Source organism: Aquila chrysaetos, chromosome 13 (assembly GCF_900496995.4).
Source record: "Aquila chrysaetos chrysaetos chromosome 13, bAquChr1.4, whole genome shotgun sequence".
NCBI classification, from domain to species: Eukaryota; Metazoa; Chordata; class Aves; order Accipitriformes; family Accipitridae; genus Aquila; species Aquila chrysaetos.
In genome coordinates this window covers 35,059,870-35,348,227 of record NC_044016.1, presented here as the reverse complement: position 1 = coordinate 35,348,227, position 288,358 = coordinate 35,059,870, and the positions used below count along the sequence as shown (strand labels likewise).

Here is a 288,358-nt window from a genome sequence, read left to right as displayed (position 1 = left end):
TAACTTCTGCTCACATAGCAGAGACAGCAGAGGTGCTCTTGGGATATTTTCCAAACATTATTATACATAAGGAACCAAATATGAAGGAGTGCTAAGGTGAAAATTAAACTCAAGCCTGTTTACCTGTGTTGGGTATTACTCCCCTGCAAAGAAAATTACTGACTCACTTGGATGTGTTTATTTCTTGTTCCATTTTGTTCACTGTGAGCGATCTTTGCCACAGACACAAGAGGATAGTGAGCAGACAGCCTTTCTCCATCACAACAGCATTTCAGTACCAGACAGGCAGCATAAACCAAGTCGCTTGCTCTGCAATTGCAGACCATGAACAGAGCTGTCATGGTTTCAGATCTCTCACCCCTTAAGATAAGACATTTAACATTTCTTACCAGCAGACCTTGGAGTTGTCTGCAGGAACGAGAGAAGATTTTCTGTGTTGCTGACCAGCCGTTTGTGTCCAGGCACTCACTGGGCATTTTCACTCCCGTGGGCATTTTTACTCCACTGGGCATTTTTACTCCGGTCTTTACTGCAGACTTACCAGGAGCTTTGCTCTCCCCCAGGGCTGTGGGTGCTGGGTATCCCTGGCAGTCTCGACACCTCCATGAAGAAGCCAACCTGAGTGAGGAGAAAGACAGAGGAGTCTCCAGGAGAGAGGGAGAATTACTCCTCTGTGGGAGAGAGTGCCCTGCTTAGGAAATGAACGTTTCTCCCAGGTAGAAGTGTGTGGATGACTGATACTTCTTTTCTTCACCAGCAATTCTTTTTTTTTTTTCTCTTTTAGTGAAACAAATCCAAGTTATTTGCTTTTTAATAGTCACTGAACTGAAGAGAAAACACAGTCTGATTCAAATTGTAGGTTCCATTTAGGAAATCTTTTCTACAATGAAAGAAACCGGAAAATAAAACATTGCCTTTCCAGCGGATATCCCTCATGAGTGAGTGAGTGGAGCAGTAAGGTAGAATTAGGCAGAAAGAGTATTTAAACTGAATTCCCAGTCTGTAGTCTTGGACACAAATCTCTGGTATCCCATCCGAGCTCTCTGAGCTCCGGGCATAGGCACAGAAGTGTGTTTCTCATTTATAAACAGTTATACTCCGCAAAACTGATAAATACAAATTAGAAAAAAGAAAAGCTTGCATGATTTGGTAGCCTGATGGCTCAAGCAGTGGGAACAGCTGGACACTAGTCTTTGTTCCAATTAGTGCTTACCCACATACACAAATAAAATATTTTTACCAGGAGATGCTGAAAATGCCTTTTTGTTAAACCTCTGTATAGCTCAGCTCCTAGGGCAGTTTCATGAAAAGCAGAGGTTGGGAAGCCCGAGTTCAGCTTCTGTCTACCTCCTGGCAAAAAATGGGTTTGAACCATGATCTCCTCTACCCTTGCTGGGTCTGCTGACACCCAAGCAGCCAGAGGAGAGCCACCCTTGCCTTGCCAGTTTTTGCAAATCCACCGTTGAACTTAGCTTCAAAATCGAAGCAGCTCCTTCCAGAAGTGCCAAAGCAAGCCATTTTCCATCTCAGCCTCTTCCTTATTTTGATCCAAAATATTGAACGCAAACTGAATTCACAGATATTTTCAACCGTTCCATTTGCTGGTTTGAGGGATTTTTGTTTTGGTCAAATAACGCATTTGCCACAAACGTTTGCCAAGCTCCAACCTCAAGGTTATTTGAATGAAAAATCCCTTCCCGGTCAGGCCTGCCCTTGTTCTGAGCTCAGATCCCCCCTTCTCCACTGCTCTGTCTTATGTGGGCTTCGTTTGCTTGCACAGAGCCTTTTGTTTGGTATCTGTCCATGGATCCAGAGCTGATGTTCTTTTTCTTTCCATCTCAAAAGCGTGTTGTGCAAAGACAGCACTGTGCTGACAAATTAACAGGGGAAAATAGCATTATTTAAGCACAAACATCTCAAACTTTTGTCATGGTGCTCTATAAATACAACACAACATCATACAGTGTCTGCTCGGATCAAATGTTTGCGATGAAAGGATGTCTGCGAATCTATTTAAAGGGGATTAAGATTTTAGCTGGCTAGATTCTGGGTCATTGGTTTAACGTCTATATTATTCAGTCCTGTAGTATCTGTCTGCTAGACAGATTGCTTTAACATCTATCCTACGGCATACTGTGCTAATTATGCTTCCCATCCTCTGCAAGGCATTTTCAGATCTGAGCACAAAAAGTGCTGTACGAGTGGCTGCTATTCCTATGACACTTTGTTAGCTGCCTGGCTCTCCCCTCCCACAGCCCCTAGCCCCCCGACCGACATGCACACATCCACGTACTGTGCTCCTTTGTGAAGTCCTTGTAGGCACATCCCTCGAACAAGCCATGTTTTCGCTTGCCACGCTGAACTGTCAGAGGATACAGTAGCAGCCAGCAGCAGCAGCACTATAGGTTGTTATTAAAACAGCATGAGCACAAATATACCTAGAATTGGCCCAATAATTTTATTTTTGTTTTAAGGGCCAATGAGAAAATCAAGGGCGAGAGGATGGTGTAGGAAAGGGAATAGCTTTGTGTCAGAGCATTTCAATCAACCAAGTATTTTTTGACCTGAAAATATCGGGGTTTTGCGTGTTCAGATTATTTATTTCCTTGCTTTCTCCTTTCAGCTGTGGGTTGATTTAAAGGTGAAAAAAAAATAAAAATAAGAAGCCAGACAGTTTAGCGCAGAGAACACCAGAACAGATATGTTTGGCTGATGGAGGCTGCCCTCCTCGCTGGAGGTGTGGGGGACAAATCTGCATTTGTCAGATGCAAACCGGATTTCCCATTTAGGCAACACCCCCCCCCCCCCATACACACACACACGTACTTGCGAAGGCTTCATTTTCCAGCAAATTTACTGCTCACTGAAAACACTCCAGCTCTTCCTTTGCCAGCCCTTTTGCATTCCCCAGCCCTGTTGTATGAAGATTAGAGCAGATGTGCCTATGCCCGGGGTCCAGGAGCTTTGTCTGCTACTGCAGAAGCCCCCCGCTCCCCTCCTGCCCCCCGTGAGATTTCCCCAGCAGAAAGGCGTGCTCTGTTGTCCTCAAAGCGCAGGAACAACAGACCTGTGATGACAGAATTGTCATAAATAGAGAATAATGTGTCCTGCTAGACAGAATAATGAGATTACATATGAGCTGCCATATCATATCAATTAAACCATTGGCCCTTTTAGTCCGGCAAATCCATCCTGCCCACAGTGATCAGTGCTTCGGGGAGAGGGGGGAGAGAGAGGGAGGGCAGGACTGACATAACCTGCTTAAAATAACCCAGACGCTCCCGCTGCTGCTCCCCCCGGCAGGCTGGCCCCAGCCCCGGCCCCGGCGCAGGGGGGACGGGTGCCCACCGGGGCAAGCTGGCAGCGGGCAAGGCTTCCAGCTGCACCAGGGCTCTCAGCACCGCTGGCTTTGGGGTCTCTGCCCCAAAAGGAGACAGCCCCAGCCAGATGATTTTATGGGTTGCAGAGATCCTTAAGCCATATGTGCCAGCAGCCCGGGCAGCACGGTCTTGTCCTTCTGCCTGGATCTCCCGGCTCCAGCTGATGGGAGCGTTCATCCCTCCTGGGTGGCAGCTGACAACATCCTGAGCGCTCACGGGGCTGCTCTCGCTGTGACAACTTAAGTGCATGCAACATGTGCTCGCCTGGCCCGCTCTCCACCGTGACACGGCTCTTTCCCATGGAAGATGCAGTGCCTGCCTTGAGCAAACCTGACACGGGAAGACCCAAGAGTCAGAGAGAAGCACGCAGCAGAAAATGTCCCGACCTGTCACCCTGCTGCCCCACCAGAGCTCTGCTGACACCTTCTCGGGCAGCAGCCCCAGCCGCTAATGCAAGGAGAGGAATACTCTGCTGTATGGGGTGATCGTATCCTCAGAGATGGGTTCTTCTCACAGAGAGAGTGTGGGTTTAATTACACGTGTTTTGGCTATTCACTCAAGTAGCTAAGTAATGTACTGCCTTTCAGACACTGGTGTTGTCATGAGCTGGCCAGGTACATGGTCTGAGAAAGGGTTTAAATATAGGCCACTGAAATTAATTTTGTTATATAGGGCAATATAAATCTCCATTAAATCAGGACCAATTGTTCTCCATCTGACCTGTGTTGGATGAGCATGCCTGAACGGCACTGACTGTCCCCCAGGTACTTACCCTAGCAATAGGATGGGATGTCAAACCTTCCTGCCCTTTCTTCAGCTGCTTTCAGCACATCTCTTATTAAAAAGGTTTAATGGATTGCTCCAAAAGCATTAAAAAAAGAGAAAAGCCTGTTTCCCTATCCTTTTCAGTCTTATGGCTGGATTAACTGATATCAAAGAAGACACAAACTCCACGTGATAGTTTCCCTGGGATTCAAGTGCTCTTAGTGTCTCTTCCCCATGCGAGTCCACTGGTGACTCTGGGGTAAGACGCCACAGCAAATCTCTCTACAAAACTCGCCTTCTTGTCCCACCTGCTGTGAAATTCCACCAGCTGAAGGGCCTAGGAAGAAGTGAGCAAAGGAAAAAAAATAGTGGTGCCGGCAGAACCGGTCAAAACCTCCAGCAGATTTGGTGGGGTGTCTCCAGACAGGCCATGTGAGACCGAGCCCTGCGTCACAGCTGGACTCCCTACCCCATGATGTGCAGTTCTCCACATTTTGGCCATCAGGTAGGTGCCCATGACTGGTTTCTCCACTGTGATCATGGGTACGCTGGCCATCGAGGTCCCCTTCCCAAGTGAGACGTAGGGCCTGGCTTCTGTGCCCACGCTTTAGGGCAGAAGTGGGTGTCCAGCAGTCAGAGGCAGCGGAGCAGAAAGCAGAGGGGAGTGGGGAGTATGCAGAAGATTAAGCAGCAGAAAAAGAGTTGGAGTATAAACTGATTGGAAGCGACCTGCAGCAAAGGGCAAGATAAGAAAGATAAAGGGAATCAAAGATAATTCCTAAAGGAAACGGAAGATGAAAAGATCAGCTCTTCCAAAGAGAGAAAAGCATTCTGGTCACGTATACCACCATTTCTCAGGTGGGTTGGCTCGTGCCAGGGACAAAGCTCTCACTCCCTGATGCAAGGTGTAACTGAGCAAAGGTTACAGCTACACAGCAAAGATGCAAAAATGACATTGGTTTCTAAGCCAAGGTTTTTTGCTACCTGAAATGGCAGCATTACTTTAAAAATTCAGTATTTTCTATGTTGTTTTTTAAAGCCAGTTCATACAGAGTTTTAAAGGCAACCACTGATTACAAGAAAAACAGAGTTACAATAAGTTATCTTTTACCTGGTGAGGGATGGTGCAATGGAGGGAATTAAAAAATGCAGTGATTGCTGCCCGGAGGGTGGCAATGCCTGCTGGTTTTGGCTGTCCCAGCTTGTGGAAAGATACCCCTTTAACATCACAAGGTAAGAAAGGCTGTTTGGGTTAGATCAAAAGTTTGCCTGCTCACCCTGCCTCTAACAGCAGCCCACAGCAATGCTGTGGGAAACAGTGTCAGTGGGGCCAGCAAGCAGCAATCATTCCCTGGCATGCCTCTGGCAAATAACTGTACTTCTGCTGGGGCAGCTCATAATACCATTGGTTTTGTACTGTCATATAACTCAAGAAAAGCAGAGCCGGGGTTGTGAAGTGGTGAGGACCTACAAAGCTTCAAGGGAGCCTGGGAGTGGGAATTTGAGAAGCCCCAAGCCTCTCCAAAGGGCACCTCAGAGCATCACCTCTGCTGGTAATTTACTTCTGAGAGGTGGTATTAGTGTGGAGAAAGATGTCTTTTCCAGCACATTTCATATGGTGGGGAAAAAGGTGTTTAAGCTAGGGGTTTGCTGGTGTAGAAAAAGGCCATATCTTAAAAGCGGTCTGTGTCTGGAGGAGAGGCAGAGCTGGTGAGTGGTGGTGGTGGCCATCAGATGTGAGCTCCTGGGCAGGTGTAGCATTAAGGACAGGGGGCCTCCTCAAGACTCAAACGGGCTAGTGAATGTTTTTCTTCCCCTTTGGCAACCAGAGGAAATCTGCAATATTTAAGTGCTCAGCAGGAGTGGAAATGAGGGGCTGAGTCACACTCTGGGCCCCGTGCATGGGGAGCAGAGACTTCAGAGAAGGTGCCTTCAGTGCACCTTGCAACAGCCTCCCTCTGATGAACCTTCAAAAGGATTCGGCTTGCCTCAAGCTGGTAATGTCTGTGCAGTTTCAAAACAGACCACCTGTAAGGTAGTAAAAGAAACCAGTGGAAAAATACTGGCAAGAGATAACAGATTCTTCTGAAAAGCCATGGCCCCCCCCCCCCCCCCCCCGCCAAAAAAAAAATTGTTTAGGAGTGGAGAAGAAAAGGTCTTCAGTCGATTCAGTGTTGTGCAAGTCAAAAATGTCTATGACATTTTGGAAATGCCGACAGCTTGGGGAAATGAAGCAACTTTCCATGATCTCAGAGTCCTGCTTGTCCCAGCAGGGACCGAAGCAAAGGCCCCATCACATCGCTGGAATTGTTAATACCTCCGCACTGCAAAGGAACGAGCGTGCTGGGCTGCAGCATGTGCCGAGGCACTGGCTGTCTGGGAAGATTGGGCTTGGAGGCACATGGAGGAGATCCTCCATATGGTGAAAGCTCGTATCCCAGCGGCATCCCATGCCGGAGGAAGGGGAACTGGAAGGACTGCTATTGCACCACTGCCAGCCGTGGGTGCTCCTGCCTGGCTGCTCTGCACAGGGAAAGGAAAGGGCTGACATTGAAACGTGTTTATTTTTGCTCCAAGTCTAAGGGCTTACTGCCTAGGGGACAAGATGGGAACTGTTCTTTTATGAAATGATTGTGTGGATGCATGTGTCTGCATCAGTCCTCTGCCTTGCTTCACTCTGAGTCATACTGCGGGGGGGGCTGACTAAAGATGGGCCCGGGCAACATTGTTCAGATGCAAATCTGAGTGGATTTATAGCTATTTGAAACTCTCGAGGAGAGCATAGGTTTTTTAGCTCAAGGCTTTGGTCTGAGGGAAAGACTCACGGCTCTTCGTCATGAATTAGCATGCCTCGGGGTTGGCAGGTAAGACTGGTTTTCGTGGAGAGACCTGTAGGAGCAGAGGCAGGAGCAGCTCTGTGCTCAGCCTGGCAGCAGGGACGCAGGGTGCCAGGCCCGGGAGGGAGCCAGGCCAGCCCCCGTGGCACGGCGTCGTGCCTGCTGTGGTGTTTGAAGGGTCCTGCCCGCAGGGCGAGGGGCAACCTGCGAGTCCCAGCCGGCCCGGCCGTTCGCCCGCAGCGAGGGTGCTCGGCCGAGGTGGGACGGTCGCGGCTTCGAGCTCCTCGCCCGCCTGCTGCACGTCTGGGACCCGGGCCTGTCACGTTGCAGCGAGTCAACCTTTCCTTTATCTGAGCCGGTCTACAGTGAGGACCGGCTTCGGAAGAGTGGTTTTTTTAATAAAAAAGTCTTTCAGAAGACACCCGCAACCAGGTATTCAGCTGGCTCGCCCGGGAGACGACAGGACACGGTCACCACCCCGGGCTGGCTCTGCAGCTCTCGTCGTATTAAACAATCCACTCAACCCAGCGTTTCCTTCGCTTCATCTCTTTGACAGATCTGCACGCTCTGCAGGACGAGGAGGGCTGGCAGAGACCGGGGGTATTCCCACCCCACGGAGCCAGGAGGCAGCGCCGGCGGCCCCGGCCTGCGTGCAGCCGGAGCCGGAGCCCTCGGGGAAAGGGGAAGATGCGGTTGACAGCACGGGTTTATTTTGGGGGAGGTTTTCTCTGTGCGGAGCCGGAGACAGGCAGTTCTTTGAATGATGCATAATAATGGCGTTGCAGCCATCGGGGCAAATTGCTTCCTCGCTGTAAGAAAGGAGTTGTGAAATCCTGCTCCTAAATTTAGGGGACAATTTCTACGTCAGCTAGAGTTTTTCGGTGAGTGCGTTATAAATGATTGCCCAAGCTGTGAGCAGAATAAGCAGTGACATTACAAAAGTCAAATGACTGCTGTGTGCTATCTGTCCCTACCTGACCTCCTTAAAATCTCTCTCAGAAATACAAAAAGCTGGGGAACGCATCCAGGCCTTCAACGAAACGCCGCACAAACGAAACTGAACGCAGACACCACTTCATTCCCGGGCCCCTGTGACACCCTTCCATCTCCCCTCTTTTGGGAGCCCTCCCAGTTAGAGACACAGTTGTGGCCTCGTTAGCTGTACAGGCTTGATTAGCTCCCGCTGCGGCTGCTGGGTGCTGAACAGGGTGCTCAGGACGTCTGCCGGTGGGACCCTTTGTCTTGCTTTACTTGGGGACAGAGGAGGGAGAAACCCGCTGGGACCTGCGAGACCCCGGCGGAGCTGCCCGGAGCTGGGAGACGTCCTTCGCCAAGGCACCACCTTCAGTATCGGCTGCTGCAAAAGGGCCGGGAATCAGTCTATTGTACAAAGTTGTTTAAATATCTGTTATTTTTATTTGCTCGTGCAATTTGATGGAGCAGTCAAGACAGGCTGGGTCACGCTCATAAGCCACAGGCAGTTTACATTAACAGCAGGACAGGAAAACAGCACATGAAGATTTTTTTTTTTCAATTTGATAGTTCTGAAGTTCTTTTTTTTTCAATAATAATTTTTATAACACTGGAGTTGCAACCAGCTTAGCGTAAAACTGTTAACTTCTAAGACCACAATTTACCTAGCAGTCTTTTTTTATAGTATGTGGATTTATATTAGCCTGCTATGTTTCCCTTTTGGAGCAGTTAGGATTTTAATATCATTAGCCTAATATTAGTCAGAATATATATTTTATGATCCTAATAAATACTAATTACAGTGAGGCACTTGCCTCATAAGTCACAATGTGGCGGTCCTTCAAGACATTACACATACTATTACTGAGCTTCAGGAAAACTAGGCACGATAAGATGCGGCACCACGTCAAACCACAGAATAGGTAAAAAACTGAACCTCACACTCAAATGAGAGATATTTTAATGACTGGCCTTTTGGTGTTGAAGCTTTTGCATATATTGGGAAGACTGTGCTATACAGTCCATATTTTTATATTCCTTCGTGCTTCGGGACCAATGTAAACTCTAGGCAGAACTGAGATTTTCTGTTGTTTTACCTCTGTTCCTCACAGCTCTTCCTCTCACACCATGTCTCTGGTACCCTGCTCCCATCCCCTCCCTAGCCCTAAACACCGGCTGCCCTCTCTGCCCTGGGAGGAAGGATTTGCAGCTGGACGGCTTCCAGGAGGATGCAGCCTTGCCCCGCACACTGCTGCCGCGGAGGAGAGGCCACCATGCACACTCGTGCGGGGCTTTTCTCTAGATTTTACTGTGACTGCATTATAAGACAAGGGAAATGGTAATTGCCTTTCATCCCAGAAGTAGATGGCCTCCGAAATTACCTTGAATCAGTAAACAGCAATTACTTGAGCGCTCTCTGAGGGAGAGGGTGATGTCATGGTAATTTTGAATAAATAAAAGCACTTGAAAATGATAAGAGCCCAAGCAATTTTACACTGTCATCCTTTCAGATTTGACTATTCATATGTTGCGTTTCGGCTCATTAAGGCTGTTTCACAGGCAGCTGACTGCAAAGATCTGTGTCTTTTGCCTCATTCCTGCCTGCCCCGGGCCGTTAGGTCCAATCCTCCATGCACGGCCCCACCTCCCTCCCACCCGTCTTGCTTGGCCTTCACTCTCTGCCTGCTTGAACCCTCCCATGGCATCCCCAATTCCCAGTCTTCGCCTTTTCTGGCAGGCCTGCCCCTCTTCAAGCAGGCAGCAGGCAGCTGCCCCAGTGCAGCCGTTCTCTGCCCCAGGGACAGCAGATGCCCTTTTGGTTTGCCGCTTGGACCTCCTCTGCGTGCCTCCGTCTCTGCCCCTGCCCATGCCTCTCACTCTGCCCACGCTTCTCCCGCACCCCACAGCACAACCCCGGGTTCCCCCCGTCTCAGCGCATCCTGGCCCCCCCCAGACGACTAACCCAACTATTCACCAAGGCAATCGCTCCCCACTTCCTAAACTCCTTCCGATCTCCACCAAAACTGGTCATCTTTCTCCTCCTCATATCTGTCTTCTGCTAAAGGGAACACGTCAACGTGGGCCGCTCTGGTAATTCATTTCTCCACAACCATATCGCTAGCCTTTGACCACGGCAGCTAAATTTCTCGATTGCACATAGATTATGTAGCTGGATGTGATTGCTGTGACCATCTGGTGTGATCTTCACTACAATTTAAGCCACAGGTCTTTTCTGAATTATTTCCTGCTGTCTTTTCTATAAATAGACATTCAAAAATGCCAACTCTTAGCTCGCTCTTTCTGATGATGGAGCAGCCACCACAAGTGTTAGCTGTAGCTTTGTTTGCTGCTTACCATTAAAAATACATGCTTTATTTCTAGACCGAGTTTGTCAGCTTCAACTTCCAGCTGTTAGATCCAGTTACATCTTTATCTGAAGAGTCCTCTTTCCTATTTCTGTTCCTCAAATAGATGCTATGATTAATTCATCTCTTAAAATTCGCTTTGTTAAAATTAACCATCTGAGCTCCTGTGTTTTTCTGCGCTGTTCTCCATTCTCTGCCTTGCTCTGAAGTACCTTTAACTGATTCATACTATTTTTGCACTGAGTGCACCATGGAAGAGTACAGTAATATAACTGTCTAGTCCTAATTCATATTCTGTGTATTGAAAGACAATGTTTATTCTTCTGTGCCGCAGCAATGGCTTGGGCAAGATGTTCCCCCTCCTAAGGGAATATATGCTACAATACTTAAGAGTGACCCAGCGATCACAGAGAACGAAAACTTTTTATCTTTGCCCTTGCAAGATGTAAATCACCTTGAAGACTTAAGATATGTATCAGTGATGTGTCCTGCTTTGCTTCTTCCTGCACTATTACCTAAACTACAGATGAAAAAGTTTTCAATGCAATTTTCTACGATCATTCAATACATCACCATTCCCAACTCATTTTTATATAAACTGTTATTCTGTAAATATGACCTGTACTCTTTACCCCTAGGTGTAGGACTTCACAGCTGGTAATATTTCAGCAGGTATTTTTCACTTGCATCCAGTTTACAAGTGATCCAAACTGATCTCTAGTTATCATGTTTCCAGTCTTTTTACTGTCTCGTAAACTTTGTGAGGGATTGTTCTACATTTCCTTCCAGATCAGTGGCAATTATGTGGAATAGCATATGTACAAAAACAAAGCTTCATGGAACATCTGCAAAATCAGGCCTTTTTGTAAATAATTTCCAATTACAATTATATTTTCTGATCTCCAAGTTAACTAGTTTCTAGTCTTTCTCGTCTACTATGAGGATTTTGTGTCTTTCTAGTTTCTTACTCAAAATGTCAAGAGGTACCAACCCAAACATCTTTCAGAAGACTGTTGTTTCAGCCCTATTCTGTATCGGTCAAGCTTGGAATTTAACTCATTTTTAAAGAATAAAATCACATTATTTTAATATAATTTTATTTTGTCAAAACCTCTGTGAGCTTGTACTAATTGTACCTTTCTTCCTTCTTTCTTTAGGAAATGAAATTCTGTATCACCTATTCGATTATTCTGCAAAGGATCTGTTCAGTTTCACGGGGCTGGTCCCATGCATTTACCTTTTTTAATATTGCCATCTTATTGGCTTCCTGCCAGCGCCCCGGAACTTCCCCGGTGTTTCAAGATGCGTTGAAAATTAACATTCCTGTTGCAGAGAGCCATTCATCAGCTCTTCTGATTGTTGTTGATTACAAGTTTGCCGGATTTTTAGAAGCCTAGGGAGAGTAGCTGTTGTTTAGCATTATCCTTGGTTACTTTTGGGATAGAAGGTATTCTACACAGCTTAGAAAATCAGTGTGGTGTCTGCCTTTTTCCAAATACAGAGCAGATACATCTATTGAATGCCTTTTTTGCATGCCTTTTAGTGCTGGACAAGGGCAGTGGTTAAGATTCCTTAAAGTCTCTGCCTTGTTGTCATTGTTACCCTCTTTCTGAAGAGGCCAACCTGCAGAAATGGCAGAATTTATTTGTCTAGAAATCTGGCAGGTATGTGCTCACTCATGGGTGACAATGGTATATAGATCTCATTCTAATGAACTCACTGGTCAGCTTTGCTCTAAAGTTCAGATAATTCCAATTTGGATCAAGAAAACTCCATAGATTTTGATGCACCACTTAATTTTTTGAAAGGAATTTCTGGTGGCAAATCAAAAGAAATGGAGCAAAAATAACATTCTTTTTGCCAAAGGAATTTTTCTGAAATGGTCCTTTTTGTTGAAAACAATGTTGTTGGTCTGCCTCTGAACCTTCATTCACCTATATTGTATGTTCTGCATCTGCACACAGTACAATGGTGGCAAGTATTAAATATTCATCTTTTCTCCAAAGGTAAGCTGTCTGAAAAGACTTTGCTTAAATCTTTGCTCTGCTTAAAGCTTCCACTGGCTCAAAATGAAAAGTGAAGTTAAGACTAATGTAGCATGTAGCACCACTGTCATTCTCAGATACTAAAGGCAAAAACATACAACTCTCTCTTCTAAAGTGGTTTCTGAATCATTTTGAAGTATTGCAGCATATGTTCCCATTAGGAGCAGCATAAGTTGCAGAACGGTCTTTGCTTATGGAAGGTTCACATCTGAATTGCTGTGCCATTTGGATTAAATTGCATTTAGCTGCTTAGCAGAGCCAATGAAGGTGCTAAAGGGGGTTGCTGAAAATCTTTACTGCGGTAGGAGTTTGCTCCACTGTGTGTTTAAATCACTAGCATCAAAATTCTCACACCACTCATGGAAACAGGCCTGGTTAAAAGGAGCTATAGATAATGGATTTAATGAACGACTGCTCCAACTGAGAACGGCTATTTGGTTGCCTAATAGCCATCACACATTTGTTAAATTAGACCTGTGAGCCATAAGGAGTTGCAGCTCTGTGATGAGTAGTAGAAATCAGCAATATAGAGATATTGCTGGAAAAAAAAAAGTCCTGATTTTTTTTATATGAGTGAAGAATTTTTACTCAGCTTTTAAAAAATAATATTCATGGTAAGACGTACAATGGGACTGGAAATTTCACAAGCTGAGAGACTGTGGCAAAAGAGCAGATTGTAATGGAAAACCTGTGCAGCCTGACATGTAGCTCCAATGACAGCTCGAACACTTGTAAGTGTGGCAGAAGTGTATGCCTGCACACCTATGCTCTATTAGCATTTTATTTTTATTCTGTTTTCATGTTGGAGCTCCACATAGAAACCCCAGCTGCAACCAGTCTGTATGCTATGTGCACTCAGGCCAATTGAAGAGAAACTCTGCCATGCTGCTAATTGAACTAAAGAGAGAACAGCGGAGGGGAGAGGAGATGCCTCATTACGAAGGAGAGGGGAGAAGCCACCCTGTTTGGCTCACCTCCCCAGGCAGAACCAGGAGTTATGCTGCACAGACAATGCTGGATGCTGGGTGGCAAGGAATGAAAGAGATCATTGCCAGACTGCCAGATTTTCTTGGGAAAGGACCTCTCAGGATAAGAGAAAATATGACCGAACAGAACAGAATTTTTTCCTTTTTATTTAAGCAGTGTCCAGCACGGTGAGTCTCCCCTCTGTGGTTTTGTGCCATGTGACAATGGAAATGTTTAACCATCATTGCTGATCATCATAACGCTAGCCAACACAGCGTGCAGCAACTGAAAGCACACACCTCCCGCTCCATGAAACGGTCTGAGTCTAACATCGTCTGGAGCGTGTCCGTTGTGAATGGGAACGTGCAATGATGTGCCTTGGCGGCTTTACGAGAGGTCTTGGGGGGCACGCTCTTTGGGAGTGAGAGCTAGAGATATAAGGTCACTGAGGTACCAAATGACATAGAAGTGCAAGATGAGAGAAGTAAAGATGTGTGGTGAGAGAGGACGCATCAAAATGAGCAGCAGCTTAGGGACATGATGGTTTCTGTGAATTAAGTTTTCATTCGCTTGCAATGACGATGAGCAACTTTCACAATTAAATCATCAGCCTCAAAGCCAAATGGTAATTTCTTAGTATGGTAGAGTTAGAGACCTTCACTCAGTCTTGTGCTCCAACCATCAGGGTCATCCTTCTCAGGCTACACTTTTTTATGTTCATGGAATGAGTGCTGCTCTGCAGGCATCCAGGTCCTCTTCCTGCAGTCTGGCAGTGCCTGCTTGACTTTTCCACACAGTGTTTCTTAAGGCAGCATTTTCTTATGTAGATAACTAGTCTCAAGCGCTCAGTCACCAACTTTGTACTGATCTGTAGATGCTCATTTGGAAAATGTTGGCCTTTGGGCCTCATGCTCTTTCTGAGAGTGAAATACTATTAAATCTCTCATACACTCGTGGGGCTGAATATCTGCAAACATCCTCAATATTTGAAAATCTGCAGTTTGCAATATTGCAAAACTTGCAACATCTGCAAATACCCCAAATATTGAAGAGCTGAGATGGTTATATTATTATATTAAATGCTGAAGGACATAGGGCTGTGCAGGCTCCTTCAGCCTGATTCAAAAGCCTCAATGCTCTGTATCCCAGGCTTGCTGCAAATTAAATGTGAAGGGCTATGAACGTGAGTGGGTTAAGCCATCATGTAGCGCTGCTGTGGAGATAGCTGCTATTTATCATTGCCTCCCACTGTGAGGCTGGAATAGGCAGCCTGAATGTCACATATACTGTATTTATAATGTTGTTTTAAGATCATCTCCATGTGCAGATGCTCTAGACAGAGGAATTGCTAAGTACAGATGTGTCTGTTGCAAGGCACTAAATAGATTGGAGATGATTATTTTATAAAAGCCATATTTCAGCCAGAAACACTGCTGCAGTCACTCCATCCCTGGCAACCTTCCAGTCACCAACAGCTGGCAATTAACACTTACACAAAGATGCCCAAACTTTGTCCAGCCAAAGGCTTCAGTGGCCACTTGCCAGGAGCTTTAGGGCTGCACCTATTTTACATAAAATGGAGCAGATTGTGGCTGATTTAATCTTTCCCAGGGAGCTATGGTCCACAAAGGCTTTTGCTTCTGGCATGCTTTGCTGTACCCTGATCAAACCATTGCCCCATTGTGGAATTCAATGGGCCACATTTAGCCTCAAGGTTGTATTCTGGTTTTCCGTGAATTATGTTAACTACTGACAAAGCCCACAAAGCCTTTCAATCCAAGTGTGGAAATGCAGCAGTTAATCACATCTCTTTGTACATGAAGAGGGGAAGAGAGTTTGCCAAGATATAATGCAAGTTCTGATGATACAATTTTAACAGTAACTACGAACAGACTGCTTGTCATTTGTGCTGAGCATTATGCAAGAGAGAAAGTTTCTGACCTGAAAATGTGCAGACTCATTATAAGGCAAGGAAAGAGAAATTAGACCCATAAAACTCCTTCAGAAGAAGAAGCCTGAGGAGGAGAAGATGCCAGTCAACGTGGAAGACAGATGGCAGTTTCAGGCCCCACCTGGAAGGGATGATCCTTTCTTGGACTGCCCCCAAGCTTGGTGAGCACGAGGCTGGGCTCACCCTCTCAGGCTGGAGCAGGATAGAACCCAGGGCTCCTGCTGACTGCATGGGTGGTGTACTGCTCTTCCTCTGCGTGGTGAGGTGCGGGCGCTCTGCCCCAGCCATATTCTCGCAGAAAAGACTGGCACTCCTCCTCCCTCCCCCAGCTGTCCTGTTGGAAGGGATGCTTAACTATCTAACAGGAACGAGAATTACAGGCTGTGAATCCTGGTCTGACAGATTGACTTCCCTGCAACCTGGAAATCGATGACTGAGCTCCGAAGAGGGGTACGATTTAAGAAGCAACATTTCCTCAGCGTGTCCTGTTGGCTAGCCCAGGCACCGCCTGGTCAATGTGCAGGCTGCTGGGGGATGCCTCTGTCCCCGCTGGCTCTGCGTGGAGACCTAATTCCCAAGGGCTAAGGACTCCAGGCAGGAAAGGAGGCTGAGCTTGGCAACCCCAGGCTCTCTTTGTGGGGTTACAAAATCTGGCACCATGTACAAGGGTATGCCCAGACTCGTAGCTATGATGTTGAGGACAGACTGGATGTTTACAGACTCTCACCTGACTTCTGCTTAGTTTGGCTGATAATGCCATCATCTAGCTGTGCTTCTGCACACAGGCGCTTCACCCATGTTTTCTTTTCCTTCTTCCTTTGCTTTGCTGAAATACACACAGACACCATATTCAGTGCTGATAAATGTAAATTAGTGCATAAGGGAGAGCATACAAACTTAATTCTGTGTGCCTTACAATTGACTCCAGGCTACCTTTACCTTTCAGGAGTGAGATCCTGAGGACAGAAGAGACAGCGCTCCTGAAATGGCAGCTCAATGTTTGGAGAGGTCAAGGAAGCAAACAGAGCATAAGGAACTAGGAGGAAAGGAAAGAGATAAGAAATCAGAATCCATTATTATTCTCCTGAATAAATCCAGGGTGTACTTGGGATTTTTTTAAATGGTGTGCAGATCTACTGGCCCTATCAGCCTCTAAACCATGGTAGAACAGGGCAGAGTGCAGTAAGGGAAGCTGAGATGATCTGGTATATGGAAGGGATGCCTGAAGAGATGTTAAATACAAGAGGACTCTCTGCCTAGAAAAGTAATGGCTGCAGGGGAAACGTTACAGAAGTCTGTAAAATCATCAGAAGCGCAGAAGAGGTGAAGGGGCAATGCTGTTCACTGCAACAGAAGAGCTGGGGGGGGGGGTCATGTCGAATCACCTAGTGGTAGCTCAGGTCACTCAGGTCGTCTGTGGAACTTGTCACTTCACCATGTCCTTGACGACAAAACTTTCATGTCAGGTAAAAAAAAAACCTTAGGCAAAGTCATGGAAAGTGAGTCTATTATGGGTTACCAAACATGAGGATAGCACTTGTCACTCCTGAAGTCTTGAAGGTGCAGGTCACTGTAGACGAGGATGACAAATCAAGACTCTAGCTCTGCATGCCTGCCCTGTTCTTGTGTTCTTTCTCTGAGCATCCCTTGCTAGGAGTTGTGACGCTAACAGCAATGGACACAGAGCTGAGCCCAATTTATAACAAGTCCCCAATTCTCTTTTGCCTTTCCTGAAAAGGCTTCAAAGGGAAAAAAAAAAAAAAAGTATCAGCCCAGACAGCTGCTTGCATCTCTTCCTGCATAATAGAAGAGATTATTCTTCAGACATGTTCACCTTGGCTCGAATATGTTGGTCTTGTGCATTGTTTTCTAAGGCAGATACTTTGTAAAATGCTTTTACATACAAGCATTTCACATGATTTTCTTTCTTCCTCCCTTGTATTCCTTGCAACAGTAAAATATTTACATGCATCTTGCAAAGGATCCCACACAAGCTTACCAAAACCAGAACTGCCCCTCCGCCCCAATGCCCTGAGAGGCAGGGGTTTAGGATGGGGAGATAAACTGTGTGACAGAGAAGTCAAGTACTTGCCCAAGCTTACGCACAGGGCCCCTAGCAGAAGAGGGACCTCCAGCAATCCTAACAGCCGGGGCTCTGCGCTGAATGCCACCACTGCCTCTTCCCAACCGCCACGTGCTTATGTTCTGCCTCTCCATTTAGGGTAGACAGCCATTTATTTTATTGCCAAATGTGAGCACGTGTCAGCACATATTAAGATTATCAGTGCCTCAGATGGGTCCTTGCTGCAGCACGGGTGATACTTGCACGATGGCTCCCTTCATGTGTTGCTGGCCCTGAACTTGTACCCCGGTGTGAGGAGCACTCCCCGCTGCCCGTGCACCCAGGGCACCCTTCCCGGCACGGGGCAGAAAGCTCGTACCTGAGCACCGACAGCTGTAGGCATTAAAGCCTCACCTCCCTGCTCTCACAGGACACCCCAAATACCTCTGCAGCAGGAATTGCTACGAGCCTTTTGTGACTAGCGTTAATTTGACTCTCCGAGATGAAGAAAAACTCACACAGTCGAGTAGAAGGAGATTTTTATCTCTGGTGAATCAGTGTGTTGGTGGAAGGAAAAGGAATATTTTAATGAATTATTCACTATCCCTCTCCCCTCTGGAATGGGCTAAGGAGTGGAGATAGGCTTCCTGCTGAACAGGTTGAAAAGAACACTGTTTTTCGGAAGGACTGAGCCACCTTTCTGCTGAGCACAAGTAATTCAACGCTGGGAAGTGCGTTAAAAGGGTAGCGGTAAAAGGTGGGGGAGAACAGTTAGTTGCTAGCAGTGCACATCTTAAAGAAAAACAGCAACTAGATGATGATGCAGAGGGGAAAAAAAGTGTGGATAGAAATCCCCGCATCTTCACATGCTGTGATTATTTCATCAATAGCTGGATGAAAATGCATCGCCTTGTCCTGATGAAGGGCAAAAAACCTTCCGAGGACTCCATTATTCTAGGAAAACTGATTTTCCCAGTGTCTAGCAGAGTCCTGCTTGCACCATGACTGCTCAGGGACAAGCTGAGGACGGCAGTGGCTGCACTGCGGGGCAGGAAGGGTGTCACGGGAGGACTCGGGAAGCAGAATTCCCGGAGCAGAGACAGACTGCACAGGCTCAACCTCTTGTACCGAACTGTCACAGTGATCTAATTACTGGAAGTGAAGTGTGTGACATCTGGAGAAGTGCCTGAGCTTCAAAGTGACTCAGGCAGCCAGTGAACCATGCCCTGCACCAGCTCACGACTGCTTGCACACACCTCCCCACCCTCAGCTGCCGCCCTGCCAGGGAGGAGGAGCTGCTTTATCCACTGAGCATCTTCACCGCTGCAAACACAAGTTTGGTCACCAGCCGGCAGGCCGGGTGTTGCTTTCGGCTGAAGACGAAGTGTATCATGTTTGTGATGAAAAACAACATCTCCTGCAGGATTTTCCCACGCGCTCCGGCGGGGAGGTATTAATTAATGAAGGGCACGCGCTCTGGTGTGACGCGGCCGCTGACACCTTCCATGCAGCCAGGAGCAAGACGTTATTAGGATTTCTCAAAGTTACAGGCAATAGTTTCCACAGCTCTCAGAAAAGGTATTGCACTCACCATGAGGTAGCCCTCTCATTAGGGTGGGCGAAGATGAATTAATCACTTGTCTGGAAGCGCTGGTTGCCTAGGGATCAGCGATCATGACCTGATTGCATTCACTGTGGGCAGACAAAAGATGGTTGCAGTTTGGTTCTTCAAAAGGGCTAATTTCCCAAAGTTAAAGAAAATTACCAGTGAAATTAATTGGGAGGAAAGGTGTAAAGAGACAAACGGGAGTCCTTTAAGAGAACTAATTAGCTGGCCAGAAAGCCACAGTTTCACACTCCAGAGATAGGAGGGCTCTGGCTAACAGACCTTCTTGGCTCATCTGCAAACAGAAAGCAATTAGAAATAACAAAGCAATATATCACAGATGGAAAATATATAGCAAGCGGTATAAGTAGCTATTTAAAGCACAAGGCAAGGCACAATAGGAAGAACTAGAAATATATTAGAAACAAACACAAGCGTAGACTAGATTTAGGCCACTTGCTAGATAAGGGTGGTAAAATTGTTAGCAATAATGTGGAAAAGGCAAAAAGGGCAATAAACAGTCTGCAGGGAAAAAAGTGGAGAATGGATACATATTACATGAAGCTGAGTCATACAACAGAGTTACCAGGTGTGTCAACATTTTTTGGCAGATATAGTATTAAAACTTCGTAGAGTGTGAAGAAAGGAGCCGCAGAAACTATTTGAAGCCTATTTGATTACAAAATCTTTTCTCCTTTTGCAGGCATTAAAATGATATTTATTCTGGCAGAGAACAGTAAAACATGAACCAATGGCTGGAAGCTGAGTCCAAAGTGTGTATTTTTAACAGAGAGGGTAATTAACCACTGAGAGAACTAGAGAGAATCAGTGCCCCTCTGGAAGGCGTGTTTTGGCCACAGCCATGTTTGCTAAATCAGTGCCTGGGCAATACTCACTTGTGATTTAATGCAAATAAAGGTTGTTCTGGGGCTGGTGGGTGAAGGGAGCCTGCCGGGTTCCAGCAAAGTATCACGGAGGAAATAGCTTTCTCCAGCAGCAGCGGGAGGGTGGGTAATGGTGCTTGGGTGGGGGGGGGGGGTGACCTAAGGATCTCCCTGTGCCCAGAGCAGATCTCCCAAAACAAGGTCTGTGACAGCAAAGGAAAAACAGCTTTCTCTGAGAAACACAGGAGGGCAAAGCTGGAGGTAAATTGGAAGGGCATGAATACTTTAAAAAGTGCATGTTTCTTTCACTAGCACCTAGTGTATTAGAGACTGAGAAAGGAAATATTCATTTAAGGAGGAAAAAAAAGTCCTGGCTGTGATTTAGCTAATTGTAAAATGCAGCAGGCAGCTGGCTGGGGATAGGTCAGTGCCAGAGCTCGCCTTGCACCCTCTGAAACCTCAGCCTTCCCCGCCAAAGGCTTGACGATACCAATAACTTCCTGGGTGTTCCTAGCTGGTTGTAGCTAGGTCTTAAAGATTTGGGCTTGGTTGATAGCCAGTCTGGTTCAGTACAAAAAGCATGCCTACTCCCACTGCTAAACCAACTAGGCATTAGAAACATTTCCTCCTTCCTGATGAAGAATGAGGGCACAAATGGACTCCAGTCTTTAAATGTTTCTTCTCATCTCCAGCGAACATTTGTATTGAATAGGTGCATTATATGCTTACCACGATCTATTATGAAGTGTGTTTTTTCATAGCCCGGTCCTGCTTGTGAGTTGGGTGGGCACAGCAGCAGCTTCGCTGTGGGTAGTACTGTCAGCAACCTGCACCACCTGCACAATCCATAGGCCATGATCTTACAACAGCCACATCAAAACTAGGAAGGAAACACACTGACTTTTTGCATTTCAGGGGAAGAAGAGGAGGAAGAGTCTGATCTAAATGACGTTGATGTTACTGGGAGCTTTTCTAGTCAATTAAGTTGGAAGTGGATATGGCACAAGAACAAACAGAGAATGCAAAATAAGAAGTCTTCAGCTGAATGAAAGGGGAAACCTGATAAGGAAAGGCAGAGGGTGAAGCGTATTAAGTATTCTACAGTGTGAAAAAAATAAGCTGCTAGTTAGCCAATGGGAGCATGAGAATTTTTTGTTTCGTAATGGTATTCTGTCATTATATATTGAAGTGTATTTTCATATGAAAGAAGCATTATATAGCAATGTACAAATATAAAAAAAATAATGTGCCTACCACTTCTAAAACAGGAACCCAGCCTAGCAAGGCTATCTCACAAATGACCCAGGAGCAGGACCAACAATTGCTGGCGTTTAGAGTAGATCCAGTCTGACTGGGGGTCTTGGACACAGAAATGTGAAAGCATGCCATTAGAAAATGTGGAGAATGGAATTAATTATAACCTTTCCTCTTCTACTCTCTGCAGTGCTTAGAGAAGGAAGATGAAAACCTGTCATCAGTTTTGCATGCTTACAAAGACAGGCTTCTACTCAGGGTATTATTTGCTACAGCTTCTAGCTCTGATTTCTAAAGCAGAAAAAGTTTAGTGCCCTGACATTGAAAGTGTTGGCACAGGTTACAGCACAGCAGTGGATCAGACCACTGCACAGCTTCGAAATGCAAACTGTCAACAGAGTTTGTAATATTTTCCTATACTGCCTTCAACCGAAGAGCGGTTTGCAAACATATATGGCTTGATTATTATTAGCAAATTATTAAAGCCCCTGCTTTACAGATGGGTTACTGACTCCTAGGAAAAGGAAGACCACACATACAGAAACTAATAATCTGATGGTGACTTGCAGTCCTTTGTTCTAATTGCTGGATCGTGGTTCCTACTGATGGGTGCAGTTTGTTGGCTTGATGCAATCAATGGTCCTGTAATTAGGAAGATGTGTAATATCCTGAAAATAGCCACACCTTCTCTGAAGGGACTTCTCTCAGGGATATCAATGAATTTAATTCACACCGTCTGAAGTCACCCTGAGCCCAGCCTGAATTTGAGCCCATGGACACCTTCAATCTGCAGAGCTTCAGCAGTTACTCTCATCAGTCATTGCAGTAGTAGTTATGTCCATGCAAGGATGTCAGCACTTGACTTGTGATAAGATGCAGCAAGGAAGTAAAGTGAGGTGCAGTTATTGGCTGATAATAGGGCTCTTGACAACATATAACTGTGGTGTGGCCAAATGAAACATGTTCTGTGAGAACGGGCTACTGTCCAGCACTTAATGCAAATGTTTTTGAAGTACTAGTAGATCTGCTCTATAAAATACCCAAAGCCTGTGCAAAGAATGCTAATCCACACTGGCCTCCAGGAGAAAAAAAAAGAAATGTAAAGACTAGGAACATTTTATGAGCGTGGGAGGAAAAACTGTTTTTTGCCAATATTGTTTCCTGGATTGAGAGTAGTCTGTGCTGCCTCCATAGTTTTCCTCAAACTTTCAGACTCAACTGCTCCTTCTTAACACTAAATCTGTCATCTCGGGTCAATCCTACATCCACCTTATCACGCTGAGCCCGATTTAAAAGGGCTCATCAGGGTGTGCTGAAGAATAATTTTCTTGCACAGGTCTGTAATGCCTGCAGTAACCTCCCTCTGTTTTGTCAGTGTGACTACTACAATGTGTGCATCCTGACACACATTAATAATGATTCGTGTTTAAACAAGTCACACTGGACCCCTAAAAAGAGTGTGTAGCTGCATATTCTTCATCAGGTTAAGCCCATATGGAACCAGAGATCACAGAGGCCATGAACTGCGTGAAAATAGACATGTTTGCTCTTGCAGGAGGGGGCTTTTCCCTGAGGACCAATGATCACACCCAAGAGTGAGAAGATTTTTTTTCTTCCAGCCACTTCCAAATTAAATTAGTAAATTTGAAGTCAGGCTAGACAACATTGCTAATACACTCAGACAGCTGCTTTCTCTGGAGCGAGACCACCATCAGTGGAAAGAAATCAAGGGAAGTTTCAGGTTTAGAATGCAAGATTTCGTTTCATAAAAAGGAATTGAAAAATGCAAAATTACTCCAACTATTGCAATTATGCCACAAAAGCTCTTTCTAAAAATGCATAGAATCTGCAATACTGTCAGTAATACAAAGCTGCTTTCTCCAGCTAGGGTAAACTGTGAGACTCAGAGTGCTATTCTCTTCTGTATCTGTTACACTGGCATAGCTTCATTGCAGCAATTATTCCTGATTGACATCGAAGTGAATTAGAAACGTGCGCTGCACATCTTAACTGCACATGAATTATTGCATTGTGCTAAGCAACAAACTTGGAAAGCCCTTTTTTCACCCCATGGACCTTTTCAGTGTTTCTTGAATGGCTCTAGACCATGAGCTGAATTTATAAAATCCCATACATGATGTCACATCAGCTGTTGTAGCATGTAATTAGCTCTATTTCATCTGAGACATCTCATCTTATTTTGCAAGAAAGTGTCATCTAAGTGGATTTTGGCAATTTAAAAATATTTTTTTTTTTTTTACTTTCTGGATGGGTGCAGCCTCTGCAAATGTCTGAAAATGGACACTGTGGGCAGACGGTCACAACCCCACAGCCGTGAACACCATGTGCTGTGGATTTGGTGAGTTCAGGCGCCTACAGCTTTTTTCCTCTGGAACCGAGCACCAAGTCGTACATGTCAGGCCAACCCCATGCCCATGAACCATGTGTCTATACAGGCAGGCCGGTGCCCTGGACAAATCACGGCAACCCTCCACGTGGCCACCGCGGTGCGACCGTAGTCTCCAGCACCAGCAGTTCTCTGCTGCAGAGCAGAGAGGTGGTCTGCAGTCCGAGGGGAGGAACCAGCTCTCCTACACCGCACAGTTACCTCACCCTTAGCTGGCGTGGTGGCCCTCCCTGGAGTCTGTATCCCCCCCGGGATTCCCCCGCCGTGGGCTGGGAGGGAGCTGGGACCTTACGTGGACGGGCTGTTGGAGCCCCACCACCCGGCAGTAGCCCCGGCGCCCAGCCGTGGGACACTGATCCCTTCCTCCAGCCCGGCTGATAACGCTTCCCGTCATCCCACCCTAAACACAAGGTTAACCCTCCAGGACAGACCTCGTGCTGTCCCGGGCAACTCCTGCACCCAGGAAGCCTTGGCAGGGTGAGAGGGCGGCATGGCGGGGCTGTGTGACAAGAAGACCTTGAGCTTGAGGTGGCATCTGCCCCAGCGCCCATCTGCCAGCCCAGCACCTCCCCGTCTGCCTGCCCCACTCCTTGCCGGAGGGCTGGATGAGGTGGGACGTGCGGGTGCAACGCTTCTCCTCCAAGCACTTCTGCTCGGGCAGCCCGGCTAACTTCTTGCCACCATGGATCCCTCAAGACCAACCTGCTGTCATCTCACCTGCTGAGGTCCTGCTCGGCAGCTGGACTCCCTTGCCTACGGTTTGCCCCCGTATAGGAAACCTGCTGTATTTTTATTTCTTGGTGAAATAAAGGGTATTTGTTAGCTTGCCGTTCTCCAGCTGACCCATAATTTGTGATAGACCGTAGACAGTTCGGTGGGGCCCTTAGGACGTCTGAAACCTTTATCATAAAGAAAATAAATCAAACATATCAGACCACCCGGTGAGGACCCTTGAAATTAGCCACAATGATTTGAAGAAATGTATTTAAACAACAAAAGAAAATTTAGCCTATGGGATTTTTTTTTTCTTTTTTTTAACACATTCACCAAAAACATTTTTTAAGTATTGTGAATTTGGGGGAAAAAATCAGTTTCTTCTTAAATAGAGAATTAGAAAAAAAAGTTGATGTGTATCCTTCTGGTATTTTTAAATTCAAGATTCTGATGTTCATTCCGGAATATAGTTTTAATCTAAAAACTGATGCCATTTTTAAAGGATTAAGTCAAGCAAGGATTAAATAGGCCAAGAGGAGGCTTTTGCCCCATAACAAAAGTAAACAACACATTTCCAGTATAAATAAAGTTATCTTTTAAATTTTACTTGACAAAAATCCCTGAACATTTTCCATGTGCTATCAGCTGAATTAGTTTTTCTCTCTTCCTTTTTGTTTTTTTCAGTGATGAAACTTAAAAATGAGCTCTTTGCTGAGCTGTGCTGAACAGGGCAACGCATATGTTGCTTTTTTTTTCCACATGTGTTCCTAGCAGAAAGGCACGGATTAAAAAAGGTCCCTTTGTCTAAGGGACCCCTCCCTCAGTCACGCACAATCTCCATTGTTTCTATAGGATGTTAATCTGGATTAGGAAAGTAGGAGTCTGCACAGCAAGACCAGTGGTTGAAGGCAGCTTTCGAAACTGAAAATGTTGACAGTGTTCTGGACCATATTCAGACCTTCTTTCACAATGTGTCTGTGGAGCCATTATCTCACAAAGAGGTTTTTATGGTTTATACCTAAAGGTGCCAATCGAATCAGTGATGCTACCCTGGGAGAAGTTGAGATGCTTTTAAAATGACATAGACGTGTATTTTAATATGACCTACCTATAAAAGAGGAACTAAATGATAGAAGTGGCATGCTGAGAGGTCTTGTTCAAATGGAGTTTTCTCTCTTTGGGGAGAAACATTTAAGATATTTACTTCTTTATGATTTTATGATAGGGAGTTCAGTTTGGGGAAACGTGCCAACCAACTTGGGTTTCTAAATCAAGTTTCAGTCCTTGTGACTTCAGCTCCGCAGATCTATGTCTGAACAACAGGCCCCAACACACTGCACAACCCAAATGGAAATATATTCAAAGCTGACAGTTCCTGCTAGTTTACAGCCACAGGCTTGTCAGATTGAACTTGAAATCTGACCCTAGCATACTCAAAATTCATCCCAAGTTCTCTTAACACTGCCTGATGAATTTTGCCTGGCAGCAGGTTTTATTACAAGGGGATTTCTTAAAGTATGAGAAGTAGCTCCAAGCCATCTCAATAACAGTAATTATTTCAATGTTTCCTGGTTGCTAGATAGAACACAGACCCCTGGAACTGTGCGAAAAATTAGTAATTTTGTGTCAAGTCAGCATGAAAATGCTTTGGATTTCTCACAGAAAGGAGCCTTGTGTAAAATATGTTTAAGACTCAATGAAACACTTTGTTCAGTCCAAAACAAAATGTTTTGTTTCATGTAGGGGAGTTTTTATTCTTGGAAAATGAATATGGGTTAGTCCTACTTAGCAAATCTCGTTTCAAAAGATGGCAGAATAACTTCCCTTACTTTCTCAGACCTTATCATGGGAGGGGAAGGTGGGAGGTGTGTGTGAATCTTCAACAAATTCGACTTCATTTGTAAATAGTTTTCTTTCATCTGAAACTGTTTATTTTTTAGGTGAATAAACTTTTCTACCAAACTGTTTCAGTCAGCTCTATCTGGAGTCAATATGAGGTATAAGCATTCATCATTCTGCTAATTGCGACGAAGGCCCGTGACTGGTGGCCCTGTGCGGTTAACCTGGGCTATCAATGATGTGCATGTGGCAGACGCACTGGAGGACTATTGATTGCTTGACTAAAGCTGTTTTCCTAAGTTTTTGTTTGAAATGAATGAGCATCATGGTGTAAGGAAAGAAGAGCAAGTTCTCTTAGGGCTTCCTCATACCCATCTCATGGACTCACAGCCTCATTCCTACAGAGGCTGATAGGGGAATGAGTATCTAAGGAATGAAGGATGACTTCAGGCTTTACTATTTTTGTTTTGCTTACAATGGAGTAGACCTTATTTCAGGCTACAAGTCTGGCCATGAGGAGCTCACTGTGTCAAGGTCAGAAGTAAACAACCACGTGAGATTTCTCTGTCAAGTTTTTAAAGTATCAGTGGCATTTCTTGGATGTTATTTAAACAGCTAGCTACCTTGTTAGCAGATTAATTTAGCAAGGCACCTCCCACGTGGCAGAACTGCAGAAGAAAATACAAAGCTGCCCTGCTTTCAAGTTGAAGGGGCTTTTGAAGCAAATTTAGCTCAAGCAGCTGCACTCTGGTGGGGAATGAGGACAGGGTGTTGTGGACCAAGCCTCTCCTTGGGACAGGACGGCTGGAGGCAGCTGACCAGGAGTCAGCTCATGGCTGGTGAGCAAGTTTCCACCAAAGCCACATAATGTAAAAACATCCCCACTCTCAGACATATCACCGAGGATCTTCAGTTTCACCCCATTGCATCGAGATGAGCTAAGCTAGGCAGCTGGTGCAACGCAGCATGTGTTCGGCTTTATCTTCTGATTTTGCCGACCTGCATCTTAACAAATTTATTTACATGTAAAAATAATACAGATGGTCAGAAGAATCACATAAAACTCTCTCAGAGGTTCGTAGTAAACAACATTTCTACCTTTTTTTTCAAATGATTCATTGAGCGTGGTTTCTGTAGCTTTTTAAGCATCCTGGAATTCTCTGAGGTTGACAAGAGAAAGGGCTGAAAACCAATTCTACAATAATCTATTCTTGTCTTTCTCTAATGGCTTATAGATCTTGCTATTTCCATAAATGCTCTTTGAAGGGAAACTATGTGGGATTTTAACGGCTTTTCGAGTTCATGTGGGTGTCACTCGCTTTGATGTATGCCAGATACAAAACACCAGTGTGACTGAAGGTAACAATCAGTGGGGTTTAAGGTGAATGGCAAGCACCATGTTTAGGAATACACCTATCTTGGGGTTATTGCACCCTGAACACAGCAGTAGCATTGAGCTACCACTCTTCAGTGTCCAAGGAAAAGCCTCTTTATTGCATTTTAGTGGGCATACTAAAGATGCATTATGCTTTTATAAGTAAAATATTTTTGCCCATTGCTGACATGTTACTTATTACCTCAAGCTTACAAGGAGTGCTTGGGGACAGTGATTGTACTCAAATCTAACTTACAGCCAGATTTTCACAAGCCTTTTGACAGGAAAAAGTCATCTGGAGTTATCTGGCTTAGGGACAAAAAAGATCTAGCAAAGCGTTTTACTGTTGCAATATTCAAGATAAACCTGAGTTGTAACACATGTGGGAGAAGCTCTAAGGCAAAATCATACTGGGAATGATTCTTGAAGAATATTCTGTGAGGAAATAATTAGGTTAAGGTTTCTCTTTCAGTCTGTTTTCTGGTGGTGAGGGATTCCAGCTCTTATTTGCAGCCTGTCCTTTTGCAGTATGTCACCAGTGATTGTAGCCTACCCCCAGCCCAGCCATACCCACTGCCCCACTGGGCACCGCTGCACTGTATACTCACTTCTTCCAGCCTAGAGCTGTCCACGTGTGTTCACATCCCTGCACAAAATGCATCTGTTATTTAAAGCTCGGTTTATTATTTACTTTTCGATATCACAGTTGTGGGCCAGGACTTTGAGGACTGCAAAAAGAAGTGCAAAACCAGCTGGTGCCTCCAGTCTACAGACACCCGGACCCTTCAGCTCCCTGACACAGAAGGTGAAACTTTGGGAGAAACACTATGTGGCTAAAGTTACTATTTTTGTTGAAACATATCCTCCCCTATTAGGTTTTCATGTATCAGGAACATCCAGACTCTGGTTGACAGCCTCAGTACTTTCAAAGTATCCTGCAGCGGTTTTGTCTTTATCAAGGGGTTAGATGTAACTAGATCGGGTGGTATATATCCCTAATAAGACAAACAGAACAAATCAGAGTGAGAGGGAGAGTAGGTTTTTCAGCTGAATGTGCATAGCCAGGCTAGGCTTTAAAGGTGGGCACAAATAGCCAGAGAGAAAGCAATTGTTGTAGTCACAAACAGCAAATTTTCAAGTCCATTGTTGTGATTACCTGCTAAATACAATTCCTTTACAAACATAACAAATGGAGAAACCTATACAGACTGATATGCAGAAGTGTAAAATGCCAGCTCAGATCAAATCACTGAGCCAAAAGGAGGTTTTGCTACCCCTGTTGGAAGGGAAATGTGCCTTATCACTCTTGGATAAGAATCAAGAAATGTTTTTTTCACATGAGGTTTCTGGCTGGAAGGGGTATACTGGAAAGAGCTGTATCTGTAATTGGTTTGGGGCTATCTACAGAGACGTTCTTGAAGTTCACTTTGACTAGCAAATTATTTGAATATTTAATCTTCATGGACCCTTGCTAAAAAAAGAACACTGATCTTTTTGTACAGAGGAGAAAAAGTATTTTGACCCATTTTGTGCAGGTGGCTTAGCTATTACTGTGTCCATTGGAGGATGGAAAAATGCTGTTAACTGGGAGAATTAACTAAATTTGGACTGTGATTTATGACTTCTGACAACAGTCCTGAACAAAGGTTACATAGGGTATGACCAAGCTGAACTGATTGATCCATTAGTAACCCAGAACTCTCGACCCAGGGACAAGCTTTGATCACATGAAGAAGAGACTGAAAGGTAGCCCAGTGATTACATCAGCGCTGACACACTTTCCAGCAGATCCTGAAAACAGGTGAGCTTTGTCATCCTTAGTTGATAGCTTTTTATGTGCCCAATGATATGATATGATAGCGCCCAATGCATCGTCCTCCTGTTTACCTATTATAATAGATGCCGTTGGATTCCTGCTGTATCATTTATTCTCACGAGGCTCTGCACTGCCTGCTCGAATTTCAGTCGCTGAAATGATTACCCGTCCTTGCTCTCTGACAGAGCTGAGAATTTAATCCTGCCAGGAAAAATCAGCTCCATATTTCATTTTGATTTCTTTTAATATCCCTTGCATTCAGCGCATTCATAGTTTAATTGTGCCACAGTGCTATGGGCTTGAGGGGAATGAAGAGCAGGCTGGTTGTGAACAGGTGATGGGCAGGAGACCCTTACAGGAAAGAAACGTCCTGCTTTTTCTCTGTGTTTTGCGATAGCTGTGTTGATTCTGAGCTTGGAGTACGTAGGCTGCTTTTTTCCACGCACACGACAGCGTATGTCTGAAGGCTCTGCAGGTGCTGGGCTTTGGGCGAGCCGCCCCAGTGGCTCAGCTCGCTGGAGCACCGGAGGAGAGCTGCAGGGTGAGGCCAGGCACGACAAGGCCTGTTCTCGCGTGGTATGACACAAATTCACTGCACAGGCCCCAACCTGTGTGGCTTTGACATCCAACTTCAGCTGGGAGACAGCAGAAGTCCTGTGAAGAGGCATGAGAAAAAAAGGAGTAAGCGTTGACTGCCCTGTTAAGGAGAAGAGCACTGAGGTGCCATTAGGAGTGTCCCCCCTTACAAAAGGAAAATTTCCAAGAGCCGGTGCTGGGACCATGTTGGGCTGGGACAGAGTTTGGGAAGAGGGAGACCAGTCACTGCGTTGCGGAGAGATGCCCGCAGACAGCACTTGCCTGTGAAGGATGCCATTTACGCGGGCAGCCCGGGACAGCAGAGTTGCTGAGCTGGAGCTGGCAAGTCAACATCGTACCAAACAACCCCAGGTGACTCTCGTGCCTGGATCCTCATGGCTGCAGTGAATGAGGGAACCGAAGCCTCTGTCCGCCTTCCTCAGCATCTGCAATACCCACTTCAGGATGACACCCAATCTGGGACAGGGCTGAGCAAAGCTGAACAGCTCCTGGGGAGAGCACTTTACGTTTCCCATTGGTACGTATACTTTAGAGAAGTACGTTGGCTTGGACAACATCATTACTGAGGGAAAGTCTTTTTTTGGTCCTTACTTATACCTTGTCCATAAGCAGCAGTTTGGCCTCCTGTTTGGAAAGTTTCCACCTTTTCATTTTCATGAAGTCCTACCCATACTTGGGAACATGCAAGAAGACTCGGGACGAATGGTGCAGATAGCCAGAAGAACCCGCACCTGAGACGGGAGGCGTTGGTCGAGCCCTACCACCGGTTGTTGTCCCTACCTCCTACCTCCAGCTGTCTCTGCGGCAGGACCTGGCTGCAGCAGCAAGACCTCCACATGTGCTCTTCCACCACAAACATACCAATTCTGTACCAGAGACAAAACATGCATCGGAGCGTAACAGCGTGTTGTCCCTGTCCGTCACTGCAGCAAAGTTTAACGGATGGGCTGAGAGGGGAAAGGCTCCATCTTCTGCACTTGCAGGTGGGCTTAGCGCAGGCCATGGACAGGTCTGTGTTAGCTGCTGCAACGATGCTTCACGTTGCAATGGCTCTGAAGAAAATCTGACAAAGATCCTGCAGATTAACTGCTCCTCTGCAGGCGTTTGCTGTCACCAACCTATGTGCAGCATCAATCCCAGGTGCCAGCCGCCGTATGAAAGAGCAGATTTGTGAGGCAGCTCCATGGTGGATGGAGTCAGTATGAATTACTGACGTGCTCCACGGACTGATGTGGAGATGGGTGGCATTTATCAGAAGCTCTAGAATAGACACCAAAGTGATTCCCTAATACAGAAGTTTCCCAGCCCTTAGTTTAGGCAATTCTGCTGTCACCTCCTCTCATTCCCTGCTCCACTCGCCGTCCCGGTGGCAACCTGCAGCCCCCAAATCCCTGCATCGGGATGAGGCGGAGGGAGGAGATGGGGCATCACCTACATGGTGACACTGCACCTTTTGCTCCCTTACTCTTATCCCCGCATCCCACGGCCTTGTTGGTGCCTCTCAGCACTTCTTCTTTAATGAGAGGCAGCACTCTGAGCCCAGGCTCGAGGAATAGGAATTTGTGACAAACAGAGAAGGATCCCATCCATTGTGCTTCTCCCCTCAGTACGAGTGAGGTGTAGAGGAGACACAGCAGTAGCGCTGCCTGGGGTGAGTGGATTCCCCAGCCACATCCAGTGGGGATCCCCATCACCTCTGTACTCCCCAGCCAAGGGAGGAGAGCAAGTGTTCACGGTGCTCTGAGATGACAGGAAAGCAGACAATCACACAGGCTGGTGCTGCAGCTAGCTTTTTTTATATTAAATAAATGCGATGTGTTGTTGCGGGTGCTGGAAGTCATCCTCACGCTCACATACTCTTCTCACAATGCAGATTATTACAGTTGTTGATGTTCTTTTTATTACTACGGGGGTTAAGAGCCCGGATCATGGCCTGGGCTTGCATTGTGCTATTCGTGGTACAGAACCAGAGTGAAGACAGTCCCTGACACAAAGGGTCATCCGAAACTGGGGCAGGAATACTTGGTTCAAATGTTTCTGGCACGGTCCTGTTGCTTTTGTGGCAGTGCTGCTGAGGAGCGGTGGGTCAGCTGGCGAGACCTGGAGCTGGGACTGTTCAGAGGGACAGAGAATGGGGCTTTGCTGCGGGAGGTGGCCTTGCTTCTGCCCAGGGGTGGAAACTCAGCAGCGGTTCATTCTTTCCTTTCTCTCTCGTTGCCAAAGGCAGACACCAAGCTCCTCTGGGGAGCTGTAAATGAGTATAATTTGATATAGGGCCCTAAGTGAGCAGCAGCACACTTGGCTTAAAGCTATCCCCATTACAGCCAGAGGCAGGCATCTGGGATCGCTGGACGCATGATCTGATCTTGTGTGGAAATCTCATTTTCCCCAAGTCACAGTGCCCCGCTTCACTGTAATAAAAAGTAATTTGATCAAATATTTTTGCACATTATTCTTCTGTTAGAATAATTATTTGGTGCGTGCCAGCCGCAGGAGTCCTTGCACCTTTCCCTCTGCAGGGGCTGGGACTGGCTTCTCACGCTCTTCTTCTGGATACTGGGGAGACTCCTGCACCGGCAACTGCTGCGTTTATGCAACAGGTAATAGAGGAGAGAAACATTCTCTTCTTTTTCAAGGTGCACATGAGTTAATTTATGTCCTAAACTTAAAAGAGAGCATATGCAAATAAAAGAAACCTGAAAATGGTCCTTCCACCTGTTCGTGTTCACTCTGGGGTACAGAATTCCCTCCACTCATTTTATATTTAAACTCTGGGATAAATTAAACACAAGCAAACTAACAAGCGAGGTGCAGCTACCTCACCGTACTCTTCCCCAATGGTTTCATGAGGGAAAGACAGAGCTATGCCTCACTTAAAATCACCATAAACACTTGTAATATTGCAGATGGATCTGATTTTTTTTTTTTAATTAATAATACTCTACAATGCATCCATTTTGTGAAGGTGCAGAATTTGGGCTTGCTGCCGTAGAATGCTTCTTAAATTAAGGTTTAGGTTTTTGCCCCCAGCCTTTCCTCCACCCACCAAAAGGGAGTGCACAAAAAGGGTGGCCTGTGGTGAGGAGTGATTGTTCCTAATTGCATGTTGATAGGCAAGGAGCACAAAACGTACCACGTCCCTGCTCCTGCAGCTGGTCTCTACGAAACAAAAAGCTTGAGTTGCTTATCTCGGAGAAGTTTACTCTTTTTCCCAGAGAGAAAATAATTTATGGTCTAACTGGTCTGAGCACTAAATCCGAGTAACGAGGATCCAGCCAGAGATTCCTATTAAAGGGTTAGTATCCATCATAATTGGCTGATGGGGTGTTTTGAAACTCCATTAATCACTGTGCTGGCAGCAAGCAAATTAGAAACTCTGTGTTCTGCCGCTGACTTCCCATTTCACCGAGTGAGTTAAATACAAAGCATGTGTTACTGGCATCAGCTATTTCAAAAGTGGGTGTTTCTCTGGATGTAAATGGTACTTAATAATGTTCCACCTTTGACTGAAACTAGGGCACGCCCTGCCATGAGGTTCTCATCATCTAATTACACTTACTCAATCTGAACGCAGCGGTATCATGCAATTCGGGCTGGGTCTACCTGCCAGATTAACTCTTCGGCTTGTCTCGGCAGAAAAGCCGTACCCCAGGAAAGCGGAGCTGCCTGGCAGGGCGCTGGGATGGGACGGGCTGAGCTGGCCACACCGCCTGCCCCGTGGCTGCTGCCCTTGGCTGTGCCTCTCTGTTTTTCCACCCATTACAGTTAAGAAGAACAGGGGATCAGTCACTTGCAGGAGCCCCGTGTTTCATCCAGACCCGATAGGAGCAGTGCCACGGGGCTGATGCACGATTGACGCCAGTTGCTGCAGTGACAGCCCATCGTATCTTGGGTTTATCCACAGAAGCGAAAGCAAAATGAGGTAAAAGCCTCTTGCCAGCTCTAGCAGGACATTTTGTATAGATAAGAGAGCAGTCTGTGCTCCAGGCCTGCTCCAGCTACAGTCTCTGTGCTCAGGCCCTCAGCAGCTCTCTGTACAAATAAACAACAATCCCCAGAGACCATTTTTTGACTCTGAGGCCAAGTGAGGTGTCACAGTTTGTTGCCTGCACTGCTAAATTTTCTCAGTCCCCAAAACAGGGTGGATCGTCTCTGACTTGTGCTCTCCCCAGCTGTTGCGTGGCGGGGGACTAGCTGTCACGGGCCAAAATCATGCCGGTCACCATGCTCAAAATGCGATGGTACGGACAGTCAGAGGGCAGAGCCAGCGCTCGTGCCCTGACCCTGCTTTGTTTCCTGGTGCAGATGTAGCCAGTGGTGCCAGATGTGGCTGGGTTCTTCACCAGGCTCAGTACTCGCACAGCTGCAGTAGTGCTTTCCCAGGGACGGATGCGCAAAGGAGGTGGGGGCAGAGGCAGTGCCCTCTCCTGTGGTGCGGGATGAGACTCCAGAACTCAGCTTCGTTTCATTTTGCTTTTGTAATTGTAACCTAAAAGCTCTCCAGGGTGAAGGTATGGAGAGATACAGCCATGGCTCTTCTCAGGTCCACCCCCAAATATTCAAGAGGTGCCTTGGGCACACTGCTCTGAGATGCACACACTGCCCTGAGCCGCATTCCTGCCTGTGGACGAGGGAAAAAATGCTCCTAATCCACCTACTCCCACACACGCTGCTAACGGTCCTTTGAGAAAGTCCTGCTCTTGCTCTCAAGGCTTTTTTTCTCCAGCAGTTTGGGATGCCAGACCAGAAAGAGAAGCCCAAAAGAGAACGATGCATGTTTCATGACCATGGATGACATTTTAACTGATAAGGCTCTCTGCTCTGATACTCATCTTGTATTTCAGCTGTTATTTATGAAGCTAATGAAAACCACAGTGCACATAGTGAGTGGGCAGGTTCTCCAGAGACTTCCTTCCCTCTTAATGGTTCTTGGCAAGTAAATGCCATGTCATTGAAAGCCCCCATGTCCTGGCACATAGGAGGAGCGTCCCGTCTGCCGTGCGCAGCGGTGCTGCTGCCCACGTATGAAATAAGGCAGCATACAGCAAGCTTAGCTCCCCCACCTCTCTGTTCCTATCCCCTAAGGAGGGAAAGATCTTGACAGAAAGGTGCGAGGCTGTAGAGCTGTCCCTCTTGGATCATTTCAGTTTTAGCCACATAATCACCGTAACAGTGCTTCGTAATTACATCTTGCATCTTTCATCTCTATATTTCAGCTGAAGTTATGAATGTTTAATTACACAAGTCTCATAAATACTTTTTGGAGCAGGTCAGCTTTCAGATTATATCAGTTTTCATGAGGTATTTGCAGGGACATATGGTCACAGGGCAAATCAGCCCTGCCGAGCGGTACAGGAGTAGCCCCAGCTACGCCAAGGCGATCTGGTCTGTGCACAACCTCCTCTGCCCTGCAGAGCCTGAACCGGTGTAACTGCGTGCCCAGGGCAGGGGGTAGCCTGCATCTCTCAAAGTGTCATCCCTCAAAGTAGGGGCCAAACTCTGCTTCCCTCATGGTACAGCTCTGTTGCCACCCCAGCATGCACCAAATGCTGTCTGGCGCTGGTGGCATTCCCAAACACATAGCGAGAGGAGTGTCAGGGAGTGCAATGCCACGCAAGTGATCTGCCAAGCCTGCTGTGCCTCTGAGGCTCATTGGAGTGCATTGGCCAAGAATAACACTGAAAGTGCCCTCCTGCTGGACTAAGTCCCCCACATTGAACGGCAAGCCATCCATCGGCCTTTCTTTTTTCCTGTCACGCACTTGTTTGCGGCAATTTTCAGGTCTAATTTTCAGACAAAGGACTGTCACTGCTGTCACTTTTGTGTCTCTTGTTTTTCACCTCTCAGTTGAAAGAGTTGTTGCTATTCTCATTTCCACTGCCTGGGAAAGTACCATAACTTTGCCCAAGAAAAACCTTTTGCTTGGCAGACGCTGCGTCCACACTGGAGCAGAGTGGGGCATAAGACAGCAGGTCTGTATTAGGATGGCTAAGCAAGATAGACAGCCCTAATTTGTATCCTCTGGAGAGAGAAAGGTCCTGTGTTCTTTTTTGGTTTACTTTTCCTGTAAGTTCATATGCATTACGTGAAAGGAGAGTTCATATCAAGTATTTGCTGGCATTTTTAACATGAAAGAACTAACAAGCCCGCTTTGTCATCCGCTCTGTAGTGTGGCGCAAGTGAAGAGAGAGTCACCTTGCTGATTACACTGATCACTAGGGTGTAAGGGGCTCCAAGGAGATGGCAGGGCTGCCTCACCTTCCTGGGCACAAGCAGAACCTTATTGGGGTGCACTTCAGAAGTGCCCGGGGCTTTATTTAAATCAGGAACGTGCTGCATCCATTTCAGCAAAGGCCCAGCTGCAGCAGGTAGGCACTTGACCACAGAAGGCGCTTTTATTACCATATAATGAAAGTTGAGCTCTGATTCCTCTTGACCCCTAGCCATGGGCTGGCAACCATGACACTTGGGGAAACCTGCTGCAAAGAAACTGGAAACTTGCAGTGGCAGAGAAGAATTTTACTTATATGGGTCAACATGTAATGCAATGAGCACAGAGCAATGAAACAGAGCTAATGGGATGCAGAAATCATGGCCAACAGTGACACAGAAGTCATTAATTGTGTGATTATGTGGATAACAAGCAAGAGAGACAAAACATTTGTTTTCAAAACAGAAGATTTATGATAAGGGATGTGCATAGGTGGGCAGCCTATTAGGAAAGAAATCCCACCTGACAAAACTCATAGAGACTAAGTTTCAGGGGAGATCTCAGGGCATCTGTAGGTAGAATTTTCAGCATGGATGGACACCCATTCCTACAACCCCAATGTGAGCCAGAGCCCTCCCTATAATCTTCTTTCTTCCTATCTCATCACTAATACAAAATTATTTTAATCTATCTGGGAAGTTCTGCTGCTTTTAATTTCAAATAATCTACAGCTATAAAGGTAATCAGTATTACTGTTCATATTAAATAACGTTGAACTATACAAAGTTATATTATCCTGTATGAGGTGACATTCATCTACTGGCCATTTGCGATAAGGCAATCTTGCTAAACACTGCCCACAGAAAACTTGGGACTTACTTCTTAATCTTCTCACCTCCAACATTTTTTGGTTCACCTTATTTCCTATATCATAACTAAAGCTACGGTGTGAAAATATTGTCTATATATTTATTCTAGTTTTGCTAAACCACAATTTACATACAACTTGTAAAGCCATCTTTAATTATCTTTAGTAAACAAGTATCTTAACAGGCTTAATCTGTCTTTTGTATTTAATATACTACAGCCTACTGCGACAGTCAAGATTAAATCACGTTTGTACGTGGCAACAGAAAACCTTTCCTTGCTAGAGTCGAAACCACCGGTAGGAGAGAAGTCAGAGCTGGACCCCTGGCAGCAACACCATTTTACGGACTCACTCAGAGGTACTGGCTGTGCTCTGTAGTCTGAAAAAGCAGTCTCAAGCAGCCATGCCCCACTGCCGGCCGCCTCTGAAACAACAGGAGGCCTCGCAGGCAGCTGGCTGATTGCCTGGGGGGACATGCCTGAAGGTGCCTTGCCCTGGTGGGCAGGCGCGTATGTCCAGGGTCCCTCGGGCTCCCAAGGGCCTCCTGCAATGCCCAAACCAACATTTTACCGCCGTACTGGCAGTTTTGAGATCTGCTACCACACCCGGCGCTTTGCTCTTTCCACACCTACCTCTGAACGTGCATTTTTCACACAAACACACAGTAATAATCAAGCCCAGGGAACGTAGCAGGAAGCATTTGTGCTGACATCCTGCTCTCTGTTTTACCAATGCATGAAAACGGCATTTCTGAGATTTGTCCTTATAGTCTGAACCAAGATTACGCTGAGCAATGGCAGGGGTCTGTAGTCATGACAGCGATGCTTGTTTCCTTCTCTTTCAATATGAACATGCACATTTTAAGAAGGAAGGCAAACCCCGTACTTAGCGTCTTTTCCGATATTCCTACGCTAGGGCATCTACGTCATACCCCTGTGAAACAGTAGTGCAGGGCAATAAGTGGATCTGCTGGCCTGAACCGCTGATGCTGAGGATCCAGCGATCACATTAGGCAACCTGATGCTTTTACGTTGGATTAGGCAGGGGCCTGCAGACATTGGCAGTGGGAGTGCATCTTACTGCTTAGTTTCACCTCAAAGAGGTCTCATGTGCCCTGAGACCTCTCTGCAGTGTAAACCAAAGAGCAGGCTGTGGCCACGATCACGAGATTTGCTTCAAAAGCACGCGCCTGACCTGGATCAAAATATTTAGGAGAATGCATCTGTAAATTTAGGCTAAAGTTAACCTGGAAACGTGGTCTGGGTCTAAACCTGGACTTGGGCCCATCTCCAGTTTTAGTGTTGAGAGGCCTGGAGCAAGAAGAAGGCATCAGAAACTGTCTGATTAGTGTTTTTAGAGGGCTCGTGAAATTTACTGAAATGTACTGAAAAATGATTGTCGGGACCTTTTCAATAATTTTATCAAAAAACACCAGCTCTGTTCTTATTTGTGGACCTACTAGATAGACTTGCTACCTGTTGCCTTCAGTATGAATAGCTGGGCTCTGAGTTCAGTTCAACCACCTCACGGAGCTAGCCCAGACCTGTGTTTAGTGGGCAGAGAGGTTGAGTCAGAGCTCCTTGTATGACTTGTCATGTGCACTCTTACACCTTCTTTGCTTTCCACCACAACAAGGGGTAAGTTGACAGATTTTATGGATCCCCACTATTTTTTTTATTGCCCTTTTAATGGATTCCAGCTATTAATTTGAAATTGAATCTGCCTCATCTTAACTCTGCTCCTATACATTTTAAGTATACTTCAAAGTTCATTAATGAGCTTCAGTGGCCTTAATAAACCCAGGCTGTGCCATAATTACAAATGTCTAAATCACTCAGAGTATTTCACATCTTTGCATTCAAGTGCAGATACTCAAAGGCATACCGCTGTGTGTAGATGCAACCACACACATTCACACTCATTTCTAGGGCTGCTCTCACAGTACTTATGAACAGAATGAACTCTGAGCCATGAAGTTGTTTTAGTGGAAACACAGATGAAATCATCTTTCACCTCCAGGTCACCAGTGTGATTCCATCAGAAAACAGCACTGCTGACTGAAAGTTTTTGGTCGGACACTGAGAGCTTAAGAAACCCCATGATCTCAGCACAGCTGTTAATAGAAAGCAAACCTAGCACTAACTCATGTCACTTTTGGCAGCCACAGCAGAAAGGCCAAACTCCCAAATCAGCATGGGGGCTGCACGGCTCTTTTAGCCCAGAGGTGGCTCCGCGGTGGGCAGTCCATTATCCTGGCAGGGTGGAGACTGGAAAAACTTGTACGGCAACCCGTTGGACTATCCCTATCCCTGGGTTAAGAGGAGGTCACTTTTCATCTCATTCCATAGGCTCCCTATTTATAGAAAAGGAAAATTATAGGAAAAAGTGGCCAAAAGAGCCACTTGCAACATTTATTGCATGTATTAGAACAAGCTGAATTCTGAAATATGCGTTTGAACCTCCTGGGGCTGGATCTGAAACTTAATCATTTCATTCAATCTGTGTTCAGATAGAAATTCCCAGTGACCTGACTAGGAACCTTGGCAAGAGCTAAGGACTTAAAAAAGTCCTCAGAGTTTGGACCCTTCACAGCAAAGTTTGCCTTCGCATTTCACTGATAAAGTGCCTGAGGCACTTTCTCTCATTTGTTCTGCTGATGTGCAAAAAATATTCCTCTTCTTTGGACTAATCCATCCATACTCTTTTGCTTGAAAGTCAGGGCAAAAATTAAATGACCATTCCTCTGCTTACCCACGTTATACAGAAGAGAGATCAACTGCTTCTGCTGCTCACAGAAGTATAAAGGTGTAAAGCTACCAATTTGTAGTGATGATGCATGCACGAGGAGCATGAATTTGCAATTCCGGCCTCTCCAAAAGTCTGCACAAGGTATAGGTGCCATCAGTTTTCTTCAGCTGGCTGAATGGAAGGGTGAAAACAAATGTGACAACCTTTCCCTGCCAAGGGAGGGAAGGTAAGGGTTAGAGATGCATTATTCAACAGGGAGTTTATTTTCATGCCACATTCAGATCTGGGCACCTAGTTCTCACAAAGTTGACAAAACAAAGGGCACTGGAACACGGAGGAAAGGAGCCTGCAAAGAAGTCAGTGAGAAGGACTGGAAGAGCTAAATCTACAGAATTAGGGAGTAGGATGGCAGTCAAGGTCTATAAGAACTCAAACAACAATTTTTTGAGCTCCAGAATGAGGAAGGACTGATCTCTTACAGATGTGCAGCTCAAGGCTGGCGATACCTTTGGGTAGCTAACATGCAACCCACTGAATAACTATGTTTCTGTAATATCTGAAAGAAATTTTTCAGTACTTATAAGGGCCCTTTCTAAAGTGTAGTCACTGATAGCTAATAGGGATTGAGCTTATGCTGCAGCTTTGACTCGGGATTCTTGTCTTTTTCTCAGAAGTCAGTTTCCATAAAACCTGTGAAAACTTAATATTTTAATCTGTTAAATGTGCTTGGAACTGGCCAATCAGTTCAAAAGTCTGTAGGGACACACACACATACACACAAAACAAGGCACAGCCTAAGCATTGTTTCTGAAGAAAATGAGGTTAAAAAAACTTCAGGATGTGGAAATGAAAATTCTAAACCAGAAAGCATCAAGGTCTTTGATTTCCCTGGTGGGACATAGGATTTGGGATATCTTGGCCGTGCCCTGAGCCATGCTAGCTTTTTGGTTGCTTCATTCCGTGGCCCAGCGCAGACCTCACTCAGACAGCAGTTCCTATCATGTGGCCAATAACAGGCAGCTGAGTTTATTTAGGCTTCATACCTTAAAGGAAAGTGTTTTACATCTTGAGAGAGGGAGAGACTTTGTGTGTGAAGCTAGGAGAGTGAAGAGGTTGCTTAATGGCTAGCCTGTTTGATCAATGCAAGTTGTACTATGAGCACATTGTTTGGGGAACTCTTGTGGACGGAATGCTGCAAACAACTTCTAAAACACTGGGCTTTAATGTGGGTTAAGCCCTCTGTAACAGGGAGGGGCTGGTATTCATGGGTGAGCCTGTAATGAATGTGCTTGTCTGATTCTGGCCTTGTTGAAGGCCAATTCAGAAGATGAATAACTTTTGTTAAAGTGAATGGCAATGTAATTGCTTCCTGCGGAAAAGTGTTTGTGTGGGTGGTGGGAAGGATGGAGGTGATGATCTCAAATGGGGCAAGTAAATGGTAGCTCTGCTCTGTTGTCCAATCCAACAGGCTTGCCATGAAGTTAAGAAAGGGAGCGATTGGGCTGGCTCCTGTGCTGAAGCTTCCCAACAGTTAGAGACAATATATTAAAGTAAGTAGGTAATCTTCAAATGTGGTTGTTAGTCTCCAGTGCTCAGGACCCTGCAGCTCCAGAAAGGTTGAGAGGTGGCAGGGCAAGGCGAAAAAGTGCATGACATCTTAGGGCAGCTGATTTAGTAGGGCTCATGCAGCTTTGCCTGTTCATCAACCCAACAGGTACTCAGTGTTCATTGACTCTTCTGAGAGAAGCATTAGCAATATGTGGCAGGCAAAGCAGTAACACCCTACTGCAGTTGGGTGCCTTTTTGTCTGTCTAGTCCCCTGGTGACTCCAGGCAGCTGGAACAAGTCACTAGTATGCTTGCTTTATTGGGTTTCGGTGTTGACTCAGATTGGAGGAGTTGAAGTCATAGTAGCCACTTCACACTTGAATGTGCCTTCCTTTCTTATTAGTACATGTATAAATGGGGCACAGGAACTATGGGATTATTCTTAGCTGCTTCTCTCAGGAAACTGGCTCTTCCAACCCAATATTACTTCCTTCCGCACCTCATTCTCTCCATTCTTTGTTCTCTCTACCCCATCTAGATCATCGTAAAGCCATATTCAAGCCCAGCTAAGATGAAGGAGAGGTGTTCAAGTGGCCATCCATGGGAAGAGTACTGTACTTTATGGAAGAGTTACCTGTATGCAATACTGGGTTTGGGTTGGGTGTTTTAGCTTCCCCCATGGGTGACTATAAAGGGCAAATGGAAGATACCTTCTCTGCAATGAGATGTTCCCCTGCTCCACCATCCTGAGTGGCTTTTGTTCATCTCCTTTGCTGTCAGTCACTTCTGGGCTTGGGTGCTCCTTGCTGCCTGCCAGGAAATCTTTCAAATACTGGTGCTGGTGAAGCACAAACTGCCTCTTAAAAACCTAGAGAGGGGGAAACTCACACAGGAAAAGAAAAATAGGTAGTGACTGGGTCTTTACTGGGGTCTTTTCTCAACTACAGTTGAAGAAATTGGATCTGAACGAGTGATTTTTGTCTAGCAATTCAGGAGAAGCTGAAAGGGAATCCAAGGCCCCAGTGTGCTCTGCTGGTGGCTCTCATATAAATCACTTGACCAGCCTCTATAAAAGCATTATGCTTTCCTCTGCCTTCCGTAGACATCATGCCTTAGGGCTGCACTGCTGGAAGAGCATGCGCCTTCCTCGTGCAAGCAAAGCTCTGGCCTTAACCCCCTCAGACATACATGGATATATATATTGTGCTTTAAGACAGGGAAACACATTCCTGGCCTCAGGCACCCAGGGGTACCAAATTGCTGATGGGGTGACTCAGCCCACAAGATACTCAACCAGAAAGCCCAGCACATATGATAAAGTGTGCAAGATTCCTGCCTGTCACAGCAGTATTTCTTATGGACTGTTTTCTTCACTGCCAGTTTGGGAAAAACGCTAAGTAAATAGGCCTCAAGAAGAGTCCAGCTCATGCAAGGGCTGACAGCTCTGATAACCATGCTCGCTCTCGGAACTCATACGCAGAAAGCCTGTCTGTACGTGTTGTACAGTCATTCCCGCTGCAGCCATGGGAGAATAAAGCCTCTGCCATGTTAGCCTGCTGGTGTTCCATAGGCACCTTGCACTGAAGTATACGTCGGACGTGTGATTGCAAGGGCAATGCTGGGTGAGAGGGCTAAGAAAGTTGGAAGACACTTTGAGGAAACACTATAGGAAATAGAGGGTAGCGGTGTTGCTACAGCTCCTGGGAATGCACTGGAATGGAAAACTCCTCTCTGGCACAGGGAGGAGTATACGGCAGGCTGGGCAGGGCAGGGAAGGTATGTCTGCACCACGCACTGCTGCTCCAGAGCCACAACCACCAGAGCCATCCATGGTGATGCTTCACCCACGCTGCTGAGGTCTGTGAAGCAAGAAGCCCTTACGTGACTGCATTGCTCCCAGCACCCAGGCTGCTGTCTGCATCCGGCGCTGCGCACTCGCGCTGCAGGCATGCTCTGGAAAAGGTAATATCAGGAAGGCTTAGTCAGCTCTGGTGTCCTCAGAAGCCTCAACTCATCACAATGAAAACAAAAGATGGTGGAGGTTCACCTGTTCATCCTCTTATCTCCAGTGATAACAGATCTTCCAAAATATGCAGGAAGCTCCAGGCTGCTGGCTAAATCTGTCCTTTCTCTCCTTCACTCCTCTCTAGGTTTTAACTATGCCCATGTCTGAGATTATTCTAGCTGAATACCCCATGACAACGACTCCCTGGCAGCTTGTTAACCATTGAGAGCCTGCAGTAGCCCACAGTATAGTGGTGTTTGGAGACAGGTGGAAGCATGGCTGGCAAAAAAGTGCCTAGGTAGTCTCCACCAACAATACGTTTCATGAGGCTCAGAAGAAGCAAGAGGAGGGTCTGCTTCATACGGTGCCTCGGAAAACTGCATAACACTGCCACATGTTGTAAACCTTTAGCATCTAGTACGTGAGTCCAAAAAACAATTGGAGAAACGCAGGGGGAAGGGATGATGGGAGGGACCCAAGTACAAAGAAATTGCTTTGGGTTCTGGAAATCCCAGAGCTCCAAGGTGAGTTTGAGAGAATATGCACAGAAAATAGCTCTGCTCGTCTTGTTCCTATCTAGGTATCTGCAATTGCTGTGTAAGATACTGGCTGGATGGACATTTGGCTATTCTTATGTTTTTTACAAAAATACAGCTGCCTTTGAATGGCAAAATCCACAAAAAGAAGGTGGCAGCCTAAATACAGTGGGTTGTTTCTATTTTCCCAAGGTATTGAGAATTTGAGCCAGAGGAGGGAGAGAAGCTGAGCTTTCCTTTGCCCTGCATATGTAACTGCTGGGTATAGCAGCCTAATGAAAAGAACCAGTGCAGGAGTTTAAAAGGATTAGCAACCTTAAATGTCACCTACAGTGAACCATGAAATGCTGAAAACTGTGCACAATCTCACCAGAACAGCCCATCTCCGGCTCTTCTGGAGGAAACCTCCTGGCCTGTCTGAGAGCAAATCCTGGAAATTCCTGTGTGCGTAACAAACAGGTCTGCTCACAACGTGCCATCCTGCTCGTTCAGAGGGTGTTGGAGATAGGGAGTGGTAGATACTGAAGTCATTGGGGTTAAATAATGCACCTGGCATTTGGAGGGGGCTGATGCTGCAGCCACTCCCCTTTCCCCAAGCATCCAGGCAAGGGGCGATCCATGGACCAGCACAGATGCACTGTGCAAGTGGTGTGGCAGCCTGTGTTGGTGGACTTTTGTGACCCTGACAAGCATGTGGCAGGGCTGCCAGGCTCATGCCCCAAGCCTCGGGAAAGCCACCACCACATTCCTGAAGCAGTCTTGGACCCTCCTCTCATAAATACCAAAGCAGCGTGTGTAGAGAGATTGGGACATGCATGGTCTATGCTACATACTAAGCTTCATATTGGCCTTAGTTTAATGGAAGTTTGAGATATGAGAGGAAGGGTCAAATCCAGAAAAGTATGTTTAGAAATGTAAGTGCACCATTTTTTTCAAAGTTGTAATCTGCTAATTTCAGGGTGGAGCCACGCCTGAAGATACCCAGCTTTCTGAATCGAGGACTAGTGTTAGGCTGGGCGTATAGTGTTAGGCTGATACATCCCTTCCCATCTGTTGCGTTCTCTGCTGCCTTCGAGGAGTGGATAGGGAAACTGGCAGAAGTCCTCCAGACTGAAAGAAAGAAGAGTTTAAAATGAAGGCACAGAACAAGAAGTTGCTTTATTTGTGCCGTGTTTGTAATCTCTAGGTAATCCCATCACTGCTCGCACAAAAGCAGCAGGCTGATGTGCCAAATTACTACCGTAGAGGTGTGGGAGCTGCAGCATCAGCTGTCACAGCAGAATTATTCTGTGGTTTCTCTGAGCCCACAGGCTCTTCAGTGCTCCCTCTGGTTGTTTCTGGGGCCTGAATAAGTAGTCCTAATACATCCTCAGGTGAAGTGAGGAGGTGGAGGAAAGGGGGGACATCATGAGAAGAGCAAAGATCAAAACCAGCTCTGAAACCTGTCCCCTACCTCAAAGAGAAGGCCAGTTATCCAAGTTGAGTGGGGGCAAGTCCTCAGGAGCCTGGAGGAGACATCATGGCAGCTCACAGCTGGAGCCTGAGTCATCTCAGAAGCAATTCGTTCAGCTGTTAGCTGCACTATCTGTAAACAAGGTATCTCATACAAGGCTTGTACAACACGCCCGGGTTTGTGGTAATCAGCTACAGGGCACATCTCATGTTGCATTTAAAGACTAATTTTAACAATGATGCATCTCATTAAAGCAGTTATCGTATTCTGTGTTTTGTAGGACATGTTTGCTGCCATATAGCCATAATATATTTATCAGAAGGGAACATGTTGTTTGTGTAGCTTTTCTTCTACACTATAGCACTGCTCCTGACACTTGGTGTCTAAACCCATTTTATATGCCTCAAAATTCTCAGTGATTAATTTCTCTGCAGCCCATAGAGGAGCCAGGACATAAAGGACCAGGCTGCGGAGGCTGCTAAAACGGAGCTGCATGAGAAGAGCTCCTGCAGTGAGGTTCCTTCAGGGCTTTTACTTGGACATCACAACTGGAGGAAGAGGGGTTAAATGCTTTGCTTGTGCTCTCCAGTCCAGACTAAGTATTCTGAAGTCTAGTCCCATCTCATGGGGCTGCTTGAAGACCAGCTTCTTAATCTTTGGAATAAGCTTTATAAAAATGTTAAGGTCTTTTTACTAAAGGCCCTGGAGGTTTAAGGTATTATTATGATGCTATGTAGCCACAGAGATTTAATTGAAGGTATTTAACTGCAGTGGCTGTAAAACAATTGAAATTATACTTGACCTTCTCTTTGGAGCAATGCTTTTAGACAGATTAATAAGGTAGGTAATACTTAAATTCTTTGTGTCTTTCCCGAGGTTTTCTCCAATACACTAATGGGGTTTTCACAATGCAGCCAGATTGGCAGGTATAAGGAATTCTAGTAACTATGCCCCCTAAATTCCTTGTACTTCTTTCCAACTGAGTGTCTCCAGGATCAAAGTAGACATGATAAAGACTGTCTGTAAATGACATTCTCTGGAATGACGTACAGAGAATCTGGCCTGAAAAAAAAAAAAATCAAAAAATAAGCGGTTTTCCCAGTAAATTGGTGCCAAGACAGAGTCCCAATAGACTCTTACTGACAAACCCCTGCATGTGCATGTTTACAGGTTACTTATTCAGTCACAGGTGTAGAAATTCATGTGGTCTCCCAACTTAAGAATTAATAATGGGCCAACCAAAGAGGCTTGTTAATTTAGTCTAGATGCTAATCTGAACTTCGGTTGAACCTACTTGCTCAAGTAATCTACCCGGCAATCTCCAGGAGAAGAGACTTTTTCTCATGTAGAGCCAGCCTAACAAAAATGTAAGCTAACCTCTAACTGAGATGGTTATGGAGAAGAAGTTTTCCCTGTGGGCAATTTGTGTGGGCTTGTGCGGAGGAGCAAGCAGGCACCTAAACAGTGTCTCTTCATTAGGGGAGTTCCTTGTCCGGTCCCCTGTGTGGTGGGATGGGCAGCTGGAAGCACCCGGTCACAAGCCCATCCCACAGCAAATGGGGGTGCCGAGGTGTTTCTTCTCTCCTGGTCAGTGTGCTCCTGCTTGTGCACTGCAGATTCTCTTGGGTTAGACAGCGACTGAGCGGGGATTTGTGCTTAGACCACCTGTACCTTGCTCAGCCTCACTGAGGTACCTTTTAACGGATCTGATTTAGTTCCCCAAAGTGGTCCAGAGGTACCTCCCTGTCCGAGGACAAACGGCACTAGAGGGAAGTGCTGGGGTGGCTGCGGTCAGGAGCTAGTCCTGGTGCCCAAAACCTTCCTTCCCCGCCGGTCACAGCGCTCCTCCTCGAGCAGCAGGTAAAGCTAGGAGGGGTTTCTGGGGCTTGCCCAGTGTCGTGCAGGAGATGTGGCCAAAGCCTGTGTCAGACCAGACTCCCGGCCCTGCCTGTCTCCCATGGGAACATTATTCCTTCGCTATAGAAATAATAAACTGAGCTCTTGCAGTGCAGTCCTGTAGGTTACAGGCAAAACTCCCACTGATGGCAATAAGAGTCTGCAGGCAGGGTCAGAACCACCTACCTGACTTTGAGAATTGGTCACAGACGACGTGACAGGTGTCGCCCCTCGCCAGTGTTAGGGTGGTGGAGTAATTTCCTGATGAATTCTTGGAATAGTTTTCATGAGTTTTGCAAAGACCTGTTTAAATGAAACATTAGATACACTTTTCCTTAAGGTTTGCATAGGGGTTGTGATTATTTTTACTCTCAGTTATAAGTCTAAGAATAATCCTTTACTCCGTCATCCTTGGCAGGAAGGGAAGCAATATACTGGCTTCAGAGGCTAGAGAGTTACCTGTTTATTTTGAAATAAATGTTTATCTGTGTTATTCCTGACAGAGCATCAGCTTTCCTGTTCCACCCTTACCATTTAATGTAGGAAGGTCATGCACTTTTGTCCTAGTTAACTCAAGTCCTGCAACCATGTAAGTTTGTGACATTTTATTTCATATTTTTTTAGGTCAGACCAGCCTCATGTGACTGTTCCAGTAAATATGCAGTTGACCAAAAGCCACTCATCTTCACATACAGCAGGCATGTGAGGCAATGGGAGTTGTTCAGTTGTTTGCCCAGCATTTCTTGTGAAGTCCTTATTGCTTTTCTCCTGCTGTACACACTCGGGGCCAAATATTGCCTTGTTCCTGACTTGCAAAACGAAAGGAAACAGAGGACAGTACAGGCAGGGGAATGAGTCTTTCCTCATTCCTCTGGCCTGGAGCCACAGTGCAGTCTTTCTGCTGTATCACGGTTATGTGCAAGAAGACGGGAACCAGCTCTATTCCTGGCCCTGTCACAGGCTCTGGGGACCTATTTCCCGGCTGCCTGGAAACTCACGGGTTCACTGTCACCTTTCTCTAGTGGAGGTAGCAATGGTAACCTCCCGAGGTGCCATTTCACTGCACGATCCGTGTGAGCAAAGTTCCCGTGACAGGAAGGCACCAAGCTCCCTTTTCTGGCACCACACGCTCCCAGCGAGTGGCTTGCAGGCTGCACCGCTGTGTTTACAGCCTCTTGCGCTGTGCAGCTTCCAAGCCTGCTGGTATTTTTTTGCATTCTCTGCTGGAGAGGACTTAGATTATTTGATAAAACTATGGACAGAGCCTATACAAATACGTGTACTTTAAAGGTACATGCTTGAGCATATGGCAAATGGTCCAGGAAGGAACTACTTGGTTAGATTCAATTTGATGACTTGTAAATTGTGCTCCCCTCACGATGGTTAACAGGAATGGTCTAAGTGTTTGTTTCTTCCTCTACCTTTTCTTGCCTGAGGCTTTTTATCCCCCTGCTCTAGCAACACTGCACAAGCAAGGGGCTGTGCCCGACGTCATTTCACACCACGCGAGATCCGGGTGAGAAACATGTCCTTCTTCTGGCAAAAGAGCAAGTGTTCAGAAAGGTTCCCTGCTTCTGCTTGGGATGAAATGAAAAGCTCTTCAGGTATCTTCCCTTCCCAGAATAAGGCAGGAGCCTGCTGGCTGGGGCATTAGCTGGGGATGTGGGAGACACATGCACAAATCATCTGTGTATGTGATTCAGTCACAGACTGAAGCTTGGCTTTCCCACATCTAAGGCGAGTGCCCTAAACGCTGAATCTCTTCTGCAGTGGCTGAATTTTGTTTTGACCTTCTAGCGTCCTTGTTGAATATGGCCCCATTGGAGATCTCTCATTTTGAAGACTCCTATTAAACAAACCTTACCGATTTTCCTGATCGGTGCATCATGCTGTCTCTCAGTTTTGCACCAGATACATTTGCCCAGCTGGACAGTTTCATCCCATTACCAGCACTTGTGTGGTTACCTAGGGCATCAGCATTTGCTAGGCTCTCCACAGCACTTTGCTCTTGACCAGAGTGCCACACTGAGAAGCTTTCATCATCCAATCCTCCCCTCCGCTGGCAACGGCCAGGCAGCCTGCCCCACGGAGCCGTCTTTGCTTTCAACGTGATATTGCACCACCCAAAGCATAAGACATTCAGGTAAGGTTCGGGCATTTGAGTTCTGCGTCACTAATCTTTGCAATAGGCTTTCGTGCTAGCCCCTGCACGGCGTTCAGTTCTTGACTGTGGCTTAGCACGCCGGAGTCGGCTCTCGTCTGGCCCACGAGCAATGGGGATCAGTGGCCCCGCGACGGCCCACGGTCTGTCATCTACCACATTTTTTGTCTTCTTTGCTCTTCAGCTCTCTTGAGTAAAAGGCAGCAAGAAGTAGCCTCTTTCTCAAAAGCTGTAGTATATAAAGCAACAAGAAGTGCCAAACCTGCCGATGTTTAATTGGAGAGCGTAGTTTTCTCTTTTCTTTTCTTCTTTCCTTTCTTTTCTTTCCTTTTCTTTTCTTTTCCTTTTCTTTCTTTTCTTTTCTTTTCTTTTCTTCTTTCTTCTTTCTTGCCTTTCTTCCTTTCCTTCCTTTCCTTCTTTCCTGTTCCTTTCCTTTCCTTTCCTTTCCTTTCCTTTCCTTTCCTTTTCTTTCCTTTCCTTTCCTTTCCTTTCCTTTCCTTTCCTTTCCTTTTTTTCTTTAACAAATCCCTGCTCCAGCTGTGACTAAATTTCAAGTGTATGCTGTAGGTCAATGGCTTTTCTAGAAACAATTACCCATATCAGTTAGTGCCTGCACTAGTTTTAACTGAACTGCCTGAAATAGCCCTCCCATCACCTAAATTTAGACTTTAAAATACAGCTAAAGAATGCTTGGTGGCCTAATGAATAGCTAGCCAGTCCTCCTACAGGATCCTGTCTCTGAAAAGTAAATTGCATATGAGCACTAATACTGCATCTCAAAAACTCATTCAACTGCAAGCTTGGTCAGCTTTAATCTGGCTTAAATTGGCTTTGGCTATTTTGTTTCTCTGGTCTATTTGTCTCTCAGGCCTTTTTTTATGCTGTAAAATATAACAAGATATTTTGCTGTGAAGTGATTTTTAGTTTTGGCTAAGGTAATGACAGCTATACGTCCTGAGAGATGATAGTATTATGTAAAAAATGAGCATATAAATTATTTAGCAAGGAAGAAAAATATTTAACCATCTTTTTGTCTCTTCCTTCCCAACTTCAATTCTAATACATGTCCTCCATATAAATTCTCTTACAGCTATAAAGAACCAGCTACAGAAAAGAGAGGCATGTGTTAATACAAATGGTAAGATGTAGTTCTTTCCCTGATGATTGTGGGAGTACACTTAAGCACAGAGTAGAAATCAGAGGTGTATATTGGAAGCAACATGACACTCGCCCCTGCAGAAATTCAACAGCTAAAACCAAAATTAAAGGGAATAGACCTACCAGCTGCTTAGATTCAGTAGTTTTATTCCTTACATGCTCTTCAGTGAGTTTCCGAAGAAGTGTGGGCTTGGGTTTCTGTGAAATTTATCTTGCTAAGATTATGCAGGAGGTTGGAAAGGAAGGAAGGATGAAAATCAGACTTCGCCTGCAAAATAACTCTCCTTTCCCCCCACCCCCCACCACCACACAGCAACATGAGATATCAGTGGCAGAAGGTCATGCAGATAATTGCAATAATATTATCTGCTGTGTCTTGGGAACTTGGCTCCTCTCAGAGTCAGGGTGATAAATTAGACCTTGTCAAAATTCCATTCATGGAAAACTCCAACATTACTAAATCTGGAACCAGGGTAGTAAACTCCAGAATTTCCCAGAGAAAATAAGTTCTGGAATTTAAGTTTTTCCAAAGTGAAATGCTTCTCCCTCGCTGAATTATGCATGTTGTTTGTTTGGGTTTTTTTTCCCCTTAAAAAATCAACCTGAACAACTTGTGCCCCATTCCTGCATGCCTGGGAACCTGAAACTCTGAAATCCCTGGCCTGAGCTGGCTCTGCAAGTTTCCAGGCTCCCTAAAGTGCAGCTGGGAGTCTGAAATTCCTGAATGAGACATTTCTGTGGTGGGGTCACCATGAAACCAGGTACTCTGGAAGCATGGCTTCTCCATCAGCTTGCCCCATGGACTAGCAGAAAACGTAACTGAGCAGCATTTTGTCAACAGAAATTCCTCAAAACTGAGCAATGACTACAAAACCTTTTTAGTTTTGACTAGTCAGATTGGAAAATTCCTGACCAGAGGTAGTTTAGATCTTTCTGTGACTTCTGCTCAGTCCATTGAGTTCAATTCACATGGCCAGGACTCTAGAGGTCTTTTGGGTTCTGGATGTCCTTCTTAGTGGGTTTTGCCTCTTTCATATATTAAGTCCTACTTCACACATTCCACCTCCATGCTAGAAATGTGGATTTACGGCATGGACCACTTCTTTTTGGCAGGCTTTGGCTGCCGATGTCTAGCTAACAATGGTGGAGCTCAAAGCAACGGTGCTTGGTACCTGCATTCAAAGTCCACTGAGCCAAATGGACCTCATTTCTCTCCGAATATTTGCAGCCCACTGTATGTAGTGTTGGGCAGTGTGGGCTGCATTGTTCCTGCCAGGACACATTGGAAAGTTTAGTCTGCAATCTGTGGCACAAGTGTTAAGACATCATGGACCCAGGGGTAAGAGTTTATGCCTTGCTCAAGAGTCTCTCTGAAGACCGTTCCCAGTTAGTAATAGATAGTGACTTTGAGGCAGACAGACATGGTGTTAGTAGCCTCAATCCTCTATAGAAATTTGTGTGCTTTAGCAAAGAGAAAAAGTCACTCTTGGCAGATTAGCAACTATGGCATAGCTTACAACAAAGTACGTTTGTTCTGAATTAAAGACCTGTTTCATTAAATGTGGGCACTTCCTAGTCTAGGCATATCCTGTGGAACTAGAGATTTGGAAGTTTGCCTATTAGAGGAGGACAAACTGTGTACCTGTTCCCCAGCCAAATGAATGCTGGTTTTCAGTGGTAAAAAGATAGACAAACACATTTATCATCAAAACATGAGGCTGGAAGTGCAGAGAAGTTCCTTGCCGGGATATAGGTTCTCCTATTTGGCATTACCTGAGAAATTGAGGCTTGGGATGTATATGAGAGAGGAATAGCGTGGTTATTTCAGTGGATGGTTGGAAGGGCTTAAAACCCATTGGTGCCTTTGATTAGGTGAAGTGTAAACGTCAGTAGCACTGGCAATTCCAGCTTCTACCAAGAAGTCAGCTGTTCCTTCTCCACTCACTCTCAGGATCTGTACCAAGTGCTGCCCAACATTTCGGTGCTCCGTGCCTTAACGTGTCCTTCTTGAAATGCCAGTAAACTGAAGAATAGTATTTGTGTTAATTACTTTTTTTTTTCCCCTAAATCAGCCAGCAAGGTGTCACCATAATAGAAAAATGATACAGCACTTCTTGGACTAGGGCCCAGATGCTTTCGGTGATGGTAAATCAATTGAAATGCATCAATGCTGAAATTACAGTGGGAAACAACTCTCAATTCGTTGTGTGATACTGAAGCATATTCCTGTAAATTAGCCCCATTGGCAGTCATTTCGCCAATTCAGTTTTAAAGGTCAGAATCAAAATGTTGTACTAGAAGGTGATATTTGGAAGGCAGGATCCCTGAAAGCAGGTTTTTTAGACACATTCAACAAGTAGGTAGGCAATAGTTTCTAGATCCATATTAAAATAGAGGGGCCTTTTCTTGTAAAAAAGTGTTCCTGTTTAAATGGTGACATGAAATGCAGTGAGTTACATTAGTTGTCCCAGTCGGCTTTCATTAATGATCTACATTTAACTGCTGACTATATGAAATACGGCTTCATACTTTTGGCATCTCCGTAAGCCACTTAAAAGTTTCCTTAAAATCCCAACACATTCAGAAAGACATAGGCCAGGTCCAGGAATGGCAGAAGCAGAGAATAAAAACAAAAAAGGTGTTTCAACTCTGCCAGCACGGGAGGCAGTGTCTTGGGTACCACAAAGAGCGACCAGCCCCGCAGAGCCCACGCAGGCGAGCCCCAGGAGCAAGGACGCAAGGAGACCGGTGGTGCTGGGCCACGCGGCATCATACTGGAGAGCAGCGTGTGGGCAGCTGGGGACACAGCGGTGGCCCCCCCGTCCCTTGACAGATGATGGGGTGCTCACGTGCTGCCTCTCTGCAGAAGGTTCGTCTTGGGGCAGGTCACACTCTCCTGGTCACTGCAGCTTTGCATGCTCAGCCCTCACCCTCGTCCTTCAACAAAAGGCTGTATTTACCTCTACCGCTCCCATCTGGCCTTCAGCAATTAATCTCTGTGCCTCTAACTGCAGCACATTGTGTGATAATTCGTTATGTTAATCCCATGTGTCAGCGAGCCACTTAAAGGCTTCCTGGGACACAGTTCCCCGCTCCTCTTTTGGAATAAAACCTGGGTTTTCCAGTGACGCATATAAAGAAACCACCACATTCTCCGGCTTTCAGATACACAAGGCTAAAGTTTGGTTGCTCCTGTGTCTATAGCGCTGTGTTCTTACCTAGTTTCGAATTTTGGAATAATAGAATTAAGGGGACCTAACTACACATTTGAATCTGCAAGCTCCCCTTCCTCTTTTAAATGCAAATCCCTAGGGCAGAGGCGCTGAGGAATTAAACCTATTTAGACTATTACAAGCCACTCTGTGAGCGGCAGAGCTAATGAAGCCTGGTTTTGTCCTGTCTCCACCCAGCTGCTGATTCTGATGAATCTTTCAGGAACAGCTCTGAGACCATTACTGCCTTGGGTGGTGTTTCAGATCATCCAGCAGCCTAAAATGTGGCTGGGCACGGAATGGATGACAGACAGACGGAAGGGGAGGCAGTGAAATCAATGACACATCCTTTTCTCGTGAAAGCAAGCTGGAAGCCCTCTCACTAGGCACAGCAAATTCAGTCACCTTGCATTATTAAATCTGGATTCTGCTCCTCTTCCCTCTTTTTTCCCACTTAATGGGGTTGTAGTGAAGGAGGGGGGCAGTTTATAAGATGGTCTGTTCTGGTGGTGGGGATCGGAGAGATTTAGGACAGATAAACCAGTACGGTCTGAAATAGGGCTGTGTTTTCCTGGCACTGATGGAAGAGCTTGTTGCTGCTCTTGGCACGAGTCCCACGCAGGCAACGCCTCGGTCTCCTGCCGAGTCACAGCGGATGAAAAGAGCACGGCGGTGCCGACCCACCTCCTGAGCACACCCTTCGGATTTAAGGAAGGAGGGGAGGGAGGGGGTCCTGAATGCGTACAGAGAGAGCAGTTGGTACTTGGTCCCTGCAGCCAGTGCCTCCAGGCTGGAGATGCACAGCCTGAGTAGCTTGAGCTGCCGCCGACTCTGGTGTCCTTCGGCCACCGAGGACTGCTGCAGATCCTGGGGCAATTTTCCCAAGCGCTCGACCCCTCAGAAGCTCTTAAATTAGGCTTCAACAGATCTCAGTTGCCTGAGTATCACTGAGGATCTGGAGTGAAACGCAGACGGTGCCTCTGCCAGAGCTAAAAAAGGCTCTCGCGAAGCCTGCAGCAAGTCAGGGGTGTCCTTCGGCTGGGTCACGGCAGCTTTAGGCCACAACTAACAATGGTTTTCTTTCGGTTCTCCAGGTAGCTGAATGTCAGCCCCCTCGGGTCTGTGACTGAAAGAAAAAAATGGAGGAAAATCATGAAGCTAATCCAGGCTATTTTATTTCTTTTTTTCAGGTTTTTCTCTCTCTGCTTTCAAAATTTCAACTTAGCTACAATTCATTTACAAATAAATAGGGAACGTTTGAATGCTGAAATGATGGTTCAGTTTTTCTCCTTTATCCAACTAGATTAGCTGGGCCACATTCTGCCTGAACTGACAAATGTTTTCAAGTGTCCCAAGCTTTCTCTTTTTACTTCTTTTTAACTGAATGAAATATTTCTCTGGCATAGTGTTATCTGAATCCAGCTAAGCAATACAACAGCATGTTTCACTTGCTTCAGCTAGCCATTGGCATAAAGACACAGTTAAGGATCTCTGTGCAACCGTCTCTGTGTTTTTGTTTTTAAATTAAGGTTTTCTCCTTAGGGCTAGTGCAGCGTTGGTATTCCTCAGATGGGGAAGAATTGCATGCAGGACTACAAAAACCTGAGAAATTGGAGGACGGCTGAGTAATATGCTCCAAATATGCTCTGTAATATCATAAGGGTAGCGTGTTCCCAACTCAGAATGAGGAATGGGTTTTCCAAAAGCACTAAGCTTGGGCCCAAAAACTGAACTCCAGACACAATTAAAATAACAAGGCTCAGAGCTTTCCTGCAATCAGCCAGTGACTTCAACTCTTGCTGCTTTTAGCTTAATGTCAGGCTTCCCTAACAAGTGTTTACATGTGACTGTGCTAATCAGGCAAACACAGAGCCTGCAAATGAAAGAACAGCATCCCTGCTATCAGTGTCTAGCACAATAAATCCGGTCTGTCCACTTCAAATGGCTCTAGGTCTGCTTTCCCAGCCTTCCTCCTTGCCTCCTCCCTGGGGCTTCTCAATCTTAATGCAAAAGCAATAACGGCTTATTCCTTAAGGCACGCTTCCTTAGCATATCGTCCCTCCCAACCCAAGCACTACTCCAAGCACTACTTCCCTGGCTTTGTTTTCAAACCAGCAATAACAGAGGGAACAGAAGGGCTCGTTAATCCCCGGGAGAGGCTTCATGCCCAGCAGGGACACAGAGCAAGCTCGGTGGCTCCCTGGCCAGCCTCGCCGGGAGGCTTCAAAGACCAGGAGGCCACTGACACAAGCGGGGACCCTCTGCGCCCTGGGGTCAGCTGGAAACCTCGCCTGGGCTCCGCTGCCTACCGCAGTTGGGGGAAGAAGGAGAGAAGCTTGCTCGGGGCCACCGAAGCACGAGGTGCAAGCAGGCTTCGTGAAATACCACGCTCCCTCCGAGCTCTTTCGCCTTAAACTAAGGCGGCTGATGAAGCTGAAAGGGAAGACAAAGGGAACCGAGAGCTTCCCAGAGCGTGTCTAAAGGCTCAGATAAGCGCAGCTTTGAGCCCAGTCCTGGCTCTTCCCACCACCTTCTGGTCCGGCACCAAGGCTGGCACTGGTGCCAGCGCCGGGCTGGGCGCTCCTCAGGGTCTTGCAGAGGGAGCCGGCAGGGACGGGGGGGGTCAGCCCCGAGCACCCATCCCTCCTAAGCCAGGTTTTGCGCCTCTGCTCTGAAGGGTTCTGGCAGCGTGTGCCTTATTGCGAGAGCGGTGCTGGCTTCTGCCAAGAGGCGGCAATCCCCATCGTCCCTGTGCTCGCATCTGGGCCCGACCCGTGTGGCAGGGATGGGCAGAAAGATTGGTTAGTTAGGTTTAATAATCATTAATGAAAACCGTGGACTTGGTGATGAGCCGAAAAGAGAGTTTTCTTACATTTTTTACAAGAAACAGAAGTCACCAAGGCATTTCAGTACATGACGTAAAAGGACCGGTACAAACCCGCTGTGGGTTTCTTGGTGTCCAGCATTTGTAAACACTGCTGACAATGCATCATCTGATTCACGAAGACAGCCAACATCAGATGTTTTTGGCATTCTGAATGCTATCTAGACTTTTCTGGCTTTTGTGCATGAGAAACTGAAGGCTTGAATCACAACTTCAAGAGGTTGGCAAAAAGCCATAAAGCTACACACATCAATAGATGGGAATGAAGTCAGAACTTGTAATGATGCTGAGTATTGCAAGGTCTTCCAATCAACAGCTAAAGGAGCATGTTTAACGGAAGAGATGGTACAGGGAAGAATCCTGAGATGGGAACACGGACAAAAAAATCTGGTTTCTAGGAGCATGAAAATGTTTGTCTGCTGAGGACTCAGTCCTGACTGACCTTTCTTATTCGCTTTTTCTCCCATATCATGATTTTATTGCTTTTATGGAACAGATTTCAGAGGAGTCTGACACTGCCTCATTGGGAAAGGAGGAAGATTTATGCTGAGCTTATTGCAGGCAGTGGTTATGATTTCATTATAGAGCACTAAGACTGTAATTTTGTGTGCTTACACAGAATGTTTAATGCACACATTAAGCTAGATGCGTTTTATTTCAGTTTGTATAGCAGCCTAAATGGCATAACAGTGTGATACGCTTGTTTATTTGGCATTAAAGCTCGGATTCGGTGCCTAGGCATCTTGCTGAATTGGGGGGCCATGCTGTGATTTAATGGTTCAAATAAGTGTCTTGTTAGTGATCAAAACTCCCGGATCTGTAAACTCAGAAGATTTTCAGACTGGTGGGAAATAATACTGTACCAGCATGGTAACCTTGCTGACCTTTCCAACCCAAAAGACAGTAACTTTAACGAGGCCTATCACAGTTTTCACATGTCGGGTCAGTCTACAGACTGATAATGTGAAGGTTAAAGGGTGAATTGTACAATTTTGAGGGTGGAGTTTACTGTCGCGAACTTAGAAAACTTAGTTTTCTAGTTTCATGAACACTTTTTTTTCCCTTCATATTACTCGAAGATTTATTCCTCCCCATTTACAATTGATTTACTGCAAAAAGTAGATATTGAAACTGGGCTATTTCATTCCAAAGCTTACTAAGATATCTGAGCTGTTGTGGGTTTGGAAATAGTAGGACTGTATTGCTTTAGTACTTTTTTTAACACAGTACTTGGGCTCAGGAAATAGAGCTGTTTAAGCACACAGGAAAGATTCAGCTTTAGATAGCTTATATTTTCATAACCCATTAGTGTAAGTAAGATGTGATGTGGTATATTTCATAATGTTGAGTTTGTATCTAAAAATGATCCTTGCATTAGGAAGACTTTAGTTTTAAGAAAATGAGTTAATTTAGTATTATGGGAAAAAGTGTGTAAGAGGAAAAGTAGATTCTTGCTGTGCAGTGGCTGTGTGTTCAAAAATCAAGGTTACTGAAATCCTGCAGCTGAAGGGTCAGCTCTCTCACTTCCCCCTAGCTATGCAGTGGAAAAGGACAGTACTGACTGCAATAAATTAAAATTTAAAAAGGTTGGACAAGGGATCCCTCTACCCTTTCTCCTTCAGACTGGCTGCCCTGAAGGATCCGTAGAAAATTCAGCACCTGAGGACTACAGAAATTTAACTTTTTATTGAAAAGAACTTTTTCAATTTGATGATCCCAGCAGGATCAACTGATTTAGCAAAAAAAAAAAAAAAAAAAAAAAAGAGTTTTAGCAATAGCCAAGGTTTCTTTTTCCCCTGTGTCAGTTGTATTGAACAATTGTTGACAACCGGTTCTCCCTGAGCAACGTGCCTCAGGACATAATGGAGGTGCCTCTTCTAGCTTCCAGGCTCACGGTTTAGCTAAGACTTAACTGTTCTTTCAGTTGCTTCAGAAAAGCGGGTTTCCTTATTTAAATAACAAGGCTGGAATTATTTAAATATCTTGCTTGTATATTTTTCCCTTGCTTACCTTTAGGCCGATTTCGACATCACTGAAAATCTTGCTGTGACTAATGCTCAACAGCCACCTGCAAGATGCAGTTACCCACTTACCAGGGACTTTGTGATTTGGTTTAAAACCTAGGCACTGGTTATTTAGGCTGTGAGACACTTCCAGAACTGTAAACCCTTACCCGATAGCTCTTTGTAGACTACTCACTCTTCTTGTCCAAGTTATGCTCACCTCGCAGGACAGCTTTGTGTCTGCCAAGGGCTGCCGGCACAGTTGCTTCTGCCTTGCTGTGACCTAAGGCACTCCCATCCAGCCCTATTTTTTTGGTGGCCTGAAACTTGAAGGAATGGTTGCATATCACCTTCAACAGCAGTAGGGGTGCTGGGAAAATACTCAGGATCCCTAAAGCGTTCTTCCCTATTCAACCCTGTTCTGCATGGGGAGGGAGGAGAGGTGAAACCTGCTCTGCAGGATGTTCCTACTCTGCTGTCAGGATATGCCTGCTGGCTTTTCCCCTCTGGACAAGACCAGGATAGAATGATTTAGATGACATTACTGATTTGATAATGAGTTTTCTTACTTATCTGCCACCCTGTTCCCCCTTTTGTGTGAAGAGGCTGACACTACCTAGCAGTCTCATTCCCAGGGCAAATACCTCGCAGGGGGGCTTGTCACCTTGTTAGAGCACAGGCTGGTTATAACAGGACAGAATTCCAGCCTACCCATCCCCACTGCTTTACTTGGCCCTCACCCTTGGAGGCTGTGCATACGCAGGTGGCAGGTGGTACCTAAGGGCGTGCACATCATGCAATTTAAGGAGGATGTCAGGATGTAATCTGTGCCCAGAGCTCAGCTTCCCCGCCTGCTCCGGAGCCTGGACCGTGACAGCAATGTGGGTTTTCTCCTGCGACTCAAACCATGACTTATGGCTTCTCAGTGGTTTCAGCTCCCTAAGCTCCTATTGTATTATGCAGCATATATGGCTCTTACCTTAATGTAATGAAGTTACTGAGTAACTATTTATTTTTGCGATTAGCTTTTACACCCGCTCACAAGCTTTTAATTACTGAATTCCCCACATAATTCTTTAATTCAATTTGTTTTGACCTTTCAGTTAGCGGGGAAATAAAAGAAAGGTGAAACCTGTGTTATGCCACTATATTCTGGCATTTAAAGCTGGGGAAGAGGCCTTGGCTGCATTGAGCCAGGGCACACACGGGCTGAGCTGGGAGAGTGTGGCAGGACAAGAGCATTGGTCCCCATGAAGAAGACAGAGTATTCTATCTTCTCAGAGGAGGAGGCTTTGACACCCCTGCTGCCCACCCAGTGAAATACATCTCTTAGCCCTAGAGACCCTTTGTTTGCATATTTTTTCCCAGAAAGCAGAGGATTGACACTGAAGTTTTTGCCGTCCCTCCCGTCCCATTGCCAGGACAGGCAGCTCTAGCTGTGCTCTAACTGCGAACATGTGCCCCATAAGCAGAGCCCCCTGCAAACCTGCCATACCAGTCAGAGCTGTGGGATAGGTGACCACGGAAAAAATAGGCCCCTGAGACATAGACAACGAGGAGAGGTTGCTGATGTTATAAAACAACCATCCCCAGCTGTTCGGGGACCTAATAGTTGGCTTCCCCTGGATGACAGCCGATGTGCTGGTCCAGTGATGTTTGTGCCGGCGGATGTTTGGGATCCCACAAGCGATGTTTGTGCCGGCGGATGTTTGGGATTCCACAAGGAATATTTGATCCTTGTCCAGCCAACCTGGATGGCTACGCATCTGCTTGGAGTATTTGCACTGCAAGGTGCCGGATTAATGATTAGAGAGATTAAAATCTACAGGTGCAGCCGGAGTTGTGCCAGTGAGATCTCCACTTGACTCTGGCAGCGGACCTGAACATGAGTCCAAAGGGCCAAGGGTCAAGCGAGTCCAGAGGGCCATACCTAAGGGTCGAGCTGCTGGTTGGCCTGTAGGTTGTTCAGCGCTTGGCTTTTCTGCTGAGATGACCAACAAGATAACACTCCACGCAGGTTGGATGGCTGACCTTGGGATCTGTCCTAAACTGAACTGGTTATGCTGATTTAACTTTCATAGATTCTCGATCCACGGTGCCAGAAAAAACCCAGGGAGGACACCAGCAGCAGCAAGAGGAGAGTTTGGCTTTTTGTGCAAGTCCTTCCTGTGAAAACAAAACCAGCCAAACAGCCTCATTATTCTTGGTTTTATTACATGAAAATTTTCCAAGCTTTGGCAAAGGGCGGATGGACAGAGGACAGGCCAAAGGTGATTGCCCCCAATGGGTAAACTAGAAGACACACCTTGACCATTGTCACAACCTTTGATGACAACTGTGGGGAACTGGATGTATAGTCAGTCATGACTACTCAGTGAGGTGAGGATCGTTGGCTGGCTGGTTTTGCTGGGATCTTGTTTGTTTTGCACTGGTGATTCACCAGAAAGCAATTGCAATGAGTCTGATAACGAGGCCAGTGGGCGCTGATAGGAGCAGAGGAGCTATTATCATGATTCCTAAGGACATTTTCTGAAATCAGTCCTTTAAACAGGAATGGGCAGCATTCACGTGGCTACGCTTCATTTCACATCAATAGGGATTGGCATGAATTCCTCCCTTGTCATACAAGGAACCCCTATTATTAACAGGCTTTTGTATGTTATTTCTTTCCTAAGAAATTCAAACCCAGTAAGCTGCTTTAAATGTGTATGGGTCTGGTGATGTCAGATCTATTTTAAATAAATGGGTCTAGACCATAAAGTTTCGGTAAAAATCTGGCTTTAAACATGAATCATTCTCTTTTCCAGATTGTACTATCAGGGTCTAAACTAATTTCAGTTCTTCCATAGTATTCTTATGAATTCTGAACATCTGAAATAGTTTCAGTACATGCTACAACTTAATTCTTTTTTTATACAGGCATAAAACATATGATTAATGAATTGAAAGAATTGGAAAGAAAGATTCTGAAAATTAATATTAACTCTGGTTTCTCAAATATTGTCCTAAGTCCTCCCCTAAGGAACAGAGAAAATATTCCAACTCCACATGATGGAAAAGCTTTAATGCAGAGAACTCTCCACAGGACTGTTTTCATTTCGTAGTGTATTTTAAACATATGGACAGGGCAGACTGTTAATTATTTCTTCTCCTTTTGGCTCAGTTCCAGGTACAACTCAGCAAAAGCAGAGCTCTACAGACTATTCAATGGACAATAAATGGCTCTGCTTTTGCTGAGTGCTGAATAAAAATGATGAAAGGGTGTTGTGACAAGCTCTCAAGGCACTTGTTGGCCCACAAAAAACCATCCTTGCCCCTTCTTCCCCCAGCTGCTGCATCTTGCTCCTTCCACATTGGTTTGGAGGGGAAACACTTTGAGAAGAGACAGTTTAATAGTCCTAGACATGATGTCGGAAAAGATTATTCAATGGGGCGAGGGGAAAGTCCTTGCAACTAGTGGGACCATGTCCTTAAATGCTGCTGGATTCAATTAGAGTGCAACGTGACGTGACCAGAGGGGCATCTGCGGCTTCGGAGGGACGCGCGTAGGAGGATCTAGTTGCAAGAGTTTGAGACGTCGCAGCCCGTGGCTCTGCGCAGGGCTCTCCGCGGCGCGCTGCCGGCTCTCCAGCAGCGGCATCAGCAGAGGACCTGCGCCGCTGTCCCCGCTGCCTCCGGCTGCTCCCCGGTTCTTCGGCGCAGGCCCAGCTGCAGCAGCCGTGGCCCCGCGGTCAGCAGGCGTGAACCGGGGGGGCTGCAGAAGGACCGCCGCTGCCTGAATTAGGCGGCTCTGCACCATGTCTGCAGCAGATGGGCGGTAATATCAGATAATACTATCTGTAGTGGAAGGGGTGGTCATATCAAAACCCACCAAAGGTGAACTCTGGAATAGCCCTGCGGATGCCCTTGCCCATGGGTCTGTTGCCTCCCACAAAGGAGCAGAGTTTGTGCTGGTCTCTCCCAGCTTGTCCTCCTCACGGTGTCTCTCCGGCAATCACTTCTACACCCTCTGTTTCTAATCTCCCAGCAGGGCATGGTGTGTGCTGCAGCAGACTGGTGCCTATCCTTGTGTCTGGGGACCAACTAATGCATCTACTCTCACCACTGGGTCCTAAAATTCAATGAATACTTAATTACTACAGTGTTTGTTCTGTTAGCAACACTTTTATTCTGTTGCAAGCATTTTTCAAATATAGTGGGGATAAGGTCTCTGCCTGATATCGTTTGTAGTCTGAACATGTAGCTATAACCTGGAGAAAAAGAATGAACAGAAATAAAGTGTTAGAGTGACGGTTTTAAGATGACATAAAGGAACGCTTGGGGGTTTTTCTGCTTGTGGCTGGGATGAGAACACATCAAGAAGGAGGGGAGAGCCACAGATTATGGAGCTATTACTCATTATTAATTATATATTTTGCACCATTACAGCCACTCTGAGATCGAAACGTACCTTGCCACCAATAACAAATTAAGATGCACGATGGCCCTTTGATGTTAACCACGGCAGACCGAGGATTACGTACCCCTGGCCAGGTAGGACTTCGTTTTGCTTTCAAAGAAGTGTGGGGAAGGTTAACACCAAGTTTAACTTAATTGTCCAAATTAGATGCATTAGCAGGATGGTGATAAGCATGAGTCACAGTGCTCAAATCTGCCTCACAGGTACCGTCCCTTCTCTCTCCTGTGTTTCAAGACAGAAAGAAGTGGTAGCCTTGTCAGCTTCAAATCTTTCAGGGTAGCCTAGCCGGGGCTCCAAAAAACATTCTCTGTGGGTTTCCTTGCCAAGAAACTAAACACAACCATAAATAAAGCAGATGGAGACCCTTCCCCTGTCCTCCTTTCAGCTGCTCTAGTCATTTTTTTTCTAGACTGAGCCCCTGCTGATGTGCCTGTACCCACTGCTGCTCCCTGCCAGGCACCCTGGCACGCTGATAGCAGGTTTCCAAGGATCTCCCCGTGCCCAGGGAGGCAGGACCATGTCCGACAGCCATGGGCACCCCAAGCCCCTCCTGCCACCCTCGCAGACTGCATTGGCCATGACAAGCTGGCACCATGACCCACCGGGAGCAAAGGTCCGAGCCCCAGGACGATCCCTCGCCTGCAAAGAGGGAAAGAGCAGCTTCTCTGGAGCGGTGCCAGTCACAGCCCTGGGGCCCTCTCTGAGGCAGCTTACTAGCTGCTGACAAAACGGCATGAGAAAGACAGTAGAAAAAATTATTTAAAGTGTGAAGGCCCCAGTCCTGCAGCCACTCGGAGGAGTCTCCTGCACCCCGCCTCGGCAGCAGCCTGTTCACCTCGGTGGGGTGACGGACATGTATCTGGCGCATACCTGCAAATGCCCAGTATTTCCATGCCTAACTAACTGGAAAGCTTCTACAATGGCAGCTTTGAGAAAGGTTCACATGTTTATTCTGCTTTGCCTCTCAGTCAGACACAACTCCTGAACGCAGGAGAGGGTGGATCCCATTCCATCCCCAGGGATGTGCTCGGGCTGTTCCCCACCACCACGACTGGGCAGAAGGAGCAGGCTGGCTTCAGCTGCGCTGAATCACCCGCTTTCCCCTTTAGAAACAAATCCCTCACTTTACCCAGGGATCTTGGAAAGCACACAAGGCATTTCCCAACTGGGATTGCAGCGATGCTAATGGGATTTACTGAACGTGTCCAGCTTCCCTCCCCTTCCTTTCCCTGCAGGATTTGGGGGTGAAGCAGCAAATGAGCGGGGTTTAGGAGTGGGTTCCCCCCTTCCCCTCCCTGGCAGGGCTGGCTGCAAGGCAAGCTGTGTCCTCCCTGCACCGGGTAGGTCACGGCTCGCCTCGGCACCGCGTGGCACCGCACGGCACAGCTGGGGTGCCTGCCAGAGGGGGACGCAGATGGGGAAGCACTTGCAGCATCATGCCCTCAAATCATTACAGCCAGACAGGCGGGTGATTTGCAGTCCTGTTCTTCACTGCGCTTTAGCGTCTCACCCCTCGTGAGGTTTCAAAAGAAAATAAAAATCCAAAGCCGTTGAGCTGGCAAGCGAAGCTGGCAGTGCTGAGCAGCTGCCCGGCACTCTGCAGCACCGTCCCTTCCCCCAGCCGCGGCGAGCTGATGTGCCAGTCTCATTTTGATGTAGCCTGGGTTCTGATTTTGCCTTTATTTTCCCCCAGTTTTTTACCCTGAGGCAAAATTCAGCTCTCACGCCTGCACAGCGCTTTGCTCCCCCCGTCCCAGCACCCAGAGCTCCCACTGACAGGGTGCAGCAGTCAGCCCCGGGACGGCTGTCACCATCCCTGCCAAGGGACGAGGAGCAAAGTGACTTCCAGATATGCAGAGCAGGAGATTTGGATCAGCAACAAAAATGTATAAATGCAAGACTGCACACACATTAGTTTGGAATACTGATTAGATCCAGAAATAAAGGGATAGAGTAGCCAAATGTTTTGGGAAGCCAGCATTTCGTATCATTTATTATTCCTCAGCCAGCCTGAGTTGGAATAGGAACTGACCAAATGCTTGAGTATCACGTTGTCACATACTGGTACTGTTTGTGTCAGAGGTTTTGGCTTAGGATCTACAAACTGTTTGGCAAGTAACCCGGCTGGCTAAATCTGACCTTTTTCTAAAACGGGAGTACGACTAAGGGGATCACAGCATGTGGAAGGGAAGCTGTTCCGGTTTCTGTACAGTGCTTCGGCTGCACAGTCCTGACATTTTTTTAACAGTATTTCTACAGTTGTTGGGCCTGGCCAGTGCAAAAGCATCAGTGACAAAGGAGCGCTGAGAGACCTCTACAAAAGGCTTCTGTAAGTTTAAGATGGGGACACTTAAGCAGGAGACTCTAGTCCCGCAAAGGGAAGACCCAGGTAGAGGAGCCCCCATTCAAGGTACACCCCACAAACTCACTGGGAGGGAGGAGACCCCGGAGAGCCGGCACGCCTGATGCAGAGCGGTGAGCAAGGGCTCCAGAGGCAGAGAGAAAGGCTGAAGGTGGAGGAAACCAGCAAGAGCACATGCACAGAAGTACCCAGAGCCTCTTACAAGGAAAGACCCCCAGCTCCTTCCCTGTAGGACTCTGAACTCCAAACGCTCACCTGCCAGTACAGTGTTGGGTCAGGAAAAGAGGTCGAGGTCTATGGAGGAAGTTCTCCATGGAAAGATTTCTGTGCTAAAAAAGAGGTACATGTAAAGGCAGTGCCTGAAAAGGCCTGGTCTCGATGAAAGATTGCTGCATGGTTGAGCTCTCCCTGGGCTTTGCCTTTCCCCTCCCTCCTTGCGCAGCTCCCCGCACACACTCCAGTGCTCGCTGGCTCTTTCTGAGGGTTATCTTTTTTCTGCCTCTCCACCAGCTTCTGCACCCAGAGCAAGGCTGATGTGTCCGTTATTATTATCGCCCGCTGGAAGCAAGGAGAAGGGGGGACTTTGCTATTTATATGCAGAGTTTCTTGCTCTGCAAACAGCTTTCTCACCTTTCATAAAAGTGTCATTTGATGAGCACCAGTATCACTATGACACTGGGGCATCTCAGCTTGTCAGTCCCAACCTCTTAGGACAGCCTGGTGAGAAAAACAGGGTGATTGCATCTTAGCTGTACCTGGTTTGTGGTCCTATGGTGTAAGACACTGGAGACAAAACTACTCTTAGTTTTGTTTTTAATTTCTTTTCTCTAAAAAAGGAAAGATGTTGGTGAACAGCAAGCACAAACTCTTCACAGATTAAAAAAAGGAAGGTGATGCCATCTGTATAACGCATTCTGGGATGTAATTATTTATGTGATATTGAGTAGTGTCTGTCCTCTGTAAGACTCACTTTCCAGTTACCTGGAAGAAAATCCATCAAAGTCCATCCAAATAAATTAGTGATTTCGTGTGTTATGATGTATGAGCACAGCAGTATGCCTATGGGGGCCAGCATCCCAGTCTGTACTTCACTAGACACTCACGTAACTAAACCATCACCTTTACTTCAGAAAGCTTCAGATGTAAGGTCCCAGCCTTGCAAACTTCAAGACGGTCATTTTCCAGTCAAGGCTGGGAGGAGGGCAGGGGGGCTTGTCAGACGTCCATCCTGAACATAGTTGTTACACTGTGAGAATTAAATACCACTAGCATCCCATCCCGTTGCCTCTGACTTCTCCAGACCAGAGGAATAACTGTTGGACAGAGCAAACTGAAGGAGGCACCTGAGTAAGAGGGGAAGATGGCAGGGAAGGAAAGCAGCAGAGCCCCTGGCTGTGTGTGACGGCAAGGCAAGAAATGAATCTGCAACCTGTACTACGGTCATTATAACAGCACATGCATTTCATTTACTGTATTTAGAAAAGTTTGGTGTTTTACTCTTATCTAGTTGGCTGCAGCAGTATAGTACCGGTGCATAAGACAGGTCAGAAGAGTGCAGTGAAAAGGAAAAGAAATGCTCCTCCTGGCATCCTCACCAAATACTGGGCTTAGCAGGGAAGGCAGAATGCCATGGAAGCGATTCTAGCCTCATTGTCTACCTAAAGTCTTCCAGCAGCACATGAAAGTTGTTTCCCCGATCTTTAGGTTATGCCATGTGGTACCAATATTTATCATCACAGATTATGAATTCCATTCTCTGTAGAAGAAGATTTGCTTTGGACAGTATACATTAGGTAAAAGGGTGTAAAATCAATCTTAAGAAGAGATTTTTATCAGTATATTCTTAATGGTACAGAATACACTTAATGATACACTTGCGGACTGGGTGTTTAAAATTGCATGTGCAGGCATCTTGCATTACAAAACTCTGGAAGAGGGACAGAGGCGAGTGGCATGCATAGATATATCTTCTTTAGATTCCTTTTGCAGGCAGCTGGACCAGCCTAGAACAGGACTTTCAAACTCTGCAATCATATCTACAGCTTTCATTCCTACAGAAGGCTGACAGATTAAGGGATGCAATATAGACTCTTCCGTCATAATAGAAAAGGGCTTATATGGGTTCTGCAATGAAGATATGATAAAGCTTTAAGAGGGTTGTACAATTTTATGCTAATCCTTGGCAAGCAGATCAATATCAAGGTAAAAGGCATAATGTTTTTTTCAAAAGGAGGGATCAGCACGGATGTACTCAGATGAGAGGCAAGGCTACAATCAAGTTGCCAGGTGATGCTTGTAGTACAAAATCAAGTAAGGAAAGATTTCTTTTTGCAGGCATGGTAAGCTTGTTTCTGTTCTTCAGGAACCATAAATGTTAAAGCTGGAACAGTCACGTTTGATCATCTGACCTATCTGAATTGTTTAGCATATCAGGTCTCTGAGTAGCTTATTGCTCAGTGTTGCTGCATGGAAATTTATATTCCCTGGAGAACACTCATATACACTTATGGGCTTCATTAAAAAATTAAATAACATTTAATCATGTATCTCATGCAGAATTCATCAGTGACAGTGGATATTTCACTGAGGAGGTTTTCCCCTGCTGTAAATCAGTACACAGCAGTAGAATAAAAAATAATAAGATGAGAATGAGTATCTAATTTGGAGGGAGCACAGTAATTGAAAATGATGGTTTCTCGACTGAAAACAATTGGATTTTGCAGATATGCCCAGAATCTGTTATATATTTGTGTCTTTGAAAAATATATTGATGGGGTTACTGACTAGTCACAGCTCGTAAATTAAGAATATTTCTGATCTATTTCACAGGGAAAAGGAGGGAGCAGAAAGGGGGCCTACAGGTAGGACCTGGTGTGGCAGAGGCACCCCATGTGTTGTGTGACTGCGTAGCCTCGCTCGACGAACGCAGCGACGAGAACAGGGGCATAGTTTAATATTGACCTTGACACAACAGATTAATTTTGTAGACCCAGCAGATTATTCTTCTGTAGCCCTGGGCTACTCCTCTGCCTCCCTCCAAGAAGTCCTGCCTGGGCATGAATGCAAGGAAAGTGGCAAGAGAAATGCGGGGAGCAGAGGGCATGGAGCAGCCCGTCAGGCTGCGAGGAGGAGGAGGAGGAGGAGGAGGAGCGGGGCGAGTGGGTGCACTGGTGCGGGAAGGCAGCAGCAGGGTCTGGGAACTGGGCCTGGGGCAGGAGGGAAGGGGAGCTGTGGCCGTCTCTGCTCCTGGGGTACGGCAGGGCTGCGTGCTCGCCGTCTGCCCCGCATTCCCACACCAACCCCGCTCGCTTGACAAGTCAAAAGCCACCTTTTAAAATCTCCCCAAACTGCCACAGCCCTGCAAACCCTGCAAGGTCACGGAATGCGAAGCAGGTAGTACAGCTATCTCCATCACTGTCAGGGCTGAGACAAGTCTGAAGTGCTGTTTTTCTCAAGTTCGCCCTGCAGAGCCACGCCAGCCAAAGGGGAGTGGGCTGGGTGCTGCTCCTTTTGTCCCTGAGCAAACACTTCCAAGATCCCATCAGATACACATCTGCAAACACAATTACACATCCATCACCAGCAACTTAATTTGAAGAGAGCAGCACAGGTGTGTGAGAGAAGCACCTGTAGCCTGCACAGTATTTTTTTACTAGCTTCAGCAAATACAATTCTCCATTTTCCATGGGAGTAGCTGGGTCGAGTACTAAAATGTCTTTCCCCCCCGTACAAGCGCTTTCAGGAGAGTTAAATATTTTGAATGTAGGGCCCAATACATCTGGGTTTATGTCAGCATACCCTCTTTTTCAGCATACAAATTTTGCTCAAATGAGGGAAAAAAAAGGAATTTGGACTTTTTCCAGATTTTGCAGATGTCAGATAAATTTTGTCTCGTCAGACAGCTTCACACTGACTCCAAAGTCATTGTCCACACGCACGTACACACACACTCTTATACCAGCTATGCACAAGGCAGACCTGTGACCGTGCTGCCCAACTGACCTTCACTTCCTCAGCAAGTCCCATGTGTTGTGGACACCTCTGATTTACCACAATTAGCTGTTCAGCACACATGCTATAGGCTCAATTTGACCCAAACTCTGCAGAGATGATATATATTGGTGCGGTTTAAGTTCTAGTGGTCTGCGATACCTAACAGACTCTGCACATGTATTTTGTACACTCTTTTCCATCCAGGACTTCCTACCTGGAGATATAGGGGCCATTAGTGAATAGCCTGACTAAATTACAAGCACGACTGGCACGCTACACGTCCTGTTCAATGCAGCCCCATTTTAGCTGGGGGCAAGCGCAGGCGGCCGTGCAATCCCACAGCCTGCGCCAGCTCATGCAGCCCGCAGCCCACACCGTGCTCAGGGGCACTGCAGGGGACTGGGGGCAAATCCGCAGCTCTTGTTGCCAGTTATCGCCCAGCACCCTCATTTCCTGAGATCTGCGAACTGGAGATGGTAACTGCTAATAAACGGAGTGCTTACTTAATTTCCTCCACCTTTTCAGTTAAAAAGCAAAGGCAAAAGGAAAACAAACAGTGCTAAGTGTATTATGATGGGGTTAGCTAATTGAGCTCTTTGGCAATTTCAGAGATACGCAACTGCACAGCCTTGGTGGTGGCATGTAATTGCATATTTGCACAATGGCGTGAGGCAGCAGACAGCTACCCAGATAGGAATTTAGTTACAGGTCTCATTCCGTCAGTGAGAAACTTGTTTGGTAATCCCTCCTAACTCCAGGATTTTAAATAAAGTCTTCCAAACTCATTCTTCTTTCCAGGGAGGCCTGTTTCTGACACCACCAGTGTGGTCTTCAGGGAGGCTTTGCCCCCAGAAATCCTTGGACAGTTGCTGCATTCACAAGCAAAAAGCCTGGGATGCATTGTGCCTTCTGCTCAGTAATGACTGCACTAAATTGGGCCCTGGTTTGGTAAGTGCCCCAGCACAGCTGGATGCCTAAGGCTGCCTAAGGACCACAGCACGCATCTTGCCCCACAGAATCATTGGCATGATTGGGGCTTCCAAATCTAACAACTCACCAACTAACCTTGCAAGAAAATCCAAGTCCCAGATAAAAGAAGCATGTGCTTTGTGTGTTCCTTGCTCTAGCAACTCAGAAAGCAGCTGAATGAAGTTCTTGTAAAGAAGTTATCCCCCAGACCTGCCCTGCTGGCTGCAAATTTCCACGGTCAGCTTTTAGGAGGAGGACCTATTTTACCCCAGAGAGTAATGGGTGAGCAAACCCAAGATGCTTATGAGGAAGCACACGTTGCCATTTTAAATATAAGGGCTAATGTGGGGAACGCTATCAATTAGATTTACAATAGAAACAAAGTTTGTACAGGCCGTAGATGCCAAATTCTGGTACTTGACAATGAAAAACTCTTACTGTAGGGGGACCCAGCATCCCCCCTAGTGAAGCTCTGTTCAAAATCTGAGCCATCCCTTGATCTTACCTTTGAAAGTAGCCGCATGTGCATCGCTGACTGAAGAATGTGGATCTGAACAACACTGAACACCGGAAAGTCCAAACGTCAGGGTTAACATCAAGATTTCTGCTAGCCTGAAGACTTAACGTGTCACTGTTCTCAAGCTCCTTGAGCAGCCTGAGAATGGCCATGGCCTCGTTGATCTTTCACTGTTGACTCTGTTTGGGGAAAACAACAGTAATAGCTGGGTTTCAGAACCACTTTTCCCCTAAGCATTCAGTCTGCCTTTGCCTTTCACACAGGGTGTATAGGGCACATGTTGTTTTATTATTGCTCTTTCCAAATTAGCTCTTCTAGGTGTGTCTCCTACCTTTTGTAAATGGGAGTGTTATGTCTCGCAACTAAGCAGCTATCTAGATTTTAGGATTTTTTCTGGTTGCTCATGCCTGTGGCATCTCAGCCTGAGCATGAGGCTCAGTCAGACAGAATGAACCTCCCGCTGCTCATTCCCCCTGCAATGCCTCCAGTTGGTCTGAAGATAGTGGGAAAATGGTAAATGTGGGATGAATATGTGGGGAATGGATAAAACTGGAACTAAGGAGCAGAAGCTAATAGAGAAGATAAAGGAGAACAGGCTCAGAAAAGGCCAGGCTCACTTTTGAGGCTGTGAGGGACTGGTTTTTTTAGTCTGTCTCCGACCCCTGAAAGATAAATGGCTTTTTATCAGCGTGGGCAGGATCCCCCACAAGAAGAGCCCGTCCTGGCTGCCCTTTGGGGAAGCTGCTGCTCTCCTGGCCAGGACAGGAGGGACAACGTCCCAGCACGTCTTGTGACTCCCAGCCTGTTGTCATCCATCTGGGTGCTGAGAGACTTGCTTGGCCAGTTCAGCAGCTCCTATGGCTTCCCATAAGATACTAGATAATTGCTGCTGGATTGTTGTGCGATGAGTAGCTTAGATAACAGGACTATTAAGCACTGTTTCATCACCACCCCCAAACCAGTATACCAGAAACCTCCTCTAAAAATACTGTTTCATCCCAAATCTAATAAACTTATCTATCTTAAACCCCTTCTGCTGTTACAGTGTTTAATTAATGGGAAAAATGGTCAGTGTTAGATTTGACAGCTCAAGTATGAGTTATCATGTAGTAGGATCTGTTAATTACCTGAAAAAAAGTAAGAGGCAAGCCCTTTTTTTTGTATTTTCAGTCTGGTCAGACACAGTAATTATTTTTCCAAGCCTTTGAGCCAATTTCCTTAATGTTTTCCCCATAATGCATTAAGACTTCCATTCAGCAGGAAGCATAAACACATGCATAATCCCAGCGTAACAATTGGCAGCTGCTTGTATTAACCGTAAGATTAATACCTTGCTGAAAGAGGGCCTGAGAGACCTAGGAGCAAAGATGCTCGGCAGACTCGTCTTGGCCAGGGGAAGCAGCGGTAGGTCCCTCCTCGCAGCATGATGCTTCGGACTGCAGGTGAAATCCCACCTGCCGAGGTCGGTGGGCAGCTTTAGGGCATGGTGTGTCGTCCGGAGGGTCTGCTCCCCCTGTGCAGCTCCGGTGCATCCCTGCTGTCGTCCCCGTAGCGCTGAGGGTAACAGGAGCTGGAAATGACCATTTCAAAGCCAGTTTTTCAGCTACAATCCCCAGCACCCTTCTGTGGTTTTTGGAAGGTCAAACCATATCCTGCCTCAGAGGAAACAAGAGGGAGACACAGGGAGGTCACGTCAGCAGCAGCTAGGGGATCAGCGCCGGGATCTCCTGGCTGCTCGCCCTGGCCCGGGGCCAGCTGCTCGGGGCCAGCAGCTCCATGTTTCCCCTTGCTCTGCCACCGTGCAGCATCCAGGGCAGGATTTACCGGGAGGGATCATGAGGGTGCAGCCCTCCCGTGCAGCAAATAGGTCTCGTACAGGGTGGGGGTTGTGTTTAGGCAATGCAGAAAAGGTTGTGCTGCTGCGTGGTACCCACCTTGCCAGGGCGATTGCAGCCCTGTGCAATACCTGGGCACAAGGAGCATTTTGGCAGCAGACTCTGCCACTATCTGTTGTCTCCCAAATTGCTGGCAAGGTGATGAAGGGATTATGGGCTTAGATAAAATACATAGGCCACCAAGATCATCGTCTTTGATTAGACCATACACTCTGCCAAAAACATCCTCATAGCACAGCTAGCCAAAAGATTGGAAAGCTGTAGTTTCACTTGTGGAAAACCTTCAGAAACATCTGGGACCCAGTCCATCGTTGAGTTTTGCCAGCAGTGTGGAAAGTCTGCAGAGCAAACTGCTGCAGGTCTGTTAGCTGATGCCCTGTGGCACTTTGCTGAGGGGAAAGTGGTTTTCTTGATACGGTTCATTTCATTTGGGGACTTGGAAGAGAGCTTTTTTGCTACATTTCCCTAGGTTAGACTGTGCAAAAAACGTCCACCTTTCAAGGACAAAAACGACTCCGTGAGATGTTTTAATCCCAGTATAGGTCTGCTGGATTATTATCACTTATAATTAGTTCTCTACATGCTGCGACACTCCCTGCTGGCAACCTCTTTTTCATCTGTAAAAATACTGAAGAGTTGTAAGAAGCAGGAGGGCTTGCCAAGACATCTGTATCAAGGTTGCTAGTGTAGACAAGGAATATGTGTCCCACCTGGGAGGTTTGCTGTGTTTAAGCCAGACCCATTCTTTCTGCATTATATCCTCTCCAGGGGTATGGCTATGGCAGCAGTATGGTGTTCTGTTTCAGCACGAGCTTTCACTCCTTATTTTTTTGTACTATAATATATGTTTTGAACCCTAATGCGTTTTTCCCTGTGAGTTGGTGAAAAAATTAACTACCAGAGAAAAAGTGCTTTGAATTCAATCCTGTAAGTAATTTTCATTTTAAATGGTTTCCCCTGCTTCTCTTTATACACATCTAAACACCCTCTGAGTCTGGACCAGTTTGTTGCTTCCTGTGTCCTAACACCCAGCACATCAGTTAGTTACACTGAGCATTTTGTACCAGTTGAGCTTAACAGCAAACATATGCATCATGCTGAACCAGCTGAATTTAAATGTTAGGATAAACAAGCTGACATATGAACGCCACCACTTGCCAAATACCCCACTAGCCTGGGGGAAAGCTTGCTGGGCTGCAAAAGAGGAGAGCGGAGTCTGAGAGCTGTCTAAATTCCTGTGCCGTTCTTCACTCGCATTACTGACTTACACCACGCACTTGCTCCAGAGGACATCCTGAGAAGAACCACGCTCTTTACTTTAGCAGTGGTGTCAGGGGTAGTAAGGCCAACTGCTTCCCCGGCGGCACAGAAGCTGCCAAGCCCACGTGCTGACTCGCAGATATGCACAAGCATGTGATGGGGTCACTGTTATGGCTTTGCGATAGAAAATCGGTTTGTCGAATTTGGGGGCGAGCTCTGATTTTTATTATCTGGCAAAGAGGAGTGCATGTCTTATGAAATGCTGGAAGATGGGGGGGACTTTACCCTCCACTATTTCTTCACATCCTTTCACTGGTTTGGATGAGTATGTCGTCCCTCACACTTAGCTGCCATGAACTATTTGTTCTGTTGCCTGAGATAGCAGTTCAACTACCTTTAGCTACCTTTTCCTGTTAATTCAAATAGCAACCCACGTCCTTCTAATGCAGAATATGTTTTCCTTCCTCTTTGCTGCTGCCTGAAGGCAGTGGTCATGTCCTACCTATGCAGTGGTTCTGCTGCTACCAGGCTCAGCCTGGACCTGCTGAGATACCCTTACACATTCCTAATGGCATATGCATGAAACTTGCCCCCGTTTAATCAGACTTATGCAGAAAAGCATACTTTTCAACAGCAGAGTGAATTCTCCAAGGCATTTAATGTCAAGGCAGGTCAGTCAGACTAATATTAGCTCTAGCTGCCACTCTAACTGTTCTTATATTCCTTACCTGCATCCCCTTTCTTGCCTGAGACAATATAAATAATAAAAATGTTTTCTACCTCATCACATCAGTTCATTGAGTAGGATAAGGGGGTACATTCAGCAGCAGCAGTAATATATAGGTTTGGAGTGCGGAGTTTGACCCAGGTATCATTCACTGAGTCTATGATTCAGCATTCATTAATACCAGCTCTGTATCTACCAGATCATCTGGCAGTACAAGTTTAATCCAGATCAGAAACAAGCCCTCAACTGCATTTCTATCAGGTTAGTAACTGTGTACTGTAGGGAGTCTGTGACAGCTTGCGCCACGATTGTGACCTGGCAGCCCTGGTGTTGCATTTGTCCTCTTTTTTCAGTTGCCTTTGCGTGACTGAGCAACATTGTCCCAGTTGCATTGGGGGGATGTTTGGAGGTGGCATCCTAAGGGACAAGCCTTCTAATTTTAAGGACAGCTCATATGTGTTTCCAATGGGGTCCTGCAAAAGCTGTTCAGGAGAAGCTCAGCACTATGCCCAGCAAAATATTTCCAAATCACATTAAGTAGCAGGATTAATCCACACCTAGCTGCATCCTTAGACCCAGCAGAGCTGATTCACTTAGATCCTGTTGTTTAGGTTAAATTTCCTGATCCCTTGCCTGTTGATGAATAGAGCCACCCTAAGTATTAAGGAAAGAGTTATCCACCAAACACTGCCACTCTGCTTTGGTGCAGAAACTGGACAACCAGCAAGATAACTTTGGAGCTGATTTATGCTGCCCAGAAGAGTCTTGGTTCACACTGTCTGCAGGGCATGAGTGCAGACGGATGGTGTGGCAGGGCTTGCTCATATGGGTGTTTCCAGGGTTGGGATCCTTGAGAAGAGTCCGATGCCTACCCTGTGCCTCTCTCTGTCCTTCTCCATTCTGTGTCAGGCCCTTGTGGATCACCATGGATGGCAATTGGTAGTTTGCTCTGCTGGCCTAGCAAGCTGCACACCACCTCGGCTTCCACAACTCTTGCTTGGCTAAAGTACACAAAACCAGCAAGTGTGCTCCTGTTACGGAGAGCAATGAGGTACAATGGAGACAGCGTACTGTTGGTGGTCTTTCACGCTCTTGCCTCCCCTTCCTTTTCAGAAGTGATCAACTGCCTCTAAACAAACAGGGTAAGAGATGCTCCCACAAAGCATCATTGTTTTATTCAAGGGCTGTGCTTACGTCCCAACTTGTAATGCGGTCCAACTCCTTTGCCCCAAGAGGAGCAAAACACTTAGCACCACACATTACCGTTGTTGGCTTTTTGTAGGGCCATCTGAGCGAGTTAATCCAAAAGGGCCTATACAAGGTGCTGAAATAATCATGTGGGATGGTAGGACAGCCTGTACTATTCCATAGGTTTCTAGTGACAGCCAAGTGTGTGGACATGCCTCTTGACATGTCCATGCCAGTACCTGTACTTCGGTCCAGTTAGGATCCAGTCAGGATGCGTGGAAAGTGGATTCTCCCTCTGCAGGCATCGACAGAGCAGTGGAGCCACGCTGCTCATGCTGTGCATGAGTCAGTCCAGGCACTAACATGATTGGGAACTGAGGCATGTTGGCAGCAAGCAAGGAGAAGTAGGAGCATGGTTCATGCCTGATGAGCGTGCAAATAGAAGAGGAAGTCCCTGGGTCCAAACCTGCTTACAGAGCAGAGCAGCAATAGCCAGAGACCATGACCTTGGCGTGTAGATGGCAAGAAAAGACTGTGGGAGGTCCAGTCAAAGGCCTACAGACAATAAGACTTGCAGATCTGCTGGGAAAATTTTATCAAACATTAGCACATCTGAATCAGTAGAGTCTCTTTAGACTGATAAATGGATTAATGTCCTGTGGCTGTCATGTTTGACACAGTGCCAGGTACCCGAAGGTTAATTTCTGGACTCATGGAACCATGGCCCAGGGGCAATCCAAAAGAACTGATTTGGACCCTTTGCATATAAGTAAACTTCTGTTTTACAAGCAGAGATCAGACACCCCACACCCCCAAAAATCCAAAACATAAGCAAAATGCAGTAATATAAATGTTAACCGTGAAACAGATAATTAATCTAAATGTTAAGAGCAGGGGATTTAATATTAATACGGAAACTTAGAAAAGGCTAGGAGATCAAAAGTTGCTACAGCTGATTAGTAGGAAGAACCAAGTGTCTTCTCACCATCCTTTTTATTTTGGGTGTTTTTCAGAAATAACTCATCTGATGATGTATATAAATGTCAGAAAAAGGCTTCACATCATTCCTCCCACCTCATAAAAGAAAGAAAATGGACAAGGAAGGGAGATGCTGGTAGGATTTGCAAGTTCGTCCCTGAGCTGCTGCAGTATAGTTTTGCCATTGTGCTGACTACTGAAGACTGAATCACCGATAAGTAAATGGCCCTTGCCAAGAACTGCAAATGTTCCAGCCTGCAAGAATGAAAGTATGCAACAAAAGCTCACGCTCAACTCTTTGGGTAATGGCATGCCTTGAGTGGGGGAAAGGGAGCTTAAGAAGCAATTTTCTTCCATGGACATCCCGCTGAGGACTATTAAATACAAATGCACCTCCTCTTTCCCATGGAAACCCAGAGACAGAAATCACTGGAAGCTGGGAAAATATTCCAAGAAAATATCACTGTATGCAAGTCCTGTTCTTGCACTCTCCCTAGGCACCTGCCATTGACTCCTGTCCAAAGCAACCCATCAGGCTATAGTGACGCCTGGTCTGATCCAGTGTGGCTGCTCTTCTCTTCCTGAAGCAAGGAAATCCAATTAATTTCAGTTTGAGGCATTTTTCATTACCTTTATCCTATTAATGAGCCTGGGTCTCATTTATTGTCTCTGAAACAATCAAGACACTTTGTACTTCAGCCTTGCATATAGCCCAAAGCCTGGCAGAAATCAGGAACATTTGGGCTAGCCAGCAACATGTGGGGTTTTCCAACTCAGTCCAGAATAAACCACTCTCTGCGGGATTTCACGGTGACATTCACCCATGCATTTCTTGGTGTTCTTTGCTGACTTGTTTATCCTCAAAAATTTAGGTAATCTTTACTTTGCTATGAACCTTTCATTGATCATCGCCATTCCATTTGACTCCCCTCATTGCACACTTGCACAAAAGTTGGAGTCAGGCTGCTGCTGTGAGGCTGCCATCTTCCCAGGTGCGGAAAGTTTTAGGAGCACAAAATGAACTGGCACACCTGGCACGGACTTGTCAGGAACTTCTGCAGTATTAAATAAAACAGATGGACTAGAAGTGTGCCCTTAAATAAAAACGACAAAAAAAACCCCAAACAAACAAAAAAAACCCCAAACCACTGAGCAAACTTGGCAATCTGGTATTGAATAATAAAACCAAGCCATCCTCCAGAAAAATAGGTGTTCAGAAATCTAAGTGATTATTCCATTCAGGGAATGAGGACAGTGAATTGAAGAAACCAGTTAACTTTCAAGCTAATAAAACAGAGGTAGGAAAGAATTCAGAAATAAAAAATAGAAGGAACGGAAGAACAGGGACAGCTTGCCAGCATCCAGTCAGGCCAGCCTGTCTTACCAGCTATCTGAAAAAAATTCAACAGGGCATCTAGAGATTAAAGACTGGTATTTGCCATTTTGAGAGGTGGAAGCTGGCAGTCTTTGTCTACATACTGTCAAATGGGCTTTTGTTGGATATACATATATATATACACTTCTCCTCAGAGCTGTCTCCAAGGTAGCTCTTCTCCATTACCTTGTACCTTCACTATCAATGCTCTGATCAGCACTCAGGTAATTCTTGCCCTGCCTACCTTAGTACATTTAAACTAGACGGGTGTTAACACACCAGGTCTTTGTAATCAACTCCATTTTCTCTGACAATTGTAAAAGATATATCTCAGCCAAATCAATAGAAAATGGCATCCTGTAGATCAAACCATGAGCAAGATATAATATGCCAAGAACATTAGGGTTTAAAACCTGGAAAAGGGACATTTCAAAATTGACCCCCTCTCTTTAAAATGCCATAGGTGGATTGCTGCCTGGTGTCTTTAAAGATCACTCCTTGGGATGGGATGTGCCAGCTGGGATTTTTACTAGGAACAATTTTATTTTTGGAAAAGCTGTAAGAGAGAAAATTGGCCTAAAAACTAACTTTAACTACAGAGCAGCTCCTACTACTCTATAACATTTAGGCCATTTATCTTAGAGCAAGCAATGAAGCAGCTGCTGGAAGCAAACAGCAAAGCAGGTCAATGAAACAAGTTATAGTCATTTTCTTTTGCAGTTTTTTTCCTCTTCTTTTCTTCCATATCCATCTGTCCAAGAGTCCGGTCTGAAATCACTGGATTTTTTTTTAGAAAAGATTCCCACAACTACCTAAGAAATACTTATTTCAGAAGATGCCTTAGTGGCCAGCTCCACTGCACTATAATGTCCCCTGGAATGTCTTTCATGTTTCTATGCAAAGTTTGGTTTTGAAGTCACTTTTATTTTTATATATAATATATAAATATTATTTATATGATATGTGTGTTTAAGCATACACTCAAAAAAGACTTTGTATTTTAGCACCCTTTGTTCTGCCTACAAAACTTCATCTGACAAATTTTGCAGCATGGTTCTGCCCTCTGCTTCTGCAAAGGCTGTGCCCGTTCAGAGAGGACAGGGGCTGAGAGAATTAAAAAATGCAGAATGTCCTCAGGGGCTCACTCCCGGCCATAATTCATGCAGTTTGCTGCAAGTAGAGCTGTGAGTAACATTTCCCATCTTGGCTCCACCTCAAAGAGTAATGACTTTCAGTTTTCATTCTGTCCTGACCTCGGTTTTGGACACTGGGAGAGCTGAGGAAGGTTTCATTTAACTAGTTCCCAGCTCATGTAATGATTTTGTATAACGGTCTCTTCACCAAAAAATATGTTTTTTTTCTAAGCTGGCTAGCTCAAACTTGGGTACAACACTAAGTCTGAGTCATTTCACATCCTTTCTTAGAGTGTGTATTTTATGCCTTCATTTAACAACTTACAAAGCTAATAAGTATTCTGAGGACGAGTAGATCACACTGCCACTGTTCTGTGCATTTACATGTATGTATATACACATGCACGTATATGTGCACTAGGTATATATGTGTGTGTATGTGTGTATATATACACACACAAAACCCCCTAAGATAAGCAGTAAGTGTGGCAGTACACATGAGAGTATATAAAACCCTAGATCTTACACTGGAAACATAAAACATAACAAAGCCAAGTTTGCATAGTAATTTATATCAAAGTGTGCAATTAAAAATCATATTTGCTTCCTATCTCTGATACGAGACTTTTGTTAGTAAAAAGCATTAAAAAATAGTATTTCACTGCCCACACCTGAATCTTCATATATTTGTTAGCCATAAGGTAATACAGGCACAACAAACCAAACAAAAAGGCATATCTGCTGAAGAAGACTGAAAGGTGAACACAGTTCTGCAGTCAAGGAAAATTGCCAGCACAGGCTTCCCCGGCGTTCCCAAAATAAGCAAGGTGGCAGTAAAATTCCAGTTCAAGCAAGGTCGTAATGATTTCTCCCTCCACAAATTACACTGATTTTAAAAGAGGGAAAATAGTCCACGCCCTCCTCTTGACTGTGCCTGCAGTGGTAACACGGTGCCGTGGGTGATGGTCTCCCAGAACACAGATTATCGCGAGCGGTAAGCAGGTTTTCCCTGGCTCATTCGAACAGTCAGAGTTCATACCACAGAAAGTCAAAGCGAGGATTATGTGAAGACCTAAGGAAAATAACCAGCTAGCCCATCTAAAATTGATCCTGCAGCCCGGATAATTGTAGTGCTATAATAAATAGGCTGCTTTGTTTTCTCATCCAGACTGTGTGTCCACTGCAAGCTTTGTTGAGCTTTCTGCTATTACAGGCTTACAAGATTTGCTATCCCACTGGCCCCCATTTGCTTTATTCCTTTGTATGCAGCAAACTGCCTGTAAAATATTAAGACACTGACTGTAGAAAAGGTGCGAAATCCAAATAGGTGCAGGTGAGACTGCCTTGATAATTGTATATCATAGTAAAGACCCAGCATAATTTAATTTAATGTGATAAGCATGTAAGTCCCAATTTTCCTAACAATTGGTTATCCGGTGTTTCAATTTTTCTTTTCTTCTTTTAGTATTATTTTAGGTAAAAAAGTTATTTCTGTCAATCCACAGTGGGTGGATAAAATCAATAAGATGTACATACCATTCACAAAAGTGCCAGCCTTTACTTTTATTAAAAAATGTAGTAGTGATGTGTAATAAAAAGCATTCTCCCTTTGTGGAGGTGGAGAACAGCTAGCAACGTTTCAGAAGGCCTCTTTTTTCTGTACTCCTCCTGCATTTTAAGAAGAGATCACATCCATTCTCACTTGCTTTTCAGTTTTGATTGAAGCCAACAGACACAGGCAAGAAATTAAACCTGCATAAATCTGACTCTGCATTGCAAGGTTTGTGTACGTCCTCAGCTTCTCACCAAGGTACGGGAGCTGTCCCTGAATGCAAAGTTGGTCTCCTAAGAATTCACTGTCAATATAGCTGTTTTGCACATATTAATTATATGTTATTTACTGGATCCTCTTTACTGTGATTGTTTAGTGGGTTTTTTTTAATGCTATAAAATATGCTAGTCATATAGCATTGGCACATAAACATTCCCAAAACGATCTCGCCTTTTGGAAGCTCCTAATTCTGCAGTGCTGGCCCCATTACCTTAGTGCTATTTTTTTCACCAACCTTTTCCATTTTAACTAAAGCATCAGTGGCTCTATCTGGTCCTGGAACCAGCCTCTCTGAGGTCTCTCCAGACCAGGCGGCACACGGAGGCACAGGTTTCCATACCTAATAACCTGCAGCTAAACATGAATCTCCTTCACGTGCTAACGAGGACTCGTCCCCATCTGCCCCTGCGGTGACGTTTGATTTCCAGTCCCTCCCGTCCAGCTGCATTCAGGTCGCACTCACGGAGCTCAGGGCCACTCTCCCTGCACCTCCAGGGGTTCTCTGCAACCATTCCTGACCAAATATCTGTTATTTGGCAGACTTCTTAAAGGTGCGTCCAGGAAACATTATCTTTAAGCTAAAAAACACTGATGAAACAAGGAAATTAAGGGGACAAGAGCGTGAAATGAACGGCCTGCCAGTACAACCACTCTTGGCCCCTGCCCTTTCCCAGCCTCAGCACAGGCAAGCCTGCCCGTTTTATTTGCATAGATGGTGAAAAGCGCTTCTGCGCCAGGGGTCAGCACAAAGCCTATAGATCATTTAAGACCTTGGGCTGGCCTTCTGGGCAGGGGCGAATTTTGCTCAGCCAACATCTTTATTAACTTGAAGTAATCTCCAACCTCTTGGGTTCGGTGCCATGTGGAAAAATACCTCTGCTGGGAGCAAAATCCCTCCCTGTTTATTTGGAAGGTCTAGACTGGATGGAATTTTCTTTTTCCCTAAAATTATCCAGATGATCTATGTCGCATTGTAATTTTGATCTATGTCTGTTAAGGTTATACTTCTGCTTCTGCCAGAGTCTGTGGCTAACACTCCCTTGACTGTAGGGAAAGCAAGCCCTCGATCTGGAGGGACTTGGACCTCCGTGGAAAGAAAAACAATTATAAGAAAATTCTAACTTCATAACTATGGTAATAAAAGAGAACAGATCAGATAAAAAATGAATTAAAGGAACGTGAAAGCTTCAGGACTGCAAGCAGTTTATGCAGAATGAATATGTTTTGTCTTTAACACTCTCTGTCTTAAATGTTAGACCAGGAAATCAAAGTTTGATCCAACAGTAAACCAGTCAGTTAGCACAAAATCTGATGTATGTAAAATCCGGCTTCATAAAAATGTCATTCATTGGTGCGGTATAGAGAGACTGCCCGGTCTGTCAAACACCTTCAAGTAGGTCATCTTTTAGGGATTAGTTGAAGTTGCTATCTGTTGACATTTCACATGTGACATCATAAGCTTCTTAAAATGAATGAAATTCTGTTTGGTTTTTTTTAAGGCAAATGATAGCTGAAATCTTGCAAGGCAGAAAGATTTGCAAAACTGGCTAGTGATTTTGGCTGCCTTGTATTTGGAGTATCCACTCTAACAGAATCTAAAGAGCCTGCTTGTCAGGAAGTGAGTGCTTATTTTTTTTCTGAAAATTGGACCTTCTCTCTGAAACTGGAACTCAAAACATGAAACATTGTAGGAATGAATAGCGTACTCTGAAAATCCCTAGCCATCATCTTCCAATTAATGATATATTGCTCTATTATTTGTCAGAAGACCAGTTAGGGAGATGGATTTGAGTTTGATCCTCTGACTTTCAGTATCGGTTCTGCCACTGATTTCGCGTGTGCCCTTGAGCAAGTCACCTTCTGTTAGGCTTCTCAGAGATGCTCGTTGCTGGCCTCATCCCTTGGGCATTATAGCCCTCTTCGAAATGATCCGTGAAGCTTTCTGTGCCTCAGTGTTACTGTCTGCGCAGCGGAGGCTCCTATTGCAGAGCAGCACTGTGAGCACAAGGACTGTGAGTACGGCACCAGCCACTTGTAAAACGGAGCAGTGAGACCTATGCAGCAGGACTACAGGGCATTATAATACACAGATGTTTCTTTTCCAGATTATATTTCGATAACCGGACAAAATGACAGGAATGTCTCTGAGTAGGGCTTCCTAACTGAGCAGCAGAAAAGCACAGAGGGGCTGCAGCTTCTCTGGGTTGCTCCTTTCCTGCCTGCCCCTCCAGCAGCCATAGGCTCTGGTGTTGGGGACAGTGAGAGAAGCAGAACCACACTGGGAACTGAGGTTTCTCTGCTATTAGTAAGAGGAAAACAGGACAAATTATTGGTTTATCATGAATGAGACTAATACCTCATCCGAATGCATTAAATTAAAATGAGAGACGTTACACGAGAATGTTTATTTTTACTGTGGCAAAGCAGCATTGCTTTACTGTGTGTTCTAACTACTTAAAGCCATTGTGCTGGCCATCTTGAATACACTTAAGGAAAATATCCTTATGGAATGACTTTCTTTTAAACATTAACTGGAGAAGAAAGCTAGTACGAATAACGGTACACTAAGTGTACTATTTATAAATGTCATTTATTTATACATCCTTTGTATATTTGTGTATTCATTGAGACCTTAATTTCTCAAGAAACTTATCTCTGTATCTTATTTACTTGTCTGGAGTGGCTTCCCCTTTCGTACCAGTAAACTAAACATATAATTGTTTAGAAACTCTACGGACTTGCCAAAATATGAACTCATGCGCATGGAAGGGGGCAGAAGTTCAGATTTCAATCTGGCCATGTAGGGCGGCACGTGCTGTCCTAAGCTGCTCTAGAGAAGTTGTTCATCTTAGCTGCTCTCCAGAGGCTCTTTTATTGGGAGAGAAAAAAGATCTGACTGCCAAGAAGGAGGATGATGCTGTCTGCAGAGATGTATCAAGGCTCTAATAGAGAAAACAGACTATTTCTTTTTTCTTCTTTCTCCCCCTCTTCTGAGGGACTCTGGAAGAGAATATAATCCAAAAAACTGTAACTCTCTGCAGGGCCATATTTTCCACTCCAGGCCATGCTCTGGCCTTTCAACTCACTGTGCTGGGCCACTGACTGCCCCTTTTTATTTTCTCTTTTTGCCACTGTAAAGAAGCCCCGAATTCCTGGGTCACAGCCTTCTCCTTTTCTTCTGTGCTCCTGAAGTCGCTCATTCACCAAGCAGCTGTAACCATAATCGCAATCTGCTTTACTGACACATAAGTATTTTCTTGCACCTTAGACATAACTCATGAGCAATGTGCCATCATAGAGCTCCACAGTGGAACAGGACACAAAACCCCACTTCTTTTTCCTTGGGCACACATTCAAAGGGCTAGTCACCAACAGAAAAAAACTATGGATTCAAGGAGAAATAAAGTTTGTCACCTTTCCTCAAAAGCAAGAAAAGTGTTTGTTATCAGCTGTATGGAAGCAGAAAAAAAGGATCTGCTCCTTTTGGTTTTAATTACTCACAAACTGTGTGAAATCCAAATGACTGGAGAGGACCCTATGGTTCTCCCGTGCTGTTCAGTGCTTGGGAGGACCAGGTTTTCAGCAGCCTGGGAGCACGCAGAGGTGGAGACCACATTTTCTCCATTGCTGTCACAGCTTCCAGGGTTATTCTCTCAGAGTGCTGAATGGTAGCCGTGCTGGCAGCTTCCAGGTCTGCCATGTAACATGGCACCAATGCTCCTTCAGGTGCACTTAACCCTGTGGTGTACTGGCAAATAAAAAGGTGTCTGTGTTTTTCCTGCCGGGTACACCTTCTATCATCCCAGCTGGAACTTGTGGTTTGCAGCAGCTATGCTGCCAACTCACACGGCATCGTTTCAGGCTTTCTGTTTTGATCAAGTTGCTCAGTGTAAAATGCCAAAGCACGCTCCTGACCCAGAGTCAGCCAGAGCAGGTGGTGAAGCAGAAATGCCGTGACTCCTGTGAGCCGGGGTTTTGAGAAGCTGTTCAGCAGCAGCTGTTTCGTGCAGCTTCAAGGGCACATCACAATAAAGAGCATTACAGAATCTTAGAGCCCGACAGTGCAGCTTCTTTGCCACAGAGAGCTAAGCATTCAGGCAGTATTTCACAGCACTTCAGGAGTCAACAAACTACAGACAAGCACTCCTGTGAGCATGCCCAAGATGCAAAGGAGCCATGCAATGTGAATGGCACACAAGAAAAGCTCAAGCTAGCCTTCACTCACCCTGTCATCTGGATGGCCTGGAATAGGTCATTGCAAGGAAACCACGCTGTGAGAAGACGGCTGCTGCTCCCTTCTGCAGAGGTTTGCTCTTCCCCAGGACACGGCCATGTGTTGTGGCTCATATGGCAAATTGCTCATCGGATTGAGTTTTCTTCTCGTTCTTGGATAATATATCCCATCCCTTCTTCATTCGTTATGGGGCACGGTACATCTGGCAAGGCTCGATGCACAGAGGGGTGGGAGGAGGTGGGTGGGCTGTGCTCAGGTGCCTGCCTCTGGGCCAGCGCGCTCGCGAAGGCAGCAGGCAAACCCCACGGCATGCAAGCGCTGGCTAAGGGAAGGACAGGATGGCATAGGATGCAGGGTTGCTATTGGCAAGTTCTATAAAATGTGTGTCTCTTTGACACATTTGAGGAGGTAGCGCAACAGCCACCTAGCACACTTCTGGGAGCACGGCAGCAATCCAGCAGAGTTACAGATTAAAGCTAAAATGGGATAGGATGTCATCGCTCATTTCAAAGATGTGTTTGAGGCACTCAGGTCAGGCCCTCTGGGTAAAATTTGTAACTAAAAAAAATGTCTGCAGACGATTTTGTAATTTTTCTTGTATTAATGATGACCTGTATTTTATCTTGATCAGCAGATATTTAATCTCAGACTAATTATGTCCTCCCCGTGTGCTGCGAGGGACTTCTAGATCCAAACTCAGATAGAGTCCTGGAGAATATGTGCCAGCACTTTTAGGGAAGAGGTGCAGGGATGATGCAGTTACAGGAAAATCTAGGCTGTGCTTTCTTGTCTGGTGTCAGTTAGATTGATTTTATATGGAAGACCTGAACATTTTTTTGTGGGCAAGAGTAGTAAAAAAGGTAGTTGCAGTTCTCTGCAGATGTGTTCGGGGAGGTGGAGAAGAGTCTCGAAATCCCAGCCACAATCCTGCCATATATCAGAGCTACCCCTTTGCCACAAAGCACTCCAGCCTCTTACCTGCCAATATCTTCCGGAGGGAGAAAACTGTATGGGCAGCTCTCTTTCTTCCTCCTCAAGGCGTGGCATGAATTCAAAGGCAACTGAAATCTGATAGAGAATCTCTGTGAGGATCCTGACAGCCATTCCGGTTCTACACCTCTTTGATGTGCAGAAGTACTCTGTCAGCACGCTTCCTCTCCTCATGCTTCCGTGACTTCCAGACACATGCAGGTTTACGGTCCTTCTAGGAGCATCCCACCAAGAGGGCAATGTATGTGTTATGCATCTGCTATTAGTATTATTCCCCATCTTCCAATTCTGCATTGCTATTGATTGATCGTGTGCTGGCTGGCTGACTCTAATAGATAGCGTGTTCACTGCCTTTAATTGATTCCAAGTTCATCATCCTTTGCCCAGTACCCTGAGCAGATTGCTATTAATTGCCATTTCCTTATTTCACAATACTATTTATTGCTATCTTCCTTCTCATCAGCTATTCTCTTTCCCTCTCCTGTCCTTTTTGCCTCCCCTTTGCCCCCTGCTCCCCCTTCTCTCCATCTGCCAGTGTCTCTCCTTTTGCTCCCGTTACCTCCCTGCTCCCCTACATCACGAACCTGTTTTTCGCCATGGTCTTGGTGAAACCTGTGCCTGCCAGAGTCTCCCTTCTCGCTGCCACCTGTCTTTGCCCTCTCTGTCCTCTCTTCTGGGGGGGCCTCTCCTCCCCCCTGCTCCCCCTGCCCTCAGCGGCTCCCAAGAGGAGGAACAGATGGGCTGGCACCGAACACAGCCCAGGGGACCGCGAGGACCCGAGGCCACGTCTGAGAGATGCGCAGTCTGGAGCCCTTCTTCAGGGGCTGCTCGGGAGATGTGCGAGTCACAGTGCACCAGATGAAGGAGATGAGAGTGAGAAAAGGCAAGAGTTAAAAGCAGGCTTTCCTACAGTACAAGGAATAAGACAGCCAGCGTCTGTGCTTTGGAGTGGGAGCGTTTTCAACAATCCCTTTGCTGATCTGCACTGTGGCTATCAGCGTAGGGGCACAAGCCCCACTGAACGTTTCTTATAGGGAAAACTACAAATGAGCAGACGTCTCGCCTGTTGCGTAGTGACCCTTTTGCTGGCGTGTGTGAACAGAGTCTTCTGCGTGGTGGTGGTGCACATGTGTCACCTCAGCAGGTGACAGGTAGTGGGACCGTGGGCAGCAGCATGCTGGTGGACACCCATTGCAGCCGCCGAGAGTTGTAAGCCTCAGTACGTCCTGCTGCACTTGACTCGAGTCCAGCCAGAATGCAGCCTGAAAACAGGCACATCCATCTTCAGCACTGCTCATCAGCATGCGGAAAGAGGTACCTTCGCACCGCAGGCTGCAGCTATCGAGAGCTGAAGCTCAAGAGAGGGACGCTGGGGACAGCGTCTTCAAATACGACCCTGCATTTCATGGAGCAGCACCGGGGAGGTTTGTGCGCCTCTGTGCCTGCCTTCCCCTTCCCAGGCGTGCTTGGTAGCCAGAGTGCCTCCCCTTCCCGTGCGGTGGCCGGCACCGCGGCAACGCGTTGCGTGGACGTTATTTCACAGGCAGGAGGAAAGGGCGCAGGCAACTGGCCCTCAGTGCTCCCCTTTGGCTCCTGCCCAGGCCCAGCGACATTACAGACCTCAAAGGAAGGCTACCAGGGACAGTCAGAATGATCGACCAAAATCAGAAAAAAAAGGCTGGTTTTAATAACTCCAAGCCTTGTGCTCCTGTATGCCTTAGAAGGAGCTCTACTGCTCTCCAATCTGAACCTTTAAAAATAGTCTGTGTTTTGAAACCATCATAGTGCAGATCATCCTTTACTGGAGGGTTGATAGCAAGGTGTGAAAAAAAAGAGCAGACAAGGATCTGGAATCAAAGGCAGGGAAGCACTTTGAGAGGTGTCAACAAGAAGTGCTATATAGATGCCACATTAAAAGGACTGGCAGATTTCTATCTAAGCTGTTCCTCCTCCTGGATGCATTCACCTCTCAGCGCAGCGCTTCTTCATCCGTGCCATGCCTGTGACTGTGATGGCGCCTTTCCAGAAGACCGTGTTTTGACCAGAGGTACGCACATCTAGCCACCTTCCCTGTCCACGTGCCCTTATCTGAAGCCGGCAAGGTCAGGCCTTTGGTCCCAGACCTGGGTGATGGTGGAGTGTCCCTACCTCAAGCCCACACACGCTTTACTCCTCCTTTTGACCCATGATGGAAGTAGACCAGGTCAAGATTCACTTCTCTTGCCAAAGCTTAAAGGCATCCGTTCCAGGCAAGGCAACAAATTCACAGGCCTCAAGCAAATATCTGCAGGTGACCAAGGAGACAGCCGAGAGCCTTCCTCTGGCTGCGGGCACTGCGCGGGCTGACACGCAGCTGCTTCGGTCGTCTTTTTAGATTAAAAAAAATGGAAGCTGGTCCCCCTGCCCAGCACGTGCCAGAAAAAAAGCACAAACGAACAGCGCTCCCTCTCAGTTCGTTTGCTGGAGAAGTTGCGCCTAATGACGGAATGGGTGTGCAGAAGGGAAAACTGCGAGAGACGCCAGGGCCGGTGCTGAGGCGGCCTGTGGGCCGCAGGGGGAGAGCGAAGCCTCCCTGCGCTTGGCCCCCATCTCCCCGGCGCGCGGGGGGCTCCTGGCACCCGCGGGGACGGTGCGGTGCCCGAAGGGCCGCTCAGGACGGGCAGGTCGCGCCGGTTTGAGCGGAGGGGCCGACACGGGCGGCCGCCGGCCGGGGCCGCCGCGGCTCCCTGGCACGGCCGAGCGGACCCGGCGGGTGCCGGTGGGTCGCTGACGAGTTCGGCAGTCGTCCCCGCCGCGAGCGGCAGGCAAAGGGCAATAAGGGAAGCAAAAACTCACCCTTTAAACTGATCTCGGAAGATAGGGCGACGCGAATTTCGGCTTCAGACTCTCTCGGTTCTGACAAATTAAGCTTGATCAAAACGTGATTCATCGTTCTTATTATTTAACGTTAGGGGCGGAGATGCAAAATTCTCCAGAGAGAAAAGACATATGGCTGAGCTCAGGTGTAATACAGAGGTGCTTTAAATCACCCTTCCTTTAGCTTCGTTTTTATCTTCCTTTAACTGAAAAAGTTAATTACTTTTTTTTTTTCTTTTTTTAATCAAACTGGTAGAATTTAGGCTTTGAGCAGGGGAGAAGACACGTCCACCGTAAACAAAAGATGGTTTGTGGAGGTTTGTATTTGACAGCTGTCTTCCAACAGGTACTCAGATGAAATAAATGTTGTGCCAGCTACTCACTATAAGAGAGCTAACAATTACATACAGGAAGATGTGACATAGCTGGTTTTGATGGTTTCCCCTGTGGTTTTTACTTCTCCTTTTGGTGAAAGTGATGCAACTGTGATTTCTCTCACTTCCACCCTCTTCAGAATTTGTGAAAGTATCCTGTCTGCGTTTCTTTTTATATCAGCATCTTCATTTTGCTGTCAATTCAGAAGCAAATCCAGTTGTTCAAACAGATTAAGGCTAAACTAAAACATAGCTGGAAAACAACATTTCTCTCAACCAATGTTTTACACATAAAATCACCAAGTCCCAGAATGACGGAACATTCGAGGCTGGAAGGAACCTCTGGGAACCTTCTAGTCCCCCTCCTGCTGCTCAAAGCAGCTGACATATGGGGACCAAAAAAATAGGAGTGTGCTCTGCCTGTCACTTCAGTGAAACGCACGCAGCAATTTCTGTCAAATACTAACACTTTCTTAGTGCATCTAATGAATAGTCCTTGTTTAGATATTTTGGAATACAGATGGTATTCAGAATTCATAAAGCAGGCTAGAAGCATCCCCCTAATCGTGAGCCCAGAAATTAGCAACAATGATATAAAATGAAATGAATACTTATATACTCACACCCCAAATTACAAGTTTTTGACATAACAGCATGCCAATGCAAAAGGACTGAGCAATTTTTCTGTAAGCAGAATGCAGTGCATTGTTTTTGTGCTTGCAAGCCCCTGCCTGTGTGAAGACTTCTGTCTTTTCATAGTTTCCTTAATCACTAACTTACTTACTTATTATACACATAGGAGACGCACACTTTCCATCAACATTTAGATACAAGGAGCGGGCACAGTGGTGTTTTTGAAAGAATGTGCAAAGGCAGCTGCATCCAGTGTTTCTCTGTGGGGACACCTGGCAGCAGGACACTGACGTTGGGCACCACCTCGTTCAGCGTGCCGTCTGTTTGCGCCCTATTCTGAGTCTCTGATCCTTTCCCATGCTCTCTCTAGGCAACCAAGCCCCTAAACTTTGGTTTATATGCAAGGAAAGATGCAACCCCTTGCTTTTACCCACCTGAGCTCTGTTGGATCTAGCTCTTCATGCCTAGTCCTGTACTACACCACGCTGTAGGAGCTGAGGCCACCAACCACACATGTGCTTGTGCTCACACGTGGCCCTGCCCGAGCAAGCAAAGGGAAGCTGCCCACGCTCATTCGCTTTAGGGGACAGGCACTCTGCAGCAAGGCTCCCCCTCCATACAGGGTCTTTCTCATTTAATCCAGCAGCTGCAGACTTACCTGCAGACTCTTTCTTCAGGTTAAGGTTCATTGAGGCCTTTTGTTTGTGTTCATCTCACAATTCACTGGGAGAGTTGCTTGCCCTCCGTTTGTTGCCACCGCTCTGCCAGCGGTGAGTGTTGCAAGAAATGAAACTCGGTATCTGCTCTATTCACTAATACAAACACTTAAACAAATGCTAAAATTATTGTTATGATCTGACTAATACAATTAATTTAGAGTTAATTACAGCTCTCATACCAAAGTCAGATGAGCCTCAATATTATCCAGGAATTCAGCCAAATTACTTCAAAAATAATCAGTCCTTATGCATTTTAAAAAGAATGTAAGAAGAGGGGTGCCCTTTGTTTAGAAAGTACTGCTGAAGAATTTTACCAAAACCTGTCAAGTTGTGATTGAAAATGTTAACCTTCTTTGTGCTGAAATAAAACTACTGCCTGACAACCTGATTGTCTCAGGGACGATTATTAAAGCTTTCTTCTCAGAATTATGTTGCTGAATGGTTGAGTACTTAAACAGACAGCCTGCTCTGGTGCTTTTGAAAAATCATATTGGCAACCTTGACAATCTAGTTGTTACCTTTCCCTGCCTCTACCCTCAGAGATGTTTATCAATTTGCTAAGAAGTTTGAAAACTTTATTTACCAAGAATTGTAGATAATTGATTCTTTTCAGACTTTTAAACATAGAACACATTCTAAAAACAATTTTATAAAATAATATTTGAACAGTAAAGCCTTCTCTAGATTGACTCTACATGTGCTCATATGCATGCATTCGATATGCCTGCTTTCATGCATAAGATTAAGGAACATAAAAAGACCACAGCATTTCGCAGCATAGAAGAATAGAGGAGAAAGAAGAATAATAAATTTCTGAAGATAGCTGGAGTCTGAAAACATATCAGCTCTTTCAGGCTTCAGGATTTGTACAAAGTAAAACCTAGGATTGCAGCCAATAAGCCAGATGGTGATCTGCAGGACATCACATCATTTGAACAGACTTTTGCTCCGTTCAAGATGACGAGTCACATGTTGGTAGGGGGTACTTTTTAGTGCTGCAACTTTTCTCTGCCCAAGGTGGATGGTCACAGAGATTTTAGAACATTAATTTTCCTTATCTTTTGGGGGGGCTGGTTCTTTTTGCTTTCCAGAACATCTGTCCAAAGTCTTTGGACAAATCTGGTATGAGGCCTATCTAGAAGTTATGCAAGTTACTAAAAACTTTCAGGTCAACTCCCTAACTAACATCAAGTTTTAAGAATTCTACTTTAAAAAGTAATTTAAATACAGTCCGTGTTTTGCTTCCCACAGTGCCTCCCTACCTCAAATATATACAAAATCCATAGACAGAAGACCATTTCTGAGGAAACTGGCATGGTCTTATCTGGCTGAAAGGTCTTGAGATAACATTGTGTCACCAATTTAGAGAAAGTTCAGCATAAAAATAGAAGTCACTACTTAAAAGAGAACCATGATAAACATTAATCGCCAAGCATTTGCCCATCAGCGATATTTTGCATGGTTATTCTAAAAGATAAGTTTCACTATGGTGGGTTTTTTCTCAGAAACAGCTGATATACGGTATTTTCCTAGCACACAAATGGGCTCCAAGTCAAGCTGTTTGTCAACTGGAAATTTCATCTTGCAAGGGAAGAGCTATTTTAAAGCCATTCAGGAGTGAAATTCATGTAAAGCACTAAACCGTATATATCAGATTTGCATTCCTTAAACTGCTCTTCCCATGCAGGAAATCTGGGTTTCACAGCTCCCTGTTGTTGATAGCAGAGAATGGTTGAAATATACAGCAAATGCTGCAGAAGTTTCTTCCACTGCGTTATTTCCACTGGGAGCTGCATTCACGGGAATGTTACCACCTCCCAATACCACCGGCAGTAGAAAGTATCATTTACATGAATCCACGTAGACCTTTACATCATGCTTTTCTAGGATACTGCCTTTGCATGCCATAGCAAGCCACCTTTTGTCCGAAGTTAGAGCAAACAGAAGAAAATAAACATTGTGCTGGTGAAGGTGATTAACAAGACATAAAACATTACACTTGTGACAACCCTTAGAAGGGAATAGAAGCATAAATGCCAACTAATTCCTTGTATGTCCTGAAAAACAGAGCTAATTCATGCTGCTGGCAGTACTACTGTGCCACAGGTACTCTTACAGGGAAGCTATTCCTGTGACTGACTCTCCACAGGGCAGTTTTCATCATTTATCTACAATAAGAAGAGAAGAGCAAACAGAAAAACCTGCTCACAGACTGCCAATGCTGAGAAGGACCAACTTTGCAGGCTGCAGGGGCAGATTATCAGAGAGGCACCATCGAGAGCTACAACTCAGAGACAGTTTCAAAGCTGTGATACCTGGATTTGGGTGGAAACCTTCCCCTACAACTGCTTGGAAACTATTCTTATTGGTCTCTGCCCTGACACAGCTTTATTGCCATCTCTATGTCTGCCCATGCCTCTTTGGTCTACATGCTTTGTCTTGCATCTCCTGCCTGCACTAATTCTTGTCCTATTGTCTCTCGCTTTTAATTCTTTATTCTTTACATTTATGTTTCTTCTTCCTCTCATTTTTTGTGGCTCCAGTCACCCTGCCCATTCTCATGCACCCCAGGAGGCTCTGACAAGGGCTGTTGGCACGGTCACAACGGAGGGAAGCCTGGGCTGATGGACAACTAACTGCTGGAGCTGGTGGTCGTATCTATGTGAGCTTCCACGCCTGGTTGAGCTACAATTCCTGTAACAATACAGAAGGAACATGAGTATTGTGCAAGGACACACCTTTACCTACAGATGCAGTGGCACCAGGAGTAGCACTGGTAAGGCATGAGTGGACTTTGGGTCACTCAGTTGTATTCCCTTACATTAATCCCTTCACCAACACTGGGGAGTAGAATGTGTATTCATACAATTTTAGGTACATAGCCACACACACATGTGTTACAGCCAAATATCAAAATTCTTATGTATCCATGATTTCACACTGACTTTGCACTGTATTTATATCACAACAAAAGAGGCTTTAAAAATTCGCCAGATTTTCAGCAAGTGTAAATCACTTTAGCTCCACTGCAGTGCATTGCCTTGACTTTGATGTGAATGTAATTCAGACCTGAATCACTGAAGATGCACTGACTTGTGCCAGCTAAAAATCTGAATTAAAAAACCTCATAAAACAACTAATGTATTTATCTCCTTGTATCAAAACAAGCTTGGGTGAAAGCAAGCCAGTATATCTGTATATATACTGCTTTCCATGGGACTGCCAAAATTTTTTGTTCAGGAGATGTGACTGACATATGAAATTCTCCATGGGAATCAAACACAGAAATGTTAAAATTGCCTCGCTGCTGCTCCTGACTTCTTCCAGTTCTCATCCATATGACTGAGGTTTTGCTTATTTGATAGCTAGAGTCAGGGTACTATTATGTATTGGTAAAGTAGTTATTTTTATTGAACATAGTAACAAAATAACTGGCTGATTTCTTCCTGTCAAAAGGACAGGTCAATTTGTATTGGGTTTGCATTGTTTTTCTCTAAAGCTCTTTAAGAAAATGCATTCTTTTTTTTAGGGAGCTATAAAGTGGATTTAAGCTGATACCCACTGCCACTATGTAGAAGGCAAATTGCCAGCACTGCTGACATACGTGAGTGCATAACCTGAATAACCCTTAAAACTCTCTCTGAGTCCTGCAATCTATGCTTGCTGACATGTCAGTGTTGTGGGCTTTGCCACTAGCTCCTCTTCCAGACATCTTTCAGCACTCGTCCCTCAGGCATAGCCTGAACTTCCAGGTTCTCATCTCTGCTCGGTGCTTACATTGAAGCTTTTTTTCTTTGATTGTAACACAGCTTCTACTGAGTAAGTCACAATCGAGTGGTGGAGTCCTGCCTTCGAACGGTTGATCCAAGAAGGGTGCAAGCAGAGCCTCTGCTGCTGAGATTCAACCACGCTCTCGTTGACCTCCCTCTATAACAAAACTCTTCACCTGTGAGTAGTACGCCTCAGGAACAGATTGTGAGTGGGGAGGTCCTCATTTACAGCCCTTTTTGGGAGAATCTGACGACAGAGAGGCATGTGGCACGCTGAGGCTGCTGCTGATGCCGAGTATGGAAAATGCACTTGCACCTCTCCTCCGCCCCCTCCACAGTCCCTAAGGCACGGCTGGCATTTGGACCAGCACTTGCCCAGGTCCCTGGACGTATCTAGGGCACTTGACAGGCATTCAGCCTGGGGTGGTGTCCATGGGGAAAGAATAGCTGCCTTTACTAACACCTCTCACAAAGAACAGCCAAGAGCAGCATGACCTGGGAGGCATAGTGGGTGAGTGGGTAGGGAGGAGGAGTCAGGAGCCTGCCTCCTCTTTCTGCTTCATCGATTCACTCGGCATCTGCTTCCTCCTCTGTAAAATGGGAGCTTCTAAGTTCACTCCCAGTTTTGATAGCTGGATGAAAAGAGGTGATGCACGTTATGATTAATTTTCATACCGTAATTTTCATAAGCAGCTATTAGGCTTGCTCATGATTTTGAAAAGCTCTGTCAAAGAGAAAGTCAGACTGAGATCATGATCTGACTCCTTCCCCAGCTCTGGAAAGACTCAGTAGTCAGGGGATACTGAACCTTCTCATGTGGCAGGTTTATACCCCACTCTTTGAGGTATGGCAGTTTCAAAAACGTAGGCAAACTCACCGGTTGGGCATGTCAGAGGAGAGGAGTATTCCCACAAGGGAACTTGTCTGCCTGACTTGGATATTCAAATTTTGTCAGACAGGATCTCCTTCTGCGGTAGGTGAGTTTCCTTCTGCCCTGCCTAAGGAGCAGTGTGGGCATTTGTTCAGTAACACGGCGTCATTAGGGACTTAAGGGCAGAAACAAGGTGCATGCCAAAGCAGGGTAGACTGGGGCACAGCCATGAAAATACCAAGTGACAGAGGATCTGCCACAGCATGACGCAAGTCTCTGGTGCCCACGGCCATGGCTTCTCCCCTTTCTCATGGCTCACGTACACGTGTGCCATGCTTGTCCTAAAAGAAAACACAGTACGATAAATGCGATGGACTTGTCAACCTCAACTCTGACACAGCACTCTCTCCTCAGGAAGGGCCACCGAAGGGCTGTTTGCTGCAGCTGACATTAGTCTGGGGGAGCAGGTGTCTCTCAGCTCCCGGGGCCGCGGCGGCAGCGAGCCTGAGGCACGTCAACTGCTCCCCTGCCCTGCACCGGGTTCCTCTGCCCGCTCCTGCCTTCTGGCCCCGTGGAGGCCAGAGACAGGCATCGCACGGAACGGTGGCCAAAACGGTGGCCGGAGCCCCGCGCTCCGGGGCTGGCGTGGGAGCTTCCGCGGACGGGGCGCGGGGTCTAGCATGTGACAAGGCACGAGGCACGCGGTATGGAAAGGATTTCCTATCGTTGCTCCAAAATTAAGGAAGAGAAGCATTTCCAGGAGATGATTCAGAACAGCGAGGTGAGGATCCTGCCCTGAAGTGCCCTCCCCGAGATTTCTAGTGGCTGAGAAGCCGCAGTGAGCGCGGCTTTCCTGTGGTAAAGACAGACTCCGTGAGCATCTAGTTATCAGCTGGAGAAATCCTTGAAAATCCTAATTAAGGCCTGACTTCACCTAAATATCTGTAGTCAGGAAAGATATGTAAGCATATGCATAACTTACTTAGCATGAGCTTAGTTATATTCTTAGTAAAGAGGCACTCAGCAAAAATATAACTGCCTTCTAGAATGGGCAAGGCAAAGAAAGGAAAGGAATAAGGAAAGGAAAGGAAAGGAAAGGAAAGGAAAGGAAAGGAAAGGAAAGGAAAGGAAAGGAAAGGAAAGGAAAGGAAAGGAAAGGAAAGGAAAGGAAAGGAAAGGAAAGGAAAGGAAAGGAAGAAGGAAGGAAGGAGGAAAACAGAACAGGAAAAATGGAAAAGGCAGAGGGGGAAGGAGGACTTTCTTCTAAAATGGACAACCTTTTATTTTATTCTACTCTTGTCCCTTCTCTGTATATCTATTACAGGTTCAATGTTGCTTTTGTTTTATCACTGTGCATTAAGTGTGCCAAATCCCTCTGCAAGCAGTCCTGAACCACAAATGAGCCTCTGTTTTGTTTTTGCTACAGTCAATAGCAAATCATTTACACCAGTGGCTAAGGATCATGTCTTTGCTTGAAAAACATTAAATTGGTAGCAAGAAGGTCATTTTCACGTGTTAGGCTGGGTTCTTAACTACTTAATTCAGTTTAGGTCTGGTGTAATTTTATTTTTCCAGCACTGGTGTGAAACCTGGAATAACCCTTTTAAATCTCCGGTACAGTTAATCCAACAGGCTGCTGTACAGATACCACAGCAAGGCCGGGCAGTTGCAGTCTCTTTAAGATGTTCCTTAAGGAAAATAATTATATTTAAAAGGCATAATAATTTCTGAAGACTTTTATTTTTCTCTGCTCAGTCTAATGGAGCCCTTTGAGCTCAAGACTTTATTTGCATATGACAGTATTAAACTATTATTTTCTTTACATCTGTTTTAATTTCTTAACCTTGCTGAAACACTGAGGGCTGCAACACTAGTATATCTGCTTTCCATGGACAAATGCAAGTAACTAGGACTTTGGAAGATCCTGTAAATATTTCTGAAAGTGCATTTCATATCCCTGCATATTTTTTCCCCTTCTTGAAGTGTATGTGCTGTAGCTTGTTCTGAGACAGAAACCCCAAACTAGCCATTGAGCAAAGCTATGGATGGCAGGAATTTTTACCAATGACAGTCTTCTCTGACCTGCAGTAACGCTCCTACTGTGTTTAACAAGCAATAGAACAGTCTATAATCCTTAACAAAAGAGGAGTTATCGTATATATATGTCAATATACACAGTCTTTAGAGCCATTGCAAGCAATCTGTGATTCACTGAAAACAACCACCACTGCTTTCCTTAAGGATGTCTTAGCATTTTCTCTACATGCAACTCATCATTTGATCATTAGGACTGAGCTCCAGACCATCCCTGATGTAACTTAACACATCACTTCTTGGCCTAAAAGCATGACATGGGAAAAAAAATGAAGCATTGACTACATATATTTATTTCTATTTAGAGAGATTTGTAAGTGTTTAGAAGCTCCTTTGCACTGCCAGACATCAAAAAGCCCTGTTTTAAGGATGAAATCAGTTGTATTACTGCAGATAGAATTTTAAAGGTTCCTCCTTAAAATATTTTACATTTGTTAAAAAGATGTATGGCTAGAAAGAACGCCACTGTGCACATGAAGGAACGTTGTCTTAATATGTACTTTTTTTTATTAATCTGGTAATGCTCTGTACTCTCAAGTGAAACAATACAATACAGCCCAAAGATTCAGGAAGAACTTGATATAAGAAGTACGGCCCGATTTATGCAGAGCTAACCTTCGTGCCAGGAGGCCCCGAAGGAGTTGGTGAACGCTCCAGCTCCTGCAGCCAGAAAGATGAATTGTTGTGTTGCTGGATGCTAGCATCCCTCTTTCAGAAAAGTCAAGATATGCTTGCAAGTGCAGTGAACCGCCTTAGAGCTTACTTCCAAGCTAGGAAGTGTGTTACAGTGACAAAGAGGGTTATCTGTTTAGCTAGTTAAAAAGAAGAAGATAAAGTGGTATCTTTACAAAACAGCAGGTAAGATAGGAGTGTCTTAAAAGGGAGAAAATATGAAGTACCAAAAGGGCTATTGAAAAAAACAGAGAAGTGTGACAAGAGCTAGTGCCTGGAAGCCGAATCTGGACACATTGGATACGACACACCTTTTAGCGGGGAGGATGATTAACGGCTGGAACAAACCCTGTGAGGTTCTTTATCCGCTGTCTCTTGCCATCTTCAGTTCAAGTCTTTATGAAAGATTGGACTTCCCCAAATGTAAGTCACTGAATTAATCCAAAGACCAGCCAAATTAAGTTCTACAGTTTGTATTAAACAAGCCAGAACAGATCTGCTGCTCACTCTGCCTCATGATCTACTGGAATATAGGCGAGTCTTCCCATTGCTCCCTCTGCACTGGGGCACTTGTGTCACGGCTCATGCCTGCAGCAGGGTATTTTGTATTACATCTCCTTAGCGGATGACGTTTTCTTAGCCCGCTGTCAATCCAAAGTTACAGCGAGAAGGAGCTGTAATCTCACCACGCTGCCTTCTCCCATGACGGTAATTCTGACGGCCAGATCAGGGTCGGTAACTGCAAGGAAGTCCAGCGTAGGCCGGGGATTTCCAGACACCCTACTCGAGCTGAAGTGCCCGTGTCTTGGCATCGCTACCCTGCCCTAGCGTTAAAACGCTGCTCGCAATACACCCCGACGGCAGAGCGGCCCACCAGACCGGCCCCCGACCCAGCAGCAGCGTGCCTGCCGAGGTTTGCCGAGCGTCCTCGCCAGCGATACCCGAAGCGGCCCGTGCAGCCCCCCGCAGATAACGCCACAGCGAGTGCGACGCAGGTTGGGTCCGGGGGGGCTGATCCCCGCCGTGCTCCGGGACCGGGGCCGAGCAGGCAGAGCCCCCCGCAGGGAAAAAACCGCGGCCTTGCAGCACGCCCCGGCTTCGGAGCAGCACCTCCAGACTCCGGCCGTTTGTCCCGTGAAGCAGTTTACATCCACCTGTCGTAAAGTTTTTTTGCGGAGCCTTTCTGTTGAATTCCTATAGTGGGATAGCTGCTGTTGGGAGGCAAAGGACGCCTTTTTCATGCCTCGTGGTCTAAATTTGTAAGTGAAGATTCAAAGGTGCCTTTGAAGGCTGGGAATTTACAGCATTTTAGAAAACAGGTCATTAATCTAGGCGCCTATTTCTGTGCATGTGTTTCTAACTTTAGTCAGAAAGAGTGAGAGCAGTGATCTTCCCGTTTTGAAATGTAGAAGTAATGTGATTCAGGAGATCCTTCACCCAGAGAGGTGTACTCCTCCATAATCTTTGTCTGCAACAACCTTCTAATTCTTGGTTTCTCATTTGATTGGCCTGCAGTGCTGGATCTGGGTAACCTTCCTTGGGATATATGCTTTGGAAACCGTACTTTGTTTATGTCAGATCTACTCCCAAAGTGTTTACGGTCTGGGGTTTTTGTTTGATAACATCTAAACGCACTTTTACAATGTGAAAACAATGTAAGGACAAATCTTGCACTTAGAAAAACTGCATACGGGAAAGTTTGTCTGGGAGGTGTTGACCCTGAAGGTGCTTACAAGGTAGAGTATGCTGTCTTTAGGATTTGCTTAAATAGATCCCACAGTGCTTTGCTGGGTAACATTAAGCAAGGACGCTCTTACACATTTCTTAAATTACCTGTGAGGCTGTATGTTGTGCATGACAGGGTCATTAACAACAAGCTCTAGCTGTCAGTGCGTCAGCCTGCCCGTACTGCCAGGAGATGGTCTGGTTCCTCCATTCCCTGTTGTACAAAATTGCACTCATGGGAGAAGGAGCCAAGGATACAAAATGCTGATGATTATTGTACCAGGGTCTGGTAGTCACGCTTGCTTTCCAGCAAGCTTTAATATTTATCACAGGGTGATGCATCTTGCCCCTACCGTTTTGAGCTGTGCTAACTCCTGCACACGTGCACATGAAGATGGTCCCTGCCTCAAATTAATATGCAAACCCTGGCACATATTGAAACACAGTAAGGAGGAAAGGAATATCGTGACCACACAGAAAGGGGAAAGATGCAGAAAACACGGTAAAAATGCGAGGCTTGCGGTTAGCATAACAAGCAGAGGTCACAGCACACCAAGTGCCTTATCCACAGGCTAGTAGTTCACAAGCTTCATGACTGTAGTGAATGTAGAAGCATCTGAAGGAAGTACCTTTGTGATTTTGGCTGGGTCTCTTCCCACAATCAAGGAGTGGCATGGGATGAAAGGTGAGGGTGTTTGAGGAAAAAAATGCACAACATGGTATTAAAGGTTGGTCTCACAGAGCAGAGTCAGGGCTCAGTTATTTCAAGTGTAATTATTGAGTATTCCTACGCTGGCAGATGTGGTGTTGAGCACACACATCCCAGCTAGCTGTCTAGGAGGTGAGGCAGGAAAGAATTTCACGTGCACAAGTTCAGCCAGCTGAAAAGGGTGCGTTTTTAAATGGAGCCCAAGTATCTGTTTCACGTTCTGCAATGTAAATATACTCCCTAATATGCCCCCCCCCCCCCCCCCGCAGCTATTCCCTTCTTTACCCAGTTGGGCAGGACTGAGTTGTGACATCCATCAACTGAAAAACAGGTCCTTCTTTGAGTTTGATGCATTCGGTTTAACACAGGTGGAAGAACTCCTCGTCTTTGTATAAATGAGATGACCAATACAGCTGTATCATGCCTGATACAGAAATGGCATCATTGGCTAAGGCAATGGTGGGCTTGGAAGTGAAGCCTATGCCACAATCAAAAGACTGAAGCTTTGTAGAAGCTGTGGGATGGCAGCATTACTCTCAAGGAGTGGTTCACCTCACTTCTCCGTAGCCATCTAAAAGTTAGGGTTTAATCCTGCCACAAGATAGGTGTCAACTGCTTTCTGGAAGTGGCTGCTTCTCTCCACTACCTATAGAGTGAATCGACACTCACCCTCTTGGTCTAACTTTCAGACAATTCAGGTTAGATAAAATAAATCCCACTGCAGGTTTCTACAGAGAAGTTCCCTGATGCTTTCTGTTGCTTTTCATTCGTACATACAAACCCCACTTCTATTCCATGCTTGTTCTGGACAACGACCTCAAGAATGCAGGAGCATTACTAAGGAAAACTTGCTGAGGGAAGGACTGGCTTTTTTCTCTGAGCAGGCACTTTCATTTCACGGGTTTACATCAATGTTTTCACTTACAAGCTTCCTGAAGTATTTGTTTTTGAGGCTAAAGCTCTCCACATACAGGACTTATGCATGTTATATGATTTAAAAGAACAGTGATTGTTGGAGCAAATAATTGAATATCCATTACATTCTTAGCTCAGTGGTAAGGTATTTTTAAGTGACTGACCTTTCAGTACTTTTGGATTGGTTCTAAAAAAGTGAAATAAAAACAAAAAGCCAATGGCATGCTGACCCAGTTTGCTTCCAAATCAAACTTTTATAACAAAAACTGCTCAGATGTGGCCAAATGACTTCTGCTCCTACGTGAACTGTATGCATGAGCTATAGTCATCGTGTGAGAGTGAAAACAGATTAAAATGTCTTCTCTTTTAATTTTCTATACAATGTATGCTTTGAATGGCGTTATTTTTTTAGTCAAGTAATTACAGGGTAGAGAGAATGCGTGGCCAATGGCAGCAGGTTAATTACAAGACCAAACACCCACTACATCTTGCTCAAAGAGCCTTGAAATGATTACGCATTGTTGTAACTAACAGCCTAGTTTGGACCACTGATTGGAGAGCTACCCTCAACTTAAAAGAAATGCCTAACTTCTATCTAAGCATCTTTACCATTTTTACAAATAATGCTGTGTACCAGAGAGAGATTAGCTAAATTTCTGGAGACAGGGGATGTCAGTTTATTTATACTGTCCACTTGACAATTTTACATAGACTCCGTTTCTTCCTTTCCCTTCTGACGGTCGGCCAATTTCTCACCTTCTTTCACAACACAGCGTTTGGGAGAAAATACTTTAAAGCAGAGATCTGCAATTAAAAATAAAAACTATCAAAAAGCTTTTGTGGTACCTGCAGCAGCTCTGAACTTTGTTTTAACTGATTGCATTTAAAATTATATGGGATAAGGCCAGGAGAGATCACCTGATAATCTAACATGTATACCAGCCAGTAAATTTCTCCTCAATACCTCTACATCGAGAACAGCACTCCCTGGATAAAAAGGGTTTTCCAGAAAAGCATCCAGTATTCATTTGAGGATGAATCCAGCAGGATTCCAGTATTAGGCTGACATCGACTGCAAACCTTTAACTGGGACCTGACCCCTTTCCCATGTGTTTCCGATTTCCAGGAGCAGTTCACCTGAAGACAAACATACATCTTGCTGAAGTCAACACAAATGCTCACATGCTGCAAGACAGTCAAACTTTCATCCACCTTGTTGAATGTGGATCAAAGAGCACACTTCAGCAAAGATAGGACAGAGGCTGCGCGTGCTCTGAACCTACAAACAGAAGTATGGCCGAGCACCCCATCCGGGCAGAGGACCCTGCCTTGAAGCCAGCTGCGCAAGAAGAGCTTCCAGGCTCTTCCTCCACTGCCAAATGGTCCACCGGGCCATTTCAGCATCCAGATCCACTCCTTTGTGCCCAACCATCTGTAAGTTAAATCGTCAGCATGGCCTGGCTAGGAACTGGATAGCTCACAGGCAACTCCTGGGCACAGACTAGGAGTCAGCACGTGCCAGCGACCACTTCAGCAGGCGATTTGCATGCAGCCGGCCTGGTTTAGAGCTAAAACAATTTAAAACCATGGAGGTGGCCAGGCCAGGTCAGCTGGCTGTCGGGCTGGAGAAAGACCTTTATACTGTCTATTTTATTAGTACAAATACAATTCGAGGGGTCTTGACCCAAGAAGTGTTTACCAATAAATTACTTGGAAAGATCTTCTATACATAATAAAAATTAAGCATCTTCCTTAAGGGAATTTTCTTGACAGTTCTTGTAATTCATCCATATATAAACCAAAAGAAAGATACATTTATTAAGATAGCTGCCATTTATACAGTTTTGTGCTTCCCTTTCCCTAAAAATAGAGCAAGGATAATTGAACTGAAAACCTTAAGATTTCCAAAAACCAATTACATAACTTGCCACACTTGCCCTGTTTTCCCCTCTACTTCCCCCTCCCCCTTACTTGTATTTTAAAGAGGTCAAGGTCATTAAATATAAGCTCCTACATTCATACAGTAAGAAAAGCAGGATCTAAACATACAGTAAATGTTTTTCATGCAGCATGAATTTGCCCCCATAGCCTATATGCACTATCTTTGTTTACCAATTAAACTCTGAAATTGATACTTTGATGTACACAGTGTGTGCAGTTCATGCGGGTGAGATAATGGTGCAATGAAAAACTTCTTTTCTGTCCTTGACTCATGTGTGTTTATAGTGTCCAAAGCTGCAATCCTTATTCCGGCTAATTTATTTACCTCAGTGGGTGTGTCGTCTATGTAAGGACTGCAGTTTGATGACCCAGGTTTGCAATGTTAATGTTGCTCTAACATAAGCTGTTGTATTGCGTTATGCAAAATTACAGCTCCGATACTTCTGCTCTAGAAACACATGCACACTTGGGAAGCCATGAGCAGGGTTACTTTAATAATTTCAGTCTTATCTATGAATTTATAACTTCCAATAGCGTTCTGATTTATACAGCCTGGCACTATACATCAGATGCATGCTGCCTCAGAAAATTAATGCTGCATTCTGGCAACCATATGGGCAGCTGGCGAGCAGCCAGAAGACCAGCAGAGCACGACCCTACCTTCACGCAAACCTTCCCTGTGCAAGAGAACTGTTTGCTTGAACTGCACTAGCCAAGGAGCAGAAATAAAGGGATCCTGTATGTTGTTGTTGCTTATAACCATCAGATCCCCCAGGGACAGATGTACGCCAATATGATTAATGAGAGAAGCTGCACACACACGACCCCCTTGCGGCAGGTAACCACATGGGCACCGCACTTCTGATGTCTCGGGGAACGGAGAGGATTGCAAAGGCCTCCTTGTGCATCTCTGTTTCTTCCTTATGGATCTCTCTTCTAGTTGTTGCTCTTACCTGTGACAAAATTTAGTTTGCAAGCATTTATGTAAAATGCATATTATACTTTGAGCGCTGAACAATCAATCACAATAATGGCTTACGGTAGCTTAGTTATCTTAAGCACCTCAAAAAAGAAAAGAACGCTGTTCAGTGAGGAAAGAAGTAAAAAAGATTGTTCATTATCACTTGCAAGTAAAGCAGTTTTTGTTCCCCGTTCTTTTGCTTCTCTCACCCTATTATTTCTTATCAAGTATGTGATCATTTATAGAGTTAAATCTAACACTGCCACCGGCTTCAGTGGGACTACCTACAGGAATGCTGGGCTGAATTAGAAACTCCTCAAATAGGATTCTGTCTTCTCACTATGTAAATGATAAAAAACTCAGAAAGAATACAGAGGAAAATTTAATTTAATGGTTTCAAGTAACTTTATGCAATACCTTAAATGGAAGATGCCTTGATGATAGCTCAAACACACAATCCTGTTTATAATGTATTTTATGTGTATAATGCTTTCTATTCACAAATATCTCTGAATTTTTTTTACAACTGTTGACAGGAATCATGTCACTTGCTAGCCTTTACAGCAGCTGTTTTACTTCCCCTTGCAACAGCCCTATGAAAAAACCAGGGATTGAAAGTGCAGCAGCACACGCTTTCCACTGTAAACTAGCTGGTACACTATAATTTCATGCTTTAGCTCTCTGCGCACTAGCTTTTCCAAGGAGATCAGGGCTTATGCTTTATCTCCCACAGCACAATCTCCATACACATGCTGTCCTGCTGGTTCACTCACACAGCTAAATTCTTGTCTACATTATGATTTTTCTTAAACCCTGACACTGTACTAAAGCTGCTGCCATTTGACTGTTGACGGCAACAGCTTGTTCTGCAGGTACAAGCGGGCCTGGTTTCTTTCAGTACTGCTTCAGCACTGTCCAGCTCAGCGCAGAGCTAATCAGCAGTGTGGTTGCTGCTGGTATCTGACCATCAGCAGCATTTCCATTGCTCCTGTCACTACAGAAATACATGGTAGTGACTTGGGATTTCTGCGAAATGACATCTAAACTTTATTAGCCTGCTCTAATTCTGCTCAGTTTGAGGGATTTGTTTGTATCCAGGCTGGAGTCTAGCTATGGTTTAGAAATGCTGACTAGCTGCAGTTAAAATAGAAATAAATAAATTCACAGCTGATTATATACACCACGTGGGTCCAGCACAGTGATAATTTTATTCCTGGTGCTCCTCGGCATGAAAACCCAGGCATGCCAGCAATGCTAAATCAACTACTTTCAGTAGCCAGTTTTCCCAGAGCAACTGCCTCTTTTCCCCAGGAAAAACAATTTTCTCTACGTAGCTTGTAATAGCAAAATGGTGATCTACGCACACCCTGTACCCACCAGTCTCCTTCCTAATCCTGAAGTAATACAGCTGCTGTTTCTCATCCCGTGTCTTGAACAATCCCATTTCACCAACATCCAGAGCCAAGCATCCAAATCAGCACACCACTCTGCAAATGTCATCTGTGACAGAGCACGCAGCTATCTGCCTTGGTTGTGGACTACTGCATCACAGATTTTACATGGTTTCTTGATCTTTGTAGGCACTGCCAGAACATCCAAAGTTATCTTGTAGCACACACTGGATATGGAAAAAAAATCCAGCATCGTTTTTTTCCCCCTTTTATGTAAGAGTTATATTTGTTTGTTTTTTCCTTCCCCTATCTACACTTTACTTCTAAAAGGAATATCGTATAGTTTTAGGATGATGATATTACAAGAACTTGAGGTTTTGTCCCCCCCTCCTAGTTCTCCAGGGGCTCTCGGAAGGGCTTTCAACACCTCCCAGAGTTTGGGACCCAAGAAATAGGATCTCTTCCGTCCTTGGAACTGTGAAGCTCTAATATGGCACAGTTGCGGATGTAGGGCAAAAGTATAACTGACCTTCACCCGTAAAACCAGAACTGCTGGTACTTACAGAGGAGCTATACTGCTGGATAAAAACAATAATTTAATTGCTTAATGTAGACAAGGCCTCTGAGGAATCTCCTTCTTCAAATAACCCAGCCAATCAAAACTTCATCAGCAAAACCCACTCATCCGAACTCCCTCAGCAAAGAGGAACTTGAAATACTTTGCCAGGTACACTAAAAAGAAACAGTATTTCCCCCTTTTTAACCACCTGAAGAAACCAGAAAAGATACACACTTGGACAACAGAGTTCGAGTGCAACTGCTCAAGGGCTAAGTTTCAGAGGATGCCCAATGCAAAACAGATTCGGCCGCTGAACGATCAGATGCATTTTTACTTACTTCAGCGGGTTAGAAACCAAAGCCAAACCCCCAGAGCTGTACTGGATTCCCGAGTCTATACAACGGGCGATGCCTCTTACAGACAGCAGGCACATTCTGTGAGAAACCACACATGAATTATATACCTAAAGCCCATTAAAGCACAGCTGATGCTTTAACTTCGTCCCGAGCCGTGGAGATTTCTGCCAATAGGGTCTTTTTCGACAATTCCTCGCACGTGGCGCTCCGAAAACACGCCATGACCGTTACTAAGCACAGCAGCACCCGGGGAAGCACCGGAGCCTTGCTCTCCTCGCCTCGCCTCGCCGGGAACGGCTGAGGCGCAGGCAGGCTCGGTGGCTGGCGGCAGGCCGCAGGGCGGGCGGGCGGCACCGCTCCGCTCCGCTCCGCGGCGGCCTTGACCCGGTCCCCCCCGCCTCGGCCGTGCGCCCTGACCTCCGCCCGCGGCCACCGAGGGGTTGAGGAGGGCGGGCTGCGAATCGGGGGGGGGGGGGGGGGGGGGGGTGTGCGGCGTGCCCGCCGGCCCACCCGCCGGCCCTGACGCGGCGAGGCCACGGCGGGGCCGCGCCAGCCTCCGCCCCGCAGGGTCTTTGTTCCCGCCGCCGAGCCGGCCCAGGCCCTTTGTTGCTGCGAGCGCCCGACCGCGGGCCCGGCGCGGCAGCCGGGGCTCCGGCTCCCGCTGCCGGCTGAGGGGCCTCCTACCGGCAACACCCCCCCCCCCCCCCTTCCCTTCCCGCCAACGGCCGCCGCCCCTCCCCCGCGCGGGAGCACCCGCCGCACCTGGCCGCGCCCCGGCCCCCTCCCCGCGCCGGGGGGAGCGGCGGCGGCGGTAGGGGGCGCCCTCTTGAGGCGCGCGGCCGCCGCCGGGAGGGGAAGGGCCGGCGGGAGCGCGCCCGCGCGCCCGCCGCGGGAGGGGGAGGAGGAGGAGGAGGGAGGGCGGGCGGCCGGGCGGGGGCGCGCACGGGACGGTGTGTGAGGGAGCGAGCGGGCGAGGGGAGGGCGATACCGGGGCGGAGAAAGGCGGCAGCGGCGGCTCCGCTCGGCTCAGGGCAGGCGAGCGGGGACAGACGGTGCCGAGCCGGGAGACGCGGCGGCCGTCGCCGCCGAGCCGGGGCATCCTTCGTCCTCCTCCTCGCCCCTCCCCCGTTCTCTTTTCTCTCCTTCCCCGCTGTCCTCCGGGGCCGATCGCTACCGGCGGCGCGATCCCGGGGCGTTTCCGCGGCGCCCGTGCCGGCAGCGGCCGAGGGGAGCGCCGGCCCCTCCCCTCCGCGGCCGGGACTGAGGGACCCCTCCGCTCCGTGCCCGCCTCCGCCCCTCGCCGGGGCTCGGCGGAGAGGGCCCGGCCCCGGCTCGGCTCCCCGGCGGCGGGCTCGGCGAGGATGTCGGGCGGCGGTGGCAGCCGGGAGGAGGAGCGGCGCAAACTCGCCGACATCATCAACCACTGGAACGCGAACCGGCTGGACCTGTTCGAAATCAGCGACCCCACCGAGGTGAGCGACCCCGCCGCGCCGCCCCCCCCCCCCCCCCCACCTCCGGCCGGCCCGCCGCGGCCCGGCCCGGCCGGGAGGTGAGACACCGAGCCCGGGGCCAGGCCGCGCCCGCCTCCGGCCCGTGGTCAGCCTGGCTCCCTGCGCCGCCCCCCCCCTCCCCACACACACACCCCCGGCCGGCGGGGGGGGGGGGGGGGGGGCTCGGGCACAGGCCTCCCCCCGAGCTCCGGTGAGGCGCGGCCCGCTCTGGCCGGGGAGGAGGCTCCGCTTCTCGGCGGGGAGGGCCGGGGAGCGAGCGTCGGGCTCCTTGCCGGGCAGGTTGCAGCGGCCGGGGAGAGAAAGGGAGCGCAGGGCCGGAGCCCTCCCCGCCTCCCTCCGCTCCCGCAGGCACATGCCGGCCCGAGGCTGCGGGCCGGACGGCTCCCAGGCAGGAAACCCTCTGGGAGCTGGAGGTGGCGAAAGGGGGCGGGCAGGGGCGGCGGTGCAGAAGCTAACACCCCCCCCCCCCGGCCCCGAAACGGGTTATCTCTGTGGGCCTTTTTTTGTCCGTCTGTGACTTAAACGGAGCCGAAAGGCGGGTGGTGGAAGGGGAGGACTGAGGAGCCCGGTGGTGGGCTTTTTTCGTTTTTTTGTTGCTGCTTGCTTGTGTCTTTAAATACTCAGCTTTGTGCAGCAGGCGCCTCTTGCAAAGCAACCCGCTCCGCTTCGGCGGCTCTCCCGGCCGCTGCTGGGCTCTGCGGGGTTAGCCTTCCCCCCCGCCGCGACGGAGGGAACGCCGGGCTCGCCGTGTCCGCAGGCTGCCAGCCCTCAGCCTCGAGTAAATATCAAGAGCAGGTTGGCAGTCCCGAGTTCACATGTTGTACCGGAAAAACACAGCGGGTAATTTCTTCCTAATGAAATGGGTGTTTCTGATGGCTGAGAGGGGCTGGGTTTTACTCCTTTTTAAAAAAAAAAAAAAAAAAGTAATGGGCGAACCACACCCTGCCGCTGCCCCTTGTCATGTTCCCTTTGGCTGGTCAGTGCTGTGCGGCGGGTTTGAAAGCGGCGGGGGGGGAGGGCTGGGGAGGCAGGTTCCAGCCCTGTTGGTGTGTGACGGTGCTCCCTGCTCAGAGGGTGGAGGCCGATCGTGCGCCTGTTCCCGGGGAAAAGGAGGAAATTCACACTTGCTCTTGGCCTGGCCCTGGTTGTTTATTAACACAAGCCTCTGAGAAATCGAGTTGGCTTGGTCTTGGAGCTTGCTCCTTTGCCTGCACCCAGGTGCTGGCTGCTAGCGCAGACACGAAAAAGTCTTGAAAGCAAGTCTGAGATTTTTAAGTCTGTGATAGCTTGAAAAGAATTGCTTTGGGTATTTTCAGTTCTGCTTGTTGCAGACTGTTTCTTGAACGCCACGATGAGGGTTTTTTGTGATCATTTCCTACATCTTGCAGTATTTATCACAATTAGAGCTCCTTGCTTGTATTGGTTAGGTTCTAACAATATCACTGTTGGCTGACAGTCGTTTGTTCAGAAAAGTGGCCTGATGCTAGCATGAAGGAGCCTTTGTGATTGTGTTTGAGAACATAGCACAGTCTTTCTGGAATTGCAGGTTGACTGCTAACTGTCGGTGGCTTATTTTTTGTCTGATTAATGCATTTGTCCATTCCCAATGCACTCTTAACTCCAACTTGTTTTCTTCATCTTTATGGCAGATTGTGCTTCTGTAGTTTTGTTAGTAGGTAGTTTAACAAATCTTACCATTCTTTAGGTCAGCTTTACATGTTTATCATAATTAACTAGACTTTGCACAAAAGCTACCAGCTTCATTATAGTTACTATGAAAAGAAATAACAATTTTACTTGCATTAGCTCCACACTTCTGCAGTTCAGCCTCTGAACCTGTACAGGAGCATACTTAACCGCTGTCAACGATGACATTTATTTCAGTTGAACTACCGATAGTAAAAATTAAGTGCATGCCTATCTCTTTGAACGTCTGAGCTTTTTAGTCTACTAGTGCTAAAAATGTTTGATAAGACTGCAGGTGTGTTTACAACAAACCATGGCAGTAGGTAACAGTTTTATAGATAAAATATATTTTCCTTCCAGATAACTAAATACAAATGTTCACATTTTTTTCACCCTTACCATGAGCTGACCCAAATTTGTCAATATTTTCAATCCAGCTGATGGTGTGATTCACATGTGTACTATTTATCAGCTTAAATGAAAGCCCTTTTACTAGACTGCTTGAGAGCTGACAATCCTCTGTTGTTTTCCCTGCTTTTCCAGGCTCAGCTTGGCCATAAGGCACATCTTACTTATTGTAGGGGCTGCAGGGAGCGTGGCATCTGTGAAGATGGAGTAACCTGGATGTGACTTTTGGTTGGGTGTGCCTGAGCTGGGTCGAACTGGATCATTTTAAACTGTTCAGATATGGTTGTTGGCCTGCTGGGTTAACTTTGCAGCTAGCATGTGCCCATACTGCAAACTGTCACCCAGGACCTTCTGGTTGTATGTATCATGTTTAGAATATCAAGACGTGATGCATTATAGTGATTCTCCAGGTTTAATTTTAAGTCTCCTTTACAGAGAGGGCAGGATTTTCCAAAGGAGCTAATCACTTCCTTACTAGTAGGGTTTCGGGGAGATTTGTATACTCAGAAGAGAAGAGTGAAATCTTGTGTAAATTGACTAGAGTTGTGACAGTATAGCGTAGGCAGTGACAGCGAAAGGTATTCTCATGTGACCTACTGATGTACCTCAGTGTTAGTTTGAAAGCTCTCATTCTTTGGTGAGACACAATTGCTCTAAGTCCATGGGGTCCCCATCGCTTTGACGGAGAGTGTGAAATGTGACTGGGTTTTGAATGTATAGAGTAGGATTTTGACAGGAGTTCAAATGTGTGGGTTTTTTTTCAGAGAAGTGCTTCATGAAACAAATCGGCTTGAATTCCTGTTAGTATTTCATGGTGTAGACCAGTCCTAAGGGATTAGCGATCCACTTGTCTACTTGTCTCTTTTGAGAGTTAGGCACAAATTATTTCTTAAAGTATATCACCAGTAAGATAGTGAAAAGCAAGAGCCTTGGGTAGGGCATAGTGTAGAGTTCCGTTACTTTTTCCTAACTTATATGATATGAACAGTTAACTAAGTCATTCAGTGCTACTTTGTCCCAGCAAAAAAACAGGGATGACGGGAACTTTCTGTTAGATGCTCAAAGTTGGATATTCCTCTATCTGTATCCCATGTGAAGAAGATTGAAGGCTTCTTGGGAGTGAGGGTTTCGTATCTTCATTTGTGCTCTCACTGAAGTCACTTGTGGACTCATGCTTGAGAGCAAGGTGGTAATTTTAACTTCATTAGGTATTTACCTATTTTAACACTTGTTGCTATTCTGAGAAATCTGTTAATAGTTTGCATTATTTTCATTTTGAAGATTTTATTTTTTATTCAGAAAGTAGCTGAGAGAAGCTCTGTGGCTTGAGAAGCTTATGAATGAACAAACCCAAACATCTGTTTCCTAAAGCTTGAGTTAATACTAGTTAAACTCTAGTGGTGTCAGGAGTGATGCTAGATACAGACAGACCTCTGCTAAATAGCTCTGTAATGCTGGTATTAATTTAAACTTGATTAAGCTTTACTGTACCTGCTTCAAATGATGAGGCAGCTACTCACTTTTTCAAGTCTAAAGCAGATACAGAAGGTTTGGGGGAAATGTGGGGTGAACCATGTTTTTGTTTGTAGATAACAGTGAAATTCAAAATGAAACAGTATGTTAACCCTTCTCTTTAAATCTGTCTCCCCTTACATTCCACTTTCTCCTTGCCTTTGTTCTGCGTATTAGCAAGTTTTTGGATGCTTTTAATATTTGGCTTGCTTTTTCCTTTTTTTTTTCTTTTTTTTTCTTTTTTTTTGATCAAGGATAGAAAGCAAAAAGACTTCAGACCTTTTGCACTAGGAGATAAGTTGATATTTTGATCTTGATTTAAGTCTTGGGTGATTATAGTACCCAACTTTTCAAAAAGGAGTAAGTTTGACTTAATGATTTGGTAACAAGTGCATAGAGTTGTTCAGAAGCTTGTAGATAAGAAATGATTTGCATTTATACACTTCTGCTCCCCCCCCCCCCATGAAAGTGCTTACTGGAATTAAGTGATTGATTGTATAAAATAACTGTATATGGATGTTTTGGGCGAGAGCAAGGAATGCCAAGGCACTGCAGACTAGTGTGTTGGATAGAATAAATATAAATCCTTCTGAAAGCATTTAGGATTTGTTGGTTTAAGATGCCATAAGTGAACTAGGCATTATAATTATTGTTGATCTTGATGACAAAATGAGGTTTCATCTTTAATGTATGCTTTGATAACTGTATATGAGAGAAAGAGAAGCACTGTGTTTTTCTGAACATGATTTGTGGGTTAGGAATGTGAATTGCATTTAATTTTTTGAGAAGGACACTTTTTAGAACAGGTGGGGGGTTTTTTGGTGGTTGCCCAAGGGCTCGGGTATTGTTGTCGGAAACATTGATCTGTTGTAGTTTTGTTTTCTGATGGAGAAAGCTGTTCTAAACTGATCTAATATATCTATGTGTTAACAAAAGTAGAAAGGTCTAATCAAATAGCTGGGACAAATAGCATGCTTTGTGTTAAGAATTACTACTAATAGAGTGTTTAACATATAAATGGCTGTAGTTTAAAAAAAATTTAAAAAATGAGGAATTTGGAAGGTCTTTATGGCTATTTGATGATTTTTTTTTTTTTTTAAATTTTTTTTTCCCCCCTGAAAATCACTTCTGTAGGCTTTGCATCAAGGCATGAGGAATAACTCTTCAGAATGAGGGTGGGTGTTTTTTTTGTTTGGTGTGGTTTTTTTGTTGTTGTTTTTTTATATTGGCTTTCCCCCTGTTCTGGTGTTACATATATTTGGTCTAGTCAGTATGTTTTAAATTCTTTTCGCTGGCTTTAAATACAAATAAGCAATCTATTTATGGAAAATGTTATGCAGGATGCTGGATGACAGGATATTTTAAAGTTAGTGCAATTTTTGTCTTTATTCTTTGGGTTCAGATCTGATTCTGGTTCATTAAGGGTCATAGGGAAGACTGATACATGACATAAATTCGTTGTCTTTTCAAAGTAGTTATGCAAGCTCATTACTTAAATCTAGTTAAAGCAGTAAGAATTAGGAATCTTTTAGGAATCTACAGGGCATTTAAAAACCTAGCTGCATGGTTGCTCACTCATAGGCTTTTAAAAATCTGGCTCTGAGACTTTAAAAGGACTTATGTGTTAAGATTGGGATTACCAGTGACTATGCCTATTGCATTACAGGTGAAGCTAGTAGTGGAAGTGCAAGTCTGGAGGTAGGGAAACACCGTATCGAGGGTAGAGATGCTTGAACTTTCTCCACACATTGGACTCTACAGCTTTCAGTAGTTTTAACGAGTGCAACTCTGCGAACTATATAGATATCAAGAAGCTGAGGAATATATCTGAAAATACTGTCTTTTTAAGTGTACTAAACCTATGAAATGGAAGATAAATTCTCTTTGCAACAAATGTTTAAGCCAATATTTAGACAGTCTGGGAAGGTGTCTTGTAGTCTTTAAGGACTGGTGCCTGCACTTTTTAGTGAGTAGAATGTTTTCCAATAATTACTACTACTGAACAGGCACAGTTCAAGAGGAGGTAAAAAGGCTGAGTCTGTTGAGTTCTAGTTCTGCATTGAAATGGCTGGAGAAAAAAAGTCATGGAGGCAGGTCTGCTCATTTGCATCAAAAGGACTACTTGGAGACCAGTTTTCCTTTAACTGAGTAAAAGCGAATAGTCTGTCTTTACAAATGAAATATAATCGCTACTATCTAGAGAGCGATAAGTTTGAATTAAGATTTTGACCACAGTCTGTAGACATAATGGCATGAAAATATTTCTAGGAAGAAACTTTATGCTGTGCTTTTAATATTCCTTATGGAAGTTATTTCTTGAGTTAGTGGTTAATTAGGTCCATACAATTCAGGCATACTGGCTTTAAGAATTCCCTCCTGATGTGTGAATCTGTTCCCTGCCTAAAATGCCATTGACAAGCATTATTTTTCAATTGAAAAAAACCCCTAGTCCTCTGGACATGTTACGGATTTACTTTGTTTTCACAAGTGTGCTTTTTTCTGACAAAATTATTTCTCTTTCAAAATGGAATATACTTCTATGATTTGTGAGAAAAACCTTGCTTTATAGCTACTAAAATTTTGCTTTTGTCCATGAGAAATATTCATCTAAATGGGGTAAGAAAAACAAAAACTTAGCTGGAAGTTGTTAAAAATTGACATGAACTGGTGTTTGTGATAAGGATGTAGATCATACGAAACCAATCCAAATTTATGACAGTATTTGTTTGAAAAGTTGCTTTGTTGCAAATGACGGGAAATAGATTGTGGCTATGCAAAATGTAGAGCATTGCATGAAGAATAACTTCTGGTCTTGACCAGTGGTTCCGATGAAGGTGGAATTGAAAATTACGGTGTGGGGTAGTAAACTGAATGTTACGATAAACTTAAGTGAAGTCAAATTTAGCAGATATTCCAGGTAAGAGCACCTGGACTAGTGGAAGGTGTCCCTGCCCGTGGTAGGGGGGTTGGAACTAGATGATCTTTAAGGTCCCTTCCAACCCAAACCATTCTATGATTCTATGAAGTAATGGAGTATTTGCTCTGTCTTTCAACATGAACTTCAGGCTAATGGAAGCCTCTTCTGAAGTATATTTGAGTAAAGGAATACTTAGGTAATTCTTGATTTTTTTTTTTTTTTTTTTTTGACATTTTTGGCTAGGAAAAATATTTACGTATAAAGTATATTTTGAGTGATGCTCATTCCAGTGAATAGAGATGTATGGGATTTTACTTTTAGCTTGTGGAAAGGATAGAGCCTGTTAATTTCTGCTGTTAAGGTTGTTACGTTGATTTTGGAGATCTTTTCTCCTTGTAACATTAATTTTTACCTTAAAAAAAAAAAAATCAGCTGCTAGCAGTTAAATACAATAACGTTTTAGGAGGATAGTTTTTTAAACGGGATATAAAATCCCAATGTATGAATGATTTCAGTAGCTGTTAAGCAATGTATTTACATAATTATGTTTGTCAAGTAGTTGAGATGAAGATAAGTGGGCAACATGTTGCATTAGGTCTAGCTCATAGCAGAGTTAAGAACTGCTGTATAAACAACTAGTGTGGGGTTTCTGCTGTCTAGTTTTGTACATCAAGATTAGAAATGATAAATAATGTTGAACACGCATCTCCCTGGAAATTTTTTGAGGTTTTTGTAAAAATAGAGTACAATAGATTTCTCTTTCTGGATAGAATCAAGATCATTAAAAACGAAAATGATCAAGGACCATAGCTTTTTCTAATTTATTGGGTTTCCTTGGCTCTCTTTTCTCTCCGCTTGTTTGTTTCCTTACTTCTTCATGCTCCTCTCTTGTTTTCAAGGAAGGAAATGTAAACTTTACTGATTTGCATCGAGATGCTCCTTTCATTTTTATTGTTTACTAAGCAATCAAGAATGTGGAAATGGGAGCTAAAATTTACAGTAGCAACACTAATTTTTAGCATTTTAATTCAATTCAGTGGCCTCTCTAAAGCAAATGTTCATATCTTCTTTCCCGAGTTGTTGCTCAGGGTTTTCTGTAGTCAAAGTGTGTATCAGAGCCAACTTATTCTTTGTCTTCGTTTATCTTTATGACTGCGGGGCTTAGAAATACTCTTTAGCTAAATCCCTCCCCCCTGCCCCCCCCCCAGCCCCTCCCCAGTGACTGTTATCAGGATAAACCAAACTAGGTATTAGATAGTTCTTCTGGATGTATACATGATTTAGCTCATAATTCTAGGTAAATACTCTGCAGAGAGTCCCCTGTCCCACCATTACTCTTTAATTGCGGGTAAAAATTACTTACTGCTTTTCTGTAACTGTCCCTGTCTAGAAGTTTGATAATCCAAGATGAAAACAGGAGGCAACAGAGATAAAACTCTATTGATGAGAAGCAGTTCAGATCTAGCAGTAACATTCAAGCTATCTTCCTGGACTATACCATTGCCTGTGAGCTTACGCTTAATGAACAAATGTATATGGTCATAACATAACTTTTTGCAATGGGAGGGTAAGTTTTCCATGTGATTCGTTGCCCTCAATCATCAAATTGCAATTCTGCCTTTCATTGCTGTCTAGTTTGGTTCTCCAGTAAGACTAAAAAATCTGCTTTGACCTAAGTCCAAGTGATGTTGTATGTTAATGGCTCCAGGGTGGGTTTTTTTGTTTTATTTGTTCATTGTTTTTATTGCTGCTTTGATATGTTGTACTCTGTTGTAACTAGAACTAAGCAATATGAAAGCTCTCACAATAGCTTACTGCCTAGTACTAGAGTACAGTTTCTTGATGAACTGTTTTAAGGCTTGCCCGTGGTGAATTGTGTCCCAGGGCATGGCTGAATTTTGGGTCTATTCTGTAATGAAAGCACCTTTATAGCAGGGAAAAGGGAAAGAATGAGTTGTCTGGCAACAATATGTATTTGGCCAGCAAAGTATGTTGCCCATAGCAGTATCTATGAACTAAAGTTTCAGTGCCTAGATTTTTCAAGCACCCCATGAGCTGTTTCAGAGAGCTTTTTATTTGTCAGATGAGTTTTGTCGGTCCACACTCAAGTATTTTCTTACAGGCGGATAGACAGCTTAATCGCAGTGTCATGCTTTTACACATATATTGTATTGCTCACAAAACCCAGTGGAAGATCAGAATCCCCCTTCTTAATGAAGATTAGTGGCTGGTGCATAGTCTGCAGTTGGGTAAAAGAGTTCAAACAACGAAGAAAACCCTCCCCCAATGACTCTAAGAAAAGATCTCCTTCCCTCTGCCCTCCCAGAAGGTGCTCTACTTTGAGCAATGTATCAGCTTGAAATTAAAAAGGGTCCTTTAACCATTTTCTTGTTCTCAATTTTGGTAAAAACAATTATTCCATGTTCTTAATTTAAAAAATTAATTTTTTATTAAATGCTGTCTGTGATGCAGTGTCCTGCTGGACAGGAAGATGTTTATGTGGAAACAGACCAAATTGTACCAGGTTGTGTTTTAGAAAGCTTTGCATTGATAAAATTTTTTTTATAATATAATTTCTTTTATGTTGAGAAGTCTGGCTTGTATTCACCTTTCATGTATAGTTTGATAATATTTACTGCGTTCGGATCATATCCAAGCATTGCATACTTCTTATAGAATGCTGAGTGTTTTATTAGGAAACATGTAAGTTGTTCCCATTTAAAGTGATAGCCTTACTGAACATGAATACTACTTATTTGCAATGTAGACAGAATGAAGTTTTAAAACAGTTCTTTAACACTTAGTATTTATTCTGGCTATTGAAAGACTGGGATAGATTGTTTTCATATCTGGAAAAGGAAAATAATTTGGAAATTCTGATGGAAAGACAATGTTTACTAATGAAAACATTGCTCAATCCTGCTGATTGGTTTTGGTGGATTGCCTATTATGTCCAGTGTTTGCTGTATAGTGAGAAAACTCAAAGGTGGAATTACTTAAGATTAGTGCATTTTATTATCTAATTCTTTAGCTTTGAAGCCTTTATAAAAAAAAAAAAAGGCCAAACAACTGTTGCCTTCTTCAAAAATTGGTGAAGTGCTCTAACAAAGGCCGCCTTTGTTTTGTGTAAGAGATGTATAGGAATATTTTCGAAAAGTCTCCAGAAATACTGATATTGTATCTAGTATTACAAGAGTGTTTTAGTTGTTGCCATAGTGCAACAAGGACTGTTTCAATAAATTCAGCTGTTATGCCTATAACAAACTGTTTTCAGGCAGATAAGGATTGATATATAGACAAAAAGAAGAGAACAATGAAGTAATTTTATGTAGTGACTATTGGCATATTCACTGAAGCCATCTACAAGCATCTAGAGACCTAACCATCCCAAAGTGATGAAATTATTACAGTCACAGGAAATGCTCAAGACATGAGCTGGGTTTGCAGTCTGTCTCAGGTGTTCTAGCCATTTAATAGGAAAAAAATGTGGAAGAAGAATGGCATTGTCTCTATCCTAAAGCCTTTGTCAGGATTTCCAGTGAAGAACCTGGTTTTCTATTACATTCCGATTTCTGTCTGTCTCTATGTAGCTTTTGACTAAAGTTGGCCTGTAAGGTAGGATCTGTGATGACCTTAAGGTGTTTGAATTTTACAGTGTTCAAAATCATAATAGAATTTTCTGAAGTAGTAACCAAGAAGATCTCTTAACAATTTGATACTGCCTCAGTATCTTGAGTATTAGTAGTTCTGAAGGAGCTACTAATTCTTGTTATTGGAAAGAAATTGTTTGCAGCGTACTGCAAGCTCCAGAATACTTCTGTTTCACATTTTGCTTTCTCTCCTGCATTAAGATTAAGCATGAACTCGGAAAATCAGTGCATCAAATTTATGAGAGATTAGCCAAATCTGAAAACTTTGCCTTCTCAAAGTAATCTTCATGTTGAGTGATAAGTGTCAAGTGGCAGCACAGCACTTGGATAGCATTGTACCAATGTGTTGTACTGCAGGAAAGTATTGTACAACGCTCTTGATAGTGGCAGTCTGAAATTTGTAAAAACCTATTGAAACTCAGCACTTACCTTAAGTGTCTGTCTTATCTTCGGTGTTCCACATTAGTCTCCAGGTCTTTGAGCATCTGTGTGTGCACGGATGCTAATAAATATCGTGTATATCATTATAAATGCACTGATCTAGCTCTCAGTAAACCTGCCTATGTAGAACCCTTTTCTTCCACATTCCCCGCTCCGCTGCTCTGCCCCAAAAGTCTCAAATCCACAACCCTAAACCAGACACCCTGATCTTCTACTTAGGGTGAAAAATGCCAATTACAACAGTCTTCAGATGTGTTCATTCTGCTACATAGGCTTCAGAAAGACCCTGGGAGCATGACTTTATGACTGTCCAGCTTTGTCAGTAGCTTCCCGTGAGGTTACTGATCAGCCAGTCCTCTAGTACGTGCCATGTGGACTTTGGAGTTTGGAACGGCCAGACCGTTGCAGTTGGGCCTCTTTATAACTAGCTAGTCCCTGTGCTGATGGTGGCTGTGACAGTGGGGTTTTCTTTTAAGGGAGTGGGGAGAAAAGATGTTTATTTCTTGCTTGCTGTACTATTATAACCATAGATAATGTTTTCCTTATTTTGGAGAGGATTCCTTTTTCCCATACGCTTTCAGCCTGAGTGTCATCTATTCTGGGTACCTGCTAGCTGGAGACAGAATGAGTTTTCTGGCTTAACCTTGCACTGAATTCCTCAGCTGTTGAGAAGGGAATCTTGCACCAAGGGGAGAAATTCCTTCTAACCACCTCAAAGGTAATTAGAATGGTACTTACAGCAGGTAGAGCTAAATTTAGCCAAATCCCGAGGATAAACAGGGTGTTTCTTTATGGTGCAAAATGGCTGAGGCAATTTCTCTGATCCTTGATACACATGCCTTTTTCCTAGTTCCAACTCCCTTCCTTCCAAGGTAATACCATGACATTATCAGTAGTAGTAGAAGTCTGCAAGAAGAGTGAGATACCAGCATATTTCTGATACCTTTATACCCTTAATTTCTGAAGTAAAACATTGAAGAGCATTGTTCTTTGGCATGGCCGATAGATGCTTAAGAAATCTGAAGCCTTTTCCACCTCAGCAGCTGTAAAAGAGGATGAGTAGTTTCACATGTATGTGCATACTCTGTTCTGCAGTCACTTCACCCACCTTTTGGCAGTTCTGAGGCACAAAAAGCAAGCTGGTAGTGTTGACCCTCTTCCCCCCGTCACTGCCATCTGATTGCCATCGTTGGGGTTGTCTTTGCAACACAGAACTCTGTCCATCTTAGATTCTCTTCCAGCTCTATGGTGTTGATGATAGCCAAAGGCAGCGATGGGTTTTTCTGCTACTAACGTTTAGCAGTTGCTTTGAGCTGATCCTTACCACTCTTACAGCATCCAGAAATACTGAATAGTAGCAGTTAAATTTGTCTGTTGGTGTTTACTGTGGCTTTCAAAAACTTTGGCCAGCCCTATCTCTGCCTTGTCCTCCACCCCCAATGGCCATTTGACTTAAATGTCATTAAATGTTGACAACGTTTTAATCAGTGCTTAGTTTATTTCACAAATTTCTTTCCATATTTAAATACATGAAATCTGTGTCAAATGAAAAAAAGTTTTGACAAGTTTAGGTTTTGCTAAATCTGACTGTGTTTGTTGGGAAAAGCTGCTTACTTGCTATACACAAGTGGATTTATTTTTTTTTTTTTTTGTATTACTGAGCTTTCCTGTTTATATATGCTAGTCCAAAATAACGTGGCAGTCTGACTTTTTCCTTACATTGACTATTGATCTAAAACAGTTTTGTAGGTGGAACGTATGTGATGTGGTTTTTTTATGTAATGAGCAATTTCGAGTCTAATTCTTGAAAGTAGGCAATGCTCGATCAAAAATGTTTGGAAACCAATGGTATTACTTGCAAATTTTTTTTTTTTTTCTTAGAGTGCTTCTGCAAGATGATATTAAATGAGATGAGATTATTTAGATCATACTTAACATCTTGAACTGTCTTGTGTTGGTATAAAAGAGATCTAGCATTCTCACTTTGTTATAATGTCTCCAGAACAATTGGATGGGAAAACAGCAATGCAGATACATGAAGTAATGTGTTGAAAACCGTGTTGTAAACTTGGTTACTACAGAGCCATAAAGAGAAGCCAGATTTTTATGCATGTATGCAGTTTCCAATTTGCTGGATCATGCTAATTTGAGATTTCAACTTATAAAATATAGGGCGGAGGGGAGGAGATAATTACACTTAGGATGTCATACACCACCACTACCATACCCCGCCCCACGCAGTTTAAGTTTTAAGCTGACTGGTATGGTATAGCACAGAACGCCCCTTTTCTCTATTTGGTACCTGCATACAGTGAGAAATAGGTGATGTATCTTCACAGAAAACTTGAATAATTTTAATCTTTTGTTTTATTTTTTTGTTTCAAAAATACTTAGATATCAAAGCTACATGTGACTGCCTCATTTCAGTAAATAGGTAACTTAAGTTTTGAACTTGATGAATAATTTCCCTTTTCCACATGTATAACTTTCTGGTATTCAAACTGCTAGGAAGCTTATAAACTGTTAATTAAGACAAGTATGTATGTTTTATTAACATTCTTAAAGTGAATACTGACTACAGAAGAAATTCAAAATCTCCAAATGCTTTGCAATAATAATAATAAAAAAACCCCCCAAAACCAAACAAACTTGAATTAGTTACTCAAAGTACCTAATCCTAAAGAAAGCTTGCTTCTCATTGTGGATAATAACAAACAAGAAACAACACAGGTAATATGGTGTTAACTAAGAATATATGAAATGTGCATGTCTGTTTTTATTTCTGTACAAATAAAATATTTTTGTACAAATAAGCCTGCAAAAGTTTACGTCTTCAGTAGTAGAGAAACAAAACAGTAGCCAGCACACACATCACACTCAGAGAGATTGTTGGTTGTTAATTAAATAAGAGGAAAATAGGCTAGAGACTCCTTGTATTTTTAAATCCCTTTCCATTTCGGTGTACTGCAGTCTTTGCTTCTTGACAGATTTTTTTTGTTGTTGTTGGGGGAGGTAATCTTTTCATAATCTTGTGACATACTCCCTCACTAATGAGAGGATAGACCTGTCTTGGTGTAACTTTTCAGCTGCGTTAATCCTGATTTGCTGCAAAGATTCTTTGGGTAATATCACCAGTTAAAGCCTAAATTGTTTCATAGTGAGTCAGAATATACTTGGAATCTTGCATGGTAGTATCACTTATGCGTTCATTAACTATGTTTTAATATATGAGTAAGCCAAACCAAGTTACTAAATGCTTTTGTAATCTGAGCCTGTTTAAACTCGAAATACTCCTGTTCACGGTTAATAATCTGCACTAATGTTTGTATTGTAACTTGTCCTTGGTCCATGTGCCACTGAAATGACAGTCCCCTTGATAAGAATAAAATTAAGGTATGATAGAATTGTCTTTTAGAGCAAGAAAATACTTGAAAGTAAGCAACCAATTCATTTTCTGGTAGTTTATTGCAATGTACTGATGACAAATGAAAGGTGGCAATTTTTTAGATGGAGTTAACTAAATGTACAAGCCATGTCACTGGCTGCAAAACTACCTACTGGGCAGAAGTGCAGGACTTGCTGAGAATAAGAATTCATGCACAGTACACTGGCAAACACTTTCTTCTGGCAAATTCTGATTAACGCAGCTGCAGAGACCAGTTTTGTTAACCAGTGCTACATGATAAAAACAGTAATCTGTTGTCTTCTGGAAGAAAGCCTTAAAATAGAGCTGGTAGTGCTTCTTAAAACGTAGCTCCTTTGGTAATCAAATGTGCCATTTGAAAGATGAAATGAGCACGTTCATGGGTGGATTCTGCAGTGCAAAGTTACTTTCCTGACTGGGGATGTACTTTCCACTTTGTTATTCTACATTTTAAAAAGAATCATGTATCTCTTTTCTCTATATCTGAGACAGATTATAGAAAACTTAAGTGCTGAAAACTGCAAAATAAAATTTACTTAGGTATATTGAAAGGCTTATATTGTATTTTCAGACTGAAAAGTATTTCAAGCATTTTTTTTCCTAAAGATGAAGTGTATTCCAGAGGTTTGGAATTTTTTAAGTAGTGAACAAATTTTAGTTAAAAAACAAATTGCCTTGTTTTAATAAAAATATATCTGCTCTGGGCTTGATTATTGTCAAAATACGCTCCTTGAGATCACTTTATTCTTGAAACAAGCATGAAAATTTTCATTGCTTAGTCGTGTAAACCTTACTGATGATGAAGAGCGGGTAGCCTGTGGCACAGGGAGGAGTTGCGTCTCCAAGCTCAGTAGTTCTTGATCACAGCTTGAAAATGAATGGATGTTGGAATTACCATTTCTGACTCTGATGTTGCAAATTAGTCCATCTCACTTTATGAGTCTGTCCAAACAGAACAGCTTGCAAAATGGAGACCTATATCCTTATAGAGAAAATTATAGTTGCTCCTTTTTGCTGTTCAGCAGAACCTCTGAAAAATTTGGCTTTGGGGAAAAGATGTTCTATTTCTGTTTGTTCGTTTGTTTACCTTTAGCAATTTGAGACATTCTGTAGCTTTAAAATTTTAGGCTGAAGACCTTGTGGAGGTGGCATCATTGGAAATTAACATCTTGAGAGGGAACAGTGTTTATAGTTCGTCAAGACTTCTGTATAGTTTGGTCAGGTATCTCAATTTGTAAAGGCCCAAACGTGTTTTTTACTGTATGGCAGTTTGATTTCAGGACAAAAGACTAAAAATGTGATTCCTGTCTTCTACAATTCGTCAAACTAATTAGTCAATTTCATTATTCCTAATTTCCCTGCTGTATTTAGTTTTAATTAAAAAACAAAAAAATAATTTGCTGGACTGTAACTTTTGGGGGGCTGAAATGTGTGCTGTCTCTTGGATATGTGTTTGAAAGGTATGAATCAAAAAGCTGAACAAAACCAACAGTTCTTCTCTGCTTGACAGAAGAACAGTTCTTCAATGCTCAGGTAGCTCACTTAGCATTAAGAAAAACTGATTTAATTATTGCATTAAATAATTTGAAAAGAAACTGGTACAGATTGTGTTGATAGTTGCCCATATGCCTTCTGTAGTGAGAATTTCCAAACTTCTGACGATGAGGACCACATTTTTACAGTGCTGAAATGGAGAGACTCGTCCATGTGATTTTGTGAATGTACATAACTTTCAGATATTTAGTGATCACCTGACAACAACTACTAATATGAAGTTGCTCTTAAAAGATGACAAGGTGATCTGCATGTTAAAAGTAGTGTCAGTGACATGACTGCTCCCTGTGGAGGAGCAGTCTTGTCGGCTGCTCTGGGTATCCAGATCACAGCTTGGAAAAAACTCATCACTGGCAGATCCAGGCCGTGTAGGTTTTACAATGAATTATTATTAGTCTAGGACCCTCAGCAGGGGTAAATATTTACTTGGGAATTTTTGACTATGAAATTGTTGACAATGATTAGGAAAAAACTTCATTTTTAGTATAGTTCGTTTCTAGAACCAGCACTGTGACAAATTCACACAAGGCAGATCCTAGACCTGTATAGTATAAACAGTATCTCCATTGTCATACAGCTATAATTATACAGTGGCATGTAGAAAATAAGACCATGACTTTTTTCTATTGTTACATTCAACTTATTAGCTATATACTGGTGTGCCAGCTGAATGAAGTTCAGAAAATAAGATCTGTCATCTGCAAATTGAAATTAAGGAGAGAGTTAAAATTGAATTGGGTACCTAATATTTTGAGATTAATAAGGTGAACGACAAGTGCATTCTTCTCCTTGGAATAAGACTGTTATCTTTCCTAATTATTTTATTATTTTTTTTTAAGTGTGCAGGAGGAAGGCTGATTGTCTAACTGTTTTGTGGATTTGGGGCTTTTTATTTCATTTTGGTTTATTGTTCACGAGAACACTGAAGCAAAGAGGCTTCTCTTAGTGTCTGAAGTTCAGATACTGTTTGGGCCTCTTTCCTTCCTCCTGCCCTCTATGTCTACTTGTATGAAGTGAACAACTGAGAAGCTTGAAACTAGACTGTTAATGTAATTAGACCAGTGTTTCTTCATTCTTCTCTTGATCTCTCTTCTGTCTTGGTCTACCCCACTTTCCTTTCATTCCTGCTTTCTGAGTTTGTTTTCTTCTCATGTTCTGTTGGGTTGTGGTGGTGTTCTCAAAATCAAGTTGTACTGCTGTGGTTAGCATGTGATTATTATTATTATTATTAATAATATTTCCACCCACTCCTGCCCTCCTGTGCCCCACATACCCTGTAGCAACTAGAGGATAGTGACAAATTGGTATTGATGGCAGTGAATCACTTTCCCTGTTGCACTCAGATGCTTTGTCTGGAACTTCAGAACTGAACTGTCTTCAAAAGTAACATACACAACCTAAGGAAATCTCACCAGTTTGAGGATATAGGGAGGTTGGGGAATATTTAGTTTTTTAATTATTTTTCTTTTTAAAACCTATTCTTCCGAGTCCTTGCCTTAAATTTCTGTGTTTGTCTTGCTTTTTCTGGTCTTTCATTGCTTTTTGGTTGTATAATCTTTCTTGAAGAATGAACAGGACTTATGTTAAAAGAATCATCCTGAAAATTCCTGATGACCTATTTATGTTATAAAATATCACTTTGTATTCTTAAAGGAAAAATTAGTTAGAGGCTAGTCTTAGTGTCTTGCACTGGTGAACAGAGTAAGCAAGGTTATTTTTAGAGCCACTATACAGTGGTTCACATGATAATATTTGAAAAAATGTTTCCAGGCTTACAGTTCACTTTATCTATATTAGAAGTGAAATCATTATGCAGTTCACTAACTACAAATGTGTTCTGCAAAATAAAACTTTTCAGATGCCAGTGAATAGTCAAGTAGTGGATCAGGTTGCACAGGGAGGTTATGCAGTTTCTGTCCATGGAGGTTTTTAAGACCAGACTGGATAAAGCTGCGAACAGCCTGATCTGACCTCAAAGATGACCTTTCTTTCAGCAGGAGGTTGGATTGGAATTCTGAGGTTCCTTCCTCCCTGAATTATCCTGTGATCCTAGATGGATCAATGGCATGTGTGCCCATTCGTTTATTTCCATCTGGGATGGATTGCATTGCATTAGTTGGAGAAATGACTCAATGTGTGTAGTAGAACCACTTACATAGGCTTTACTGTCTCTAATCTCTACCAGTTGGACTCATACCTGAAGAGAAATTTGCAAATGTTATGCTGCTACTTAAACTACTTTATTTAGCTTTTTTTCATCCCTTCTTTTGTCATGGCCTTCCTTGTGCCATACATGTTGGGACATTTTGGTATTGGAGCTCTCCTGTTGATCTCATCCTCTATTGTTCTGTGCTTGGAGGTCAACTTGCATGAACTAAGGATATCTGCCTGCCTGGCCGGTGTAATAATTAGTGTTTTCTGTAGGAGAATGGTCTTTGGAAATCAATTAGCCTGTGCTCCATAGAAGTTTGAATAAGATCATAGGATATCTTGGTTTGGAGGAGACCTCAGCAGGTTTCTAGTCCAACCTTCCGCTCAAAGCAAGGTCAGCCCTGAGGCCCCTCAGGGCTTCACCCAATAAGGTCTTGAAAACCCCTAAGGGACAGGTACTACATGACCTCTCTGGGCACCCTTTTCCACTGCTTAACTGTCCTAATAGTGAAAAAGCTTTTTCTTATATCCAGTTTAAAGGCCTCTATTGTTTCAACTTATGTCCATTGTCTCTTGTCCTCCCACCATGCACTACTGTGAAGATCCTTGCTGCATCTTCTTGATGGCCTCCTTGTAGATACTGTGGTCTCCCCAAAGCCATCTCTTCTCCAGGAGGAGCAAACCCAGTTCCTTCCATCTCTCCTCCTAAGACAGTTCTCCAGCATCCCGACTGTCTTGTGGCCCTCTGCTGAACTTCAGTTTATCTCTGTCCTTCCTGTATTGGCAGCCCAAAACTGGACTGATGGGTAGAGGAGGATAATCATTTTACTTGATCTAAAGCTTGTATTCCTCCTATTAATACACCTCAGGATGTTGTTGACCTTCTTTGCTGCCAGGGCATGCTTCTGAATCATCTTCAGCTTGCTGTCCACCAAGATCCCCAGGTCTTTTTAGCAGAGCTGCTCCCCAGCCAGTCATTCTTGAGCCTGTGTTGTTGCAAGACATTATTCCTTTCGGGGGCAGGACTTTGCATTTGTCCTCATTGAATTCCATGGAACTAAAACACCAGCTCAAAAGTCCAAACCAAAACCAAAGCAGAAAAACCCCAAACCAAACCAACTAAACAAAAAAAACCCCACCAAAAAACAAAACCCAAACCCCCACCTTGTATAACTTCCTCTGGCAAAACATTCAGGCATGTGCTTGAGCACTTTGAATATTGAAATGCATAGATCCTTTCTGAAGTTGAACACAGCATTCTTTACCCCTCTCCTGCCCAACTTTTATGACTGAAAGTACCTTAATGTTTCAGGATCACTTTATGTATCCTTTGACTTAGGCATACATTGAAGGGAACATACTTTGCTTATATGTTCGATTGGGGGGAGAGTTTGGATGAGGTCCTAATACTGCAGGATGAGAAATGATTGTAAGTTGTCTAAATTCCACTCTGTTTTCTTCCCATTTTCTGCTCCTGTGTTTCCTCCTTCTCCGGATCCCACTTCTGTATCAGTTACTGTAATAGATACTTGGCAGTGAATGAGTTATGCTGGATTATTTTGGTGATATGTGTTTATTGTGAATAGTATTTGCTTTCACTCCCCATTATTAGCTTTATAATACTAGTTCTATAATCTATAGTATCTATAATACTGTATTTTGTGCAGTACAGTGTGTTGACTAGTTAAATTCTTCATACTGAACCTCACGTTCTTTGTGTTTTGAATTCTGCTGTTGTGATATGGGTCTCTGTGATGTCTTAAAAAAATGTCTCGGAAAAACAGCACGTGTTGCTTGGGGGAAGTGGTAGCTGCTGAATGTATCTTGTATTTGTGATGTTTAGAAACAAAAAGTTTTATCTACAAAATGTTGATTTTAACCACAGAAAGGTCTTTTTTCATGGTATCAGAACTTCAAAACATCTGGTATTGTTGGTTAGATATGGAGATTATGTCAATTGCATGGAAATATAGCTATGCTAATAGTGTAACATTTTTGGTGGAAGAAATGCTGAAGTACTACTTTGAAAGTAGACTATAATCTCATCTGGCCACAGATATTTAATATTACTATTTGTTGCTTCAATGGGGCATTTTTACCATAAAAATTTAAATCACAACTTTGAAACTTGGGTAGTATTAATCTGTTAATTCTGTAAATGTTCCAAGGCTGGTATTAACATAACAGGAATTTAAAACCAAAATAAGTCAAGCAAGCAAAACCCCCAAACCTCAACATTAAATTTTATATGTTGATATTAAATTTAAACAAAGCTTTAAATCACCTTTCCTGCATGTTATGTTGGAATCTATTTTGATGCAAACTTGCTACCCATTCTTAAGTAGTTAAGTTACCACTTCAACTGATAACCCCTGGGTCCAGATGCTTGTTCTTGGATTTCCACCTAAAAAACATGGTTAAAAAGGTTTATTGCGCACTCTGGGAAGTCCGTAGGTCAGGATTGGTTTGTCCCAGAAGTTCAAAGATGACAATCTGGAGTTCCTCAAGAAAAATAACCTTCCAGAAGTCTCCTTTCATAAATGGAAGCAGTTCAGCTGAAGACAGCCGCAGCAGTGTGCGGTGGAGAAAGACTGCCTGTGTTACAACAATATGAATCCTTACCGTTGAATGAACAAACTCTTGAAGGAGCTATTGAGTTGTATTCTGTAAGATCTGTACCATCTGCTCTCAATTCTAGGAATGAAGCTGCTGCCTAGTCTAAGCAATGTACAAATACAGAAATGTATTGTTTATTTTTAAGTGCATTATTCCAGACCAGGGGTGGATAGGAAGGGTGAGGAAAAAAAGCAGTAATGTGAAGGATGCTTATGTGTGATGATTAAGCAATCAGCTTTTCAGTCATCTTTATGTTGTTCCTATCTCCTCCCAGCTCCACGCACCTGGTCTCATAACTGGGGATCTGACTGACCTGCCCTCTGAAACTTCCTCACTCTTCTGTAAGCAGACAGTGGCAACCCTTTGTGAAACAAGGAGCAAGCCGCTGCAAAATGATGGGGCAGTATTGGTTTAGTTGCTGATCTGTTGGAGTAGGTTTGTTCTGATGCTTAAATGAGAAGTGAGCAAGTGACTGTCTACTTAAAATTTTGAGCACTTAATCAACTGAATCAATCTCATACTTATCTTTCTGCCCCTCTTCGTGACTAAAAGTGAAGCCAGATTCTTATCTTACCTGGTATTGCAACAAAACAGTAATTCAAAGTGCTTTATATCATTTTAAAGTAGTAATGAAAAATCAGTGTTTATGAGTGGGAAAAGAGCTGCCTTGCTACTGTTTGGAAATAGAAATTTTTCATAAAACATGAATAGTCTTGCACAGAACACTTAATCTAATTAGAGACTCAACCCCCAAACATTTGAGAGAGTAAGATCAACAATTAGAAAATAGTAACTCAAACTTTTTTTTTTTAAACTTGGGCATATACCTCAGCTCTATTGTTTGAAAAATTAATGATAATTTCTGACCGAATCCCTTTTGACAAAAAGTTGCTGAAGTTGGTCTTTATGCTTGTACCAGATGATACCTTTTTCTAGATTATTTATGCTATTATGAAGAGAACTGTAAAGGAAATGAGGAGCTTCCTATGTAATCAAGTGGTCAACTGCTGTTTCCTCTATTGGGAATAGCATTGGCGATTACTCACAGTTGCTGCATTTGCATTGTTGTCCTGAGCGAGGAATAAAAGACTCTGAAGCAGTAGGAGGGAAGGAGAAAATACAGTGGCCATGGCTGAAATACTGCAATTGTAGAAAGAGAGTAGATTTTTGCTCCCATAGTTATGAGGTGCTTTCGAGTGCTGCTTTGTTTTAATGACTGTTTGGTGGCACAATTAAATGTTAGTTTTAGCAGGTTTAACTGAGCTTTTTCAAACATGTTTAACCCACCCTACCTCTGGACTGACTTTCTTAATTATGACCGCTTCCTCAAATCTCATTTTCTTTTAATAGTTTTGCTTACCTTTTTCTTCTGGCTTGTTTTGTTGAAATGATGCTACTGTGATCTCTGCAGGACATCGGAGACTCTCATGACTGTAAAACTCTGTCAGTGTTTGTGTGTGGACAACATCTGAGATGACATCTGACTTAGTGTTTTGCAGAAGGTCTCTGGCACCACTGAGTAATTCCTCCACCATTTGTGTCATTCCTACTTTAACTGAACCCTTGTCAGTATTGTCTTTTTTATGCCCAGGACATGAAAAATACTTCAGATGCTAGTGTTAGCAGCCAGTCATTGTAGTTCTAATGTACTTTGTACTCAGCAGCTCCTGACATTTTGGGGAAAACGTTATTTCCAGTAGAAAATAACATCAGCTTAGTATCTGATAACTTCAGTTATTATTAAGTTACTTTTAGTTGAAATAATAGAAAGCTGTATTTATTTTTATGCAATGCTACTCTTAGACATTAGATGCTATGTCCTCTATTGAAATATAGCCTGATTTTATTTTAATAGCCTTTCTTAGGCTTTTTATACTGAGTTTCAAATACCGTATTGCTTTCATAGTGTTTGTTTGTTGAGCCTTAGACGAGTGAAATAGATGTTTAGACAGGGATGACAAAATACCTGAATTCCTATAGATAACCAACTTATTACCACTAGATGCTGTTAAAGCTAGCCTCTAACATACTCCTGGTTAGTTGGAGTTCTGGATCTGCAAAGGCCTTCCTTGCTTCTGTAAACTACTGTTCTTGGGGGTTTTGGGGCACCAATAGCTAGCTACACAAGGGAAAAGTATGAGGATGAGATTTCATATTTATAGCTTAAGCTAGTAAAATGGTTTTCTAGCAGCAAAAGAGTGCTCCCCTCACCCCTTCTTCAACTGAGTGGTTTTTTTTAAATCCATCCTTTATGCTGGCATTGGGTCTTATGTGACTCAAGTTCCTAAGAAAGCTGGGAGACTAGAGTTAATTCTCCTTGGGCTTTTCTCTCTGAACTAGCTCATTAGAGTTCATTTAAATGGTTGTGTTGAAGCAATGAAATGATGTGTAGCTGGAGGGGGGTAGGTAGAGAAAAGGAAAGCCCCTTCAAATGGAACTGGTAGTTGCCATTGGATTAGCCGAATGTCATACTCTCCCTCGCTGCCATGGACAAACAGGACACATGGAGTAATTTTGCTCCTGACGTAACCTTCCAGTAATCAGCAGTTAGGGACTTCCAGGGAATTTATTTCTAGTCTATGTGAATAGTACATTCCATGTTCTGTTCTAATAATAATAACAACGTGGAGGATACGTTTTGCTCTCTGCAAAAAAGAGAGCATTCAGGTATAGAGATTTTTCTTGTTAAATGGACTTGTTTACAGAGCAAGACCTTTCAGCCAATGAATTTCCTTCCAGTCTGGCAAAACAGTCACTGTTGTAGATGGGAGCAAGTGTGGAGCCTCCTAGGAGAAAAAGAAACTGCTAGGTAATTGGAAGGTAAAATGCTTCTTTCATGAGAAGGGTGCCAGCTCAAGGACAAAACATTAAAGTGTATTGTTATGTTGATAGCTACACTGTATCTCCTGTTTCAAATCTAAAAGTAAATAGAGTAGTGAGGGAGTAAAATCGGAACCAAAGCAGTATTTTGGTTGTGCAAGTACCTTAGTAAGAAATCTGTTTATATGTTTAGGACTACTTTGACTGAGCTTTTGTGTTAGAATGGAGGAGGAATTCGTTTGTTGTATGAGAACAGTCCAAAAAAAGCTTCACAAAACAGTGAGTACAAAATCACTATCAGTCTGAAGGTACTGTAGATGGTGTTACTGCAGAGAAAGCTCTTTTTTAACTTGTCAGCAGTTGTTTTTAAATGCAACTAACTGAAGCTGAATGTCATGCACCAAGCACCGTGCTTGGTGAAATTGTTGCCAAAGATTATACAACAGGATTAAGTAGGATTTGCAGAGAGAAGGCTATCAACAGACAAATTTTGCCAAAGTATTACAACTAGTGTAAAGATTTTTCCAAGCTATCTGTGCCCTTGGTAGTCCTGTCAACCAACATTAAGATAACTAACGGCATTAATAAGCTGCTTCATAGCTTTTAAGAAATGACCTGATTCCTTTAAAGAAAAAAAATAAGTCATTCAAACTGATAATTCCTGGAGGAGTTTTTGAGTGACAGAATTAAAAATAACCAGTTTTTTGGACTCTCTCTCCTGTTTGGAAGTTGCAACATGGACCCAGTATTTCTTTTAAATGTTCAAAAAGGTTGCAGTTAATGCTTCTAATCATGTCTAAAACTTTGTGGTGTTTTCATGTGTACATTTGGCTACCTGTTTGGTTGTACCTGTAGTGAATGAATAATCTTTTTCTTGATGTATGGTAGAAGTAACTAGAAGGATGTCTTAGCTTTTTGTGCGTGTGTTCTCAAGGTGAAGCTGCACATAAGCGCTGTGGTTGTGCATCTTTGGTTATGACACAGCTGATATCTATCACTAAATTTCATTCAACAGTGCAGATTTTAGGTTTGGGTTTTTTTGCAGAACTAATATTGTAGATATTGATGATTATATACCCTGAAGTATGGTTGTTATGTTCTTAAAAAGGAAAGGGGAAGTTAAGTATTTCAGGTAGAGAGGAAAAATAATAATAGCTCAAAAAGAGGTCCTTCTTGCTGTTTCCATAGTATTTGTTACAACAAAATTGAATTTTAGGCTACATTTTGAACTGGTATTATTCCTTCAAACCTGCTCGACTAACCTAATTTACTTGGAAAATAACTTTCTGAAATCCAGTCAAATGTTGGATTTGAATCAATATGATCTGGAATGTATGAATTTAATGATAGTACACCAAATTCCAAAACAGTGTGACAATAATTGTGCAACTGGAACGAATTTAAATGTTGCACATTAGTGTCTCTTGAGGTAGTAAAATGGGCAATAAGGTTAATGAAGCTGGCAACAGTCCGGTGCAATTCCTGTGCTATCACATTGCTTTTTGGCAAGGTCTTGACCTGCTATAAAACCTTTAGCAATGTCGATTTGGCAGTGAGCTCTTAACGGTGCCGTAAACAAGAGAACACAGATTGAGAGGGTTTTTTGCGTTTGGGACCCCTTTCTTCCCAAATTTACGTGCACAATAATCCCTTGTCGGCCTGCCAGTTTTGCATGTTGCCAGATAGCATCCTCTTACATTTTGTTTGGCTGTATAATTCTTCATATCCATAGCTACCCTAAGGTCTCCCAGAAAAGAAGTAAATACTTTGCTCCTTTTAAAATGTTTTTAAAGTGGGCCCACCCCATCTCAGAGGATAGAGCGGGACATTTGGGAACTCTGTCTAGTCAAGAATAGATTTTGTGTTAAGGTAAGGGTCTAAGCACATTTTGGTGTTGTATGGGTTTTTGATTTTTCTTTTTTGTTGTTTGGTTTTGAGGTTGGTGTTTTTTGGGTTTTTTTTTTTTGTTTGTTTGTTTGTTTGGGTTTTTTTGTAAAGTCTTCAGGGTTTTTTTCAAGTAGATTCCCTGCCGCAGTTTGTCTGCTCCAGGAGAATCAGGTGCTTGTTTCCTGTTCGGCTTGTTAGCATTCCTACTTTAAACTCCTGACTAATTAGCCTGGTTGCCAGAGCACTTGCATGCAGAGTATCAGATCGCACCCGCGTTTTTCTAGTTCAGTCAGTGTAGCTGGGTGTCTTAACCCTGTGTGGTGCAGATTCCAGCTTATCCCACAGGAGTGAGAAACGAATGTAACACAATCAAGTTCATCATTGCAGAGTAGAAGTTGGGTCAGTCTTTCCTGCCTGTGTCAGCAGAAAAATAAATACATGACGTGACCCCTGGTTGCATTATGTAAAAATGACCCCATTTTTATGGTTTCTTTTGATACCCTGTTGCATCATACTATTTTAGTATCAGGCTTTAGTAAAAATGCAGTGCTAATTACAGGAAGTTAATCCAGACAGCTGTTTGTTTAAAGGATTGTTGCTATCACATTGTTTTTGTCATGCAATGAGAGTTTATTTCGTATGTTTCCAGTACGCAGGTTATATGGATGGCAAACAAAAATGAATACTTTGTTGGGTGAATGTCAGGTGGTTGAAGTGAGGGTAGTTTTTGAGCTGCTCTGTGTATTGGTTGGTGTCAGCCTATCGCTGAGTACCATCTTGTCAAATTTGGTTTTTAATTGATCTGTTGGTTGTTAGATTGAACCTTCAGCCCATGTCAGGAATGTGAAGTTGCTGCAGTAAGTGGTCAGAGACGAGACATCAGTCTTGATTTAGTTTCCACTATGTAAGGTGTGTACTTCTGGACACGAGAGGATCTATGTAGGAGGGAAATGTTAGGAATAATTTGATTTGCGCCACCTGTAATAAAACTGTGATCAGCTTTGGGAAGGGCAGCCGCAAGAAACCAGCCTTCGTGAGTTTGATTGCTGGTGGAAATGCATTTCAATCATGCAGCTTTCTGTTGTAAGTAGATTGGCATTTCTGTTAGAGATTATCTATTGCTTCTTGAGTGAAAACTATCTCTCCAGTTTTTAGTAGTTTCACTGCTTAATTTGAAAACTAGTTGTACTGTCATTTTTTATGGATTTAAGATTATTCGTAATAAGTTCCTTTACCAAAATTTTATTATAGAGGAAACAATTTGATCTCTTTAAATTGTAGAGGAATTATCGTGTCACTCCAGCATCCAACAACTCTTGCAGTATGCCTGTTATGGAAATGCCCTTAAGAGTACAATATTCTAAACTTTAGTTTGTGACTTTTAAAAAAATGTGTTTATTTTTCTAAATGACATGTGTTTGTGGAATGAGTCTTTAAAATATTTGAGATATTTGATCTTCCTGTAGTAGGCCTCAATTTCCACTTAGCTCATCAGGACTGTCAGTCTCTGCTAGGACACAGTTCCACCTTATCAGTGTCAGCATACTCAAGAAAACTTTTTTGGTGATGATGCCAGTGTATAGATGAGCTAGAACTACTTTTTCCCTTGAAAAATGTCCATTCAGATCTTCGTTTTCCATGCAACATTCAAAACGTACCCTTGAAAACCTGCTTGCCTCTAGCTTTAAAATTCCACTTTGAAAGCAGGATTGTCACTGTGTGTAGGAACAGCTTATTGCTGCGCTGTTACACTCTTAACTGTTCCTTCAGAAACGTATAAACACTGCATGAGAAAACAGAAATACAATTAAGCGTTGCCTGGGTGCTGTCAAGTCAACCAGACGCACTGCTGCTGCTACCATGCTGTTCAGCAGGTGTGAAAGTGAGAGCAGTCAGATTAGGTTGGATAGATGAGCTGCTGCATTTCTGCTGCGGCCTTTGGTCTGGTGCTTGTCTGACCTGTGCAAAGACTTCACAGCATGCCAAGCCAGCATAGCCTGAAACAAAAAAAAGAAGCATCTGCTGGCTTATAATGCTGTAAAGTCTCTGCAGGGTCCGGTATGTGCTGAAGCTAGCGCAAAAGTGGGAATAGAGTGTCTAGCTTGGCAGAGGTTTCTGTTTCGTGGTTCCTTCAAGTTAATACAAGGTGCCAGCAGAAGGACCATTTCATCCAACTGCTAGTACTGACAGCTTCCTCCATGTTGACTCGAGTGGGGGAAAAAAAAAATACCTTCCGAGTCAGTTAACCTGATTCATGTTGCTGTAGAGCTGCAGGATGCTGGTGTCTGGCATAAGGGAGGAGGTGGGAATAAGTGTCTTGGTATGAAGAAGGGCTTTCTGCAGCAGCTAGAGTTTCTGCTGCTTTAAAGTGACTGCGTGCCTACACTTTTAATGTAGAAGTGAGTAAGGGCAGTCTTTTTTGTGGCCTGATGGACACCTGAAGATGTTTAAATACAGGGGTTGCAGCTCTGCAGGTTGTTGGCAAGTAGCAATGCCAATGAAAAATCAGACTTGCAGTGCCTGAGCTTTCATTCTCCCCTTTACTATTTTCCTGTTGTGTTTTGGTTTGAGGTGGATGTAATAACGTGTTCCTCTTCCTCCAAAGCAGACTATTTAAAAGGAGCAGTCTTTAATGCAGTAAATAATACGAAGAATTCAGATTAAATAAATCTTTTTTTAAAGACATATCGGAAAGAAGCTGTAGTGGATTGTCTGTACTCCTAATTTTTCTTCCTAAGTTTTCTGGAGTTGTTTATAAGCATTCGGTTCTTAGTTCTGCAACAGTGACAGGTTGTAGGTAAATAGAAAGGCAAGTGGTGTATTCTTGAGGGCCGTCACTGTTTGTTACTTTTGCTCTCATCTTTTAAGTATGTCACGAGTAATTAAAAATAGGCTTCGTTTTGGTTTGGCTTTTTACCTGGTTTCAAATATGATTGTACTTTGCCTGTATCTCTGTTTTGTTGTTAGAGACTTTCAGGGTATTTTGATAGACCAAATGTGTGTCAATTACTTTTCCTTTTTTTCCCCCCCCCCCCCCCCCGTCATGTCGCCTCCCTCAAACAATTTTCCAAATTATTTATTTATTTATTTATTTTTTACTCTTTTGGGTCATGTTTTCACAGTATCTATCAACAGTGACTACCAGATCCTCACTGTTGTGGTATTGGGAGAGTCACTGAATGGCTGTTGCATCAGCATCAATACGGTGTATAAAGGGGGCCCTGATTTAATCAGGGATATGATTTAATCTCCTGTAGCTTTATTGGTTGCATTTCAAATTTAAGCAGTCTAGTTTAATGAATGATTAAATAGTTACAGAACTGTTGGTAGTGCTCATTGTTGAAAATGTTTTTGGTTTTCAGTTAACTGTTGTAGGTTTTATTTTGTAAGAACAATCTAAATTTTCTCTGGTTTAACTGTGAAAGGTTAAATGATGCTGTCCACTGCAGTTTAACAAAAAATAACCTGCAGGTGGCAGACAATTGCTGTATGTTGCAAGTGCTGTTAAGATTTTTCCCAACCATTTACTGTTGGTTTGAAAATTAGAGTTAGAAGGTTAAAAGCCCATAATGCTTTCAGGGAACACCCTTGGCAGATTTTTGTTGGTTTTTAATGGTAGCTGCTTCTGGAGTCGTAAATCTTCCCAGAAGACTCTTCATGTTGTTTGTGCAACAATGCCTTTTGTAGAAGGCTGTGAAAGCTTAAGTGTTTTCAGCATGAAGCATGGTTGATGGCTGCATACCGAGTCTGGTGGCTTTGGCAAAATACAAGTCTGAAAACAACTTTGTTTTTTGTTTTTGTTTTTTTTTTTTAAGTAGATAGGAAATATTTTTGTTCATCCACCTTGTATAGATGGGTCTGTTCTGGAGTTTAATTTTGTGAACTGTGAGGTGTAACTCATCAGGAAAATATCCAAGATTACAGTAATGTTTGTTTCTTGCCAAGAGTTATTATATTTATCAGTCTTGCTATGTGGGCAGATAGGTAACGGGAAGCAGGGAGAAAGCATACAAAGTATACGGTAGAAAATTTATGTCAGTGGTAATTCAGAGGTCACATGGGCATTCAAGCTTCATTTATGAAAGTAAATCCTTTTTTAGGGTACGTGTTATTTATAGACATGAATTTTGGTCTTAGTTTAAGATTTTATTTGTGTAGCGTTTGTCATATACTGCAGTGGGTTTTGCACTGACTTCATTGCATTACATTTATATTATGAAAATGTTTGTAGTACCTCTTGGTTTTTGATCTTGAGGCTTTGTTTCATATTTTAGTGGGGCTGGTTCCTAAGATGTAGTTTTCTTCAGGAAAATAGAGAGGCTTTCATTTAGTTATGCTCCTTGTGTTGTGGGTTATTGATAATTCTCGCTGATAGAAAGCTCAGCTGTCGGTCCTGCTTCTGTCAACATTATGGTGTGTGTAAATTGTTGTGGCAGAATGAGTCATTCTGTAGTAGAGGAAAGTCTTTGTTGATCCAGGTGTCAAAGGTTTGGAAGAAGAAATAAAGCTGATGAAAATGATGTTTATAGGAGCAGTTTTTTCATCTGTATTGTTTTTCCTCTCTTCTCTTGGAATCATTTAGCATATTCTATCATTAATCTTGAGGCTACACTTTTTGAAGGTGTCCAAAAAACTGTAGCTTAGCAAGAACATCGCTTTTCTCCACTACAGGTAAAACAGTTTATAATAGTTAACAGGTGTGGTTGGTTTTTGTTTGGGTTTTTTTTAAGACTATTCGGAATTCCTTTTTAATAGTTTGCTGTAGAGTCTGTGCATGAAAATATTGTCTATCCTTTAGTTTCAAGTTGAGAATTCACTGCTGGGAATGTATGCTAGAAACCTGACCCTCATGTAATTTCAGTGCCTACTCCCTTAGTGAATTAATATGCTTGAGTTTTAAAATCTTATAGGAATTTTTTTAATATTCATATATTCTATTCATATATTCATTAGAATTGCACAGATTTGTTGCATACTTAACGGCTTTTGGAGAGGCAAAGGAAGCAATTCCGTTTTACTCTGTAGACTGACAATGGGTCAGGTACAGAGGCGTTATGTGGATGTTTCAGAATATCCTGCAGTGATAATACTGTTGTTACGCTGACCTGTTATATCAATATTGTGACCTGAATTCATTTGAAAGCAACTTGTATTTGCTTTAATTCTAATTGTTGCACTGTGGATTGGTTTTATTGTGATTTATATTCTATTAGCAAAACTCCTGAGCGACAAGTACATGTACCTGAATAATAATTGCAGCTTAGTTAGGAGTTGGTCTTCTGTAGATTTTTGCCTGTAGAATTTGAATGGGGCAGGAAGAAAGATGTGACATTCTTAAAGCTGGTTTTTGGTATTTTTTAGATGCAGTCATGCAGAATGCTGCTTGCAAGGCAAACAGTGTTATCAATGCAGCTAAAAGAGATCAAAGATAGGCTCTTGGAGGAGTTATAAACGAGGATTTCTGAAGGGAAACTTGTATATTCTCTACTGCTCAAGAGATTGAATAGTTTACAAAATGGATAGTGTGTAATATGCTTAAGTATTGAAGTATGTATTGCTTTGTGATTGATATGGGTGGGATAGTAGTTTAAAAGTCTACAAGGATTGTTTGCTTGGCTTGTGGGAATAGTGATGGTCTCATTCATTGCTATGCCCTGCATATTGGGATAATACTCTCTCATTACCTCCTCTGACACTTTAAAGGAGGGGTTCCCTTTCTCGTATGTGAGCATGGCTGTGGATTACTGCTCCTGGATATTAGTGCTTTGTTTGCAGAAGCCTCTCTGATTCTTCAGGAAGTCCAGATTGCCCTGCTACAAATCCCATTGTGTCACATTGTAGGCTTTTTCCAAACATCAGTTACAGCGCAGTCTTTTTATCTCTTTCTGCTTGTTTTTCATATCCCTTCTTGACTATGTTCTTCTTCTCTAAAACAAATGGGATGATTGGAAGAGCGCGAGCTGGTTTTCTGTGGGGATTTTCAAATAACCAAAGCATTAAATAACTCTGTCTTCCATGACTGTTAACACTTTTCGTGTGTGTATGTAACCAGCCTGCGTAATCGGAGATGGAAGCTTGAGACGCAATTCTCTGCCTCTTTTACTTATTTGCGCTTCTGTATAACATAACTTCAAATGAGTAATTATCTTGCTTATTACTGATTACTGCTTTAAAGCAGAAATACCTACTTACTAGTAAGTAACTGGGAGCTAGATTTAAAGATGAAACAAACCCTTTTGAGAAACAGGAACCACTTTGCTGAAGCTTCATGGAAAACTTTGACGATGATTGATTTGAAAACTTGTATGTCACATTTTCAGTTTTAAGTGATATGTGTGACTGTTACATATTAAAGTTTGTTTGCTTCCTGCTTTTGTAGTGCTCTTTTTCAGTTAATGATGGTCTGAGGTCATCAAGGAGGATGTCAGAGGAAGTGGATAGCACTGAAAATGCAGATGTTTTCTAGGAATGTTTCATCAAAGCTTTTCACAAGATTTTGTAGAATTTTGAAGTCTTTTCGTATTGTGGAAGTGTTGTTTCAAGTGTGCCATTCTGATGCTTCTGTGTGTGTTGTGTTTTTTGGTTTTTTTTTTTCTTTTTCTAAAGACACAGTTTTGGAACATTTAACCTGTTGGTTTTGAAACAGTTACTGCCTGTCATTGACTTCACACAAAAAGTCATAGCTAGTTGAAGCACTTTTATCATCTCTTTTTTTGTGCCTAATGAAGAGGTGATACAACTTACTTACTTTTGTTTGTAAAACCAAGAAACAATGCTTAACTGGTAATTTTTTATTACGTAAGTTGGAACCTTCTTTTGAGTAGGATATGCTTTTGGAAACAGTAGTCTAAGTTCTTCTGATAGTGATAAAAAAGAATAATCAGGCTTTGTATTTAAGGAAAATTGCCTTTATGATTTGAAAGGCTTAAAAAGAGCTGACTCGCTGGGTGCTCTTTAAAATGTATTTTGTAGTCTAGGTGATCAGAATTAAAATTTTGTAAACATTGGCTGTATTTGTGTAGCTGAGGACTGTTCTGTATCTTTACATTCCTACTTAAGGAGCCATGGGCTTGCACAGCAGATACATAAAATATCTAAAATATGATTAGATGAGAAAGCTAAAATTGCTTATGATGCATATAAACTCTCAAGAGGAACTTAAAAGGGTGTTCATACAGTTATGTAATTAGTATGTAATTGAAATCCAGAAAACGTTTTAACTTCTTTTTGGTAGTTTATAAATGGCAGTTCTTATCTTTTAGAGAAAGATGGTTTTAAGATATTTGTAAATGTTTTGGGGAGATTTCTCCACTTCCAAGTATATGTTAGGCAGTTACAGATATTTGTGTATCTATTTGATTTAGGACAAGTGATTTTTATTCTTTAGCCTCTTCTCTTGACACAAGTCCATGTTATAAACTGCAGTGAACCTACTTGGCAGTCTTGACAAAGAAGTTCAGAAGTGAGTGAGTTTTTGAGGATGAAATGTACCTCTGAAAAATAAATGTTTTAATGCAGTGTTAGAGTGGAGAGTGAAAATTTAAGTGTGATGCCTAGCTTGTTGTCTTAGGGTGAGTGGTGGCGTCGGTCTCTGTGTGTGTCTGTTATTGATCTACTAAGCACGTGGCCAGAAAGTTAAATGTGTCTTGAACTGGAGATACATATATACAGACAAACATACATGTGATATATAATAATAATGAAGAAGAGTGCAGGGGGTTGTTTCCTTTTTTTTTTTCTTTTTGTAGTCTCCTATTTTCCTAATTTTTTGAAATGTGAAACCAATTACTTCCATATCACCAAACACTTTTATTTAAATACTGTAATACTCTAGTGATGCCCAAAGGAACAGTTTGGAACTTAGGGGAAATGAAACATTAAACTAACTAGAGCTTTATATTGGGAAGTGGTAGAGGATTGTGATGCAGTTGGGCATTCTATTTTTTTTTTTTTTTTTTTTTTTTTAAGTGGGAAACTTTGGAAAATTGAGCAGGGGTGGGGGGGTCATGGACTGTAGGGACACAACTCGAGAAGCCGCCATAGGTGAGGATGGGGGGGAAATGGACAGTCAGTGGTGAATGCATTCACTTGTTTTCATATCCAGATTGTCAAAGCAATGAAACAAAACTCAAGTGATAATTCTTCAGAACACATTACTGCTTTTCTAGAAGGAAAACAAAACTGGCTTTATACTAATATCATATCTTTAATATTCAGAATGCAGTTTTGTCATGTCTGCTTTGTTAGTGTCTGGAAGTAGAAATAAGTTTTAGCAATAAAACTTTAAATAATAATAAACCCATGGTAGTTTAGAGAGCTTCTTGAATTGTTCTCTAGATCTTCTCTGAATGGATCTATGTTGCACTCCCTTGCTCTTGAATCTCTGCTGTGTTGTTGTAGAGAAATAAAAAAAATGTATAGAATTAAAAGCATGGCTAATGGACAGTGGCATGTGTCCTCAGTAAAATAATCTCCTCTTCTTAAAAAAAATTCAAAAATGAACTGGAACCTTACCTGTGTATAGGAACTTGCACAATACATAATGCCTGAAAAAAGAGATTTGCTGCATGCTCATTTTCTCTCTTAATTATTGCTTCAGCAGTACCTTGAGATAGTGGTGGGGAAAACCTTGTGTAAAGGGAAATAAATGTTATAAATGGGATATGATTATGCTTCATGACACTTCTGCAGAAAGCTCATGTGTCATCTTCTTTTGCAACCATCAGACAAGTGAATCAAAACCTTAAGTTGGTTATAAAAATAGCTGTGGCTGTTTTGTGAAACATCATGGTTAAGGAGTATTTGCACAAGAGGCAACCATTTCAATTGGTCCAAAAGAAGGTGTGGGATGTGGCTCAAAATGTTACCTGCCAGAATGCTCTCTGTGGTAGAGATCATAACATTCTTAGATTCATTGTTCTTGCAAGAACTACAAAATTTTCCAACCTGATTGGAAATATAGCATAGCTACACTAGGGAAGCTTGTTAAAGCTAAAAGAGGCAACTAGCAGCAAAGTACTTACTGCCTGCTGAGAATTAAAGATGCCATGCTGGAGGTACAGACCAAAAGCATGCCAGCTATCAAGGGAAGTGTGAAAGGAAGCTGGCATGGCTGAACACCAGGCAAAGATAGTTATTAGAAAGCTGAAGTAGTATCCAAATGAGGAAAATTGTAAGGATATAAAATCTGGCAAGTACAATATAGAAGCATAAGCTAGAACAAAAGAATTTGAGTAATAAAGTTTGAAAAGTCTTTAATAATAACTGCCTTTCAGCACACTAGTAGTAGCAAACCTGCCACAAGCCCCAGGGCTGTGGGATGATCACTTTATAAAAGAAACTTTCAGAAGATAAGGCGGTAGCAAAAAAACTTTGCTTTGCATCTGTGTTCATTGTTGAAAATCTTGGAAAGGTTGCCCTGCCAAGAACCTTTTATGGGTAACTCATCAGAGGAACGCGCTCAAATCAGAATTTGTTAAGAATTTAGAGGACAAATGGACAGCATGAAAGCAAGTTGCTAGAACCAGAGTTCATCCAATGACTCTATAGAAAGTGAGGGACGAAATAATTTTACTAACTGGTACATAATGACTCCTTTAGCTAGACACCTTTAGGTCATTGGATATAAATGCAGTGTGAGGCCAGTATTAAAAGGATGTTTACTCAGAGTGTTGTCTCTGCTGATTAGAAACTACAGTAACATACAGACTTCATGGACACGTAGTAATTATAACAGATTGTGGAAAGGTCAACAGAGCTTTGTGAAAAGAAGTTGTGCCTCAGACCTTTTGGGGCTCACTGAAGGAGTTAACAAGAATACATGTCAGGAAGTTCCAGTTTGCCATGGTGGGTAGGATTTCCAGAAGTCATTTGGTAGCGTTCTGTGTGAGAGGAGTAAGTCCTTGTATGGATAATTAATTAATAATTAGAGACAGATAATTAAAGACAAGAAATGAAGTGGATAGGATGCTTTTCAGAGGTGAGTAGTAACTGTTACAAAAGCATTCAGGGTAGAAGAACTGAGACCTACCTTTGAATAATTGCAGTTAAGTCCAGAGTGGATGAGGAGGTGGCAGTTAAGCTGAAGTGAGAGGTGTAGAACCTGTAACTCCTTGCAGGAAGGAACACTAGTTTGGGAGTATAATAGATAGTCCTGTGGGAACAGCAATTTAGGCTCAGAATGATTAATTCTATAAATTGTTAGGATAACAACAGACAATAAAACAAAATGGGCCCTTGTCTAGGTCTGTGGTGCATTTGCATTTGACTGCTGTATTGGCACAGGCTTGGGAGTGCCCTGGGAAGAACAGTGCTTACTTCTGTGTATATCTAGGTGACTGAGATGTTTGTCTTGGTGTAGGTTCTAACACCTTTTTTTTTTTTTTTCCTTTGCAATGGTCTCCTGAATGATAGAGTAGCTTCAGTAAATATCTCAGGTTCTTTGCTGTTCAGAGAAACATTGCGATATGTTTCCTGTGATCAGAGGTAGTGCTGGAAAGGGCTGTGCTTAGCATGAAATCTACAGCTGTACCCGACACCAGAGGATATATCTGTTTCAAAGCCTCTGGAAAGTGAAGACAGGAGCAATGGTTATTAAACTGCAGAGTAAACCTGAGAATGTCAACTAGGGCACTTGAACCTTCCCCCTGAGTGCAGGGCCCCATGAGTGCTGGGATTTGTGCAAGGGCAGGAGTTGGCCAGGTGCAGGCTGCTGGGGAACTAAAATTTGAATTTGGAGTTGGGTGTTCAGACCAGTAATGGAGTTACATGAGCAGCCAGTATCCTCCTGCAGTTTGGTAGGCTGGAGTGGAGGACAGGACTCTGATGGCTAAGGAAAATATTTGAGGATGTGAATTTACAATAGTTTGAACAGATTGATGTTGCAGCTGTGGTGTAGCCATCTGGTTAACAGTTGTAGTCCCTTTCTTCCCTCCCTTTCACCTTGTGTTGGTACTGGAGCTTTTCTTCCCTTTTCTTCTCCCAGAGTGTTCAGGGAGCTGTACCAAAGACTAACCTTTCTGAAAATATAAAATAAAACAAACAAATGATTTAGCTTCCTGAACATGCTCTTTTCCGGGACAAACAGATGCCAACAGAAGAGAGAGGAGTGCATGAAGTGGGGGGAAGGAGGAGAGAAAAGGTGATGCTCAGGACTGCTGTGACAGAAAGCTGTTCTCTTTGAGACATGCTGCTGTTTCTCGAGCATATTTAGCCTGCCCTCTTACGGACTTGGGATACAGGGGCCTGCTCTGGGTAACAAAATATATCAAGACCAGTCTCAAGATGCATTTCTGGGTTTAAAAAAAAAAAAACCCTTTTATTAATTCTCCTTCAGGTAAACCTGACAATAGCTGTAAATTTGAATACTTAAAAGATTCAAGTTTCAAATATTTCCAGTAATATAGAGTACTTAAGGGTATTCGTAAAAAGAAGTTGTTACTTCAAGTTTATGGTGTCCTAGTTAGTAAATTCTGCTGTCCTCAAAATTTTGAAAACCAGTGCAATATTTGAATGTCTTTTATTATTTATTAGTTACAAATGTATTATGAAAATATAAGAACTCTGAACCTTATAACCATTAGCCACCACTCAGATTTGTATTTTTATTTCTTTACAGGATTTGGAGTTTCATGGAGTAATGAGATTCTACTTTCAAGACAAAGCAGCTGGAAATTTTGCAACAAAATGTATCCGTGTCTCTAGTACTGCCACAACTCAAGATGTGATAGAAACTCTTGCAGAGAAGTTTCGACCAGACATGCGAATGTTGTCGTCCCCTAAATACTCGCTTTATGAGGTGCATGTCAGCGGAGGTTAGTATTTATTCACGAAGTCTGTCCTGCATCCACGCCAGTTTCCTATCTACCCCCCGCCAAAATATCTTTAAGTTTGCCCCCAGCTTCTGAACCACGTAAGACTTTGTTTCTTTGTTCCTAAGTACGTTGCTACTGTTATGTAGGGTGGTGGTATTTCAAAATGTAAGTACGCATATCAGGCCTGCAGTTTATATAAGTTTAGATAATGATCTAGTAAATGCTGTACTTGGCATCCTGTTAATTTGTTGACATTTGTGAGACAGTTGCTATTTTTGGGACTAGGAGGTAAAGACTAAATTTATAATGGAAGATCAGGAGTGTTAAATTGGAGCACTTAAGAGTACATCCTCAAGTTCTTGGATAGAAGAACTTGGATATCTAAATATCCTTTTGATGCTGCTAGCATTTGTGTCTCTCCACGCCAGTAGAAGGCTTCAGGTTAGAAGGTGGTAGTGTGTGTGGTGGCGGTGGAGACAGGAATAGGAGAAACGGGCTTTTTGTTGTGCTTTTTCTTTTTTGTGCTTTGGAAGCTTACACAACTGGTTTAACTACCTTAAATTCTGCTTTTGAAAGACTGAAAATAATTTGAGATAAAGAAGAGAAATTTATTGGGATATGTGTCACTTTTCATGGTCTACGAATGATGTCTTGATGTGAATTATATGGGATTAGGGAAAAGTGTATGTGTCATCACTAATTTAAGCAATGAATAGTATGTGTTTTTTCTGCTTTAGGTTTCTTTAAAAGTCTGTTAGCACTGTACCTGTAGTCACAATGAAATGGTTTCCTTTGCAGAGCAAGTTTCTGATGTTTAAAATGTGGCTCATAAGAGAGGCACCTCATTCAATAGGCGTGTTTCTCATTAAGTAAACTGTAGCTGCAAAGACATCATTGTCTTGCTATGCATATGTGCTGTCTCCTACTTCTAGAAGGGAGATCAAATGGCAAAACTTGTTTAATATTTTTAACCACACTCAGATTTTTTTCATATACTTGAAATAGATAAAATACACTAAATACACTAAATGAAGTTTTGTCTCGTATATGCGCATAATGGATTTTTTTTTTAATATAATTTCGTAATCTGGTTTATTTTTGTGTAGTCTTTCCAGAATAGTAGTTCTTGGGCCACAATCAGACGGGTTAAATTTAAAATAAGGAAAATGAGTATTTGGAAGCCTCATGAAGTTATGAAGTTTGAAACATTATAACTGTAGATGTAACTTTTCCTCCTGAGTGATAATCTTGTGTTCCCAGACTTAGTTCTGACAAAGGAGGTATGCAACACTACTTTATGTGGACCTTTAGCTTATGTAGATAGAGGGAATACACTTAGGCTGGTTGCTGGAAAGGAGACGTATTTCTACCTCCCCAGGCTTTCTGTCCCTATACTTAACAGGGAAACATCAACCAATGTGTACTGTTCAGCAAACCTTTTGTTTTTTTAACAGCATAACTTATTTTTAAGTATCTTTGCTCTTGAGGTGCCAAATAACTGTTACTGCTTTTCATTTTTTTGAAGAAGAAAGAAGATTAGATGTAGATGAGAAGCCTCTTGTTGTACAATTAAACTGGAACAAAGATGATCGAGAGGGAAGATTTGTTCTCAAGAATGAAAATGATACGGTTCCTCCAAAGGTGAGTCTTTAAGGCGTATGCTAGTGGTAACAGCACTTTTGAATTGTGTGGGACTTGCTTATATAGAAAAACATAACTTGTACTTTTCTAATTCCTGAAAACAACTGCTGCTGCTGACCTTTGATATCTGGAGCAAGTCTTTTTAAATACTTAAAATGCATCTTTGCAACACAGCATTATTCTGATCTTTCAGATGGCTTGTGGTGCTTTGATCCATGTAGCTGTCTAGTACTGGAGCATGTAATGCCCAGAGAACTTAGAGCTTGCTTTGTTCTAATTTGACGAATTAAGAATTTCTTCAAATAGCATATGATGCCAAACACCTAGGAGGTAATCCTACCTGTTGCAGAACCTTTAAAAGGGGATGCCAGAGGGAGTTAAATAACAAAAAATTGTTACCTCCCTAGGTAACACTCTGTTTCTTAACAAAACTGATGGGAGACAGTTTCCTTTTGGGGAGGTGTGTTTTGGGGGTTTTTTTTTCTTTCTAAATGCAAAATGAGGGACATACGAACATCAGCCATAGAAAAACTTTTTTTTATATTACTTATTTAAACATAAAATTAGATCAGACTTTGGCTCATGAAGTCATATAATTATATATATTATATCTAACTTGGATGCTTATAGCTATGGAAAACATGCTGTTCAGTGCGGGCTGTATTCAGACAAGTCTTTCATCTTGGGCTGAGCACTAAATTTCTTTTGCTCTTAGAATTAGAGCTTGTTAATTTTAAAGGTATTTTGGGTATAGGTACACGAGCTATTCTTACACTATACTTTTGACTACAGGATACATCCATGTTAGAGGTGGGGAGAGAAAATTAATGATGTCTTGCCCTACATCTGCCAGACTTGCTATTCCTATTCATTGAATTAAGTAATCTTCAATCTTCCTTCTCTGTGTTCTTCACTTCCTGATAGAAGTAAAAAAACCTGCATCTTCTTTCTCTCATCTTCCATTATTTTCTCTACAGAAGGCAAATGAGCCTAGCAGTACAGGTATCTTGTGTCTGCAAGGAGCAGGAATTGGAGAAGAGAACACTGGAAGGACAACTCGGAAAAATACACCATAGGGGAAATGTCCTCTATAATGTTTTTCCTTCTGCAGTTTATTCTTATCTGATGCTCCAACACAGTTGTCTTAAACAGATTAAACGCAGTGTTGTTTTGTGAAGTATTTTTACTGGGAGGCAGAAATTTGTTTTGCAGCCTTCAGTTAATCTTTGAGGCTAAGTAGATAGTAGGCATTATTCAAGTAGACTTCTGCTGTTTCTTTGCTGTCTTGAGTACAAGGTGCTTAATCAGTTCATACCTGCTTTGGAATATGAAATTATTTTCGCCTTCTGTGTTATTCCGGAGAGTATTAGTCCCAACCCTGTGTAATGGAGTATTGTTGCCTGTAGTATCAGTTTTGTGTTAGTGATACTATGTCTTAATCAGACTTATCTGGAAAGTTAAAACCAATACTAACTTTTCATTGGACTAAAAATGATGGAAGTTTTTTTAAACTCACTTATTTCAGAAGGCGCAGAGTAATGGCCCTGAAAAACAAGAAAAAGAGGGAGTAATTCAGAATTTCAAACGAACTCTCTCAAAAAAAGAAAAAAAAGAAAAAAAGAGGCGTGAAAAAGAGGCGTTGCGACAAGCATCAGATAAAGATGATAGACTTCTTCATGGGGATGATATGTAAGTGTTTTAAACTGTGATCAATTCACATAACCTACATCTTAATTTAAAGGTTTCCCCTTCTCTACCAAATAAGTTGCTGTTTCTTTCAAAAGTAAGTAGTTGACATGGGTGCAATAGCATCATAACCCAAAATATGTGATTGCAATTTCTGTAGTTTGTATGTAGATTTTACTGCAAGGTTTGTTTTTAAACCATGAAATAAGCTTTTTTTCCCACCTCTTTTGTCCATGTACAGAAACTGACACATGCTTGGTGACATGGACTTTCCCCACTATGTTTATTTTTGAGCATTTACTCTAGAGTGGGTTTATTCCTCTCCCTGTGTTTGATTGTTCTGTCTTTTGCCAGAAAAATTAGTGCATGTAGGTGTTTGCATTTGACTTACCACCTGACTATCAGTTTGTTTTTATCCGAGATGTATTTTGGTAGCCAGTCTTCTAGGTTCTTCAACTCTTGCTCCCAAATCTGCTGTGTCTTATTTTTTGAGACAGGGCAGGACATCCATTAATCCTTGTACAGAAAACTGGAGCACAAGAGTCAGGGATGAATAACTCTATGTAGAACTAGAAAGCTGAGAAAGGTCTATATTAAATTAAATTTTGTCTCCTTACCAGATTCTGTAGGTTTCATATGTAATACACCAGGAAAAAAAAATCATTAATGGTGGATATACTCAGAAAGAAAATGTATGATGAAAACTTATTAATTGATAACAGATTCTCGGAGATGAAAGAAATTAGTTGACTGGTTGACATATAATAGAGAATTTAGCTGCTCAGCTTGATTTCAGAACATGGTTTGGTGGGCATGGTTGATGGTTGGACTCGATCTTGAAGGTCTTTTCCAACCTAAATGATTCTATGATTTCATTTATTTATTTATTTTTCTCTTTTTTGAGTTCATGGTTGTTTTTCATATATGTAGTACTGTTCTGCATGGATATGTTTGCAATGTTCTTCAGATACCAGCATGATCTTTCCAGTATTCTGTGCTGTTATTTAGCTTGATCTTAATTTTTTAAAATTAAAATAGAATTGTATTTAAGTGCATTAGCAAAAGAAAAAGCATGCGCTACAAACACATGCTAACTCTACTTCCGTATGATTTTCAGCATTGTAAATCAGATTAAAGTTGGGGGTATAATGTAAAGTTTCTTTAATGCCTCTTCCCCCCCCCCCCCCCCCCCCCCCCCCAAGAGGTAGAGGGCCCCTTTTTTTCCTTTGAAAACTAGCAACCATCAGTACTTAAATTGGTTATTGTCTATTTCAGGTGAGCATGGGTACATGAACAGTGTTAATCCTAGCAAAAGTGAAGTTCTTGTAGAAGCCATCTTGCAATAACTTAATTGATCTCCTGTGTGTATGGATTCTACTACTAGCCTTTTGTCCTTTATGAAGTGATGAGGATATATGTATTTTAAGCCATTAATGACAATTTTTTCTTTTTATTTCAACTAACTTCACAGTGAGAATTCTCGCCTTGCAGCTGAGGTTTACAAAGATATGCCTGAGACCAGCTTCACTCGCACAATATCCAATCCTGAGGTGGTTATGAAACGGCGCCGACAGCAAAAGCTAGAGAAAAGAATGCAGGAATTTCGCAGTTCTGATGGCAGACCAGACTCAGGTACTTAGATTTCTTCTGGTTAAGTCATAAACAGTAAAATGTTCACTGAGAGGGTATTTTTAAGGCCAGCAACTCCCATAAATTTGACTTAACTTCTGCTTTCTCCAACATTCTTTGTACTTCATGGCTAATTTATCTATGGTATTACAATGAAGGATTTGTAGAGGTAGGATTCCACAGGAGTGTATTCTGTGATGAGCGCAAGTCAAAGCTTTCAGTGATGGGCATATTGATGGGAGAGAATATGCTTATTGATCTTGCTAACAGTGCTAAACTGGGAAAGAAGGAAGGACAGAATTAGACTTATTAAACTGACAAACTGAGGAAGTCTTCTGAAATAAATGTCATTCATTTTGCTAAGAACAAGCTGAATGACCTGAAACTAAAAATGCAACCAGTAGCACAAGTACAGGATGGCAAGGAGTGATTGTTCAGGTCTGCACAAAGGATTCTGGTAGATCTTGTGAATATCAGTGATCAGGTATTTCATGTTCTTGGGGGTGGGGATACAACAACAGTGGTTGTGTAAATATCAGTGTTAAATGAATGAATGAAGCCATGTTAGTACTGATAAAACCTCAAATGATGTATTCTGTCCATGGAAGAGTAGTGAAGAAGGAGTTAGAGGTGTAGAAAACATCACCTGAGGGAAATCTTAATGGCCTTTTTAAAGAGAGGGGAGATTCTTGAAGGTCAGCACAAACTTGCTGTCAAGATGGGAAAGGTCAGTTCTTCATCCAGGCATTGTCACTGTTTCATTTTAACTTCAGGTAATATTAAGAATGGTGAAAAACTGGAGAAAAGATTTGCTTAGAGAAATTAGGAAAGCATCACTGGAGGTTTTTACCAATGGTGGAGACAGATTTATTTCAGGGATGTTATGTAACTTTTCTTGTATTAGTGGATTGACTAAATGATTTCTGAAGGGGTTCATTCTTCTATTCCATTAGAAATATAATAAACGGCATGTCTGTCTTTTATTCTCTGGCAGCATTGTTTATTAAATTTTGTTTCCAAGGTGGGACACTGAGAATTTATGCAGACAGTTTAAAACCAAATATACCGTACAAGACAATCCTGCTGTCCACTACGGATACTGCAGACTTTGCAGTTATTGAAGCGCTGGAAAAATATGGTCTGGAGAAGGAAAACCCCAAGGATTATTGTATTGCTCGTGTAAGTGAAGTTACAAAGTCACAATCTTCTCATGCTTCATATTTGATTTTGTTCCTTGCAGTAGCTTTAAAACTAAATGGAAAGACTTTGGTAGTTCTGTGACTCTCTTGTTTGTTTGCTTTAAGTTTAACAGCCTCAGGAATTCTGAAGTGATTTTTCAGGTTTTTTGTTTTTAAAACCTAAATCTTCCAATCTTGCTAAATTATTACTTACTACATAGATAAACATGAATAAGGAAAGTAACCTATTTCTGTATTTGGCACAGTGACTTTATAACACTAAGTGTGCTTATGGTTCACAGATATATAAACTAATAGTTAATCCTGCAGATACCTAAATTTGTCTGTGCACAAAACTATTCCCCTGAACTAAGAGCATCTGCTCAGAGGCAAAATTGCCAAGATGGACTCCATTATAAAAGGTGTATCTTATATGCTGTTGCCTTATGCCTTTCAGTTGTAGCTTACCCTCATTACACATCAGAAAAGATTTAAGTGAAACTTATGCTTATTTTCAGAATTTAATTATTTTAGGAGTTCTAAATGAATTGTATAGAATTGCTGTTTCTTAGAGGTATGGCTTTACCAAAAAGTCCCATGGGCAGTACTGATTAAAAGTTACAAACTTCTGTCCATATCATCTTCTGAAGGAGAACAGTGAGACTTGAAAACATTTGATCCTTGTTTGAGTCCAATCTTCGATTACATTTCTGGCTGTTACTTGTCTAATAAACTTGCATTTGTTGCTCCTTAAAATGATGAAAGAAAGGGAAAAATGTGTCTCATCATATTGCATTCTCTTTCCCTGCCCCTTCTCCAGTGCTTGAAGTGCCACTGGAAAACAGTAAGGAAGCTTGTATTATTTGCTATTCCCTGCACTTTCTAGCTGCTCTGAAGGATGTGGATATATCTTTGGTCTTAAAGTTGCTTTCCGATTTGTTTTTTTATGATATCTTTGAGTAACCTTAGTGTCTACTTTCGCTGTGCTTACAGCCTCTAGTGATATAGTTAGCTTGGAATTGACATGTTGTTCTAATGTTGTTCTAATTATTAATAAGGAAACCATACGGTGGTAGTGCTTTTGTAGTTTTGGAGCAGTGAACTAATCTTAGTTTTTATTGTTTAAACAGTTTTGTCTTGGTTCTAGACATATTCTTAATGACGTTCTGGGCATTTTATCTTTGTCTTCATTAACCTGTAATTGGGGTCCCAACTGTGCAAGTTAATTTTACTTCACTACCGTAAAACTTTTTACATAGATTTTTATTATAGAGGGGAATAATTTTGTAAGTAATAGGTTTTTTTTTTTAATGACATAGCATATTAAAAATTGATTCTCAGTTTTGGCTGTAAAGTATTTTTTTATGTCTAGCTTTAATTATGACAATTATCTTAATATTGTGGGTTCTATGAATAAAATTCTTGATTCTCAGTCATTGATCTTAAGTAGGCTGCTGACTTGACACACTCGTTTTTCTGCTGGTTTGAGAGAATTGTGGGCTACAGCAGAGACATTGTGACTGAGTTTGGAAGATAGTTTTGTATCAGTCTGTTTAGTTCAGAGTTAGAAGGTATTATGACATATTATGAAATATTTATATTTTAGGGAATTTATTGAACTGTTTGAACTTACCAGGGAAACTTTTGCAAGTCACTGTTGTGGTGGTGGTGGTCTCTGTCACCTCCCCTTGTATTCTGATCTTGTGTGGGGATGTTTAATGCAGAAAATAGTCTAAGGAATATTGCTTTGATCTTGGGAAAGATTACCAAAGTCTCTGCTGTGAAGCAAATTGATTTAAATTAGTTTTCTGGAAAGCACTTCTGGAAAATATTTTGTCTTTTCTGAGCAACACATCGTCTTCATACAGTAAGTTTCTATACTTATGTAAGTTGTGTGCTTATGTTTACATTTGAAATATGTGAGTGGTCTTCATTGGCTAATAGCAGATCTTTTTTATACCTTTAAGTGTAGAAGACCTTACTGTTTTGCTCACCGTAAATCATTGTAGTTGGCTGAAATCTGCTTGGCCTTTCTCAGTGCCTCTGCTGGTACAGTGCTTGGGTTTTAAATATGATAATCCTTCCTTTTTAAATAAAGTTGATTATTTTTAACCTAACTTTAAAATCTACTTTTTGGCAAATATTTTATGAAGTTGCTTTCCTTGCTTGAAATGTTAAAATATCCTAGCTTTAGCTTGATGTGTCTTTCATCACTCTTTCCTTTTTTGGAAGCTCACAAACAGTGCTACATAGCTGTCATGGCCATTGGTGCTCCCTTACACTGATGTCTCATAGCTGTTCTTTACCCCTGGTGGGGCTTTGCCCCTGTTCTTCTGACACTTTACAGTATTCTGTGGAAGACAAGTCTGTTTGGCACACGTTCCTATTCTTTACTTTTTGTTGGGTTTAAAACAGTGTACAGTGGAATGCATAACTTCAGTTTCTTATTGGTTGGGATTTTAAATGTTTTGTTCTCTTTGGGTGGCAGGTGAAGTGTCTTTAGAAAAGACTTAAGCAGTTGACATTTACTTAACTATTAAGATGGATTTTAAGTTACATGGCAAGACCTTTATAAGGCTGCATAAGTACCTGTAATAAAGTTCACTCGCTTCTGAAGTTTCAGTTGAAAGGTGAACATTGTAAGAATTTTTCTTAACACTTCCTATTGACAACTTTTTACTGTAAATGGCAGTTTCCTGATAGTTCCTTGTTTTCATACCCTGGTTTGCGGTGTATCAGGATGTACCTTTATGCCCACTTCTAAAATGCTTTTCTATGTAATCAAGTGAATACAAGTTTGTTCCAATACACGTTTTGTTTCAGTTTGCTTGGTTTGAGTTTCCCTGAATAATACTGGGTTCACTGCACATCTCTCAAGATGTCTAATTAATTAGACAGTCTAGTCTTCCAAGCTACCTGTGCATGTTCACTTAGGGCATAAGACTTCAGGCATGCAGCAAACCAGTTAACTCTTAAAAGTGAAATCTTTAGACTTTTGTTAGACTTTTGTTTTAGCATGCTCTTATTTTTCACTTGAGGATAAGGCATAAATAACTTTTTGTAATGTCGAGCAAAACCATGCAGTTCATGCTGATTAGTTTTTGGGGTTTTTTTCTGTTGTTTTGTTTTTAAGAAATAGACATTACAGACATGAGACATTAAATATTTTTTAGCAAGTTCCATTGGTTTTGGTGGTTTTTTTCAGAGGCCTGTGTGGAGCCTGTGTTCCCAACTTGTAAGGAGAATGGAGGATTACTTCATTTGAATAAGCGGATATACTAAAACATACAGTAGATATGAGTTTTTTATTTAAAAAACATTAAAATGACAGAAGAGCTTATTGAAGAGCTATTATAGCATGGTTTTTTTGTGTGTGAAAGTTTTGCTAAGGCTAGATCAGATAGCTTGATCTGTAGCTATTACTTACCACAGGCAGCTTAAATATTTGAGTATTATCTTTTCTTACTTGTTTATTCCAGCAAATGCATTGGAAATTAAGACGCAAGTTGCTATGGACTTAATTTAAATTTCTTAGCTTGTACTTTCTGCATGTTTCACTGCATTTTAAGTGAATAAATATAGATTGGAATGACTTTATGATAATTTGTATATGCTCATGAATGCAATTATGAAGAAGCAGGGTATATTCTTCCTAATTATCTGTTAGGAATTTGTTTCAGTTTGTAGGTTGTCAGCTGACAGCCTGCTTCCAAGACCTGTGATCTTAAGCTGGTTTTACCCATCTCCATTTCCTACACTGTTGCAGAAATCAGGGAAATGTCTGTGCCTGATCTCAGCAGTCTGTATGGATTCAAATTCATGAAAGGATATTTAACTGCATCTTCTATTTTTCAAAATGAAAGCAAATCTCTACCCATGAGCCAAAAGACAATCATAATATAAACTTGTTCCCATGTTTTTCCGTTACTCTAAAATGTAGGCATTTCAGCTTTGGGGGTGACACGGAGGCAGCATTCGCCTAAAGCATAGAGATGTTTTCTAAAATGGCTTCGTCACAATTAGAAGCCTCCTGGCCTGCATAAGCCCGGATGTGGTGTTTTGTGTGTCTCCGCAGGTTAGGTCACGCACTTTTTTTTTTTAGGTGAGGTGTGCCTGAGTTATCAGCTCACGCTTCCTGAGACATGGGAGGGACGGTAACTGGCTGAGAGGACAAGGGGATTAGTGCTTTTGGGACCCCTGTTCTCTAACCTGTCTAGTTTACTTAAGCCCAACGCCAAGTACAGATGCGCATCCAAGTTGCAAGGCAGAAGTAGTATCAAGTATTAGCACCTATGTATTTTTATCTCATCTGTCCTCTAACTTCACTGCTTTTGGGTTTTCTTTGGTTTGCTCCTCAGTCCAGTATTGGTCAGCCCCTGGTACGCATGCTGTAGCGTGTAGTTCTTGTGTTGTAATTAGGTACCTTCTGTCTGGAGGGCTTTGGAATTTAAAAACTGTTGCTTGTTGAATAAGGCTTGAAACACAGTGTTACTTTAATTAGCTAATCAAAATTATCCCGTAGGTATAATTGATTTTAAAATCTGAGATGTGAAATAGAGTGGTTTGGCAAGATAAGATTTGAGTGTAGATGTGTTTCTGTTTCCCTTCAGTTTATACATTTTAATGTTTTCCTCGTTTTATAATATCTTGTCTATTTGAAAATCTAATTAAAGATAATTTGATTAGTGCTATGTTTAGCCAGGTTTTGCATAGAAAATGTTTTAGGGAAAGGCCAATGACTCGATTACGTACTTTTGATGTTAAATGTACTTGTTTCCTGCTTGGAAGAAGATGAAAGGATGTTTGAGGTGGATCTGTGAGAACTTAGTTAACACTGAAATGGGTGTGGAGAGAAGGCGACAAGTAAGAGTGGAAAGCCTCTTGAGGGCTGCAGCATAGTAGTGTGCAGTAGCCAATAGCTCCGTGACTTCAGAAGGTGTTACCTGGGTCATAGTTCAGAGATGGGAATAATTTTGAGTAGTCTGTTTAAAATAGAGCTGTCTATGAATTTAAATAACACTGTTAGGATCACAAATGAGGGAGTAAAATTTATTTTATTTTTTTTTATTCAGCTTTGAAAGATCTATCTTTAATTCAGAAGGTACTCATGCACTGTAATACTGCCTGCCATTGTTTTTTATGTTTGATTGCTGTGGGGAGCAGTAATGCAAATGTGCATGAAATCACAGGCTGTGTCTTCTTTAGAGTCAGAACTCATGAATCAAGGTTTCCCCCTTCCTCTACCTTGTAAGGATACAGCTGTAAAAGGTATGAATGGTCTGTGGTTCTGTTCCCAAAGTGTACTTACTTTTGGTTCTTCTTTAAAGCTAGGCAGCATGAAGCAATTGTGTGAAATGCGCCAGTCGTGCCCCTAGTCTCTGTGTAGATCAGTTAAAGGTTGGGTAAGACAAGGATGCAGGAGGTATCATGACATTCGCTTTGCCAGCTTGTCTTGCCATTTCTAGAGATACTTCCATGTTGCCCTAGCGGAATGGCATTAGCAAAATGAAAGGCTGATTCCAGAGTGTGAGATAATAAAGGAAACTTAAGTTTTATTTAAAAATAAAAAACCTCCACAGGTTTTGTTTCTTTTTCTTTCCCTTGGCTGTTGAGAAATTGGAATAATTTTGTTTACTGGAAGATGGTCTTGTCTACGTTAAGTGTAACTTGCTTTCCTTTGCTTTTTAAATATATCTGGTGTTCTGGGAAGTGTGATTTAACCATAACAAGAGGCAAGAGAGAGAGAGTTAGAAAAAGTCTTGGAAAGCAAAATGCATTTAAAGTTACTGAATTCTTTTGTTTTATCTCTTGTTATAAACAAACAAAAATAATCAGAAGAGATACCCTTGAATCCTCTGTTCTAATTGTCTACTAACAGCTCTGAAAACTGATAATGGTTCTTTTCTAGGTCATGCTGCCTCCTGGTGCTCAGCACTCTGATGATAAAGGTGCTAAAGAAACTATTCTTGATGATGATGAGTGTCCACTGCAGATATTCAGGGAGTGGCCTAGTGATAAAGGTATGTCTAAAAAGCTTTAAGAGATTTTGTGCCTTGGGTGTTGTAAGCCCTGGTGTGGACCCCTGTAAATTAAGAAGTTGGAACATATATTTTAAAGTGTTTTGTTTTCAGGCACTTTTAATACTAAGTGCTTTTAGAGTTATTTACTATTTCATTCAGCACTGTTTCTGGTAATGCAACTTTAGACCTTTTTTTTTTTTTTTTCCCCTCCATATTTTATCCTAAAGCTTCTGAATTATCCACTGTGGAGAAGTATGCTGTTAATCTTTTGAGTAGTTTTAACCTAAAAATAACTGCATAAAGAAGTGTCAGGAACTTAGTAATCCTGTGGAACACTTACAAATTAATGAATGTTGGGTATGTGATTGTTCATTGCTAGTGAGACTCAAAGGATGTATGATACTGTGTTTTAGGAATACTAGTCTTTCAGTTGAAAAGGCGGCCTGCTGATTATGTCCCAAAGAAATCCAAGAAAATAACTGATGGAAAGCCATTAAAGGGGAAGGAAAGAGTTGACGGGTCTGGCTATGGCTCTTGCCTTCCTCCTGAGAAACTACCATACCTGGTAGAATTAAGCCCAGGTAAGAATTCTGGTTATCTAATAATCTAAATTCCATTATTACATACTCATTTAGATTTTCCAAAAATAAGACTTTCATTGGAAGTACAAGAAAGTCTGTTGGCAGTGTAAGTGAATGCCACATCAATTGTTCTGATGTCAGATTCTGAATTGGAGCTATGTAGAAGTAGAGCTGCATATTGCTATAATACCGAAATTTCAGTAGCAAATATTTGGAGTAAAAAAAAAAAAAAAAAGATTGACTTAAGACTTTGTCTCTACTAGCATGGTTTCAAGTATGAAGTTTTGTTTCAAAACAAAAAAAATAATTCAATCTTCCTTTGAGTTTTGGGGTTTAAAACTTGATAATAAGTAAAATGGTTTAACATGTCATCTTGTGACTTGGAGGGGGAACCAGAAAAGCACTGCTTAAATCTGTTTTGGTTTACATTTAGAAGTATACTGTAGCATACCGAGTAAGATATATTTGACAGTGCCATACATGAAAAATACATTTTTACAAGGACAAGAGCATGAATTTTTAAATCAAACTTATTTGCTAAACTTCTTTCAGCCTGTATGGAACCTTCAAACAGACTAGCAAGGCTGGGTTTTATTTTGGCATCATTGCAACTGTCTGGGCTACATTGTAATTTACAATTAACTTTATGATCTAGGAACAGCCAGGGGAGCTTGTTTATAGCACAACAACTGATAAAACACATACAGCTTCTACTCTGATTTTCTATTGTCTTCATATTTGCAGCTCTTTTTCCTACTGAGTGTAACTTGGGTACGTTCAGGTATCCAGACAAGTGATTTACAATTTGAAGTGTGGTTGTTTACCTTTTGGGAAGCAAGGTTGGAAATTGGTGCCGAAAACTTTGACCAGAACTGTAAACAAAAGTTTAAATTCATAGTCAAATAGTGTGGATTTTAAAAAGAACAAAACAAAAAAAAACCCAGATGAAATTAGCAGTACACATAATATATTAAGTGTATTTTACATTGTGTTCTATATGCTGAGGTTTGATTTGCATATTAATATTTCACGTTGTTTTAATGGTACTTTCTATTTCTTTTCTTGTGCTCTAAACTCCTACTCTTCGTGGAGTCTAGTTGCTTTAGTATTAAAACGTTGTGCTTGGGCAGTGGAGCAAGACATCCATTAACTGAGAGAGGAAAAACAATCTGAAATGCCACAGGTGGCAAAGCTGTGTACTAAGCGTTTGCACGTTGCCTGTGGGACTGACCTATTGTTCATGTTTTTCTTCTAACAGCTTGTTGTCGCTTTTCTAAACAATAAGGATTGTTCCATTCAGTAGCTTTGTAGTACTGATGTCTTTATGCAGTTTCTAAAGTTGAAAGAGTTTAATTCACTTCATCCTTAGAAATTGAGTAAGTGTTGTCTGGCTACAGTTTCACCCTTTCCTGTCTTTTTCTTTTCCTGCCCTCTTCCGCATGTTCTGCATGGTATCTGTCCTGCTGGTGCTGCCTTCACCTGGGTCCTCTGCATGTGTTTCTAACCCCAGGGAGAAGGAATCACTTTGCCTACTACAACTATCACGCTTATGAAGGTAACGCTATATTTAATACTGTTCTCTCATTAGTCACTAAAAACATCGCTGGCTGTAAATCTTTTGTTTCTTGTTGACAAATGAAAGGCTATCTTGGTTATCTATCTTTTTTCCAAGGGTCTGATTCTGTGAAGTAATCATCTGTCTTGTCAGCTGCCATTTAATTATTCTATCTGTGAACAAAGATCAAATAGATCATGAATGTGCTACCACCTAAAGAGTTCAATCTTCCAGCTAACAACTAAATTTCATAGGGTGGTTTACAAACAGTATTGTGGTAGAAAGAAAAACGTTCTTTGATCCATCTGCTTGCAGAATTCATAGTTAAAAAGTGAATTGGATAAATGGCATGGAAGTTAATTGTGCTTTTCAGTGTTTGATGGCATTGATGCAGTAGATGAAATCTGTGATGATTTTTATGTGAAATAGTGTTTGGACCACTGGTAAAGTGACCTCACTTTCTGCTCTGTCGTGTCCCATAGCATCCTTTGGTATTTCTACTGTCTGGCTTGTGGTGTTGTCTAACATTAATGGTGTACATCGAAGAGATTTAGCCACATTAGACAGTAAAGTCGTCTTCAGTTTTATCTGTAGCATTTGAAATTGATAACCTAACCTACAAATATTATGGATCTTTTGATTCTCCTTAGAGTAATGTGCAGATACATCCTGGTTTGGCCAAATAGACAAGAACAGAAAGCCACTTTCTTCTTCATCATGAAGTATCTACCAAAATACCTTTTCCTTTTCTTAGTTTGTTAGTGTCTGTTTCCTCATTTTATTTTCTAGACTGCTATGAAAGTACTATATGTCTGTCGGTGTTGCTCACCCTTTCATGGCTGTGGAGTACAATACTGGGGTTTAAAGAACTCTGTTCAAACTTAAGCCTCCAGTGCTCACCTCTGATGAATTCAGACTTCATTTCATTAATGTCATTATTCCAGAAAGCAGAAAAGTTCTGTAGAGTGTGCTGAACTATAACCGTAGACGAGTTCTGCAGGTACACCTGACCATGGGTAGAAAGCTTGAAATTTGGTTGAATCTCACTGGAAAAAAAAATAAAATCTTAAAATCTTAAATCTTTCTCACAAGTGTGAAAAAGAGGTCTTTTTCACAATGCATTTTGGGATACTTGTACTTACAGAAATAACTCCAGTGGAAATGTCCTTCTCTCAAAACATTGGCTGTTTATATTCTTGCAGAAGAACCTGGCAGACTTGGGTTTCATGCCCTGTGCAATTGCACAAATTCAGTAAGTTTGCTGCTGGAAGTATGTCCTGTTTTTCTGCTTCTCCACAGCTGCTGATGTTGCTGGTTGTATGACTTTTATAGACTGAAGATCAGATTCTGCACAGTATGGTAGAGGATGCACTTCAGTAGCTTGTGGCTGTAAATGTGGCAGTCAGCAATTGTATCTGTCTTCCAAGTCACGTAAACAAACCAATAAACTGAGGTGAATCTGATAGTAATAGGAATAGACTGGATAGACTGAAGTGAGATACGGCAGCACTTTAAATAGCTGATGCTGTGTATGTTATCTGTAAATATGGTTGCTGATGAGTTCAGGGGTGTTACTAACTTCAGTTGTTCAATCATAATATTTAAAGGCTGAGAAAAGTGACAAAAAGCCATTTTTTTAGGATGTGAGCCTCTGAGATTTATCCTACAAGCCTGAAATAAAAATTATAAAGCATTTAAAAAAAAAAAAAAAAGGGAAAACCTTAAGCCTTTTCTTCCTGCCTCATCACAAAAAAAGCAACCCTGAGCTTTAGAATTGATAGCAGTGGGAGATGCTGAGAACATGCAGGTATAACAACTCGGAAAGAAGAATTGCAGGAGGTTGGAGAAGCTTGAAAGCCTTGGCCAGGGTGGTTTCCCTGGCCAACCTTCCTTCTGAGAACAGAACTGCAGTATGGTATGTGGTAACACTTTTACTTGTTAGTTTGAAGGAGCTTTGTTGTTTGTTACATTCCTCACTGAATCTTCCTTTACCAAAAATGTTTGCTATTGGCTCTTTCTGCTGAAAGAGCACATCTTGTCTGAAATTTAATAGCAGAATTACCTCCTGAATTTGACATGATATTTCAAATCTGCCCCACCAATCTCTTAAACTTCTTGCTCACTAAATTTTTAGCACTCAGGAACTTGTGCAGGAAATGTGATGCTTTTCAAATGTGGATTTAACTAATTTTTAAGTCAATAGGTGCAGTTCCTTGTGTGGACTTTTTTGTTCAGCTTTGGGCTTACTTGTTTTCTATGATCTGATCTTCTGGTTTTAAGTCAATACTCTTTCCCAGCATTGTTTCAAGCTCTGGATTAGTGAAATCAATTTAAAATTACCATCTCCAAAGTGGTGTAGGGTTTACCTTTTAGTGGTGAAGTAATGAATTTAAAATATATATCCATGAAGAGAGCCTGTCTTGTCTTTTTCTGTTGATGAAAAATGTACATTTGCATTATGAATCACTAAGTTGATGTGCTTACAGTGATTGTTCACTTCTGTTCACTACACAACACACGCTGGTATTTGAAGTGTGAATGTTGACTCGTAACTGCATAAACCCAGTCATGAAATCTATTTACATTGCATCCTTAGCATGGAAACTGAGAGAAAGCCACAGTTTTCACAGATTTTACGTAAACAATTTCACTAGTGACTATAGGTGAATAGTAATATACTGTGCATCTTTTTCCTTCACACTCTGTGTTTTTATAGCGGTTTTTACTGTACATTTACATGCTTTAGTGTTTTTGAAAAACGCTGTTTCCTGCCTGGTCTTTGGTGATAAGGTCTGCTTTCTGACTGAGGGTTACCTCTTGAAATACAAGGCTTCAATCTGTGATAGGCAGTATACACAGACGTTTATGTATCTTCGTATGTGTACTTCTGTCATGGAGGAAAATAACTCATGAGAGTTATTTCAAATGCAAACTGTACCAAGTTTATTCGAACCCTCATATGATGTCACTGGGAAGAGCTTTTTCAGTTAGATAATTAAGTTTAATGTATGCAATAGTGGCTGACTTGGTCTCTTGAATCATAGTTCTTGCTTCTTCAGCTTGTGTCTTGGAGGCACATCTGGGAGGCATATTCCAATTCAATTTTCTAGGCTTAAACCTACCCCCCCCAAAAAATAGATGTTTTCTGTACCTATTTAGCTCTGCTAATGTTATTCAGTCATGGGTGCCATAAATAGAATACAGGCCATCTTTCTTCCATGCCATGTGTTACTTATGCACACATATAAAATGAACAAGTTTGTATAGAATTCATATATTTTCCTTATGCCTCTTCCTGCTTCTTCTGCATTGTTTATTAATGCCCACCTTTCTGAGAAATTTTTCGAATTTCTGAATTAAAAGGAAATTATTGTTGTGTCTGATAAAAACCCCAGATGTATTATTCCCTACCCCCCGCAAATTCTGGACTTTAACTCGTATGACTTAGATCGTATGTACCGCCTTTCTGAACCATCAGAAGTCTTTAAAGTTTGGTCCTTAGAAGCTAAGAACAGCCTTCTTGGCCTGTCACGGTTTGGGGAGCAGGGACTTTGCCATAGGTATGGCAGAATCTGTATCCTGCTGCAGTGAGTTGACGAATGCATTCCAAACAATATTTAGGCGAGCTTCCAGCTGTTGAAAAACAGGAAATACAAGACTGTAGTATAATGCAACCTTCCTTCCCTCCTGCATCCCTCCCCTAGAACAAAAAGACCTTTCATCCTTTTTAGAATTTGTAGTAATTCTCTTCGAGATTAAGATACCTTTTACTGTAGAAATTGTTTTTTACTGGTGGGTGATTGTGTGTGCTCCAAATGACTTTCGGCAACTCCTTGAATTTTTCTCATTTTCCTGGGAGGAAAAAAAAAAGTTTGTATCTAGTGCTGTGGTTTTAAAGTAAGTTTTTTCTTGTTATATTAGATACTCCAGAGAAACAAAACAGTCTTAATTTGCCTCAGCAGAAACATTGTGATACTAAAATACATTTCTTATGTGAAAGCACATTTTACGTGACATGCACCTATATTGAGGATATACAGTGGTTTGAGGTAAACGTTTATTAGCAGGAACTCGGTATTGATTGATTATTCACAAGTGCTGAACTCAGGAATGAGATTCCAAAATTATTTTAAATAAACACATGAAAAACATAATATTTTATTGTGTATTTTACAGACTATTTCAGAAATATGTAGGAATTTTTTTAAGTTTGGTTTTTGGTTGTTTTTTTTCTTAAGATGACAAAAATGAAAAAATATGGGGGGGGGGGGGGATATATTTAGTATAAAGGTGAAATCACTAGACTGTAAAGCCTGTTCTCTAACCTGTATAAAAAGGGCTTAGGAGAAAGTGCCATAAGAAATTAAGAACAAAAGCCCTAAATAACTAACCCTGACTTCTGTGCCACTGACTTTTGAAATTCCAGTATTTTTACATGTTGAATAAGGGTCCTTGCCTCCAAACGGAATCTGGTATCTTTTGGGTGCCAGTTTTACCAAACTGGGATGTGGATAGGAGGAGGAAATGTTTGGCTTTTGGATTCATAAATAAATAAATGAAGGAGCTACTCTTAAGTTTTGATATGTAAGTTGTGGGGAGACGTAATAACAATTCAGAGAATTGGGGTAAGCAGCCAAATGTATTTGGTAGTGTATTACATGTCTGCATTTGGTGACACCGAAGAACAGCTCTGTAATTTCTGATTAGTATCATTAAGTATTAAAAACTGCACACAGTTTAAATTGCTGAAGATAGTATATTAGCATTACCTTTTTTAGTGTACAGTGATATTGTGTGTCTTTATCGAGTCAAATATTGGGATTTAATAAAAGGCTTATCCCTGTACCTGAAAAATGTCGAGAGGACTGAGTGCTCTTACGTTTAATACTTCTTTTGTGATGGATGACATACTACTATTACAATAGTGATTCTAAATATATTCAATAGCTTCTTCCCCCCTCCATTCACTATGTGTTTTCTGTTCTTTTGTACTGTTGCCTTCCTTTCTTTCTATCTTCTGCTTTTAATCAGTGTATAGTTCTTAAAGGTTAAATTTTCTTTGTGCTGTTAACTTTCAATTCCTTTAAATAATGTTCATTGAAGGATTGATAGAGGACTTCATAGACTAAGTGAAATTTTATGGTTAAATGGCTTGCATTCTGATTTTAATTTTTAACATCCTTATAATAATGCTGGGTGTTTACAGTTAGACTTATGGAGGTTCTGTTTATATTGACTTTCATTTAAAATTTGAAGATGACTAATATCCTACTGAAGGCAGTATCACTGTATGTGCCATGGCTTTAGTAATATTCTCTAATGCTTTTTGGGGATGACTTGAAATCACTGTTCATGTCCACAGGTAAGACATTCTTTGTCTTGCAGCCTCCCTTTTTTTTCATCTTCCCTTTGGAGGAGAAATTGGAGAGAAGTCAGAAGTGGCAGTATTAGTTTAGTATCTGATAGTATTTAAAGTTGTAGTATTTTCTGGGAAGCAGGGAAGATTTATATGTATGCCAAAATCCATCTACGTTAGCCTGTGAAGGCAGCAGCTAAACCCTGTGCTGCATCTGGTGTATCTTCTGAAATTTTATTCTATTTGGACAATGTTCTTTGCGGGGGAGGAGGAAGATGAACTTTCTTTGACCTCATTTTCTGCGAGATGAAAATACAGGTCAATGGGACTATAAAGATAAGGTCAGAAGTGCTGCAGTCCTGTATATCAAGACTAAAGCTGTCATAGGTAAACATTTTGTAACATTCTCTTTTGATATGGCCCTATTTCAGTATCTGATGAATGGGAAAGTTTGGTGTGTTGGCCGTCTGTCAGTAGATATTGCTGATAATGTGTACTTCTAGTAAGATCAGTAAATACTATTACTATAGAGATCTGCAGATCTTATTTTCTAAATCTTTTAAACCCATATTGATAAACCCATATAAAATCTTAGAGATTAGCAAAAAATGTATTGCTTAAAGTACTAATGAAACAGAGAAAGTTCTTCAAAGTATGTTCAGAATAGTAGTTCTTCATTACTTTGCTCTTTGCACTTGTAGAAAACAGCCACTCTGAGTGGGCTCTGTCTACTTTCAGTGGTTTTACATGACGATGAACAACTGAGTTCCCAACAAATCTTGAAAGAATGTCACTCAGTTACTTTTTAGGTAAACACCGCTACTCTGAACTAAATTGCAATAGTGTAGAGTTGCAATAGTAGTGTATTTGAACTTCAATAACTTGCAAATTAATATTTGTCACTTGCTGTACAGATGGTTCTGACTCCAGAGATAAGCCAAAGCTCTATCGTCTACAATTAAGTGTCACTGAAGTTGGAACTGAAAAATTTGATGACAATTCCATTCAGGTAGGTATGGAAAAAAAGCAGACTCAGATGACAGAACTGATCTGATCTCTGGTCAGTTAAGTGTAATTGTGGAAACTAGTAAAATATTCTGTGATTACTCTTCAAAGCTAGAAGGGTAAAATATTGCTGCAATTTCATGTTAATGGTCGTAACTCTCCGATTCATTTTATTTTCTCTCTCTTGCTTTATGAGGAAAGTAAGGGTTTCATTATTTAAAGTGGGATATTCTTTTTCATCACTGGATCAAATGGTATTTATCGGTGTTATCACAACTGCTTAATGGCTTTCAAGTCCTAGTCTCAACCCCTTTGAGTGAGGTAGTATTTCTTAAATGTATAAAACAAGCATAGTTGTATGAAGTTCATGCCAGGGAGTCTCTTACAGCACCCTGGGTCCACGTCAGCGCAGCAGTTGACTTGTAAATACTTGCATTGTGAGATTTCACATCAAAACAGCAAGTGGAAGAAAACAGTTCTGAACAGCATATGACCAAAAAAGCGAAAAACTTTTCATTAAGGGATTTCTGCTGCGCATATTAGTTAAATGTGGGTTTTATTATCTCTGTTGCAAGGAAAATTGAAGTGAAACTCAACTGATTTTTAGCACCACTCATCTGTGTTAAATTCATAAGAAAGCAAAGTTACTAGTCTGTAAATAGGATAAGCTGCAGCTCAATCTTTCTGTTTTAATTTCTGCTGCTGTATAATTCAGTTTATTCCATGTTGATTAATTCTATTTCCAGTTATTTGGTCCAGGAATTCAGCCTCATCATTGTGACCTCACTAATATGGACGGAGTTGTTACTGTAACCCCCAGAAGCATTGATGCCGAAACCTACGTGGAAGGTCAGCGTATTTCAGAAACCACTATGCTACAAAGTGGAATGAAGGTTCAGTTTGGGTCATCTCATGTATTTAAGTTTGTGGATCCCACTCAGGACCATATTATTCCCAAAAGACCTATTGATGCAAGTCTTATGGTCAAAGGTCCAAGACACAAAACTGGGTGAGTAAAATTCATTTTCTTCCCACTGAGGTGAAGGGGGGAGCCTTGGAAAAAATGGAGAATGAGCGCATTATAAACAGCCTGTGACTAGAGTGTCACTTCAAATGAGTTCGAGTAGCTGCTTTTAAGTGTTAAGTATATAATAACTGTTTTAATACTTGAGCTCCACCTTGTGATTTTTTTTAGGATTAGCAAGTGTCTTTTTCATTATGAAGTGTTCAAACAAGTTTTCCTGATGCTCACTTTTGTGTTAAAAACAGTGGAACGCCTTATTTTAATGTATTTCAAAGGTCATCCAACCTCCAGAAAAAGTAAAGAATTTGCTGATTGTTTTCAGAGAGCCTGGTTTTTGTTTTTTCTCAGATAGTAACTTTTAAAATTGCACTAGAAGGATTTGGAAATTAGGTAGGGTAGTCACGAAATGATACTGTAAAGATAGGGAACTAAATGTCTCAATATAGTAACCACTTTTTACAGTGTGATTACTTATCTTCTGGTTTGTGTTGCAAGGACTAACAGTCCAGAAGTCTACCCTGTTGTTTCTCTGTATATTCATATTTTTGATAGGTGCCTAATAAAAATACTGATTATAGATTTAGTGACTTGTAGGGGCTCAGGTATTCTGTTCAGTGGCTACAGAAATGTTCAGGAGAAACAATCTTAAAATTGGACTGTATAGCATGGGGAAAAAAACCCATCATATCTTCCATCCTCTCTGGGTCCAAATGAGGCTACTACTGTAGTATACTGTGGTTTGGAAAAGAAACAAAGCGGCTTGGAGATGAGTGAAGGATACCTAGGAAAAGAGGGTCTTTCTGCTGAGTTAATACAGGTGTATACTTTAACCATTATTATTTTTTCTCCACTTTATTTTAATGTGGTAGTACACTGTGTGCTTGTTGTAGGGTCTGTCTGCAGGAAGACCTCCAGCCATTTAGCTGTCATATAATATTACTGCTTAAATCTTGAGTTCATTCTACATCTAGCCTGCAGATCAATAATCAAATGCTCTCGCGGGTTCACATAGTCAACTGCAAAGCACTGCACTACTGCAGAGCTTTACCTGGACAGCAAAATATCTGGCAAAGGGCTATTGCAGCTGGAACAATCAAATATATATATTTTTTTTAAATCTTTAGAATAACCAGATAATAAAATGTATTACTATGATTTATGAATGATTTACATTATCAAGATTGTTGTACATTTAGTACTGAAGAGATGAACAAAAAATTGTAGCAAGTCTACTACAGTGAATACAATACCTTGAACATATTTTTATGTGTTTTTATATTTACATTATTTATGTTCATGCATATTTATATTTTCTTGCTTGATTGGGAAAAAATATAACTAAGAATCTGTTTTCCCAAAGGAAGCTATCTGTATAAATATTTGTAGTGTTTTTCTATAAAGAATTGATAACCCCTTTTAAAACGTGGATATTAAGTGGACTCATGGTATACCTCTTGAATTTTAATTCACTAATTTTAGCTACTCTGTTCCTTGTTTGTTAAATATTTAACAATATAACTTCTAAAAAGTACTTGAAATGTTACCTTGTTTTTAGAGCTGTACAGGAAACCACATTTGATCTGGAGGGAGATGTTCACAGTGGAACAGCATTGCCGGCAAGCAAGGTATTATATTATGACTAAATTATCAATAAAAAATAAAAGAAGATGTGTAAGTTAGGTCAAAATTATAACATCAGTAGTATTTGGTAAAGTGCGGCCAGTTCATCGTTCTCCCCAGCCATTTCCTTTTGTGGGTGGGCTTGGGTGTCATGTGCAGCATAGGGTTTTTTAGTGGTTTTTGTTTTGTTTTTCCACAAAACTGTTTTGTTTAAGTTTTTGTATTAGCATTTGACATGTATTCATGCCAAGGATAGTAGCTTCTTTTAGGGAGATTCCTCAAGCCTAGACCAGTTTCTCCCCAAACTGACCTATTGAAGGCAGATTACATGCAGGTAGAGATTCCTATTAGAAATTATACATCATTATCTTAATTATGTAGCATATGGCTATCGTCATCTGTGGTAGGGTAAACAAATGTTTTCTATAAAATGTGAAAGGGTGTTTAACTAGGCTTTTAAAATTTAATGGATGTGACTTCTGACTTCAGTAGAGCTAGTGTACAAACATTGACTAAACAAACTGCCTCTGCAGTCATAGTTATAAACATTTTATGAGGTGATAATCTTTTCTTGCTTGCTTTCTGCACTGTCTTTCTGTTAATAAATTCTGTGCCAGAGTTGCATTTTACAAAGTGCGTGTCCAAACAGACAGAGTAAAATGACACAATGGTTAATGCCTTTCTTGGTGCTGTGATCATGTGCCTCAGATGAAATGAGAGGATGAATTATTTCAGCAGTATGAAATGTAGTAGTCCTCTCAGAAATGCGTTTCCTTTTATGTTTTATTACTACTATTATCAAGTTGAAATACTTGTAAAGAAATTTAGTGATATTGGTGTGGCAGTGTAGACATTAATAATACGTGTAGACGTTAATAATACTCTGATAGCTTTTGAATATATTTGTTAGTTTTAATTTTTTTTTTTTTTCTTGCCACAGACTTCTGATTCAGTTTTTCTCTTTGTAGCTTTGCTTGTGACAGTGCTTTCTTTTATCTTGGATGCATTCTTTACCTTTGATAGGAATTTATTTAGTGGCATTTTGAAAGGGGGGAAAAAAAAAGAAACTTTGTAAACTATTAAAATGCCTTAAAATTGCTTAGAATTGGAGTTTCCAACATTATTATATAGCATACCTCATATTCTTTTCAGACTCATTAGAAAAATACTGTTAGTGGACCTAGGGAAGCTTCGGAGATTTTTTTTTTTTTTGAGTTGTACCATTTGAGAATGTGCATGACATCTTGTTAACTCAGTGGTGAATCACTTGTTTTCTAACAGTTGCTCTTATGAGTTTGCTTTTTCTATTTGGAAAAGAGGTAACGGTAATGAAAGTTCTCTGAGGCCTGATGATGAAAAGTAGTTCATGGATTGGCGCCTCAGTACTGAAAAGACTATTTTGTTCAAACTCTTTTTCCAAGATGCACTTTTTGATAGGTTTTCTTGTGTCAAAGCAAATTATTTAGTTTGAGAAATTTATTAGGAAATGTGGAAACACTTCATATTTTACTGATGTTCTGTTTTCAACTGTTTATACAGAAAAATAATTGCTATATATTTTGCTGCTTAAAGCAGCACGTTTTTCCCCTTCCTGATAGGGTGTCATGTAACTGGAAATCATAAATTAAAAGCTTCCAATTAAGGAACTTGTGACACCTGAAAGAAAACAAATGAAATTGGCAATTCAAACTGCAATTTTTTATGTACATTTCTTGTCTTGGAAAATTATGTATTGTCTAGCAGATAAGACTTTCCTTAAGAACAGGATAAATTATGGCATGGATCAATAATGGAAGCACTTGGAGCTATGGCAGAAGCAGGGCAGGGGAGCATAGCCAGTTTTAGATCTGTTAATATGTTTAACCGTGTCATTTAGCTAAAGTTTTCATTAACAACTCATTCTTACTTTGTAATGATAACTATGCAACTTTTAAATAAAGACATTTGAGATTTTCGTTATATGTTCTTGCAATGCATTAACAAATAGCTGCTCCTAGCTGGCCATTGTTGGCTTTTGAATTGCAAGTGTGCTCTCTGATGCTTTGCTGGGGTGAAAACACCTGCTGAGCTGCTGGATTCTCTGCTGTACTCTTCTGTTTTCCCATCTCTTTTCAAGCCTCACATTGACACTTCATTTTAATAGTGCCAAGCACAAATACTGGCTAATCCAGTGTTTGCATGCTAAGCACCTGTCCCGCTGTTTTGAATTAGAGCACCAGCAGGCTTGATGGTGACAGGACATCATCAGCATCCAGCACAGCCGAACGAGGAATGGTGAAGCCGATGATTAGAATAGAACAGCAGCAAGATTACCGCAGACAGGAAAGCAGGTAGGAAATGTGTAATCTATTACTTCTTATAATGGAAAAAACTGGATACATTTTTCAGATAGATCAAACAGTATGTTAAAATTTTTTAAACTACCTGATTTTCCCTATGGAAAATGAGATTTCTTTTGAGATACCACTCCAAATAAAACCCAGGATTAACAACCAAAGCAAAAAACTTCAGAATACTTTAAAAAAAAAAAAAAATTATTCCTTTGCTACAATATTCTGTTATTTGTAGTTCTCTTTTTGTAAAGCCAAGCTGATAGTCATGTCATACCATTGTTGATTAGTGGTTAGGCATGTCGTATGAAATGTCTTTAATAACAGAACTACAATTATTTGAAGTTTTCATTTGTCAGTGGCAAGATGATGTGATTTACTCTGGAGAGGAAAATAACCAAGTCATTCCTATTTCTACAGTAGTGTTGTTGGCAAGTCTTGTGAGGAAGAATTTTAGCTACCTCTGAATGCTTGTCTTGTAAAGTTATGTAACTTATAAATACATATAAAACCTCCTTGATTTTTGCTTTTATGATATAGTGGCTGTTAATAAGTAGATAAATGCTATCCTATTTTGCTCATAAGACCTTTTTTCAGGTACAGAATGACAGTTTTCATAACCTGCATATTCAGTTTGTTTCCAAAGCCATAGTGGAAAACACTGACTTTGAATCGTACGCTATTTTCTTGCTATTCAGTCTCCATGTATTCATAATACCTTGTTTGAATTCAGTTTGTGCCCGTCCAAAAGGACTCAACTCCCAGTTAGACAATGTCTTTCAATATTAGCATTGCTTCAAAAATTGTCTCTATTTTCCATCATAAATAGAGGAGACCTGATGGGGTGCATCTATGCTGGGAGTTGGTTTTGCAATGATGTCAGCCCCTGTCTCATCTTTGGAAGGTCGTGGAGATCAGAGGTACTGAATGGCTGGAAAAGGGCAAATATTATACCCATCTACAGAAAAGATAAAAGTGGAAGATCCAGAAAATACTGAGCAGTCATTATTAATTCAGGCCCTGGGAAAATTGTGGAACAAGTCTTCGTAGAAGCTATTTCAAGGCACCCAAAGGACAAGAAAGTGGTTAAGAAGAGACAGTGTGGATTTACTAAGGATAAATCATGCCTGACCAACCTGACTGGCTTCTGTGATGGAACAGCTTGCATAGTTAATGAGGGGAGAGCTCTGGGCATCATATCATCTATATGATTCTAGCAAGGCATTGTCACAATCTCCCAGAACATCCTTGTTGAAAAGATATGGTCTGGATCAGTGGACTGCAAGATGGGTGGAAAACTGGCTAAACTGCCAGGCTGAAAGGGTAATGGTTAATGGCTCAAAGCTGAACTTTGCAGCTGGTCGTGAATGGAGTTTCTCAAGGTCAGTATTGGATCTGATACTACTCAGTAACTGTATAAACTATCTGGGTGACAGGATTGAATGCATCACCACCAAGTTTGTGGGTAATACCAAGCTTGGAGGACAGCAAATAAGCCACAAAGAAGAGCCACCTATGCAACAAGAATTGCATGGATTTTAAGAAAAGTAAATGTGAAGCCCTGGACATGAGGTAGAAAATGCCAAGAGAGATGTAGGCTGAAGTCTGACTGGATTGTAGCTTTGCTGAAAAGAACCTGGGGTCCTGGTGTACAGCAAGCTAAACTTGAGTCAGCAGTGTATCCTTGCAGCAGTGAAGGCAATCTGTGTCCTGAGCTGTATCAGCAAGAACACAGCCAGCAGGTTAAGGGATGTGATTATCCCCCTTTACTTGGCTCTTGTTAGGCCACACCTGGTATACTGCGTCCAGTTTTGGTGCCCCCAGTTCAAGAGAGATTGGAAAAGTGGCAACAGTCCTGTGAAGGGACATCTCCACCAAGATGATCGGAGGATTAAAGGACTCAGTGTATGAAGAAAGGTCAAAAGGATAGGGTTTTTTCAGTCTAGAGGGAAGGTGGCTCAGGGTGGATCTAACTGCAGTCTTCCAATACCTAGAAGGGTAGTTACAGAGAAGATGGAGGTGCTGTCATCACAAGGATACTGGTTGACCGGTGAAGAGGCAGTGAGCAGAAGTTGCTTTGGGGGAAAATTGTCTGCTTGTAGGGAGCATCAGGGAAGAATCTTCACTCTGGGACCAAGTGAATATTGGGATATGTTGCCCAGAGAACTGGTAGAATCTTCCTCACAGGAAATTTTCAAGGTTCTGCTTGACAAGGCTCTGGATAACCCTGGATAAAGCCCTGCTTTGAACAGAAGTTTGGAGCACGTGATCTCTAGAGGTCTCTTTCAACTTAGGCTTCTGTGTGATTGTTTTTTCTCTGGAGTCCAGTCAGTTCTGATGAAAAGAACATAGGAGAAGAATGACTGGGTACCTAGAGTTGGAATTACATAGCCTTGATAAGTGAAGGCCCAGGGCAGATCTTATCAACGTGTGTAAATACCTGAGGGGAGGAACTTCTTTTACTGTGAAAGTGATTGAATACTGGAACAGATTGCCCAGAGAGGGTGTGGAGTCTCTGTCCTTGAAGATACTCAAAACCTGACTGGACAAGGTTGTGAGCAACTTGCTCTAGTTGACCCTGCTTTGAGCAGGGAAGTTGGACCAGATGATCTCCAGAGGTCCCTTCACACCTCAGTGATTCTGTGAAAATAATTTTTTTCAAATCTTAAGGAAAATACAAGATGGTATTGTTGTCTACATAAATCAGCTTTTAAATTTAGATGAACTGCTATCATAAATGGATGCAAACTAAGGTAAACATGCTGCAGGTTAAAAAGTGTAGTGATTCAAGCTGTAAATCTTCTAGTACCTTTAGGTGGATTTATTATTCGCTAGATGTAAAACAGAGTTCAGAGCTGTGAGTGGTAGAAAAAAGAAAAAAGGGGAAAAAAAGGGCAGATGTCGTGGTTTAACCCCAACTGGCAACTAGGCACCACGCAGCCACTCGATCACTCCTCCTCCCCCTCCCAGTGGGATGGGGAGAAGAATTGAAAAAAAAGAAGTAAAACTCGTGGGTTTAGATGAGAACGGTTTAATAACTAAAGTAAAGTATAATAATGACAATAATGATAATTGTAATGAAAAGGAATATAACAGAGAGAAATTAGACCCAAGAAAAGACAAGTGATGCACAATGCAATTGCTCACCATGTGCTGACCGATGCCCGAGCAGTGATCGGCCCCTCCCAGCCAACTCCCCCCAGTTTATATACTGAGCATGACGTTCTATGGTATGGAATATCCCTTTGGCTAGTTCGGGTCAGCTGTCCTGGCCATGCACCCTCCCAGCTCCTTGTACACCTGCTTGCTGCCAGAGCATGGGAAACTGAAAAATCTTTAACTTTGGATAAGTGCTACTTAGCAACAACTAAAACATCAGTGTGTTATCAACATTTTCTCACACTAAATCAAAAAAACACCCTGTACCAGTTACTAGGAAGAAAATTAACTCTATCCTATCTGAAACCAACACAGCAGAAAATTGTGCTTCCACCTGAACTGAATTCCTAATGTTCTAGTGTTTTGTAGCAGGGACATCTTTTAGATGCTTTCAGTGAAGTTACAGGAGAATACAACTTGGTTCTACTCTGCACTCTCTTGTTAGAGTGCCTGGGCATCTTGAGTGTCTTTTTCAGAACTGTTTTTATTAAGGTTGCTGAAGATTTAACTCCTTCTTGTTGAATTACTAGTCTTTTACCTGTAATTTTCCTCTCTTATGAAAGATCAACAAAACTTTGTGGAATTTTTATACCCTTTGTGGATGTATTTTGTGAATCTTCTGTTGGGCTTCCTCTGGGATACTCTGGTCTCATTTTGTGAACTGTAAGGACAGTAATCATGGGGTGAAGTAACTGCTGTGTTAGTTCGAAGAACCAAAAAATCTTCACTGAGCACTTCTAGGTTCTTGTTACTGTACAACTAGTCCACCGCTGTACTAAGTGTCCTTGTCTGTTCTTTCTGTGTCTGTTCATCATGGCTGTTCAAAGGTGAACAATAAGGCAAATAAGACTTTCTTCCCATCAGTCACTGAATGGGTTGAAGACCAAAGATTAGAACTTGGCTGCCTTATTTTTTTGTCTCTAGAAAAAAAATAATTGAAATCTTGAGAGCATAGCTCCATTTTACCTATTGCATATGGTTGTTCTGACTGAAATGTGATTCTGTGAAATAAAAGATAATGACTATTTAGTTAAGGATTATGGTCATACATCCTTGTTAGATAACTGACTTCAATTAGCGTGAGCAAGCATATAATAAAAAAGAAAAAAAGATCATTTTTTGCGTTGGATACCCTTCAGGACTTCTTAAAAATGTATTTGGTTGGAAATGAGAATAGTGATATATAAGCAATGTTAATGGAATGCAGACACTTACCTAATACCTAATTTTAACATGCCTTACAAAATTTATACGTAGCTAGTATGCTGGCTAAAACAACCTCACAAGGACAGGGTATATTTTATTTTTTTATGCAGTTTATCGCAGACAGTTAATCTAGGAGAATACAGAAATATCTGGAGAATGTATTGTTTTTAATGCAATTTTGAAGTGTAATATTACCTGACACGATACTTAGAGAGGAGGCAACCCCTAATCAATATTTTATGGCCTTGCTACACATACCCTAACTAGACTTTCAGGCTGGTTTAGCTCAGAGAATCTCATCACCACAGAGAGAGGATTTTTGTATAAAAGCAATAGCACAAAGACAATATATACTTAAAATGTATCCAGTAACAAAGCAGGTTGGCTAGCTGCTATCATATCAGAAGCACTGAGAGTTATTTTAACTTAAATCTCCAGTTTGCAAAGCTTAATTAGAGAGTATTTCTTTTGTGTGTGCTTAGGGAAGGCAGAAAATGGTATATTAGTTGAAGGAAACTCATACTATGGTAGCTAAAATAATTGACCTACTGCATCTGTTCCTAGAGAACTAATTTACAGGTAAAACTAAATTAACTTTTTTTAAAGAAGTCTTTCCTCTTCCTAATTCATATTCATTTCTCTCTTGAAACCAATTTCTAAAATTCTGTAAGCAATCTTGCACTAATCCGTATCAGTTCTCATCTCATGTACCACTTTCTCTCCCATTGGAGGGAAGATGGAGAATCCTGTTCCTTCCTTTGTGCTGAAAAGGATCACTATCCTTTTGTTCTAAAGGAAAGGAAGTAAATCATCAGCTGAAATATGTCACTGGTTTACCAGCCAGTTTGTTGAAATATTTCTTAGTCTTATTACCTATCCTATAATGACAGATTAGAAATTTTTCTGGAGTTATCACTATAGTTCTATTTTGATAATGCTGTGTGAGTATTAGTTATTTTTCTGCAGAAGTCGTTAAGTGCTCAGTGAAGACGATGCACCTTGGACAGCGTGGAGATAGTGAGAAATCAGTTCACCTTAAATGTATAGCAGTAAAACCAGAGGAAATGCTAATATTTACACACCAGCTGAGCACTCTTCATAAAGAGGGTGTGCTGTCATGTTTGAAATGTAACTGAACTGGCAGAAATTCATGTACATCTTACCCTGCTGTGTCTGCTGTTCCTTAACTTTCAGCTCCCCAGAACTTCGTTTTGCTGAGCACTTTTTATAATAAAGTATTATCTAGATGGCATAACTATGTTATCTGTTGGTTTAAGTTTTTGCAAGTTTAAAAACAAACAAAAAAAACAACCACCAAACCCAAAATAAAGGCCTTTAGTGTCCTATCTCTGCCTTGTCACATAACTAATATTTCTCATGAGAATGAGGCTTTATATAATCATGTTACATTCCTTTCTTTATCAAAGCTGCTGAGGAAAGTAGAAAGCTTTGTGTTACATGTGGTTAAAAATGGCTATTGCATGCAGAAGATGTTAAGCTTTTACAAATTCCCTAAAAATAGGTGCCTAACTACAGAGAACAGCTCAGTTAATGCTTTTGCTTAAGGGAGGAATGAAATACATGCTTAACCTTTTGCAGACACCAGAAAAATCAATTTTCTGTTCATTTTTCTTCCCTGTGAATTCTCTGATAGGTACTGATAAGAAAGAGCACTGCAGTCAGTTTTAAGTGAGGATGTAGTTCTGGGGCTCATGGAATGACTGCTTTTTCTTAACATAGCATAGCAACAGCCAGGTGAGGGTAGGGGCTAGATTTTTACCTTCTTTTCCTCCTTATCAGAAGAAAGGACAAATAAGTTGACCAAGTTCTCATCAGTTTTGAGGGCATTAAAGATAGCAAAGTACATTTGTTGTAACTGAGCTGATGTTTCAGATGAAGCTTCATTCACTTTCTGTCATGTGTCCATGAATAATTTGTTACTTGAATCCTGTTAATGGCAGGTGGCGACCTGATCCCATCAGTCTGCCATACAGCACAGAAGAGGATGTTCATTAATATCACAGACTCCACAGTTTAAGTCTGTATTTTGAGCTGTTGTATTGCGGGCAGATACAGCTTAATGATTCTAGAGGAAAGGTAAAAAAAGGATCATTTTGGGGAAGGATGTTGTGTCAGCATTTGGAACCAGTGTATTTGCAGAAATCTGTCGTTTTACAGTGGAATTAATACCACCCGTGTGGATTGTTTGTTTCAATTTTTGTCTTCTTTCTTTAGACCTCAGGATACCCATGGACCAGAACTGATACTACCTGCCAGTATTGAATTCAGGGAAAGTTGTGAGTAAATTGTGAAGTTATAACACTAACCTGTTGACACATTTTTCTATAGTGTAATATTTCAGTCAGTTTGAAAACTTAAGTGTAACTGAAGTAAACACTGACAAGAATATTGACTGAACAGATGTTAGCTAATCCAGCAATATAACTTATTTTGTTGGGGAGGCTGAACAGACACTTCAGGTATTGAGGCAGGTTCATGCACATCTAATTCTAATGGCATTTCAACTCTTTATCTTTAGATACTCAAATTTAACTGTGAAAAAATTGTTAATCCCACCTCCTCAACAGTACATTGAATTAATTCTCTTCTATACAGTTCTCCATGCCTTGGATAATAGATTGCATCTTGGTCAAAATCCATTTTATGTAGTTTCTGATTAAGTTTACATTTTCATTTAGAATTTCGTTTTTTGTTTTCTTGGTCCCCAGGTTTTGAAGGTCTCAGATCTGGTAGAAAAATATCATACCAGAGATTGTCCAGACTTCAAATATTTGAAATTAAATAGATTTTGATCAAGCAAAGACAGATTTTTATTAGTATAAAATTCCCTGTAATAAGGGAGCTTCGTAGGAGTAGACTGGACAAGGGAAGCCTTGCATGTTCCTGCTCCCTTGAAGATGCAAATTTTCAGCAAAGAGATAGGAAATAGTACAGAACTATTTCCTGATGATCAGATTTTCTAGCTTCATATGGAAGTGTGTTGTTAGTGTGCCTAAGTAACGGTAGTACATAATAGACAATTTAGAGTTCAAATTCCTGTAAGTTGCTCCCCTCTCCCCTGCTCTTACTCTAAAAAGAAATCCTCTATGCTCCAAGTTATGATATTGTTTTATTTCATTTTCTTTCTGACTTTGGCTTTATGACATGTTGGTTTTTTCGTCTTTTTCTACAGCTGAAGATGCCTTCTTATCTGCCATTATAAATTACACAAATAGCTCGACAGTTCATTTTAAGCTGTCACCTACGTATGTTTTGTATATGACATGTCGGTATGTATTGTCAAGCCAGTACAGACCTGACATCACTCCTGCTGAGCGTACTCACAAAGTCATTGCAATAGTCAACAAGATGGTGAACATGATGGAAGGAGTGATACAGGTGAGTTTCTCTGCAAAAACATGTCAAGGGAATTAAATACGTGTTGTAGATTATCTAGTAACCTTCTTAGTCTTTTTCTTAGTTGGTTAAACGCTAATACCTGTATTGATGGCCCATGTGAAGGTTTGCTTTTGTCTCAATGAGTAATGTCAGTGGTGAAACACTCTCCTGAGCAGTGTGGGAGGTTAGGGAGGGGCTGTTGCTCTGAAGATATATTCTCTGACAAGAAGTTACTCTTCTCTTCTCTAGAAGGTAAGATCTTTGCAAGCATTTCTGGCCGTGAGCTCTTGTAAAACAAGTTGGATGTGCTTATTAAAGAATATTGTATAGATAGCAGTTGTTTGCACTGATTGATGCTTGGAGTGAACATATTGAAAAGAAACATGACTTTTTAATTTTGATCCTGTTATTTTTACAACTTCTGCAACCACAAAAACAGTAATAAAACTGGACTTTTTGAACCAAGCTGACACAATTGCTTTATAAAGAGAAATTTAATTTCTCAAATGTTCCGACATCTTCTATGTAGCCTGATGCTATTTCTATTACACGTGCAAGACTTCTACAGAAACACAGGGGGAGTTCTGTTTTGTGTAGGAATGCAGGATAAGATCCACTGGATTGTCTGTGAAATTAGACAGTACCTTGCATTGTGTAACTGTTGATAAAATGTAATGGTCATTTCCTGAAAAAGGAGTGCTAGTTCAGGTATCCTCACTAACTAATTAATTGTTGTAACTTCTTTTGTCTGTGGGTTTTTCTTAGAGGAAAAATGGAAATATATTTCTATATTTATTAAAAAGCCTAAGTTTGTTGCAAAAAGTACTGCCATAGTAGCCTGTATAGAGCAAGGACCCTGTTGCACTAGGCACTGTACAAGTCTAACAAATGCGTCAGTTCTGCTTTAGAGAATTTATGATGCAAGCGTTACACAACAGGTTGATTAAGGGAGAAGAGGAAAGTAAACAAGAGAGTGGCATGAGTGTCACAGTAAACCAAAACTGTTCAGGTTTCGGAAGGATTTAGTGGTGTTTTCAGCAGGGAGAATGTTGTAATTGGACAGCTCTGTAAACACAGTGGGCTCCCACCTTTCACAAGAAAGAATGGGAGAAAATGCCAGTGTTGAAGACACATGACAGTAAGAAAACAAACTAGCTTTTCATGTACGTTCTGAAGCTGATGAGAGGTTGAAAGGTGGTTTGACTCTGAAGTGAAGAACTAGCACATTGCTTTGAGTCTTGATGCTGTGGTAAATGGATATTTGATAAAATTGAAATGGTATCAAAAGTTAAACGTTCAGGTTCTCCTATTAAAAAAAAAAAATCTGGCTGTGGAAGAGTGAATTTGTTAAATTCAGAGGGGATACTCTGGCAGTAGTGGAGAACATGACATGCAAAGAGCCTGAACATAAGCAATTTAGTTGGGAGAATGGAAAGTAAACAATGAAAGGGTAGGCTTCAAATATAATCTGGAAGTTACAGGACTGAATCAAAGAAAGACACTGGTTTATACAACTAATGTAAATGAGTAACAATGACCCCAAAAAGACTTGGGGTGACAAGGATGGGTACAGTGGGAAAGCAAAGATAAAGTTCTGCATTCTTTGCGTTGAACTAGAATAGATAACCATGTAGCTGCTAGAAGATACTGGGGAGGTGGTCTCAAACACCTGTTTGATGAGAAAACAAATCACAGCTAGAAAATAGGTTATCCTGTGAAAACACTCATTTACAGCACTGAGAAGGGCTTCCCAAATTAAGTCTGACCTTGTGGTTGTTGCAAGCAAGTGTATTTTATATAATCCTGCTAATAGTATTGCAAAACTGTTAAAACCAAGTGTTTGTCTGGACTGTCCTTTGTGAAAGGCTATTTCTACAGCCTTGCAACTCTACAGTTGCAATCTAATCTCCAACCTAAAATTAAAGGAAGACATCAACAAGGAAGTGGTAGCTGCATTTGTGGTTTGTAGAAGGTGTTATCTAGTTGCAAGAAATAAACTGAAGAGAGTTGGAGGTTGAAGAAAATTGGGAGGAGGTTCTTTCAAATGTCAAGCTGAAGACGCTGGAGGAAAGGGGGAAAATGACAAATGTGATGAAAGAGTAGAACTTCAGTGAATTTGAAGGTTAATGGGCTGGAGACAAAGAAATGCATTGATTCTAAAGCTTGACCAGGAAAATGACATTAGCTTCGACCTGTCTTAGTGGAGTATAAACAGTACTAGCTAAGCCAAATGAAATTACTTCATCTAAGCTGTAGAATGAGTGGTTATATTGATGGCTGTCACAGTTAAATTACCATGTAATAAGTGGCTGTATCACAATAGCTTTTTTTGTATGTCTCAACTGTAAAGCCTGCCTGCACTGAAAGGCATCTGAGGGTGTGAAAGACAGAGAAGACAGATGGGAAGCAAGGGGAGAGAGGCACCCAAAACAGAAGTAGAGGGTGCACAGGCTCTTGTGCTGTACTGTGGGAGTAAAATAAATTGTTTAGATCCTAATTTTGCCTGCTTAGATCATAAGGAGACTTGATAGCTTTCTGAAGTTACTCAAGTAGTACTTGCTAACAAACGAAGTCTGTGACTTTCTGTAGCCTTTGCATTAGTGTCTGCAAATATTATAGAAGACTTCATATGAGATAGGGATAAAATCGGAGAGATCTATGAGAGGGCTCAGTGCTTTCAATAAAAATCTAGGAATAGAAACTTAATTCATATTAAAAAAACCCAATTTTTTAATCCGGGGGGAGGGGTGTGTATTCTTTTTTTTTTTTTTTTTTTTTTTTTTCCTTTCTTCCCCCCCAATTCATTCTGTGGCATTTCTGATCCTCTGCAAATTTTAACATTTGTTTGTAGAAGGAGCATCTCCTTTTGCTCTGTGCCAACACATCTTCAGTCAGTTCAGAATGCATTGGTTGGAAAGGGGGAAGAAGCAAAAAAGCAGTAGTAATTTGGTATTTTGAGCTCCAACTATAGTAGTAACAGCAAATGACACTTCAAAGTTTTGTGTCTAAGCTCATTGTGTTGCAGGTGGGGGAGAGTGGTCTGAATAGAAAGCCATAAAGAATTAAGTAAGAGCTCTGTTTTAAATAATCAGACAAACATAGCTGGTGGGGTTTTTTTTGTTGTTGTTTGCTTAACTCAGTGTAGCTTATCTGTACCAGCATTTAAGAAGCTTAGTGTGGTATTTCAGTAGACTCTTTTGTTGTTTAAAACAGTCTTTTTTTTTTTTTTTTTCTTTAATTGAAAAGCCATGTATTAAATCTGTCCTAGGTGTTTTATGTTTTTTGTTTTGTTTTGTTTGTGTGATTTTTGTTTGGGTTTTTTGTTTTGTTTTGTTTTTTTCCTGATGGGGATTTTCTGTCCCCCTTTGTTTGTTTGTACATTGTCTTCATTGCAGCAGTGTGGGCAAATAGCTCCCTGGATCTGTTACTTGGATGGCTACTTACCCCGTTGCCTGCAAAAAGTTCTGCGGGGTTTCTGTGGTGCACTGAGCATGGAATAACCAACTGGTCTGGGATGTCAACTAGTATAGGGCATTCCTTGAATTAATTGTGACATGTGGGCACTTCAGTTCTTAGCTGTTGTGCTACTAGTCCTATTAAAATAATTCATTTTTTAAGAGGGGCTCAGTTGCATCGTAGCTACTGATTAATGCATCTGTGTATAACTGTGAACATAAGTGTTGTACCTTCATATTTAGTGTTTGATTTCTAAAGCTATCATGATTGTTCACAAGTTTCTTTCTTCTATTCTGTTTGATTTCCTTCGTCCGTTTTTCTCCAGGAGGTAGACCAGGTTGATCAGGTAGGATATATTGCTGGGAACTGATCCTAGCTATGTTGGCTTAGCTCAGTTTCTCATGCTGCTTCCATATCAAAATACAATACTCAAACAGCTGGACTTAAACAGTTCATAACACTCATTCAGCAACTGGAACATGCAGTACTAAAATCCTTTTTTGACTTTGCAACTTTTACGGCATTCCATAATTTCTGCTTAACGCACTTCAATGTGGATATGAAATGACCAAAGTTCTTTTTCTTCCCTTTATTTTCTTTTTTTGTTGTTTGTGGTTCCTATTCTTTGGATTTCATCTGAGGTTGCCTGGCCTGGCATTTGTGGTCGGGAGATGGTGAGATAGATCAGTACTTGATACTGAATCACCTGGTATCAAAGCCAGTGAGTGCAGTATCAGAGTGGCAGTGGGCAGTAGTGAATATGCGCTTAAAAGTGCACAGATTACCAGATACTGCATTCCGCTAAGCTCTTAGCGCTGCATAACTAGACACTTGTGCCGTGCCTTTATTGATATGGCTATTGGCAATTTAACAGAATTTCATATGTTCAGTGAAAGTGTTAAAATTGAACTTACCAGTTACAGCAATTACAATTTTACATATAAACATTTTGCAAATATCTGGTATCTGAGATATGTTTGGTGAAATGGGAAAAGGTACTGGTCTATCTTTTGGAGCTTTTTTAAGCTGCCGTGCTTTATCAGAAGACTATTTCCCTGTATTATTTCTTCCTTCTTTCTGCTTACAGAAACAGAAGAATATTGCTGGGGCACTTGCCTTTTGGATGGCAAATGCATCTGAGTTACTGAATTTCATAAAGCAAGACAGAGATCTTAGCCGAATTACTGTGGATGCACAAGACGTTTTGGCACACTTGGTTCAAATGGCATTCAAGTAAGGCAATCAAACTTCCGTTGCACTTAACATATTCTACGTATCTGTGGGTTTGAGAATAACTTCACATTTTTGCTAAATTTTAGGTATAGCAATAATGTCTTTTGTGTATTGTTAAATATCTGAGAGGAGGACTAGAGAGGCTAGCCTTACTTCTTTAGACAGATACTTTGTTTTATGAATATGGATCACTGGGCTGTGCAAGGAGTTTCATCTGTTAACCGTTCTTGCAATAGTTGAGGCTGTCAATGAAAATTTTAGGGAAATGTTATTTAAATTTATTTTGTGTTGATTGCTTTCTCTTAATTTAAGGTTTTTATGGAGATGTGAGGAAAGGTTTTTGCTGTTAATGTATAAATACATAGGCTTCAATATTTATGGATCTCTAAAGTATTGAACCTTGCGCTCTTTAAGGGCTTCTCATTATCTACTTTCATAATTCACATAAATAGCAATTTGCACAGTGGGGGTTTTTCAGTTTTTTTCTTAAAAATACTAAAGACAGTTTTTGGCTTGGGGTAAAATCAACCTATGCTCATCAGCTCAGGCAATTACAATACTGATTAAAAGAAAAATTTAACGAAGTATCCAATGGGAAGGGAAGTCCTCTGAGAAAAGGGTCCTCAAACAAAGATAACTACATTGAGTGAGCACAGCACTAATCAACAAGAAAGGCTTAATTGTTGTTCATTTGTAGATCCACTGTAGTTAAAGGTAAGAGAAATACAAGAATCAAAAAATTGTTTACATAAAACACTAGGGCCATTTCAGGATCTTGTGGATTGGCTCAGAAGAGGAAAATATTTTTTTTTTTTTTTTTTAATACTACTCTTCGTAGATTTTAAAACAGAGAAAAGTGTATTTCTGTTTGGAAAAAATTGTTTTTGCAGTCTTACAGAACCAAAGTTTGGCCTGACAGCATCTCTTTATGTAGCATATGACCTTTGCTTACAAGTGTGGTAGTGATACTGCATTTAAGTGGCTCTGTTCCCTGATAACCTAATTCTTTTTTCAACATTTCTAGGAAAGGTACAGGAGAACTGGTCTCTCTGGCCTTTTAAAAAGTATTATTTGGTTCCCTGTAGTCACATACATAACACTGCGATTTCAGGAATCTTGTAATTTGATAGTTCTCTTTTCTTTAGAAGCATTCGTAATGAAAACATACAGGATTTTAAAATTTCTTTTTTGGTTCTTTTTTTTTTTTTTTCCCTTCCCTTCCAGGTACCTCGTTCATTGTCTGCAGTCAGAGCTTAATAACTACATGCCAGCATTCCTTGATGATCCAGAGGAAAATAATCCTCAGAGGCCTAAAATAGGTTAGACTACTTGATCTTTTCTTGTGTCTTTTAAACCATACAATTAACTAGTAATAAATAGAATTGTTCTGAATGGTGATATGGCATTCACAAGTTGCCCTAACCCCTGAGAATTGTTTGGATCAATTTTGCATGAATGATAAGAAAGGACAGTAGTGACATTCAATGATTTATATTGGGTTTAAAAATCATGGAATAATTTAGTTTGGAGGGGAACCTCTGGATGTCATCTAATGCAGTGTCTTGCTCAAGGCAGGTGCAACTGGATCAGGTTGTTGAGAGTATTGCCCGGTTGAGTTTTGAGTCTCCACTGAGGGATGGAGATGCCACAACATCTCCGAGTAACCTGTTCCAACATTTGACTACCTTAATGGTGAAAATACTTTTCCCATATCTAATTGGAATTTCCCATGTTGCAATCTTTGTGTTGGTTTGTCTGTTGTTCTATGCTATCACTACTGTGTACCTTTGAGAGGGATCTTGTTCTGAACCCTCCCATTAGGTAGATGAAGACAGTGATAAGCTTTGCCCTTAGCCTTCTCTTTCCCCAGGATGAACCGAATCCACTTCTCTGTCCCTCTTTTATGTCCTCTTCTCCAGCCCCCTAATCATCTTGGTGGCTCTCTGCTGAATTTGCTCCATTAAATCGGTATCCTCCTTGTGCTGGGGAGTCTAAAACTGGCTGCTGTACTCCAGATGCAGTCTCTCAAATGCTGAATGCATAGGAAGGATGGATTCCCTCCCTTCTGCTAGCTGCACTGCTGCTAACTTAACAGCTTAGTATGCAACTGGCTACCTTTCAGGCAAGGACATGCTGCTTAATGATGTTCAACTTGATGTTTACCAGGATCTCTGTCATTTTCGGCAGAGCTGCTTTCTGTCCAGATGGCACCTAGACTATACTGTTGCAAAGCGTTAACTCCTTCCCAGATGCAGGACTTGGCAGTTGCCTTTGAACTTCATGAAGTCCCTGTCAGCCCATTTCTCCAGCCTATTGAGGCCCTTCTGAAAAATACTGCTGCCCTTCAGCGTATCAGTATTTCCCCCCAGTTTGGTATCGTCTGTGAATTTGCTGAGAATGCACTCCATCTAATCACTCAGGTCATTAATAAAGTCATTAAACAGTATCAGTCCCAGTCTCAATCCATGAGGGAAGCCACTAATAGCTGACTGCCAGCTAGACTTTGTATCCACAAATCCACCCAGTCCAGCGGTCCAGCCAATATTCTACCTACCTTATCATCTGGTTATCCAGTCCTTATCTCGGCAATGTCACTATAAGGACGCTGTGGGAGAATCTGACAAAGTACCTCCCAGGTACTAAGGCGAAGCTGACCGGCCTTGTAGATTCCTGCCAGGGATCCCTGCCACAATACTTTAAATATGATAGCGCTTTGCAGCAATGTCAAGCTTCGTGGGATATTCTGTCCATGAGAGCATTCTGGTCATGTGTGCTATCCTGCTGTGTCTGTAATCCCGGCTCAGTGACTGTGCTCAGACTTCCAGTGCCTCTTGCTGTTTTCCATGCTGAACACATTCACGCACAGGCCCCCGAGATAGGATCCCTCTTGTGCTTTTCATGGGGAAAGTGTGAGAGCCTCCTGCATTATGTAGCCTGTTGACTAAAGAAAATGGAAAAATGTAAAAAATATTCAAGTTTGAGGGAATTAACCGAGGATAAAATGTTAGGAAGAGTTAAGAAAATAGCGACGTTCTGAATAATTAAAGTAAAGATGATCTGCAGAGCTATTAAGTACAGTCATTCTGTTCAACTATGAAGAGTATTTATACAAAATTCATATATACTTCCTGGTCTTTGGGGTATTAAGCTTGCTGCAATTGCTTTTTTCCTGTGTTGAACATTGAAGGAAGAATATAAAAATGTACTGTTTTCTTTTTAGTGCCCTGTAGTGTAACAGAGAGAACTTTCTGGGACACAAACCCTGAAAAAGTAGCAAACTGACATTGGAACAAAGGCAGATGATGTTCATTATTTCCGTTACTTTTGAGCTGCTTTATAGATTTCTGTCTTATACAGATAGTTTTTTCCAGTCACAATCCTGTGTTTCAATGCTAAAGAAATTAATTTGGTGGTCTCTTCAATAGAGATTTCAGATAAGAGTATTGCCTTAGAAGAAGGCTTGGAGATAAATGTTCTGCTTGCATTCATACATTCTACCAAGAAGCATGTAGGGATGTTTGCTCTCGGTGAAGCTAACAGGAGGTCCTTACTGCTTCTTGCATAATATTGCAGTGAACTAATGGGCAAAAGGAAATTTGAATAATATTTTAAAAAACTAATGTATAAATTACATCATGCAATGCACATACTTTCTTCTGAAATTTTTGGATACAATTTGATATTTAACTGCAAGGACCTGTGGAATAATTGCAATGTGCATTTGAAACAGTAGAATATAAAGTTTTTAAATTGTTATTAAAAATAATAGAAAAATGAGTTTACTCAAGTGAGGACAAGATTTAAGTGTCAGATATAACCAATTATATACTTGTATATTAAATATTTCCCCCAAAGAATTTATTTTCATTTCAGGAGTTAAAAAATGTGTTTCAGCTATCACTTTAATGTTGCTCCATCTTGAAAACCACAGAGCAGTGAATTTATTTCTGTAACTTAAATAGATGCAGGTTCTGCCTAGCATTTACCAACCTGGGTTAGGTGCCTCTGTGTTATTATTTATTGCCTCAATCAGTTGTACATTGCAGTATGTGAATGTGATTTACTTTTTGTTTTATCTTTGTAGATGATGTGCTGCATACACTGACTGGGGCTATGTCCCTCTTGCGACGATGTAGAGTGAATGCTGCTCTGACTATACAGCTCTTCTCCCAGCTGTTTCATTTTATCAACATGTGGCTTTTTAACAGATTAGTTACGGCCCCAGATTCAGGGTTATGTTCACATTACTGGGGAGCTATTGTTCGTCAACAGTTGGGGCATATTGAAGCCTGGGCGGAAAAACAGGGTTTAGAATTGGCTGCTGATTGCCACCTGAGCAGAATAGTGCAGGTGAGTGTGGGTATTTTTGATTAACATTTCTCCCATAATTTTATATTCAAAGAGAATATTTGTATATTCTGTGTTCCTGGAGAATAGCATGTGGACAAGTGTAGTTTGCGTGTTATCAATCCTGGAACATTGAGGTGGCATGCAAAAACACAACATATATTTTTTTAACATCATTTATATTAAAGTTACAAGTGAAATTAATAATTAGTGATTTTGGCTAACAGGATGTTCAATTTCTGTTTATAAGACTGAGCTATAACTATGCTGAACAGAGTAACTGAAAAATTGGTATGCTGCATTCATGATAGGGTTAGTATTAATTCATCTTGCAGGTACAGAAGATATAATTAGTGGTTGTTTTGGGGATATTTGTGCTGCTTCTGTAACAAATCTGGATTTTTGCTTTGTCTACTCCTGTCTCTCGTCTAAAGAAAACTCAGAAACAAGGCTTAAGGTTTCGTTCTGCTTTGGATTTGTCTCCTATGACCTTTTTTTTTCTCTCCTAGGCAACCACATTGCTTACCATGGACAAATATTCACATGCAGACGTTCCAAATATTAACAGTACTTGCTTTAAGCTGAATTCTCTGCAGCTACAAGCTTTGTTGCAGAATTATCACTGTGCTCCAGATGAACCACTCATCCCAACAGTAAGTCTCTTCTATCACTTCCTGTGCTGTTTAACATACCTGAGGAATATAGACTTAAAGTAAAAGCACTGCCTGAAAATAGCTATCTGGAATTGTTACAAGAAGAGTCAAAGAGGGCGATCTGCTCTCCATACAATAAGAAGTATCGGTGGTATCAGCTGGCTTCTGGCCACCAACTTTGGTGGGAGTACTTCACTGCAGCTTGAGCAGGATATTACCAAGAATCTCTCTTACACCAAGCTGGAATGTAGGATAACACTGCATGTTGAGCATACTCAGAGAGGTGTCACTGCACCTTACACCATTTGTGGATGAAATATCCAGTAAGGCGGTAGAGGAGAGGTGCACAGAGCACTCCCAAAAGCTAGTTCTGTGTATAACCACAGAAACAAAGATGGAAATTTTAACTGTAGAAATCAAAAGAAAGAAGCAGGAACACTAAGCTTTTTTACACGTGGGATGTAAAAATCCATGAATCTTGAATCCCTTTATACAAGCAGTAGACAGTTTGTCCTTTGATGGACAGATTGATACATGGAACGTGTATGTAGAGAGAGATGTTGTTTTCAGAACTTTTTTTATTTTGATATTTAATACATAACTGACTATTCTAAGTTTTACCCATGAGAAACATTTTTTTTTTTTTTTGCAAAAGTCAAAAGAGGTTTTGTGTTCCTTGCAGAATTGTAATCATATGTGGATGACAACTCTTAAGGTAAACCCTGATTACAGGCTAGTTGACTGATCTCAAAAATCTTAAAAGGTGAAGATAATCTAATATTTATATAACTGAATGCATTGTCTACAATGTCTGTTTTTTTAATAACTTTGGATACATCTGTTTATTAAATCAAAGGTACTAATACAGTGGTTCTAAAGGTGTTAAGGGAGACTTGTAGCTTCGATATGTTTTTATATATTGGCTACCAAACCAAAAAGTCCTTTGCTGAAGAACATAGCTTGTATTTCATGTTTACACATAGATAGAATTCCACAGTTTGTTATTATTGTTCTTTAGGGACCTCCAAAGAAATACAGTGCTAGATTTGACCGGTCTTCTTTGTGTCAGAGGGAGGATTACAACATGGCTAGTTTGTCCTCTTGTGGTGAAGTGGTATTTGGGACTTCTTTGCTCCTTGCTATGAAAAAGACTTGTACACTCAAACTCTGACTTACTGCTGCCAAATCTGAAAAATTTCAAGGCTTGGAATTTGTTCAAAGGAATATAAATGTATTTACTTTTACTTGCTTTAGTTTGATGTAATTCGTTTAAAAATTAGCACCTTTTATGGTAAAAAGGCCCTTTCAAAGAGCACTTCTAAAGACAGGCTGGATTTATCTGACTTCCCCCTGGAAATTTGCTGAAACTGAACATTCAGATGAGAACACTTACACTGTGTTGTCTCAACTGTGTTCTGCGTTGTGCTCCAGTAATAAAATTGTTGTATCAAGCTTACAGATTCTGAGTTGCATGTTTGTGTAACTGGGGTGAGATAAAGACCAAACTGTCAAGCTGGTCTTGGGAGCCAAGTAGAAGCTGTAGAAAGAGACTGGAAATCACATCTGAATCTTCGATAAAGCAAATACTTGTAGTAAAGCAATCTATATGTAATATTGGTAGCAGCTTCAGATAAATTAGTTGTAGTAATTCTGTCTTGATGCCAGCAAAATCACACATCTCTGGGGTGAGTTCTCTTCCTGAAAGAATGGTGGTTAACTAGAGGTAAAGATAGTTTTAAGTATTGATGCTACCTGCTTGTTCAAACGTAGCGATGAGTCAAACCTGGGGTGATTTCTTGGTTCCTAAGGCAGACCATGCAACTTGGAACAGACTGAGTGCTCAGAGAATTACTACTTATATCTTTTTAAAAGTTGCCTGTAACTTTTTTTTATTTCACTTAGCAATTGAATACTTTCAAGCTAAAACTTAGGCCTGCCTAAGGCATTTAAGGGAACAGAAAAATGGAGGAACTGCTTGAGGAGAGAGAGAGAAGAGCTTTTCGTTGTGCACTCTTCTGAGTAGTTTGGGATAAATAGAAGAATGTAGAAACACAGTGCTGCTTGGACCTTTACTTTTTGCAAAGTTGTTAGGAATTTGATTTTTGTTAACTTCTGAATTAATTTTCCTCAGTTCGTATGATCTAATAATAGATAACCTATTGGAACCTTACAGATCTGTCTAAAATGTAGAAGGAAAACTACTGTGTGCTACATGCAACCACAGTAGCTATCTTGTGAAAAGTACACTGGGTTCATAGAGCTCTTTGTGATGCTAAGCGGAACAGCTGTGCACCAAATGTAAAACTTAAAAGTTCCCTGCCGCACCTTGAGTGATCCTGCTCATGTGTTGTGTGCTTCTACAGTGTTATGTAAAGAATAGATATCTACATTAAGGGATCCTTCACTTTATACTGAGCTCCCAGGAAATGTAGAATTCAATTAGTTCTATAAAGCTTCCAGACTAGAGAACTGTATATGCCATTGGTCCTCTGTGTTTGTGTCCTGATGGAGCTGAAAATCCTGTTTTACACAAGTTGTCTGTTTCTTTTCTATATATTTAGCCTTACAGAAGTATGTATACACTCAACAAAGTGTGAAGATTTTAAAGCTGCCTGTGATTCCGCCTCTGCACATGCATGTTATCTGCTATGTATTTTTAAATACAGCTCTCATCTCAAGTAAAAACATGCACCATAAGTTTTGAAAATACTGAAGAAAAATAAATGCTGCTCTTATATTCTCTAACTACATAATCTATGGGATTTAATCAAATAAAGCAATGCATTGTACTGACTGTGCATGGTGGAGCTGAAGAAGTTTTATATCTGATAATCTGGTTTCCAAAGTCCTTTTTCTTGTAGTCTTAGTATTTTCCTAATGTTAAGTTTTTTTTTCTTTAATGAAAATTATCCCTTTATGGTAACAATGTCTTTCTGCCTTCTATCCAGGAACTGATAGAGAATGTAGTAACTGTTGCAGAAAATACGGCTGATGAACTTGCTCGCAGCGATGGCCGAGAAGTCCAACTGGAAGAGGATCCTGACTTACAGCTACCTTTTCTTTTACCAGAAGATGGCTACTCCTGTGATGTTGTCAGAAATGTTCCAAGTGGTTTACAAGAATTTTTAGATCCACTCTGTCAGAGAGGTTAGTTCTTCTGTTGTTGTACAATGATCTTCTTTTTTTGGCGTAGCGAACACAGAATGCAAAATATATGTTAGCTAAATGTAGACTACTTACTTTTTCTTTATGTATGTTTCAATCTTTTTGTACTGTGTTCTTTAAATGTTTACTTTTGCAACCCATAAAAAGTATGCAGGAATTTTTAATCCTTACCCTTTCTCTCTGTCCCTTTCATTCACTTTCAAAGTTCTAAATAAGCAGTGCTGAGTTACTAGTGCCTACTGAAACTTTGTTTTGCCTTTGCTCCAGAGGTTTTTTGGATTTTGGTGCTAGAGCAGCAAAAATTTACATAAATGTAAATTTTGTAATGCTTCAAAAATTTCACAGTCAACTTTTAAAGCTAATGTGAATTAAATAAAGTAACTTTTTTTTTTACTCATCGCTGCTTCCATATAACAAAAAACCACAAGCTAAAACCGATTCTTTTAATGTTCATCACTGTCAGAATGTATGGTTTGGGCATTTGTAGTCCAACGAAATTTCAGATAACAAGTTGAGAGCTCTTGTGATTGGGCGAAAGTGACCTAAACTTGAGAAAGTAAAGCAGGGGGTCTGTCAGAGCATTTACAGTGAATGAACAAGTTATGATTCTTATCTTGTGCTAGTCAATTTTATTAGAAGCTTTTTTGTTACATAATTTCTTAAGAATTTTCTGCTTGAAAAGCAGTTGTTTAAAAATTTCCACATGAATATCATGGTAGGTAGGACAGCAAAGGAGGCTATTGACAAAGCAGACTTACTCTATCCCACAGGGAAGTTGTGTAATTTTTAGTTCCAACTCAGTTTATAGAAAAGCCATATTCTTTCATTTAAAAAAAAAAAAAAAGTAGGAAACTGACTGTTTTGAAAGTACAGTGAGTTACAGAGGATGTAGTCTTGAGACTAAAGAAGACTAGTAGAATAAATTTTTTAATCAATAAATATAATTCACTTGCCGTACAAATGTCTGTATAGTTATTACAAGTAAGGCCTTTTTAATGCATACATTCAAAATTTTACTTTTTAGGTATCCCTTAAATTATGCTGAGGCACTGGTTTGCAGTAAATCGGTGTAAAATGAATTGCCGAAAGATGGTCTTTGCAAGGAGGAGAATCTCATGTATTTGGATGGAGTGATTTGTAATTTGACTGTGATGTGGATTCTCACTGTTCCTGATTTAGGAGTCAGTGTTGGATACCTCTCAGCTGCTGTGGCTCCATTTTATTTAAATTCTAGGAATTGCTTAATTAACAAAAAAAACCCAAACCACCAAATAAAACCCCACTTTTAACTGCACAGTTGCATTAAAAAAAAAGTAATGAGTCCAGGTGAAGCTTCACCTCTGCCAAATCTATGCTGGACTGGTTAGCTAGCTAGACACTCTGCAAAACAGATTTCTGTGGTGCTGTCTTATTCAGAGTTTTCTGGTGGTTTGTATTCTAAAAGATGACTTGGTGTTTCATGTCTCTCTTGAGTCATGCAATATTTTGCAGCCTAAGAGTTTTCTATGAGTTTGTAGTGTTTTTAAATACATATGTTTCTCAGAAGCAACAGCTATAAAACTAGGATTTTGTAGATACCATAAAATTGCAGTGAAACGCATAATGGCATCTAAGATACAAGATTCAACATAGTAATGAATATAGAAAGATAAATACTGCGATTTGGTCTTTCCTTGTGGCAGGCTGTTTGATTTTAATTAATCTGTTGAGAAGATAACCATGTTGATGTTACTTTCTCATTTAGGTTTTTGTAGACTAACACCTCATTCACGGTCACCGGGCACGTGGACGATATACTTTGAAGGTGCAGACTATGAAAGTCACCTGTCACATGAGAATGCTGAGCTAGTAAGTATTGATTCAGTGAATAATTGTTAAAACTTGAATAGTGGTTTCTTGGCAAGCCATTGTGTTTTACGTGATGAGTTTTAATCCTTATTAGGAAGAACAGGCTTCATAATTAAACATGTAGTTCATCAGTAATTTGGTGAATTGAAGTAACTACTTGCAGATTTTTTTAAGTCAAGTGTTTTTCTAGGCTGTGGCATGATAAAATTCTCACGTAAGCAAACTTTGTCTGTTGTGTTCCCCCACCCTGGGAGTGAAGAAATTACTTTTAAACACGGCAAAAATACATACAGACATGCACCTGCAAATAACCTGTAATGTGAATGGAGCTGCAGGCTGCTTTTATTTACAAACTGGCATTTACCAACTAAGTGTTTAGTATTAAGTGGTAATCTGGTACTTTTTTTTCTGCTAGGTTTTCAGGAAAAATTCTTTAGTTTTCCTTTTCATTATACTTATTTAAGAAGGGTTTCACTTCAGTGTGAGGTGGCTTTTTTTCTATTGTAGGGTTTTTTGTTTTGTTTTGGGTTTTTGTTGTTGTTTTTGAATATGTGATAACTAAGAATACCAAAGTTACAGAGCAGCTTGGTTTTGGAAAGATGGTGGCTTTATGTGCAATAATTTTTAGAGCAACTAAACAGAAATAGCTTCATGTTCATATGTTAGATGACATTATGCAGTCTTGCTGCAGTGGCCTAAAGAACGCATTTACTTTGCAGAAGAGAGCATTTTTGAAATCTGTATGACTGATACAGCAGAGCCCAGTCTTGAACTGATAAGCCAAGCTCTGCAGGTTTGGTATCTCCATAAACAGGCATTTGACTGAGGAAAATATAGCAGAGACATTCTTGAGACATCATACTCTTCCTCCTCCCTTTGTAACTCTAAAGAAATGCATTTTTTTAGAGCTAGTGGAAACAAAAATCATCTGAAGTCATACTAGGTATTTGCTGTTCCACATACTAAGAAGAAGCTGAAGCAGAGTTCTGGCCAGTCTTCCTTAAAAAGGCTTGATAAAGAAATGCAGGATGAGTGGATGCTACTATTTCATTCATCCATGGAAATGAATGCCATGTAAGACGGTTCAAATAACCTGATCTAATCATTTTTCTCTCTGGTGCGTGTATGTTAATTGAATGTGCTACACTTGAGAGTGCCAGAAGTCTTTAGCCTTGCTGTCTGAGCTGTGCTCTAAATGCCAGTTCACAAATCACCTCTTGGTGCAACATCTCTACATAATCTAAATAGTAGGTACATGTTCCATTTTATAGCTCTGAGGTCCTCCCCCTCTCCCCTGCTCCCAAGTCAAAACTTCTCACAATTCTCCTTTTCTTGACAGTCTGGAGAATTGCCCAGGGTAGGCAGTCCTCCTCAAATCTTCACTGAAGATTTTCTTTTGTTTGTGGACCAAGAGAGAAATTCAGGATAGACTGATGGCAAACTCATGTTCCCAGTGACTTACCTTTTCCAGTGTGTATGTTTTTTGTTGAATTAGTTTAATAACATTTCTAGTAAAATTAATGGAAAAAATCCTAAAGTTGGAATAGGTTCTGTTCTTCTGCCATCCCTGGCACAGGAGTGCTAAAATACTCCTAAAAACTGCTTGCTTTTCTCATACTTGAACTTCATCAAAAAGTGTTAGTATTTTTTGAATTAAGTTCCTTTGCTTATATTTTTACTTTGTCATGCGCTTGTGGAACTTGCAGTTAGCAGGTTTTAATATGAATACAAGCTAGGGTGCTTTCACTTACATGCTTCAGCTAATGAAGGCTGTGATGGCAACTTTTTGAGTAGTGGGAACTGGCAATGCTGCAAAGATACAAAAAAAGTTACTGAACATGGTTAGGGGCTCTGGTGGTATTCGAGTTACAAAGGTTTCAGAAGTGAAATTTTTTGGAACTTTCTTAGAAATCTTTAACTCTGCCTCTGAAATGAATTGGCCTCTTAATATCTTTGCAGAATTATTATCTTCTAGATGCAGCACTAAAAACTGAGCTCCATATAGATCACCCTCACCTTTCTAATAGGGGCCTACTGAGTCTGAACTTCAGTTTTCATTAAAAGTTACTACAGTTTTATAGACCTGTTATTTCAAATTGTGAATCATTAATAATCTCTTTACTGAATTAGAGAAAGAGAAGCAATGAGTAGACTTCAAAGCTTCAGCGGTGTTCATAACACAGGTGTAATACTTGATGATGTGAATCCATGTTAATCAAATGTTAGAGATTCTACCTTTTAAAATGGAGTACCAGACATATTATTTAGGGTGCGAGATCTGCTGCTGCAGTAACAACTTAGTTTTGATTGTAGATGAACTATTTTGTGCAGTAATTTTCCTAGCCTGGCAGCTAATATGAACTCTTGTCTTTTTTTCTTCTTTCTCCTTCCCTGTTTGATAGGCTCAGCCTTTGAGGAAGGAACCTGAAATTATCACTGTAACACTAAAAAAACAAAATGGAATGGGCCTGAGCATTGTTGCTGCCAAGGTATGGAAGTCAGTTTGTTTAAGTGTTATTGAAAAAAGCTTTTTTAAATCAGCCTGCTGTGGAAAATGTTAATGGAAAAGTCTATTTCCCTTAAGTTTGTTGTGCACATCAAGCTGATCATACTTTTATTTTGGCTGGGCAATGTTTCTGTAAGATACACAGATGTGAACAATACAAGAGGAAACATAATATGGATGTAGTTGTTATGACATTTAAGTTTAAACCTCTACTACAGGTTTACTCTTTTGTCAGAGCCAAAAATTGACAGTGTTATTAATTCCATTTAATAAACAGGCTTATTTAGCACTTCTGCTGAAAAGTAGCAGAAGTATCTAGGAAAGAAAAGCAGTAGATATAAAGAATAAAATGTGTGGTTTGGTTTTTTTTTTTTAATTTGATGAATAAATAAAATAAATATATACATTAAAGTTTGTATACTTTCTACTATGAAGACAACACTTTATGTTTTGCACAGTGTACAGATGCATGTATGACTTCAGTTTTGCTGCTTTATAGTAGAGAGCTAGTGTGTTAAGTAGCTTTGTGAAGGAGGGTATATCTCTTGCCCTGACTTGCTGAAATTGTGGGTGTATGCTACTCTTAGTAGCGCTAGATAGTAATGTATAGAATGCATATACAACTCCAGCCACCAGATGGAGGACTCCACTAGTTGGTTGGTTTTGCTTTATTAACTGGGTCACATAGCAGACAAAATCTTTGCGTTTTAAGCTTGTTATAAATTATGCAACAGTGATATCCAAAAGTCCTTGTTGTCATTACGTGGTGTGGAACAGATAAAACAAGTCTTTCCTATGTCTCTTCACTGTGTAGTACATGAAACTTCAGAATGCTGTAGTCCTCCTTGGCACTTAGTGCATGGGCTGAAAACATGATTGTTCTACTGCTTTTAAGTTATCTCACATAGTTAATTGCTTCTAAACAGCACTATTTTTTTTCTTCTACAACTTTGCTCATTTCGTAGTCTGTTCTTGAAACAGTAATCTTGCATGGTATCAGCTTTTAAGATTTATTTCTGACATCTGTGAAGGAGTACCAGGTATCAGGTGTATGTTGCTAACAATCAGTTATTGAGGAAACTATTCAGGATCTGAAAAATGTAACTCAATATTCTGCTGTTATTTTGGTGGAGTGGGTTAATAATTTGAGAAGCAAATACTAGATCTTGAGATACGCCAGATTAAATACGTACCAAGCTTCTGACTGCTATCTGCATTTCTGTTGAACGTTTCAAAATGTGTAGTGGAAATATTTTTTTTTTCCACTTTAAACTGTGAAATCTGATTTCTCATGGAGAGAGAAGCAGGATATACCATGGGGGGAAGTTTCCCTTTTCATTGGAGCTGGCTGGCTTCTATATGCTGTTTTAACAACTGACACTCTTTAACTTCCATTAGCAGTATGTAACAGTGCTACTAGTCAGTGTGTAAGCTTGATTTGAAAGTTTTTTACAAGTTATTTAACCAATTTCATGATTTCTCTAACTTGATCAGTGATGGAAGCAGCAGTCTTCCTCTCAGCACAGTTGCAGAAACACTCACTGGTTCAGGCAGTGATTGCATTTCATCTTGCTGCTGTGTGCCTGCCATAATATTGGAATTCTGAGTTTAAAACGATTATATCTTAAATCTTGATCTGAAATAAGAGGCAGGTTTTTATTTTAGTTTCAGTGTATGTAGAATAGAAACTTTGGCTAAATTTGAAGTCAGCAGAATGTCCATTGGATAGAAATAATTGTCTTGCGTTAAGTGTTGAAACAAGTTGCTGTGGTAGTTAAACAGGATTATTTTCAAGGGGTTATTTCAGGGTTTCAAAGTTGCTTATTGTAAGTAAGTAATAGCATGTTTTTCCCGTAATAGGCTTCATAAAAAGAACAGAGTAAGGAGGAATACACAGACATTAATTTTCTCAATCTGGCCAGAGCAGAACAGATTAGAGAACTGAGTGAGTGTGACTGAGAAGCTAGCGATAGTGGGTGGATTTTTTTTTCTTTCCATTCCTATCTTGCTGACTTTTACGAATAATTTTTCCAACAGGTCTCCAGTCATGTATCTTTTACCAGCATAAAAATTAAAATTCTTTTTTTTCCGTTGGCCGAGGAAAATGGAGGAAGAAGTCCAGTAGACTATTTGTTAAAATTTTCCAAACATTAACCGGATAGAATATCTGAAATGAGAGGGAGAGGCGAGTGTGAGAATAGATGTAGGTTTTTCTAACTTTTTTAATAGTAAAAGGTTGGCTATCAAATGCTTGTATGAAAGTACTTTATAGTTGAAGAAATGAAAGCTCATATTCAGTTTGAGAAATACACAGTTACTGCTGCCATGCACAGGATCCCAGTTTGATTGCTGACCCAATTACATGTCTTGAACTATCGGTTTCTAGAGTGCTTCAAAAGTGCTGTAATAAAAGAAGATGCAGCGGCTGGTCAACAGGTGGCCCTGCTCCAACCAGTGAAAGATGACCCTGAATCTGTTCAGCTTTGGTTAGGAAAACAGTAGGTTTTTTCCTGTGATGTGACAAAATAGTTGCTCCCGGTAACAGGCTGTGAGAATGCCTTTGCATGTCAGTGCTGACCTGCCTTTCTTGTTAAGTCTTATTGGGCTCCTTTTACTTGTCACTGGCTTTAGATGAAGTTGGTTAAAATGTAGGTTGGTGGTATTCTAGAGATGGATGAAATGGGCAGATTCTCAGAGATCATAAAAATAATTCCTACTGACTGCTTTTCTTCCTTCTACCCATTGCAAAAAAATCTGCAATTCCCTAGTAATCTGTGCTCATCTCTGAGGAAACATGTAACGAATTTATCATTTGATAATTCTTCTGAGTTTTTACTAGTTTGCAGGGTTTTGTAGATAAAGTCTGTGCCAATTAAGAGTTTTTAATGGGGAAATTTAGATACCATACCTTACATACCCCTTCCACACCGAATGTTCTTAATTACCAAGCTACTGTCATGCCTTCCCTGCTGCAATCAAAAAAGCTGATTGGAGTTGAAGCTAAGGTTATACAAGCAGAGAAGTGATGCAACTTGCATTGAAATGCTGTGCACCTGCTTATTCTTACGATAGATGATTTCAGTTTGTGGTACAAGGTGATTGCAAACACATTGACATTAATGTAAAAACAAAACCAAAGGAGGTAAGTCAAGGAGTATATGAAGGTGTTAGGTCCCTGGGGACCCCTTATTTGATCATCTTTCAACCTAATGACAGGTAAAATGTTTAAGTGCATTACTTTTTAATTAAATAAAATATGAGTAGCTGTGAAATAGAAGTTTTAAATGCCTGCCAGGAGTGCTGGAGAGAGCAAGAATGCTGCGCATCACCTAGTTCACCTCACTTTGCTGTAAGGGTGTTTCCTGAGCCCCTTTGAGCAACCATGTAGTAAGCATGTACATTATATGCAAACTTACCAGAAAAAACAAGTTTGGTTATGAAACAACTGTTAGCTGCCAGAGCACTGTAAACAGTGTTGTGTTTGTGTGGGGTTTGTTTGGGCTTTTTAAATTGGGAAAATACCTAACAGCATTTCTTAAACTGAATACACAGATTTTTATTTTTATTTAAAGTTAAATTGTATAGCTTCAGATGTGATCCAAAAAGGTAACTTGTTGTTCTGCTCCTTTGAAGGTGTTGCATGTTTTCTTACAGTAATGCTCCTGTAGCTTTATTAGCAGTAGCTTTTGTAATAGGTATATTGAAATGTAGTTGGTAGGAGTGGTTGGGCATCGGGAACAGTATTGCTTTTTGAGGTTGTGTGCAGAATTTGGTTGCTCTAACCCTGAAAGATGTTTTGATGTTAAAAGCTGCCTGACTCCCAACCACATTGCGGTTGAGTTTTTATGAAATCCAGATGATTTGGAAGCAGCGTGTGCATGCAGTTTACTTTAAAAATATATCGCTTTTTGGGGGCTTTCACATGTGACTTCTCAGCCATCTGTGGGCCAGCACATTACTTCCTGTTTAATTTGGAGGTTTTTTTGTCTTTTGTACAAAAGGGCTCCCTTTTTGTTTTTTCTAGCAGTTTTCAAAGTTTAGTAAAGCCTCTAAAGTAAATGGAAGTCAGAACAGCATAACTGATTACGTAAGAGTCTGAATATTGTATTGGTTATAGCTGGTGTTGATAAATGCTACACTGTGTCATAGCATCCAGCTCCCAGTTATCTTGATGGGTATCTTGGAAAATCCAGCAGACTAGAGCGGTGGTTGCTGTTGAGGGCTGAAAGAGAAGTGGAGAATTGTTTTTTTTCTTTCAAGGATCTGTAGTCCCGGAGATCAAAATGTGGTTTTCTGTTGTTGGAAGAACAGAATCCATGGTAAGTCTGTTCAGGTTTCTGTTGGGACTGTTTTTCTCTGAAGTTTTAAATACTATCCCTGTACTTTTTCCTGCTCTCTTGCTTGTTTAAACCTGCCAGTAGTTATTTGTTCGTGTAGCAGCAATGTAATACAGCATGCAGTTAAATATAGTCAGATGTTAGTAGCTAACTTTCTAAAATCTAGAAAGAAAAAAACTAATTTTTTAGCTTGTTCTTCATAGGCACTTTTCAACTTTGTGGAAGTGACTATTAATATTGAAAGTTTTAGGTGTGATAACTGCTGTTTTACTGTGGCAGAGCATGAATAGCATGACTGTGATCTGTTTACTTGTCATATTAGTTGGCTTTAATCCAGGTTCCTCTAAAAGTCTGTTTTCTCCTTATAAAGCCTTAGTAGAATAATTAAAATTGACATCCCAGACAGTATATATAGGATTTTTAATACTCTGTAGACCCTTCTGAAAAGACCAGAACATGCAAATACGTTGCAGTTAGGATATCTTATGTTCAACACATTCACAGAGTGAAGGCATTTAAATTCTGTTTACTGCACAAAAGAAAGAATTCCCATGTTCTGCAAGAATGATAGAGCAGGTTTTGTTGATTAATCTTCACATGCTGGTTATATTCATTAGTATGCTACGATTTAGTCCTTTAAAGTATGGCACACTTCTACTTCTTGCTCAGTCATCTTTTATTAGTAGACCAGAAACAGCTACCTTAAAATATATACAAGCACCTTAAAATACATACCTGTATGCCCCTACTGGCATATAAATCAGAGTGTATTTTCTAGGGGGGGTTTTATGGATGGTCAGATTAAATATTTTCATAGCGCTTGCTAAAATAGGATGAGATGGTGATAAGGTATTTCTTTTTAATAAAAGCATTTCAAACTCTGAGTGTGACAGTTCCTCAATAAATATTCTGGGGAAAGGGCTTACTTTTCTTAAAACAAGTGGGTGGCATCTTAACCATAAGTAACTTATATTATTTGGCAACCTTGTTTGTTCTTAAGGTTTAATTAAATCATTCTAAGTTGCTTTATTTTCTAAACTGTTGCTTGTAATTTTATATTTAACAGTCAGTTAAAGGTGTTAAATTTAAGGAGGGTTTGAGACTACGAGGAATATCAATTTCAATGTGAAATTTTTCTGAAAGTTTGTTCTACAAATATCTTTTAGGTGATCTATGTAGAAGGAATAGGCTTAAACATTCATTTACTTATTTTTTCCCCCTCCAAAAAAAGAAAATTAGGTGTATAGTTAATACTGGTAACATAATAGAAAAATTTGATACAGACAGTTGATGGGATTATTTTTTTTTTAACTGTTGGTTAGCTCTTTACTTGTGTTCCAGGTCTTAAGATTTCTTAAGATTTCAGGTACCTCAGTATCTGAAGTTGTCTTGTGACTGTGCTTTCTAAGTATTTAAGGAAAATTTTTGCTCTTTCCTCCCAGCGTGAATTAATTGAAATGTTTGAGTAAGAAGATTTAAAGTTGTTTTGTTTCAGTTTTTTTTTTTTAATGCTTGTTACTAATTCACATCAGCGGTCAGAACTACTGATGCTGCCTTAACAGGCTTCTTAGGCAGAACTTAAAGTAAAAATGTAGTATTTAATTGTCACTTCCAGCACAGATTTCTCAGTCTTCCAGGAATGAGATAGTATGTAAGTTGCCAGTTTATTTTTCATCATGAGCAAATAAGTAGCTATATGTTAGCAATTTGCCTGTTTCTTGTTGATAAATGACTTCCAGCAGGGTTTTTGGTTAAATTTTGGTACCTTGTAGATGTTCTATAAAATTTTGCTAATGCTTTCATATGCTGTGTAAAAACCAAAGCTTATGCCAGCACAGCATGATTTTTCTTCTCACTAGCTGTGAGACCGCAGCTCTGCTCAAGTAGAGTGGTTTTGTCTTTTTTTAATTCGCTTGTATTTAGATTGATACTGCAAATGGGTCACCCAGACATTTGTATTTAATGCCTTCTGGAGCAAAGCGAGTTTTAAAATTCATGTGCCAGTTCTTCCTTGCGCTAATACCTTCTGTATGCAGGCACTTGCTAGCAAGTCTGGAAGAGTTACAGCGCACAAATGGTTTAGCTAGAATTCCTCTACCAGACTTCATGCAATTCTGGCATTCAAATAACTTCCAAAATTCTGTTTAGATTTTAATACAGCATTTTAATTTTAAATTTTTTTACTCTTATTAATGAAAGAGACTTTCAGAAGTGAACAAATTCTGTGTAGACTTTTTCCTGTACGAATAATACTCTCAAGTGGAGTAGAAACTTAGGTGCTTACTAGTACGTGATAGTGTACACACTGATACTGGATTAAGTTGTATCCATCTGAAACTGCAGAGCAGCATTATGTGGAAGATTCCGCTGTGGGTGTTTTCTTGGCTGTAATTTGTCCTCAGCTATAGAGCCAAGCGCCGTTTCTTAAAAAAAGTGCAGCGATATAGGGTAGGTTTTTTCCAAAACAGATTGCTCAGTATGTCTGGCCTGTAAAGTCCTATCCACAGACGTAATTAAGCTGAGGCATTAGTTCACAGTTGCCTTAACGGGGAAGAGCATCACAGAATCTCCAACACAACTTGTAGATTAGTACATAACTCTGAATAGCCCTTGGTGTGTCATTGCTCCTAGAGTATTTATAGCAAATGTACATTAAAAAGTTAACCCTTGTTTGGGGAAATAGAGCTTAACCAATATATTTTCCTTGAGTTCAAGAGAAGATTTTTTTGTTTGAAACAAAAGAGAAATGAAATCAAACAGGCTCATGTATTTAATTTCTTTAGTTAAAAATTAAGAGTGCTTTTATGCATTTATAGAATATCATATGAATCTTAAGTTGCAGCATTTATATAATTCCTTTTCAGAAAGGTTAAGAAAGACTAATGAATAAAACTTGCTTAGTCTTTTACAAATGTTGTATATGAAGCATTTTCCCTTTACTTACCACTTTTCCCGTTTCACGAGAGCAAGAGTAAAGCACAATTAGGTAGGAACTGTTGCATTCTTGATTCCAGTCTCAGAATGAGACTTTAGGCCAATTGCTCTAGCTAGTTTGTTTAATTGCTTTGGTTTTCATTAAAGAAGGTATGTCTTACAACCACTCAATTTCCAGAGTGTGAGAGAAATGACATTGTTACAAATTGATATACTTCTATGCAGCACAGAAGGCACTGCAGCTATTTGTGTCAGCATGCCTGCTTTCCATGTTTATCTAATTGCCTTATTAAGGTTTCTGAATACCACAGGGTTTTTTGGTTTGGTTTGGTTTTGTTGTTGTTTTTTGTTTTTTTGTGTTTTTTTTTTAAAAAGACTACATATGCACAAGACTATAGTGCTGCATATTTTATTAATGCCATCTTGGGAAGTCCATTACCAAACATCCTGGGTTCTTTGGTCTTTTATCTCCTGGGAGAAGCACGCTTTAGGAAGGTAGAGGGTGGTGCAACTCAATGTTGATTGCAAACATTCTTTTATAAAAAAGTAACAGGTAACGCCTTTTCCATTAAAGAGAACAACAAAATTCTTCAGTCCTTTCTCCTTACTCCTTTTGAGGCCATTTGTAAATAGAGCTTCTGGATGCAGTGGATGTGGAGTTTCTAGGTCGTCAGATGCTTCAGAGTCCCGTGATACTGTACAGCTTGCAATCTAGCTTTTTTCCCTCTGAATAGTATGACACTTTTCATCTGTTTTCCCAGCCAGTGCAACTTAAAAGCTGCAATGGAATTGTTCATAGATGTTAAATGCTTGATATTTCTTTGCCTGTGAATAATGTTGATTGTCACCAAAGTTTGAATCTTCACTGCCTGTTTTGTTTAATGGGAAATGTTTTGCCCACTTGTGACAGTAGTTCGTCCAACTCCAAAAATGTTTGGTTTTTTCTCCCTACCACGGAGGATAATGAGAGGGGAAAGCAGAAGCTTACATATGTGGCGCATGGGTCAGTTTTAAAGTTTTTTTTTGTTTTAAGTCAGGGTATGACGTGACTCAGAGCAGCTGTAGCCACAACTAACAGACCAGTTTTACATACAGTAGGCTGCTTCACCTCATTTATATTTGGAAATTATATAGGGCATGCTATGAAGTATTCTGTCTAATAATGACAGATTTCCAAAGCCTCTGCATTGGTCTTGAGGCAGCCGAGGCCTTTGCCTCATTTGAGAAAGTGTTTTTTTTTTTTTTTTTTCTGATCTTCAAGTCCAGAGAAGTTTGCCCTCACTGGAGGCAGGACCAGTAGCTACAAAGTTGGCCTTTCCCATTCCTCTGGGCTGACAGCAAGTAGCTCAATGAGTCGTAGATGTAGTATGTTCGGTACCTAAAGTAGATAAGTACATACTCATCCAGATACAACCTACAAAATGCATGTAGCTTTAGGGAATGTGAGTGTTTGGGTGATCAGAAACCTTTGCTTTTGCCTCCTAGAGACTACATTTGTAAACTGGCTGCATAAGTTTAGTAAACTGATATTCTTTAAAATGCGTACAAGCTTGGGTTATTTAAATGTTTCTAGACTAATGCCAGGGAGGTCAGACTGAGACTTGATTCTGTTGCATAAACTTGCCTTTAAGGATGTTTATAAAAACTTACAAGAGATCTTCTGTGTAAACTTAAGAGTCTGGAATCAGAATTAGCCTTGATAAAAATCAGTAAAATCTACTCTGGGCGTAGACAGATAAAAGATTTCAGGCCTGATGGCTGGTATCAGGCTTGATAAGCTACATTTCAGTCCTGTTTTGTTTAAAGACGTTTTAGTTGCAGGGATTCATTCTGGTTTTACACTGTTTTGTTTTTATAAAATACAACAGAAGCTTCACAAAAAAGACCAACTTGGGGAAACAGTGTCATCCTTGAAATGTTATGAGAGATAGCAGGTCCTAATATTTCAGCAAGGTATATTTGTGTATGTATATACATACACATATATGTGATATCTACATTATTAAAATGAAATCTTCTTTAATGTTTGCATAATTATGCAAAATCCAAGAAAGCCTTGAAAACTATTTATTTTTAAAAATTCTCCAACGGTTTATGTGAACTGTTGGAGTGTTTTGACATGTAGTCTTGGTATCTGAAGCCACTTAAATTGGAATATTACTTTGAAAAGGTTGGTAACTGTATGGCACTTTTTTGTGGATTCAGTCAAACTTTCACTGGGGAGTGAAGATTCCTTCACTTCAGGACTAGTTTTTTATGTTACTATTTATGTGAAGCTTGAAACCATTTAAATATTCATGTATTTAAGACAGAAATCTTCAAATCGGTATTGAAAGATCATTAGGAAGACTTTCTTGCATTTTATGTAAAAGAAAGTAGTTTTTAATACATGTAACATATTTAAAAAAAACTTGTTATTGAAGTGTATTTTTTTTCTTTAGTCAAATGTGATTCTGCCAGTCTTTATTGGAGGCTGTTAATCACTCCAGTTTTATTGGAGTGATAAACAAAGTATGTGAAGCTAAACAGGTATGGGCAAATGATGGTTTAGAACAAGTAATGACAAGACCTTACTGTGAATTGTCTGGAGCGTTACCGGTTTGGTTAGGTGCCGTACCTGCAAATATGTTTTGCAGATGCATAGTTTTTCCTTAATTACTTCATATTACAATTTTGCTGTCATTCCTAACAACTGGAAAAGTGTTTCTGTAATAGTTTTCATAGTTTTAATTCTAATGATAGGTATTGAAAATACTAGGTCATCCTACAGATCCCTAAAACTGCAAGAATATTATTAACCTCAGAGAAAACACAGCTAGTTTGTGATCCACCTAAGCTAGCTGTGGGACGTGGTGTTTGCGGATGGGAGTAGCTTAACTGTTCAGAGGGCATCACCTCCTCACCAGATGGACCTTCATTCTCACCCTGGTCCCTTTAGGTCGGGGTACTGGTGGGGCCGCGTGGTGTCTCGGCACCTCCAGCCCACCGTGCCGCTGGTGGCAGGTCCCAGCGTGGCGTGGCACGGGCGGCTCTCCTGGGAACCCCGCTGCGCGTTGGCACAGCTCGCTAGCAGGAGCTGCCTGTTGTTCCTGCCGTGCCGTTACGGCTGCTTGTCCTGGCAAATACCAAATGGGAAGGAGGAGCGGGCGGGAATTCTTCTGCCTGCTTTTAATGCTTCCGTGGTGACTGAGTCACCAGCTCGTGGGCTAGCTGTGGTGCTGCCATTAGGAAGACTATATCTGATGTTCTTGTTATTCAAACTGCTGCTTCACATACAGTTGCGCTATATGGCGTGTCCCAATTTTAGGGCTGTTGTAATGTATGTGAGCCAAAGTTTCCTGTGTTTGTCACTGACAAGGAAGTCTGATAAAATTAATCTTGCGACATAGCAACACGAGCAATAAAATCTGTTCTCCTTAAATACTTCCTTTAATTCTGTCATTTTTATTAATTCATTACTGCTGTAGTCTTGTACATCCTTAATTTTATATTCCTCTGATGTAGGAGTAGTTGGGTTTTTTTTTTTTTTTTCAGATCACTGTAGTTTATCTCGTTCTTTTCCTTATTGGTCTGATTACTCCATAGAAGTAGCTGTAAATTTTTTTTAACGCTGCTTCTTCTATTTCTAAATTTCTCTTAGTAATTTTTTAAGCAAATGCAGTATTAAGGGCGCAGTCCTGTTAGAGCAAGGAGGAGCTTGCAAAATAACGCTAATTGTGAAAACAAGTATGGACTGCTGTACGCTGATGGTGTTGCTTGATAGATGGCCCAGATGATAAGTGGATGTGATGGAAAATGACTTGTTTCTTATTAGGCTGTCTCAAAAGCCAAGGTTAGATTGCACTATCCAACTCAGTCCTTTGGCTTCTTTAACATGACAGAATTTTTGTAGTCAAGCAGAGAATCGTACCAGACTTAAAAGGGGCAAATACCCATTTGGACAAGAGGTATGAAATCTTTGCATACCTTCGTCCGCCATAAATTTTAGTCATCTGAGCATACTTTTTTTTCTTTTGACGCATTAAATGCGTGATTGACTTGGCTCTGTTGTATCAACTTTGTTTTCCTTTCATCCTCCTGCTCCCAGCAAATTTCCAGATTTTTTTTTTGAAGTTGCAGTCTGTGTGACTTGAAGAGTTGAAATCCCGTAAACAAACCTAATATTTGGGGGGGAGTGTTACTTTCTTCACCTTCCAGGTTTTCTTTTAATGAGGGACTCTAGTGTTGGACACCTTTTTTTCTTTTTTTTTTTCTTCTTTTTTTTCTTTTTTTTCTTTTTTTTTTCTTTTTAGTGGTTCCCCCCCCCCCCCATGCTGTGACTCTTAAGTATATTGTGTTGGCATTCTAGAGATTGAAGTTGTGCTGACCAGAGGTGCCAAAATTTGCTCTTTAACTCCTATGGATTGCCATAGTTGCATGAGTTTTCAGAACTTTTCTAATCTTTCAGGTTCTACAGGAAAGTAATTCAGTCAATTAATTTGTTTATTCAATAAGTTCTTTACTAAATTCCTTTATATCAGGTGATATGTCCTGGGATACTAGCTTAAGTTTTCCGGTTGTCCTACTGCTTATTTAGAAGACGTTTATAAATGAAAGTTCATGGAATTTTTGTTACTTCTTAATTTTCCAAATGTAAGTACTTAGCAAGTACTTTTTTTAATTAGTAGAGAAGAATGTATGTGTGTGTGTGTAAAAAAAAAAACATACATGCCAGTAAATACCAATGTTATTTATATTATATATGTAATAAAAAAATTTAAAAGTTGCTGTCTCTCAGGTGAGATTTTTATGTTGACTTTTTTTGTGGGCTCCAGTCTGTCTGAATTCTTTAATCTCCAAGATAAGATAGGTTTTTTTCTGAAACAGCTGAAAGCTCTTGCTGAAGTTCCAGCTGGTTAACTGTGCTCTGCTCCACAGCCTTTGGTTGTATTTTCAGATGAAGTTCTGTTGATATTGTCAGTGTATTGGGGTTTTGGTTTTTGGGGGTTTTGTTTATTTTGGGGGGTGGTGGTGGTGTGGTGTGGTGTTTTGTTTGGGGTTTTTCAGTTTGGTTTGTTTGGGTTTTTTGTTTGGTTTTTTTTTTTTTTTTTGATTCAGTGTTACGGAGGAATGATAAAACATCCTCTGAAACAAATGAAATTATGTTTACTGCTAAATCTTCTCTCGTACGTGTATACTTTCTTGTTCATGAAATCCTCTGCTATTTTAGTATTTAATTGTTACTTTATGGTTTGGGAATATAGTCTGCAATTCTAGTTTCTTCTGACAGGTCGGGGTTTTGCTTTGAAAAGAATTGATTTAGGAAGTTTTGTAAGTATTTCATAAAATATTCAATTTAGGTACTAGAGGGGGCACATCAACTTTTTTCTGATCAGTTTGGAGTTGAATTACAATATTTATGTATTTTACAGTGCTTGGGAGTTGAATTGCAGTATTTATTACATGCGTAGACTTCAGATGAAGAAGATTCAGTGTCAGTTCTTGTGTAGGGTCTACTCAGTTATTTGAGAAGGTCCCTTGTCAATGCAGCTACAAACCACCAGAAAAATAAGCATCTCTTGTTAGAACTAAGTTTTTCATATGTGCATTAGACAGATTTGAACATGGCTGAACATTGTTGAACAATGGTGACACTAAACTAGGGCCTAATTAGTACCATTTCACTAACTTGGAAGTTTTCATTTAACTTCAAATGAAGAGTTATATTTGCATGGACTATGCAACGCGTGACCTATGAACAGGACTGATGTGAAACTCCCAAAAATCATCGTCATCCAAATGTGTAATAACTTAACAAGCCTCTCTGTGTTTTATTTCCTTGCTTTTATTTATATCCTCAGGTTGTAATTTTAGACTCCATCTTGTAAGATTTTCCTAAACATGTTTTTGTTCTGTGATAAGAGCTATTTGAAACTAGGCTACTATGACAAAAATAAAGCTAGTCCTCTTTTGTAAAGCTTACCTATCTTTCTTCAGTCCCACTTGAAATATTGTTATACAGTTTAATGTGGGCCACACAGCTGCAATTAAGCCACATCGAAGGGAAATAGAACTTCTGAAGAGTTTTAATTGCAGGATTTATTGATGGTGTTTCATACCTTAAGTTTTTTACTTATCCTCTTGACTTGTAGCTCCTTTTATTCTTACTTTCAATGAGGAGGACTCATTGTTTATTTACTTTTTACAAGGTAGTCTGGTCCCTTAAACAAACGTTTTCCCACACACTCTTTTCTTCATTTAGATTTAGGATAAAGACCTGAGTTACCATTCTAAGCAGACTTCTGTATGCAGAAGTGTCCTGTGTTTGCCTTTACCTCCCAAGTAGGATTAGAAGATCTATTAAAATTCCATCTAAATGCGAAAGTTCCCCATTGTCATAGAATTCCTGCAGCAACCTGTAAGTCACAGCAAATTTAGGATTAATTATTCTCATACTCTGACTAAACTCAAGTGCATGCCAAATTTGCAAGTGCAATATGTTAACGTCTTTCAACTTGTGCTGTTTTAAAGCATTAAATTGCTTCTTAAGATAAGTGTAAGATAAGAAAAACTTTATACAGGTATTGCATCTCATGATTATGCATGGTTTCATTCTGAGTACTGGACCTAATTGTTTTCCTCAGTTTCCCACGTGCGTTGCCTGTGTACATCCGTCTTAAAGATGAATAAGCCCAAGCATGGAGAAGATTTTTTTCAAGAATCTTTTCATGTTTTTACTCAGAGACCTAATTAAGCTTCCTGGAAAAAAAAGGGGGACATTTTTATTCCATTGTGTAATTACATCAGTAAAGGTGTGTTGGTTTCTTTAACAGAATGCATTTACTTCAGTTCTAGATACGCTATTCATCTCCATCCCTTGCTAAAGTCAGGATGACTTGTATTTTTTTACATTAAAAGGGGAATGGGTGGGCCTTGGCAAAAAGTTTGGAAGTGTCTTTTGGTGCGCTTTCCATGCAGGCTATCAAAAGTTTAAAAGGAAAATGTTTTTCTGCTGTGTAGTTTGCTTCTCTGTGTGGGAATCTGCATGTATGTGGCCCTTTTTTTGATTTTGCAATTGTCTGGGGACTCAGCTTCCACTAGAACACACTTGCTCTGCAGATGCTGCTCAGAGCTGCTTGGCAAGTCAATAGGTGACCTATAGTAGGATCTAGGAATTCAAACAGTTTAAATTGTTGGGTTGAAAATCACATTATTCACCAAACAGTGGAGCCTAAGGCTGCAGCACAGAAACACTGATTATTTTATGTCATGCTGTTTTAACCCATTTGGGAATTGGGCAGCATTTAAACTGAAATATTCTCTGTTAGGTCAAACTCCCTTGGCATTTTTTTGTATTGCTTATTAAAAAGAAGACTTCCCTAGTGGAAGTTCACAGATGTGCTCTAAACGTGGGTGAATGTTCTTGTATTTAAAAGATGAACAATTCCTGGCTCTTATTTTCCTTCTCAAAGGGGGCTTTTGGGTTTCTAGCAGTGAAAAGCCCAGTTCAGGGTCTGATGAAAAGCCTACTTGATATTTGCCCTATGTATTCACAGCCCCTGACGATTACGGCTGTGTTAGCACAGGTACACAGTTGCCGTAACCTGATAAAAGTTGGCACGACAGCTTGACAAGAATAATGTCACCCCCGGTGACTGACCCTCCCAGCAGCCCCTTTTCCTGTGGGGTTATGAACAGTCGTGCTGTAAACCATTTGAGGAAGCTGATTTGGTTGAAAACAAAACTTTTATTTGGGAGGAGGAGGGCTGGGGATGGGGGCTAACTTAGCCTTCAGCCAGGTCTGTCATGGGACATGCCATGACACAGTAGTGCCTGCGCAGGTCCAAGTGTGGGACAGCGTGGGAGCAGGCAGGTGGGTTTTTCTGACACTCGGTACGAGTGCACTGCTAGTGTCGTTCTAATTAATTTAACATTTAAAAAAAAATACTGAAATGTGTAAATAGTGCTCCGCTTCTGGCCTCCAAATTTAGTTCTCTCTGCTTTATGCAGTTTTTATGATCTTGGTTGTTCTTCCCTATTGGTTATTTAACTGTATTGTAAAAGCACAGAATGGAGGTGTTTCTCATTTTGAATCTTAGGTCTAATGTACTTGAGGTGTCAGAATTTTTAAATGTCATGTTTCCTTTCTTCAGTCCGCAATTCACCATTCATCTAATTCTGATCAGCTAATGCCTTCCTTACAAAACTTTTTTCCCTATGGTTCTCTGCTTTGGCTATGCGTTGTAACAACAGATACCATTTAGAGCTAAACAAGAGAGATCTTCAGAGTAGAGTGTTACGCTCATGCAGTTCGGTTCAAGATTATTGTCACCCAGGTGAACTGAAGCAGCAGTAGTAGGTTTGTGGGTTTTTTCCAGTGAAAATTGAAAATTTTCCTTAAATTATTACTTAAGGGGAAGGATTTCCCAAAGTTTTCCTCAGAAAGGTACTATCGTTTTGCTTTCTGCAAGGATTGTGGGAAAAAGTTGCTTCAAGTGGGAAAGAAAACCAGTAGATTGGTAGCACTAGAGAGTTTACTACTGTGGATGAGGCTTTTTTATCATCACCCGCCCCCCCCACCCCTAGAATTTGCTGTATTATTTTTTTGAAAATACTTGTAAAGCTTTTGGGGGTTTTGTATTTGGCTATACATATTTGAGAAAATGTGCTGTAGGTTCCAGTATGTTAATCTTGGGGAGTGGAATAAACCATCTTTTTATGCTTACTACATTCTTGCTTTCCACAGTCATCTAACTTCTCTACAGTTGTGGTGTTCTGTTTGGTTTAACAGCTTTGCAGATACATATGCTTTTGGTATTCAGGATTGGAGAAAATAAAGAGAACTGAAAAGAATGTTTACCATATTATTGTTACTGATACACACGTCATCACTCTGATTTGTTTGTAGGGGTATAGTTTTAGTTATGTTGACCTTCACATTCCTGTGAAAGAAAAGCAGGTTAATAAGCAGTTTACAAAGAAACCTGTTTTATTGTAATGTCAGTAAATGATAGGAGAAAAATCTTTGTGGTGCATATGAGAATTTTCATCACTTTGGAGTCTAGTATGCATGTCTAACTACGTACTAACATCCTTTTTATGTCCTTAATAGCTGTATATTTCCTTCTAATGCAGTCTCCTGGAAGGTGGAACTGAAGCAAAATTAAGTCTGTTTCAATAGAAATTAAGAATTAGGATTCAAATGTCTATAAAGCTTAGGGTAAAAGTTGAAGGAAGATGATGAGTTAACTTTGAGGATGCTTAGTGAGAAGTCTTCCCAAGCATAAGTGAGAGCACAGGCACGTTATTAGAAACATATTAAATGGCACAGGAGTTAGGCAGAGAAGGAACTTATTTGTCCTAGTAATATGTGAGTAGATGTGGTAGCCGATAAAGATTTTTTTTTTTTTTTTTTTTTTGTTATGTAATCTGAAAGGAAATATATTTTTAAATCATTTTTTGTGCTTTCAAAATTCATTAGCTTTGTATTAAGTGAGATGACTTTGAGCTAACACATCTGCTGGTAACTTCTCTTAAAAGAACAGGAAAGGGATTGACAAACCGTATAGGCTTCAAGAAGGAACAAGGAGTAAAATGTCAGCTCCTTCAAATCATAATGAAGAATTACTGTAACGCTTAGAGTATGGGAACAGTTAGAGCAAAAATAATCTGATCTGTATTTCCAGCTGTGGGGTATTTAGCCAAAGAATATAACAAGTGTGAGATGGTTCCTCCCAGTTTCTAGCTTTCTGTAATTTCAGAATTTCTTTCAGAGCGCATTATACCTGTATCTTCATTTTTTTTCTGAAAGCCCTTGAAGGGCTGTACCATGAATCTGTGATCTTTTTTGTGCATGTTTGCATTTTGGCATCTACAGCAGTCTTGTTCCTGGCAGTTTCCCAATTTAATTATGAAATCCTACAGAAATTGTAGAAATGTTTTGGGTTTTTTGTTGTTGTTGTGTTTTGTTTGGTTTTGGTTTTGGTTTTTACTTCTTAAAATAAGCTAGCTGTCGTAGCATGAGTAAGAAAGCTTCCTCTGTTGGCTGATTAGAGAGATGATAAATAATCCAATCTGTGCCACTTATTATCCTTTAGACCTTTACTTCTTTGATTGTTGCTAAGCTGAGGAGTCCATGTCTAGTTGGTTCTCTCAAGAAATGTATTCCATGTTTCTGATCTTCCTTGTTATCCTCTGAGCCTCATGGTTCTGCTGGTGTCATTTTGTAAGGAAGTAATCAGAATTATAAACAGTTTTGTAAATGTGAACCTTTTAGATTTTTAGTGACCGTGGTTGTTTGTTTTGTTTGTTCTTTTCTATTAGTTCTGTTGGCTTCCAGATATTTGAGCTGATATGTGAAGATGGCTCTGAAAACAGTGACTAAAAAGATCTTTCTCAAGGAGTTAAAGCCAGTTTAGAAACTATTCTATGGATATTTGTGCAATTGCAAATGTTTATCTCATCATTACCTGCAAGCCAGTGCACATATCATGAGCTTAAAGAGAAGGTTTCAACTTCATTTAACGTGCACTGACAATCATAATCAAGCGTAAGAGAGGTGATGCGTATGAATATAGTGTCTAATGTAATTCATGAGTACCAAAGTCATGATCCCAAAATTACATGATTAATATGTGCGCTGTTTTAAGTGGCAATGCTCTTCCAAAGGCTTGCTGGTTTTACCTGATCTTTGACTGTATTAGGCAGATCTTTGTCTGAATTCCTGGGCCCAAGGGGATGAGATTCTTGCTAGCACCCTTTGAAGTTAGGGCTGAATACAAGCAGTGTCAATCCCAGGTGGCTTCAGAGGCTTCTGGTTAGTCTTGGTCAGTCTGGCCTCCAAGAAGAGCTGCCGTTAGGTCCCTGCAGTTACATACAACTACATGATGCATGAGGTTGTAACTACAAGGGTGGTTGGGTGGGTGAGTTGCTGTTAACTCTTGCACCCTTTGGAACTAAAGGAGCTTGCCTCTAGGTATATTTAGAGGTTGGAGGCAAAGGGAGGAGCGTATAAACCCAATCATCTTAATTTTCAGTTCCCAACAAGGGGAGGTGGTAACTGATTCTGCCAACAGTGCCCCGATGGGGACCAGTCCCTTACACGGTTGGAGCATTCCTTCACACTTGGACCAGTGAAATACATTTTCCCCCTCCCGCCATTATTGCTCCAGCGTTCAGCATCATGTGATCCTTCTCCAACTCTTGGTTTTGTCTTACTAGATAAGTTTTCTGTACGGTAAATTTAGTTATATTATTGTTTGCCCTTTTTCTGGAACACTTATGAACATGGCGATCAGCACATTCATTTAGGGCTTCTCTGAATTTCCATTCCGTGTGAAAACTAACAACTTCTTATTCATTGTTGAACCACTTATTAATACACAAGGACAAGTTCCTTCTTAGCCCATGTCACCTTAAAGTCTTGAAGAACTCCTGGTAGGAGATCTTGCCACATCCATTTTGAAACTCTAGGTGTTCAGTCAACTGGATCATCCTTCCCCATGTGCTTCTTGGTTGCTTGGGGAAAAAAGATTTGTGAAGCATGATTTCATTTGTCATTATATTTATCTAGCTGTCTTCTGACTTGTGTTTCTCATAACTTTAACTGATTTTTCTGGTATAAAGATAAAAATGTTCTGCAGTTACCTTGAGGTTTCTTTAGAGCCCTTTAAAAAAAAAGAAAAAGGTAACTAATTTTTTTTAATTGCCTTTGTATTCTTTCCAGACGAAGAAAGGGCCCTTCAGTTATTTATTGCATTTTTTTCCCCCTTTTTTTCTGTAAGTACAGCTTAAGCAATTATTGTGAAAAATTTAGACATGTAGAATGTTAATCTGGAAGCATGGGACTCGAAGGAATTCCTCTTCTGTGGCTTTTGAGTAAACATTTGGGATTAACTCAAGATTCAGTGAATGAAAATAGGTCTTTCAGTTGCTTAGAAAAACATGTATAACACTGGCTTTTAAATAATCTTCACCTTGATTTTTATTTTAGTTTATTACAACAGTGGGAGCAATGAATGCTTCTGCTGCCAAAAGAAAAGAGTTGGAAAAGGTGGGGAAAAAAAGGAGGAGGAAGTTGCATATTCAGTATCAAAGCAACTTGGGGGGTTATTCTAGGAAACAACATTACATTAAAAACTGTGGTCTGTTGAAAACTTACTTAGCACTCTTCTTCCAAGTGACTTGCAGAGTAAAAGGGCACCGTTTGCTATAGTAGATAATGAAATCACAAGTGATTGTCTTACATTATAAGTGACAATTTAAAGGTTTGTGATACTAACATTTAGACTGATCTGTGTGGTGTCTTGTAAATTGGAGCATGTGGATGACACAACAGCATGGCTTGAATAGATGCTTCTGTTCTCTTGTCTTGAATCTGTTGGTTGTCTCCCAGTAAGTTCACTGTTAACAGTCCTTTCAAAATTTAGAGGAATACTTTGAGGCAGATGTTTTATGAACAAAATTGCATGGTTTTGCAGTAGACTTGAATATTGCCTCTGTCAACTCTGAAAGCCTTATTAATTATAATGTCTACTTTACTTGTTTATTGTAAAACGAGAGGCACTGTTTGTTCCTTTACACCAGCTCCTTTACAGTCCTAATGAATGTAAAAAGCATTTCTATTCCTTTTTCTTGTAATCTGCAATATACCTTGTTTCATTTGGGTATTAGCAAGGGAAACAGTGCAGTCTTTTGGAACATAATACATAGAGGTATAAAAAAATAATAGCATGCATATAGAAGTGCAAATAAGTATTTCTTATTGGAAGGGGATTAGAACAAACTTCTAAAGTATGTTTTAGTTAATGTATTTTCTTTCTTATTCAAGCTTGCATTAAGACCACATATTCTTTGCTTCTAACAATGCCTGCAGGTTCAATAGGCCTAATATTAAAATTTTCTTTTGACTTTAAATGAATGCAACTCTTTTCTGTGTAACTGTTTTTTTCCAGTTTGGGAATATAGAAAAGTAATGAGAACGTAGAGGTTTATCTAGCCATGCAAAATTCTGATTAACACTTGTGGAGTGCTTAAGAGATTGAATATAAATGTAATAAATTAATGCCTCTTTCTCTGTAGGGTGCGGGTCAAGACAAACTTGGAATATATGTCAAGTCTGTTGTGAAAGGAGGTGCTGCAGATGTGGTTAGTAATATTCTTAAACATCAGAAGTTCAAAGGTAGAAAGATCCTTTGGAAACGCTTTTAAATCCTTTGTTTACTTGTATGTGTGAATAATTGTTTTAATTTAGACCATGTTAGCGTTGGTGTATGAATTTCTTCTCTCTGGGATATGTTTTTAGGATGGTCGTCTGGCTGCAGGGGATCAGTTGCTCAGTGTGGATGGTCGAAGTTTGGTGGGCCTGTCCCAGGAAAGGTAAGGAATGCTTTCCTTGGGTGTCTTTACAGGAAGAAAGTGCTAGAGTAGTTATATACTGAAAAGCTCCTTTTTTTTTTTTACTTTTTAGGCTTTGTCTTAGCTTTTTATAACTGCCTATCAATAACTTTAATAACAAGTTCAACTGTTTCCGTAGTATTTCCTGTATATGGTACGGGTTATCTATATAGAAGAGATTGTATTACACATTTGGGCTTCAGTTTTGAGCAAACTTCATTTAGCTCTAACTTTTAAATATTTTGACTTCTGACCTTTAACTGCAGAAACTGGAAATAGTACTTGCCTGTAGGTGTTGTCTGTAATTAGTGTATCTTCTCGTCATCATCTAATTTTTTTCAAAGTGATTTTAAGTATTACTCAGAAAAAGAGTGTTTTGTCAAACAAAAGATTACTGGAATAGATGTGAGAAATCCATGACATACAAACTGATAATAAGGAGAACTAAGTAACAATACAGTGCCTAATTTTATTTTATTTTCTTTGCTTTGGCTCTTATTGCAGGGCAGCAGAACTTATGACTAGGACAGGTTCTGTAGTAACACTTGAAGTAGCAAAGCAAGGGGCAATTTACCATGGTCTGGCAACCCTGCTTAATCAGCCATCCCCAATGATGCAAAGAGGTAAAAATGCTAATATTATTTATGTCGATAACAGCTTTATAAGTCTTAGAATACAGAATATATAATAATTCACAATAGCTTGCCAAATATTACCAAAATATTAAATCAGAAAACAAACATAATTGCACAGAAAAGAAACTTTTCCTTTCTTATCAAAAGTTCATCTCTTTTTAAATATTGTTTGAAATTATGCTAGTCTAATCATTAATAAATGCTTTGCATATGTACTTTTTCAAAAATTGAGTGATGTATTTAAACACAGTTCTGGTTTGAAGTAATTTTTATTTTAGCAAATGGAATATAATGAATACAAAGGGCATTGAACTTCAATGGCTTTTTTATCCCTTTCATAAAAGCTGCTCTCCTCCTCTCGGAATATGACTTCCTTGTAACCAGAGAGTGCAGTGTAATTACTAAGGGAGAAATAAATAGAAATAGAAACCCCCGGAACATGTTATGCCATTGATTGATTGATTGATTTTTAAACTAGAAATATTGAAATGTATCTTCTTAAGTTTCTGTGTCTGATCATAAGAAGTTCTGGGATGTTTCTTCAATGTTATATCATCCTACTTCAGTGAACTAACAAAAGACATATTTAAGTCTTACGCAAAATAATGTTGTAAACGAAATAATTTTATAAAGGAGGACCTTTTCTACATATAGGGTAGTACTACAGTATAGAAAAGAATGGATTAAAAGAATAAATCCTTATTAGCACAGTTTACAACACCATCCTAGATGCCATATGCCTCTGAGAGTCAGCAAGAGACTTTTCAGTAAAGCACGTTTGGCTTTTCCAAATATTGTGGTACCTTTTCAAAAGTTCTTCTGAAGCATACAAATCAAAGGAGTCCTGTATAGTTGATAGAAGAGTGGGATTGTGTGTCTGAAGAAGTAAAGATTTTAAAATCTAGCATTTGCTTTACTGGGAACTCATTTTTAATTACAAATGCAAGGTAGCTCTGGTTTGAAAAAGAATATGCTAGACAGTAGTTAATATAAGCGAAAGGGGGAAAATACATATCCAACTGTTACAGTTTCTGACCGCCGTGGCTCAGGTAAACCCCGACCAAAGAGTGAAGGTTTTGAGCTGTATAATAACTCCACTCAAAATGGGTCACCTGAGAGCCCTCAGCTGCCGTGGACAGAGTACAGTGAACCAAAGAAGCTGCCAGGGGATGATAGATTGATGAAGAACAGAGCTGATCATCGCTCCAGTCCCAATGTAGCAAGTAAGTACGATTATCCTCCTTTTAGGGGTAGATGCTTCCTCTGCTAGTTTTACAGGCTGTCGAATTCAGAAAGGGGATGATTGTTTTTAAACATGGATTAAGTTTAAAATGCCAACGTAGTAGTAACATTTGGAGCAAGTCTCTTGTTAGAACTATTCAAAGGAAAAATCGTAGTTACTTTCTGAATACTATTATTTTATTAAGTTATGTAAATTATTATTAACAGTCATGTAAATGCTTCCTTTAACTTTCCAACAGATCAGCCTCCAAGCCCCGGAGGAAAGAATGCTTATGCATCTGGAACTACCACCAAAATAACCTCAGTCTCTACTGGAAATCTTTGTACAGAGGTCAGAAGTGGCAAGCAAAATGCTGGCTGTTAAACTTTCCTTAGCTATCAATAGCGTCAGTGTGCTTGAGTCAAACCAGTGTCTTACTTAACTATTTGAACCTAATGCTGGTGCTAGTGACTGGGTGGGGGTTTTGTTTATTACGGCAAATGAAAGATTGAGACAGTTTTGAGTGGTTTTATTAAATTTTGTTCATGAAGTTGTCCTTGTGATTTCTTAGGTTTGTACAATATTGCGTACTTGTTTTCAGACCGTAAAAACATGAGTCATAACCACAATTATATTTGATACTAGACAACCTCTTTATCTCCTGTTCCAGACAAATAATGCTCTTAGGAGCCAAAGAAAACATTTAGAAAATGCATGTTTAGAATAATATTCTGTACAGATCTGTGTGACTAGAAAATTCTACCTTATGTTCTTTCTACATTTTTCAGGAACAGACTCTGCCCCAACGACCTGAAGCTTATCCCATCCCAACACAGACCTATACTAGAGAATATTTCACATTCCCAGCTTCAAAGTCCCAGGATCGAATGGGTCCAGCTCAGAGTCAGTGGCCAAATTATGAAGAAAAACCACAGGTCCAGGCTGAAAGTAATCATTCGATCAATACTACAATGCAGGTGAGAAGTAATTTCTTTCAATATAAGAAAAAAACAGAATGAACCTGCTTGCTTTCCACTCCCAGACTGCTGAGACATTTTTGCAGAACAGTCAACTCTAAGCTGTTGAGGACAAACTGTACCACAGGGTGGGGAACAACTGTACTTCTGCCAAGATTGGCTTGGGTTCAGAAACCTTACTCTTCCCCTGCCGTAGAATTTATGTTACCGTGTGCTGCAGACCTGTTATCTGGGATGTTTTAGCCCCCCGTTAGAGGTAGTGGGGTGTAGATGGTAGTAGGGTTTGTGTTGCAAAATGTTTTGTGGTTTTCTGAAAAGCAAACTAAATCTTTCAGTCTTCCAAGAAGGTTCATATGGAAAAATCTCTTTGCCTGTGGGGTGTGTTGTTTAAGTGATGAAGTGGAAGTATTAAAAATGAAATAAAACAGTACTTTGAGACCTAACCAAGGTCTTCACTGAAACACATTCCCCGCTCTCAGTTTAAAAAAAAAAAAAAAAAAAAAAAAAAAATTCAAGTTGCATCTATTATCAACGTGCAGCTGCTTCTTGACCTGAAATGAATTTACCCCCAGTGTACCTTTATAAATTCAAAAAATGATGTTGTTCTGCTCTTTGTAAATGACAAGTTTACTCAAATCCATACAGGAAATTAAATCTAGATCTACTAAATCCAGCCACTGGATCATCTTTTCTCTAATCCACCAGAGACTTAAAAATACAGAGAGAAAACTTTTGCTATTTCTTAACTTGTGATAAAAGCAGGGCCTTGCAGCAGACTGAGAATGTTTTACTTTTGGAAAAGCAGTGTCATGTAAATTATCTTGAGATTATGTCATAGAAGCAAAGTAAGGCGTGATTATTGATTACTCACACATGTATTGGCAAGTGAATTCAGTAAAAAGTCAGTTAAATAAAAGCTTAGTGCCTTTTTTTTTTTTTTTAAAGTATTATAGATAGCTAATCCTAATTATTTCAGCCGTTAAGAAAATAGGTGTTATACCCAAAGTAGGATGGTGATTTTGAAGGAGAATGCTGCAAGTTAAATGACTGTGGCAAATAGCTATGGAAATATTCTGCTGAATTTCCGTGCTTAACTCCTTCACATTTTGTGATTTCATCTCGCCTAATCTTAACTGTGTAGTTTATGTCTAGGCTCTCTCTGTCAGTGATGGGACGGGGAGGCTAGGACCTCCAGAGAATGGTTCTACCCATTTCTCTTAACGGGATGAATTGCTGCCTGGACATGCATCTCTCCCCTGCTTAAGACAAGCTTAAGTGAGTAGCTTAGATGAGGTGGTTAAAACTGGTGAGATGAACCCCATCTGTGGAAGCTGTTGACAGATACGGAATTTGAGCTATGGTCTTCAGGCTGAATGCAGTACAGAAAAGCATTTTTATAAAGCAGGTGGCTAGAAGCTTTAGCTCCTTACAAGCATTGAAAGTGTACACGATTTTTCTCCACCATACAATAGTTCTTTTAAGTTGAAAATTAGAGGAAAACAGACTTTAAAAAAAAAAAGCAACAAAATCAAACCCCCAAAATATCCTTTTAATCTTTACAGTGAGAACTGGGCTTGTAAAAAAAAAAAAAAAAAAAAAAAAGCTGCCATAAGCTACTGACTGATGTGAAATGCCTGTTTTCTGTTCTGAAGGCCTTAGCCAACTGTGTGGCTAGGTGCATCTTTACAGCAAATCTAACACAAATAGCTGTGTGTTCAGCTCTGCTGGACTAATAGAGCGTAAAAAATACACTTGTTCATCTCAAAGAAGGCATTCTTCAGAGGTCATGGTTAAGGTCATTGATGGAGGAAAAAGAAAAGGAGTTTGCATTGTTAGTCTTCTCTCAGTTGTTGATAATTGGTACATTATGTGTTCAGTGCTTAGTAGTTCCTAACATTCAAAGTATGAATATTTGCTTCAAGAAAATCATTAACAGATTTGATAAGCCTAATTTATGGTCCAGTATTCCTTTTCAGGAGGTTGTACAGTGCAGCAAGACCCTGAGCTTGTATAAAAAAAGACTCGGTGTTTGACATGCTAAAAAAGCGACAAAAGCGCAGACCAATACACCCGTGCCCCAAGAGCAGGCAGAATTAGACCCGGCCGCCCCGGTTCCGTACCCGCGAACGGTGCCGCAGCAGTGAGAGCTTCCCGCGGGTCGTCTCGCCTCTCACGGGAGGAGGGTGGGCAGCGGCTCCCTTCTCCCTTCCCCCTTCCTCAGCAGCCTTTCTGTTTGCCTTCCCAATAAGGAGAAACGTTCAGTCGAGCCAGCTGCAGGCTGAATGGCAGAGCTGGTACGGTACGCCTGAGCTGCGGTCCCAAGCTGCCAGGACTCTTGTGCTCGCGTGTGGGGGAGGGAGTGTCAGGGATAGTCCTGAGAACTTGGGCGAGCTGGGGAGGTTTTCAGCTTAAGCTCCATTTTGCGTTCATCCTTCCTCCCAGTCCAGATTTCCAGGCATTTCGGAGTGTGCAAAGTCCTCCATGGCTTGAATGAGTTAAAAGGACCGGGAAGAATATTGTATTGTTGGTTTTGGGAAACTTACTAGACATGGAAATGCTGAAATTCACTAAAAGTAATCACCTTCAGTAATAAGAATGCAGTTTGTGAGCCATTTTCAAATATGTTTTAATATAGATGGACTATGAAATACATGCCTTGTTTAATTTTTTCCAGCGTGTGGCTCGTTCCCAGGAAGAGCTCCGAGATAAAGCTTTCCAGCCAGAGAGGAATCGTTTGGAAGTCGTTATACGGAAGGATGTAGAGTACATTGATCGGAAGTCAGACAGCGATCAGTGGATGAATTCATCTGTGGATTCTAGCACATCTAGCCAAGAACACCTGAACCATTCATCCAAACCGGTCTCGCCTGGTTCTTGTTTAACTAAAAGTGGACCTGGCCGTTGGAAAACTCCAGCTACTAGCCAGCCAACTCCCGTGGCCATTTCCCAGCCCATCAGAACAGATCTTCCCCCTCCGCCACCGCCTCCTCCAGTGCATTATGCATCTGAATTTGATGAACTACAAATGGATTTGCCTCTGCCTCCCCCTCCTCCTCCAAACCAGATAGGGGCACAAGCATCTTCCCAGGCAGCCGCTGCTGAGCGTAAAAAAAGAGAAGAGCATCAGAGGTGGTATGAAAAGGAAAAGGCGCGTTTGGAAGAAGAACGAGAAAGGAAACGTCGTGAGCAGGAGAGAAAACTTGGCCAAATGCGTTCTCAGCCACTAATTCCTGCTCAGCCTGTGGTTCCCCCTGTTTCCCTTCAACAAGTGAAATCAGAAAAGCCTTCAACTTTGCAGAGGTCTCAAGAAACAGTCATTCGAGAGTTGCAGCCCCAACAGCAGCCTCGGACTATTGAGCGGAGAGATCTGCAGTACATTACTATCAGCAAGGAAGAACTGTCCTCTAGTGATAGCCTCTCTCCAGATCCCTGGAAACGGGATGCTAAGGAGAAACTGGAGAAGCAGCAACAGATGCACATTGTGGACATGCTGAGTAAAGAGATTCAGGAACTTCAGAACAAGCCTGATCGTACAGCAGAAGAAAACGACCGCCTCCGCAAACTCATGCTTGAGTGGCAGTTCCAAAAGCGACTTCAAGAATCAAAGCAAAAGGATGAAGATGATGATGAAGAGGAGGATGATGATGTGGATACTATGCTCATCATGCAGCGACTGGAGGCAGAAAGAAGAGCAAGGGTAAAAGGGAATAATCCTTTCTAGACAAAAGTATTGTAAATACGTATCTTGGTGGGTTCTTTGGCTTTGTCCGAGTATTTTGATGTTCTTATAGGGTAAAGGAGGATGAAGCTTTCTTCAATACCTTGAATTTTAAAATTGTGAACTTACAGTGGCTTCACCAGTTAAGTGATATATTATGAAAGTATTATAGAATCCAAGTTGGCAGTCAAATTTACTTTTCTGGTTGTGGGGAAAGAAATTTCCTTTAGGTAAAGGGATTTTGCAATGTACCTGGAGTAGGATTAGAAGGTTAAATATGGCAAGAGTTTACTTACAGGAAGGTAAGCAAAAACATTTGTAACTCTGAAAGTGTCTAGGAGAATCGGGAACAAAAATAGTGTGAATTTTTTTTTCCTCTCCCCCGCCCCTCAAATATATTTACCTCTCAGAGTTCTTATTTATAGTCTTGGACCTGAACACAGACGCTGAATGCGTGCTGGTTCCAGGGAACAGTGAACTGAACTGAGATTCCACCTTGCTGGTCTGCTCCAAGTAAAGGCTGGGGTCTTAAGGCAGCTGCTACCTCTGCCTTTACCACCACCTCAGTGGTGACTCCAAGAGTGCTGGGGGAGGCATTAGGTTGAGCCATGTGCTTTTGCGTGTTGTAACAACTAATGCACCCTGTCTCGGGCTCCAGCTTATACGTACCTGGATTTTGCATGGTGTCCAGTTTAACTGGTATCTGACAAGGTTTGCTTACCTTAGCTTCAGTAATGTGAAAGCTCATAATGTCTGTAATAAGATAATACAACTGAACAGTATGATAAAGGCTTGGGTTTTTTTACTCTGTTGGTGGCTGTTGTCTCTCAGAATCTGTTAAATCTATTGTTACTGAGAAACAATTTCTGTAGGAAAATTTTTTTTTTTTCTTTTCTGGATAATAGCACGGATACCAAAGTTACATACCAATACCTATGCTTTGACAGGCTTAAAAACTAGCTCTGTAATATGCTGAGTGTCTTCTGTTTGTTTGTCTTGAAAAGATGACTTAATTCTGTGATAAGCAATTTTTAATTCTTGAGAAACGCTTGAACATGCTTATTTTGACATTCAGAAATAGCTATCTGCTTGAGTAGTATTTGAATTCAGGGTTGTTTTGGCAGCTTGGTTTCCTAAACTTACTCTTTTCATATTTGCTGCAGTCTGCATTGCTTTCCTTTTTTCTTGTGGCTAACTTTATTACTGTGTAAAACAATAGATACCTCAGACTTGGAAACTGAAGAAAGGAAAAGCTAAATATATCTTTGGCAAACAGGTTGCGTTAAAGCCCAGCGTTGCTGATGCGTAATTTGTAGCACATAGGCAGTTACCTATGGGAATAAAAAAAAAGTCCATGTAAAACTGCTGTTTTAAAAACCAGCACATTTAAAATTTTACTGTAGCAAGGCTAAAAAGGCCATGTGTCGTTAATAGAAAGCCAGTTGTATTGCATAACATTCTATCAGTCTTCTCTGCAAGTGCTGGATTTAAAATACTATTTGTGCATAAAGTTCCAAAATGCTGGGAGAACCTTTTGAAACTAAAACATAACAGTTGTCTTGAACTGAAGTCATGTTTGCATTTTGGTTACATTTCACTGTCTGTACTGCTAGAGATGCAATAAGTAGCATCTCTGGAGAATTGCTGAGGTTTTCAATGAGTCAAACCAATACTGATAAAAATTTCAGATATTTGATTGTTTTCACTTCTGTACTTGAGGATTATGTCAATTCAGTTCCTCGTTCTAAAGCAGCTGACTTAACAAATAAAAGAAAATGCTTTTGAAATGGCACAAGTCTAACCTATCTTTATTTTCACTGTGCATCTTTCTTTTTCCCCCCCTTTCTTACTACCTGCAGCAGACTGCTGTGCCAGCAATCTCTGTTCTAGATTTGGTATGTTTGTTTCTTTCTCTTCAATATCTCTTTCCCATTTCAATTCCTAATATAATTGATAACCACCCTATGTGCTTTGCATGATGATTTGGCATCTTTGGGTGTTCAAAAATCATTGTGATACAATAAGCAGTAAGTTAACTGTAAGCATGCATTTGAATGTTTCCAGATGTGGTGACTCCTTTCCCTGTGTTTCCTTCCTTTTAGATGTTGTGTTCTGCTTGCAGGCTTGATTTGTTTGTTGTAGCAGTGGTCTAATATAAAACTGTGTATTGGATGTTTTGTGCAGTCGTGTTTATAAAATCTCACTAATAACTTTGAATGAACAGGCTGTGAGGTAAGATTTCCTCCCTTCCCTTCCCCACCCCTGCAGGTTTTAGAAGAGCTGTAGCAACACTATTCCTTTCCAATTTGAAGTGAAATTGTCCTGAGAGCCTAATAATACAGCATACTGTTTCAGCATATGCTGAAACCCTGTTGTTTACAGGTGTTGCAATTTTATCATTAAAGTAAAAATGAATTGTAAACTCAGAAATTACTTCTGAACTAGTATTTCCAAGTAGGTCACATAAACATGCAATTATTAAGTTACCATATAACTTCAGTTTCTATTGGTTAATACCATTCTCTTGCATCTAAAACATGACAGGCTTTTGAATTGGAGCAGTAATTGCTATGACTCCAGCTAATTCTGTATTTTATTGCTCTCATTGCAAATGGGTACATGGAAAAAGAGTTCTGTAGTCTTCTAGAGAAGAAATAAATCCCCTTCAAAGTGTATTTCTAGATAATTACTATACCAATTTGACAGAAAGGTAATACTTGCAAGTCCTGTTAGTATAATTAATTTGTGCTGCTGGAAAAAACTGTAAACATGTCTGTTCAAAACATGGATTTGGATATTCAGCACTGCTTTTAAACACCTTTTAAAATGCATATTCAGATAACTTTGTCTCAGGTGTTTGGTTTTGTATCTGTGCGGTACAAGCGTTAAGCAGCTGACAGCAGTGAAACAGGTGAAGCATGTCAGCTTCTGAATTAATGGACAAGCCAGGAGTCATGGATTTTTCAGACTTAATATCTATCAATATTTTTTTCTTATTACTACTCCTATATTTTTTTGCTTAAGCCTTGTTCCCCAGACCTGCGACTTGATAGATAAGGTTCTTTGCTAAGCAGGCTGTAAACTTCTGGATCTTTTTGCGACAGGAGGTTGTGAAGGCAGACAGTATCATCAGCTTTAAAAATGGATTAGACAAATTCATAGCCATCATGCCTGTAAACAGCTACGCAAAGGATTACACAAGGCTGTACCAGCTGACATCTCTAGTACCGTGCTGGGGAAATGCTAGAAGAAATGGCCAGGCTCCTGTGCAGCTCTTCTTGCTGTGGTCGGAGGCAGAATACTGTGCTAGATGGATCCATGGCCTGAATCAGTCAAGGATTTATTATCCTCATAAGTTTAGCTTTAAAAAAAGAAAGCAAGCTAATTCTGAAATAGATGATGTTGAACGCTGTACCCAGCAAATACCTCTTTTTCCTAATTTCATCATTTTCATACTGTTCACGTGACTTTCTGGGCATAGGTGCATCTATGCTATGCCACTTCATGTACCCAATTGATTACTACTTTGTTTCTAGAGAAAAAAAAAATACAATTTCAAATGCTCAGTGCTGTTTATGTATGTCTAACTTGAGCATTGGTGATAGCTGTTCTGCTAATTACCAGGCTGGTGAAAGGTGATGAATAGTTAATGCATGAATTGTCAACTTGGCTAGTGTTTGTCTTTTTAAATTCCGTGGGCCACTAACAGATCTGACCCAGCTTTAGCTGTCATAAATAAATAGGTATAAATTTAAAGTTTGTCTGGAACGTCTTTTAAAGCGTTCTAAGCAGTGCTTGGAGAAATGAATTTTGTCTGGAACCTGAGACTTCCTGGATGCCTGCCAGTCCTGTGAATATCTTAATATTTCTGATATGGATCAGCCCATCAGCCCAACAGCTCAGAAGAAAGGTGGCCTTTTTTGCCCTCCGCAGTAGGAATAGTGCTGCAAGCGTGCGTTAGCGATGGGGACAGAGTTGTGCAGCGAAGCGAACTGTTGGCAGTTTGCAGTAGAGCTGAGACAAAGCAGGGGGAAAGAATTAGTGCTTTGTGCTTAGCTGCTTTGCTTGCTTACAGCTGGGAGAACGCTCTTCTCCGTCACTCTCGCTGTACGGATCAGTTGTTTCTACCTGTTACAATATAAACATGTACTGCTTTGGAGAAGCCGTGGAAGTACAGTAAATCATGTGATAACGTGACTTTTTAACTAGAGAAAAACTAATTGGGACAGAGAAGTATTGAATTGAAATATTCAACCTGGGAATCTAATAGCCTTCTTACTAGAAATGAGACATGAAGCTAATTTTCCTTAGCATCTTGAAAATTTGGGATGAAGTTTGAATTGGGTGCTGCCGTACACGATTACAAACACAAATGCCTGCAAGTGCTCTGGCACGCCTCGCCATCCCACCGCTCTCTGCCTTGGTCTGGGAATGCTCCAGAGTAGAAACCAGCTACAAATCAGAAAGAAATTAAATGCCACTCTCTTTAATAGTTGCTCTCTTCCCGCTTGTGCCTTACATATAATTTTTGGCCTTTTTACTAGGTGTTATATTTAGAATAGCCTCTGACCTGGAGACCGTTGTCTTCACGATTATTATGGTTCAGATGTTGACAACAGTTCCCAGGTGGGCACCCTGCCCAGTTTTCACTTCTTTCTTTAATTAAGACCAGAAGAAAATAAACCAAACCAGTCCTACTTCCCCTGTAATTTAGTTTCAGATATTTTCTTGTTTAAGTGCATTTGAATAGGAATTTGCTACTAAGCAAAAAGGCATCCATGCTGTAACCTGGGATCAGTAACTGCCGTGTTCAGAGTTTTTTCTCTGAATGCAGCTGGGACAGAGTGAAGGAGTTTTCCTGTATTTTTTCACTGTGCAGTTTTTGCACCCCTTTTTTTTTTTTTTTTTTTTTTCCTAAGAGGAAATTACTTCTTTTCTATAAACTCTTTTGAATTACTAGCTGTCTTTCATTTTGACAGCAATATTATCTCCTTTGCTAAAATAATGTATTTTTAATAACCAAGACAAGAAGAGGTCTTAATTCCAGCAGGGAGTTCATTAACTACTTTATTCCCTGCTCTACTGTATATACTGAGCTTGATGTCTATGTCATTTTCAGTTAGGAATTACAAAATTTTAGCCCTAAATAAGGGGAATTTCCTTGGAGGTAGCATCCTCTACTATATGTTTGCTGAATTATTGCCTAAATGAAATTAATTAATTTTGTTATTTAGCTTTCATGCTCAAAAATGGTGGTTTTTAATACTTCAAATGGGAGGTGTTTTCACTGCAAGTAGTCTGTATAGCTGCTTGAAGATGTACAAGGCAAATGTTTTCAAAATTACCTGTTGTACGAGGTTGTAAGATACCCATAACACAAATACTATGTGAGTAGTGGGGGAAATAATTACCAGAAAATCAGTAAAAAAAATTTTTTTAAAGGTTGTTTTTAGAATTGATTGGAAAATTTATTAGAAAACCTAATCTGCTTTAAAGCGCGTTTCCTGTTCGTTAATTATGGGGGGAGATACCTACATGAAGGTTGTCCTCACAAAGTCTATTAAAACTAATTTTAACCTACTATATCATTTTTGCTTTGTGTCTTAGGGCCTTTTTCTGTAAATGAAACTGGATTGTAAAACAAATCCAGGTGTAGAGAAGTATCTGTGTTATATGCAGCTTATAGCAAGATCCAGTGATTTCCTGATTTATACCAATCGGTATAAAAGATCTTGGGGCAGGGGAGGGAATCACTTTAAAACATATGCTGCAGTAAGAAATAACACAGCATGAAGTCTAGTTAATTTCTACTTGTGAATATTATTGTGCCAGTGAATATTCCTGTCCATCAAGGGCTTTGATACTGTTAGCTTTAGCAAATCATGCAAAGTTTGGATTGTTGTTCAGTTTTCTGTGCAGTGTTTATCATAAGCATGTATAAAACAGTATTGTCTGTTGGACATCAGTTTTTTGTGTGAGCTGTTGAACCTCCATAGTCAAAGACTTCTTTGCCTCACTCTCTGCTTTTTCCAAAACACATCTGTTGCAGATAGAGTGGGAGATTTTATTTATCTCCCGAGACTATTTGCAGACTTGCTGAATGAGCCTGTTACTTTAAATGGATTGACCCTTTGACTAATGAGTCATGATTTTCCGGTGCTTAAGTACTAATCCAAAATGAAAAACCAATTGGCTGCTGGAGCTGTGGACTGTTGGTTCCAAGTATTTAATTTCACTTTACTGTACCTATGAGGCTGTGGTTGCTGAAGCTGTCTGGAACGCGAGTCACCTCAGTCTTCTGCTAGGGGTTCATATGTGACTGCTAAAAATGTCTCCCTGTGTGTGTTGTGCTTCTTTTATGTATCTAGTTCTGTGCATCTCCCTTATTTATTTATTTATTATTATTATTTTTTTGTTCACCCCTCCCAAGGGATTTTAGGGAAACCAGTGTAACAAAGCGTACTCTTAACAGCTGGACATTATAGTAATTCCTCTGTAGTATAGCATTTTCTGCTGAATGAGTTATTTTTAGATGCAAATACTCGGGTTACGGTTTTTTTTGACCTATCTTACCCACATGAGTGACGAAAAAATTAAAGATGCGTCTCTGTTAGTTACAGGATGAAGAACGCAGACGGCAGCAACAGTTGGAAGAAATGCGCAAACGAGAAGCAGAAGACAGGGCCAGGCAGGAAGAAGAGCGCCGACAGCAAGAGGAGGAGCGGACCAGAAGAGAGGCTGAAGAAAAGGTTGTGGTCTTCCGAGTGCTGCAGGGCTTCTTACAGGCCTCTCCTCTTTAGCCTGGCCACCAATAGCTCGGTGTTGGGTCAGCAGGGGTTAAACACACTAGCCCTCCTGATAAGAGTCATGGCCCAAGGCTTCAGTTTATCCAATATAAACCAAAAAGTAATTAAACAAAGAGCCCATTTGTGGTGGCTGGAGTTGACCGGTATTGCAGAAATAGTACTGTAGGCTTACCGGCTGCAGGTTTTTAGCAGTGGCAAGGGCTTGCCTTCAGAGCCTTTTCTGAAAGTTATGGCAGAAATCAATTGCCTCCTCGTTTCCTTCAGCCCCCAACATGACCTGCCTACCTTCTTGATTATAATGGCTGCTGAGTTAGTGGTGTTGGGTTTTTCTTTGTCTCGGAGACAGCACTGAAATATTTTTGCAGTAATTGTTTTATAGAGATAGAGAGAAATACAAAATGCAGTGGAGTGGAGATGAGTACTCCATATTGTCTTTTATGTTTGTACTATGGGAAGAAAGGGAATTGGTTTCTAGAAAGGAAGCAAATAATTTCAGCAGATAAGTCACTGTGCAATCAGATTCTAAAAATTGAGGCTTCTAGGTTCCTTCCAAACATTATACATGAATTTGAGAAGCTTTATTGTTCAAAACTGGAAGACAAAGCACCTTCTTTGACTCAGCTTGTTTGTTAAGACCCTCTTCTTCCTAGAGAAAGAACAGTTACTGTTGGTCAGATTGAAGACTTGCCTGTTAGTAACACTGGCTTCAGAATGAAGACAGAGGGCTAGCTTTTAATGTTGAGAGAAATTTCATCTTGGAAGAATGAGCAAATATATTTAAAAAAATAAACAAAACACCTTAGATATATTTGCTTTGTTAATTTGTTTTGTTAGCTTGTTTCCAAGCTTTGTTAGATTTTTTCCATAAGCAGTATGGGTTGACAAGTAGAGGAAAGCTAAGCTGGGGGTGGTGATAGGTGAGAAGCGAGGAAGGTGTATCTGGACTGAGTAAGGTATTTAAAAATATACTGTAGGAAGTTAAAAAAAGCAACCAAAAAAACCAACCAAGGCTTTCTTAATTTCTGACGATGGTGCAGCCAAATGACGTTTGGATCACAGGCTTGAAAGGGTTTTCACTGACAGATCTTGACTGAGACACTCAGACATCTACCAACTCAGAACTCGGCACCATCTGACTGCTACAATGGTTTTAGAGTAGTACAAGGAGATGAGTTTCGTGTCTTTGCTCTAGATGAACAAGATCAGATTGATTTATTATTTTTTTTAGGATAACTGACTCAACGGTGTTGAGCAGATAAGGTGGATTTTTTTTGAACATGTGGATTAAAACCAGAAATTATCATTGTTCAAAATGTCATATATTCCCAGCAGAAGTTATACTACGCTTAGACAAAAGAGTTTGTGTAACATATGGTTTCCAAATACACGTTTTCATTCGTTATCAAACAAACTACTGAATAGACCCTTGTTTTAATTTACAATGTGGTTTAGACAAGAGCTGAACAGAATTAAATGCTATTTAGTTTTAAAACAGTAAGAAAGTCTTAAACTGGAAAAATACATAGAAGATATTTCATGGCCTTTTAAATGGTCAATAGCCTCATATAAATATCATTAGCATAGTTTTTTTTAATTTGTGTTTTATAAATGTTTTTAAAAAACAGTTATTTGATGTCTGTTGTAGAAAAGTTCTTGATTTGTACGTGAAAGCAGTTTTGCTGGTATTTACACTAGAAGCTTTGTTAGGAGTCATCTATTCCAAGGCTCTGTTGATTAATTTACGTTGTATAATCATGCAGCAAAATTACAAAGTGCCTTTTTTAAGGTGGTAGTTAATTCTGGTTATTTTTCCTCTCCCACAGATTCTCTACAGCTGTAGTAAATCTACCCCTTATTAACTGTAGTTACATTTTGAGTAATAAATGCTGGACTTGCCCTTAGTTCACACAGGTAGTTGCCTTAGTTACCACAGGCAGTGGTAAACCTGGAAATAACAGCAAAATGCTGTGTTACAGGACGACTGCCTTTTTTTTCATAGTAGTAAGTATTGTTTGTATGAGACCATACAGATGGCTCTGCTTATTGCCAGAAAAGGAGACAAAGAAAGATGTTTGTAGCTCAGTGATGGAAAACTTAAAATCTCTCTTAGATTGAAAAGTCTGTCTTTCTGACCACTGTGTTTCTGTTTCCTCTGGACTTGCAGAGGCGACAGGAAGAGGAGTATTACAGTCGCTTAGAGGCTGAAAGGCGCAGGCAGCACGATGAAGCAGAACGAAGATTACTGGAACCTGACGAGCCTGGTCTGTACAGACCTCCGCTTCCACGGGAATATGAACTCCCATCCCCAACCCCTTCATCTAACGCTCCTCCTCCCCCACCTCAGCGAAACACCTCTTACCTCAAAACACAGGTCCTCTCCCCTGACACGATTTATACTGCCAAGTTTGTTGCATACAATGATGATGATGAGGAGGAGGAGGATTCCAATCTAGCAGGTCAGGATAAGTACTCCAGCACAAGAAAATCTTATGGTGACTTTCCTCCTGCCACCCTTAAGCCACAGCAGCCCTCCCGCCAGCCTCGCCCAGTTTCAGATGGCCTCTTTCTTTCCAACTCATTCCAGTCATCTCCAGTCAATGCCAACAGTACTGCGGCCAAAAAAAGCCAGCCCCCGCCCCCACCAAACAAACACAGTTTCATCCATGCCAGCAGCTCTAAAGGTAGACGCCATGAAATCAATCGTCTCTACAGAACTATCCTCATGTTTTCAACTCTGGTGCTGTAGATTGAATCACTGACTTTGTGATTTACTTTTTTTCCCACTTATCACTGTTTTCACTATGGTGATCTAACTTAAATCCTGATATTAATATGAATCCTCCAATTTTTCACTGTTTTGATCTCTCAAATTTCCTTGTTCCTTACCCAAACTCTTCAAAAGCAGAAATTCCATCTTTCACACGATGAATCGGAAATTATTTTAACTGTTACTCAACCAATTCAAAGTACTGTTGGTTTTGGCTTTCACTCTGTATCTTTCAGTGATTTGTTATGTATGACTGACCCCTGGGTTCTCAGGGCAGCTGGAAGTGCACCTTTCTTGAACACAGGAAACTTTTTCTAATGGGTTCATGGACAGAGCTTATCTTCTGCTTTCGTTATTGGTACCAGGGTTCTCTCTTCTAATAGTGTGTGCAAATGGCTTTAAAAATGACCTTTGTAGACGTAGTTCTTACATATACAAGCACCAAGAGACATATAGGACATGCAGTTAGTTTCATGGATTAGGCACCATTCCTTTACTTCTGGTTCATACAGTGCAGTTTTCTTGCAAAGAGAGACAAAAATCTAAATTTCATCTTCCTGCCTTTTGCCTTACTCCTTCCCTCCCCTTCTACGCCCCTGTAATTCTTTGTCTGCTCATCTTGTTTCTTTTATAACTCCAAGAGGGCAACCATAATGGAGTTTCATTTCAAGTAGAGCTCTAGCTGCTAGTAACTTCAGCACTGTATTTTATCTGCAGAGTACTAGTTTAGCTATACTCATGAATTCAAAGCTAATTCAGTCCAAAGTTCCATGCTGAATTTTTTTAAAGCTGCTGCCGTATAGGAAGAATCTTACATACTTTACTCTTTGAGTATGTGTCTGTGTAGATCTCACTCTAATAAATTTTCAGTTTATTAATAGAAGATTTTGTCTTTAAATAGCATCTGCCAGCACTTCCCCTACATTTGTTTTCTTCTTCTATATTCTTCTGAAGGGAATGGTGGCCATGACATTCCCGTAGTTTGTTCTTTTTACTTGTACTGGAAGTCAACAAATGCCTGACAACCAACTCCAGCTGATCAAATCATCCTTCTAAAATGCAAAGGGTAGCAAGGGAAAGAGTTTATGCTGGTTTCTAGCCAGATGGCTAACTTGTTTACTGGATTCCAGTCTCAATGACAAATGTGGAAGCCTGCAATATGGTATATCCCCGATCACCTTTTTGGCCACGTAACAAATTATGAAAATCATGTGCTTGCTTTAATCAGAGGTGTGGTGTCCCCTGGTCATAGGGAGCATACGAGCCTCAGAAGAGGCTCCAGCTATCAGAAGCACTTCTAATCCAGCTGTAGTAGTGTATTAATCTGATTTAGGGTATGTAGGAGGCCATACAGGTACATGATACTCAGAGCTTCCTGACTGCATCCTTTTCAATTAAGGCTCAAGTCATTGTTTTCCAGCAAGGCATCCTTTCCTTTGCAGGGCAAATTAGCCTCTGCTGCAGTTGGCCTGCTTCCCGTGCCAAAGAGAAGCTCTGCACAGCATTGGGTAGTTTTAATATTGGTGAAGGGACAGTAGTTTGGCTCAGTTGTAATTACTGTCCAAGTGATACAGAGTTGATGCTTAGCAGTTTTGCTGTTTGGGGTCAGTACAGCACCCAAGCTGCATAAAAAGTATCCACACTGATAGTCATTTAAAGGGGGGAAAAAAAACCCCAAACCTGTTTATTTACCCTGGTGTTGCCTCTCAGATCTCGTGATGTAGTAGTCCCTATGGATCCTGCAAGCCCATCTATCACTCCTGTCTGGCTCTGTCATAGGTTCCAAATCCTAAATGAAGGTGAGGGAAGGTTTTAGCTTTTCAGTGTGTCGTCATTGGACTGGAGTGTAAGTAGACACACTGTAGCCTACCTGCTATATGCTACCATTACAGGGCAAATAATTCCATTGTGCCTACTACCATGCATGTGAGCCCACTGATAAACCCACAACCAGTGAACGCGAATCACAGTTTTGTATCAGAAGGACTCTAGCTTTTGAGCACCTTATATCACACAGAATTAATGAGTTAAAATAAGATTCTAGAAAGGCAGGAAACATGGAAAAGATTCTCTTTAAACACTACGACTATCTATGTTGTCAGCTTGCTCTTAGGAATATTCTGAAATGGCAGGCTTCTGACATGAAACTTTTGTACTGTATGTACTGAATTCTTGTTCTTTCAAAGGACTTTCTTTTTCTAGAAATTCTTACTTGAAACTGACTATGACAGAGTATAAAATGTGCCTTCTGTCACAACATGTAGGCTTCCAAAGGCCCTGGCTTCCCTTCCGTATTTGGCACTTGGAAGGCTGTACATGTGATGAACTAAGTAACTGTAGAACCATCGGTCACTAGCTGGCACCACCACTCTTCCTGCCTCCCATCATCCACAACCCAGAATGCCATTTCCTATGTAATTGCACTTCCCACTCCTGCCTTCTGTTAATTTTAACGGAAAAATGAATCTCAGGAAAGCGAAACGTTCAGTGATATTTTTTGTGTGTGTGCGTTTGTTTTTCCCTGGAAAACAATGAGAAGGACTTCTACAAAGATTTGGTTAGGGTTTTGGTAACAATTAAAGAATATTGTAGTATGATGCTTCGCCTTTAATAACCTAATTCATAAACCATACAACTAATTCTGAATACTCTTATTTCATAATTTTTAAAATAGCCATGAGAACAGGTTAACTTCACCTGATTGCTCAAGCTTCTATGAAGACTGCCTGCGTAACGTACAAAGCCGTTTGCACAAAATGCAGAATTCACTGTGCAGTTTACCATCTCCCATCTCGCTGACTCTGTTGCATTACTGTCCTTTACAGCTCGTTTCTGTTCTGAATGTTAACTCTAGTAAACCACGCTTCTGCAAATTTTGCTCTCGTACCTTCTTCCACTGGGTCTCTTTAAGACCATCGGGTCTGTCAACTAACCAAGAAAAAAGCCAACACCCAAATCAAAACTACTGTCCTAAAGCTAGGTGGAAGTGTGAACCACAGCACGTGGATCCAGACTTGTCGAAGTAGGGAAGGCAGTACTTACGTGTATGGAAGACTCATGTCTGAAAGGAGAAAAACTTCCATATGTCTGGCATACCTAGTATGATTTGGCCTGCTACAAAATTTTGGTGGAAAAAATGTAGCCTACAACATGCTAGCTAAATTAGTTTCTGTGTTCCAGCCTCATAGGTCTCTTATTGACTATTTATGAGAAGTTACATATACCAGTGGAAGAAGCAAACATTTCCTTTTGTACCAAAGAAGGTTCACAAGACATAACGCGTACAATATTGAGACCAGAACTGTCTGAAGACAAATCTGAGTATTGTGCTGATACTTATTATTACTTTTTCCGGATGGTTATTAAGAGAGTATGGTCTTAAATATAAATGAAATTATTCAACTTATTGATTGGAAAGAAAAGGTTTTGTCTTGTGGCCTTTAGAAAGAATTAATACAATGTGTAAAATCTGTGTGTTGTATCAACTTAAACTAAAGGTGCAGTGCTGCAAGATAACTTGCTTGAAATTTAAATTTAAGGGCGGGGGGCAAGGGGGGATTTTCTGAATGATACAGTTTACTTAATCAGACTAAACAGAGACAAAAATTCTGACTCTGCTCAATTGCAAAGATGGTATATACTAATCTTAGCTTACTTCTAGCCTCATAAAGGGAGCAGCTGCAGCTAACTTGCTTCCTGTGGAGCTTGTTACAGGGTAATGAAGTGTGTTGCTCTTTCGTCAATCGCCTTGCACAACTTGTAATGTTTGTCTTACAGTAAGCCGTGACAAGATAAAGATCATGATTTGATTCGTGCTGGATAATCTAAACAAAATGTGTTCTGACTCAAAATTAGGAATAAAAAAATTATAGCTGTTTTGAGGGGGGGTGGAATTTAGTACTACTGATTTTAAATATTCCGGAGGTCAAATGACCCTCTAAATTTATTTCTGACTCTAGTTTGAGATTATTTCTTGAAAGAAGCACTGCACCTTTTTGAAGAAATACAATATAAAACTTCTGTGTTGTAACTGCAATCCTTCAACTTACTTTTTCTTTTGCATAAGGAATAAATTCATACACTGGATCTACAGGAGCAGCTGTTGGGGCCCATGAAGTTTATCGGGATCCAAGAGACAAAAGATCTAAAAGGTGACAGGCAGGAGTCCATTAACTTTTATACACCTGACTTGGCTAACTTCTGCAATATGTACCGTTGTTCTGTCTCTGTGGGCTATTCAAGAGCTCTGGAGTACCTTGGGTTACTATAAAATACAGCTTAGTTCTCCACAAGTCTTTAGGTGGTCTGAAGTACTACTTCACAGCAGCAAATTTCAGTGCTACAACTGAGTAAACTGAATGATAATTGTAAATGAACAACTTCAACTGGTTTAGGTGTATTTATAAGTCTGAACAGTAGCTCCCAGGTGGGATTCTTACCAAATTTGTAATAAGCATTAGTAATACGGGCTATGTCTTCTGTGTGAGTGGCAAGCTTTGCTGTGTAGCATACTGAAGATGTGACTGGGCTTGGCTAGGATGCTGTAGAAGCTGTTAGCCCAGCTGCTGCATTTTAAAATGTAGTTAATGTTTCAGTGGAGTGTGCAGAGCAGAGACCTCTTGGAGCTAAAAGGGAAACCTCTTCTTATCAAGAAATTGAAATATATACTAAAGCCTTATTGTATGAGGGTTAATCACATATGTAAAGTATTGTTACAGCTGCAACTAAGAATGATTTGAGATCTTCACTGCGGTGGTCAGAAACACATAATACAAAAGTTGGTTTTCTACAACAGTAAGAGATAAGTGCAAGAGCTTAGGCAACAATTGCACTCAGAAGCTTTGCCAGTAGATGAAATACAGAGGTGCTGCAGCTGCTAGAGCACACCTCAGTACTAGTAGCTTTGTTTACCAGGACATAAAAGCTTTGTATTCCAGTTTTTTTTTCCTAGACACGTGCCACCACAGAGAGGCTTGCTACTTTAGCCATAACAGCAATGCTGTGCTAAGATAGACAGAGCCTTAGTTTACACCTGCGCTTCGCTTTGAAAGTTGGCAAGCAGTTTCATTCATGTTTATGTGCCAGAGATGGTCATGAGCCATTAATTTGCCTAAGTGATAGCACAATGTCAGAATTAAAGGTATGCATGGGGATCAAAACCTTGCAGAACACTAAATGGAGAATCTTTTGGTGTATTCAAAAAAGCTGTCAGTTGATACATGTCGCTAAGAATTACTATATTTAAGGATATTGTAGCTAAGAATTATAACAAAGACTTTTTTTTTTCCCTTTCCAGTCAAGATACAGATTTACCTGGAGCACCAGAAAACTTGACGTTCAGGGAACGCCAACGACTTTTTTCACAGGGTCAGGATGTATCCAATAAAGTGAAAGCTTCTAGGAAATTAATGGAACTGGAAAACGAGTTGAACACAAAGTAAGATTAAAGCACCTTATCAGATGTAACTGAAGATCTCTAAATTGAGGGATTGAGATGGGGGGCACACTACTAATGAACAGAAAATGAATGTTTTCTGAAAGGAGTGACTTTGATTCCTCTATATCTAAGACTGTTAATTAAGATTTAGAGATGTTGCAATAGCAAGAAAACTGATTACTTTGCCAGGAGCTTGTGGTTTATACAATGAAAGCACTGTAAAATTTTAAAGATATGAATCACGTGAAGGTAACTTTTTTCCTTTCTGTTTTGGGGGTTAAGTTCTTGTGCACCAGACCAAGTAGCACTTGTCAAAGATAAGTTCTGTTTCCTGGTGTTTTACAGACACACTTTTGTTTTAGCTGCTGAGCAGAGAGAGTGAGAATAGCTTGAACTGCCTAAACTAAACTGTGCACTAGAAATTAGTATTTTAGGTTGTTTGATAAGAAGCCAATATCTGGGCCACCTTAAATAAGACTATAGCAAGTTTGACATACTGTAGGGTGTTCATAGAATGCTCAGCATATCAATACAGATCTTACCATTGCTTATTACTGGAGTAACACACATTCTGTAGGTAGAACCTTGGAATAAAAACATTTCTAGTCCTACGTATTTGTTGGGTCTAAAATGGTTGCCTGAGAATTTATCTGTAGTTATGGAAAAGTCTGTATGTTGATGCATCCCCACTATATGTGCTTCAGACTTTCAAAAATGTGAAGATAAAACCTTTGGGTAATTGTTTCATTTAAAAAATTACATAAGCAATAGATAGTAGGCTACACTAGTGGCCCTTCATCAGCTAGGACCAAAATGTTCGTAATGTGTCAAAGGCGAGGAGTAATGATTCCAGTTCCAAGGTGGGCGGAAGAGATGCATATGTTTTCTGAGAAAGGTAGATGAGAATTTATTAGGCAATTAGGTGTGGAACAGTATCGATAAGTCTGCTATTATCAGTTCAGCAATATTTTTCCTTTTTTTCTGTGGAGAAGTGAACTGGCACATTAGAGAGAAAGACTGAAGTGTGAACCATCGAATACGATACTGCTGCTGGGAGTGTGAATGTTAGTGCGGTCGTTAACAGAGATGGTGTGATGGCAGCGAACCGCCTCTGCTCACACTGAGGAAGCAGTGCTAGCGAGCTCTCCTTTAGTCTAGCTGGCTTTACCGACATCCTGTTAACTGTTGTACTGAAAATCTTTCTGGCAGTTCAAGCTATTTTTTCACACTGTAATAGCCTTATTTAATTTTAAATTGTTAATCTTTTTCCTCCCGCTATTTCTTCAGCTATGCGTATGTGGCTGATGATGTTGGGAATAAGGACCTCATCAGAATTTTTCTCATTGTGTGATGTTAAGACAATATATATTGTGATTCCAAACAAATTTTCTATTTGACAAAGCCCTTTATTGGCTTTAGATGATTTTTTTTTTCCTGTATCATATTGTTCTCTTATAAATATATATTTAGGGAATTGTGCACACTTCCAAATACAAAGGGGTAGACTTTCACTGCCTTAGGAAAGAAATCACTTTTAATAAGAGTTGTATGATAAATAAATGCAAGTTAATGAAAATTGGAGTGTAAATATTTTTTACGTATTTCAGGTTTCTTATTTGAAAGTGTGCTTTTACCGTTTCACCTGTTAAATATGAAGTAGAAGATTAAACTGGTTCAAAGTGTTAATGAAGGATCTGCATGCTTGCTATGTCTGTTAATCAGGAAAAGCAAGCCTCTCCCAATTTATCTTGAGAACACTAGCAGCCTTACAGTGACAAATTTTTCTTAAGGAAAAAAAACTTATGCTGTGGCTGAATTACTGTTGCTGCTAGAATCTGAAAAAGGCTTAGCAAAAAAAAAAAATACCTATAACCTTCAGTGGAGTGGATTTGGCCGCTATTGGGCATTCGGGTCAAGTGTGAATATGTGTAAAAGTGCTTTTCATATTTGTCTGTGCATTATTATGAAAAACATCAAAACTGCTGTAGTTTCCCATTTCTACTGTATTTCACTTGCAACCTATTTTTAATAAAGTTTGTATTGTATTTAACTTTGCATTAAATGTTTTTTGTACTGTTTGTTATTTAATTCTGCATTCATAAACCAAAGGGGCTCTTCGTTTGTTTTGCCTTACCTGTCCTTTTAAAATATGCTTACAAGCAAAGTCAGAGGATCGCATAATGAATAGATGAAAACCTCAGATTAATTTTACATGGAGAATCAACAAAGGAGGCTGATTCTCATTGATCAGAGAGGAGCATTTCTTGACCTAATATTGTTCATATCTGTAGCAGTGACTTGAAAGAGGAGGTGATTTAACCAGCAACTTACAAAATAGTCAATTTTGGTGGAGCCAGTTACCTGGGCTAGTCTTGTCGTATTGTGTGTGTATCCTCCTCAAGTGCAAGCTGTATTTCTAACAGCGAAGAGAAACCTGCAGTGCAGCTTCTTTTGGAAAAGTAAATAGTTTTACAACCAGTGTCTCCATTGTGATTGCTGTGGTTAAAGTCATTTGATCTCTTTATTTTGAACACAAGGACAGGATAACTTTTTGTCAATTCTCTGAAAAAAAAATCAGTTTGACTGACCTGGAAGTTTGGAGGGGTGGACTCAAATTCAGTGTGTAGTTTTGAATGAAAGTTGAGCTAAAGGCCTTAGAAAAGGTGGTGCTCCTCTTTTATTGTTGGATTGATAAGGTTAGACTTGACTCTTGATGGGAGGCAGCAGTTCAAGCTCTGCTTGGGGAGAGTGGGGAAGGGAACCAGGCCCCACTGAAGTGCTGTAGATGCCTTCTGCTGTAGCTGAACGTCCACTGGAGCCAGGATTGAGAGCCACCTATGTCTCTTTCCAGATGAGTACCTTAATCTTTTGAGTTGTGGGGTCTAGACTTCAGAATTTTCAAAATCACTAATGAGGACGTTCTGGATTTTTGTATGAGAGATGTGTGTATAAAGGCCAGGAAGAAGCTAAAGGAACCACAGAAAGACAGAAGTGCTGTTCAGTAAGTTGGAAGGAAATGACTGCCAGGACCTCGAGGCATGGCTGAGGGGAATCTTTTATCCATGTTTTGAGTCTGTAGTTTTTGACTGTGAGAGCAGCCTAAAAGAACTTTTAATTTTGAATATAGAACGTGTAGTCTAGAAGAAAAAGGAAACAATCCATTGTCCTTCTGTATGGTAGTCCCTCCATCAGAGGAAGAGCAAAGAACTGGTACAAGCAAAAAGTGACTTACTTGATGAGACTATAGTTTTTGCAGCTGTGAACTGTCACAGAAACATTCATTTTCCAGGCTGAAGTAGTCCAGGGGTTGTGCGGGAGGAGCTGTGTGTTACACAGCAGTGGTAACACATTTTCAGTGGGAAAACAAATTTTGAGCTATGCCTTGCACAGTTCAAGTCAGGTTTGCTAAGTGAGCAGAGCAGGATGATGCAGTTGAAAGTGCAGCCAGCATCTGCTTTGCTTTAGGGACACAAGTTGTCATCCTTCATAGCATAGCCCTTGATATTTTAATTGATGGTGACCCTTATGGTGATAAATGTGTGAAATTACGTTTGCATATGCAGCCAGGTCTGCTGCTCCCAGCAAAAATTCTTTTAGTGTTGTTAAACCTCTGTCAAATTCTCCCTTTGGCACCGATCACCCACATACACTGCTTTCCAACTGCTTTTATGTACTGTTTGTACTACGGTCTTGCTGGTAATTGCGGAGAAGGCAGGGAAATGAAGAAATGGACAAAGTCCATAGCATACATCCTGTTTACTGAAATAATGAACGATATACTAGATTGTACAGATTGCTGTTTGTAGGTCAAGCAATGAGTGCACAAGCAGCAGAATAAACAAGACTGTTCTTTACCTCCTAATTCAATTAGATAACATGAGAAATAGCCATGATAAAAAATGAGCTTCACCAAGAATATTCTTAAAACACACTTAGTAACTCGTGTATTTAATAATAAGAATGGTAAGACGTCTGACTGTTCGTCCTGTTTTGTGGAATGACCTGCTGTCTCAAATGGTCAGTTAGTGGCTGTGCAGCCCAGAAGGCAAAGGCTCATGGATTAACAGTTGGGAGTCGGTCGACTTGTTTCCCAGCTGTAATGGCAGGGAAACTCCTTAAGGAGTCCAAGGTGCAATAGACCTGCTCGGAGATCTCAGTTTATTCTTAGGAACATGTGGATGTTCAGAACTGACCCACAGTTACTGTAGCAAATGTCTTGCTAAAAATGTGGAATGAAATACTTACAGCTTCACTGAATAATGTTTTAGGTGGTTCAGATAAGAGGCTGTGTGCAGTACAGCAGCCTCAAGTCACTGTCTGCCAAGTGTGGTGAAAGCAATCTCATACGGGCAGTAGAAGATCCGCAGGTGTACCACTGTGAAGCCCTCCGTGTTTGGCACAAGAGGGATAGCAACCTTCTCTCTTGGTATCTTTCACAAGTGCTTTTCTACCCATTTTGTTTCTTGTTACTGCCTTTGGGGATGCCATAACGGGTGACTCATACCAGAATGCTGAAGCTGGGAGTTGCAAGTTTGGGGGAAAAAAACCAAGATTGTTCAAAGCAGAGAATCAGTGTAGAAAGATGTGCTGGAATACAGCCTTGCAGCCTTTCCATAAGATCGCTGGATTTTATATTTGTTTGTTGCCTAGATCTCACTGACAGTTTTGTTCCCTGCCCATCAAGCAACTTCTCCTGAGCTTTAGAAATAGACAGAAGATCCCAAAAGAGAATTGCTGCTGTTATGGTGAGTCACAGATCATATTGTGATTTTTTTTTTTTTTTTTTTTTTTTTAATACAGATGGGACTGAGTTTTCAGTACTGTCTGACTTTCAGGTGTGCATAGAGAAATGACTAAAGAGTAGTCCAGGGATGCTCAGTTTTGGGTTACTAGTTCAAAGTCAGAGTGATAGTAAACTAAGTCTCCTCTGTTACGGCCTACAGAAACTGGATTCTTAATCTCAGTGGGTGAAACCCACAGTAGGGGAGAGATCAAGCATTACACTTAAGAGATGATCCTTCTGAGATGAGGCCGAGTTACGCTGGAAAGCAACATTGTTCTGATTTGATTGCTGCTGCAGGATAAGCATTGCATATAAAAACCACAGCTCTGTGTCAAGAATTGTGAGTCACACCCCCCAAGCTACTAAATACTCTCCCCAAAACCGCTGAAAATCCTGTCTGCCTTACTTAGTGCCAACATCTCGTACCATCCTCAGTATTGCAGTACTTTGGAACTCTTTTTTTTTTTTTTTTTTTTTTTTTTTTTTTTTAGCCTAAATCCATTTGTCAGTTTTCATTTTTCCACCAATGCAGAACTAGTTGCAAGGATGAACTGCTAAGGAGGTTCCAGGCAGTTTGTTGTTTTTTTAAAACTGAGGCTACAGTTTATGGGATGAAGTAGCAGTATATCACTGAAGACAGTTGATAGAGCTGCACAGGGATGTTTGGTTTGGTCTGTGATAGATGGGCAGCATCTGGGTTCCTCTGTAAAGGATTTCTATCCCTCTTGCGCCAAACACAGAGAGATTCACTGCTGTATGCCTTTGGATTTTCTACTGCCTGAGAGCACGTTCACCATGCTCAGCAGACAGTGACTCGAGACTGCTGTTGTGTGGAACTGGATTCCTCTAGTGCAAAAATAGTGTTATTTCCCACTTATAAGAAGCTGACATGTTTGTATCTGGCATGCTTTCACATTTAATAGCCAAATAGTATTACGGCTGCTTTCAAGATAATGTTGTTTTTTCAGTGCAATACAATAGAGCACTAAATATTACTAAGGTATGTCACATACTGGCCTCAGAAGCCTTAGTGTGAGACCCCCAGCCATAGCCTGAATGCATAGCTCCTGTCTTGGGCAGCGTCTTCGGCCTCCAATACCAGCTGGACCTGCAGGCTTTGTCCATCTCCTAAGACAAGCCCTAGACCCTGGCTTTTTTCACAGTTACTAAATAGTTGCAGTTGGAAGGGACCTCTGGGTATCATCTAGTCCAGGGTCAAAGCAGGGTCAGCTACAGCAGGTTGCCATGGCCTGTCTGGTTGGGTTTTGAGTATCTCCAAGGACGGAGGCTCCACAACCTCTCTGGGCAATCCATGCCAGCGTCTTGACAACGCTCACACTGCAAAAAAACCCAAAAATGTACTTTAAGTTCAGATGGAGGTTCACATGTCTTGATTTGTGCCTAATGCCTTTTGCCCTGTTGCTGGGTGCCACAGAGGAGGGTCTGGCTCTGTTGTTTTCATACTCTCCCATCAGGTATTTATCCATACGCATCAGATATCCCTCAGCCTTCTTTCCTCTAGGCTGAACAAGCCCCGGCATGCTCTGTGTAACATATGTTCCTATCCCTTAATCTTCTTTGTGGCCCTTTTTGCCTTAGACCAGCTGCTCGGGAGAAATCCTGTGGCCAGTATAGGAGCTTGCCCTCTGTTGTGGCGGCTGAATGCGGGGCCTGCGCCCCTGTCCCCAGGAACTGGGGCTCTGAGGTGAAATCTTCCACTCGCCTTACACCGGCCTTGGGAGCCCTGGGGTTGCCTTCTGCCCCTGCGCTCTCCACCCTCATCCTCGGCCTCTGAGGTGACTTATCCCAAGTGACGCTGCAGACGGAGGGCCGCCTCCCGCCCCTACTCCTCGTAGGGTCGCTCACCCCTCCGTGAAATGGAGGGGGCAAACGCTCTCCCTCACGGGCCCGAGGGGCACCGCCCCGTCGTCCCCCCCCGTGCCCTCGCTGCGAGGCGATTGGTGGGCCACCCTGCCACTCACGGCCGCTCCCGTTGCGGCCGGCCTCGCGGCGGAGGGGCGGCTGGCGGGCGCTCCCGTGGCCCCGCTAACGGCCGGCGCTTGGCGCGCGGGCAGGGCGCGAGGCGCTCGCCCAGCCAATCGAAGCGCTGGGGTGGGAAGAGGGCGGGTTCCCGTCACCATGGCAGCCGGGTAGCCACCCCAGCTGCGCTTCTCATTGGCCAGCGCGACGGGCGCGGAGCGCGGGGGCGGGTGCCGTCTGTGGCAGCCGGCGGGGAGGATGCGGGCGCGGAGCGGGCTCGACCCGGGCTCCGTGTGGGCGCAGCGCCTCGGGCAGCTGGAGCGGCGGTTGCGAGTGAGCCCGGCGCCGGCGGGCGGGGGGCGGTGGGGTGGGGGGAGAGCTGGTCCGCCCCGGCCTCGGCGGGGAGGGAGGGAGGGAGGGGGCTGCGGGGCAGGGCTCAGCGCCTCAGCCCGCTGAGGGCGGTAGTACAGCCCGGCCCGGCCCGCCCCTTTCCCTTAAAAGTCTGTTTCTAGGCTTAAAATGCAGGCGCGAATCCTGAAGGCAGCGGCCGGCGGGGCCTTGGCCCGCAGCCCGGTGCGGGGAGAGTCTGCTCCGCCGGGGCTGGGGGGGGGGGGGTCGAGCTGTGACCGGCCGCCGGCCCCGCACCCGGGCGGGAAGGGCCCCGCTGCTGATCCCCCCCCCCCCCCACCCCCGCGCAGCTTCGGGAACGGGGATTCGGGTGGGCCTTTGTAAAGAACTGAAATGGCGGTTCTCCAACGGCCGGCAGGAGGTCAGGCGGTGGTTCTGTAGAGCAAAAGCAGTGGAAAAGTTGTACGTGTGCAATTCCACGTAAGCGGGCAAAAAGACAGAAAATACAAGCGACCCGGGAAGGTGAAGGGTTCAGCCTCGGGTTTATGTGCCTCTAGACAAGTACTGTGCTGAGGCGATTGGGGGCAGGTCGTCCTTTGATTTTGGAAGGCAAAGAAACAGAGGAATGTAATAAAACTATTATAACGAAATAACGTTCATCAGACTCATCTTTATTTCATTTTTACTTTTGGGGTTTGGCGTGGGTTTTGTCCTTAGACCAAAGAAGAAAGAATAGTTGTCCTGGAAACTGAAAATGCTGCTCTTCATCTAAAACTTGCAGAGGTAACTATTGTTTGATTTTCCAGAAAGAATTCTTATGAAAATAGAAGAAAAAGACACTGAAATCAGCCTTCCTATTTTCAAGTTTGGCATTCTTTACCTGTTGGGGAGATCTGTGAAGGGATTAAGGCTCAGCGTTTTTTGGTTTGTTTTTTTTTTTTTTTAAATCAGCAGTAACGGTAGACTGATTAAGTAACTAGAACTTGACATACATTTAAATAATTGCCATTGTTTTAAATCCACAAAACTAAACTGAGGGGATGCCTCTGTGAGCTTTAAGTATGGAATATTGCTTTCTGCTTGCAAGGAGAGTGTTTGCCTAAAAGACAGGGGTAGATTTTGAAGGAAAACTTTTTAGACATAATTAGGATGATCCTTTAAAAAGTCCTGTTCATAGAGTGCAGGAAAGACATCTTATTATGAGCAGACTTACCAAAGATGCCCTATTGCATGTCTTCACAGCACTAGCATTACACTTGTCTGGAAAAGGCAAGGTACTGTTGCAGAAGTCAGTCACAGAGCATACAGCAACAACTGGATGCCCTCATTTCCTTATATCCTTTTACAGAAGGATATGTTGTTCCTAGACCATTATTGAAACAAGGAGCAGCCTGTGAATAATGTTTGTGGTCTTCAAAGGTAGGATTTCAGAGATTTACAGAATTTTGAATATTGATCTACACTGCTAGACCAGAGCCAGCTGTGAGTATTACTTGTGAAAGAGATGGTTGGCTAAGAGTTTCTAATCTGGGCTGAAAGATTAAATGGTTGGGTGACCTCAGGAAAGCCGTTTGCCCTCCCTCTGGGTTTGTTAACACCTGTGGATAAAAGTGGGTTTAACATTTTTCAAAGCCTGACTGGAAGCAGATGGTACATCTGAAATGAGTTTTGCTAGGTATACAGAAGAATACTGTAATTGATTCTGAGAAAATGTTTCTATTATTTTTGTTCTGCTTTATATTTACTAAAAACCGTTAAGTATTTCAGCTGATGATTTTTTTTTTTTTACTCTCACAAGCACAAGAAATAAATTATTCTAGTCAGTAAGGTACAGCAGATGTAGGAAGAAGTTACCCGAGTGTTAGATGATGAAGCCTTGTTTTCTAAATACAGCACTGTTTCAGTTTATTGCAAAATGTGCTGGAAAATACGAGCACCTACAGACACATGAAGAGCATGGCAGTGTTACCACCATCACCATCAGTCAGAAACAATGTCAAATGATTCACAGAAATACTTTGCAATTAACCTTGCACTGATGTTTCTATTCAGGCAGTTGAAATTGGAATTAAATGCACTTAGAAGACTTTCGCTTCTACATGGTTAATTTGCCCCAGCAATCTGAAAACATGAGCTAAACTGACATCTATGAAATAGTTTTACCTTAATGGAAGTGTCTCTATTAAAAAGCACACTAATTTTAATTAGATGAATTTAAGGTCATGCATTGTTGCACCGTATCTTCCAGTATCCCGCCAGCTATGCTGGTGAAAAAAGCTCCTGCCCTCAGCTATCAATCACTGACCCTTCAGCTCTGCTGGTGGAGCTGCCTGAATGATTGAGCTGTAACAAGTTCAGTCACAGTGACCAGGGTTAACAGAGGTCTCATTCTTAACTTGTAAAAGCTAATTGGATTTGTTTTGGCTGAAGTGAACGAGGGAGCTTCGGAGACAAACTTACGAGAACAGCCATAAATTAGGATTTGCAGTGTAAATGTTTGTTTATAGGTTGCATCAGTGTAATAAAAATGTTACCTTTTGCTATAGACCTACCCTTGCTTATATCCTTAAGACAATCATCAATACCAGCACTGCCACCGTTTTCTGCAGCCCTGTGTATTACTAGCCTAGCAGCATATTGTAAGGGTTGTTACTGAACATAAGTCAGATTCTTTCTCCATAGACTTGCTTTTGCCTATTTGGAAATGTGTTTGTCTACCTGCACACTCCTTGCTTTTGTTCACAGTCCTTGAGGTCCTGATCCTGCAGTCTTGCAAACATAAAGTCAAGTCTGCTGGAATGGATCTGACTGCAGATTTCACTGTGGAGAACACAATTAAGTAGTTCAGTTTTACTTCTGTTTATAATAAAGCTGACTATAAAAAGTTTTATAGTCAGTTTTTTGTTTCTTATGCATGAGCACAAATTTGCAAGTTCTGGCATACAAAAAATTCTCATGAATGCTAAAACTATTTTAATGGAGAAAACCTCAAAACCAAGGCAGCCTTTGCAATAAAGATAAACTTGGTAGTGGAAGTGATGGGAGGTTGACTGCAATGAAGGTAGAATTGACCATTCTGCTTTTATTGTCCATGTTGAGAAAAATGGGGGAGCCAGTGGGAACCTGTGCAGGTGGTGGTATATGCATTCCATGTTAAAAGTAGGTTTTAACGAGCTTAAGCTTACTTAACAATAAGGCTTGAGTACTGCAATTGATTATATATATGCTTAACTTTTCACATGTGATTAGAGATACTGATTCTGGTGAGCTACTTTTATGCATTTTTGTCAAGAATCTATGTAAACATTGCACTTGAGTAACATGAGTCTTGAAAATCCTCAGAGTAAAAGAACATAGCAACACTGTATAGAATTGGTCTTAATTTCTAGGAGCCTGTAACAAAAAAATGAGAGTTTTCTGAGGTAATCTCATCCTGCTATTTCTTTTCCACTAAGAACTGTTTATATTAGTGCTAAGGTGTTGTATAGCTGTGCAGGACCTCAGGCTGCATTTGTAAATAGAAAATGCATGCTTTGTGAAGGTGAGAAAGTTGGTTTAGATAAGTGAAGTACTTTTCTTGGAAAACATAATCTTTCTTTATTCTAACAGCTCCAGGACATGGTATTGTTGTTCTTGCAGATGTCATCTGTAGCTAAACTGCAATTAAAGGTTTATTCTTTACCTATCATTATCAGATGATTGGAATTAAATCAAATCCGTTATGTGAGTAGATTTAGCTCTTTCACATTGTTGTACTCTTCTGTGATCTGTGAATTTAAATAACAGGGAATTGCAGTCACAGAATTTATGGCCTGAATAAAGTAGCAACTAAGTCTATGCTAGAGACAAGTGCATTCCAAAAATAAGAAAAGAGCTATTAGTACTGATTAAGGAATGATAGATGTCAACAGGTTGCAGGGGAAAGTAGGTGAAGAAGTTGCAGCTCATTTTAAGCACCAGGACTGTCAGTAAATGATGAAAATTCAATTTTTAATATAATACAGATTCTGTCACATTGCAGAATTTCACAAGTACTGTACAGAGATTTCTTTTTTGTGTTCTTGCCTGTAAATGTTTAAAGTTGCACTATTTCTATTTTACTTTTGATTTCAACATCTCAAAAAAAATTTGGCCATAAAAATTGCTTTTGCATAATAGGTAATTTTAGATTATTAGAAAGCATTCTTCTCCACATCCTTTAAAAATTGTTTTGGTTGCTTTGATCTCTGAAGACCCAGCTTAGTGCTCTATTGGTACAGTTTTGCACCATTGCAACTCTACTGAATGTAACGGAGTTGGTGTTGGCAGGAAGCTAAAGCAATGAACACTAAGTTGGGAGCCCTGTGTTACCATCTCCCTCAGGAATTTAGCAGTTAACACATGTGTATGTGTGTCCTCCTTCTGTTTCACTCCTTTCAGAGGGCTTTCTTCATTAAATGTACCTACCAGAAGACACTTACACCAGCTATGTAACCAGGCCTTTTCCCTAAGTGAAGGCACGGTTTTAACCATTTAGATCCACCTTAAGCGTAAGTAAGGGGTTTTAGGTACTGCAAAAACATTTTTGTATTTTGATGCTGAAGTTTACCACCCTAAGGAGGTAGAACATTGTGATGTTAGCCAGTTAGCTCAAAGTGATCCTTCACATGACTCAGAAAAATGTAAAAGAAAAGAATTTATGTATTTACAACATCACATGTAGTCAGGTAGTTGAGTTACAAATGTTACAGGCACAAAGGGGACAGAATGCAACAGAAAACATGAGCACTTTAAAGTGATTTTTTTAGGTGATTTTTTTTTTTTTTTTTAACAGTATCAAGGGTTGGCTGGAAGAAGCACTAATGAAGTATTGCAGCTCTACTCTGCTCATGGCCAGCAGCAGAAATTGCAGAGGCGTTCTGTTGTAATCCATCTGCATGGAGCAATAAAGGTAAAGACATTTAGTAATAATGTAGGCATAATCTGTGCCCTAAACATTTACATGCTTATTGAATATAGTAAAACCCAGAAAATGCTCAGATAAGAACCTGATCTATGGCTTTATTGTATTCACAGCAATGCTTGCAATGAAGTGTAGCAATGCCTGAGTTAGCTTAAAATTTATAGTGGTTTTGCTGCAATAGGCTGCAAAGTCACCTGAGAAGCTGGTAAAAGTGGCTGCTCCTGAGCTCCAGGATCTTATGTGTAGGCTGCTATCAATACCTGAGCTAGATATTTTTGTAATCAAAACCTTGCAATCCCTGATTTGACTATCATGTAGACATCCCCTAAAAAAAACCCCCATAATTGTGATATACTTTCACCAGATAGGCACATCCTTTAAAAAAGCATTGGAGAGCTCCACTGATTTCACTAAGTGTTCTGCTCTGGCAGACCTCACAAGAGGGAGTAGTTTGCTGTATGCTCACTCAGGTTTTCTTAATTTTGCATTGAAGAGGCTGGAACTGTTCTCCCAGTACCAGTACCATAACATTTTCCTTTGTCGAAGTACTTATTCCTGAAGTTACTCCATAGAATAGTGAGTTCCTTTTAGGGACACTAACAGTTGTCAGCTTTTCTCAGGGCAGCACTGAATGTCTGCATAAAATGAAAACTATCTCAGGAAAGAAATCTGATGCTTAACAGGCAGAAGGATGTAGCTTAATTGTAGCATAGTTGGACTAGACGATGGTTGTAGGTCCCTTCCAAGTGAACTATTCTGTTTTATTCTAATTACAGTGATGCTGCTCAGTAGATTTTGCGGTGGTGTTTTACGTTTTAGGTTAGCTAGAATGGCAGAACTGCTTGTGATGCAGTACCAGTGGATTGAGATGGTTTACTGTCAGAGATGAATGAATGTTAGGAGAGAGCAAAGCTCTCCAAATAAAAGTCTAGATTAATGGTAATCCACTACCTGTAATAAAAAAATATATATATATTACTTCCCAGTTATATTCTGTGGCTTTTGAGAGTGAGAAATGCAGTGATTTTCTTCCTTTAGCTCAGATTATTGTTTTATCATTGAAACTAGTTGATGAATTCAAGGTCAGTACCACAGCTGGAAAAATAAAATGCCACTGAATATGTGACACTTTGTACCAGGCTGACTAATGAAACATCACAGTGCTTCTGTGAGATATACAGTATTGTTAAGTTTGTCTTACAGATGGCTTTACATGTTTGTTCCAAGACTTAGATGTCAAGAAGTCTACTAATCCTAAAATCAGGTCAATTTTTTTTTACCTTATTTGGACTTTTAAGTGAATATAAGCTGCTCTTATAAACATTTAAAAGTCTCATCATGTATGTTATGCTGAGTTATATCCATAATACAAATACTTTTCTGACAATAAAGGTTTCTGATCTTTTCAAAATACATCTGTTTTCACAGGGAGACATAGAACTGGCTTATTTAATAAATGACTTTGAGTGAAGCTTAGCAAATACCTCCTGATCAAAGTGTGGAATGAATGCAGTAAGGCATCTATAAATCACAATTTTTCATTGCTAATTCTGGATATGTCTTAGAATCGGACAGAACACACACACGCTCACACACACTTATTTTTGTTTGATGAAATAAGAAAGAGACTTTGTTATACCTGAAACTGTGGTATGGTCGAAGTATGTACCGTAAGATGTTAAGGATCCATAAAGTCTTGCTGAAGCCTTTAGGAAATGACAGTACTAAATATCTTGCAGGATCCTTCTCTAAACATACTGAAAGATGTACTCCCGAAGGCTTCCCTCCATCAAGTAGAGGGTTCTTCCTGACTTTGATATCTCACCATAATTATTTGTGGTGGTGTTATATTGATTCTTCCTTAACTGCTGTTTTTGTGTCTTTATAATGTGTTTTTTATTCTTGCTGAGAAGAGGCTTAAGCAAGACCTGAAGAGCCTCCGTTCATTTGCTCTTGAGCTTTCAAAAGACTTTCAGCGTCAAAGCAAGACTTATCTTTACCAAGTTTTGACAGCAGTCCAAGGGATACAGCTGCAAAATGAAGCAATGCAAAGTAAGGCTCCTTGTACTTACGTTTCAAACATGTAACATCAGCAATGTCATTGTTAAATGTTACTAACATTAAAAGGTTGAGTTTGATTTTTGAGAAACGTGTCACTGAAACTGTAGCGCTTGTTTTTTGTTTGACATTAGATCATCAAGGAGTTCTGAAGCATTAGAAAGAGTACAAATAACTCTGCAGAGGTTATGGCTGATAATTTGGATTTAGCTTTTGTGTTGATTGCAGCTGCTACTAGACTGCTGCTGAGTTGTCTCAGCTATAACATTTTCCAGCTGAAGTTCTCGGGCTTGTTATCTTGACTATTTTAGAATAGCTGAATAAAGAATGTGTTGCTTTAGCTGAAATTTGTCTGCTTTTGACTGTAGCAGAAAAGAACTCGGGTGATTTCAGAGATTTCTGAAAATACTGTCTGAAATTAGGACAGACTGGATTTTTAATATTTCTGTGTATTTACGGAGAAAATTTTACTTCCAAACCAAAACCAGTTCCACTCGCTAGACTGTAGATAATAACACCACGTGGACTACTGTTTCGGCATTCAGGCCCTTCCTTGTTCATGTGTACGTATAAAGCAGACCCTGCAGTGCACTGGTGCTCTCTGCCCTCATCGCTGCAGACTAAGTGCATTGGTCCTACACCTGGACCTCCTGGCATGGATCTTTGCACCTGCTTTCAATGTGCTTGACTCTGGTAGAGCTCCTATGAGGCCTGAGAAGCACAACACATACGGAGCTTAAATTGTTTGAAGCTTAGCAGCCTGATGAACTGAAAACAAATACACAAATTTATAATCAGAGTCTGTGGGTGATGCTCTGATATCCGTGTGTTGCCATTTAAAAGGTGCATTTTCCTCCTGCTTTACTTTTTGGTTGAAATACTTAATTTTGGGACTGATTTGATTCTGATGGGACTACTCATGCCAATAGCAATAAACAGTATTCTCAGTGGTGGGTGTTTGCAGAACTTGTCCCTGTATGTTAGGTACTAAGTTATGATTAAAATTGATTTGATTACTGTATTATCCACGTAGAGAAAATGCTTAATCAAGTTGTCTTTATAATCAAGTTGTCCTTAAAACGGAAAAAAATGAAGTGGAAAATTAACCCTAGATAAAGGTGAATGTTTCCCTTATTGAAGCAGGGGGCTAAATGAACAGATAGGAGGTTGGATTTGGCACTTGAGTTGTTGTGGTGTAAATAAATAGTAAGTATTCCTTACGAGGCCTTGCAAATTCCTGTTGACTGTTCTCAATTTGCACTTCATGGTGCATTGTTCTATGGAATCATAACCAGGAGAAGCTTCCTTGCCTATAACAAAATAGTGTGTTGGTACTTTGGTGCATGACCTATGTTTTTAATTTGGCCATTTTTCAGTTCTGTGTCAAATGTTTTAGATGGATATTCTGTTATTAAGGTTAAATATGACAGTCAGAATTGCCACCCTTAAATTACACATAATCTTTTATGAACAGAAAGTCCAAAGTATGTATTCAGGAGATAATACATGTTATCAGTTTAATCCTAAAACAGAGATTGTAAATGAGGGAGAGAGTTACAGAGGAAATATTCAAGTAGGTTAATTTCAAGGCTGTAGTTGACATGCAGCAAACTATAAAACTTTCACGTAGTAACTGAGTAGTCCCTTGCTTAGAAATATTTATTCACAGTCTGAAAACCAGGCTATTGCCATCTTTCCCACTGAAATTTAAATAGTAGTAATTCATGAGAGAGAGAAGTGCCCATTATTCTTTTGTTATAGGCCTGTTTCCCTCATAAACAAAGCTGCTATCATTTTAGCAAAAATACTGGCCACCTGACTGCAAATGATACTATTGAGGCAGATGCAGTAATTCAGCAGATTTGTGGAAGGGTAGGAATTTCTAAAAATTTAATATGACTTTTTAGATTGCTGCACCATGCAGGTATTATCAGAAAGAGGAAACGACAGTATCTGTGTGTGCAGAATGTATTTTCAGAGAGGTGAAACCACTGTTCTCCCTCCTTGGCAAAGTGGCAGGTACTAAGGAGCAAAATCTGTCCAAGTGAGTATGTGACAGAGGAGGTGCTGCAGGTTACTGACATATTTTGTGAAAGCTGCTGCAGCCCAGTGGCTTAGATATCCTTTGTGGTTCCAGGACGCTTTCTCTCTGGGGTGGAGAAGAGGAAAAATTGGGTCAGGCGCTTATTTCCCACTTTGCCCGTATGCTGGCACCTACGTGCTGTGCTCCTCTTAGAGAAAGGTGAGCTGTGCACTGTGCTGATGACTTATATTTGTGAAATGTGAACTACCATCATCTTTTACCTTCAACAGCAGAGTCTCACCAGCTCAGCTGCCTTTGGAAAAAGCCTTTCCTTCTTAGTGTAGAGGAGGAGAGGGACCTTGGATTCAGCAACAGAAATACTGCAGCAGCCCAAAGAATAATTTTATAGCCCAGGACATAAAACACAGCTGAATTCAAAAGAAGTTTTGGAATTAAGTCTATTACATCGTAGCTGCTTATCCTAGGAGGAATGGTCAGATTGACCTCCTTTTTAAACTGGAATCTAGTATGGAAAGAAACTTTAAAAACCCCACCCCAGGGAACTCTGGGGGCAGCTACACATCCATATCTGAGCTAGGCTGTGGCTGTGCTAGGTTATGGTCCTCCTGTTGTTCATATCCCTGCCATGGACCTTTCTGTTATGCTGCTATAACTGTTTGTGTGACCACACACAAAACAAATCAGGGAGCTGATCCGGGACAGAAATTACTCAGCAAGAAGGATTGCTTTTAGACCTCCATGTGACTGTGGAAGCAGTTGTGCAAGCACAGCAGAAGGTTTGGTGCAGCACTGAATAGGAGGGGATGAAAAGCTCCTTAACCAGGACTGTCAATTAAAGAAAATTACAATCCTGAACATGTTTGCAAGCCATCACTCTTCTGCAACTGTTAGTCTGGTTATTGATGAAGATCCTAACTGCACTCAGTGACATTTAAACAGAAAAATCAGCATTCCCAGCTCCCAGAAAGTTTCCGTATAGGTCAATGAGATAGGCAAAGCATGGGGGAAAGGGATGTCTATAATGGCTGCAGGCACGTAGTGACTACTTCTTTTGAATAATGAAGAGTGGATTATTAGTATTTTAAAACAGATGCACCCAGTGGCTGCCCCTAGGTTGTGGATGAAAATGTAACTTCTGAACAGCTTGCAGCTGATGCCAAGCAGAAAACTAGGAAAATGTTAAATAAGTGTTTATATTTACAACCATATAGCTCCATTTTCAGAAAAATTAAAAATTCAGAAATAATTTATGCATTAGGAAACTTGCTCTGTGGACCTTCTATTCAAAAAATTTTTCTGTGCTGCACATAAAGTTTTACAGAAGACGGACATTAAAACTGATGGTTCACTCTTAAAATATCAAAATACCATCTGCTAAATGCAACAACTTGCCTCATTTTCCACTGTCTGCTCAAAAGCTCAGGTGTCAAATTAGGAAGCCCCAAGGTTGATTTCTGTTTTCACAGTCATCTTCACCATAGGAGGGCTAATTAGGAAAAAAAAAAAAAAAAGAGTAATTAGGGCCTGTAACTGGATCTATAATGTCCAGTAGGCTTCTCAGATCCTCATGAAGAGACCACTTAAATATTGAAACAAACTAGTATTTTCTTTCTTTCAAGACTGGAAGAATGGAAGAGTACCCTTAGCACTATTGCTTTACTGCTTATTCAAGAGACTTCAAGAACTGAAAGTGTGTGTACACAAATTTATAAATGAAGATACTTATTATGGAGATGACTTAAATAATCAATGGATTCCAATCTTGTATTTTGAAAAATACTGTATGATTAGGGGTCAGTGACTGTAAGAGTTGCTTTTGACAATTTATTGTAACATATTTGCATGTGATTCCTCAAACCAAGACATACTAGTGTTACTCCACATACAGGATGCAAGAAAAAGATTTTTCTTAGTGAAACTCCTAGATTTTGATTCCCCAACTATTAACATCGTTTCCTCTGCATGCATGCACTTGTGGAGGAACATTATGAGCTGGAGGTGAACAGTGTGGGTATTACAAAAACAAGATCTGAGAAATCTCTAGTGTAGACAAATGTCCCTTGAAGTTATCTGATTTTTTAGTCTATACCAGAGAGCCTAAATCATGTGTGACATGCTGAGATTTTAATTCTGTTCCTTTCTTTGTAAGGTAGCACGTCCTGAGGCTGGTGGTCATGCTGCTAACTCAGCTCTCAGACCATAGTTTTGACTGCCTGATACTCTACCTCCTCAAACTGCTCACTAATTGCAGGGGAGATGGATCTCCCGCTGGCGTTCCTAAAAGCTTGCTTTTTACACAAGTTTACAGTCACGTTGTGTGCCTTCTGGGCTGTGTATTTGTTTTAGGCCTGCTCACTGTTAATGTAATTGGGATGAAATAAAACCATTTGTGAAGTTAGAAGGCTTTTACAATGACCCATATTGCTCTCCTCAGTTTTGTGAAGGAGACTTCCTGGGGTTCAAAAGATCAATCTTTTTTATGAAATCCTACCCATACAGTGAATGCATCTATCTTAAAGGGAAACCTTACAGCTGTTTTACAGCATTCCTAGCACTGTAAATGAGGCTGATGATAAATGATAGGTCAACTTCTTGTAAAGTTAGCTGGCGTGAATCTAATAATCTGCATGTATGGCATGAGCCTTGCAAGTGACAGCACCTTCTAGAAGCAGGTTGCTTCAAGTTTAGGTTTCAGGCTTCACTGACAGATAACATTAACGAAAGTGACACATTTGAACTGTGTTTAAATAGCTTGTGTTTTTGATAATTTTTCAAGATTTCACATGTATACTTGTGGTAATTATCTGTAACTTTTTATAGCCATTTCATAGCAAGAAGTATGATGGGATTTTTCTGAGGTGCCTGGTAAATCAGGAACTAAGCCTCCTAATTAAAGTTTGGTAAAAGTTAAAAAGGTTTATGCTTGTATTTCATGAGGTGCTACTGGAAAACTCATTTTGTAAAGTCACAGAGTTTAGTTCTTTGAAACAGCTTTCTTCTAGTGTTTCAGATAAAAGCTTTTGATCTTGAGCAGTCTCTACAAGAGGTGACAGAGAGATATGAGAAAGAAAAGCAAAAGAGGAGAGCTCTGCATAACAGCTTAGTTGTAAGTATATTTAATGACAGAACATTTTCTTATTTTGTTGTAATTATGCCCGTAATTCCCTCACCAATAAAACTAAAGAATATATTTTTCATGGATATATCACCTCCTCCAGCTGTCTGTATACAATGCATTTCTTTGCTAAGGCACGTTTGTCTTACAATAAACCCCACACCATTCTTTTTACATAGGCATCTGCCAAATACACTCGTGCAACATATTGCCCTAAAGAGTATCATCCATTTTGAATAGTGGACAAAACCTGAGTTTCTTCATCCTCTTCTCTAAATTTGCAGCTTCTGAAATTGTTTTAGAATTCTTAAAGTTGTCAACTCGAAATTTCAAAATGGTTGTCTTTTATTTTTCCATATATGTCTAGCTGTATCCTGCTCAGCCATTAGTGATGGTTCATTTGGGATTAATTTTTTTTCCTTTTTGTACTTTAACTTTTCCTCCCCACCCGCCCAAATGACTAGTTTTGGGTTTCCTGATTCAGGACCTGATTTTTAGAAACGCAAGCCGCCTTCAAACAAAATTCTTTTAAGTTTTTCTACCTGGGGAAATGAAGCTCTTCATTAAAAAGTACTTGCCTTCCAAACTCTGCCTTGCATTGCAGTTTACCGAAAGGATATTCCCCAAGGCAGTGGGGAGTTAATGCAAGAGGTCACTAGTCATCACAGGTCAGCTTGTTTTCACTAATACAAAATGAGGAGAACTGATCACCAACAAAAAGGAAGGCAAAACACGAGGTTAGATAAACTGAAGTCTGAAACGGCCTGCAGAGAAAAATCAGTTATTGGCTTTTTAGTCATGTTATGAACACACAGTGGCGAGGCAAAGGTACAAAATGTTTTATATTCCACATCTTCCTCAGGGCTGGTGAAAGAGAAATGGAGTGTGTAATCTCGTCTGTTGAGTTAACGTAGGTGTCTGAAGAAGCTCAAGTAAAGAGGAAGGAGACTGAAGAGGGAAAATGGCTCAGACTGAAAGCCTTTTTTTTCCACATAGACCGGAGAGGCCTACACCATTCCAGAGCTCTGAGGAGCTCATACTTCCTCAAGTACTTTCTCTAATTCTCAAGGAAAATGATATTGATACTATTTTTCTCTCCACAGAGTCCAAGGCTGTGATGTTGTAAACACCTGCTTTCCTAAACACGGTCATGTCCGCTTCACAAATTCCAGTGTATTTGTCCTCTCCAGCAGTTTGTGTTAAATACCTCTTAATATTCTAACCCTAGGAGCTGAGAGGAAATATCAGAGTCCACTGCAGGATCCGACCATTGCTACCTTTTGATACTGCTGCTGGACATTCAGTATCACAAGATAGGTAATTTATTTTGGCTGTGTTAGATCTTAGCTGACTCATAATTAATATACAGAGAAAACAATAGTTATATGTATGTGAGAACAACTGTGTTCTGGATTTTTCTGGTTTTATGTGGGGGGGGGAGATGACAATGGTATCATAAAAACTAATTGCTGTTTCCTTTTCCTTCTGCTGCTAAATTGGCTTTAGCCAATCTCATCCCCTTGTCTGAAAGTTTGTCCACCTGAATAGAGAGCCATAGCTGTTCTGCCAAGCTAGGATTATCCCTGGCTTGGCAGAAGTAACACAGCTGCAATCAGTTTAGAGTATTTTCACTATCCTATACAAATTCTGGGATACAGTAATGTAATAACTGTCAGAAGTCGTGGGTAGAGAAACAGACTCAGCATTACAGTTGTTTTGTAATGCTATAGAACAGATTTGCTGTCAGCACAAACACTGGTAATTCTATTTCAGCATAATTTGGCTCTGCATCCCTAATTTATAATACACTTACTGTAACTGAAGTGTCAAAACATTCCAAGATCCAAAAGGAAAAGAGGGATTAGGTGCAAGTATGTGCTGTAACAAGCTGAATTCTCCATAGATGACTAACGTGAAAGAAGGTAGGGATTGAAACATACACAAACAAAGAAAGAAGGGGATAACTAGGTGGGTGGCTAGAAACCAGTAACATTATCATTTGCTCTGTCAGTAAATAACTGATGCGGGGCTTTATTTTACTTTTGCTGGCTGGTAATTCTAAAAGAGCACATTCAGTGTTTTAAAGTTTATTAATTTTTGGCAAATCTTTTAAAAAAATAGAGAATTGTTTTAATTAAAACAACATAAAAAATGGCAGACAAGAAATTTCAAGGAGCCTGAAGAGGAAACTTGGCATTAACCTGTGCTTGATATACCTGGGAAGGAACCCACTCACTGTTTTTGTTGCTGTATGGAATAGTGCAATCATGTGCTGAATTGCAGTGTAAAACAGGATGGACTGGGCCAAACAAACAATCGTTAAGACTAACTGTTCTTAATATATCAAAAAGTAATTTATATAAAACTTAGTTGTAAAACTAAGGACTGATTCTCAAAACCCTTACACACATGAATGAATTTATACACCTCAGCAATCCCAGTCAGTTTTTGGACTAGTAATGGATGCAAGATCAGGGACAAATACCTAAAAAGAGGGTGTTTTTCACTTTAATGTTCTAAAGTGAAACCCTCTTGTTACAAGCTCACATTACAATCTCAGAATAATAGAATGACTTGCATGTGAATTAGTCGTAATTGGGTTTGTTCTAAATTTCTTTTTTTAAGAAGATTATTTTGCTTGATTGCACCATAATTTGTTTTTTATTCACAATTAACTATGGCGTTAGTATGTACATGGGGTACAATAGTAATGGCAATTCTGAAACATACTCTTCAGACAATGTATAGTTCACAGACGTTTTGAGCATTGACTTTCCTCAGCTAAATGGAACATTTATGGTTTGAAAGGTACCTTTTTTTCTCTATTGTTTTTTTTTATTTTCTTACAGGCAAAGAAACTCTTCAGAAAAAGTGGCATATGCAGCTGATGATGTGAGTATTTGATGGTGAAATTCAAAAGCACATTCACAGATACTAGGAAGGAGAAACAAGAAGGACATGTGAACCATGGGTTTTAAAAAAAATGAGGTACTTGTCAATTGGTGCGCAGCTTTGATCACCCATGGGTGCAATAGCAGGTGACTCGTGCTGTTTTCATCCCGACTCTTTGTAGTAGTAATAGCTTGGCGCTTCTGCTGGTGCAATCATGCATGAACCAGAGGTTGTCTGTTTGCAGTAGTCAAAGCGCTGCAGGCTTTCTGCAGTCAGTCCCTTTGAGCCACTTGTATTTGCTGTAAGTATTTCTAAAATTGTATCAGGCTTTTTTAATTTTATTATTGCAACACAACTAATGCGTTAGGAGAGAAATACACCTCATGAACCACAACAGCCTACATGGTACTGCAGTCAAGCATGTTAAAGTGTCCTGGCTTAGATCCATCAGAGGAAGGAGAATGAGCATTGAGGCTGCAAATCCAGATGACGTTCCAGCATTAATTGAGGCCATTACCAAGATATAAAATTTAAAAAGGCACAGTAGTGTGAGCTAAGGTCAAAGTATTAACTTGGGTTTTAATTTTCTTAGCTGCCATAGTTCTTAGTTGGCTGCTCACTGCTACATGGTGATCAGCCAAATTCTCTTCTATAGTGTAGTGCTTAAAATATTGCTGAAGTGACCAACAGTGTGTTATGCGTTTAAATCTCCCAAATTATAGCTTCATTAGGCAGATCTCACTTGCATAAAGTGGATACTTAGAGAGATATATATGCAATTAGGAAACTAATGGAGCACATTAAGAGTCAGCTAAGAAAGAGTAAATATGTCAGGAGATAAAAAACAGGGATCTGTAATGGTGGACATAGTATTCTGGATGCCATGACCCATTTATTGTACTGTAAAATGCCACAACCATTTCTGACCTGTTAAATTTTATTGCATGAAGATAAAATTAGATAATATTTAGGTTTTGGATTATTTCATATAGATATCTGATGTATTACAGTATCTGTATGTTTACAGGCAAAGCAGTGTCTGCCTGCTTATGCCAATTTATGAATTTTAGTTGGTATGAAACAGTGACCTGGTAACCTTCAATATGCTAACCTGTTCTCGTGTTTAAAAGTCCTTATGAAATATTCCAGGAAAATAAATGTATGCATGGACTTGACTGTAAAATGAAATTTGCAAGATACTAAGTTCCTGGGTTTGGAAAGCACAACATTGACTTCAAATGTTTTATTGGTTTGCCTTGACATTTATTTGGTTAAAATCCTTTCTAGTTTTGATCAAACACCTTAAGTCTTTGTGTTAGTTTCTTAATATGAATTATTTTAAGAAAAAAAATATTTTTGTTTAAAGTATGCAAGTTCATGAGGGAGGATAAAAGCACAACTGACTTTTTACAAAATGCAGTCAATTTAGATTAATCTAACAAAAGTAAAGGAAAACAATGTTTATTGCCTACTCATTTTGCTTTTAACAACTGAAGGTGTTATGCTTGTGGCTAGGATAAATATGAAATTTTCAGATGAAATTATGGGACTTGTTATTGAGCAACTTGGTTAGTTGCAACGCAGTCAAAGCTGGTATTTCTGGAAACAAGTTAACCATTTTCCAGACAAGTATTTATGATTTAAAAGGAAATTTTGTATCAAGGTGAAGGAAGACTGTCTGTGGTAGAGGTGCTGATTTTATTAGCTTTGCATTTTAGATCATGGCTGTCTTTCCAGATTTTTCCCTGAAAATAGTTTATATGTGTAACATAACCAGGCAGTTAGCTGCCATGATCATTTAAGAGCTAATCTGTGTTAGAAAGCAGAGCTGCATTTGAGAACCGGAGCCGCAATGCAGTCCAGCATACATATCGGAAACTATGGTTGGATCTTCTGGACAAGCTTCAGCGTGACATTGTTCCAGGATTGGACTGGAGCTCTAGTAATATGCTGATCTGTCTCACCTATGCTACAACTTTGTCATGTTATAACTAGAATAGGGAAAACATCTGCCTCGTAGTGAAAGACCACAACAGAAATTGCAGTATAAAGTAGCTTTGCTTCTCTTCTGCCAGGAGCTGTGTTGAGACTTCCTTCAAACTGTCTTTAGATAGGCTGAACTGACACTTAAACAGAATGGTTGTGTGTCTTTTTGTGAGACAGACTACACGAATTCCATTTAGTCTTTGAGTGTTTTTTCTTTTGTTTATTTAGAGATTCGTATCATTCTTAGAAAGACATATGTGAACTTTTCTATAATCTTGCTCATCTTCTCTAGAGAATCATTATTCTTATTCTAAGTCTAAAAAAGGCTTAGGATTTTACTGGATGTACAGGAAAATATTTCATTTCAGTTTTTGAGCTACTTTAAGATATTTTGAAGTTTTCTTTTTGCTTTCCTGTCTATGCCCAGCTTCTCAGCGTAACAGTAACAACTGTCTGAGCCTTTGTTCTGAAGCTTGTTGTGCAATAATGGTGGAGAGTGAGTACACACTACACATCAGGTTGAACTACTCCACGTAGACAGGACACTGAGCACCGCCGGTATCGTCACTACCTGAGAAAATGAGTAGGTGAGGTACTGAATGCTCAGACTCTTCTTGGTGGTGACAGGACAAGGAGGACTGGGTGCGAATTGAAATACAGGAAATTCAGCTTAAACACGTGAAGAAGCTGTGGGGGTAGTCAAATGCTGGAACAGGTTGCCCAGAGAAGATGTGGTCTCTGTCTTTGGAGATACTCAAAAGCTGACTGGACACGGTCCTGGGCAACCTGCTGTAGCTGACCCTGCTCTGAGCAGGGGGTTGGCCTTGGTGGTCTCTGCAAGTCCCTTCCCATCTCAGCCATTCTGTGATTCTGGTCTAGGATTCCACCTGCTGCTTTTCTGTAATTTTGTCCATCTCTGGCAGGCTGTGCTGTGTGCGTTAGTGAATAGAGGTGTCATGTTTGAATGAGTAGCTGTGTTTTCACCTGGATTCACAACACCAAATGTAGACACTTAAATGAGGTGTGTGATCGCTCCAGATTCCCCTTGAGGTCACTGAAGAAAAGTAGCCACCTCCAGAGGGAAAGTCATTCACCTAAGATTGGAATTTTAATGTGTTTGTTTGAATCCAACTTCCTTTGGCACAGAGAAAAGAAACTGGCTGCCTCTACGTGATTAATTCCTTTCAAATAATTTTGAGAAGGTTTTCACTTGTGAGTAGTTGAGAAAAAGGGGATGGCAAAGAGGATACTCTGAATATCAGGAAAGGTGCAAGATTCTGCTGTTTCTTCAAAACAGGACTGAGAAAACATGATTTAACAGAGCTAAGACCCTCCTTTTCCTGGGAGATGATTTTGTAATAGATCAGATGGATGTAGCTATAGCACTTGGAGACATTATCGCTCCCCAGTTGCTTATCACCACCCCCAGCTAGAGGTTTCTTCCCCTGGTGCTTACCCAGTGCAGGGAATCCTTTAAGCTGTCCGTGTCAGCCTCAGTGCTATGTCAGCCAGTTGCACTGAAGCTGACAGTGAAACTTGAGCAGTCACAGTCTCCTTTACATTGGCTCTGCTCTGGAGCAGTAGTCTTGGGAAAGGGGGCATAGCCTTCAGCAGATATGCACTAACAAGCAATAAGAAATGATAATTACCACAGCTGGATTCTGTGATCATGTCTATATCCACTATTCCATATAACTCATTTAAAATTATTTCTCTGCCTTACTGAATTTCACTTACCGAACTGCTCCCCAGGCTTGGGAAGTCAGGCTTGGGTATCAGGACAGATTGTGAATATTTATGAAGTATCCTTTTCTCATTTCCATGATTCATATTGCCCTGAAAGAACTCAGACTGGGAGTATTCTGTGACTCTGGGGTGAAAAAAGGGTTCTTCAGTGTACACGTGAGACAGCTGTATGGATTTCATAAGCACTATTGACAGGGAAACCTGATGAGATTCTGTAGGCCAGCAGCTGTGGTGGATATGTTAGGTCATACTGATCTCCTAAGAAAGGAAGGTCATTACAAATGCTCATCTGAAACTTCTGCCTATTAACAATTCTTTTGCTTCTATGTTATGCAAATAGAGTTTTTTCTGTCCCATTTCTCACTTGAGGGAAAGCTGGTCTGCAAGTAAATTTGATACCTGAATCAGAAATGTGTTCCATCCTTTTCTTTTGTTGTACTCAATTCTGTAACTGCTGCTAGATTTGCCAGTACTGGGATGGGTAACATAGCTCATTCTGTAGAGTGAGTGTTGTCATCATTAGGTTGATAATGATGCATTGGCCTTCTCCAAAGAGGAAGAAATACCTGTAAACTCAAAACAAGAAATTTGATTTTTATTAGCCATTTGCATGCTGGACACACTGTTATACAATCATGATTTGCTCAGCTCTTTACGACTTCAGTCTGTGGCAATCCTCATTTGAAGGCGATTAGTTCAGCACTCCAAGCTACTTGTCTGAAGCACGGTAGGAATTTCAGCACTCCCATCAAATGCAGTAATGTAACCGCAGGTTAGTAAGCTAGGAAACCTCCTTGAGTTAGTTGAAGTATTTTGTGTACTAGTGAGCTTCCACCCAGATTGTTGTAAACCCCCACTTTTTTTTTTAACTTTACTTTTCTCTGCAATTAAGCAACATGTGCCAAGAGGAGCAGAAAGGCACAGAAGTTGCTATGTAAGGCATGCCAGACTGCTGTGATTACACTCTGGTAGTAGTTTAAAGAGCTGCTTACATATCTGTCAGACTGACAAAACTACTATGTAATCCATCTGGAAAGTGGATTCCACTAAAAACTCGTGGAATTCTACCAATTGTGCTAGCGTAGCTTTCTCAGAGTTGTGGGTTAGCATGTTATTCTGTGAAATGTGCATCTTCTGCTCAGTTCTAGGCACAAATATATATGAAATCAATCCGAAAAGGCACTGTGAAAACTGGCCCTATAATAAAAAAGGTCTTTTTTTGCCATTTTTTTTTTTCTATCTGTGCTGGCAGTTAGGGAGGTGGGGTTTACTTGCTTGTGGCTTTCTAGGCACATAAGGAGTTCAGGTAAGGGTTTGGATCTTTCTTGTGAACTTAAGTGCCCATAGTTTGTGTTGGTTGCTCCTTAATAATCTGAATGTGTTTTAAGATCCTTTCTTGTGGTCTTGCTAGTTCACTGCAGTATGCAGGCTCTAAAGCCTCACTTGTTGGTGACTGCTGGAGAAGGGCCTTGGACTTCCTGATCCGAATTACTGCTGTGACCCAGAATGTTAGAAATTATAAATATTTTTGTGTGTGTATGCCTATGATATTAACTGTAAGTATTTTGTTTTTCTCTTAGGAAACCGTGCTTGTAAAGTGTAGCCGTCCTGGTCATGCATCAATAAACAAGACTTTTCAGTTTGAGAGGTGGGTAGTCCTGTGTAGCAATCTGAATTGCTGGGTGAAGGCTAATTTTTTAGTAGTTATTAGTTAGAAGGTAATGTTCTTTTTCTTTTTTTTTTTTTTTTTTATGTGGTATTCACATTCTTCCCAGGACAGAATAATGCACGTCAGAATATAGATGGCGCACTTAGTCTTCCCTCTCAGTGAAGACTACTGCTATGCCTAAGTTTGAAACCTGTGTAGAGATTTATTTGACGCTCTTCACAGTCTGAGTAGCAATCACGATCCTTGCAACATGTTGTAAGATAGCAAAACGTTATGCACATTTTAAAGGGAAGGAATTGAGGCGGATTGCTTGACTTCAGCGTTAGACATACAGCATCACTGAGCCAGAAACTGGACTGAGGACTTGTAAGACTCAATGTTCAGCCATGCTGCTTTTAACTTAGAGTTAAAATGGCCTGAACAGAGACAGCAAGGTAGAGTAGTGACATGTAAATCAGTGATCCCCAAGGGAAAGGCTGTAGTGGGACCACTTTCCTTATTACGTGCTCAAGAATCCACGTAGACGAGAGAGATTTTGAATGCACCAGCTGTGATAAAGGTTTTAATTTGTGTTTGTGCCTTATGAGACACCAGAGAGTCAGTCGGCAAGACAGAAAACTTCATGGAGTCAGGCTGAAATGTGCCTCATGTTCTTTCAGAATGGAGCTGACCTGAACCTCTGAAAAGAGGAATGAAGAGTTAAATTAATATAAATGAGATCTCTGTAAACCAAGAAATACAGAATTTTGCCCCATACCTTTTTTTCTAACACAAACTTTGCATCTATACATTGCAATGACTCATACAGTAGGCTCTCTACCCTGAACCATGCTTCAAAACCCTCTGGAAACAGAACACTTGAGGGCAATTTCATGCTTCCTTGCTTAAAGGCAAAACTTGATTTTAAAGTCAAATGTATCCAACAAGAATTATCTGTCCTGGTTTAAACTTAAGGTCTGAGTCTGTTCTGCCTGAACTGTAGGTTTGCTAAACACTGCCAGTCATTCACCCTTTCATTGAGGCATCCTTCCAAGATGCTGCCTCAAGAAAACTGGGGACTGCTGCTGTGTAGGCCACCAATCAACTGAAAATTCCTGAGATAATGCAAATCTTGGGGAAACTTTACAGACCCCATAGGTTGTAAGACTCCCTTGATACAAGGTATATGAGATCTCTCAAGGTACATGGCCCCCTCGCATGTCTGCTAAGCTACTTGAAGCAATTCCTTTCACCCTCCAGCTATACCTAACACAACCATACCAGCTGAAGTAAATGCAAAATAATACTGGAATTCAACTCTGTAGAGCAATGCAGTTAATGGTATTGACACAGGATTCCAGAGGTGCTGTGACTCTCGACATGTGGTGTAGATCCTGATAATCAGGAAAAGGGTTAAAAAAATGTAAATCCCCCAAAGAATGCAGTTCTTGGGGAATGTTTTTTCAGTGTCCCAGCACAGCTCTTTTTATAAACAGAAGAGCATATGGTTCTTATGAACTCAAAAATGTTTATTTTTTTAGCAACCTTTTATGGAACTAATAAATGTCAAAATATTTGATTTCAACTCAGAAAGAAAATTCCAGCTTTCAGCATGTTATGCTTTTATAATTTTATTGGCGAATCAGTTAGCAAAATAAAAAAGAAGCTCAGAATTTTCAAGGTGAAATTAACATTAATCACTACACAGGGACAAATCTACCATCATTCTGGTAAAAATACACGAGCTTATAGAAAGAGATTGTCTGGCTTTGCTGCATCTTTCATGGTCTCAGATAGCTAATTAAGTGGGTGTCCATGCTTCAGCCAGTGCTGTGATTACAGTGTAGCATAAACTAGTTCAAGCCAACTTCTACCTACCTCGTTTGTGTACTGGTAGCATTTGAACAACAGCACCTAAGTAGTGGCAGTAAAACCCCTTTAGGAAGTTGAGTAAATATTTGGAGTAGTTACTGTAACATGGAGCTCCATGCCTTTCCTCTGAGTGGCTACCAGAACCTGAACCTGACATCGTTAGCTTCGGCTGTAGTACTTTGCATTGCAAACAGACTACTAAGACTGGTTCATTCTAGCCCTGGTTGTGGTTGGCAGCAATCTATTTGCTTTATTAGACAGCAAAACCCATCAACAGCAAGCGAAGACAGTATGAATGTTCTCATCTCTAAAATACCTTTTTAAGTTTGGGGGTTTTTTTAATGTAGTAGCTCCGAGATGTTTTGATGTGTTAAGAAAAAAATATCATTTTAACACATACTGAGTTAGAGGCCTAGTTGGTTAAGATGGAGGACTTGGTGCTAATGAATATTTCATCGATTGCAGGTGATAAATGAAGCAGAGAGAAGTGTTTGGAAGTACTTTTGCTCTCTTATATTGACCTTGCAGATTTGTTGTGCAAAGTTTACTGAAGCATATGTGTGTATGCATGCAAAGCAAGGACGGAGTATTGCTATTCAGTGTCTGTGTCTTCCCAGTATGAACTGTGCCACATCTCTGCATATTTCCTGGCTTCTCAGTGTAGTATGACAGCACATCAGTGGAATGGCAAGACAAGCAGTATTTGTCCGTCAAGCCAGACAAGTGCTCCTTTCCTGATTAAAGAGAGTACATTTTCATGCAACTTACAATTAGACTGTGGAACACGGTGCCACAGCATGTTACTCCAAGCCAAGAATTCAGCAAGATGCAAACAGAAACTGAATACTAATTCTAATAATTTTTTTTTTAAACAGAGATTCAATTCATATTTCAGTTAGCTTCTCCCCTCCTCCCTTGATATGCAGTTGTTTTAGACATCATGGTTTTGGCCCAAGGATTGTACTGTCTTTGCTCTTTTCTAAGAGGTGGAATAACTCATTCAATTTAATTGTCTTTCATTCTGTTTAAAAATTAGTCTGAAATCCACATCACAATGTAAAAGAAAGTCTTCCCTCGAGTGAGGAGTGTTTATTGCAGAGCAGCTAGTTCAGCAGGGATGGGGATGGAAACACCTTAGGCTGATGCTGCCCATAAAGACAGTGCATCCTTAAACATGACCCTCAGGGCCCTTCTGATTTGTGCTCTGCCACTGACTCTTCTGAGACAAGTCCCAAGGCAAGTTTGAAGCCTCTGTACCTCTTTTTTTCCCCCAATCCTTATCGACACCTACAGGTAAGCACAACCTGACCACTCCCTTCCTTAGTGTGACACAAAGGAGACACAGGCAGCAGGGATATTTCACAGTCTGGTAGGTGGGAGAAAGGAACAGGGATCCTGTACAGCCTGAAAAAAGGCTCCATCTGCCAGAGGGGCAGGCAGAAGGATTAGGATGAGCTCAGAGAGCCACAGGTGTACACCTGCAGGTTGCTCCCTCCAGCACAGACCACAGCCACTCCCAAAAAGTGGGTGAGAACCTTGGACTTCTAATTTTCAGTCCCCTGACATAGAAATGTCAGCAGGTCACAAGTTTTATGTCATTGGCCTACATTTTCCCTAGTTTGTATTCTTGTACTGTGACAACATATTTATATTTTTTCTTCAGTTAATCATTGCACTTTGCTCCTCAGAGTTTACAGTCCTTCGGAGTCTCAAGACACAGTATTTGCGGATGTGGCTCCTTTGCTAACATCTCTCCTGGATGGGTAAGTTAAAAGGTGGCAATAATCTACTGAAATCCATCAATTAAAAAAAAAAAAGTCTTAATAGTGGCGGTCCTATCAGGTTTTGTGGCTTTGCAGTTGCATTTTGCTGTTTTCTTTCCAATCAACACCAAGTGAATGTTGTTTGCCCATATAAACAGTGAAAACACTGTCTACAAAATCTAGCAGAGAAGACAAATTTGAGGAAAAAAATTAGTTTTTTTCCTCTGGTCTCTTTCTAGCAAACTTAAGCATTGCTTCTAACGGAGGATACTTTGTGTTTTGGTAGGTTATATTTTATAACTGTTTTTCAGTTGTAGACACAGTATGATGCATCTTTTCCAACAGTGTATTCATATATGAAAGGCCTGCCAGGGCCACTCTCTGATCATCTGTTCTGGTTTTGTGTACAGCAAAGGCCATGGGAGGTGGTGTAATCAATTCCCAGTTGAACCAGAACTGAGCATCCTCAGTCGTAGTTCTAATGCTCCTTCAGGCACTGGGGTTAAAACAGAATTCTGGTTTGAATACCAAACTGATCAGTAACAGCCACTAACAAGTATGTGTAATTACTTCTAGCCACTAAGTTCATGAAATGTGATTCTTAATTTATACTAGAGCCAACTTAACCTACTCTTGTGAAGAAGCCTCGAAGTGCATATTGTTATAATCCTTGAGGCTCGAACTGAGATTTATGCAGAACTTCCCTTCTGCTCCTTTCCGCCCCCACTCTAATTCCACTCAATTATAGACGGTTGTTGTGGAGCTCTCACGAACCTTTCTCTCCCTGTAGAGAGAAAGCCAGTCCCTTTCCATCCACAGCGGCAATCCTCGTTCCCGGCAGTCTGCACACCAAAGTTTCCAAGTCTCCTTTTCTTAAAAGCAGCCTAGAAGAGGCATATCAGGATATTGTGACTATTGGGAAATCCCATCCATCCCTTCACACACGCCACAGAGGGGCCCATGAGGGCTACCTGGGCTAAGGGAAGTCCTGTCTGGCCCATATGGCATTATGCTAGTTTACCAAGGGTAAGTAACCACAGTTTCCATAGCTGAGCAACCTAGGGACCACTAGGCTGGAGGAATTTGAAGAAGTCCTTATAACCACTGTGTTCTCTCTCTGCTTTTCCTTTTGCAATGAACATGTTTGCTTTGGCTCAAGATGTTGCCTATGTATCTTCAAACATATCTGATCTGTCCCTTGATCTGCTGTACTTCCCACTTTCTCATTTCCACACTGAGAGAATCCTGTCCTGAAAGCTAGGATTTTTATAGTCAGTTAGGAAATGTTCTGTTATTGAAAACAAAAGAGTTGTCTTGTTCTTCCAGAAGTGCCATTTAAACAGAAGCAGATTTTCAGGGAAGTCAGGGCTGTGCGTACCAGCGATGCTTCTCAGCAGCCTTCCCATTGTAAATGGGAAACAGACATACTTAGTCTGAACCTTGAACCCTTTTGTTGCTCCTGATTGTTTTAGTCTGGGCTCCAAAGTGGTCTGTAACAACTTTGAGCTTAAGTAGAAAGGAGTGTTCCACTCCTTTATTTTTTCTTTATTTTTCTTTCTTAATGAATTGTTTCATTTTTCAGTACAAATATACAGGAAGAAAAGATTGTTCTATATGCAAAACAAAGTACAGCAGACTTCAAAGTTTACAGTTAGCCATACAGGGCCAGCAAGGGAGTAAGATAACATTTTCTTTCTTTACAGCATTGAAGAATCAAACTTACTTATTTTAAAGACGACAACATTTCTCTTCCTTTGATTTCCTTTAACAGTGCTCTCTCCTAGCGATAACTTTGCTATACTGAACATCGATACTCCTTTCAGGAGAGACATACTATAAAACTATTGGTATTCTAGCTTGACAATAAGAACTTTTCTAAACAAGAATATAACTAATGAAGCAGAGTGGAGAAGGCGAAATGTCAGGGCACGTAGGTGAATCACAGTCCAAAATTTTCAGATTGCTCTATATTTGAAATCCTTACATTGGAACCAGAACACCAATGAAGTGAACCAGGTAAATACAAACTAGTCTGCTGCTGCTGCTTGTCTTCTTGTTGAATCACCCAACAATTCATTCTCTCCTGTGCCTACTTAGATAGAATTCTGCTTCGGATAGTTTTAGCTCATTTGGGCTTACTGAAATACTAACTGTTTTGGCTTTGGCAGAGTAGTTATCAGGGATTGATACCTGATTTGCATCTCTATCTTCAAGGTTACAAGCACCTGTCTACACCTGTCTACTTAGCTTCTCATCAATCATCTGTATCTTGTCAGAACTATTTTGTCCATGATGCTTACTTTCTAACAAGTAGCAGTTAAAGAAAATTTGAATAGCTGGACTATATGAAAGTTTGAGACACTTCTAAAAAGACTTCCATTGTGTTTTTCCTAAGGAAGACTACTACTTGCAAACTTCTGGCTCCCTTTTTGGTTCCAAAGATCTCTCTGATTTTGAAGTAGGGCTAGAAGTCTCCGTAAGCTATGGGCTGGCGAGACACTGTACGTTAGGGGTGGAATTGTGAAAATTGCTCATTGTTAACCTAGCTGGAAACTACCAAAATTAGTGGGAGCTTTTTCACTGACATAAAGGCAAGTAGAGTTATGTCAGCAGTGAATACTTAGAGAAATCCCATCTTTCAGATTTACAGCCCTAATTTCTAGCACATTTCATTTTGCTGTAGTGCTTTTTATTTTCAGTTACTCTTGTCTCATCTCCTTTATTTCATCAAATCTATGACTAGACTTCTATTTTATACTCTGCATCAAGTTCACTGACTGCAACTTTGACTTCACATCCCCAGAAGGGGTACCCAGGTATTTGCTGTGTTGCTTATCAGACCACATTTCTTTCTAACAAGAGAAAGCTTTCTAAATAATCATCCAAAAATAATTGCTTCTAGGCATGTTTAATATGCAAAAAATCACTGCAAATGTATTTCTCTGCAGTGGCCATATAAGTATTTCATGACTTGAAACCATAAATTTTTTAAAACAATTAGATGAGGGGTGTTCATTGAAATTTGCTGGCATGTGCTTGAAACAACATTTTGCTATGAGGAAAAGCATTGGATAACCAAAAGCAGCTGTTCAGGTCTGCCCACAGAGGAGGTAGCTTAGGCAGTGAAATTTTACTCCCTGGCAGACCAGGAGCAAGCCCGTTCTTGCAACTCCCTAGTAGAGCAGAAATTTAAGCATACTGCAAAGCACTCCTCGTGTATGGAGATTCTGCTAATGTTGTGTCTCTGAACAAACAAGATGATACTCCAGGGAAGGAGCAGTCCTCTCAGCATAACTGCATGTCTTCCAAGAGTTTCTGCTGGCACAGTTCTGTGGTCAACACCCGGGTGCTGGCAGGTGCTGCAGAGCAGATGCAGCCGAGTAGGGACTAACCTTCAGCTGCACAGTACAGTATTGGTCCTCAATACAAAGTAGTACTGTGGCTGGATACAATGGTATCTGCCCCCTTGTTTTGCTTAAGGTGTTGACTTTGATCTGACTGTGCTGGAAACACACTTTCTGGATAGGATTCATACATCTAAATTCAGATCCCTACGGCGCAGACATCCACAACAGAGCTCACAGCTGTGGACTTTTTTTTAATTATTATTTTCAGTGCAGAGAAAACAGGATTTTCAGAGTTCTGTTCATTAGATGTATTTTATATGTCTACTTCAGAAGATGATGAATTGTGTTTCATAGGTGCCTGTACCTCTGCAGTGACATTGTACATTTTCACCTTCTACGAGTCTGTATCAGAGCAGTTCCTACCGCCTTTATTCCAGAGTAGTCTTTGTGCGCGTACTTATACTGGACTAATGCATTTGGTTTACAATTTGTACCTCTTTCTTATTATTAGGGCTGTCTTATCTTTTCCAGTGACTGAGGGTTATGACTGATGAGCCTGCCTGAAAAAGACTACGAGAGCTGAAGAGGTTACTGTTCCCAGCTGTTAAGATATTAATGCTGTGGTTTGCAGCATAGCACTGTAAGAGAAATCAAACCCAGCAATGGTTTACTTTAAAATGCTGTACTGTAAACTGCAGTGGTTCAGGAGCTGATTAACAAGCAGCTCAGTAGTGCATGAACTGGAAGTTGGGCAGACAGGAGGTCTAACCTCATCAGTCATTCCAAGCTAAGCATCCCTCTTTTGTCAGTTCCCTGCCTTCAACTCTGCTTAAAAAATAAAAATCTGTTTAGGCGATGTTATGAGCAGTAATTTCTGTTAGATTTTGAGATCTTCACAAAGAAATCTGCAGGGCAGTGTGTTCCCAAATTGTTTGGGGTTTGACTTGCCACCTAACGCACACATTTGGTAATGGTAAAATAAATGAAGGCCCTTCTAATTTTCAGGTACAATGTGTGTATCATGGCTTATGGGCAGACTGGAAGTGGGAAGACATACACAATGTTGGGACCACAGTTAGAGGAGAACTTTGCATACTCCACAGAAGATGCATCAGAACTTGGAATTATTCCTCGAGCTACCCAAGAAGTCTTCAGGTAACAACTAAGTAAAGGCTCCTGTCAGTGGCTGTCATCTTAAACTTTATAGAAAGGATGAAATAACATTTGTAATGTATTTATCATTACAGATTTCAGCTTCACAATGATTAATATATAGCTTCTCTGACTGCCATTCGATGTGTGAGTTTTAATATAGATTTCTAGTCTCTCTCCTGCTTAAACTGATTCTCTAAGAAAATAAGATCATGCAATCTTGATGTGTGTTATTGGTCCATCTGTCTTTCCGACTCCTAATTAATTTTTGAATACGTTTCAACCATAGTTGTGGGAGTCCCAAACATATTTAAGTTCTTACAAAGTTTGTAAAAATTGACAATTGGAATAGATGAAGAGGATCCAGATTAGAACCCAGTCCCAAAGAATGATTAGTAGAATCTTTAACCACGATCTGTTCTCGCTTTGAGAATGCTTAGATTTTTTTTTTTAGTTGAACGTAATGCCTGATTTGAACTGATATGCTGCTATGTTACAATAGAAGAGCCATTAGAGTTTTTTTCAGCTAAGCCTGTTTCTTTTGGAGAAGGATATGAGCTAAATCAAAAAGATCCAATTTTGTACCAGAATAACTGTGTCTAACTGTAAATACTCTCCTGAATAGACAAGCCCTTAATTTATGAATTTTCTGAGGCTGTGGACAGATAACCTCTTAGAGGTCTAGCTGGGCGGTTTACCATCTCTGCTTGTTTGTTGCTTGCACCCTGCTAGAGTTTATCATACCTTGAGCTCTGAATCCAATAACATCCAGCAGAGAAATGGTATAAAAAAAAAAATCTCAGGGAGGGAGAGAGATTAGTGGAGGCTAGTGGAGAAAAACAATTTAAGCTGGCACAGCTCTTTGGAAAATGAAGTTTTATTTACTGCTTCATGTATAATTTAACTGTATATTCTGATTCTTCAGCTTAACATTAGCATGTGGATGAGGCAAAGCCACAACTGTGGACATTTAATAAGCACTTTTATCAGATTGTAATTAGATTACAATGAAAGAATAGCTCTTTATTTACAGATTGTTCACTTGGGGTTTGACTTCTACATTTTTTGGCTTGCTTCTTTCTTTTTTTTTCTATTTTTATTCTCCAGGCTTATTTCAGAAAAGCCACCAGGAAGTTACTGGGTTGAGGTTTCTGTTGTAGAAGTGTATAATAATGAAATTTTTGATCTTCTGGCCAAAGACAGTTGTGGAAAAGTATTTGGCGTCAAACGTGATGTTGTCACAACCAGAGAAGGAAAGAGCGATGTTCCATTGCTTACATATGAGTAAGTACACTGTTTGAGCCTTATCATCCGATCATGATCTGGTGTCAGTGCAATGCATAGCTGTCACAAAATTGCACTATAGGCACCAGTTTTCACTTCTAAACAATGAGTCCTTATTATATGCAAAAGAAAAAATTGGATGATTCTCACTGTTTCCATTAGCTCAGTCTATTAGGCTGCAGTTGGCTGCGAATGGCAAAATACTTTCTGAAATAACTGTACAACTAGTTTTGGTTGTATTCCTTTGTTAAGCGCCTCCCACTCAGAATGCCTGAAGATAGCTGTGTATTTTGTTGTTGCAGGATCTAGGGCATCTTGTCAGCTGTAGAAAAAGAAGGGGTAACCCAGGCACAAAGCACTTTCCCTTTAGTCTTACTAAATGATAAAATTTACAGGTTATAATAGAAATGTATGTATGTATTGTAGATTTTTAAGCAGCTGTAGAGCATTAGCTTTCCCTACATGCACTGGAGTTAAAAAAAAATTCTTTAGAAAGAATAAGATTGTAAGTGATCTTTTAATATAAATACCCATCTTTCTTACACTGTTTAGTATTCTATTTTCATAACTGGAGGCATTAAAGTGGGAATTGACATGCTGGTATTTGAACCTGTAGGTCTTAAGAATCCAGGTTCTTCAACTAAAAGCTAAGTAGTAGCTAAGCTTCTACTCATTTAGTTTTAAGACGCATACCTTCCCAGCATTGGTATGTGGCAAGTTTGATTCTTATTTACACATCTTGACAGTGTAGGGAGACCTAAGGTGGTTAAGGCTACAGCTGTACTTACTTTTAATGCCACCTTGTACTTCCTAAACATTACAAAGGCTTGTTCTAGTAAACATGGGAATGATTCTTGGTGTTACGTATGTGTAGTATATAAAGCAAACGTGTAATACTTTCTTGTTACATGTAGAAAACTCACCTTGGCTAATTAGATAGTAAATATCACATGTTCATAACAATTCATGCATTAACAAGAGTGAATCTGTTTCAGATGCTTCATTTTAGTAACAGGTGTGGTGTTTATGCTAGTATTAAATCAACATTAACAAAACCAAATTATGACAAGCAGTACTAATGGCACCAGAGAGGTGATGCTACCCAGTGGAATTAAGCCACTGGACATGTCCCTGTGAGTGCCCAGCACGCGAACACAGATTGCAGAAGGGAACACTTCTGCTCATGCACTGCAGAGGGGTCTAGCAACTTAGAAAAAAATGTTCTGTTCCTTGGGCAAATAACGTTTGTGAAAGAAACATCCTGCCCTATCAAAATGTTTAGCACAGTATTATAGTGTTTTATGTTTCTGGGGGAAACATGATGTTCTTCTTCACTTCTCTATAATAATGCTTGTCATGGTCTAATCTCTGCTTTTCCAGGAGGAATTAGAAGTCAGATATGCAAAGCATTCTCCCCCCCTCCCCGTTAAAATAAAACACACCCTCAGTGTAAATAACTGAAGGCAGTATTTTTGCCTTGTGGGACTTAGTCACATAAGCAGACTAGTAGTTGTTTGTTTATGTGGGTTTATGCTATTGCCAGAAAGCCTTGATAAAAATACAAGAATGTACTGGAGGGTTGCGCAAATGTACTTTTATTCTACCTAGTTATACGCGTTTATTGACTTGTATTTTCTAGCCATGGAACAGCTCATAGAAAAGTGAGACCCCAGACAAACTGTAAAGTGGTTTTCTTCACCATGGGGGCTATAAAACTCTCCTTTCTTTCTATGAAATAATAATCACTGCAATATTCTAGGAAGGATTAACATTTGTATCTGGGGTATGCCTGCTCTTCAGTCTTGAGATGAAATATGATTTCCAGAGAGATTCTGCATCCTTGATTGCACTTTGCATGCTCCATAAGAGCATGGAATGAATTAAAAATGACAAGCTTGAAGTGATGAATCCTTTTGCCCTCTTTGTTTGTATTATGCTGACTGGTAGGTTTCTCTCGGTCTCTGTTCTTGGATTTCCCCAGCTGTGACTCTACTCCAACTTTTAGTGTCTGGTTAAGGCTCTGCTGTCAAGGGAAAGAAAAACTCCTTCAGAAGAGGTTGGGAGCGGAGCCTAACCTGTGTGTGCTGAATCTTTCTTGAAGGAGCTAATCTCTTCCCTTTGACTAGAGAAGAAAGGAACCATATGACTTAGAAAATGAGAATGGGTGCATATAGTGTGGGGTATGATGGAAGTTGAATTCTTCCTGCTTCATCAGAACCTCCAAGTAATTTTTAATTATGGTATTTCAGTAACCAATGTGCTGGCCTGGTTTCATTCCTGAAAAATGCCTACTCCCCTTCCCAAGGGACCTTTGCATAGTTAGTAGGCAACCCATCTCTTTTCCTAGGCTTTGAAGAAGGGAGAGGTGAGATGTAGGTGGACTTGTGCCATAGAGGCAGAAACGAGAAGCTGCAATAAGGTTTCATTTGTCCTTCCAGTTCATAAAATGGCTGCTGTGTTTATTTCTGTAAATTTTAATCTATGGTAAAGGAACCTGGCACCTTGAGCTAAGCACCTCTTAAAAACCACTTATCTCAATCAATTGATACATACTCAATTCTAATGCAAATATAAATAAGAATATGGATTATATCTCAATTACAATGCAAGCAGCAAAAAAAAGTCCAATTCATAAACAGGTTATATTAATAATTACACAGAAAGGTTAACAAGAAAAAGCAAACCCAAACAAAGTAAGGGAATCATTGAATGAGGCCACCCAGCTGCCTGAAATCTAAAGTAAACAGCTGGTGCTTTGAATAAAAACACATCCTCATTTGTGATAATATTTCATCTAGAATATATTGGCCTGCTGGGTCTCATTGGCTTCTCCATATATCCATTAAAGTACAGTAGTCTCTTTCCTGCTAACATGTACATCTTACTGAATCACAAAAACCTCAGTCTCTTTCTTCTTTTATGGCTTGGTTGACTTTGGAGAACATTCAGCATCAAATTTTTAACCTAACCACAACAGGGCTTCTCTTTGTAGAATCTGGTCCTGGCACGTGCAGTACATACAGCATGATAAAGTCGTAGAGATTATAGTAAAAAGTTATTACTGTCAGCCCTGCTGAGAAGCTACTGTGCCAAGCTTGCAGCACTGGGCTGGGGATGCTGTTTACCTCCAAAGTCAATTGCAGTTTCCCAGGAGGTGACCAGCACTGACGGCGTACCCCGAGGCCTGCCTCCTTCTGCAAACACTAGTTAGAAGACAGCAGCCTGTAGCACTGACCCCTTGCCAGTGCACAGCAGCAGCTGGCAGAAGCCGATTGCCCATTGCTACATCCTAGGGAAGGCTGCTTACCTCTCAGGCTGTCCAGTCCTGGCTGAGCAGCTACTGGAAGGTGCAGTTCAAAACTCAGGAAGGCAAGACCTGCATCCTTGGACTTGAGGCAATAGTCAGATCACCCAGCGCGAGGCTCTGCCTTCTCTGGCAGTAGGACCCAGAGCCTCTGCTTCCCTGCTGGTGCCAGGTCAAACAACCAGGGAGACATCACCAGTGGATGCACAGAGGCAGAGATATTACAGGGCGGGCCAGCATGTGCGGCTTGGGATTGACAGGTGAAGTCTATAGTGAGCATTTAGCTTCTGCAGCCCTGGTTACACAGGGAACTGCTTTTAGGTGGCTGCTTCTCCTAAGTGTCTATAAGCATGGTGTGGCTAAGTGTTTTTCTGTTCCTCAGATGCCCTTGCTTTATTTTCAGAGGAAATTGGTTTAGTTGGGTATAGCTCTTTTGTCTCTAAACTCTTCAAGTATGGCTCTTCTTTAGCAGAAAGTAAGTTTGTGCCCAGTGTGATTTTCACTGAAATCAGCCAAATCTAAGTCATGAAGGCCTTGTCTTTTAGCGCATGCTTGCTTTTGCTGACTGCAGTGATGTGGAACCAAGCCTGTAGCCTGTCAGGAGAGTTATTAATGGTTCTGGTGTTACAGGGCATTCAGTAAGCAGGCAGTGATATGCAGTAATAATAACTTATGCTCCCATCTAGAAACTAATGTTTAGGTGATGTCACTTGAGTGATTATTGAAGAAGGCAATGCAGTGAAAGGAAAGGGTAGGCAATCTTACCTCATTTGTTTTAAACACTGCAAACCTGAGGGAAATCATAGTGGGTTTTTTCTTTACCTAATCAGTTTATTTCACTTTCTGTGTTAGGTTTTTTTCCCTTCGATTGGTCATATCTGCAGTATTTCCTTTAACTGGAAAAGAAAACACATAGTATGAGATAAAATGGTCTATAGAAACTTAAGCCTGTCTATTCTGACACTGTGCTGGAGTCCCTGCTCACTGAACAGTGGAACTGAACTTTTTTCCAAGGATTTTGGATTTAATTCCAAATGTGAAAGATGATTTCCAAAGGCCCAGTGAAATTTCTTTTTTTTTTTTTTTCCCTAATTGTGTACCTCCCAAAGAACAGGAGCTACCTTAGCATAAACTGGACAACTCCACTTCTGTAAGACCAGAGATTCCAGGAATGTCTAAATCTGTGTCTTTTGTTCCAAAGTGTGGAGATTTAGAAATTTCAGTCACTTGTAGAGCTGAGCCACAGTACCTATAGACCTGCAAAGGCTGGCAGGCCACTTCTTCAACACTTTCAGTACTACATCACAGCTTTTGTCTTGAATTTTCATCTTGGACTATATCCCACCTGAAAAACTCTATATACAGTTGTTTGTGCAGCTCAAAACTGAGATTAGTATAAGGAGTTAGAAGACTGGGGAAATAGAAATGCTCAGATTCACGTCTAAGTTGTCAGCTTTCTCATGTGCTTTTTACTGTGAGTCGGTTAAATCTTCTGCTTGTTTCTCTACTTTCCAGGACTGTTGAAAATGCATCTGAGTTTTTGCATCTAGTCAACAAAGGCCTACAGCTGAGAGTCAGGCACCCAACACTGGTGCACGCTCACTCCTCTCGTTCTCATCTGGTAGTTACATTGACCATCACCACAGTTGTCTCTGGAGATAACTTTGGTAAGTAGGATGTTACTAAAATACATCTAGAGCCAGTTGGTTTTTGAAAAACAGTCTGTGGACTGATTTTCATATTGTTTTTTCTCCTTTTTCCAATGTTTAATACATTCCCTCAGTTCTCTTCCATTGTTTAACTTCTGCATACTTTCTTAAATAACAGACCAGTTTGATGTTTGAACGCTACTGAAACTTTCATTTTCATAAAAACTTTTCACTTTTCTTTACATATCTTGACTTACAGAGTTCTTGAAGTTTTACAGTATGAAACAACTAATGAAATTTTATCAATAAGTCATAAGATAAGGTATAAGATAGATAAGACATCAATAAGATAGGTACTCAAATACACTCAACGTCCATTAAATTCAGAGTCCATTGAACTGTTAATAATAGGCCACTGCAGGAACAGACAACATAGTTGTCTTATTTACTATGGCAAAACCTGTAATTCTACTTTTCATTACCACACCAAGACTTACCAGTTTATTGCTTTAGGAATAACTTTGGCTTTTGGGGGTTAACTTCGTTTTCTTTTGCTCACTTGTAATTAGGCTCTCTGCTTCCAGTGCTGTGGTCCATCTCCTTCATACCCTGCAACAACAACATGGTCTTAGAAAGTGAAAAATACTTAACATTTTTTCCCTTAGACTGCTATCAGAAATTAAACTGACAATATTAGCAAAACAGAACAAACAGTGCCCTCGCTTACCTATGGGCCTTGCCAAAAGACACCGTTACTTCACAAGTTGCAGCTCTAGCATTCCAGATGTTAGCTCTAGCCAGTTCCAGATTCTTGTCAATCAGACAGATGTTACTTTTCAAAACGCAGTGTTGGCACCATTAGTGCACCAGCCATCTTGTCTAGTTCAGGCTTTCCCTTGCCACTTCTAATTGCAGTCACCCTACTATGCCATGTTGTCTGGCAGCAAAACTCCAAAGAAATTTCAGTTTTATGTTGAATGCAGACTCATAGCGTATGGATAAAGATGTGCATATGGGGGGGTAGAGCAGCACTGCAAATGGAACCTCACTGTAGCAGTGTGACAGTGCATTATCTCGTTTAAAAGAAGAAATTCCTGATTTAAAAGCTAGGTGCAATATCTCAACACTGGAGATCTAAGTCACTACATAAAAAGTTATAAAGTCTATGATGAGTTCTGCACCTAGAGCCAGGGTTGACAAGCCAACACTTTTTCAGGTTTGGTTAAGGTCTTTTAGCATTTTGTTTCAGTATTATCTGTTGTTTGAGGAAAGCAGTTACTTAATTTCCTTGCCTCAAACTGAAGAGGAGTGAGAACGCTTATTTTTACATTGTATAGCCTGAAGCCATTTATTCTGTGTAAATCAACACAGCTGCTCTGTCTACACTGTGAACAGCTAGTTTGTGTTTTAGCAACAGCCTGGCTGGAGAGGTCCGGAGCTCTGCAACCCACTTCAGCCTGTTCCTTACTCAAGTTTTGCAGTTGGGAACTTTGTACTATTGCAACTAGACTCTCTTAAGTCCCCAAGAGAGTCTGTTGTCTCTATTACCTGTGGCAGAGTATGTGCCTTTTATTCTTTTCTGTCTTTCAGAGAGATGGATGAAAATCAAAACACTGAAGGAAAAAAGCAAAACTGCTTTGGGAAAGCCCCTTTGTATATACTCCTGCTAAGCTAATGTCAAAGCAGCCTTCCCAAAGAATTGTCTTCCTCTTCCTTCCCAGCAGAGAGCGAAAGCCAGATGCTGCTGCTGAGGAAGAGGAAGGATATGAAGCAGTCTAGTGCAGCTACAGAACTACCAGTAGTAGTAAGTAACCAACCTGAACAAATGGGAATAATGCTGTTGAGGCCAATAGCTCATCACATGGAGATGCAGCAGTGGGGTATGAAAGCTGAAGGAAGTCTAGAAGGAACAGCAGCAACGGACAAAACAGAGAAGGCACAATGAACTTTTTTTTTTGCTAGAGGACCAGCAGGTGATGTTTCAAATACATAGAAACAGACTTCAGGGCTTACTGCTCCCAGACATCCAAAATCTCACTTTGGTTTCAGTCAATCTAAAACTTGAAAAAAAGCCTCTCTAAAGTCCTTACTGGACTCCTGTTTCTTGTTTTCCACACAGAAGTGTGAACAACACCTTAAATAAGATAGAAAAAGTCATTCAGCCTGCCCGTGCCATTGGTTCTGACTTGTATATTGCTTCTGTTAGAATAGCCTAAAACAGCAGATATTGTACTTCCCCTATTGATGCCCCTCTCAATTTCCACAACAGTAAGAAGCTCTCTTTGTTTGTTTTTGCCATTAACCAGGTACTTCATGGGAAGATGAACAAACCAGTCAGAGGCTAAATAAAGAGGTTTCCTGCACCTTTCCACAAAAAATGAGAGAGAATAAATCCACCTCCTCTTCTAGAGCCTCTTCACCAGCACAAATTGAAGCAACTGAGAAAATGAAGCAAGTCAAAACTAGATTGCAGCTGGTGGACCTGGCTGGTAGCGAGTGTGTTGGTAGGCAAACATGTCTGCTATGGGCATGGATCCTCCCATGTCTGGGTTACAATAGTTGCCTTTACCCCTTTAAGTAGGATACGTGCTGCATTGCTTTCACACAGGGGTGGTTTAAACCCACAGATCCTGGCATAAACAAAATTTTGGGGGCTGATTGTTCCAGTTTTGCACTGGTACAGTTTAACTGAAAATCTGACTGCATAAGCTTGAAATAAGCCCCGGGCAGTTACCTATATCATAGGTATATTATTTGTTCAGACTGGTTTTATTAGACCTGTTTTTCTACTCTGAAAATTAGCATGTCTTTAAACATTTCTGTACAAAGTGCATAAATTATTTAAATGTTACAGATAACTGTAATAATTGGTATCACCATGTGTGGGTTTTTCTGCCTTATTGTGGAAAAAGTTTTGGAGGAAGTTAGTGTTGAAAAGATAATATTGTTTTCATTGTTTCTTCAAAGCATTTTCCTCTTCCTGCCTCCTCTATGCACACAATAATTTCAAAAACTTGATTATTTCCTAAAGGACAAGCTTTCTTACCAAGAAAAGCCATGCAGCCAAATGTACCATTCCAGAAATAATGTTTTGAAAACTGAACCAGTATTATGAAAGAGTCTTTTACTTTACTGCCAAGAATTCTTGCTGTTGCTCACTGTTAAACTTTTGTTCTACAGAAAAACCTAATATAATGCATTATTTTTTTCATTTGCTCTGAGTGCTGGAAACTGTTTGGTAAACATGTAATTGAGCAACAGTGTGTGTGTCGGTTCTCTCAGTTCAACCAGCACAAACATTTCCTTGGTTTGGGGCTCGGTGGGCCAGATCCTCCAGTGAAGCCAGAAGAGCTGTGCTCACTTACATCAGTGTTAGATGTGTCCCAGCACACGCAGCAGCCTAACCTCTGCCATCAGCTACTCTGATAAAAATGAGGGCAGCTCTTAACTCATAATTGGTTTAAAACATGGACAAATGGAAGTGAGGAGCAGTACAGCAGGCTTCTCGCACACTTCAACACCCTGCCTGGTTAGCTCTGCAGCCATCCTGGATCTTACAGCATTTACAAGCTAAGTGGTCCCTTTTTAGCAAACTAGGTTTCAGTTTGAAAACTCAGCTAAATGCTTTGTGGAAGTTCATCTAACCAAATGTAGGTAATCAGCAGTTTAAACATGTACCTCCTCACGTATATGCAGTTTTCTGCTTTAGGGTGATGATATCCCTTGTCTCAGGAGTCCACCTTTACTTGCTATAAAAGAAGCCTGGGGGTGGCTGTATACACAAGGACCCCAGTAAGGTTAGCCTGAGATACATCCTGTCTCAGATTACTGACACCCTGTGGCAGCGTTTTCCAAACCGTTTTGCTCTGTGCTTCTCTGCCAAGAGACTCTACCACTCCAGCCCCATCCTCTCCCTCAGTCTCATTTCTTCAGCCCTCACTGTCCAGACTTCTGGGTTTTTTGCTATTACTGTGCCTTTTCACATTGGCCTCTTGAACACCTTTCTTGTTCTCCCAGTTTGGAAAATGCTGTCCTAAAGGAAAAACAAGATCCCTCACCTCTCTGTACCTCTCTAGAGGTGGGACAGCAGGCAGTTGAGGAAACTGTTGGCCCCATCTGATCATCCCGCTACCATTAGCTCTGCCCCACATGGATCATGTGTTCTGGGTAATGAAAAGTGATTGCAGATGCATCTGTACCTCATCCAATATCCTGAAGAAAGGCTGAATTTGAATAATGTGATGCTAATAGGAAGTTTCTCTTCCCCCAATGGCAGAGGTAAGGACAGGAGGAATTAATTACTCTTAACTGCACACTCATCCAAACTGATCAGAGTTGAGCTTGCAGCATCTCTTTAAATTGGTGCAATGTTATGTGTAGACCAAACCTTTCCAGTGTTGCTCACGGGCAGCATAGCTACATACCACCGTGCTGGGAGGATGGTAGAAGGGCATCATTTTCCTTTATCAACACCCTTAGAGCATACCATACCACAAAACAGCACCGTACAGACTTGGGTAAACATAAATCCCTCACACTTATGGCTGCTGTAGGGTTTTGTTTCTGCAGCTTATGCCATCAGTGTCACTCCTCTTTTTCCTAAGGGATACAGACAGGGCAGTTAACTATTATAAAAAATGGTGGAACACAACAGGCTTACCTCTGGGGATGCTGTGGACTGGTGTTTTCAAAAGCAGCGTTGTCTTGTCCAATCATATGGTGTTCCTGCTTTCTCAGTTCCCTGTTCTTAATACATATGGAGCCAAGACGCACTGTACAGCTGAAGAGATCAACTTTAACATGAGATGCTTCAGATCATCTGCAGGCACTGAACCTTCTTTAACCTTCCTTCAAAAGAGTAGAAGTACTGAACAATGTATTGGCAATTCAGAGGGAAAAACCACTGCATCTTGTTTTTGGCATGGGTGGACTGGAAGTCATGGCTCAGAATTTGTGTTTAAAAATGTTGCATCAAAAGTAGATGATACAGCAACAGCATTTTTCACACATTACAGTTGAAGCAGCTTTGCTTAGTCTTACCACTGCCTTTTTCTTCACTGTGCTAGGTATGTCTGGAGTGACAGGTGCAGCACTGCGAGAGACATCATTTATTAACCGCAGCTTGTCTGCCCTAGCAGACGTTCTTGGAGCAATAGCAGAACAGCGATCTCATGTACCATATCGAAACAGCAAACTTACGCATCTGCTTCAGGACTCCGTAGGTAAGGGATTATTCTGACTTTTGTTTAACAGTATAGATTTCTTTTCCCAATCTTTTCCCCCCTTTGTTGTGTAAAACTAGAGAATGATCTTGAATTCCTCCCTTGTATGTGGGCCTCTATTGAAAGACTCTGGCTTTGGAGCAGCATGAGTACACAGTGAGAGTTCTGATCTCCTCCTGAATTTGGCTAAACCTTGCTGTTTCCAAGGTTCAGTTTAGGAATACACTTGTAAAAATCAGAACATCTCTAACAGGATTGTGTAAAAGGTAATAATTGCATTTCATTGGTGTTTTCTGTCAGGTACAGTTTACAAGTTAAGCTTAAATCTTTTATGACTACAGGGTGTAGTCACATATGTGCACATTCCTTAACATTGCGCCATATAACAGTAAGACAAAGGAGGGAGACAGAAATATGCATGGTACTGTGCTACAACTTCTTTTTGTATTTTGGTTACCTTCTCTTCTCTAGCTCCTCATCTATGCAGAAAGAGTTTTAAAGCAAGTGTAATTCCTGCAATAAACTCAGATTTCTGTCCATCCATATAGTATATTAGTCCATTTTTCTTCAGCCAGAAAGTATCAGCCCTTATGCTTTTAGTCTCCAGTTCAAGGCTTTGACAGTAACCAAGGTAACAGTTCTTGAGAGCTTCTGAAAGACTATTCATTTTTGCTTGAATCTTGAATTTCACTTAGTGCTGGGGTCCCGACTGTGAAAATGGAAAGCCAAAGAAAGAAGCGAGTTTAGGAGATATGCTCTATGGGCACTGAGCCTGGTTTTAACCATGCCTGGTGTATGACTTGGGTGACACTCTTCAAAGTGGCAACTTCCTTGTTTGTTTAATTGTTCTCTGTGAACTTCTAAGTCTGTTTTGCTTTATTGTCACACAGATAAGCCATTTTGCCATTTCCCCAAATTTACAAACATTTGACAAAGCTTAATGAAGTGCTCAGTCCCATAACATGTGTGCTGACTAACTGATGAAACTATAAGGGGAAAAAAATCTACACTACAAATTGTGAGACATTTATTCTACAGGGGCAAATATCATATTGTTAGATATAGACTTCCCTTGGAGGAGCCGTCTGTTTTCAACAGCGCTCTTCACGGGCAGTCTTCTGCTTCATAAAAGCAATGGTAGCCTGTGCTTGTTGTTGTGTAGATCAATACATTACCAGTGTATAATTTCCTGAAAATAATGAGGTAAATAAGAAGTTATGTTTTGTCTTTTTCCTGCTTTTAGGAGGTGATGCTAAACTGTTGGTGATGCTGTGCATCTCTCCTGACCAGAAGTACTTAACAGAATCAATGCAGTCTCTGGGATTTGGAACTCGTGCTCGGCAAGTTCAGAGAGGACAAGTCAAGAAAAAAAGTTTCCCAGTGCCGAGTAAAGCAAAATAAAACCTAAGACTCCTGTGGATTAAAGTATTATTAATGAGTTCCTCAGACTGAAATGTATATTGTTGTCCTAAAGCCATTCTTTTAGATATCAACTGCCAGATAAAATAAACAATCTTCAACATGGCATTAGTAAGCCATAAACCTGCTGATAATGTTCTTGCTCCAAAGATAATAGCAAGTATTGACAACAGTTACCAACCATGGTGGAATGGCATAGAAATAAATCAGGCTTTTTTTAGGAAAGCTACTACAAGACATTGTTTTGGTGATGTGTTTCCTTTGGGCAAGTAGAACTAAGTCAACAGAGCCCTGATTTAGGATGGCTGGCTTCTGAAAGGGCAAGTAGGAAATAACGGCACTAGTGAGATGGAGAAAAAGGAGTACGACTATTCTGTTATCCCTCTGGAACGTGGCTTAGGAAGCAAATGAGGGATTATACAACTTTTTGAAAACACACTCAGATTAAATCCCAACTCTGCTGAGTTCACTCAGACTATAGCTTTGCCTATTTGGGGGGCTTTTCTTGCTCCATGAGCACTGAAAGTCCCTGAACTACAGATCCTAATGGGACCCAACTTGTACAACTGTTTTAGTAGTAGCCTGGCCTGTTGTTTCACTTGCTTTTCTAAAGCAAGTTAACCACATCCCAGCCTTGAAGATGCACCTGCACATTAGAAAAGGATAACGGCACATTTCCCATCCATCGCCTGAATAAAACACCAAAACCCCAGTGTGTGATATGATGCTTGTGATCTTCGAGAGGCTTTCACCCTCTTACACAAACATTGAGACAACATGATGCAGGGTTTATGAATGAAGTTACACTGGGAGAAGTTTCAAGGAAATTTAAGCAATGTTAGATATGAGAAGTGGTTCTGAGACGAGTAGTTGGGTTTAAATAACATCATCTGAGGTGTTCTATGCACTACATTATTGCTCATCAGTGGCCTGAGGATCCAGTCTGCATTTTCACCTCCAGCAATCACTCTGCCTCTAGACTGGGAGAGAGGTCAGTGGTAGGTCACTGTAAGAAGGCTAGAATTGTGGTGGCCTGCCCATAAGGCTGGAGTTTATAGTACTCCGAGTCACTTAACCTTCACAAGCATAAATATTTATCCAGAGATTATATAGCATACTATTATTGGAATTTCACCCTTGAATATACAACAGCTGCTGTGTTGCATGCAGTGCTCTGGTGCTCAGAACATTGGTGTTGCCATTGGAGAGCTGTAATACTACTTCTTTTCCTAAATAATGTCACAAGGGTAAAAATGCCTTACCTTTACCCAATTCCAGCAGTAACAGATAGGTAGAAAAAGAATCTGGAGACAGGACCTTATGAAGCTGAATGGTCACTAAAGCAATCTCGGATGAAAAGGTGTCACAGCAAGGAATGTTAGCCTGGTAAATGAAACACAGGAGCAGACAGCTTCAAGCTCACCTTAGTCTCCTGACAGCTAGGCTACTGAAGCAGGCCGTGGATTACAACTCTAGGAGAGGTTAAGTGTCAAGGGAGGGCTAGCTGATTCCACCAGCATCTTTTAAGTAACATCCTCAAATATTTTTGGCATTTCCCAAGTTTTACGCAGAAATGTAACTTGTCATGAACTGCGCTTTATTTTCTGGAGCTGCTCTTCAAAACTTGATCTTTGT

The 288,358-nt window shown here is 41.2% G+C and overlaps 2 protein-coding genes and 5 long non-coding RNA genes across 38 annotated transcripts; 3 read left to right on the top strand and 4 right to left on the bottom strand.

Moving 5' to 3' along the window:
* Positions 1-46,066: 46,066 nt before the first annotated feature.
* Positions 46,067-50,669, bottom strand: LOC115350520. The gene is made up of 3 exons (XR_003926479.1): positions 50,543-50,669; positions 47,287-47,403; positions 46,067-46,266 (listed from the first exon to the last, which is right to left on the bottom strand). It is a non-coding gene; the product is annotated as an uncharacterized LOC115350520 (long non-coding RNA).
* On the top strand, positions 49,093-63,051 carry LOC115350519. The gene is made up of 3 exons (XR_003926478.1): positions 49,093-49,243; positions 50,352-50,399; positions 62,947-63,051. It is a non-coding gene; the product is annotated as an uncharacterized LOC115350519 (long non-coding RNA).
* On the bottom strand, positions 62,627-72,393 carry LOC115350518. Of its 2 annotated transcripts, XR_003926477.1 has the most exons (4): positions 72,149-72,393; positions 70,807-70,997; positions 65,595-65,668; positions 62,627-62,768 (listed from the first exon to the last, which is right to left on the bottom strand). It is a non-coding gene; the product is annotated as an uncharacterized LOC115350518 (long non-coding RNA). The 2 variants fall into 2 exon arrangements; XR_003926476.1 differs by lacking the exon at positions 65,595-65,668.
* A 35,933-nt stretch (positions 72,394-108,326) lies between these two features.
* AFDN (afadin, adherens junction formation factor) lies at positions 108,327-240,219 on the top strand. 25 transcript variants are annotated; one of them, XR_003926259.2, is made up of 36 exons: positions 108,327-108,447; positions 145,170-145,365; positions 146,891-147,006; positions 148,532-148,695; positions 150,164-150,324; positions 151,343-151,500; positions 157,408-157,519; positions 157,933-158,100; positions 159,611-159,655; positions 165,926-166,020; positions 166,763-167,025; positions 168,596-168,665; positions 170,872-170,990; positions 177,591-177,652; positions 178,549-178,754; positions 182,536-182,556; positions 183,298-183,443; positions 184,668-184,762; positions 187,528-187,793; positions 188,300-188,443; positions 191,392-191,590; positions 193,353-193,456; positions 195,859-195,945; positions 216,293-216,358; positions 216,516-216,589; positions 217,112-217,230; positions 218,271-218,465; positions 218,724-218,815; positions 219,253-219,441; positions 222,116-223,138; positions 225,019-225,054; positions 229,774-229,908; positions 232,130-232,226; positions 232,337-232,421; positions 236,799-236,883; positions 238,029-238,230. XR_003926259.2 is itself a non-coding variant. In XM_030034673.2 (35 exons), exons 1-35 carry the CDS (start codon positions 108,337-108,339, stop codon positions 238,171-238,173), a joined length of 5,781 nt encoding a protein of 1,926 aa, XP_029890533.1. In that variant the 5' UTR covers positions 108,327-108,336; the 3' UTR covers positions 238,174-240,219. The 25 variants fall into 25 exon arrangements, 24 of the variants coding, with proteins under 24 accessions (XP_029890533.1, XP_029890535.1, XP_029890534.1 ...); XM_030034673.2 differs by having other exon boundaries at positions 146,894-147,006; positions 232,130-232,646; positions 238,029-240,219; XM_030034675.2 differs by having other exon boundaries at positions 218,292-218,465; positions 232,130-232,646; positions 238,029-240,219.
* LOC115349875 lies at positions 198,153-221,809 on the bottom strand. The gene is made up of 3 exons (XR_003926260.2): positions 221,562-221,809; positions 214,626-214,729; positions 198,153-198,363 (listed from the first exon to the last, which is right to left on the bottom strand). It is a non-coding gene; the product is annotated as an uncharacterized LOC115349875 (long non-coding RNA).
* Positions 240,220-245,155: 4,936 nt separating the features above from the next.
* Positions 245,156-286,948, top strand: KIF25 (kinesin family member 25). 6 transcript variants are annotated; one of them, XM_030034902.2, is made up of 16 exons: positions 245,156-245,265; positions 245,998-246,063; positions 250,094-250,210; positions 252,136-252,274; positions 254,418-254,522; positions 257,327-257,430; positions 258,668-258,756; positions 260,289-260,331; positions 265,644-265,711; positions 269,272-269,346; positions 273,699-273,848; positions 274,953-275,129; positions 279,949-280,100; positions 282,389-282,586; positions 285,149-285,304; positions 286,548-286,948. In XM_030034902.2, exons 1-16 carry the CDS (start codon positions 245,191-245,193, stop codon positions 286,703-286,705), a joined length of 1,872 nt encoding a protein of 623 aa, XP_029890762.1. In that variant the 5' UTR covers positions 245,156-245,190; the 3' UTR covers positions 286,706-286,948. The 6 variants fall into 6 exon arrangements, with proteins under 6 accessions (XP_029890762.1, XP_029890761.1, XP_029890763.1 ...); XM_030034901.2 differs by having other exon boundaries at positions 282,386-282,586; XM_030034906.2 differs by having other exon boundaries at positions 245,184-245,261; positions 282,386-282,586.
* Positions 276,206-284,954, bottom strand: LOC115349969. 2 transcript variants are annotated; one of them, XR_003926286.2, is made up of 4 exons: positions 284,743-284,954; positions 280,580-280,691; positions 279,199-279,329; positions 276,206-277,152 (listed from the first exon to the last, which is right to left on the bottom strand). It is a non-coding gene; the product is annotated as an uncharacterized LOC115349969 (long non-coding RNA). The 2 variants fall into 2 exon arrangements; XR_003926285.2 differs by lacking the exon at positions 276,206-277,152 and having other exon boundaries at positions 277,215-279,329.
* Positions 286,949-288,358: the final 1,410 nt, after the last annotated feature.

Bases quoted from the DNA above. Each gene is read 5' to 3' on its own strand.
- AFDN (XM_030034671.2), top strand. From the start codon at position 108,337: ATGTCGGGCGGCGGTGGCAGCCGGGAGGAGGAGCGGCGCAAACTCGCC. The intron at 167,026-168,595 runs GTGAGTAAAATT...CCTTGTTTTTAG, and splicing joins GGTCCAAGACACAAAACTGG to AGCTGTACAGGAAACCACAT. The intron at 218,816-219,252 runs GTCAGAAGTGGC...TACATTTTTCAG, and splicing joins CTGGAAATCTTTGTACAGAG to GAACAGACTCTGCCCCAACG.
- KIF25 (XM_030034901.2), top strand. From the start codon at position 245,191: ATGCGGGCGCGGAGCGGGCTCGACCCGGGCTCCGTGTGGGCGCAGCGC. The intron at 246,064-250,093 runs GTAACTATTGTT...TTTTTTTAACAG, and splicing joins TTCATCTAAAACTTGCAGAG to TATCAAGGGTTGGCTGGAAG. The intron at 265,712-269,271 runs GTGGGTAGTCCT...TTTGCTCCTCAG, and splicing joins AAGACTTTTCAGTTTGAGAG to AGTTTACAGTCCTTCGGAGT.